Here is a 288,358-nt window from a genome sequence, read left to right on the forward strand (position 1 = left end):
GCTTTGGTAACAACTTATATCCTTCCTAAGTTTGGAGTTGAAAACAAATCCAAAACATTATTTATCAACCTAGGCCCTGCCTGAGTGCTGGGGATTCAACTTGGAACCTGGTGTATGCTGGGTAAGCACCTGGTGTATGCTGGGTAAGCACCTGGTGTATGCTGAGTAAGCACCTACCATAGCATACATCTCCAGTCCAATTCGTACTTGAGGTTAAACAGCAGGTGTCCTAAAGACAATAGGTACAGGTTTTTTTTTTTTTAAGTTGGTTGCAATCTGACCGGATAATAAATACCATTTAAATACATCTCTTAGAATTTTTTGATTGACTTTTTAATCAATTTTTGCTGAATTTTCTTCTTTTCTTAATGAACTTTAGTTAACCCATACCACTGAAACAAAATGTCTTCACATCTAATGATGTGATTTTTCATCCTCCTCCCCCTCCATCATCGTCCTGTCCATACCTTTGACCTTGTCACTCCCAATGAGTGTAATGTCCATTTCAAGAGTTCTGCTTTCCCTCAGATCTTTCTGTTCTTACTGCTCATCTTCTCTGGACTTTCTTTTGCAGCACAGATCCATAGAAACTTCCAGTGCATTGGCTTTACCCCTTCCATACTATACCTGACTCTCCCACAGTCTTGCCTATGCGGTTACCAGTCTGCCATATACCCGTGTCTCCAGACTTCTACTCAGACTGGCACTGGCTAGTCCCCCACTGGCAATAAAGTCATTCTTGAAAGACTCCTTTGTACTTGTTTGCATTTCAGCTGAAAGATTATCTATATTCAAACTGAGCATGGTGTCACATGCCTGCAATCCCACATCTCAGTAAACAAAAGCAGAAGAATCAGAGGTTTGAAGCTAGTTGGGATGCATAGCAAATTCAAAATTATTCTGAGCTAATATGGAGACCTTGTCACTAAATGAATAAATAAATAAATAAATAAATAAATAAGACCCATTCAAACAAACATTTGCTAACTTATCACTACTTTGCATTCTAAGCAGTCAAGTCTGTTTGGGGCTACCATTACATCACTCACTTTAATTCTATGTGCACTAGTTATTTCCAACAAAATTTTTATTCTCGCTGAACATAGAGGAACTCCTCATCCTTTTAAACCATGTGTGTGCACAGTAGTGTTCCTTGGTTCACACTGACTATTTTGCAGAGTTGCTAACAATTCTCAGTACCAGGGCCAACTTCTCCCCCAGGGCCAATAAGAAGCAGAGCACGCGATCCTGCTTTGGTGGTAAGTGCCTGGCCTACTGGGTCTCAGAGAAATAGGGAGATGGCTAGTGATGCCAAAAATTTCTGAGAATCAGGCAAGGCATTCACTGGTTATTCCATTTCTTCTCTTCTCTCTGTTGTTACCCTTTACAAATATAAATCCTCTATCGTTTTTATGAAACCTTATAATTATTTAGATTGAAGGGAAGAAATGCGCTGAGCCAGAGACGGGTAGGCAGACAGCAAGTTTCTCAAGGATCTTTGAAGGAAAGGACCCTTTACATGAATAGAGCTGAAAAACAAATTGAATAGGCAGTATTCAATATTCATTTTCTCATTTCTCTTTATACATATATGATTATATATCCCACTGAACAGTGAGATTATAGAAAATATTGGTTGCTGATCTGATCTGTGGTTTCTGATTCTTCTGTGATGAATATGTATTACCCATCTTCACAAAAACAATAAGGGCATTATTTTCTAAACAAAATGAAGGCCAAATATTGATCTTAGAATAAAACCCTGAAGCTATTTTTAAATATTCATTATTGCCAAACTGGGGTTTATATGATATTTGGCATCCTAAAAGAATTATAAAATTAATCAACATCATCAATCACCTATACACTCGTGTGAATATCCATACTTGCACGCACATGGTCAGGTGTGTTGCATTTTGAGTCTTTATTTGAAACCCGACTCATCACTTGAGGTCAATTTGTCTCATTTCCCTGACACCCTCACTAGTGTGACATTTCCAATTCTATCTGCAGATTTAATTAACGTGCCGCCCGCCCGCTCGCTCGCTCGCTCTTCTGCAGCAGGGACAGCCAGGGACATGAAGCTGGACGCAGTACTGAAGGCTGCACCACCTTGGTCCCTCCCACAGCCTGACAACTGGGCTCTGCTTTACCTGGCTCTCAAGCCAGGCTGATTGAAACTGATTTTGCAAGTAAAATTCACTCAGACATTGCATCAAATGATTTATGAAGTCCACACAGCCGGGTGGTGTCCCATTAATCACAGACACTACAATAATCTATTTGTGTGCAGCAGTCCTCATAAATCGGAATAAAATAAATTCCACAAGCGCATCTTCAGCTTTTGCAGCCGAGCACATTGTATTCTTCGGAGCTCCATCCGCACGATGCTGTGTTAGCAGCAATCTTGAAGGTTTCTGAGCTTTGTTGAATCTAATGCATGCCCAAGCTAAAGAAAACTATTGTTCATCTACTACCAAATATGAGAATTTCTTTAGGACTGGCTGATGTAAATAAACAGAATAATTAAGGTACAACAATAAATGTAGTGGAGATGGTTTTGTTAATATACAGTCTAGAATTATGCCATCAGATGAAATGTTTTGCAACACTTAAGTGTCTTCACCACTTGGAGACTCTCGTTCCCATGCTAGACAGTGCTTTTATAAATTCTCCTTGGAGGCTGATCTGTGTGGCACCTAACAGAAAGATGCCCTCGGGCATGGAAGACTCACTTCACTTATAGATGTATTTCACTTCTTAAAAGCCGTCTAAAATTAGAATGGACTGTGTCCATAAAGGCTGTGGATATTCCATTAGGTAATAGCAAATTTTGCCCCTCAGAATGTAGATGGAGCAATTTAGTTTGTTCTCATGACAAAGAGAAGATAACTTGTAAAGATCCAACAATATGCAAATAACAATAAAAATCACATGGAATTTTAATACACAAAGATATCCACTCTTAAACCGGGCAGTGGTGGTGCACGCCTGTAATCCCAGCACTTGGAAGGCAGAGGCAGGCAGATTTCTGAGTTTGAGGCTAGCCTGGTCTACAGAGTGAGTTCCAAGACAGCCAGGGCTACACAGAGAAACTCTGTCTTGAAAAACAAAAACAAAAAAAAAAAAAAAAGAAAAATTATCCACTCTTCACTCTTCATATATTGATGGACCTAATATTTTGGGGTACTAACCAATATAAAAATTTTTTGTTGAAACCCAAATTTTTCAGAATTTTATTTATGTTTGTGTTTTTGTACAGAGATGCAGACATGGAGATAAATGCCGATAGAGAGATAATAAGATGAGATGAGTTACTGTGAGCATTGTATGATCGCCTTTCCTTTTTAAATCATTTTTCACATCCCAGTCAGTTTCCTCTCCCTACTCCTCTCAGTGCCTCCCCTGACCCATCATTCACTTGTCCTCCTCGTCTTCAGAAAAGGTCAGGTCTTCCATGGATATCAACCATGTCATATCAAGCTGCAGTAGAACTAGAAGCCTCCCCTCAAAATGAGACTGGGTCACGCAACCTAGTATGAGGCAAAGGGTCCCCAAAACAGGCAAAGGAGTCAGAGACACCCCGACTTCCACTGTTAGGAGTCCCAGGAAAAGACCAAGCTATAAACTGTAATATGTCACATATGTAATATGTCACATATGTAATATTACCCATATGTAATATGTGTAATATGTCATTACCATTTGTCATTACTTGATTTCTTTAAAATCAACAATATGTTGTAGCTGTCTTTCTAAATGCAGTAAATATCAAACATTATATCTTATTATCTTTCAATTTCCATCCCAAAGGCTTGTTTGATCAACTATTTACTGCCGAGCAGTTAGAAAGCTTTCCATCCGTGAACAATGCCCCGTGCATACTGGTCATCTCTATAACTGTACTTACTCTCTTCTTAGAAATGCTGTTCTTAGAACAAGAAATTGCCTTAGAACAAGAATTTCTTTTTTTCTTAGAACAAACTCTTTCAAATTGTGGCATCTGGTTCAGGGGCTACGTCCAGATAATATTTAATGTGTATTCCCAAACAAGTTTCTAAGAAAAAAAATGTATCGACTAGTACAACTAACTACTGATAATTCCTGAAAGTACTCCTTGCCAGCGCTAAGTGCTATGAATCCTATTTCCCAGCCTTTGAACATTCGTATGAACACCCACAGGTGAGAAGTGCCTTATTGTTTATACATTTTATATTTGATGGCATACTTTCTCATAAGCTAATTGTGCTTTCTAATCAAAACCAAGCTATTAATGTAACATACTAACCTTCCTTCTATATTGAGAATCAGTGTAGTGGTGTAAGTAGAGATGGCCCCCATAGGCTCATAGATTTGAATGCTTGATCATTAGGGAGTGGTTCTACTTGACAGGGACTTGAGGGTGTGGCCTTGTTGGAGACAATGTGTCACAGGGGTGGGCATCAGGGTTTCAAATGTTAGAGCCTGGCCCAGTGTCTCTCTCTTTCTGTTGCCTGAAGATGTGGATATAGAAATCTTATTTATTTTTCCAAAACCATGTCTGCTTGTGTGCTATCATGTTTCCTGTCATGATGATAATGGACTAAACCTCCGAATTGTAAGTCAACTCCAATTAAATGATTTCCTTTATAAGAGTTGCTGTGTTCCTGGTGTCTCTACACAGTAATAGAACTTTGACTAAGACAGTCAATTTCAAAAATTGAGAGATGTCAACATTGCCTAAATTGGCAATGTCACCATTGTACTGAACACATTTTTCTGCTTCTTGCATATTTGTTTAAATCAAACATTAGAAATTTTTAGGTTGGACCGAAAGCTACACTCTTGAATCAGATAGCCTACCTTCAAATCCTGATGTTTCTATTTATAATCTATGATATGACTGAAGATAAAGTACTTAACTGTTCTGTGCTTGTTTCCCTGTCTTGAAAATGAGGATAATAGACCCCAATATCTAGAGCTCCCGGGAAATAAAATAAAAAGATTACATAAAGTATTTAGAATAAACTTGGTAACAATGTAAAAACACAGAAATCACCATTAATTGTAATAATGCTTGGATTCATGAAAAGCTCAAATATAGACCAACATGTTTATTTTAAGGAATTTTTAATGTGTTTTATGGATCTGCTTGCAGATAAGCTACACTAGTCATTTGCTTTGACTCTGCCTTAATTAAGGTTTCGTTGCTGTGAAGAGACACCATGACCAAGGCAACTCTTGTTTCAATTGTTGTAATTTAATTGAGGCTGGTTTACAGTTTCAGGGGTTCAGTCCATTATCATCATGGAGGGAAGCATAGCAGCACCCCAGGCTGTAGAAGGTGCTGGGAGTTCTGCATATTGATCCGATTTCAGCCAGGAGAAAATTGACTTTTCAGCGTGCACTGGGCACAGCTTCAAAGTCCCCCCCCTCAGTGACATACTTCCTCCAACAAGGCCACACCTCCTAACAGTACCACTTCCGAGGGGCCAAGTATATTCTAGCCATCACAGACGCCCTGGATTTTACTTTAAGAACTGTACTGGCTAGTTTTCTGTGTCAACTTGACACAGGCTGGAGTTATCACAGAGAAAGGAGCTTTAGTTGGGGAAGTGCTTCCATGAGATCCAGCTGTGGGGCATTTTCTCAATTAGTGATCAAGGGGGGAAGGCCCCTTGTGGGTGGTACCACCTTTGGGCAGGTGCTCTTGGGTTCTATAAGAGTGCAGGCTGAGCAAGCCAGGGGAAGCAAGCCAGTAAGAAACATCCCTCCATGGCCTCTGCATCAGCTCCTGCTTCCTGACCTGCTTGAGTTCCAGTCCTGACTTCCTTTAGTGATAAACTGCAACGTGGAAGTATAAGCTCAATAAACCCTTTCCTCCCCAACTTGCTTTTTGGTCATGATGTTTGTGCAGGAATAGAAACCCTGACTAAGACAAATTGGTACCAGCATATTGGGGTATTCCTGTGACAACCTGACCATGTTTTGGGGAGGACTGTGGAAGGACTTTGGAACTTTGAGCTAGAAAAGCCATTAGAATATTAAGAGCTTGGTTGAAAGTTCTGTAGGAGCTTGGAAGACAATGTTAAGAACAGTGCAAAAATGGAGGCCTGGCTTGTGAAATTTCAGAGGAAAGATTAAAGACTCTTACAGAGGCCATGTTTTGATTGTGAAGATTCTGTGGTTTTGGTTGGCTGGGGCTGAAGAATCAGCTGTGAGTAACAAGATACCAGAACCACTAAAGCAAACCTTTGTGTTACTGGTTAGCTAGAGCTAAGAAATTAGCTGTGATTAAGAAGAGACCAGCATCACTGAGATGAAATCTTCTTGGAAGTGTTTTCTGAGAACACACAGAGAGTGTGTTCCAGAGATAGCCACAGTTGTATTTTGTGCTATGTCTGGACTTGGTACTGTGTAAAAGTCATGGTACTGGTTTTGAAAGCATGAAGGGGTCATGAAGAGCAGCTGAGGCTCTTGGCACAATGAGAGGTCACGGAAGGCCATTGGTGAAGGTGCAGCCTCAGTTGCAATTGATGGCCCAGGACTTGAAGGGGTCATGCATAGGAGCAGAGGGTTGTCACCATGAAGAGAGCCTATGAGAGGCTATTGGTGAAGCCTAATTACAGTAGAAGTCAACAGTATTTTGGAGATGCCAGTACCATGCGATGACCACCAAGAACAGCAGCAGCAGTGGAGTACAGGCAGCTGGAGCCTAGAAGACAAGCTGTGTGCTACAAAGGGCAGGACTGAAGAAGTGACCCAAGCCCTTGAAGTAGCCTGGAAGATTGTGAGTTGGATCCCAGACATTGAACCATTGGAGTTTGAGTTTTGCTTTTGGTTGTGACTGTGCCCTGATATGTTTCCCTCTTGAAGGAAGAAAGTATTTTAGTGGAGCCCACAGTTAAAAGACTTTGAATTTTAAAGATATTGGACATTTTAAGGTGATTGAACTTTTAATATGTAAAGACTGTGGGACTTTTAAAGTAATTTAGATCTTGGGGATGAATAAGAAAGTAAGGGTTGAGGCTTAATAGTGATGTGTTTGTGTGTCAAGTTGACAAGGGGTCAATTGTACTGGCTAGTTTTGTGTGTCAACTTGACACAGGATGGAGTTATCACAGAGAAAGGAGCTTTAGTTGGGGAAGTGCCTCCATGAGATCCAGCTGTGGGGCATTTTCTCAATTAGTGATCAAGTGGGGAGGGCCACTTGTGGGTGGTACCACCTTTGGGCTGGTAGTCTTGGGTTCTATAAGAGAGCAGGCTGAGCAAGCCAGGGGAAGCAAGCCAGTAAGGAACATCCCTCCATGGCCTCTGCATCAGCTCCTGCTTCCTGACCTGCTTGAGTTCCAGTCCTGACTTCCTTTAGTGATGAACTGCAACATGGAAGTGTAAGCTCAATAAACCCTTTCCTCCCCAACTTGCTTCTTGGTCATGATGTTTGTGCAGGAATAGAAACCCTGACTAAGACAAGAACTGTATTTCTGTTTTTAAGTTAGCATACAAAGTCATTGATTTCATCACAGCATCATCATACATGTTATCTCTCTCTCTCTCTCTCTCTCTCACACACACACACACACAGACACACACACACACACACACACACATACACACTGGTTCTGCCTTGACTGAGCAGAAATTAGGCAGCTAAAGAGCAATACAAGGATAGGTTAACTGAGATGACAGGCAAGACCTGAGAGTCTTAAGTCACGGTAATTTTAGTGAATTCATGGTTCTGAATAGGTGACGGCCAATTCCCTTCATCAGACAGCAAGACCATGCAAGCATCTTTGCAACAAACAGTGAAGCTCTATAGCGGAATAATGCAAGGAGGTCAGACTGCTGTACAATTACATCTGACTCAGATGCACAGCCTATGTCCTTTAGAATATTTCTATAATCTCTCTGATCCTCATTTCCTATTTTGTAAAATACAACTGATCATAACATAATGAGATTTCCACAAGGATTAAAGGACAGAAGATATACAAACTATTTGCATATGCATAGCTCTATTTGCATAGTCAAGGCTATATGAAGCAGAAGAGGTTTTAGAATGTGTTAGGATAAAGGGCGGTGAGATGGCTCAGCTGGTAAAGGTACTTGCTGCCAAGCCTGGAGGCATGAGTTTGATCCCCAGGAGCCTGTGGTGGTCAGAGAGAACTGATACTTACAAGTTGTCCTCTGACATCTATACACATCCTGCCCCAACTAACACACACACACACACACACACAAATGTAATAAATTAACATAGATAGATAGATAGATAGATAGATAGAGTCTTCTCTTTTCTTCTGCATTATATGCATTATACTTCTGACTCTCTCAACATCTTTTCTCACAAGACATTCATAATAAAGTGTCTCCTGGCCAAAACACAAAAGCAAAATTGTCCTATTCCCCGATGGATTCAGATGGAAACTGGAAACAAAATCAAGTCTGACTTCAAAAGAAGATACAGGAGAAAAATAGATCTGGGTCTTTAAGGATAAACCACAATGACAAGTCTGAGGGTTTGCACTGAGTCTTGGTCCTACCAGATGTAGCTCAACAGTTTTAAGGTCTGGAGACTTAAGTGGACATGTTTCAATTGGAGGTCTGATTTGCTATTATCTGTTCTACATGAGCTAATTGGTTTACTCATTAATAACCTATAGCCCCACTTTAAAAAGAGAGAGAGATAAACACTGTTTTAAAAGATGTTTAAAGAATAATCAACAATGGCACTGATTAATCAGTACAGATGTCTGACCAATAGCACCAATGTGAGGACTCCTGATAAATAGAAAAGGCCCCTCTCCCCTCACACTCATACACTAAAAAGGGAAGAATCTCTGAGCACTCATTGTTGCACATCATTCCTTAGGAACAAGAAAGATATCTTGATACAGGCCCAAGAGTTTGGACTTAAAGAAAGGAGCAAATAATCAACTGAGGTCTATGTAGGCTGCCACAGAGAGTCTGAAAATGAAGGGAAAATGAGAGAAAGTTCTGCATCATAGATGCTTGGCACCAGAGGAAGGTACTTTCCAGCACCATGGCAGTATTTGGAGTATATGAAAGATAGGTCATGACCATCAGATCTGGGCATCAAAGGCCCAGGTAACAGATCCAAACATCAGATACCATCATCTCATTAGCATCAGTAGGAATCCAGGTGACCAGGAATCTAGGACAAGTGAATTAGAGGGAACCTTGGAACAAAATTATTAAAACACAGCAACAGGAGGTAGCACAGATTACTTTAGTGATTTATTCAACTGATGAGGCAGGATCTGCGTGGTAACTACCAGAGGTGATCAAATGTATGTAGAAACCTGATCCCTGGCCCATCCATCAGGTGATGTTCCTTTTAAATGTTCAGTTTCAACGTAAACATTTGGGAGAATTTAACTTGAATATCTGAAAATGGATCATTTCTCCTTCAAAGAGTTTCTAGTGATACTTGCTAAGTGCTAGAATCCAAGGCACATAGAGATCACAGCCTACCAAACATATGGAGACCGATGTAGATGAATGGAAACAGGTTTGTAGAAGACAGAAGTTTCAGGCCTATGGTGGGAGAGGTCGTTGTGTGATCCTGTGAAAGCGAAGCCTAGGCCACACTGGAAATCCCAAAACTTTGAACAAGGCAGACCCATGGGATTTCTGACAAGGAGAGCTGCATACAGGAAACAGGACCCACCCAAGAGAGGGAAGTATCTTGGAGGGAGCGAAGCGGGATGGGCAGGGTCACCCAAACCCTTTGAAACTGGTAATGAAGACTCAGGATTTGGGATTTGCCCTGGTTTAGATTGGGTCCAGTGTTTCCTCATTCCTACTTTTGGAATGGTAGCATATATATTCTGTGTTACAGTGTGTTGGAAGTATGTAATTTGCTTTTTGATTTTACAAGGAGTTACAGATAGGAGATTGTTTGAATATTAGAAGAGACTGAACTTTGAACTTTTAAACAGTGTTGAGACTGTGAAAATATATAGGGACTTTTGAAATTGAAAAGAACCACAGCAACAGGAAGTAAAAGATCATTTGCATTGTCCTTTTGGGGAGCAGAACTGGAAACAAAGCTATGGGAATGCTAAAAGCAAACAACCTGTTCTTTGTTATAGACATGCAAAGATGGCGTCAGGTGATATACAATACTTGTGAAACTACTAAGAGTTGGCTCATGTAAAGTGATCAGATCCCCAAGACACAATCTCCTCATGGGTAAAGTGAAGGCTTTTGGACTTGGTGGTATCAGGAGGGATGCCTAGTGCTGTAACTCTCTTTTCTCCTCATTTCTATAAGTAATCTCAGAGCAAAGAGCCTTGGGTAGAGCAGTCCTTTTTCTGGAGTACAAAATATTTGTAGTTCCCTTACAAAATTATCCTTAAAGTATTCATCTGTGAGGATTCGATTCTAGTGAAAAGCCTGCAGGTTCCCCCCTCCCCAGGTTCCACCTGTGCAGCAAAGTAAAGTAAACAACAAAGCAGACACTAGAAGACAGACTCAAGCCCTCCTAGTCTATTCTGGAACTGCAAACTCTGCTACCGCATGCTTGGTTCCACACGGCAGCTCGCTGCTACTTGGGAAGTTCTCCCACGGGTTCATTTGCTTAGTCTCAGTGTTCTTTGCTACTCTTGCCCTGATTGTACATTTTGCTTCCCTGCCATCTTGTAAGACGCCATCATGCATAAGCCTTAGCATTGCCTCATACACCACGGAGAAGGGAAATAAACAAGCTTCAGTAATGCCACAGCTGCAAGTGCATCCTACTTTAGCAGTCACTGAAATAATTCAAAAGGATGCTTTAGGGTCCAGAAAATAAGGTTATCTGTTAAAAAAAAATAGGAACCAATGAGGCTGTTTGTGTTTAAAAGTCCCAACAGGTCTCTTACGGGAGCCTGTTGATTGAGATGTTGGGATTCCACCATTTGGTGCAGCTGCACCAGTCTTCAGTCCCAACATATAGTAGTTGGTCACCTCAGTTACTTTTTCTCATGCCACAAAAGTACATGTTTCCTTCCTTCCTCCCTCCCTCCCTCCTTCCCTCCCTCCCTCCTTCCCCCTTCCCTCCCTCCCTCCTTCCCTCCCTCCCTCCCTCCCTCCCTCCTTTCCTCCCTCCCTCCCTCCTTCCCTCCCTCCCTCCTTCCCTCCCTCCCTCCTTCCCTCCCTCTGTCCCTCCCTTTGTCCCTCCCTCCTTCCCTTCCTTCCTTCCTTCCTTCCTTCCTTCCTCCCTCCCTTCCTCCCTCCCTCCCTCCTTCCCTTCCTTCCTCCCTCCCTTCCTTCCTCCCTCCTTCCCTCCCTCACTCTTTCCCTCCCTCCCTCCTTCCCTCCCTCCCTCCTTCCCTTCCTCCCTCCTTTCCTCCCTCCCTCCTTCCCTCCCTCCCTTCATCCTTCCCTCCTTCTCTTCCTTCCTCCCTCCCTCCCTCCTTCCCTCCCTCCCTCCATCCTTCCCTCCCTCCCTCCCTCCCTCCCTCCCTTCTGGTACCCATAAAGGCTAGCCCTCAGGGATGGGGCTTTCAGATCAGATCCTGCTCAGGTCCTCTGGGTTCTGGGTCCAAAGTGCATGGTATCTTCAGAAAGAAGGACTTCCTTTCCTCTTCTAGTCAACAACAAAGGGCAAGAGCAGTGGCCTGCAATGTTCTCAGAGTCTCTTGAACAGCCTGGACTGAAACCAGAAGAGTTCTCGTGCCTGATTTGGGAGCATTGTTAGACGGTATGGTTCTTAGACAAAGCATTGTCAGACTGTATGGGAAGTTTTAATATAAACTACACATGCATATTTATACAGCAACTTACATGTATTATAGGCATTTTAGTAGATAGTATGACTTCCGGTTTTTTCCCAGAAATTCTTCCTGTAGTTTTATTCTTCTCCCTCTTTCTGTATTTATCTCACTACTCCCTAATTCAAGCCCTCATGGTTTTTTTTTTCCATTTCCTGCTTCAGATTGATTGTAGTTTACTATCCCCCTTTCTATGGTTCCCACTACTGATATGGCTGCGATTCCTACAGGGTCGCCATCCCCTTCAGCTCCTTCAGTCATTCCCCTAACTCTTCCACGGGGGTCCCTGACCTCAGTCCATTTGTCTCAGTCAGCTGCTGGTTGAGCCTTTCAGAGGACAGCCATGCTAGGCTCCTGTCTGCAAGCACAACATGGCACAAGCAAGTGTCAAGGTTTTGTGTCTGCACATGGGATGGATCCCGGGGGGAGGGGAGGGCAGTCACTGGACAGCCTTTCCTTCAGTCTCTGCTGCATTTTTGTCCCTGCATTTCATTTAGAAGGGAACAATTCTGGGTCAAAAATTTTGAAGATGGCTGGTGGCCCCATCTCCCCACTGGGGGCCCTGTTTATCTACTGGAGGCGGTCTCTTCAGGTTCCATTTCCCCACTGTTGTGCATTTTGGCTAAGACCTTCTCCACTGAATCCTGGAGCCTCCCAGGTCTCTGGGACTTTCTAGAAGTTTCTCCCGCCCCCATACCTCCAGCTGCATATTTCCATTAATTCTCCTGGCCCTCTGGACTTCCCCCATACCTGATCCTGCCTCCCTTTCCCCTTTCTCCTTCCCTCTCCCACCCAGGTCCCTCCCTTCCTCAGTCTCTGGTGATTATTTTGTTCCCCCTTCTAAGTGGGATTGAAGCATCCTCACTTAGGCCTTCCTTCTTGTTAAACATCATACAGTCTGTGAGTTGTGTCCTGGGTATTCAAACTTTTGGGCTGATATCCACATGCATGTCCTTTTGGGTCTGGGTTACCTCGATTAGAGTGATATTTTCTAGTTCCATCCATTTGCCGGCAAAACTCATGATGTCCTCATTTTTAATAGCTGAATATTATTCCATTGTGTAAATGAACCACATTTTCTGTATCTGTTCTTCAGTTGAAGGACATCTGGGTTGTTTCCAGCTTCTGGTTATTATGAATGAAGCTGCTATGAACACAGTGGAACACATGTCTACGATTAATTTTTATTAATTAATCATGCTTATTTATTAATTTATTATTAAACTTGTCCTATGACAACTTCATGCATATATAGTATATTTTAATTAATGTTATTCCCACTCTTTCTTATTTTCCTGTCACCTTTATTGATATTTCCTCTCTATAGGTCCTTTCCCCAAATTCATGTCTTTTTGACTTGTTTTCTGAAGCACTGACTTTAACCAGAGCTATATGTATGGCCTTAGCTTTGAAACTATCAATTAGAGTACAGCCAAAAACAATATGTGCCCTTAATCCCAGAATCCTTCTTTCTTTCTTTCTTTCTCTCTTTCTTTCTTTCTTTCTTTCTTTCTTTCTTTCTTTCTTTCTTTCTTTCTTTCTTTCTTTCTTTCTTTCTTTCTTTCTTTCTTCCCCCCCTCTCTCTTTTGTTTTTTGTTTTTCAAGACAGAATTTCTCTATATAGCCATGACTGGCCTGGAACTCATTCTGTAGATAAGGTTGGCCTAGAACTCAGAAATTCGCCTGCCTCTGCCTCCCAAGTGCTAGGATTAAAGGCATACACTACCACTGCCCGGCAAGTCCTCTTTTTTAAAACACCTGCATTGGCATCTGTGGTTATTTCTGCTTGGCAAAATCTTAATGGGAAACATGACGTTATCATTGGCAATAACCAGCTGATGATAGAAATATTTTGGAATCTATTTCCTGTATTTTCTTCCTTCATAGTTTCATGCTTACAAGCTCAATCTTGCTTTTTCTTCCCCCACTGCCAATTTCATGGCACTAATTCTTTGTATAGTCATAGTAAACTTACGATGAGCTTTCAGTTAATGATTTTTCATTTTGTTTATCAAATCTAATATGAATTTGAACAGGTTTGTGAAGCATACAGAAAACAGACTATAAGACTGAAAAACATTAAGCTTTCAAGGATAAATAGTAACAGAGAATGTGGGTATGATAAACTCAGAGCTCAACACTGGGACATTAAAATATGCTTTAAGTTCAAGTGATAAATAGAAAAAGGTACTTCCTTAGAATGTACAGACAATCACTAGATATTGATGAAATGACACTACTAGCGAGTCAGGTGTCTCTATGTATAGCACTGTTGCAACACGGGCTCAGAGATGAAGCGGTGTACTCTGGAGGACACGGATAATGGAGAAGGATGAGAGTTTGGAGGATCCGTTCTCCTCTGAGCACTCGGGTTCTTGGTTATCACAATGACGCCTGGGCAGAGAGAGCTTGAGAACATGGAAAGCTGAGGCAGCCAAAGTTACTTACTGTGTTGCCTCAGAGAGATGCCCATGCTGACCCTTGAGTGCAAAGTGTTGATGCTACTTAATTCAATCTCTACCAATCAGTACCAGCAAACAGTTACGGTCCTCTTGAAACATTAGAATGGTGAAAATATTTTAAATGTAACTATTAGTAATGTTAGCATTGGATCCCCTTACATACTCAACAAACAAATGTAAGTTAGTTATAAGTTCTTAAAATAAAAGTTGCATTTTTTTTCTTAAAACAGGTAACAAAGGGCAAGGCATGAGGAAAGGATGATTGCTAAATAGCAACTGAAATATTATGGTTTGGAAGACAACTAGTAAAACAAACAAGCTTAAGAGTCCAATGACTTACCATAGCAGAGTTTTATTTCTCTCTCAGTGTAGAATCCACTGTGATTTAATGAAGCATGTATGTGGGTATGTCTGTGGAGCTTGAGAGTCCATGTCATGTGGTCATGCAACAGGGAGAATTCATCCACCTGATAGATTTAGAATCTGCTAGTGCTTTAGAGTTCTCTATGGAAAGCCTTAAGGACATCCAACAGAAAGGAAATAAGGCAACCTGTGTGATAGTCAAGAGGTTTTTGGCCTTCGATGACAGATATGTCAGAGCCTAAGTCATTTCCTTTCACATTTCATGGCTCCAGGTAAACATGAGAAAGGCAAATAACATTGGTTAGTTGTGTGTTCAGAATGAAGACAAGCAACAGAGATATTGTCGAACATTACCATCTCCCGCCAGAAAAGCATCAAGGAATCCTCATTATCCATGACAAAGAAGTCATACAATATAGAGACTGTGGTTACCAAAACATCAATACTCTAAAGGACACTATTATACTGAATTCACATTCAAATGAGTAATATTTCCTCATCACCAACCACTTGGAAAAGATGTGTACCTGTTCCATGTCTACCACTGTCTACCTTCTTTTTTGATTCTTCTGTTACTTTCTCTGGAACAAGTTTTGCTTGTTTCTAACACTTACAACAGTAACAAATCTTCCTTTAAGGATGAACCTGATAGTGATTATAAAAGTAGAAGAGGGGATAGGGTGGAGAAAAGGAGGGCAGGATCAGGTATAGTTGTGAGACATGAGAGAAACACGGAGGGCCAGGAGAATGAATGGAAATATGCAGCTGCAGGGGGTGAGGGGAGGCAGGGTGAACTGCTAGAAAGTCCCAGAGACCTAGGATATAAGAGGCTCCCAGGACTCAAGGGGGATGATCTTAGCAAAAATGCCCAACAGTGGGGAGATGGAACATGAAGAGACCACCCCCAGTAGACAGACATGGCCCCCAGTGGAGGGATGGGGGTCACCAAACTGCCTTCAAATTTTTGGCCAGGAATTGTTCCTGTCTAAAAGAACTGCAGGGACAAAAATGTGGCAGAGACTAAAGGAAAGGCTAACCAGTGACCAGCCCAACTTGGGATCCATCCCATGGACAGACACCAAATCCTGACACTATTACTGATGCCATGTTGTTCTTGCAGACAGGAGCCTAGCATGACTGTTCTCTGAGAGGCTCTACCAGAAGCTGACTGAGACAGATGCAAATACTTACAGCCAACTATTAGACTGAGGTCAGGGACTCCTATGGAAGAGTTAGGGAAAGGATTGAAGGAAATGAAGGGGATTGAAACCCCATAGGAAGAACAACAGTATCAACTAACCTGGACCCCTGAGAGCTTCCAGAGACTATGTAACCAACCAAAGAGCTGGTCTGTAGCCCCCTCAACACATATGTAGCAGAAGACTGCCTTATCTGCCTTTAGTGGGAGAGAAAACTGTAACTGACTACATACTACTTCCTCTTAGTAACCATGTAACGTGCAATTGGTCATGTTATATGAGTTAGTAATTGATAAAAACTGAACTATTTGGTGAGATATTGATGAAATCTCATAATATTGAAAAATGAAATTTAATGTAATAATTGATGTGAAAACAATTTTAAAGTTAGAAAAGGTGATAATTCTGTAAGATTCTTTACAAGCAAAGAGAGGCTTTAAATGCATAGGCCTCACACTAAGAAGGTATGAATCACAGATTGAAGGCATGCGTGTGGAAGAATTTTTTCTGAAAAACCACATGCCAATGCATGTCAAAATGGGATCAATTTTGACCCACAGATAATCCAATTTTAGGAGTTTACCAAGGAGAGTAATCAGACAGATATTTGATAATGTGATGGTGACCATGCCTTTATCTGTGACAGTGAACATGTGTACCAAACAAAGAAAATCCTAAAGGTATGTGGAGACACCGTCGGTGAAGAAGGCAACCCACTCAATGACATTCTCTTCAGCGGTAAAAAGACGCAGTTATGGATTCTGAAGACCAGTACAAGCAACAAAGCAATTATGAACTAGGGTGTAAATCCTATTTGATATGTCACATTTTATATAGACAAATAAGCCTTCACAGATCGGTAAAAATATGGCCCATTATTATAAGCCAATGGTGTTTCTTTTTCTTACTTTATTGCTTCTGCTTCTGTTCCTTCTCTGCTCTACTCTTCCTACCTCCCCTGCCTCTTTCTCCTCTCTTCTTGTTCTGTGTTTCTGCCCTTGTCTTTTGCTCTCCTCATTTCCTGCCTAGGTTGGGAGGTGTTTATCCATAGCCCATCATCCTAGAAAGCCCTGAGCAAGACCAGTTGGTGAGCTCAAAGTTATTCTTTTTTGTTTGTTTGTTACACACACACACACACACACACACACACACACACACACACGCACGCACACCAACGAACACAAAAACACAGGGATGTTCTCTGTGTAACATCCCTTACTTCCCCTGTCCTGGAACTTACTCTGTAGATTAGGCTGGCCTCAAATTCAAAGAGTTCTACCTGTGTCTGCATCCCAAGTGCTGGGATCAAAGGCATGTGCCACCACTGCCTGGCCACCACTGCCCAGCTTTGCCTGGCCATACTGCCTGGCTTCAGAGTCACTCTTAAAGTCTGTTTCCAAATGCCACCTCTCATTCAGAGGTTCCTCAGGCTTCCTCAGACAGTCTTAGACTCTCTCACTAGTGAACTCTGACCCACCTTGTCTCCAGAGATTCCCAGAGAATACAACCCACACATATCAAGGACATAGAACACAGAAAACAAAACCTTTGCCTGTCAATCATCAGATGGATATGTCTGAAGGTGGCACCTTTATTTTTTTTTAAGATTTATTTATTTATTATATTAAGTTCACGGTAGCTGTCGTCAGATACACCAGAAGAGGTCATCAGATCTAATTACAGGTGGTTGTGATCCACCATGTGGTTGCTGGGAATTGAACTGAGGACCTTTGGAAAAGCAGTCAGTGCTCTTAACCGCTGAGTCATCTCTCTAGCCCGGTCGCACCTTTAAATCTGTGGCTCCAAGACAGAGAGATGCTTCTGGGGAATGAAAAAGCATTGACAAGGGAGGGGAGCCTCAGAGTCCATCCACATTGCTCTTCCTGAAGTTCTTTACTCCATGTTACAATCACTGTCTCTCTTGGACCAGTATCATCTTTGGAACTGTCTACTCTCATTCTCCACTTCTGGGAAAGCCATTTGCCATGCCCTATTAATCTCAGGAAATGGTTAAAGAGACAGACTTTTCAGGCAAAACAGGTATGTAGTCCAAACCTGATATCCATAAACACAGCCTTCCAAGACTAAAATTTCTCACCTGTAAAATGAAGACAGTTTAAGCCAATCCCCCAATGGAATGTGAGATCTAGCTTTAGACTGCTAGAGGATTTTGTGGTCTAATGAAATCAACCTCTATGAAGTGCTCAACATACTGGCTTTAAAAAATTATTGGCTATGGAGCTGGAGATATGTCTCTGTGGTTAAAGACAATGGCTGCTCTTCCAGAGGATTCAGGCATGCAAGAGATGGACAGACATATGTGTCCGCAAAAATACCCATACACATAAAATAAAAAGTGTTCGCTATTATTTCTCCCACGATCATTAATTACTGACATTTAAATACATTCAAGATGAGAAACTGCCACAAAAATCTGAACCTCAACACTACACAGACAGCCAAAGCAGATCGATCTCACAGGACATCCCAGGAAGAGCCAGAGAAGCAAACAAAAAGGCAGACAGGTGTTCTATGGTTACGTATGATGAAACTCGACAGGTGGGATTTCCATGTGTTGGGAGATAGTCACATCCTGAGCGACTGTTTTGTTGTTGACACAGTGCATAGCCGTGTGAAAGACCAAAGCTTCAGACCCACGGGAATGCCTTCCCCAGATAAAGCTCAGGAGGATGTCAAAGCATCTCTCGTGTTAGAGCCCAGGCTACCAAGGAGTCGTAGCTTCTCCATCAGAGAGCCTAGTCTGCCCGGTCCCAGCTTTCCTACATGTTCGAGTGTGTCTGTCTTTGCTTTATCCCTCCCCACCCGTCAGTCCCTGGAGCCAGGGCTGGGTGAGTCACCATCTCAGGCTGAAAAAAACTTGGAACTGCATTCAATGAGATTCTCCCAATAAAAGCGACATAGGCGAACGTGCGTTTCCTGATACAATGCTCTGCGGAGCTGGTGTTCTTGTCTCTCCTCTACAGCAGAGAGAACGGCTTTGGAATGCACAAACAGCTGTTTAAACCTGTACAGAGAAAGAGCGAGGGTCTGGAGGAACGTTAAAAAGAAGCTGTCCGTGTTCAGTACACAGGTCTTGCTGCCCAATTAGAGGCTCAGAAGCAGCTGTTATTCACTGGTGAAGCAGATAAGACAAGAACTCCCTTAAACCTGATGTAATGAATGGTGACGGCATGGCCCAGGCATCAGACCAAAAGTGGAAAAGTAGGTGACTGAGTCAATCTAGGACTTTATCTCTACCTCTGAAATTATCTGATCCTAGACTTGGTGAGTATCCTTATATGGTAAAGCCAGCTAGGGCTTAGGACACAGGAGGATTGGGATAAAGGGAGACATTCCTGCTGTTGTCATCGTGGTTTCCTGTAATACGGATGCAACGTTTTTTATAAAACAAAAGATTTTTGTCCCTTGTTTAACTCTATTCTAATAATCCATCTTACTCAAAAGACAATGTTCTCGGTTGTTTGTTTGTTTGTTTTTTCACTTCGGGGATAGATAAATCTGCATGACCATCCCAGAGAATTGTGACTCCAGGAGGAAAGCTTGGGACACACTGCACTGGCTCTCATATTCGGTCCCACCTGCTCATGGGCCAGCCTCACATGGGCACTTTGATTTTCACAGTGCATCCTGCTCTGATCCAACATGCCCAGCGGCCAATAGAGGGCGGACTGTCTCTTCCCTCCAGAAGGCCATCAGAATGTCTCCCTTCTTTTGCTGTCCTCCCTCCAACTCCTTCAGGTTGTAAGACACTGCCCCTCACTGAACCATAGCCCTTTCACCTGCTTTGTTTAGGGATATCTACTAAGACTCACGCGAGTCAGAGAAAAATATCCAAATGTCGTATTGCATGTAACTCTCCGTTTCAACTTGTGCCTGTTCTAAGTATGGATCCCTTCAATGGCCTGAGTTTGAAGCTGCTTAATAATTGTGCTATAAGGAGATCAACACTACAACCAGAGGCACGTGAAATACTGTAGAATGAGGGAATATGCTCAGAGAAAGAGACATTAAGCCAAGTTTATGTAAGGTCTGGTTCTTACATTTTTAAGCATCTTTCAGGGCCCATGTTACCTTTCCCAGCCTATTTTATAACTCAGCGCCCAACGGTTATCATGTTAAGTGGAACTACCTTTTATTTATTTATTTATTTTGGATTTGGCTTTTCGAGACAGGGTTTCTCTGTGTAGCCCTGGCTGTCCTGGAACTCACTCTGTAGTCCAGGCTGGCCTCGAACTCAGAAATCCGCCTGCCTCTGCCTCCCAAGTGCTGGGATTAAAGGCATGCGCCACCACGCCCGGCAACTACCCTCTTTCTTAAAGATGGCAGGGTCTCCTACGGATTGACATTGCCTTGCTCACGGACATCTCCTATCTCGCTGGATTCCTGGATAGAAATGTTTTAGCTGCACTCCTAGCTCACATGTGGGTCTCAGGTAATTAGGCAGGGCCTTGGCTTCTCACTTGCCACTAATGACTGTAGTGAAGATTCCAATTTGCTTCGATGACTTAATTCTATGGCAAAGGGCTACGATCTTTTGAGCCAGTATTTTCTAAGCCTGTTAATCTTTCTCATCTATTTATCTAAGTTTGTCTACCTATAAAGTCTCAAGAAGGATGGGTAGAGGCCTCCATATTGTTGCTTGCCTATTTCCAGATCTGTGGTGTTTCCCAGTTCTTAATGTATGGCCCTAAAAGGAAAGAAGCCGGAAGAATGGTGCTTTAGACAAGGGTGAGGTCGCTCTCAGGCCGTACTGTCTTTGCACTTTGGCCTTTTCTCTCTTTTCCTGACCTTGACTTTTCCAGAGTCTAACAACATTATCTGCTTATGTTTTTTAATAAAGTCTTTATTCTTGCATTTGGACAGAAGTTCAGATAACCTCTGCAGGGGTGGAAGGGATGTTTTAACAAGGTCCAGTGATGACAGTTTGTTGGCAAATCCCACCGTGAAGTGCTGGTGACTCGTTGGGCAACAAGACAAGAACATTTATTATGTGTTTTAATATTTGGTTTTGCTAAAAGAAAACCTAGCAAGTTGTAAATGGCTTCACCTTGACTTTCATGGGGCTGCAGGGTCGGAGGACCTTTTAGAGAGGACCAAGTGTAATATGCCACAAATGTCCAGGGAATTGTCGCCTCAACAGCAGCTTATAAGCCCCAAGAAAATGGGGTGTTCACCCCCTTTCAAGTATTGATGTTTCCCTAAGCTCTCCTTCCTCAACAATCAGTATAATTAATAAGACATTTTCTCTCTTCAGTATAAATATCTACAGTTTTCTGATGTCATTGATAGGGGAATAGTACACTGGTGACTTTGGCATTTTTGTTGATGACTATCACAGATAAACCAAACTATTCAGCAGAAGTACAAATCTGTCCCACAAAACAAGATTCCAAAGGCATCTTTGTGTCCTTTCTCCTCACACAGGTGCCATTAACTCGGGTTCATTACTCATGATACCCCTGACCCAACTAGCTGCTACCTATCTGCAGCAAGACCACGTCAGACAGCCAAGCCCACCTCACACCTGCTGCAACACCAGGCGGGCTTTACATAATGATCCAAATCACTTTGGGATTTTTGGCTGTTTCATTCATACTCCTGTAAGGGGGCACGGAGGAAACAAGGAAGAGACCTCTGGTTCTCTCCTGGTGAGCGATCAGAGCTATCACTGGGAGAATCTCTGAAATCTATTGAAGAGAAATCCCTCCACACGTGCACAGTTCCTCTTCAGTTGTTTCTTGTCTCATCACAAAGAATATTTTACTACCCATCTTCTTTATTAATACACTCATGATAAATCTTTTAGAGAAGAAAAATGGGAGGAGGGAAAGGAAAGCACACCTCTTTAGCTCGCGAGCCTGAGAAAACAAAACGGCACTGTCAGATGGCATGTTAGGATGCCTAGGCTCTTCCAGGCTAGCGTCATGTCAAGACTTGTAATCCAGTATTGAGCCTTACTCCAGAGAGGATTAAGCTCTGTTACTTTCCAGCCACCCCTCCCATGATACAGCACCTCCACACAGACATACGGAAGGTGGATCGTAAAAATTCAAGCTACAGCCCTCCCCAATATTGTCCTGGCTCAGAATATTTACCTAGACCATTTAAAGCACTCAAACCCACTAGCAGTTTCCCAGGAGAAGTCTCCAGGTTTCCGGGACTCCATTACATAATATCTTTTACAAAGTCTATTCCCAGCTCGAGTGGAAGATGGATTCTCGTCCAGTTTGCGGAAATTCCACGCGTTCTCTTCCCTTTCCTGGGGTTCGATCCGGCCAGTGCCCAGCCTAGGCTGCAGCAACAGCTCCGCTAGGATCCCCGCCACTCTCTGAACTCAAAACCACCACCCCGAGGTGCAGCCGTCCCGCCCCTAGTGCTCCAAAGCTAGAGCTCGTGGCCCGGTGCTGGCGGGGGCTCGCGTTGCTACGTCTGTCTCGGATCCCCGGCCGCAGCGCGCTCGCTGGGCCGGGGCCCTAGTCCAGATGATCGGCAGCAGGGCCGGCTCGGTGAGCCGGGCTGCGGAGGAAGGAGAGGGGGAGGAGGAGGAGGCGTGGAGGGAGGAAGGGCCGGGGCAGCCCCGGAGGGAGGCGAGGGGGAGGGGAGGGGGCCGGCCGGCCCGAGGGTGGGGGGGCAGCCAATGAGCAGCGCGCGGCGCGGGGAGGGCGGGGGGGGGGGGGGATGAGGTAGGATGGGGGAGGGCACAGCCGGAGCGGCGGAGGCTCCAGCCATAAACAAGCGCCCGGAGGAGCGGCGCGGGAGAGAGCCGAGCCGGGCGCAGGGAACGGACGCCACGGACCTTCTGCTGAGCCACCGCGCCCACTCGGCGGCTTCGGAGGCGGGGACCGGCCCGGAGGCTGCGCTGCCGTCGTCTTTACCCGGCGATCAGGAGCAGCGCGGAGGACCAGAAGGAGCCACCAGCCCTTCTTCGGAGCGGTGCGCAGCCACCACCGCCGCCAGAAGTTTGGGTTGAACCGGAGCTGCCGCGAGGAAACTTTTTTTCCTCTTTTCCCCCTCCCGCCCGGGAGGAGAAGGAGGAGGAGGGGAAGCCACCCGCCACCGCTGCCGCTGGCGCCAACGCTCGTGGGCTCCGGGTCGGCGCGGCCCGCAGGGGCGGCGGGGGCCTCGCCCCGCGAGGGGAGGAGCGCCCCGGGGGCCCCTAGTAGGGCACGAGGACCGCGGGCTGCGGGTGCGGCGGCGGCGCGTGTGCCCCGCGCAGGGGAGGGCGCCCGCCCCGCTCCCGGCCCGGCTGCGAGGAGGAGGCGGCGGCGCAGGAGGATGTACTTGGTGGCGGGGGGCAGGGGGCTGGCCGGCTGCGGGCACCTCTCGGTCTCGCTGCTGGGGCTGCTGCTGCTGCTGGCGCGCTCAGGCACCCGGGCGCTGGTCTGCCTGCCCTGTGACGAGTCCAAGTGCGAGGAGCCTCGGAGCTGCCCGGGAAGCATCGTGCAGGGCGTCTGCGGCTGCTGCTACATGTGCGCCCGCCAGAGGAACGAGAGCTGCGGTGGAGCCTATGGGCTCCATGGAGCCTGCGACCGGGGGCTGCGCTGTGTCATCCGCCCCCCGCTTAATGGCGACTCCATCACCGAGTACGAAGTGGGCGTCTGCGAAGGTACGTCTGCCCTTCTGCGCGTCCCCTCCCACCTGGCCGGCGCGGAACAAAGTTTGCTTGAGACTTTTCCCAGAGGAGAGAGGGTTCCCGGGGAGGAGGGACCGTCGCTGTCCCCGGGAGGGTGCCCTAGATGCCTGCCCAGGGGCAGGCGAGGTTGGGTTGCGTGGGTGAGCTCCTCTGAACCCGCATAGATAGACACACACAGGTGCGGTGATGAGGGCTTACACTGGGTAGCCCCTCCTCGACCCAAGCAGGGGTGCCCTGTGCGGGGGTGGGGGTTCACTGCGGAGTCTGGCACGCGCGAGCCCCTCGGGGAGTCCGCCCCTGCTGCCCTGCCCGCATAGCGCAGTGTGGCACCGAGGGCGTACGCAGTCCGCGCAGCCGGCTTTTGATAGCGGAGCAGACCTGTGCTCCAGCCTGTACTCCCTCTGTGACTCTTATTATTTTTTCTTTGAGCTCTTCCTTCACCTCCTTCTTCCTCCTTCGCGTAATAAATCAGTTTCAGCTCCGGAGTATGTCAGTCCAGGCGAAGTTACACATGGTGATTACTCATTTATTTGCCTATTGGAAACGGTCAAAGGCTTACTCTTCTGGAGGGCGGAAAGGGGTGGGCGGGGGCTGCACCTGGATTGAAAAGTTATGGTTCACAACAAGAGGTTTCCTTTCAAGAGTCAACCTCCGCGTGTTCCTAGAGCTGGTGCTGGTGTCTTTTTGTTTGTTTGACAGCAGATTCGGCTCTGCTTGCTTCACCGTGGCGCATCGTGCACCGCGGTGTGTAGACTGTACTGAGGGTGGGGGCATTGTGGAGCCTCCCTGTTTCGGAAGCACTGTTGGACCTGGCGGGCCTCCATCTGCCCATGGCTCTTCTGCCTCAAGGTGTCCGATTAGATTTGAGGTCTAGCGAGAAATAGTAAGTTCTTTTATTTTGACAATGGGCTGGATTATCTGTTAAAAGTGGGGTCCTTGCCTATCCAGGAATCTTGCCAGGGGTTAGGTTTCACTTGCAAGAAAGGACAACTGCTTTCTGCCTTTACTACCCCTGGGACACGGGTGTATCCTGAAGCATCCTCGTGTGTGTGTGTGTGTGTGTGTGTGTGTGTGTTGAGCTGAGGTGCTGGAAAGGACAAAGGTGGTTGTATTAAATGGCTTCAGTGCTGTGGTAACTCTTTAAACACACATGCATTTATTTTTGCGTGTGGTTTTAAGGTTTTGGACAGTTTTGGAAAAATCGGGGAAGCCTTCCTGGTTTGGAAGCTAGTGGGCAGTAATGAGTGCAGGGCCCTGCTCCTTTAGGATAGTGCCCGCAAGACTCATTTTCCTGGTGCACAGAAAAGGCCCTCCTGGTCTCCTTTTACAACGTGGGTTTGTTTCTTAGCTCAGGGGAAATGGTCATCAGACTGACTGATAGACTTTCACGTGTTGTGACTTTAGGCTTCTCTGAAAGCTGCTTTTGGAGCGCCTAACCCGACCCAGCCTCCTATAGATACTTGAAGAACTGGGAGGGACGTAGTTAAATGCAGTGGAAACTGCAGGGCAGGGAGAAGGGCTTTGGGAGGCTCTGGAGAGGGTGACCCTTATTTGTTTTTTCATGTGTTTCTGGTGAAGGGAATGCTTGGGGGAACATTTACAGTAATCAAGTGTTTTGGCAGCAACGCCCGTGTCACAGTACAACATGATGTTGGCAGTTTGTTAGGGGGCCCATCATTCTTCTGAAATGATGCATCCCTCATGCCTGCCTTTCTCCTGGTAACACCAGGTGCACAGACTGCTGGCCTTGAAAATGCTTGGACGTGTTTCTTGATGTGAGTGTATTTCAATTAGTGCTCTCTGGAAACACATTTCAGTTAGCAGGCCTGCTTTGAGCTGAATGCTATGAGTACATCCCATCTCCCCTTTCCTCCCTCCCTCTCTCCCTCCCTTTCTTCTTCCCTCCCTCCTTCCTCCTTCCTCTTTCCTCCTTCCTCCTTCCTTCCTTGATTCATTCCCTTCCTTCTTCCTTCACTAAAAGCAGCAGTGAAATAGAATCTTAAAGCCATGAGACTAAGATAAAAGGACAGCATTTTCTGGCCTGATGCAAAGCTTGCATTTTGAGAGGTCTTCAACTATATAAAATTTCAGATATTTTCACATTAATATAAAATGCACGGACCACGTAAGTTAGCTGAAGAACCCTTTCCCAGCATTAGAGGAGTCTGCAAGAGTCACTGATCTCTAGAAGGTGCCTCAATTTGTTTTTTTTTTTCTGTAACTTTGCATAAAATTTCTCAATGGCCAGTGCTTCCCTCAGTTTCCATTTTTATTCAGAAATCCGTGTGTATTGTTATCATAACACATGAATAGGAACGGATATATTTTATTCATGTAGAAAGTCTCTTGTGCTGCATTTTTTGCACTGAAATGACCCCTACTGGTTGTATCTGTTAATGAAAAGTCTTTTGAAACCTTACTCAGTTGGCTACCCTGAGAAAGCATATTTCATGCTATAAAATAGGAGTAATCCACCTGCTTTTGAAGACATGATTTAGGTACAAGTTTATATTACTGTTTGCCAACTTGCAGAAACATTTGTTATTCCCATATTGACTTTCTTAGAGGGTGACGTTTTCAGTACAGTTCACACAGAATAAGTTGGATCCGCAGGCCCAAATTCACCCTTTTTGTTTCAGGCTTTTTATAGCACAGTGACCCCTAAAAATGTGTCAACAATCCTAGCCATAAGAAGAACCCTGAAGAAAAAAATTATTTTCTAGAAGACTGAGATTGAGAATCAAGCACAGATTACAGATCTCTTCTCTGCACTGAGACCATTAGTTTAAAAAAAAAAAAATCTCAAGGTAGCAACTATGTACTTGAAGGGTTGTCGTCCTCTCTCAGTCTTAAAAAGTGCCTTCTGGCCCTCCGGAAGCAGCAATCCCCTCTCCTGTTTCCATGCATTTGGTGAGTCTTCCTGTTGGCCTTTTGCAGAATCTTAGCTGGACTGCTTTCTTGGATAGGTGTCTGTCTCCAGGGAAATCACCTACAATTCCCCCCCCCCAAAAAAAAAATCCCACAATTTTGGCTTCTAAGCCTCAGAAGAAGTCTGGATGGGAGATCTCTTTAAGGGATCTGAGCTGAGGGCTTATGGGACTTTCAGGGAGGGGGGGATCCAGGAAAGAGAAGATCACTTGAAATGTAAATAAAGACTATATCGAATAAAAAAAGTGAACTAATGATGTGAGACTGTGTAGAAAGAATGTTTTGATTGGGCAGTAAGGACTTGGAACTGAGGGGAAGAGACCTTCCGGGTCGGTCATGCTTCTTGTCTTAGGGTGATAAAGAGGAAATTGCCAGCTTAGGTTTGGCACTGCTAGGACAGTGCTTAAGAATGGAGTGGATATTGTAGAGCTTGTCCTGCGGGCAGTGCTCCCTTAGAGTCAGGTGTCCATGACAGCAGAGGTGCACCGACTTTCTCTGAAGCTTTGACTCTGTGGCCTCGGTCTTTATAGAACTGGAAATTTCGCAGTCTTCAAAACTACTGCCAATTAAGACCTCTGTCACAACTCAGTTTTCCAGTCACATTAGTTTCCCTTCCACGGCGGTTTACAGGGCAGCACCGGGGACTTACAGCAGAGAGAAAGGTTTGGTGTTCTAAACTGCCCCTGTGAAGTTATAGTTTCTTTCTCTGTCTTCTGGGATAGTCAGTAGCGGAAGATACCTGCCTGGGGAGAGTGAGAGGTGAGCCCAGAGAGACGCCTGGGACCTGGTAGACATATCAAAACGCACCGCGGGCATGGTGCCCTTTTTACTCTGTGGGAGGATCTGAAGTTTAAAGTCTATGGATTTTTACAAATTAAATAAAGGAGGGGTGGGGCAAAGCTAATACGTCTATACTGAAGTTAGGGAAACATTTCAAACTCAGGCTTCCAGACTACGGCTGTGAGCCATGTATGGATATCATTTTCTCCTTCAGAAGTCTTTAGGTAAGGTCCACGCTTTGATACCAGAGAGAGAGAGGCTAAAAGAGGGCGTCTAAAAGATGTTAGCAGGGTATGGGAAGAGAAACTTAATTCAAGTAAACAAGGAAGTAATTAATTCGTCCTCAGAGTAAATATTGACAAAACACACAGGACCAACTATTCACTGCACATACACAAATGACAGGGCAAAATGACCTTCATTTGGGCTGTCAGGCTTATAGAATTCTTGCTGCTGTTAAGGAGTCTTGTCACATAAAACACTTGGCAAAGGACAGATGAGCTGCAGACTGTGGGAGAAAGACAAGGACAGCAGGCACCTGGACATGCCCTGCTGGTAACGTGGGTAAGGGCAGAGACTAGGAAACTCTGTAAGCATGATGCTAGGGATACAGTTGTGAGCAGAAGTCCCATTCATTTATAAAACATTTTTACTGTTTGTGTGGGCGTGTGTGTGTGTGTGTATGTGTGTATGTGTGAGTAAGTGAGTGTATGTGTTTGAGAGTGTGTGGGTGTGTGTATGTATGTGTAAGTGAGTGTTTGTATGTGAGTGTTTGAGAGTGTATGAGTGAGTGTGTATAAGAGAGTGAGAGCATGTATGAGTATTGTGAGAGAGTGTGTGTGGAAGTGTGTATGAGAATGAGCTTTTATGAATGTGAATGAGTGTGAGAGAGTGTGTGTGTTAGAGTTGTGTGAGTATGGATGTATGTATGTGAGTGTGTGTGAGAGTGTTTGTGTGAAGGTAACTGTATGTATATGTGAACGTGTGTGTTTGTGTGTGTGTGTGTGAGAGAGTGTATGTGCATGTGTGAGTGTGAAAGTATATGAGAGATAGTGTTTGTGTGAGTGTGCGTGAATGTGAGATTATATGTGTGTATGTGAGAGCATGTGTGTGTATGAGTGAGAGAGAATGTTTGTGTGAGAGTGCATGTGTATGCAGTGTGCCATCATGTGTGCTTGTGGATGTCAGAGGGCATTGGGAAGCTGCTTTTCTTCTTCCGCCCTCTGGGTGCTGAGGATTGAGCTCAGGTTGGCAGGCTTAGCCGAAGCACCTTCATCTGCTGAGCCCTCCCTCCCGCCCCAGGCAGGTTCATTTACGAAGAACAGTGGACAATCCCCAAACTCCAGACATTGCATCCCTGTATAGGAGCTGTTGGGAGATTCGGTACAGGTTTCTGTTCTCCATGGCTTGGTTCCTATCCGGCGGTCTGCATGAGGAGTCTGGACATGAGACGGAATGCAGGCATTAGAAGCTGGAGGATTTAGATAAAATGGTGACCCCAGAAAGTGGGTGGACTAAAGGATAAGGAATGAGAAAAGGGGGAAAAAGCCTTGAATTCATCTTAGCACAACTATATCACCCTTTGAAGACTGATCCAAAACACATTCCAGAGATTAATTGTGAAATTCCTGAAAAATGTGGGTGTGTTTAACTCAGGAAATGGTGCCAGCAGGAGAGATGACAGGGGAGCCTTCAACTGTAAAGGAGGCAGGGTGAGGGGTGGGGGGAGTAGAAGGTGAATATTTCTGGCAAAGCCAGTCAGTCCCTTGTTACAGTTGTTACACCATGTTCCAGATGGTGCCTTTTGTATAAGGAGTTTGGAGGCAGCTCCGTGTGGGCCATTTCATTATTTGAGGAAGGCACGACAGTGCGGCCAAGCAGGCACGGATCCCTGTCATCTTACAGGTCATCTTCTCCAAAGCAGCGTGTTCAAAGATCAGGCTTGCTTTTGCCTAGACTGCATCACCCTTTGATGTGTTTTTCTTTTCTCCGTCCTGTGTACAAGGCTGTCTACAGGGATAGAAGGAAGCCAGGGGGTCTGGGGAATCATTCAGAGGTATTCCTCACTCTGTACAGTGGGGTTATGACCCTTTTGGGGATTTCGTCTCAGATATCCTGCATATCCAATTTTTACATTACGATTCCTAACAGTAGCAAAATGAGTTATGAAGTAGCAATGAAAATAATTTTGTTTGGGGGGGGGGGGGTTGGGCTCACCACAACCTGAGGGACTGTGTTAAAAGGGTCACAGCCTTAGAAAGGTTGAGAACCAGTGCTGTACATTCTTTTAGTCAAGATAAATAAGACACCTGTTCCTCCATAACCCCCATACCTCCAAAGGTGGTTGGAACCATTCAAGTAGAGATGATGTGCGTCTGTATTCTTACTTGCTGGGCACATAGATAAGATTTGTTACTGTAAGAATCAGGTCCCAGGCTTGCAGAAGCTCATGTTTTCTGGGGAAGAGGGAGCCCGTCGATTCTCTTTAGAGCCCTTACAGTGAGGTTGCCGGAGTATTTCCCAGCCTTTGAGAAGGAGCCTGTATACTTCAGACTTTGCTAGTCGTGGTTCAGAATGGCACATTTCCTCTTGTGGTTTTCTCTCCGCGCTGGTACCAGAGTGTGGACAGTGAGCTGGGAGGTGTCTCCCTCTCCACATCTTCAAATCTTCATCTTCTCCCACCCCAGGCTACCTGACCTGGTCAGATCTGAATCCTCTGTCCTGAGATAGACCCTCCTCCATTGATGGACAGAGATATGTACTAGGATACATCTGTTTAAAGATGCTCTCTCGGGGTGGGCACAGAACTCTTAAGTGTCCTTTAGGGATTCTGTTTTTCTCTGTTAGTTTCAAAGTAATCACATTTCAAGTTCTTATCTCCTTCTTCCATTTTATTCTGAAGACACGAATGCCCATGCTATTGTGGATGAATGTGAAGGTCAGGTGCGTGATTTCTGGTGTGGAATCCTCTTCTGAGTGTGTGCCTCCTTGTCTGAGAGTGAGGTTAATCATAGGGTCGTGATAAGAACTCCCCTAGGCCCCGAGAAACACCGGGGACGGTAAGAACTGACATCCGACGGGGCTGCTCGCCTGGCGCAGTTTAACAACCTGACCTGGGCTCATTTCCTTGTTCCACCCAACCTCCCTGCACCTCAACCCTTGCAGCGAGTTAGAAGGCAGGACTCTTAGAAAAGTAGCCAGTTATTTTTGACTTCACACTCTTTAACCTCCAGTTGTTCCCCAACAGCACAAATGTAGCCAGTTAAACTTGAGACCAGTTAGGTATACCATATCTAAATAATTACTGCCAAGGTTGTATATTTGGGTTTAAAGGGGGATCTAAAATTCGTTGAGTTGCATCATTAGAATTGTTCACTCGGCTCTTATTCCCCACCTGTGGGGTAGTATTTCATCTATGGACGTTAGCAGTCCTAAACTCATTCTAACTAGTAATGTGCATTTTCTTTTATGTTATATTTTGGAAGCTTTTACTGATAGCTCCTTAGATGTGTGTGTTTTTTGGTGGGTGGCGGGGTTCCACTGATGGTCAGCACAGGATGGAGCCTGTCTTGAGTTAAAGAGACAGCTGTATTGGTACGACTCACAACATACACACACACATACACACACACACACACACACACAGACAGACAGACTGACAGATACACATACATCATCATCATCATCATCATCATCATCATCATCATCATCATCATCATCTTCAGAACTCCAGGCCCAACCTGATACAAACCTCAAAGCCGGAGGTTTAAGCCCCTCTATTCTGTCCTAGTTTAACCACTTACTCTGGGTCTGCTTGTTTCCCAATTAAGTTAGGTAGCTCCAGCTAACCAGAGAAACATCTGCCTGCAAATTATTTAATGGGCATCTGCCATGGGTCTGGTTTCTGTGTTATAAAATTCCAATACCTTTTTCTTTTCTTTTTTGTAAAAGAAGGGCTTCTGAAAGTTTAATGACCCGCAGTCACCCGGGAGCCTATTAAATGTGCAGGTTTGGCCACTCGGGATTATCGTTTAGTGGTAGAGCACATGTCTAGCATGTGCTAGGCCCTGACCCCACACCTAAACAAACAGCAGACTCCGGCTCAGTAAGCCTGGGATGGAGCCTGGTGGCTGTCACTCTTGGATGATGCCCGTATGGTTTGTCTCCGGTCATTTCCAGCATGAGTTCAGCCTTCGTAGCATGAAGTTGATATGGAAGGGTCTCTAAAAACTGTCACACACTATGACTGTTGTAGTAGTAAATAAGATAATGCCCTTGTTTCCATAGAGGTGATGGTTTAACAGTGAGCAGGGATGGCAGGGGCCATGGGTTCGCTGCAGTCCCAGCAGTGACATCTGAGATGGGGGTACTGAGCATGTCAGGAGCAGGTGGGAGGGGCCCTCTGACTTTTCCCCCAGACCACCAGGAATGTGGGATTCGGCCAACCGCATGGGTCTTGAGCCTAGATAAAGCCAGCATTCACATCTTGACTCACATGGTTTTGTTAACTGCAAGACCAATCTTGGCTAGTTTTCATTGGCTTTGCTTTTCTCAAGTCAACTTGAAGTATCAGGCACTTTCCGTCTAGTAATTATAGTAAGGATTAGAGATAATAAATAATGAATATATATTGTAGGTGATTACACAGATATGAGTACTGTATACTTAAATCCTAATAGTGTCCTTGGTGGATTTTTCAATACTTAATATCAATTCTAATTTGCATCCTTTTTTTTTTATTTTCATCTTTGTTAGCTTTCTCTGTATATAAATTTAGAAGTCAGCCTTGTGCATACACTAACACCTCCTCCACACATACTCTCTTCTGACAGGAGGCTTAGGGTGGGAATTCTGGTCTCATGTTTGTCCCAGAGAAAATGACTCTGTAGTCCAGAAAACAAGGTTTCCCTTGGTTTGACCTCGGGTAACCCTAATTCCTAGGTCTGTGGAATGCGAGACATTTGCTTGGGTCTGTGCTTCAAGTTCTTCCTTTCAAAAAAAAAAATCCATCTTTTTTAAAAGGTAACAAGGTGCACGCTGTCATGAGACACAGGACCAGAGCATATCTTGTTGCTGGTCTCTGTCTTGCATGGGGTCTCCTTTGAAGTGAGTGAGTACCACAGTGTTACCTTGGATTAGCCTACTGTGGTCTCTGAAGTGTCTTTGGTGCTACAGAGGGAGGGACAAACATTCCACAATTAAAATATCTGATGGTCTGTTTGGTTCCCAGGGTAGGTGTGGTCCCACAGTATGGTAATTTCCTAACTGTGAGTCCTCCCTTCTTGCCTTGAAATAAGTATCATTTTTATTCAGTAAATATTAGCACAGAGTTCCCAAGACAGATACATCATGGCTGTTGTGGGTCAGGGAGAAGAAAAGACCTGATGGAGATAAAATCCTTGGACCAGTACCTTGCAGCTGATTCTTCTGGACAGCCAAACCTTAGAACACAGCAGAAATGGATTTTTTTCCCCCAGACATTCTGTTAATACCTATCATTAAGGTGCCCTCTGTCTTTTACCCAGAGTATTGGTGTTCCAACACATAATCAAAATGAGAAAAAAATAAAAACTACAAAACATAGTTTCATGATTTTTTTTGTGTTAGTGTTAATCAAACCCAGGTATAACATCCTGATTTGAAACAATCAAAGAACACGTCTTAAGAGTATGCAAGAAGATAAATCAAGGGGCTGCAGAGATGGCTCAGTGGTTTTGAGTGCTGGCTGCTTCCCCAGACGACCTGTGTTTGATTCCCAGCACCCACATGGGTAACTCACAACTGTATTGTAATTCAAGTTCCAGGGGATCTGACACCCTCTTCTGCCTTCACTGGACCTTGAGTAGATATATGTGAAGGCAAAACACCCATATATAAAAAACCTTTTAAAAATAACATAGATAAATTTAGGGCTGACTATATTTTAAGACAGTCATATTTAATTTCTAATTTCCTAGGATTTGACATACCTCCTGTTAAAGTTTGAGCTATGTCTTTAGAACCAGCTAGTCCAAGATTTTTTTTTTTAGCTGTAAATAGAGACTGTCTGTCTTGTTTAGCATTTCAAAACAAAAATCATAAACAAACATCTCAGATTCAAAACAGAAAGGAATTTCTGGCAGGGCGGGGTGAAACCTGAGCTGGCAAAGCCCCACTTACTGGAGGGAACTTACTTAGCTTCATCTCCAAAGGCCTTAGAAAAAGGGTTCACAGCCGAGATCAAACCGGAGGCATCTGGATGCCGAAGAATTGTGACACCCTCTTCAAGATTCCTGAAGACCTGCCAAGGAGAGGTAGGTCTGCCTGGAGGATGTTGCACCTGAACCAGACATCAGCAAGAAATATTTAGACCCCGCTTCACCCTCACTTTATGCCAAGAATCTTACACTTGAGGGCTGTGGGCTCTGTCCCCCAGAATGAGTGTTTATGATTCTGCAGATCTAAAGGAGGTCATTCCCCACCTGCTTTTGTTGGAGCTTTGGGGCTTGATTATTAATGTTGTTGTTCTTGCTATCATTGTTGTTGTTGTTGTTGTGTGAACCGAGTGTGGGTTTCAGATAGTCTTGTCTCTGGAAATCAAAGCAGAGGGATCTTTAAATGACGTTTTAAAAAGAATGGGATGCCCGTAGACTGTTTAAGAACCCAGGTTTATATAGTTTCAGGAAAATTTTAGGGAAATCATTACCATTACCTATGCCTTAAAAAAATGAAAGGCCAGATAACTTCATATTATAATCAATGTGAGAATGAGCATTTTTAATGTCCTAGCTTGTATCAGAGGTTAATATCACCAAAGCCCCGGACCTGAGAGCTGTGGGCTGAAGGAAAGGAGAAGAACAGTCATGGTTTCTGCTCTTTCTTCGTCATCTAAATAGCTCAGGGGCTTAAAACTCTGTGACTGTGCTTCACTCTGTCTTTATGTGTCAAAAAGGAAACGAGGCAGTTACCTACCTGAATTCAGGGAGACTAAATCAGGGATCCTAAGGTTGTTCTCTGGTCATAAGATCTGATCGTTTATGACCCACAAGTGCTGGCCAAGGATCAGATATGACCTTTGTGTTTACAGAATTAGGGATGGAAGAGTGGTGGCTATGTTCAGAGAGGTGCTGGGACCTGTAGGGCTCAGCAGGAAAACAAGGAGTCTGCTCTGCTGGTGTTTACTGGGACAAGTCGGTGACAGCAAAAACATCATTATAGGGACATTAGTGACATCTATTAAATGCCTGCAATCTGTCACTCTTAACTATGTTCTGATCTGCACCCAAGTCTAAACTGGCCTGTTGCTTTCATTCTTTCTCCATTTCTCATTTGCTTTGTTAATTATTACAGTTATCCTGGGCCCAAGGGAGGTAGGTGACATACTGCCGAGGGAGAAGCTTTGGCAACGACAGGTCAAAACTCGCCCCAGTCCACATGCTCCTTTCTGCCTCTGATACTGGGGAGAGCTGAATAATTGCTGCTCTTCCTAATAACTGCAGGCAGCAGCCAGATTCTCTGCATTCTTTTGCCTTTGCTGCTGTTTTCACTTGCCAGGGAGTTTCCTTAAGGAACAGACTGAATTTAAAGAAACATAACTAATAGTGTACAAAAGCCAGGGGGAGGTGGGCCTGGAACTCCGTGGGACTTCACATCACAGGGATGAAAAGGATACTGCATGGACCAAGCTCCTAGCTGTCTTGGCTACTGACTGAGCCTTGTAGTCTCTCTGTGACACAACACATCTCCACTCAGCTTGTTTTCAAAGCGCAGGCCAACTCTGAAGCTTAGAAAGTTGGAGTTTCTAGAAGCTTCCATTTTCCTTTGCATATTACACCAAAGGCTTGATAGTATGAACCCTTGGCCTGAAGCTTGGTGAATATATTATTCTGAAGAATGTGAAGCCTTCAGCACTGCCTCTAGCAGGTATATGACACTGATGGGTTCATTCCAGTCAGAATTTATTCATTGATAAATCTGTTGAACATTGTATACTCCCAAACGATAGCATGCAGAGTGAAATGAACTCTGCACCTAGTTATGACTTGGTTTCCCCAACTCTGAATTCAACTTCCTAAGGCACCAATCACAAGGTATAATAACTTATTTTTTAGTGTTCTATAATATTTTGCTTCTTAGCCCCAAATAATTATTTCCTCCAATCTATAAAACTGCTAAAGGTTTATTAGTGATTGGATGGATATTTTCACTGTGTGGGTATTTTAACTGGGTGAGTATTTATATTGTACCGACACTTGCTCTTTTCTTGTTTTAGACGATGGTATTAAAAGTTAAATCTTGTTCCAGACCTTACCTTGTCTCTTCTTGTCCAGCTTGCTGGATAATTAATAGCCAGTAACCATGAAAATAGCCACTGAGGTGTGGGCGGTGTTAATTTACCAACCAGAGCTTTTGCCTAAGAGAAGCTTTCCCGTACTCTTCCATGGTGTATAAACAGGTCCTCATTGGAGTTTCTTCTTGCTTGATTGGGACATCTCGCTGATGTCCTGGCTCTGAAGGCCTGGCTCTCAGAACTTTCAGAAGTAAGTGTGTTCACACGTGTGTCTGTGAGTGCATGTGCGTCAGTGAGTGTGTGCTGGGAGGCTCAGTGGATACTTGCCCCCTTCTTCACATTGCCCACCCTCGTGATTGACCCTCCTTCTTTAAGCAAGCTGGACTGGAGGTGCCTGGAAGCCTTTAGAAGAATACTCCCCCGTGCCTTCTCTAGGTATCAGTAAGCTGTCTGTTCCCAGAAGTTAGTGCCAAGCATCCCCTCCATTGTGAGGACTTCTCCCTGTAAACCACTTCTGCACTAATCACTAAAGGATCATGTGAAAAAGTGCACAGGGTCCCAGAACTACAGCTCCCTGTGGTGCTTTGGCATGTAATAGCACAAGTCAAAAATTGATAAGAGTGTATAAAACAAGTCTTTATGACTGGTCTAAAAAGAAATGCCCAGGGTTGGAGAGATGGCTCAGCAGTTGGGAGCACTGACTGCTCTTCCTGAGGTCCTAGGTTCAGATCCCAGCAACCACCTGGTGGCTCACAACCATCTGTAATGGGATCTGACACCCTCTTCTGGTGTGTCTGAAGACAGCTACAGTGTACTCGTATATATAAAATAAATAAATCTTTTAAAAAAAAAAAAAGAAAGAAAAAGAAATACCCGGGACAGAACAATACTTCTGGGGCATCAGCAGACCCTGAGTGATGCCTTTCCAGGAGCCTCCTTGAGAGAGAAAGGAGATATTGTGGCTCCTTCTTTCAGTTTAACTTTAACTTTGGGGCTTAGTTAGAAATAGGGTGTGTGCCCCTGTGTGTGCTGCCAACAACTTAGGTCACAGCATTAATACTCTATGTTGTTACTGCTGGTTTGCTGAGAGCAACTCTGGGTTAGCGCACTAAGTACCTTGCCTCTCTGTAGACCGTCCATGTAAAGGGGCTGCCTCCTGAAGGCTGTGCTTGCTTTACTGGGAGTGTGTACTATTTGTGGACACTGGACATCTTACTCAGTGGCTCTCCGTCATATGTTTTTGAAGCCAAGTCTTACACTGAGCTGAAAGCTCACTAAGTTGATCAGAATAGCCCACCAGTGAGCTTCAAGGATTCCCCTGTCTTTGTTCCCACCCCCCTGCCTTGACCCTGCAGGTCTGAGGTTTTAGGTTGGCACACGTCCAACTTGGACACGAGTGTGGGAGATTTGAACTTGGATTCTTGTGCTGGTGTGACAACCGCTGTAGGGACTGAGCCGGTGTCGCAGCCCCTGCCTTATTTATTATGTTTGAGCACGGAACGGTTCTAATTGAAGTGCTTCTGCTTTTGAACTGTCTGTTTAATTGAAATATTGATGAGGAACCCAGTAGAGGTTAGGAATATTACTGACATTTATTTCCTGGTGATTGAGACAAGTTTTATCTTTAAGAGCAACAATGCTTCATAACAGGCTGTCGTCAAACACAGTTGTTTGACCTTATAAAGGAATTTCAGATGTGAGAGCCAAAAGAAAACACAGAAATTTAGGGTGAGAAACGGCAGACATCTGTAGGGAAATAAACAAACTGTGAAAAGCCAAAGGTATTTTTTTTTTCTGGAAAGAGATCATATTATTTTCAAAGACTAAACTGGGGAAAGGTGAGCCCTCAGCAGCCAAGGTTATTGATTCTCTATTCAGAAAATCATATTAGACCCTTAGAAAGACAGAGGAAAAAGAAAAGAGTCTGCCAACAGAGAGCTGGAAAACTTGAGGGAGATAAAGTATTTACAAGTTTTAATAACATAAAACACGTCCAAGAGAAATACATAATTGCAGCTGTATTTGGCAAGGAAAATAGCCCATGGATTATAGTTTTTAAATTGTCTGTGAATATGCAAACTCATGCCCTTGGGTAAAAAATACTTGGGTGATAATGTTTCTTGAGAGAATGGAAAAATAAGAGGTATTAGGAAGTAAAAAGAGAGGGGTGGTACGGCGCAAGGGAAGACGAGGCACCATCTTTATGTGAGAGTGGTGCATTTCATACGTGAAATCATAATTGTTTCTAATCTTAGTGTAATAACTTCCCATAGGGCCATGGTAATTTGCATATTTTTACAGGAAAGCCCACAGGTAAGAGAAAATCAGTGCTGAATTAAAAGATGCCAGTGTCTTGCTCCTAACGCGTTTTTTTTTTCCTTAGGTTTTCCAACCTGCTTTCAATCCTGGGCAGAGACCCTTGGAAAAAATCAGAGACTAGGAAATGTGCTCAATACATTTGTAGTGATGTGATCCTGTGCCACCAGATCTAGCCGCAAGGCCAGGAACTGGAAACTGGGTGTGGTGTCACTTTTCAGAGTCCCTAAAGCTGCCTGCCGGGCCTCTCAGATGTGCTCTCATCCCTCAGGCTCTCCGCTTTTCTTTGTGAAACCTTCCTGCCCTGCCCAGGAAAAAGTAATGCCACCCCCTCCTCCTTGGTGCCCATAAATAGCCCTTTCCCCTTCCCTTCTTTAGGCCTTTCACAGTGTGTTAGAGTTCACATTTCTGCCTTCCTCCCTGCCTGGTTGTGAGCCACTTGAGTGCCAGGATTGTGTGTTATTCTGGCACTTGGCACACAGGAAGAACTCAATGAGCATTTGTTGACTAAATCTAGACTCAAGGTCATCCAAGATATTAGACAAAACTTTTCCGTCTCAACCGTTCGGTCTGTATTGTGGAAACTGAAATGAGAGACACTTACTTACCTGTACCCAGAGCCCCCGTGAGAAATCCTGTCATCCCAGAAGGACACACGGATGGGTTTTGGCTTGTCCACCTCAGCCGGTCTTAATGGTTTTGGTAGCATTTGCCTAATAAGTTGAATTCAGTTGAATTTATTTTAACAAATATTTTAAAGCATTTTTTTAAAAGAATTATTCATTGTGACTTTTCTTTCCAGTTTTTCGTCAAAATGTCCCCTTTCATGAGCAGGGCCCTCACCTATTTGTAAGAACTATCCTTATAAGGACACTTGTAAGTGCTTGCCTTTACCTAATGGCCAGAGATCTGGCACACTAAAGTGTGGTGACCAGCCACTGATCAATAAACTACTGAGAAATGACTGTGAACAACTTTATGAACACAAGTCAGATGGCCACAGGAACAGTGTCAGTGACAGAGTTCTGGAGCCTCAGCAAACCCAAAATGGTACCTTAGGTGAGTCGCTCAGCTAATTGGGAGGGAAATTCGTTCCACCGAGATGCCCTGGATGTTGGGTCTTGGTGAAGTGCATGAACCTGGCAATGCTCTAAGGCATTTAGACCCCTGTGAGGAGGAAAATCCTACACCAACTGCAGGAGGGTTGCCTTCTGTGACTGCGTAGTGACAGTGCCTCACGGGCTTCCGCAGGAATGCCATAGAAGGAGTTTGGGGATGCACAATCCCATTTGGATTTGCACCAAGCCCTGTAATTTTAGGGACTGAGGGATTCCTGGTGATTAGTGGCAGGAGCCTGAACTTGTATTTAGTGGCAGGAGTTGTTTTTTCTTCAACACTAGTCATGAGCTTTTTGTTTGTTTGTTTTTCTAAAGGTCTTAAAGTGATTTACAAATTAAGGCAGAGTGACATTACATACTTAAGGACACTGGCACAAATTAGACTAAGCCTCTCAGCTGCTGAGGAAGAAAGATTTGAACAAGATCGAATACAGGGTGGAGTCAAGTCACAGACACACACATAACCTTACCCTGGCAACCTGAGCGTGGTCCAGCCCCCTAACAGGGCCTTGTGTTCCAATCACTCCAGCACTAAGCTAGATTTACATCCTTCCCACATAGTTACATCTTTGAATTACACGTCCCTGGGGACCCCATTTCCTTAGAGCACACTCATTGCTTTTGCTGTCTCTGACTCAGCCTTCCAGTCCTTCTCACGTTGGAGATGCTCAGCCCAAGTGGCTTTCCCAGTCACCCATTTCAGGTCCTCTTATCTATATCACCTGCTGTTGTTTCGAAAGGCTTTTGGAACTGGAAAGAGGGCACTTTGGGATGATGGCTAAGTTACTTGGGTTGTCCACAGTGCATAGTTGCCAATAAAATATGGAGATTTCTAAGTAATGTTACTTGGCCATCCCCTGATCTGATAACTCTGCCGGGAACATTGGACGTTTAAATAAGAATCAGCCTCTAGGCTTCAGGGATCTCTCTCTCTCTCTCTCTCTCTCTCTCTCTCTCTCTCTCTCTCTCTCTCTCTCTCTCTGTAAACTTTTCAAAGACCTTTAGCTCCAGGAGGAGCTTTTGACTTGATGGCAAACAGTGGCCCTCTGGGGTCTGTGTTCTTAGACCTGTGACTCCACAGTCAACTCCAGAGGTAGGGGAAGGACCCTGAACTGTACTTGCTTGCTGCTGCAAAACATACTTACCCTTGGGCTTCAGCAAAAATCAATGAATGAAGCCTGAGGACCGGGAAGCATACTTGAGGAGGGCGTGCCCACCAGACCGCCAGCCAAAGCTAACAGTCCTTGTAACTGAGAAAGACTTCTGGGAGGGGAGAACTGGAGAAGTGACTCTGAAGTATAACCAGAAAGTGCACAACTAGGCTTCGTGAGTCCAAAGAACTCCTCAAAGCTATTGGAAGGGGTCAGTTGTTTGCAATGAATGGCTTTTGACAAGCTTATCATGTCTACATTTGAGAAAAAATGATGCTTGGGACAGTGAAGGCAAACTCGGGTGCTATTGGGAGCAGGGAGAAAGACAGGAAGATACCAGTGACCTAGGATAGAGTCTTCAGACTCTATCTACCAGAGTGATCAGTGACCCGGCACAGTGGTAGTGGGAGGTTGCCCATGAGTCTGCACCTGTGGGAACAGACATTCTTTGTCATTCTTTATAGGGGGAAATGTGTCACTACAGTGTGCATATTCATATACAAGCACCCATAAGTGCAACGCACAAGTGCACAGGAAGGTTCCTCACAGGCTTCTGTGCTGGTCCTGACAACTTTTCTATCTAGTCTGTGATTATCAAGAGTTGTCCTACTGCCCCTGGCTATCATAGGTGTGTAGCGACAAATGAACGTAGATTATTTCTATGCACTGTGCTGCACGTATCTTATATCTTCTGAAGGTACTGGGCCTCTCATGAGGTTTATGGTTGCTAAGGCTCTGACCAAGGTGTCAACAACTGTAGCCTATTTAAAAGCAGCAATGAAGAAATTCCTTAAAACTTTGTGTGCTCAAAGATCTTGGTGGTAAGTTTTATATGTAGGGTCCTTCATGTAAAAAGAAGCCTAAAGCTCATTCATGGTCCCTTTGAAAGTCTATCTAAAACCCTTTATAGTTTTAGTTTTGAATATCTGATTTCCCATCACCAGTTATGTGTGCTGGGGCCAAATCTCAGGCCTGCTGCTATCATTTTAAAGGAAAGTTACAAACGTAGCGTGATGGAAAACTGTCCAAAATACTTTCCTTAAGAAAATAAATACACACAAACACACACACACACACACACACACACACACAGAGAGAGAGAGAGAGAGAGAACCAGCTTCATGTTTCTATATGTTTATATCTAATCTTCTTTTATATGTGTAGTTTTTCTTTGAACTCTGCATTGTGTGGCCTACTTCTTTCAGGTTAGTGGGCACACATTCCTGTCTTGTTACTTGGTCTCCATCACTATTATAGTTAATTTAAGCCAAGTGGCTGCACTGCACTGACTACAGCCTTCTCCTTTGTTTCTTTGTCCACTTTACTTTCTGGGCTGTATAGAAAGCAAGCAAGAAAAAGTCACTCCAAGAGAGCTGGACGAGAAAGTTTTCCAAGTGCCTAAACTCTTCAAGCAGACGGCTACAGTTGTGTCTTCTCCCTTGCTAAGGATTAGCCACTTAGCACTTAAGATCTGCCCTTTGTGTCTCTGCTCAGGCATAATTTAGCTCTTGATCGCTGTCTATTCTGTACCTATGGGGGCTGATGTGACTCTAAGGGCAAGCTGTACAGCCAACTAATGACTGTAGGCTTTGTGCAACTGTCCACCTACTGAGAGAGACGTTGGAGTTCATTGCCTTTTGGCTGGGGGTGGAGTGGGATCGCATATAATAGAATTACATATGTTTCTTGAATACAGATAATAAATGTAGCTAACTCAGTCCTAAATAGGGACTAGATATTAGCTTCACATTGAATTTGCAACATTTGTATTCTACATTATATTATGTATTTTGGTTACTGTGGATTCTATGTGAGTATTTCAGACAATCTCTCACTTCTACCACTTTATAAAATAAAACACAGAAGCCTAGATGTTACCCAGGCACAAATTAGGTCCATGGTCATGATTAGTTGTTGAAATCCTATCATGGTACATTTTTTTTTTCTATTGTTACTGACTTTCTACTTGTTTCTTCAATTCTGATACTAGTTTCCTATTCAGTTTCTGGCATATGTCTCAATATTTCATTTTTTTTAACATTTGAAGAACTCTTGATTCTACCAGTTGTAGAAATAATCTACAAAATCATATGATCAATTTTCATATAGATGTTTTGTATTTTTTTTAAAGTACCTTTAGATTTGAGGAATACAGAACACTTGGGTTGCCCTGTAGTGTATGTCTATAAACTGTGTATGATATATACCGATCAAGATATTCCATAAAACAGAAACATGACAAGGCTACTTGTTATTTCGAGAGAGTAACCTATCTAGCCTTCTTTTACAACATAGTATACAACTACATTTGTGTGTGTGTGTGTGTGTGTGTGTATCAAACTAGTATTTAAGAGATAATTTTTAGCCAAAATACTGATTTAAAGGAGCATAACTTTGTACTTAGCCACCATCAGAATGTGTATGCTGAAGTTGTGTTGCCCAGATGAAGAAAGAGATGTGAGAAGACTGCTCATAACTCAGAAAAGGTGTGAGAGGGAGATGACCTGGGACTTTCCTAAGGTGTAGCTCAGGGTGGGGCCTGTGTTGTTGAAATCCGTTTATAAAACCATTTTAAGGTGAGACTCCATAGATTGGCTGCGGCCCTGTGGTTAATCTTTAATCAGCTGCACTCTGCTATCGACCTAGACAACAAATGCCCCATCCCTGAGCCTATAAACGTTCAGATCTATTTATAACGAGCTGGGTTGGTTTGGTCCTTGTTGTATGGTAGGCGGCGAAGCTTCTGTCTGCAGCAGTGTAAGGTGCGTAAGGCGGCGAGTGTTTAAACAGTACTTGAATGATACGATGATGTCGCTAGGCTACATTTCCTTGCTCACAGAGCCCTGGCGTTTGGCCAACTCAGATGAACAGGGAGGAGGAGGAGGTGGATTTAGAGAGCCCGGGGTTTATTTCTGGCTGTTAGGATGAGCGACTGCTAGAAAAGGCATAAATATAGTTTGAGGTTCTGGCCAGGAGTAGATGGTGGATGGAATTGCTTATGGGTGGATGTTTATAGCTGCTTCACACTTTACCTGGTTCTTCCAAAGAGTGACCCTAAAGTCTAGCTTTTCTTTGGCGCTGTCTTTAAAGTCTCCCCCAGTATGCTAATCTCAGCTGATTGATTTTGCCCTTTCAGATTTCAGTACTCAGCTTCTTAACCAGCTGGTGAGAGTTTCAAAAGAATAAGTATCAAATGTTGGGGGGCGGGGGAAGACAGGTTCCTTATGTTCCACAGGCACACTGTCTTTGATGGACAGAGCGGTATGGGGGAGTTTGTGGCCCAGTACTTGTCCTTCATTGTGTCTGGCCCACGGCTAGGGCAACAGGTGACTAACCCTGGCTGGCTTTAGTGTATCTGTCAGTTGGTCACTAACTTGCCCTGCACAGGCTCTGAATTCTTTCCCTTGCCTCTGCCCACATGGAAATGTTGTCCTTGCTTGATCCTCACCTTCCAGCCCTGTACACTTGGGTTTCTGCCTGGCCAGAGACCACAGCTCTCCTCATTAGCTGGGGCTCCTTTACCTGCCCTGTAGCACTGGTGTAGTGCCCCTTTCTGCACTGTTCTCAGACAATGGGTCAGGGTCATCTTGGGACATTGTTCCTACAAGTACCATTAGGATGGTCTCTGTTTTCTAAAGAGTGTTAGGAATATAGTTTCAAGAAAGCCCGACTGGAGAAAAATGACTTCCTCAGGAAAAAAACCTAGATGACAGATTTCTTAGAGAGAAACCATATTTTGTTAATGGAAGCAAGATTGCGCTCTGAAGTAAGTTCACAGCCCAGCCCAGTGACTTGTATGCTGCAAGACTGCATTATCCTGGCCAAGCCACTCCATGGCTGTGTGTGCTTTCCATATGAAATGGGACAGTGGTGATGTCTTCTCATTGGGGTGGTTATGAGGAGCAATATGGAAAGTAATTGGAGTAGTATATTGTACTTAGTGCACAAACAGTTAAGTGCCGGTTGTCATTCTGTCTTTGTACCTTAGCATAGAACAGTGGCTTTCACATACCAGGTGCTTGTTAAAATGCCACGTTAAGTGGTATATTCGTAAGGTAGGAAAGTGGTTTTCTTTTCTGTCGCTAACTATAAATAAAGGTGTCGAGCATGGTGGTGTAGGCACGAGGATATTTGCTCCCTGGTTGGGAGTTCCAAATCCTGTTCTAATCACCATGTGCCTGTGATTTGATCAGATCTGCCATACCCAGTCTGTCAGAAGTTTTGTTAATATTTACTGGCTCCTAAGGTAATTTAGGGAAGATGAAAGAGCTTAATCAGGGGACTTATTTCCAGTAAACACTGTTATTGGTGCATTCCAAACCCCTAAAATAGGCAGTGGATATAACAAGAAAGCTCTGTTCTTTATGAGCTCACTCTGTGTCCTTTCAAATTATGGTTGCCTTTCAGGTGGGCACCCCGATAGGGTAGACAGACACTTTGTAATGGAGTTGCTTACCAAGCCCCTTCTTAGCCCCTCAGTACCTATACGGGGGCTTGTATGTAGCAATTGCTTATTGATTTTTTTTTTAAGGAATCGGTAGTCCATGAGTATTTTTCTTCAATCCGGTAGCTCAAATGTTTGGAAGGGATGGCTGTTGATTTCCTCAAAGGTAGGCGCCACCTTGGGTATTGAATCTGAGGGTGCCTCTCAGAGCTCCTGCTCATACCAGAGCAATAAATGGTCTCCTAATGGCCCAGACGAGATGGTGGGGTTGGATCTGATGCCACCAGCTATCTGTGATTTGTCTAGATCCTACTCGTGAGGAGAATCATGGAAGTTTTCACAAAATGAGACAAGTCCTTGGTTTCTGTTTTTTTTTGGGGGGGGTTGTTTTTTGTTTGTTTTTTGGTTTTTTTTTTTTTTTTTTTTTTTTGGATTTGGTTTTTTAGAGACAGGGTTTCTCTGTATACCCCTGGCTGTCCTGGAACTCACTCTGTAGACCAGGCTGGCCTCGAACTCAGAAATCTGCCTGCCTCTGCCTCCCAAGTACTGGGATTAAAGGCGTGCGCCACCACTGCCCAGCTAAACAGTTCTCTCTCTATTTTTTTGTTTTATTTATTATATTTAATAAGTACACTGTAGCTATCTTCAGACACTCCAGAGGAGAGCATCAGGTCTCATTACAGATGGTTGTGAGCCACCATGTGGTTGCTGGGATTTGAACTCAGGACCTCTGGAAGAGCAGTCAGTGCTCTTAACCGCCGAGCCATCTCTCCAGCCCTTGGTTTCTGTTTTAAGCTCGATTTTTTTTTTTCTTTTTTGCTGACAATGTTTCATGTGGTAAAGACTGTCAGTTGGCGGACAAGAACTTTGCTTCCACGAACCTGCAGCCAGTTTTTAAAAGGCCATCCTAGCTAGAAAATGTGTGGGAACTCTGCAAGAAAACCCTGTGTCTGTTTTGTTTTCCTAAGTGTTTCTTCATGTTCAGTGTATTTAGAATGAAATAGACGATTAGTGTAACAAGAGTGCAGACACTTTTTGGTGGCAGAGTTTGTAAGCGCTTTAAACAAATGTGCCCATGGGCTCCCGCAAACAAAGCAGCATGTTCTGTTTTTAAAATCACCATTTCTGCTGCTCATTGTCATTTTAATAACTTCTTTCCCCATTCGAGTTCTTCACATATTCCAGAATCTCTTTTTTTTTTTTAAGCCATTAAATCTTCCCCTGGTACTCAACTTATAAAAAAAAATAAATTTATTTTAACATAAGTGACTACAGGGTGATTCTTGTGTGGAAAGATTATTTCACCCTGGTTTGAAGGATTCCTCATTTGGCAGGAAGAATGGGAGGGCACATGGTGGCTCTCTCTGCCCCACATCTGTCTCACCCACACTGAAGCGGTCCATTTAAAGTCGGATCTTCATAAAAGGAAGAGCTGTCACAGGCACACTTTATGGGCCGTCTAATTGCTTCTGCTGTAGTCCTACACTGCTTATGTGCAAAACTCAGGCGCTTTTATTTCATCGCTGACAGGAATGCAGTCTGCCAACAATACCGGGAGAGCGGCTCCTGGCAGTTCTGTGCAGTTTTTTGTGAACAGAAAAAAAAAAAAAAAAAACCAAAACCCTGAGCCATTTTCTCCTGGAAGGTAGTACGTGTACAGGAGGGGGTGGGGAGACCCAGATTCTAGTTAAGTCCCAATGATTCGTCACATACAAAGCGAATTGTATGTGTTTGATCCTTAATCAACAGGAGAGCCTTGTTGCAACCCGTGCTTGATAAGAAAGAAGTGGGTGATAGGTGGTTAATTGGTCAAGATTCTTTTTTTTTCTCTTTTTTAAACAAAAGCAATTGCTTAGAGCGAGATGTTTTTCTTTTTGTAGGGTTAGATTAATTCTTACACACTTGCTTAGTCTGTCTTGAGCTTTGCCCATAGGCATTTATTTAAAGCAATGGGTGGCTTTAAAGAAAGCGGGAAGAAAACGTTTAGCAGCATAGTTGATAGATTTGGACCATTCAGTGATTTCCGCCACTCGGTCTTGAGACAGAAACTGGCAGGCATGGTTTCGAGGGCTTTGACTAAGATCCGAAGGCTACCTTAAATGGGCTCCTTCACCCCTTCACGCCCTTACTCCTAGCATTTCTCCTCTCTTCTTCCCTTCTCAGGTCTGTTTCCAGTCAACCACATTCTAAGTTGTCCTTGTTAGGGCTACAGTTTTGTCTCCCTACAGTTTCATCTCCCCATCCTTTTACCCATTGGGGTTCTAATGGTGTGGAACTCTCTTTGTGAAAGAGTAAGGTTGGTGTTGCTCCAGTTACTGCCTAGGGTGTAGGTGAGTTAGGTTGTCAGTTCCTATCCTTCTTTGACCTTCTGCCCTCGGGCAATCACGTTAGACTGTGTTTCCTGGAACCAAATTCCCTAAGCCTTTAGGCATCCGGTAGGCTGACCTGGGAAGTCCTGATGAGGCCAGGGTTTGTAGGTTTGAGTTCAGGCCTGAGAAGAGAGATACAAACAAAATAAAAAACACATCAGATTCTGGGAGAGCTGGGCAGAGAAATTCAGTGTTGGGAGTTATGTTGTTGCTCGGTGGGTTAGGAAGTTTGGATATTACCTGGGAAGGCAAGCAGCATTTTACTAGTCAAAGGTACCTCAGACTCTCAAAGGGACTGGGGCTAGAGAACTATTCACTTACCAGGAGTCAGAATTCTGGAGATGGTTCCTTAGAAAAACCTCCCTCGGCCACTCCCCCCCCCCCCCCCCCCCCCACACACACACTTGACAATTAGATCTAAGACTGTGAACCGGTTATCCGATGCTCTTATTATTTTAAAAAGTTCTGCCAAGTCTGTAGTGTTGACTTTGTTTTCCTATCTCATCCATAGAGGTTGGAAACTTGTCCATTGTGGAAGGAGTTCTTGGGGGCCTCTGATGCCCGTCTTGCCTCCACGATACTATCTGGAACAGAGTCACAGTAGGTTAAATTGGCCCCTGGTGAACTTTTAACTCCAGTCTCCCTGCCCTGCCCCCACCCCCAACGAAGGAATCTGGAGCCCTCCCTGTGGTGGTGAGAAGCCACTGGAATGCAGCACTCTGACCCCTTGCAGTTAGGCGTCCTGGATGGACCTGGCCTGCGAAACAGGAAGGAATTGAGAGAGGGAAAGCAGCTTGTCCTGTGGCCTTGGGGTGGGGTGGAGGGAAAGGAAACCCAGGGTGGTATTAGCCCCCACCCCCACCCCACCCCAAGCAGCTCAGGAGGCGCCTACCTAGAGGGGTTGACAGGTAGGAACAGGTGTGTTTTTCTTCCTGCTAGGTGGAAGTTGAACCCTCAGGGAAGCTGGCTTCAGGCAGGTAAGCTGCCTCAGAAGGTGGGGTATTGAGGAAGGGGTTTGAGGTAAAGAGATGGATGCATGGGAAGCTGTAGGATGGAAAGGATGGATGGAAACCGGAAATGTCCAGAGACCATATGGACTGAGCACAATTCTCAAGGCAGAATCCAAATGTATCAGAAGGTAGGAAAGACCACCCCACCCCCCACCCAAAAGAAACTACGTCTCATTTTTTAACCTTAGAGTAGAGCATACCCCGTTTGACAAACAGTGTCTTAGGTTAGTGATGGGAACGAGGAGCACAGAATCTGATTGTTGCTTACTTTCTCTCTTTTTGCTTATGGATGGACCGCAGTCACCCACCTGGGAAAAGGTTTTCAGGACAAGCCTCAGGTTGAAGCTTCTTACCCCTTTGTAGGACATACAACTTGTGCCCTCAGTTTCCTCCTAATTGAATTCTTTTGTTGGAGAATTCATGTATACCCTTCTCTAGTCATGAGCTAATTACACTGTTTCCAAACGGCAGTAAGCTCTGCTGGTAAGGCAAGCCAAGCATTTTTCGTTAGAGATACTCAAAATTAAATTTCATGCTTTTGTGAAAGGAGTAGAAATTATAGCGTCGTCTGTTTGTGAAACACCTGTTCTGTTGAGGAGAGGCATCCTCTTGCCTCTGGACTTGAAGGAGTTAGGTTTCCTCTGCAGCTGGAGTCCCCCGTGCATAGGAAATTAACTCTTCCTAAGCCCCAAGTTGTCCCGAATGGTAACCGATGCCCTGTCCCTCTTCTTACATGACATCCGTAAAGCCCTGGGTCAAGTGCTCCACAGTGTCCCTAACTAGAAGTGTCTTGGTTATTAGGTTCAGAGTTTATTCACTGGCTGTGTGAGTGCCGTGTGTACAGCAGGCCTTCCTCAGCCTGGTTGGTGCATACAGGAATGCCAGACCCTCACAGTACCAGGGCTGCATCTCTAGTTGGCCCGAGAGCATAGCAGTTGGCCACAAACCTGGAAGCTCAGATACAACAGAAGCACCAAAGAATGTTTTAAAGAGCATTAACGGGTCTGTAGATACTGCACAGCTACATACTGTCTCCAGTCATTTGGTGGAAACTAGGGATCCTCACAGCTAGCTGGCCAGGATGAGTGTTTTGCTTAGAATAGACTTCGGAAAGTTTGTCGGTTTAGTTATTTCTTCTTGGACCTAAATGTAGTCATTCTTGAATATACTTACTGTACTTAAGCAAAAAAATTCAACCTTTGGGCGGGAGTTAGGGTGTATGTAGTTCCACAAGTTGTGAGTCTTGTGATTTGAATAATTTCCTTGTGGTTTTCTTCACATTTTGAAGACTGACTATAAATAGAACACAGTTGCGGAGTTACGACTTTGGAACAACCACCTACCTAACTGCATATGGGAATCCATTCTGTGGGAGCATGTGGGAGAAGAATTGGGTAATTCACAGTTTTTGTTTACGTTTCACTTGAAGCAGACTAGTTATTCTCTGTGAGTGCATGCTTATGCATGCATGTGTTCTAATTAGAAATACAAAAATGTATGAACTTCATTCTTTGACACTGCTATAGTTTAAAATACCTGAAAATTACCATCTTGTCCCCAGAAGGCCTAATTACTGTAAGGTTTGTTTATTTATTTTGCATCTTATGATATTAAATATGAATGTGCTCGTAATGAATAGAACACTGGAGACATACAGGAAGATTTTTGTTTGTTAGTTTGTTCGTTTTCAATGGTGTTTCTCTGTGTAGCCCTGGCTACCCTGAAACTCTCTCTGTAGACCAGGCTGGTCTCAAACTCAGAGATCTGCCTGCCTCTGCCTCCCAAGTGCAGGCATTAAAGGTGTGCACCACCATATCTGACTATGAAGGAAGATTTTTAAAGGTGATGCTTTTCCTTTCAACAACAGCTATAGTAACTATGCCATCTAGCCAGACATACCATTCTCTTACTTCATTCAGCAGGTAGTTTCTGTGGCCTCACTGTGTGCTATTCATTAGGCATACATGGAACCAGGATAGAAATGAAGAAACTTAAGAGTCCAGCTGCAAAGCAGCTATTGTAATGTTTTAGGGTAAGGGACGGATTGTGGAGGGAGATGCTACACGGGGGTTTGTCAAGAAAAGTGTCGTAGAAACTTTGAAGTGGATTAAACTAGATTGGATGGTTGTAGTTGTGAAGAGGGAGCGAGTCTCCCTAAGAAGAGGAAATGGTTATCTACAGAAACACATGGAAATTAAAACGAGCCTTTACCCAGGGAATTGACTCATCCGGTAAATACTTCTGGTGGGCCTTCTTGTACTGAATTCTGTTACAGTCACGGAAGATACAGAAGTGAAAACAGGCAAAAGTTCCTACCAACCTAAAGCTTTGTAGTAAAGAAAGAAGAGGCAAACTGAAAAAATTGGGGAGGTGGACAGGGACTGCGGTGGTAATAGCTGGCTTACGGTTTTAAGTAGGGGAAGTTCTGTGCAAAGCCAGTCTCAGACCTGAGGAACAAGGGCTGTGCACTCACAGAAAGGTGGATGTTCCAGGTGGCTAGGCCACCAGTGCCTGGTCAAGAATCCTTTCCATTGTCCCATAATCTACATTTGCATCTTGCTGGAGAATCCAGGGCAGATTTGAAGGATGGGATGCCTTCAAAGTCAATATGTCAGACAGAGCTCACATTGTTAAGTTTTCCTAACCAGCAATGGCTGTTACTCTAGCTCTTGTTTTTAATACAACACTACTGTTCTCATAAATATTGCTCTCAGAAATATATATATATATATATGTGTGTGTGTGTGTGTGTGTGTGTATAAATTGTGTATATGTGTGTATATATATATGTGTGTATATATATATATATATATATATATATATATATCTTATAGTGTAACAAGTTAATCTTATAGTGAAACAAGTTATCATTTGGAAATTGTAATGTTATGCATACCAATATTGTTATCATGGTTTGTTACTTGCAAATTGCTTCTTGTTGCAACCAAATAGCAGGATTCCTGTAGTCATAGGTTGACATATGTGAGACCAAATGTAGACATATTTTACTACACACACACACACACACACACACACACACACACAGGTTTGGGCCATTCACTTTTTACTTACATACGCACACACTGTGATATTGAGAGTTGAGTTCACAGGCTTGTGCATGATAGGCAAGTGCCCTACTACTGAGCTATCCTCTTCAGCCCCGAAGGTTTAGATATTTAGGGGAGATACTGTTTTGAAGAACAGTTTTGGTGTTGAAGGCAAGACTCAATCAGAAATATAGTTTGTTGGGCTGTCAGTCTTTTGATGATTATCTTCCACTTGGTGGATCCTGAAGAATGTAGGTGTTAGTAAGGTGAAGTTCAGAGCAGGCTTAAGTTGATTGGTGTAGACATTTCTTACACAACAGATGCTGACTGAATTCACAAAGTTATTATCCTGAAAAGATTCCTTAATGCTACTTATAGATCATTACACCTTCAAGAAAGTCATTACATGCCCTTCAGGAGCCTTGCTGTAGATGAAAGCATTGTCTGCTATCACAAAGAAACCCTTGTTCCTTCGAGGGTAGGCGAGTTGAGATCATGCTTATAAGCTTAGAGTTTCCATCCTTCTGATGATTGCAAAGGAATGCCCATGAACTGTTTGTCTTGGCTACAGGGTATGTCTGCTTGTTCCCAACGTTAAGGGACCCTCAGCAGTGGGCCTCAAGGTCCTGTCTTGCGTTGTCAGGAGCTCATGTCTTCAGCATCCAGTGAACTTAAAAGTTTGCTCAGCCAGTGCCCAGTCCTGTATTCTTTGGTCTTCACCTTTCCTGTGGGATACAGTCTATGTGGAATTCAGACCTAGGTGGCTGGGTTCACTCCTCAGCCAAGTGAGTTCATCCTGGTGAGGCACCTAGTCCACTCACTGGCACGTAGCAGTGCTTACCTAGTATTGACTCTTACCATGGGGGCGAAATGTGCTTCCCTAATGTGCTGGCTGTTCAGCTTCTGTGATGAGAACCTTAAATTCTCCACAGTGCTTATTTTCAGAGTATCCTTTTTGTTGTTGTTCTTGCTTAAGGATTCAGTCATACTCTTCATCGTGAAGGTATCCACACTTCATTGTAGGCGTCCACACTTTTCACCATAGGGCTTCACACTTTTTACTGTAGGTGTTCACACTTTTCACTGTAGATGTTTACACTTTTCACTGTAGGCATTCATACTTTTCATTGTAGATGTTCAGTTTTCACTGTAGATGTTCACACTTCTCACTGTAGGTGCTCACACTTCTTACTGTAGGTGTTCACACTTCTCACTATGTGCTCACACTTCTCACTGTAGGTGCTCACACTTCTCATTGTAGGCATTCACACTTCTCACTGTAGGTGTTCACATTTCTCATTGTAGGTGCTCACACTTCTCACTGTAGGTGCTCACACTTCTCACTGTAGGCGTTCACACTTCTCACTGTAGGTGCTCACACTTCTCACTGTAGGCATTCACACTTCTCACTGTAGGTGTTCACACTTCTCACTGTAGGAGTTCACACTTCTCTGTAGGTATTCATACTTCTCACTGTAGGTGTTCACACTTCTCACTGTAGGTGTTAACACTTTTCACTATAGACATCATTCACTCTCTTGGTTGAGTGCAGCTCTTTATACCTTGTCTTCTGGTTTGCTCTTGGTTATTTGACTAACAGCTGTGAAGCCAACAGCATACATTAATATTTATAAAATAGTTCTGTGCATTATTCATGCACCTAAGTGCCTTTCTGGAATAAAGCATTAACTCGTATCATATTATCCAATGCCATGATATGCAGAAGTGGCAGAAAGGAAACTAAGTTTATTATTTGTTATTATTTCTCTAAAATGGTAGAGGCATAGGCTATCCATTCACTCATTCAAAATGTCATAAATATTGATACATAGAAGCTCTGATTCATACAGCATTGAGATGAAAAGCCTGGAGTTTATATTAGTATGTTCAAAGTAAAAAGCCAGAAATCCAAAGGTGTTTCTCGGTCATAGGTGGCTTTCTTCATCTTGCACCAGATTTACTTTCTAGAAATGATTTGACCCTCAGATATTCACATTGCTTAGCCCTCATTCAAGTCCTCCCGTCTTCTGTCCGGATCCCTTTTGGCAGATGAGGATTTTTGCAAAGTTGCTGTTTGCTGGGTCCTAAGATAGCTCAGTGAGGAAGCTGCAGTGCCACAAAACCCGCCGTGGTGGTTGAGGGGGCGTGTCTCCCGTAAGCGCCGGTGATGCCCTTTGGGAAGGTATAGGAGGTGCGGGCCTTTGCAGGAAGTTCATCACTGAGGATGGGCTTTGAGAGTTCTTAGGAGCTTTCTGTGAAGAGGGAGCAGAGTTGTGCAATGCTATGGAGTCACACAGCAGCACAGGTAACAGGATGGACACCACTCGGTGTCGCTGGCGCAAGGGGATGTGTGGAAGACAGGAAGCTGAAGATGTGCGTTGGGCTTACTCTAGACGGACTTTGTGCTCCATGCCAAGGGCTTGAATGGGCAGGTGTAGGACTTTTTTACAGACCATCGTTTGTAACTGCGGAGTCTTTAAGAAGCTCAGGGCTGGTCTCTCAATGCCTCTCAATGAATGTTATTTACCCAAGAGTACCTCTTAGGAAGATCAAACCCTGGGACACGTGAGAGACAGCTGAGGAGGGCGTTTAGGGAACCTTGATGAAGAGATGAAACGAAATATTACATCCTTCCCTGAGAGTCTCCCCGTAACCAACACTCACCACTGTTAGGCAGCTAACGTTTGCTAATTGACCACCATGGAGTTAGATGTTCACTGGACATTCAACCACAGGGATGCTTACATCAGTGGGTCCTCTCGCGTACTGCGAACTTTGAAGCTGAGTTTTCCAAACTCAGCTAGTCTTGTAGTAGGAAATTACTTCAAATGTAAATGATGGCTTTCAGAGCTATTTAATTCTGTGGCAGTATCCTCAATAAAATTTTAGTATTGCACAATTTCAAAGGTGTTGGCAAACCTTTAAAGAAACTTGAGAGGAAAGTCTAAAGGGGTCTCATGAATTATCCATTCCATCACCACCTCCACCCTCCACCCCCCCCACTCCCCCCCCCCCCCCCCCGCTTTTGGTCATTAAAGCTTTGGGGCCTAGAGACCTGCATGCTGAAGGGTCCTTCAGGGACCAGCATCACAGCGGAAGTTAGGGTCACCTGGCCAGGGCCTTCTCTTATGTCACCTCATCTTAGCTTCTCTTTGTCCATATGCAGTTTAAGATAAATCCTGGTTTAGACAGAGCTGAGGAGTGATTTTTAGTATGTTGGTTAGCACCAGGCTTTCCTGTCCTCTCCTTGTTTTTGTTGTCCTTCCTTCTAGAATCAAGACATCTTCTCTTAAGCCTCCGTACTATTCTTCACCAGCATTCTGCAGTCAGAAAGGACATTATTTTCTCCTATATTTCCTATACTATCTCCACATACTTGATATGTGACTTTGATGTGACTGATGGAGGCACACATAATAGATACCAGGATGTCCTTGAAGCAGAGGTGATTGAAATAAAGAGAGGCTGTGTCCGTTTACGTTTGTACTTCACTTCTGGCTCTCCCGTTAGCGGTGCTGCAGAAGCATCTGGTGAGAAATGCAGAGGCAGACCTTACACCTGCTAATCAATGTGCAATAAGTGGTTTAGTTAACCGCATCGCTCATTCGCACTGATTGTCACCCAGACACGATGGGAATCAGCGTTCTTGTCCATCACACAGTTGGAGCTTTATGTCCCTTCCCGTCTTGAGCAAATAGTCATATGGATATTTTAGTATAGACACCAAACATAGCTCCATTTCGTGCAAATGTCTGAAAAGGAAAATTTCACTAAGGGAAGTCCTTTCTGCTGTTAACCATAAACGTGACTTCCCTGCTTTGCACCGAGCACAGCCCAGGAAAGAGGGAGAGGAAGCACTGCATCTGCAGCACAGGCTTTAAGCCTGGAGCAGAGAGATGGAACGCTCACTGACTAGGTTCCTCCCGGAGCAGCGTAGAATGCCTGATAGCGTCCAGCTGGGAGCCGCGGCTGCTCAGAGCAGCATTTGGACCTTACAGGAGTTTCTAGGCTGGCGTGGAAAGAGATGCCAGTATTAGCTATTTGCATCTTACCGTAGCCACAGGGATATGTGAACAGCTGAAGAATTAATTTGATCTATATTCCCAAAAGCCTCTCCTCTGCCAACAGAATTCCATTACAGTGAGCTTCTGAGTGTGTATCGTGAGTTTGTTTCTTGATTTTTAATGTCTGCTCTAGCATATTTCTGGGAAGTGGGCTCCAGCATAATGGAGTGCAGCTATCTCTTAGTTTGGAGTAAACTCCATTAACCTGGGCAGGGGCAAGGCAGAAAAGGAGAAGCTGTGAGGGTACAGGTGTCTTCTGCCTCCAGGGAAGCAGATTTCAGAGTAACAGAGCCCTCTATTCAGGAACCGTCATCCTACCTGACATGTTCTATTTCCACAAGGAAGAATAGTTTGATGAGCAGAGAAGTCGAATACCAGATCAGCCAGGCTAACAAGTCCACAGCTAATTCTCGGGGCGTTCCATATGGTGCCGAGGAGGGAGTCTGTTTCCTGTTAGACCTGGAGTTGACGGGCCTTCCAAATACCTTGTATGAGACCTCACCACATCTTTCTGCCTGGTGCTTTCTCTCTCCTCCCAGGATGAAAAAGCTCTGTATTTTAAATATTGCACATCAATGTGAAGGAAGGCCAGCTCAGGCACCTTCCAGAATATCACGGGATATGATGGAACAGAAAGGCAGCCCAGGATGAAATAGACACGGGGCGGGGGTTTTGACATCGCCATCACATGGTCACTATAAAATAAAGAAGCCACTTACATTCTGCAAAGTTGCTTGCTGTCCAAAATCTACAAGAGCTGTCAGGCGAACAGGGTCAGGAGGGGTCACTTTAAACCGGTAAAGCCATGTACATGGGCGACAGACGTCAACTGTGTGAGCTAGGACAAAGATATCAGCACAGGTGCAGTCGGCCCATGGCTCTGGCATCTGGTCATTTAGGATGGAGACCCGTTTTATAAGAATTAAACAAAACTTACAAGAGCCGTTCCTTCCTCTGTTTCCATGTGTTTCTTCCTTTTAATATATGGCAAAGTTTCTTCAGCTTTTTTTTTTTTTTTTTTTTTTTTTTTTTTTTTTTTTTGCTGGCAACCTTTCTAGGTGGCTTAATGTAGCAGAAATTTTAACTGTAGGGGAATCCCATTCTTTTTGTACTAAGTGAAGGGATAAAAACAAGATTACCTGCACAGCATCCTCATCTGTCCTTGATACTCTTACTGCGGTTGTTCAAAAACCAAATGAGATCCCAGATAACAGCTTCTGTTTCTTTTTATGGCATTAATATCCTAGGACGAGACCTCATATAAATGACTTTTGTTTTTTTTTTCATGTTGACATTTTTTTACTTACAAATCACACATTAGCACAAATGAATTGAAGAATTATTATTAGCAAGTGAATGTTAGACTAAATATTAGTTGCTTCTCTGTTACTGTGATAATAATACCAGAGACTGCATTTTATAGAAGAGTTTCTTTGGGCTTATGGTTTCCAAGGGAGCGTCTGTAAGGTGTGCGAGGCGTGGCAGGCAGCTGGCACAGAAAGCTAGCTGGGAGATCATATATTCAATTGCAAACGTGAAGCAGAGAGAAAGAATTGGAAGTAGGGTAAGCTTTTAAACTCCCAAAGCCTGATCCTATCGAAGCACTTCCTCCACCAAGGCCTCGCCTCTCCATAACCTTCCTAAACTGGGCCAAGCGACTAGGAACTGAGCTTGGATATCTACTGAGCTTCTAATCCACAAGCCTATCAGGAACACTTTGCCCTCAGACTTCCATGGGAAGCGGTTTTTTGTTTGTTTGTTTGTTTTTTCCTGGTTCAGTGATGACCTTTAGAGATAGACCTTGTTCAGTGCTGTTTCGTAGTCTTGGGTGTCTTTGCTGTGATAGGGACCTGTATACTAGCAGGGCAAGGCCATGTTTTAGAACAGCAGTTCTTAAACCATGGGCTATGGACTTGTGAGATCACAGCTATCTATATAGTAATACAAAATTTGTATGTGTCTTCCCCCTGTGTATCCATTTGACAACAGTGCAGCAAAACACAATGCCAAGAAAAACTATTGGCATCTTGGTTTACAGAGCCTATGGCACCAGGCTAGACTTAGTGAGTCCTCCTTTTCTCCACCATGTACTGTAGTGCTGAATAAGTAATACAACATTTAAATAAGATGTAAACAAAACCAAAAGCCAAAAATCCTCCCCCTGAGGAGACCCTTAATTCCTTAACTGAAAGTAAGGTTATTAATTGAATTAATTTTGAACTCCTTACCTCACTAGTTCTGAGGGATGATGAAAAGAGATGTGCCTAAGAAGTAATTCTGTGGCACACTGAAATGTGTTGTCTGTTTGGAGGAAAAACCGTGAGTGGAGATGTCTTGTTGGCAGTTGAATAGCCTTCTGTAATTGGACATACTTGGAAATGCAGCAGTTTGAACTTGTCTGCACATTAGATTTCTCTTACATTTAGGAAAAATAATTAACATCCCAGTTTGTTATCCTGTAGATATAAACTTTAAAATACATTTGCAATATATTTTATAGTATATCATATATACCTCTTTTATAGTATATAATATATACCTGTTGATTTATCTGTCTAGTACACTACAACTTATCACATGTAGAATTCCCATTACTTGCTATAATTAAGGGGCTATACCCCTGATCTTGATTCTAGTTTTTTTCTAATTGGACTGAAATGAAGATGGCAAATATCAGATGCTTTGTTGTATACTATCTGTAAAGAGAATTCACCAAATGCTATGTAGTTCTACAGAAAGACCACCCTGACCCTGCTGCCTGGACGTTCTGAAATACAAGATTTTCTGAGCATTGATATAGCACAAAGTCTATTCAGTTATTTTGTTTTTAAAAAAATCTGAAATATGAGACATTTTAGGTTTCAAGGATTACAAAGAAAGATTCAACCTGCACTGGATTCTGATTGTCTCATATTTGATCAGCTTTGTGGGCTAATCAAATTTCATTAAATTTTGCCTTCAATCTCTGTTGATTTTTTTCTGTTAAATTGTTTTAAAGTATAATGTTCCGTAATAGAAAACCATAAAAGCATTTGTCTTAGAAGCATGCTGTTCTCCATCCTATAAAACAGCCGTTGCTAAGGGAACTACTTGCGGAAAAAGAAAAAAATAAAGTATTGATTAGGTGGTGCCAGAGTTGCAAGGTTTTCTTTCAAATACACCTATAAGATAATGTTGGCTTCAGAGAGTCATTTCAGGCTGATGGAGAGGATGCTGGGGACAAACCTTGACTGTGGACCTGTAGGTGTGGCCAGTGCCACAGCGAAGACACTTCAGCTGAGAAGCAAAGCCACGCAGAGCCAAGGACATCATGAAGGGGCTGTTCCCTCTCAGTTCCAACTCTGCAGTCAGGGCAAATGGCCTCCCTCTGTCAAGGCAGGGAGAGGCATCTGGTAGTCAATCAGCTTGGCTCTGAAAACGGCCTTCTTGGAAGGATGATAATGCCACCAGATGTTCAGTGGCCGTCATCTGAGAGATGAACTGAGAAAGAGATTAATGGCATGTGATTCCTAGTCAGAAATTACCAGTGTCTACGCATTTCTTTAAAATATGTGTGCCTCACCTAGTGCTTTTGTGACAAGCTTTTAAGACCGGCTTTAAAGTGTTTTAAAAATATAATCATCTTGAAACAGCTTTTTCTTGCAAGTGTTGGTTTTATAACAGGCTATATTGTTGTTGTTCATACCCATACCCATATATACCTGTACTATGTGATGAGATTACAGAAATTGATAGTTCTATTCTACCACTTAGGTCTCTGGCCTATTGGAGAAGGTTAACTTACATAAAATCCTGGTTTCTGTGCAGATGCTTGCAGGTAGGTGGTGGAACAACTCATTTTCCTGGGCATTTTGGAGGAGACATCTCGAAAGAGGTCACATTGACCTGAGTCTCAAAGAATGAATGAGAATTACATTGAAGCAAAAACAGACCTGTGTTGTAGGTAGAAGCACAAAGCAATGGGAATGGCTATAGGTTCGTAGTGTGAACCTCAGTGCACATGCAGGATGTTGGTGTGATCACCAAAAGGTGATCACTGAAGGAGAGCTCTGTCAATACCATGAAGAACCTTATGCTCAACGGCAAAGTTTGGACACTGTTGTTTGGCAAGAGAGAACCCCAGAATAGTCTTGGCTTTTAAAGAAAGACAGCTGTAGCCGGGCAGTGGTGGCGCACGCCTTTAATCCCAGCACTTGGGAGGTAGAGGCAGGCGGATTTCTGAGTTCAAGGCCAGCCTGGTCTACAAAGTGAGTTCCAGGATAGCCAGGGCTACACAGAGAAACCCTGTCTTGAAAAAACCAAAAAAAAAAAAAAAAAAAAAAAAAAAAAAAAAGAAAGACAGCTGTAGTAAATGTGGAGGAATGAGGTTGAAGGACAAAGAAAAGGCGTTAGGGAGAGAGTAGAGGATTCAGTGACCCCTCTCCCTGCCTCATGATGGTAAATGTGGGTGTGAGGTGGTACACACACACACACACACACACACCATGATGATATAATGTAGATATGGAATGTTTATTGTGGCAAGAGTTACTGTGGAAGAACCAAACCAATTTGGAAATACTGCACATATCTAAAAATCAATCATAGAGATTACCTTTCATTAAAAAAAGAAAAGAAAGACAAATAGTCAAACAGATGGTAGTGGTGCACACCTTTAATCGCAGGATCCAGGAGTCAGATCTCTGACTTTGAGGCCAGCCTAGTCTACAGAATAAGTTCTAGGATAGCCAGGGCTACACAGAGAAACCTGCCTCAAAAAAACCAGAGGCAGGGGAAGGAAGAGGGAGAGAGGAGGAGGAGGAGGAGGAGGAGGAGGAGGAGGAGGAGGAGGAGGAGGAGGAGGAGGAGGAGGAAAAAAACATGGCTAGTCCAGTGGTTCAAATGTTTTATAAATTACTTACAAGTTTTGAAATTCTGGGGATTAATCTCTGCATTGCAAAGTTTAACGTGCAGCCATAAGAAGTCCTCCACAAGTTCCTCTGAACTTTACCAAGACTGTTTTCATAGCACATCACCAGCTACACACATGTGAGACGTCACTGAGGTGCAACAGCACATTGTAACTGGGGACAGACAATACTACTCGAGCTTGAGGTGCTCAGTGTACTTTCTGGTTTTCAGAGAACGTGAGGGAGTTTGGTTCCCATGAAGTGCGCCTTTGTAAGTGTGAGTATTATTTATGTGTTAAGGGAACAGATTATAAAATAGATCACTCAGCTATCTGCTTATAACTTTACAAGCAGAAGATCATCAAAGCTGAGGCATGATTATGTAAGCAAGGCTACTCTAAAATCAAAACAGATTTTGTTTTCTCTTCTGCCATCTCATAGAATCACCCTGAAGCTCTTTAGGTTGTGATTTCTTTTCCTAAGTGACCTTGGCAAGAAAATTATATCATTAAGGAGGGAAAAATGGGAGAATAATCTTGTGTGGCGTGAGACTGAGGGGTAGCATCTGTAGGAAGTGTTAGCTTTGTAGAGAGACATAGCTGTTTGTTTGCACAGTCGTCTATGACAAAATACCCCACCCCAGCACGTTATGAATTCATGTCAGGGTCTCACAGAGGCTAGGCAGAACTACCACAGAGTTGCACCGGAGCCGGAAAACACTGTCTTAGGCTGACATTTCCTCCTCAGTGTGAACAACAGGTGTAAGTGTTCTTAAACGCCAGCACTTTGAAATTCTCTCTATAGATAGCGTTATCTAAGACATGTTTGCCGTCCAGCAGTCAGACCCAGTTCCAGTGAGATAGGGTCTTTTAAAGATAACACGAAGAGGGGGAGACTTGTGTCATGTCCCCGGCGTCTGTTCAGAACTACGTGGTTTTCTGTAAGATATATTTGAAGTAGGAACAGTAGTTAAGAATCAAGCCTAACTAGTTTCTTATGTTTGTTGGATTTTTTTTTTTTAAGAAAAAAACAAGCTGGTTTGAAAGATTTTAATTCTCATTATTTTTAGCTGTGTTTACTTCTATGGGTATGTACGTGAGCGTGCAGATTCGGATGGAGGTCAGAAGGTGGTTATCACATCTCCTGGAGATGGAGACACAGGGGGTTGTGTTATTGTGTGGGTGCCAGGAATGGAACTCACGTTCTGTGCAAAAATCAGTACTTGCTCTTAACCGTGAAGCTCCTCTCCTGCTCCAAAGCAGGCTTTTCCAGCCCCAAGGTTGGCTTTAGAATCTAATCTATCGACATTCGTTCCATGACAGGACAGGAACCTGAATTGGTCCCACCTTCGCAATGTCATGACTGGGTTGTAGCTGTCTGGGTTGTGGTCCTCAGCTTCATTGTAGGTAGTGTTGGGTGCCAGCAGTGGGTTCCAAAATATGTTAGAGATGCTACCCTCCACTGCATCTCCCCCTTCCTCACGGCAGTATGGGAAGCTTGATGCTTACTAGCTTCTTTGCTGTATTGTGCAATATAGTGAGAAAAGGAGCAGCCTAATTTTTCTCTTGAGAGTGCCAAGTTTAAGTAACACATATATCCTTCTAGTGAACGTGGAATGGATGAAGAAGCTTTATTTAAAAATTAAAAAGTGCTTGCGCATGCATGGATGTGTGTGCATGTGTGTGTGCGTGTGCGTGCGTGCGCGTGCGTGTGTGTGTGTGTGTGTGTGTGTGTGTGTGTGTGTTAGAAGTCAGAGAACAAACAACCCGGGGTGTCATCCCTTAGACACAGTTACTCTTTATTTATTTTCTGAGAAAGGGTCTGTGGAACTCAGTGACTTAGCTAGGTTGACTGGCCAGCAGCTCCAGGGATCCTGCCACCCCCTCGCCAGCACTGAGATACACCAGCACACCCGCCTTTCATGGGTTCTCACATGTGTGCAGCGTGCACTTTACTGACCAAGCTATCTCCCACGCCCTGTTCCCCCAATTAAGTATTTCGTAGGAATCATAGTTGATGTGTGGCACACAGGAGTCATGGGTTTCGACCACAAGTGTGACGATTTAGTTTCTACATGTGTGGCTGTATTTGAGGCTTCCCGGTGACTTAGGAGGTAGCGTGCGTTCATCTGGACAATTTCTGCCCAAACTGCCTTTTCGCAAATGATGGCTTCACATTTGGGTGCTGATCTTGGCATCCCACTATGTGTTTGATCTCAAGGCCTTTAATGAAACGGGAGAGCAAACCTTTCTGCGTAATTCTCTTGCAGATGAGGACTGGGATGATGACCAGCTGCTAGGTTTTGAGCCCTGCAATGAAAACCTTATCTCCGGCTGCAATATAATCAATGGGAAGTGCGAGTGCGGTACCATCCGAACCTGCAACAATCCCTTCGAGTTTCCAAGGAAGGACATGTGCCTTTCGGCGTTGAAGAGGATTGAGGGTAAGCATGCTTTGTTGTTGTTGTTGCTGCTGCTGCTGCTGCTACTGCTGCTGCTTACTGTCTGTTTATACGCCTCCACATTGTGCAACCCAGCAGTGATAGAATTTGAGCCTACAAAGGCAAGGACAGTCTTAGAGAGTCCTAACGGAGACATGTCCAGTGTGTCAGGTGCTGATGTAACTGAAGCACGCATTCCCCAGAAGTGTGGGAGGGTGTGCAGTCGTCCTGTGAGCAGGGTACCTTGTGCCAGCTGGCCTAGGTCACCTCTGCATAATGGATGATTTCATGAGCGGTGTGCTTGGGATTAGCATCTGTTGTCACCCGGTCCATTCTGCTTGATTGACCCTAGCATGGCGCTCTGCTAATTAGAGAGATGGCTCATCTGGCAGAGGGGGAAGAACTGGGTAGAGGAAAGAAATGTGCCTTTGCCTTGAGAGCTAAGGTTCATTTTGCCAGGAGCCAGAATCAGGCAGGTATGAATGGATAGTGAGACGCTTCACCTCTGGAGAGAAGTCAGAGATTACATTAAAGTAACAAGAGAATTACACTAATATGGTCCAGAAGTTTTGTCTGTTCGTGCATGTAACCTAGAAAAAGCAATTGATAACTTGAAAAGTATATTTGCAAACATAGAAATCCCAGTGGAAGAACCCCGAGCTTAGTGCTGGAGCTCTCAATAAGAATTAAGAGAACGGAGGTCGGATGAGCCCTGACCCACCATGGCTGAGTTTGCCTTCAGCTCTGGGTTCTTCCTGGTGGGAAGAGAGCTGACAGAAAAGGAGTGTTAACAGGAGACAGTCTTAAACTCACCCTTTTCCTTTAGAATGCTGCCATTCGAAGACCGGCAAAGCATGCAGTTGGGAGTAGCAAGCATTTCCTGTGTCCAAAATCACGCCCCTGGGGCAGCTGAGCAGGACTGAAGTTTCTGTAGTGTATTAGTTTTACAGTGTATTAGATGTATTAAGCTGTTCTAAATAATAAGGCATTTATAATAACCTATAGAATAGTGTTGCTCATTTGCACTTACCAGAACTACTTGAAAATTGAGAGACTATAGTAGAAAATAATAAAAATAAAATAATAAAAATAATAAAAGCATTCTTTTATTTTAAAAATAAAAGTATAGGTGACTGAATCCAAGCAGAGACTCATGCATTCTAGGCAAGGGATTTACTGATTTTATATAGATATGTGTGTGTGTGTGTGTGTGTGTGTAACATACATACATACACACACACACACACACACACACACACACACACACACACACACACACAATATTCTTCTCCCATACATGGCATCCCAATCAGTTTCCCCTCCCTCCACTCCTCCTAGTACCCACATACATACCTCCTCTCCACCCAAGATCCACTCCTCTGTTTCCCTTCAGAAAAGACTAGGTGCAAACCCTCATATCAAGGCTGGATGAGGCAACCAGTAGGAGGAAAAGGATCCCAAGAGCAGATAAAAGAGTCAGAGACAGCCCCTGCTTCCACTGTTAGGAGTCCCTCAAGAACACCAAGCTACACAATCATAATGTATGTGCAGGGGGCTTAGCTTAGCCCTTACAGGGTCTGTGATTCAGTGATTGTGAGCCCCTGTGAGCCCTGCTTAGTTGAGTCTGTGGGCTGACATCTCTCCCCAGTCTGACAAAACATTTTAGAACTACAGAGAGGAGTAAATAACACTCCTTCTGGTCCTTAAATTTGTACATGGCTGATTCGAGCTTCCACATACAGATAAGTTACAAAGTTAACCTTCATGTCAACCTAGAGCTATAGATGATTTAGTTCCATGATTATTTAAATAGTTTTATCCATATTTTTAAAATCAGATTATAGGAAATAATATGACAGACTGGGTCTGCCACATCTCGCCATTCTTACACTTACGAAACAGCTGTATCCAGTGTTCCCATTGCTCTGCAGTGACTGCCTCTCAGCCACTCTGCAGTCACTTAACTAATGCCCTGCTCCTCCTCATGGTCTCTTCACAGCCGTCTAGGTTGTTTGAGATGTAGTGGTTTGATTAAGAAAGATGTGTCACCAGACCTGCTGTCTGTTCACGTACAATTTAGCACAGTTTCATTTGAAAGGAATTAAGCATTTGTTTGTAACCTTCGTGATGACTTTCAAAGAGTGATTCTACGGCGGCTGTTTGTGACATCTCTTGTCTTTTACATTGAGATCATTCCACAGTAATTACTGTATCTAGTTACTTTACTTTAAAAAAAAAAATGCTCATTTTGTCAGAAGGCCTTCATGTAATCCAAAGGTAGGATTGATTGAGGCCATTGAGGGTTAATTGGTTTGTTATTCAAAAATAAGGCATTCTGTAGTTTTTGAGATCTTTTTAAGAACTCGGGATTGGGGGAAATCCCTTTTCTGAGGAGTAAGTTTTGGGAAAAGAAAATCCTTCTTATTGTTAACCATGTAGAACTTAAAGATGATCTTGGGCTTACGAGTAATTGAGTCTTTAAGACTCTTAGAAATTTGAATATATAGTTGGAATACTGTAAACATCTTCCAGTCAAGCAAGATTCACCCAGAACTGTACCTTAGGATATGATGGAGGTAAACTGTTTAATAATGGGCTTTGGAACTGAAAACAACCTGAACTAAAACACACAATTTTGAACTGAGAATTTGTATGACTTACGTGCGAGACACTAGGAAGCCTGGTCAAAAAGAAGGTTTTATGCAGGTAGCAGATAGGACTGGATGGCACATTTGGTGTTGTAGAGTGAAGATTTTGAAAAGGAGATGGAGACCTGGGGCTTTGGGAATCCCTCCCTGAGTTAGCTCCAAGCGCTTAGGAGTAACATTAAATGATGTGTACTTTCTCGAAGATTGAAGAAAGGTGGGAAGTCATGATGTGTGCTATTTTATATCACTGTCTTACACAGAGTGGGCAAATAAACTTGTGAAGGATGCTTGGTGGGAGAAACAGGAATTGAGTCTGCCTCTGAGAAACTCATTGAGTAGTTCTACAGAAATGGGGATATATAATCAAGAGAAGATAATATCCATCGAAGTACTTGGAATTGATTGAATCAGTGAGCTTTGTTGGCGAATATGAACGGATAAGCTTAGTGGGTGATGGTCAAGATAGATTTTTAGGGTGCTGATACTTAGGATATACATAGGGGTCATTTGATAAGTGTGGGATACGAGGAGAGCAGCTTCCAAGGGAGATGGCTTGGGATCTACTTCTGAAGTTTGTTTTGCTATATTTGCGGTGTCTGTGGAGAAGCAATGGAAGAGGATGTGTGTAATGGGCCTGGAGGGACAGGAGATGTGAAGTGGAGATAAAGGTGATGAATCAAAGGCCAAGGAGAAGGTGGTGTCCTCCATGCCTTTGGGGTACACGGTGATGTGAGTACATAGGACATTTTCTCAGGAAGACTGGTGTGATAAGAATGGGCGTAATAGAGGAGAAAGGATGGTTAGCACACCAGCGTGACGTGACGTGAAGGTGGTGCCAGAAGGGGTGTGTCCTCAGGCACAGCTGCTGTTAGCTAAGTGACAAACTCATGCACAGTCATTGGCACCAGAATGGCAAGGCGTAATAGATCATTTTAACAGACTGTGAAGTAGTTGATTGATCAGCCCTGTTATTTCCTTTCGGTTTCCCTAAAGCTAGTAAGATTGTATTAGAGCAGGTCAGCCTGTCCCCAGAAGGAGACCTGGTTCAAAGCAGAAATCCTGAGGTAAGGAAGTGACTGGAAGTGACTGGAAAGGGAGGTGATAACAGGATTATAATCGTGGATTATTAGGATCCAGAAGAGCCCGGCGTCCCAGCACGTACATCTGGACCTTCAGGTGCCTCTCTCTGAACTGCTTAGTGCTCAGACCTTCCTCAGACCTGGGCCTGCTCAGCCAGGAAGTGCTCTGCTCTGCAGTTAGCTGAAGGACCACTTCTGTGAGACACTAAGGGTGCAGGGCGCCGGAGAATAAACCGAGACATGCTGGGGGAGTATTAATTTCATTTTTAAACAAAAGCTGTGTTATAACTGGCCTAAGACAAACTCTGCTTACACTGTTTCCTATCTGTATTTACTTCCCTGCCGCTGCTTAAAACAAATAGAACTTTGTTTTTTATGTCTTGGGGCTCCTTCTCTGAAGCCAAGCTGATTTTAACACAGATATCTTCTATTCTTACGGGCTTGTTGTTATTGTTTATTTATTTTGTTTTGCTTTATTTTGTTTTTCCTTTTGGATATTAAGGACCTCAGAGCATGGACTTTTCACTAAATTTATTATTTCAGTGCTGTCTGAGGAAATGATATTGTTTCTTTCTAACCCATTTTTAGGGTTTTTATTTTATTTTATTCGTGCTTCTCTCACATTTTCCCTCTGCAGGGTCAGGGGCCAAGGCTAAATTTTATTTCTGATGTTTGTCCCTCTCGGTCTCTTGACCTCAGTACAAGCTGAGCTCCATGGCCTCCTCAGGACTCTTGGTTCCTGTTGCCATTTGCAATGTTTGTCACTAAACAGAAATCAACTAGTATTTTGAAAGCAGCATTTTACTGTGTGCTTCCATAGACCTTTCTCAAGATAAAAATTGTTTTTACTGTGTATATGAGGTAGAAGTAGGGGGTACTCACAGAAAACACTCACAGGAAAAAAATGTGCTAATATGATGCTTTTATCCCTCGTGCAAGGCACTGTTTGGCTTGCTGAATAGAGATGCTTCCAGCTGCAGTAAGAAGGCTGCTTGTCCTGTCACATAAGTACAGAGAAGTGCAGGTCTTTTCCCCTGCAGGTTTCCTCCTGGGCAAGTCCCATAGGGAGAGCCTGGTATCTCCTAGTTTTCTCAGAAATCACCTACAGCGGGCGGGGGGTGGGGGGGTGGGTGGGGGGGGAGGACGGGAGGGGGACGGGGAGGACTGTGCGTGGCCAGGAAGCCCCAGCAGAAAGGGCTCCTGCTGGCTTTCCTGACAGCGAGTAGGAGGACCATACAGTGTTTATACAGATCTGCTTCCCTCCCCAGAGGAATCGATTCAGTATACTGGCCCAAGAGAACATCATGTCTTTAATCACTGGAACAAGTTAGGGCCACCTATTTCATCGCTTCTCAAAATAAAGCCTAGGACTTCAAATCGCTTCACTTTAAATATTAATGCACGATGGTTTCACTCTGCAATTAAAGATCCAAGTAAATGTTGAAAGAAATTAAAAGGCAGTGGGGGCCTTTCACCTGTTTCGCGTTAATGGGCTGCAAGATGGCTCCCTGAGTAGGGATGCTCGCTGCCAGGTGTGGTGATCTGCATTTGACCCTTGGAACCCATGTAATGGAAGGAGAGAGCAGACTCCTGCAGGTTGTCTCCACGCACGCATGCATGTTCAGTGAAAAAGATGTAGAAAATCTTTATTATCACCACTGCTATTGATATTAGTATTACGGCACCACATATTAAAGGATAAAATAAATTCAGAAGTCAAATTCTGGAGAAATCCTCTGTAATAGGAGTGGCCCTTCGCATAACCTACCTGTCGGATCCTAAAGTACTAGAGCTACATCTAAAGTCTCATGTGTTTGGATTTTTGTGTAAATTATACTGATGTCATACATGGCCTTAAATACCAGTGCCCTCAAATATTCCCTAATGTAATATTGACTATAATGGGAACGATAACATTGTGATGATTAGCTCCCAGGTCATAGAAATAATTGTACATAGCTCTCGGTTATTGAGGAACTCCCTTTTGCAGAGTTAAACTCACAAAGCTCTTCTAACAACTCACGAGTCTATTATTTTATTGATGAGAGGACAGACACAGGCTACGTGTTGTATATCTAATGAGGTTTACGACACCTAGGGGACACTGAAGGCCTCTCCAAACTGCTGCAAATATATTCATTGATGATTCAACATATGTACTTAACTCCCTTCTCCTGCCCCCCAAAGGATAAGCTCAAAACGTGTTGATTTAGAGACTCAAGCAAGCGGCCTTTGGGGGACCTTACCTGATCAACTTTAGAACTTTAGTATTTGCAGATTTCTAATTGTTAAATGAGATTCTTCCTAACATTGCTCAATATAGACTCTGTTTTTCTTAAGTGAGTTAGTCCCGAAAGCCATGTCAGGTTATGCTTACGATTACATTGCTTTATCTCATAAACACTGTCATAAATTTTAATTTTAAATGAATCCAATTAATATTGCTTATCAAGTTTGGAACTGCTAGTTCTTCTGGTGGCCAAGTGAAAAAACACATTATCCTTACCTTCCAGATGGCTCCAGGACCTCATTACTAGCGGGGTCCCCAATGGTTTTTCCTTTGGCTGCTCAAATGCCATTAGAAATATTTCTTCTGCTTATGAAAGACAGTAAGGCCTTTATGCAATTTTAAATGTGTATCACTGCCTCATTTTTTATCAAGACAATCATGAATTTATAATACAGTATGCTGTTCTCTAAAAAACAATTATTATAAAGAACTTGAAAATAAAACATCACACAGCAAAATCAACTAGACCGCAATTCTGTATAGATCCGTATACATAATCATTCTGCTTTTTCATTTGAGGAAAATAAATGCTTGTGCACATATATGGAGAGGCGTGGGGGGAGCGCACATGCATACACGGGTATGTCTTTAAATGACTTTAACCCCTAGTTCATGATAGGAGAAATAAAATAGAATCAAAGTAAAATTTTGAAACAGTAGACTTTTAGCTTAGGTTAACTCAGCATTTTAAAAACTATGTATTATAGTTATAGATATAGATTTTTAGAAGAATCATTGTTAAAAACATGCTTGAGTTCATTGCCAACTTGATGGTCAGATAAGCAGCACAGGAAAAACAGAAAGGGCTTCCAGAAGGCGGAAAGCAGTGTCAAGTATCTGGGAAATAAAAACAGGAAACTCAAGGAACTTGGCCTCAGACCAGTTGGACGGAGCAGTTGCGTGAACTCCCATTCATTTTACCTGCATTTTGGCTGTGGGACATTATACAGTGACCTACCTACCTTCTGGGGGTTGTGGGTTCTTGTGCCCTTCAAGGAGATAGAAGTCCTAATTAAAGATTTTGTATCTGTTGCTAAGAGAAGCTTGGGTTGGTAGATAAAGAGGGAAATTTTCTTCCGCTGCACTGGGAATGAATACAGGAAGGTAGTGTCAAATGAACTGTCAGGTTGACATTAGAGCCCTGCTTCCTGGGCATGTTCCATAGGCGAAGACTCTGCTGGGGTCCTGGACCACACAACGATTCTTCCCTTTCTTTTTTCTGTCTTAACCTTTTTAAGAACATGCATAACACTACATTTTCAAGCCATCTCTTCCGTCCTGAGATGTGCTCGGTCCAACCACACTCCCCTGCCTGTCCTTTTCCATGTCTAACCTCAGGTTAAAGCGACACCAGGCATAGCAGAGAATGTTTTTGCTCCACATGTATATGTCTTACTTAAAAATGAACACACCGCACATTTTAAGAATACATCAATTATTGTTGCTAAAAGGACAAACTGCATGCTGGCCTCAAGCTAGGGAAGCAGTGCTCTTTCAAAACCAGCTTTAAATTTTCTGTTTCCACCTCCAGGGAGTGTTTACCAGATGCTGAGCTAATGCCTGGCTTCAGCAGGTTTAGGTTTTTTCTCCCCTTTGTACCTCTGAGCAGCCCCTCCTTGTGTTTGTGGTTTCTGACTTGGCTGGAGGTGACCTCTCCCTGTTCTCCCCTCTCCCCCCCAGGGCTCAGCGTGTGCTCCATCACACAGAGCTGCTGAGTGGCTGCCTGGCCCAGCTGTGTCCTGCTGAACCCTAGTGCCCCTGCACAGAAAAGGTTTTCCTTACATGAGCAAAGGCTGTAGAATCCCAGCCCCCCTGAGTGGCCACAGGGACAGCTAGTTGATAAGAGCACTTGCTTGCTGAGATCCCCAGAGGGGAGTGGGAGCTGGCTCTGTAGTGCCTGGGATTCTCAGGTCCCTACAGCTGGGTCACCTCCATCAACCAGAGGGCGTGGCCCCACAGGTTTCCTGAGCCAGTCTTATGTGTGCCCCAAGCCAGTCACTCCTCATTCATTAGTGTCATTCATATTCCAGGGCCCTTTAGCTGGTACTGTGGACACTTCACCCAACCTAGGCAGCTTGTATTTATTCTCTTTACTAGAGAGAGAAGGAGGGAAAGTCTATGACAGGAAGCTCAAGCCTAAGTTTGTGAGCCCGGTGGCTTTAATAGAATCTTCCTTCAGTCGGAAGCTGATTGTTTCAAGTATCCATAAGGCCTGTTCAGGTAGGGGAGGATTCTTCAGTAGACTTATTCTATGCTTTTCCAGACTTGCAGTATTACATGTTTGCTAGTATCTTGGTTAAGAGGTCACCTGGGAGGAAAGGTTCCTTTAAATACAGGTTTTCTCTTTCTTCCTCTCCCCTCCCTTCCCCTTCCCTCCTTCCTTTTGCTCTGCACCTTTTCTTTCTGGAATGAAAATGGAAAAGTCTTTGTGAATGAAAGGGGGCACGGTTGAATGCATACACCTCCACATCAGTGTACTGCCCTGTAAAAGGCTAGTTTCTTCCACTTGCAGCTGAAAGTCACCAGAACCAACCTTCTGTGGAGCAGGAGAGTCATTTCATTTGTCCTTTTCTGGAATGATCATCCCATCATGTTCTTTCCTGGTTTTGTGTTCCCGTCAGAACCCCTGCCTCACGTTTTTCTCTTGATACACTTTGTTCACCCAGGCAGTGACACACTCGGGACAGCCCAGATGCAAGTGGAACGGCGCTGGGCTTGGGAGCTCAGGGAGATAGACATTCATGAACAGCAGCAGCAGCAGCAACAACAACAACAACAAATTCAATTGAACTGAATTTTAATTAGCTGAAAAGCCCTTCTGTGACTCAGAGAACTGATGCCTCTATTATTTGTGAAACGTGGGACTCTCTCAAGAAAGTCATTTCAGGGTTCATTAACATCCAACCTTTGGTTTAAAGAAGTTGAGAGATGTTCTACTAAGAAAATTTGATGCATCCCCTAGTACAGATTGACCTCTGCCAAGCACATGGTGGTAGCCTGGATGGACACTTGGATAATTTCTTTGGGTATGGAGTTCCTCTTGTAATGGTGTGTAGGTGCTAAGACAAGAAGAGAGGGCCCACATGAGCTGCTGCTGGTGCCACCGGAGTCCCGGACTTTGTCCTTCATACCACAGGCACCTTCCTGCTTTTGATTTGTGACCTCTGTTGCTTCGTGTTTTTTGCATCAGGAGGAAGTGACAGCAGTAAGTTGTGACTAAAGCTGGGGAGGGAAGGGATTAACACAAGATGAATTAATGTTTGTGTGGTTTTCAGGGGCTGGAATGTTCCTCTGAATCAAGGATGTGTGCTTTGTTTCTGGCTGACGACTTCCTAGTTTTCCAGAGGGTAGGGAAACCTCTTATTCTTTTCTCTGTCGCGCTGGAAGTCTTTTTTGTTTTTTTATTTTTTTAATTTCCCGAAAAGCAAGTACAGTGTTTTCTGCTTATCAGTGGCCTTTCTTTTCCTGTTCCAATAACAAGAGAACAATACAGGAATTTAATAATGTTTAAAGATTGATACCGCTTTCTCCTAACATATCCATGTATTTGCCTGCAGATAAAAATTCAGGTTTTATGAAACAGAGAAAGCTGTTTGCTGGTAATATGAACCAAGAGCCTCATCTGTGTCTCCCCCCCTTCTTTCCCTTTCATCGAGTTCAAAGAATGAAATGGGTTTTATTTTTCTCTTTAAAAATTGTGTTCTGGATGTCTGCTGTTAAAAGTACAGAATTTATTAAGATTAGTAAGAACAGTGGTTGGGCTTGCCAGAAGGGCCTGTAAAGGTGTCTAGAGGACCTCCCAGTCTCATTTAATGTATTTATATTATGTTATATGAAAGATTGATATTTACTGGTCATAGGCTTTTTAAAATACCAACAGTATGTGTCTTTGTAACAGTAGATGAGAAAGGCCACTACAGAGTGTTTTGGTGCAGTTTGTAGTGTGTATGTGTGTGTGTGTGTGTGTGTGTGTGTGTGTCTGTGTGTCTGTGTATATGTTTTTGTGTCTGTCTCTGTGTCTGTGTCTGTGGTGACCTGTCTCTTTTTGGTCATTCTAGGAGCTTTGACCTCAAGGGACCTTACACCATTCTCTGGTGTGTGAAACAGAATCTTAGGTTCTCAGTTGTGTCTGATCCAGGGCTTGGTAACCAATCAGGGTTTTAAACTGCCTAAATACTTCCCACTCGACATTTACAGTGATGTTTATCTCTGCTTTACTGAAGAGAAAGTAAGATTTACACTTTCTTAGTACCCGTTGGCTCCCTGCTTGCTAATCAGACTGGAATCTTCTAAATACTTTTCCTGTTGAGAGCCAGCTTGTCTCTGTCCATCAGGAATGTTGCAAATTAAATTATACTGTGGTCTTGTTATATATCTAAGTATGATGTGGAGCTCAAAAATGTTATCTACATGGTCCTTTATGCCTCTCTGCCTGGACCCATGTCTGCTAAATGCCCCTGGGAGGTTTGCTTTCGTATTTGTTTTTATTTTATTTTTTGTTTTTGTTTTTAAACTACATCAAGGATTAAACATGTGTGTAATCACATGTGTATATATATGACTAATAGGTAATACTTGTCTCATTAGCTCTGCTGTGTATGTGTGTGTGTGTGTCTGTGTGTTTGTGTGTGTGTGCATCCATCCACATATGCGCTGTCAAATATAACCAAGCTGATAATGGTGTTGCAGTCCCTGGTTACAGGTTTCTGAAAGCTTTGCTCGTCTTTGATGGCCATGGATTCCCTGCTAACCTCTGGCTATACAGACATTCCAGCCATTCCTTTTAAGAGCCGGTGTGATTTTTATATGCTTTGTAAACATCTGCCGGAGGAAGAACAAGCTATAACTCTTCAAATAAATATTATTCAACCCCCTTCCACTTTCATTTCCCTTATCACTGGGACAACCACACCCAAGTTTGCTATTAAACTATGCTGTCTGTCGGCTTCCCACATGCCCACAAAGCAAAGGAAACACAACAGATAAAGTTGAATACTGTCTTCCTTCTGTTGACATTTCTAGAGCAACGAGTCAGAAAGTTTGTCTCCTCTGAATAGACAAGAAATGTCATGGGTCACGATCAGATGGCATACCCGTTGGTAACCATGATGACTCCCAGCAGAGTTATTTAAAACATTCTAGAATTCCGATAAACGGAAGAAGAGTGGCTATTAACTTACGAACTGCTTGCTTCATTTTTCTATATATGGAGAGAAACAGTGGGGACATAGGTAAAGGTAGTGTGGGATGTTGGGTCTCAACTCTCAGAGTCCAGGCCATTTCAGCTCTCCCTAAGTCAGTTCTCAGCCTCTGAGTCACAGCCCCCCTTTGGGGGGTTGATTGACCCTTTCACAGGAATCTCCTAAGACCATCAGAAAGCATAGATCTTTATATTTTGCAGCAGCAAAATTAGTTATAAAGTAATAATGAAACTATGGTTAGAAGTCCCCTACAGTCTTGAAAGTTACAAGTTTCCTGAAGGTTTTGCTCCTCTTTGGATTCCCTGGTAACCTCTGGCCATAAGACTGTGGTTGGGAGTCACCACAACATGAGGAGCTGTATTATGAAAGGGCCATAGCTTAGGGAAGTTGAGGGCCATGGCTCTAAGCGAAAGCCTGTCCTGGAGAAGCTCCTTCATTTGGCCATTCTTGTGGTGCATTTTATGGCACCAAAGTCTTCACCACATCTTAGAACTGCACACAAAATCCTGAGCTGACTTTGATGCTTCATGCTTTTGTCCTGTCAGTTCCCCAGTAATCGTCCCAGCAAGATTTTTTTTCCATTCCCTTCCTCCAAAGTTCCTTCTGTTTTAGATTTGTTTCGGGAAACTTCAGTACAAATCGTACCAGCGAATGGTGTGACCCACTCACTCCATGACCACTTGCTTATGATAATGGCTGATTTTGTTGTATTTCCTATGCAGGAGATACTGATTTGTACCACCCAGAAGCCTGTCCCACCTCCTAACTCATCTTAGGTGACGCAGCTCCTACAAAGAACAAGACAATCAATACAGCTGGTGGTATTTGCTATCATCTCATGCATCAAAGACCAGAGAGTGTCCCCAAACTGTTATAAATCACAATGCTTAGGCACACTGAGGCATAAGGAGGCAGTAAATGTGAAACGGGCACAGGATACCCACTGACACTTTAAAGGAACTTGGGCTATCAGTAAAAAAAAAAAAAAAAAAAAAAAAACTAGGAATTTAAATAAAGCCATGCTTGGAAGTAATGGGATTTTCCTTATATGCTGCTGAATAAACTCTAGTGTGTTAAGTGTCAGTTAAATGCATGTCGCTGGCATTCCTAATAAAAAGAGAGGATGACAAAAAAATCTACTTAAGGCGTTAAGATCCCGAGGCCCTTTAATGTGCTTTTGACCTTCCCCTAGAGGACATGGTCGCAGAGCGGAGGAAATGCCTTAAATTCTAGCATCTGCGTTTGTTTCTGTATCCTTTTGGCACAGTTACAACAGCAGGGCTTTTCTTCCCTTTTCATTTTTTTTTCCACACAGTACAGTCAACACAGGTTTTTCAAACACGTTGGAAAGGACAGTCATGGGGCCAAAAGCAACGTTCCTGCCCTGTGCTGGGCGGCAGGGCTTGAGTGAATGGCTTTGCTGTTTCAAGGAAGTCTAGCACCGAAAAGCCAACAAACAGGAGCCCACACAAACACAAACTTTAGACAAAATTAGATACCTCTGTGCGTGTGTGTGTGTGTGTGTGTGTGTGTGTGTGTGTGTGTGTGTGAATACAACTACGTGTAGCCAGTGCGTGATAGAGTGAATGCTGTCTTCTGTTTGGACCTGTTGAATCTTTGTCAGGTGTGACTGGGTTATTCCATTTCATGTGGTTTTTGGATACGCCCTTGGATTTCCAGCTGTTTGAAGATTATTTCTTCAAGGGTTTTTTTTTTTTTTTCTGTAGCTGAGAAAATAAGTTGGTTTGCATTGAAGTCCTTGTAAAGTGTGTGTATTCAGACAGGAGTGTTCCTTTTCAGCTCCCTTTGTATCCCAGCCAGTCTGTCCTTTATCCTTAGTCAAAGGTCACTTAAGCTTTGGAGATAGACCAGTGAGACCTGATCTCTTTCTATTAGTAAAAACTTCAAAACAGAAATTTGGAAGTGTGTGCATATTGCCACGATGTCCCAGCTTTGAACCTAGTGGATTGGCGTGTGTGACATTTTCTTCAGACTCTGAATAGCATCTCTGACCTAGATGGCTTTTGTGGGACCTTCCTTTGGTAGAGCACCTTCCTGCGCTTGATGTCCATAGTGTCTCACAGGTCGGGGTTGTTCTGATACGGAGGATTTAGAGGAAGTGGTGTGTGCATGGGTGCCTATGGGCAAAATTACAAGCACGGTTCTTAAAAGTAGCCTTGAGAGTTGTTTTCCCAAAGTAACAGATTCAGAAAAGCTTTTGTCTGAAGTAATAGTCCCCAGTGTGTTCATTCGTTCATTCATTCATTCATTCATTCATTCATTCCCCAGTGTGTCCATTCATTCACTCACTCACTCGCTGATAGCTGTTGCACACTTGCTGTGCTCCACACAGTTCAAGATGAGGAAGATGGGCAAGGCAGTGGTCCTCCCAGTTTTGTGGTTGCACGGGGCATGAGCAGGATCATGTAGCTGAAGTTGATTCCCAGGGTTCTGAGACTGAGGCAGGATACTTAGAGAAAGCCGTCTCTGCAGAGATGGTTTTCAAGTTGGACTAACAGGAGAAAGGTGTTGCCAGGAGCTTAGAGAAGAGGATGGAGAGAGAGAGAGACATCTCTGCCATGAGGAACACTTCTGCACTTGTCAGAAGTCCCCCCAGGCACGGGCATTGCGTAGCTCACAACTGCCTGACTCCAGCTCCCGGGATCTCAGATACCTGTGTTCAAGTGCACATGCCGACACATACACATACACATACACATACACATATACATATAATCAAACATAAATCTTACAAAACAAACAAACAAAAATCTGTGCCAGGTGTAGTGGTGCACATCTTTAATTCCAGTGCTTGGAAGGCGGAGGCAGGTGGATTTCTATGAGTTTGAGGTCAGCCTGGTTCAAATAGCAAGATCCGGGCCAACCAAGACTACAATAGTGAGATCCTGTCTCAATAAAGCAAAGCAAAGCCAAAGTTAAAAATTAATAACAACAGCAATTATATTAAATGGTAAATAAATAACAAGCCTGGAGAGACAAATTCTAGACAGGGGAGCACCTGGAAGTGATCTTATTGTGGGAGAAAATTGCCTAATCTGGGAGTCACACGAATTGGGTGACAGGAGAGGTTAGGAAGGACTGTTACACAGACTGTAAAGTACTAAGTTCTGATTTTACCCACAGTGCACTAGGAATCTATAACAGTGCTTTAAGCTTTAGTCGTGATAGAAAGAAGTCTTGTTTATGAGATCAACTCTGGCCACTCTGGGGGGAAAAACTGATTTTACCTGGGGGCTGCAGGGTTATTGGGGGAATTCTTTTCAACACTGAAGGAGAATCCTGTTGGCCAGACCAGGGTGTTGATGGAGGACGCAGAGAGAAGGGTGTGGATCCTTGTGCCCTAGAAATACCCAGAGTACTGCTGGGGCCCTGGGGGTCTGGTTAGGGGATGGATTTGAAAATGATCTCCGGCTTTACCTTGAGTCTTGGTACCCTTTCCTAGATGAGGAGGGGTAGCAAATGCAGAGTCAAAGCGAGCTTTTGGGATCTGCTGAAGCACATCACGGTAGAGAAATTTTTTGCAACCCTTTCTTCCTATGTGGGTAGTGTTTGGAAGGTAAGGGAGCCCAGGTTCCTCCCCAGATCTTTGAAGAATGATTGTTATTCTTCCCTAGGGACATCAGCCAAACTCATAACCCAATTTGCCTGGCTTCTCTCTAAAATTATTCACAGAATCTTTTAAGTTTTCAACAAGGAGCATCTACTGTTTCCAGCATGATTATGTGAGTGTTGGAATCCCTGGAGAACCAGGGCCCGCTGAGGCAGAAACAAGGTGATTTGTGTTGTGTCTCATGCATATTCCACACCACGCAGAGCCTCTCCATGCCGGTCCTCCAGTCTCTAGCTGAGAGTGCACCCTTGAATGTGCTGGAACTCCGCTGTGCGTTCAGGCTCCTCACCATCCCCTGTTCTATTTTATTATCCTTGCTGTCACTCTGGAAGCAGAGGCAGTGCCTGGCACGTAGAAAAATTACTAGATAATGTATGGGGAGGGGGAACAGATTGAAACTAAGTTATGAAAGAGAAATCATGATGAAATGAAAATATGAATGGGATTTTATGTTATAGCCGCCATAGAGGATGGGGAGAAAGATAATGTGTAGTGTGGGTAATGAAAGGTTACCCCAGTCAAGAACACTAAGGAGGTGATGCAGATAGATGGCAGAGAACATTCTGAAGCTATGCACACACACACACACACACACACACACACACACACACACACACACACACATACAATATTCTCTCATACATGGCATCCCAATCAGTTTCCCCTCCCTCCACTCCTCCCAGTACCCACATACATACCTCCTCTCCACCCAAGATCCACTCCTCTGTTTCCCTTCAGAAAAGACTAGGTGCAAACCCTCATATCAAGGCTGGATGAGGCAACCAGTAGGAGGAAAAGGGTCCCAAGAGCAGATAAAAGAGTCAGAGACAGCCCCTGCTTCCACTGTTAGGAGTCCCTCAAGAACACCAAGCTACACAATCATAGCGTATGTGCAGGGGGCTTAGCTTAGCCCTTACAGGGTCTGTGATTCAGTGATTGTGAGCCCCTGTGAGCCCTGCTTAGTTGAGTCTGTGGGCTGACATCTCTCCCCAGTCTGACAAAACATTTTAGAACTTCACGTCTTAGAAGAAGCCCAAGGCCATGACCCTGGGCACTAACCACTCAGAAGCATGGCGTGTGGAGATTCCCAGTTGGTGGAAATGGGGCACTAACTGCCATTAGTAACTTTGTATTTGTATCTTGAAAAGAAAAGGCAGGTTTCTTTCCTTTTTTCTTTCTTTCTTTCTTTCTTTCTTTCTTTCTTTCTTTCTTTCTTTCTTTCTTTCTTTCTTTCTTTCTTTCTTTCTTCCTTCCTTCCTTCCTTCCTTCCTTCCTTCCTTCCTTCCTTCCTTTCTTCCTTTCTTTCTTTCTTTCTTTTTTTCTTCCTCTGTATTTGGGTTTAGTTGTGCCTTGTTTTATTGAAACTCAACATTTTGGCTCTGGTAGTTTTTTTTTTTTTTTCATATTACTGCTGCCAGCTTTTTTCTTTTCTTTCTTTTTTTTTTTTTATAAGATACAGAAGGAAAATAATATCTGCTGTTTGTAGTTGAAAGAAACCCTGGCGTGAATTCCTCTAGAAACTTAAGAGAGAAATTATTAGCCATATCCAGACAGTAGCAAACTGGCTCAGATTCTCCCTCCCATGAGCATTCCTGATTAATGGGAGAATCTGTGCTGTGGTCGAGAAGCCTCCCTCTCAAGCCCAGGCTGTCCTGGCTGCAGACATGACCAGCTGCGCAGCTGCAGGCACAGCCAGAGCTGGACTTGGGATGCTCCGCCACTGAGTGCTGGAGATGATAGACAGGAGCTGGGAGGATGTAGGGGTGTGTGTGTGTGTGTGTGTGTGTGAGAGAGAGAGAGAGAGAGAGAGAGAGAGAGAGAGAGAGAGAGAGACCCGGTAACCATGGTAACCAAGACCCAGCAGCCTCCCAGTGGAGACCCTCAACATTGGTGCTTGCTACCCTCTCCCCGGGACACTGAAACAGCCTACTGGCCTCTTTCCAGCAACAATAACCTATTATTATTATTATTATTATTATTATTATTATTATTATTATTGCCAACTTACAATATTGCCCAGTTTACCAGTGCTAATGGGTTTTGTGGCAGCATTGACGGCCTGAAAATAAAAATGTTACCATAAGAGATGGTGTGCCCCTATTTTCTGGTATTGCATTGATTTCAGAGGCATCCTATCTCAGTGTCTGGGAGTCTTTCAGGGGCCTCCATGCTAACGGACTGTCTACTGCATCTGTGAGACCCTAAAAACAATACCCAGATACAGGAAACCAGTGATAGGTAAAGCCTTAACCAAAGAATTTTAGTGTAGCAAAAGATTCAACAGTAAAAGACGTGACCCCAATTTGGGGTGAGTCTAGCATTTTTGAGGAGACTAGCTTTGGAGCCATTAACTAGAATAGGTTAGTGGAATGGAATGAGCGTTGTGTTAATTTTGAAAAGCCCGCAAGAGTGCTGAGGAAGGAGTCTCATTCTGACTGAGGAAATGGAAGATGGCCTTTCCTCTCAGAGAAGATTATTTGACCCTAAGGAGGACAGGATTTTAAAGATGGCATAGGGGCTGGGGAGATGGCTCAGTGGTTAAGAGCACTGACTGCTCTTTCAGAGATCCTGAGTTAAATTCCCAGCAACCACAGGTGGCTCTCATCCATCTGTAATGGGATCTGATACCCTCTTCTGGTGTGTCTGACGATTAACACATTAAATTAAAAAAAAAAAAAAAAGGCCCAGGACAGAATGCTGTCCAGAACATGGGGACAGTGATAGTCTCTAAAGGAAAGCCCTGGAGAGTGGGGGGGGGGGGGGTGTCACAGAGAGCAGCCCTCTGACATTTAAGAACAGCCATGAGAGGAACAAGTTGTAAGTGCTTTGAAGCAGTCTGTAGTGAAGAGATCAGGTGTGGGGAGAAATTGTACCCTGGAGGCAAAGAGAGATCCCCAGGAAGAATGTCGTCTTGCTTGTAACCCTTGGCTGTGAGCATGCCCGCAGACAGAGGATCCACAAGATGATCCTCGGGCCCACGCTGCCTCTCCCGGCTTTCTCTGCTGTTGGTATGCGTGCTCTTGTTCTGTCATGTCCTGCATGCCTCTTGACTGTTGTGCAGTGTGAAGGTGGGGTACACCTGCTAAGCCAGACGTGAGGTAAGGCTGCCTTCTGTCAGCGGGCAATCGCTGCTACAGATCTCTATGCCTTCGGACTCTGTAGGAGTCAGAGCACAGAGGCAGGCCTCTTTCTGTTTTCCTTAGGGTTTCTCGGGCCTGAGATCTCCCTGCATTAATGGAAGGTTGGCCGCTCAACTTCAAGGACTCATGTCTTCCTTAACCAAAGCGAGGAGGTGGCTTTGGCTCTAGGATCCCCACTGCTTCAGATTCGAGCCCCATCTTCCCATTTCTTAGCATTTCTCTTCCTCTGAGGATACTCCCACCCCCCCTTCTTCATTTGCTTTAACTATTGGCCCAATTTAGCAACATGGTATTTGTGATAAGTACGCCGTGCACTGCTAACTTAACACATGCCTGTTTAAAGACATTTTCTGAATAAAGAAGCTAAATAATACACAGGCATCCTGTGTAAAAAGAAACCTGTTCTCTTGGAGTTAAGACCAGAGCTGTGGTTATAACAAAGAGTTTTTACTATTAGAGCAGCGGGGAGATTTTTGTTGGGCAAGGACTGGTTGGTTCTATGACATTAAAACACATACGTTGGGGCTGGAGAGATGGCTCAGCGGTTAAGATCACTGACTGCCCTTCCTAAGGTCCTGAGTTCAAATCCCAGCAACCACATGGTGGCTCACAACCATCTACAATGGGGATCTAATGCATTCTTCTGGTATGTGTCTAAAGACAACCACAGTGTATTCATATAAATAAAAATAAATAAATCTTTGCTGGTTGGTGGTGGCGCATGCCTTTAATCCCAGCACTTGGGAGGCAGAGGCAGGTGGATTTCTGAGTTTGAGGCCAGCCTGGTCTACAAAGTGAGTTCCAGGACAGCCAGGGCTACACAGAGAAACCCTGTCTTGAAAAAAACAAAACAACAAAAAAAAACCCAAAAAACAAAACAAAAAAAACCCACAAAAAAAACAAACAAACAAAAACCATCCTTTAATCAATTTCATTAATAACTTTGTCGTTTCAGTTTACCTTCCTCTATGGTTTTTCAACAGTTGGGATTTATGTCAGGGTAGGATTGTGTTCAGCACTGTACTGGTTAGTTTTTGTCAACTTGACACAAGCTAGAGTCATCTGAGAAGAGGGAATTTTTATTGAGAAAAATAGGTCCACCTAACTGGCCTTCAGGCATATCTGTGGGGGTGTTTCTTGATTAATGATTGATGTGGGAGGGCCCCCGCCCACTGCAGGCCATGCAGCCCTGCCCTTGGCCAGGAGATTCGTCCAGGGAAGTATAAAGAAGGTGGCTGAATCTGAACCTGAGAGCAAGGCAGAAAGCCGTGTGTTCCTCTGTCGCCTCTGCCTTAGCTCCTTCCTGACTTCCCCCCATGAGGGAACTGTAAACTGTAAGGTGAAATAAACCCTTTCCTCCTCAGGTTGACTTTGGTCATGCCGTTTATATCAGAGACAAACCAAACTAGGACAAGAACAAGCAATAGTTTCCATTGACATCCCAGAGGAGATAGTTTGGTGTGGGCGACTTGTTAGGACTAAGCCCGGGCCCTTGTTTACACTTGAATGTGCTTGGTTATATGGCACGTTCTTGGTACACACGCCATGTTTACCACGTTGGATATAAATGTACTTAATCTAATAAGGGTTTCATGCCACAAGGACTAGCTCTTTGAATACTGCTTTCCTTGTTCTGAAATTTATGCCGAGTATAATGTTTCGTGTTTTTTGTTTGTTTCTTTGTTTTTTTTCTGGAGCCAACCATTTGAATATAAAGCACGCCTAAATAAGTAAAGGGAATTTTGAGCTGTTCTGATGTGGCTGCTGTGTGCACATGCCTAGCATCCCTGGGTCGAGGGAAGGGCTAGGGAGCTAGCTTAGTTGGTTATGTGCTTGCTGTAGAAACGTGGGCACATGACTGAGTTCAGCCTCCGGGATCTAAATAGAAAGTATTGTGCTGCATGCTTTTAATCCTACTGGTGGCTGAGACAAACACAGGGACCACTGGGCCTCCCTGACCACACAGCCTGACTTAATCAGTGTACCCTAAGCCAAAGAGAGACCTTGTCTCAAAAAACAACTCGAGGTTGACCTCTGGCCTCTACAAGCATACATGTGCATGTGTGAGTACCCAACACGTACACACGTACACGCATGGAATACACATACACAAAGCCGTGAAAACAATTTGTATTAATACCAAATCAGTAATATTAGAGTCTGGTTGTTTTATCTTTCTGTTTACCCTGTATGGTGCAGATCTCACTCAGTTCTGTGCTCCTTTTAATCATTCCATCGCTTCTGTTCTCACTTCCTGTTTCTCTTACTATTTCCTATCTGTTGAGCCAGCTTCACATCTATTTATCTGATTTTCTGACTTCTTCCTACACCCGTTTCCCTCTCTCCTAGAGCCTTCCGTGGTTGAGCTGCCCTTGCCTATTAACAAACCGTATTACTTTTGTTCATTTATTTTAAAATAAATCATCCACTGGAAGGATAACTCTGTGAGAGATATCTCAATTGGCATTCCCGAGGCTCTGGGTTAGATATCCAGCACCTGTACATATTTTCGTTTTTGAAAATGAGTAAGCAAAAACAAATCTCATTTCTGAGGTTGCAAAGGTTCTAATAATAACTGACTTCTAGAGCATACTTATCATATACCAGAAGTCAGCAGGCGTGTTATGTGGATTCTTTTATTTAATACAAGAACATTATGTAGTAAGTTCAAGGGGTGAAGGAACTTCCCATTGAAGGGTTTACAGCCAGGACAAGATAGAGCGCCCCCCCACCCCCCCACCCCAAGTAACCTTTCTCTGGATTCCATGCATGTGACGCAGTCTGTTCCTTTGTAGCTTCAGCAGTTCAGACCACTCAGAGTATACCATGACAGATAGGTAGGTACTGATAGAGACTGAAAGAATACCAAGACCCTTTCCTCTTGCAGTACCAGATCTGAAATGTCCTTGGAGAAATGTGATTTCTTAGGAATTTCCAAGTACTTGTACATCTAATGCTCAGCTGTTTGCTGAGAGCCAGGGACAGCACCACCCTGCACTGGCTAGTTTTATGCCAATTTGACACAAATCTGGGTCGCTTTTGAAGAGGGAACCTCAAATATGCTCCCACTCGACTGGTCTGAGGACAAGCCTGTGGAGCATTCTCTTGATCAATGGTTTGCTGTGGGAGCGCACTGTTCAGTTTGGACAGAGTCACCCCTGAGCTGGTTACTCCTGTGTGCTCTGTGAGGGTGGCAGGCTGAGGAAGGATTCCTTTAAGTAGCATTCCTGCACCGCCTCTGCATCAGTTACCACCTTGACTTCTACCTTGGCTTCCCCAATGATGGACTGCAGGTTGTAAGGTGAAATGGGTCCTCTCACTCCCAAGTTGCTTTCTGTTCACAAAAACAGAAACCCTAACAAAGAGACTTCTGCGCCTGTTGTTGACAATGTTTCCTGACACGAGTCCCTGCAGCCTGTGTTGTCCACCCCACCCCCACTCCCATGGAGGCCCCTCGGGATCTGGAAGCTTATGAGGCCTCTGTCAGAAGCTGAGACTGGCCGCTAAGTGATCTGCTGAGAGGGCTCTTCATGGGCATAGCATTCTAAAAGCTAGTGTTGTCATACAGTCTATTGCTCCTTCGAGCCACATAGCATTCTATTACATTAAAGCCAAAAATCATAATCACTCATTGCATGGCAGTGCTTGTATTCTTATCCAGATAAAACTAACACAGAACCATATTCCAAAGAATTCTTTTTAAAAAATGTAAATATCTTTTGCACAGTCATGGTTTGTCTTTCCTAATTAATTTTCTTTTGGAAAATAATATGCATTTAAGGGGAGCTGTGAGGAAGTATTTGAACATTGGTAAAAAGTTTAATAACCTGTGCTGTTTATTATTTACTCTGGCTAAGAACTATTCAAAAATTAAGCCCCATGGATCAGACATGTTTCTTGATGGATTTATTTTTCAAAATCCATTTTGTGTGTGTGTATGTGTGTGTGTGTTGTTTTGTGTGGTCTTGTGGTAACTAGAAGTATATCACACTTTTAGTTTTCTTATTTAGGCCTGTTTTTTCTTTCCTCCGGTGAGTCAATCAGAAGGCACTAATATTTCAGGAGGTTTGCAGGGAATCAATGGCTGGCAGAAATAATGCATAGCAAATATAAACTGTGCATCGCACTGAGATTCTCAGACAGTATTAGCATTCCACTGCTATGTCAAGATAACCAAGAGCATCAGCTTATAAAGAGAAAAGGGTTGACTAGGAATTTTGTGGTTTCCAGTTTGACCCTGTGTCCCGTACAACGAACGTATCAGGCCGCCTGCATGGTGAAGCCCTCAGGGCGAGGTAGCAAAGAGAAGAAGGACCAGGGTCATGGAATCCCATTCGGAGACATCAACTCAATATAACAGTCAATATAACAGAGCGTTCCATGAAGCTCCGCCTTCCAAGGGCTGCACTGACTGCTGTGGGGATCAGTCTTGAGAGGACATTTCAGTCTGTACTCTGGCTGACAGAGACTACAACCATGGGGCTGCCCTGTCTGGAAGGAGTGCTTCCTGTACTGGATCCTCCCTCCCGCTCTCCCTCCCCCTCTCTCTCCTCCCCTTCCCCCCCCCCCATCTGTCTTCTCCTTTTTCTGTCTTTTAGTCGTCTGCCATGGTCGATGTTGTCCTTAATGTTCGTAGCGCTTTCCTTTTGAATGCCTTTGGAAGTTGAGTTTTGTTTTGGGAAAGCGCCAGAAGGCATACGGAGTCATTCCTGCTTTAATAACATAGGTAAGCACTTTGGGGAATTGTATTTTTGCTGAGACCTAAGTTCAACCTGTTAGGCACCAAGAGTGATGTTTATGGTACAGCTCACGAGCTACTATAAAAGAAAATGTCAGAGGGGCATTAGAGGAAAGCGTTGGGCATAGGTGGCCCTGCCCTGCCCCCACCCAAGGCTACTAGGGAGCAGTGTGGTTTGAATGCAGAAATTCCATGATGCTTCTTAGGAGCTTTGTCCTTTTAGTTTGTTATTATATGTTATACACTACCCGTAATTAATATTAGCTGATTTAAAATAACTTTAGAATACTTTAATCCCTCTCAGCCTTTAATGTGGATGTTAGTGGAGTGCTGGGGCAAAGGTGCCATATGCTATTCCTTTTAAAAGTTCCTATCAATAGAAGCTGCAAAGGTAATCATTACCCTCTGTGTAACTGAAGTTTTAAGTGCTGATGAAAATACTCAGTAGCCAAGACAGCTGGGTTTGCATAGGTGTTTGGTCTGAGTTTTTCCTGTCAGTTGTTGCCAATGTTGAGTCTGAACTTACTTGGCTACTATATTGCATATGCGCCCTTCATTTAGCTACTTGGTCGCCATTTTGAGGAGGAGGATCATTGTGAGAGCAGAGAATGATTGTAGGAGGTGTTTAAGATGCTGAGGTTTTGTGAGTGATGTGATTCCTCAGATGAATTTTTGTAGAGCTATATGGTGGAAGTCAGCTTTATAGCCGGGCAGTGTTGGCATATGCCTTTAATCCCAGCACTCAGGAGGCAGAGGCAGGTGGATCTCCATGAGTTCTCTCAACCAGCCTGAACAAGGTCCAGGACAGCTAGGGCTACACAGAGAACCCCTGTATGGGGGAAAAATAGAGGCAGTGGGAGAAGAGAGAAAGAAGGAAAAAGAGAAAGACAGAAGACAGCTTCAGCCTCATGAATTAGGGACCCAAGTTTACTGATGCCCACTGTGTTTCTGTGATGTCAGACACCTCATGTCATACCTTGGAAGTGGTTCTTTGTTACTGGGTGTGTTACTGCTGAGGCAGAATAGGTCCTGACGCTGACGGTTGTTACTTAACTACAGCCCTGTTATCATGCTCCCTCGGTCTCCTTAAATAAGTCAACCCAAAAACTGGAGATGGGAACATTATCCCTCTTAGAGGCAGGCCTCCAAGTACAGAGGAATAGATGTGGTGGAAACGAGATATAGGGTGGGTGAGGAAGAAGGGAATTGCTTTCATTCTGGAGACTTCTTATACTCCGTGAGAGCCTCTTGTTTCAGTCAGGCTTGCATATACCTTAGAATTCACTTCCATGCACTGTGCATTGATTCTGAAATGACAGCTGCCTTGGAGCAGTTTGTTTGCAGAACTAGTTTTTAAATATTTCCTTGTATTTGAGGTAAATAGTGGCATATTAGAAACCATAAGCACCGCCCTGTTCTTACGCCACATGGTCGCATTCGACTTCCGGGAGAGGATGCTTTTAACTATTTAAAATAACTAGGCTACACCAGGAAACCCATGTAAAGTCCTCGGAGTCGATTGTATTTGAGACACACCCTCTCTTTGGCTGGTTAAGCCTTGTGTCAATTTTATAACATTCCTTTGTTGGCAAAGTCAATATGGTTGCAGTGCAGTGCTGTAGTAATGTTGAACTCATTGTGTACAGACGTTTCTAGAGTAAGAGAGTACTAACACGTACTCAGATGTTGTTCAAACAAGTACCCAACTGTAATATTAGCAAGTACCCAGTGGTAGTGCCAACAAGTACCCAGCTGTAATGCTAGCAAGTACCCAGCTGTAATGCTAGCAAGTATGCAGCTGTTTACAAGTCCAGACTTAGCAAGATTATTGTGTAGCTAGGAGAGGAGGCTTTGTGAATTTAGTATGCATTTTAGTGCTTTAGACCAATGTTGGCTCATTATTGCACTAAATTATGTGATTCTTCCCCTCCCCCTTGAATTTTGAAATACCACCATTTGAGTCTTTAGAATTTATATTGTTGATGTGGTTCTCTGATTTTAAAAAATATTTTTAACCTTTCCTAAGTAATTGGAAGTCAACAGTTAGTGATAACTGCAACCACCGATGGATATTTTTGCATGCCAGGTGTTAGTTAAGAAACTTCTCGGGGCCCAGGGAGATGGCTCGGTGGATTAAGTGGACCCGAGTTCAGATCCCCCAGAACTCACATAAAGCTGGGCGTGGTGGCATGCATCTGTAATCCCAGAGCTCCTGCAGTGAGATGTGAGACGGAGACCAGAGAATCCCAAGGAGCTCCCACAGCAGCGCTACAAAAGGTGGAGGGTGAGGACCGGCACCCATGCTGTCCTTTGACCTCCCCCTCTACCCCCCCCCCTCCACGCATATGAAATGGCACACATGTGTCCCCGTAAACATGTACGGAGAGAAGGGGAAGCGGAGGAGGAGAACACAGCAGAGGACGAGAACACAGCAGAGGACAGACGGACAGACACAGAGAATGAAAATGAGACCTTTCTTGGAAACAAAGGCTAGGAAATTGTCCTGACTCTCGGGGCTAGGCATAGTCAGACACTCCATTATTTGCAGAAAGGAAGAGCCAAAGCCAGAGGGTAAACTAATGGAAGCTGGGGAAGGAGGAGAGAAAGAGGGTTCTAAGGGCTGTAGCAGCTGATTATGCTATGCTCCAGTGCCTAGAGTCTAGAGGTGAAATATCACAGAAACACAGGTCTTAGACTCAACTCCCAGCTTCATGGAAATGCATCACTTTAGTCATGGGTTTTGGTGATGTAACTATAAATAATGATGTGATGTGTGCATCTTAAAATAGATGCAGAGTCCATGGGAAGGGGCTAGAAGTAATGAATGGACATTACGTAAGTAATGAATGAACAGAAACGAAGAGAGATTTTGCAGGGGAAATGGCTTTTGCTTGGTGAAGACCAGCAATCTCTTGCAGTTAGGGGCCATCTATGTTCCCCATCCCAGATCCCTCAGAACACCTAGGTAGAATGTCTCCATGGTCCATAAATGTTAGGCAGGATGGTAGTCTGGCCAGTGGGCTGAGTGGGGATGAGGAAGGGCTGTGATGAGCACACCTAAGACTGTCACTGTGGCTGCGGCCTCAGGCCTCAAAAAATGTCAGCTAGAGAGTAGACGAACCCGAGAGAGCATAACTGTTGGAGAAACTCATTCAGTCAGTGTCAGGAGTGGAGCTCTGGGCATTTTTCATAAGCTATTGAATTAGGAATGCCGAGAAAGGCAAATATTTGATGTATCCATTACTTTAAAGTTAATTGAACAACTCCATCAGCTTTACATGTAATTTCTGGCAGGTCAATCTTGGATGTCTTATTCGTAATAAGTCACGACTACACGTTAATCTAAGTTATTTTTTAATATGAAAGATCGTTTTCTTCATAATTTTATTTCTTTACAATGAGCTAATTAAGGACTCCGTGCCCTTGGCATTGCTAATTGGTAAGCCATCTCTAACTCAAAAGGAGGCTTATGGCCATGAGATGGTAAGGCAGTTTGTGGCCATGTCTGGCTCAGACAGGGTAGACGGACAGAACCAGCTCCCTCAAGTTGTCATACAACCCCGACAAGCCCCTGGCATGTGCCCACACACCCGTATAAATAAATGTGATAATAATTTTTAAAGGAGGCTTACTAGTGATACAGTATTAGAGCCAACATTCTCTCCTGGTGAGGTGGAGCCTTCTGGTTGCATTTCTAATTGGGTAGTGGGTATGGTAGTTAGGCAGTAGGTTATGACAGAAGATGAACAACCGTGATTTATTCAAAATTTATTGCACAGAAAACAGCACAGTGGACCCTCGCTGTTCATTGATTTAGCACTCACAAATTCAGTTATTCATGACACAGTGACCCGGGAGATCCATGAGTGTAGTAATTTGTAATTTGAATCAGATGTGCTCCAAAGCAGCTGTGCAGGAGTGGAGCATTTACCCAGTGACAAGCCAACAGCCCAGTTGTTTTTAGCTCATTATCACACACATAGGAAGTCAAGAACTGGTCAAAGGTTTTTCTTGATGAAATAGACAGCGTGGAGAGCTGCTATTGAGGGTGAGGAGGAACAACGGTGTCCTAGAAAGTGATTCGGTTTTGGGTTTTTCCTTTATTCTGATAACTGAAATCTGGGACTAATTAAAATACTGCTCTGCTTGTGTTTGGCAGTAGCTTGAGTCACTGAAATGTATGTATAACAATCCAAGAAGAGCCGTTTCTGGAAATGCCTGCAGAGCACACTGGCCAGCATGGAATCCTGCTCTCTGGGGCAGTTGTAGTCTGTGGTATGGTGTAGCAATTAGTCCACTCAAGAAGTAACCATGGGACTTCCCCTGGTTGGAAATCTCGAGTCTCTCACGGTGCCATTGCCTATTCAAGGGTGCCCAGCAATCACATGAGCTGTTTGTTGTTGTTGTTGTTGTTGTTGTTGTTGTTGTTTTTAAATTCAGCCATTAGTCTTGAGGGCCATTTGACAGATCTCAAATCTCTCGTAAGCTTTTGAAGCCAGAAAAAAAATCCCATCCATCCCCAGTATATGCTAAGAATCATGTGTATCAAGCATTGTGCATGTTTCCAAGAGGAGTGTCTGGCCAATGGGATTCACATGTTAGCCACCGAAGGAGGAAGCGTACTGCACAGAGAAGCCTGAAAACTCTGCCCTCTCCAAGCAGAACCAGGAGTCAGAGAAATGGTGGTGTAAATCCTGGAGCTCTTGACACTGGGCAGTGAGTCAGGGGGAAAAGGTAGCTTCTAAGTCTGTTATTAAAAACCACTTAGGATAGAAATTCACACACTACACCACTAAGCTCCGAGCATCCAAAAGAAACCTCCTGGGATTGTCTCCCCCCTTGCCTGGAGGCCTCCTGATTACCCCAATCCCTCCTCTGCCTTTCTCCTCCCTGCTGCTCCTTCTCGTCCTCTATGTCCCTCACCACTTCTCCTCATTCCTGACCTCTCTCCTCATCCATTTCCCTTTTCTCCAAAGCCTCTCTCTCTAGTACTTGCCCTCTTCCTGGCGGATTTTTCTCTTCACAGTTACTATGGGGACAGAGGATAAACAAAGGTGACATGAAACCTAGATTTTAAAATATAATATCCCCAAGAATGAGAGCAGCTATAAATGAAGGAAATAACAGTTATAGGGAAAGGAAGAGCAGACAGAAGAGACAAGGGGGTAGGATATAGAAGAGGAAGGCTGGCGTTGGTTCCTTCATTTACCTAGACCATAGATCTGTGTAGAGCCATAAATGATAGGCTATTTGCTTGTCATATGATATATGATATGATTTGCATATCATAAGCATTTGCTTAGTGTCAAGATAGTTTTTCAGCCCTCTCAAGGAGATGAGCATGGGCTGACCTCAAAATCCAGGAGCAGAACAAGATTAGAGCGGTGTTGCCTAACTCCTAGGAGCAAGCAAGGATGGGCCTCTGCACAGACATGCAGAGGTGGGACCTGCACCCCGCCAAGACCCCGGGAGCAGATTCCTGGCTTTGTACCAGTCCTTCTACCATCTTGAATTCTGAGGAAGCCCAGCGAATCATAGCATCTTATCTAGTCATAAGCTTGACTCTGCCCAGGCTTTCTCTTCTGAGGGGCTAAGGGAAGGTACCAGAGCTCTAAATGCTCTGGGAATCGGGTAACTGCAGAGAAAGTTCTGAGGAGACCACAGGCTTTCTTCCTTGGCCTTGAGTTTCCAGAAAGATCATCCCAGGGTCCCATCTCATCAGGCCTGCCTGCCTGCCTGCCTTTGCATTCCTGACCTTTTGTTGTTCGTGAGCCTCATAGGCGGAAGCTCTGCTGAGTGAGCAGCCTGAGAGCTGACCAGTGGACTGCACCTCAACCGGCCATGTCTAGCCCTTTCCTCAGCCACACCCCCTTCTTAAAGTGCCATTTTTGTTGTGGCTCAGTTTGTATGTTTGTCTGGCTTAATGACAAAGGAGTTTTAACTGTCATGTTTAAACTAGATTCTAAGTGATCTTGAGTTTTATATGAGAGATTTGAATAACTGTTGGGGAAGATGCTAGCTTACAGACTGAAGGCTAAGGAGCTCAGGGTAATGATGAATTACTGGGTCATGGTAGGAATCAGGGCAGGATTCCCCATGGGACTTGGCTCTAGGCCATTAGCTGAGTGACCTTTTGGTATGTCATTAACTTTTTTAAGCCACTGTTTTCTTCATAAATATCTAAGAATTTCTGACGAAGAATAGCTTTGTGTTGGCAATGAAGTCCCAAGGACAGACAGAACCATCCCCACGTCTTTATTCACAAACAGTAATTCATCCATTCTCCCGTAACTAAATCTTTGTATCTCCAGCACACCTCTTTTTCATACTTAATCATGGGATTACATTGATTTCTCAAATCCTGATTTATAGAGTATTGCAAAAGAAATCTAGGCCCACTGATGACAAGTTTTCCCTGTTCACCATCACTTTTGTGAAAATACCCAATTTACTGCGGCATCTTCCGTGGTAGTTGGTTAGCAAGGATTTTAAAGTCAGTGAGAAGAGATGGCTCTTCCAAGTACCTTTAACAAATAGATGTAGTGCTTATATTCAGCTCGGGTGTTTCTTGAGTGTTTCTTCAAAATGCTTTGCTTACTTTTGCTCTTAAAAGTGCAAGGTAAACCTAGTTTGGTGGTATGCACGCTTTAATCCCAGTCCCAGGGAGGCAGAGGCAAGCAGATCTCTGTGAGTTGGAGGCCAGCCTGGTCTCTATAGTAAGTTTCAGGACAGCCAGTGTCTCAGACAAAACAAGGACAAGATACATGTGCTGTCCAAATGATAAATATCTGTTGGGACTTGTTGCTTGATCCTGCTGGTATCCATGTGTCTATTCTTATTTCCTTACAGAAATGAAAAATGGTAACTAGAGGTTTGGCCGCCCAGAATAAAAACAACCTTCCCCACACTCTTTTGCAAGTTGATGAGGACATGTGCCAAAGTGATTCTATAAAGATAGCAGCAGTAATCATGTAACAACTTTTCAAATCTTGCTACCTAAAACTACTCCACCTTGCTACAGTTTAGAATACTATATAGACTAGGGCTACACAGTAGTTGTTGAGAAGCAAAAAGGTCCAAGGAATTTAGGTTCCTAGCAGTTCACGAAACTAGTTTCTCATAGCTTTTGTGAAGTTAATTGTCAGTGTCAAAGCCCTGGAAACTTAGTACAAATCCTCACCTCTTGAAGTGTGAATTTGTAAGTAAGCCTTTTAGTTCATTATAGATCACCTTGTGTTTTAAGTTCATTCTTCCTAGATTTGTGTGGGGGTGTCCTTCGGCGCATTTGGGAGACTGAGGACATTGGAGCTGTGTGCAGCACACACTGTAGCAGCAGCCTTGAGCTAGTTTGTCATCTGCACTGTTCTTCTGTAGGAGTGGTTTCATCAGGAAGAAAACAGGATGCTGTTCAATTTCGAAGAGTATGAGATGCAACGGGACCCAGCGCGGTCCACCAAGCATGTCCTTTAATACCTAGATCCAGTTCCCTCTACAGCTGTTGAAGAGGCAAACAGGCAGGCAAGACAAAGAGAGCACTTTTCCTTAGAGGGAGGAAGGCACGGTCTACGAGGCTAATGTCTTCTGGCAGATACGCCCAAGCACAGTACCTGCAAAGGAACCTGCCAATTTGCTAGCCACAGTCCTCCTCCGGCCCTTTTGCAGACCAACCCATCAGTCACTCTGGACTGAGATTCAGAACGCCTTCTGACATAGTCCTGTGTGAGAACCGGTAAGTTCTAAAAACCAGCACAGTGAGAATTACATCCCACTTACCCTGATGAGAGAGCCCTTAGTTCAGAAGGAGATTGGCTCAAATGGAAGGACCAAGCAAGGCAGACTTAAATAGACCAGGGTGATCGGGTTCTTCCTGAAGGGCCACACCTCCTCTGTTCAGTACCAGGAGTGTTTCAGACTTCACATTCCTCAGACATGTTGCGTCAGATGGATGTACAAGCTGTGATTCCTTAGTCATCCATATGTTTTAAATGGAAAAGGATGCTTAGGAGCACATTCACTGTGATCAGTTAGAGGACTGTCTCCCCACTGAGCCCCTCCCCCTACTCTGAAAGATAGCTTTGAGCCAGGAGCCTAGCCCTTTAATGGTTACAAAGAGAAAAATAAAGTATACTTCCATGTAAGGGCTACCTTGAATGTAAGTGCCTATTTAATAAATTATTTTTTGAAGTGCCTTTTCCATTTTGGTAGTTGAAGTTTGCAGTACTATAATTATCATTTCTGGGAAAAAAATACACATCTCTGTATTTTTGTTTTTGCTCCAGGTCACGTTGTAGTTCAGGGTAGAAAGTCAACACACCCCTTTGCTCAGCTGCAGTCCACATACTTGTAGTCCCCTGGTGCCCTCTTGGCGGTCACTGTGGACAAGCGTTTATGCCGTGGGTACACAAAGAACACAAAGACGCCATAGAAATGTGGGGCCAGCTCAGGGGCTTGTCCCAAGTGTCAGTCTGATTAAGAAGTAGTCTGTGCTGGAGCTGAAGAAACAGCCCAGAAGGGTAGAAAAGCCTCAGAGAAAGAGTCACGACACACAATTGAGGCTGTGTCAAGAGATCGAGACCACCGTGTGTCAGTATATAAATGCTGTCAGCCTTTCTCGTTATTAGGAATACTTGGTGTCTTAACGTCTTTGTAAACAGGGCCATCAACATACCTAGAATGTTCAGTGGACTACCTGTATGAGGCGCTTCTCTCTCCATAGATGGAGTTATTTATACCTCCTTCAAATTAATGCATTTTAAAGGAGTGGATAAAACAGGAGCAGCATTTGGCAAGCTAAGATGACCAAAACATTCTGTGTTATGTAGGGAGTGTTGGGTCTATGTTTCATAATCAACCTGAACATAATCAATACCAGTAATGTTAATGACCAGGTCTGTCTTCTGAGATATCCTATTAGGCAGTAGACTTAAAACAACTAAGGGGAAGGCGCAAGGCCTCTACAGCCATGGATCTCAACCTCCCTAATGCTATGACCATTTAGCACAGCTCCTCAGGCTATGGTGAGTCCCAGCCATAGAATTATTTTTGTTGCTCTTTCGTAACTACTGTTGCTAGTGTTATGAATCACGATGTTAATGTCTGTTTCCCAAAGGTCTTAGGCAATCCCTGGGAAAGGGTCATTCAACTCCCAAAGCGGTCATGACCCATAGGTTGAGAACCCATGTTGTAGGGCATGTATGTAGATACTCTGTTCCAAATAATATGAAATAATACATATTCTCTCACTCTTCAAGTCCGTCTTATAGAATAGGATTTCTCCTATCAGCAAGCACTTGTTGGCATCCACAATAGGCCTGTTTGGTAACTGAATATGGGATGGATCCCCAGGTGGGGCAGTCTATATAGCTGTCTCCTGAGAGGCTCTGCCAGTGCCTGACAAATACAGAGGTGAATGCTCTTAGCCAACCATTGTACTAAGCACAGGGTCCCAAATAGAGAAGCTAGAAAAAGGTCCCAAGGAGCTGAAGGGGTTTGCAGACCCAGAAGAGGAACAACAATATGAACCACCCCAGAGTTCCCAGTGACTAAACCACCAATCAAAGAGTACACATGGAGGGACCCATGGCTCTAGTCACACGCATAGCAGAGAATGGATTTGTTGGACATCAAAGGGAGGAGAGGCCCTTGGTCCTGAGAAGGCTCATTGCCCAGTGTAGGGGATGCCAGGACAGGGAAGCAGGGGTGGGCGGGCTAAGGAGCAGGGGGAGGGAGGATTAGATAGGGTATTTTTGGAGGGGAAATGTGGAAAGGGGATAACATTAGAAATGTAAATAAAGAAAATATCTAATAAAAATTTAGAAAAAAGAATAGGATTTCTCATCTTAACATATGAGTGTTCAGAGCTTCTAAAATGGTGCAATTTTATATAGGGAAGCAGAGGATTTTTTTCCTGTCAGCATGCACTTGTTGGCATCCACAATAGTGTCTGGATTTGGTAACTGTATATGGGATGGATCTCCAGATGGGGTAGTCTATATAGCTGTGTGTGTGTGTGTGTGTGTGTGTGTGTGTGTGTGTGTGTGTGTGTGCGCGTGTGTGCGTGTGTGCGCGCGCGTATGCTGCTGACTGCTGAGCACTGAGATGCACCAGGCACAAGGTTTCTTGCAGCCTCCTTTATCTTGCTGATAACAACCCTAAGGAAACCCCAACCCAGAAACATTTGCTGAAGATGGCACAACTAGTTACAGAAAACCAAGATTTGAACTCAGTTCTCACTTCTTAAGCTTTGGTTGCTATACTGACTCCTAAATAAATAAATAAATAAATAAATAAATAAATAAATAAATAAATAAAATGGGTTAAAAGGAGCTAAAAATAATCTGTGTTCAGTGTCAAATAAATGGTTCAAACAAACAGATTATATTCCATGAGGTGGAAGTTAAAAAGAGAAAGAGAGGAGGAGGCAGGAAAAAAATGGCCAAAATATTTTTCCAAACATCTATTTATAATTTTAACCACATGGCTGTTTCCAGCATGTGTGAACCTTCGTGAGAACTACCAGTTGAACAGTTAAACAGCCTGCTGTTCCTTCTTTTCTGCTGCTGTCGTCAGTGGAGACAGAATAGCAACAGCGTGTTCTTTGTTGCCCCTACCTGTCCCTTATCCCTGAGGTTTGATTCCTCCTTGAATTTTTGGGTAAAAGATGTCACGTGGCACAACTCTGGAGGTCTTGGGTAACTGTAAACATTCTTTAAAGAACTTTCCAAGGTGTTTCAAAAGTTCATATATCTGAGACCAAGGAACTTCTTGATAATATTACTGATTAAGACCTTCAATTTGATGTTCTCCTTCCCTGTGTGTGTGTGTGTGTGTGTGTGTGTGTATCTGTGTATCTGTCTGTGTCTCTGTCTGTGTGTGTGTGTTTTCACATTTTCTGTTGTAAAACTTCAGAGTGTTGACACATCTTATCATTCTGGAAGACTGTGATTGGCTGCCCTGTCATTCAGCAAGCATCTATTGGTCTTCTTGAATGAGCAGCGGCCAAGCACTTTGGATAGAGTGTGCTCATGGAAAACACACACAGGTCCCAACCCTACATTTTACAGTTGAAGAATACCAGACTCTTCCTTCTCGCATATTTAAGATCTGTTGTTTGTATTGTTATCATCTTAAGAAAGAACTAAGTTAGAGCAGCCAGTCCTGGAGGACTTGAACAATGGAAGGCAACCAGAGTTGCAGAATGCTGCTGCAAAAATCGAGATTTCTGTTTGTGTTCCGGAATGGATGTAGCCTCCTGGTAGAAGGCATCCTGAGAGCTCTTTGTCTCTAATGTTTACACCTCCTTGACATTTTCAAGCTGTTAGGAAGAGTGTTCTTAAGATGCTGCTGAACGGACTATGAGTTTAGTTCATTTAGACTTTCCTCAGGAGTCATCCGCCCTACCTCCTGAAAGTTACAATTCCTTTGTGGGGGAGGGGTGTGGCACATGACAAACAGAGATGAGGTATTTACAGAAGGTGACTTTATTAGGTGGAAGGAATCATTTTTAAACCAACCTTTATTCTAATTTATCTTTAGGCCTTATCTTATTGCTAGAGTTTTTTTTTAAAGACAGATTGTAACATTTTGGAATTCATTATGGTGTATGAATATGTAACTATAATTGTTTGAATGGCAAATCCGCCTGGCAGTAAATTGAATATATTTTCTTGGTATGAATTAGCAGATGATGCAATGAAGTTTCTCTGCACTCAGAATTCTACTGCACATGTAAATTGTGCTTAAAGTCGAGTAGAACGCACACAGTTCACATTTGAGGTCTGCCTCTTCACTATTACCCCAAGCCTGCCGCCCACAGTCAAAATCTGATTTCAGGTTTCTGGTAGCTCTGATCTCTTCAAACAAGATTCCAGAGGAGGCTGGTGGGTCATATTTTCTACAAACTAAGACAGCTTTGAATGTCCTGGGATTGTGGACCATGGGTGGGCACAGGTATGCTGGCAGCATCCGAGACCACACGTTTTCATTGCCTTGGGAGTCTTTTGAAAATTTTGAATTTCTGGAGTAGGACACTTGTACACTGAGCCTTCAGATTTGGGTTCCCAGGAAATTCTGATAGGAGGCAAAGGGGCGAGTGACTATTCCAGTGAATTCCTTGTGGAATTTGTCAGACCCAGATTCCTTGGCCTCGTCCTCAGAGTTACTGATTCTTTACATCAGATGTGGACCTCAGGATTTTCATTTCTGGCAGATGCCTAGGATATGCTGGTCGTGTTAGCTCTGAGCTCAGTGAAAAGTGCCAGCCCAGGTTGGCCTATCTTAGACTTTCCTAAGTCCTGCTGCTGAAGTACAGAGGGAGACTCAGCAGTACCACACTCCCAGCTAATGTGTTCCCAGCAATCCCACTCCTCCCACTTCGTACCAATGCCGCAGCTGCTGACCCAGGGGCCACCCTTGGAGTAACCAGTCTGTAGTCTCCAGCAGGTCAGCATCATCGTGGGTTAGGAAAGCTGTGTGGTCCAAGGGAGCCTAGACATGTATTGACGTGTAATATACAAATCAGAGCTCTGAGCTAGCCAGTCGGTTGGCCCTTTAGCACTGTGGTTTGCCTTGAGTGTTTGGAAGACTCCCTTGGTCAAACTCTGTATCCATAGTGAATGTGCTTGTAAGGATTTTCAGTTTGCTTAAGGGGTAGGGGAGTGTTTCTTAACCTGAGTGACCCAACAGACTTGCCTGGGAGCTGTTGAAATAAATACACATGGCCCGTCTTCTTCCCAGCATTCAGATCTAATTGGTGTGAGGTTGCTTTCTGGACAGTGGTGTTTTTAAAAGCTTTGTAAGTGATTTTAATGTGCAGCCAGGGTTTAGAACCACTGAATTAAACTATTACAGGCTGTAGTTATGTAGATACCTTACTACCTTCTCCTTTGTATTCGGGCTGAGTTATGTTATACTGTGACACAGGAATTTTATTAGGCAATTGAAAATACTTTAATATGGCATCTTTAATAAGTGGCCCCAACATAGGTTCTGCTGCTGTTAAAACTCAACCCTAGAGTAAAAGAAAGAGCTGGGAAAGTACAGTGGGTGTCTCTGAAGGAGCTGAAATATGAAGTATTTCTGGGACTGTGTCAACAAAAGCCTAATTTTCGCCCCTTGGGGTTATGATTGTGTAGAACAAGTCTTCACAGCAAAGCCTGCCAAAAAAGGTTCTGATAAAATCATGGAATGTGAATGAAAAGAATTCACCAGTGTAGCTTTTAAAGGAGTCAACCTCTAAACTGAAAAACCTAGGGACAGCGTATGCATCGCATTTGTTATAGAAGTTGTCAGAACAGACTCTCACTGCATGCAGGGAAGCATTACCCCAATGCTGTCTCTCTGGCTCGGAGCAAATGAAACAGGACAGACAGCTTACAGTGCAGCCATGAGGCCTCACCAGAGACAGTGCATTCCTTACCACTGCGACATCATGATGGGTGGTACATTTGAGCAAAAACATAGCCTTGGACTAAACATACGAGTCCTGGGCAGGCCGAATAGGGAACTCATGCTTTCAGGTTTATGGAGTAGCTAGAGGGAAAATTGTGGACTTTGGCAGCCTAGCCACTCCTAATGTGTCCCCAGCCACAGGTCTTGGCTTCCCTGGGTCTGACTTGTCATCCACAGGGTAGAGATGAAAATGTAAACTCTTTCTTTTTCACTGAGAAGCACATAGGCCAGTTGAAATGTGTACCAGAAGGCCTTACATGCAGGAGGCCCTCAATTAGGAGAGATTTTTTCCCTGTTTCTCTAGCATGACTTTGGCAACTGAATTCTTAATAAGAAATATTACCCATCAGTGTTTGCATTGTGAGGTTTTATTGGTCTTCTCTACGTGTTAATTATACCTCAGCTTAGATTTCTTCTTCATAACTCCGAAGTGTATATTCCTAGAGTCAGCTCTAACTTGCTTTAGAGGTTTTTGTTTATTTGTTTTTTCTTAATGTTTCCTGGTGCTGGAACATTCTTGGCTACTATGTGTATTCGTATGTCCACTATGTGTATTTATATGCTCCTCTCAGCTTTCACCATATATTCCTTAGCTGTCCTAGAACTCACTGTGTGGACCAGGCTGACCTAGAACTCACTGTGTAGACCAGGCTGTCCTAGAACTCACTGTGTGGACCAGGCTGACCTAGAACTCACTGTGTAGACCAGGCTGTCCTAGAACTCACTGTGTGGACCAGGCTGACCTAGAACTCACTGTGAAGACCAGGCCGTCCTAGAACTCACTGTGAAGACCAGGCTGACCTAGAACTCACTGTGAAGACCAGGCTGGCCTCAAACTTGTGGTATCCCCACTCTGTCTATCTTCTGAGTGCTGGAATCAGAGGCATGTGCCACCACACCCTGCTTTCTCTTCCTTATTGATTATACTTCAAAGCCTTTATTGCCGCCTGGCACTATGCTGAGAAGCCATTTGTCTGAATGCCTCTCTCCTCTGGAGCTATAAATCCCAGAAAGCAAGGACTTTGCTCCTTCCCTGTTCAAGTCATTCAGTTAATGTTTGTCAGCTGAATGAATGAATGAAAGACAGATGCAGAGGACTTTATAGACTAGTCTGTGATCACAGAACCTATCAAGTAGCTGAGGACCCCTATGATAGCCAAGGTCAATATCACAGATTCTTCCCAGTCTGCAGAGTGTAAGGTACACCACGGTGAGATCTGGGGCAAACAAGTGTAGTAGGCCCTTTGCCTCTGGCTTTATACTCTGTGTTCTTACTGAATTGTGTAGGATCCAAAGAATCCAAATCTGGAGTCCTTTGAGTTATCCTAGAAGTAATTGGAGCTTCCAAAGATGTGTCAGAGTGAGGTGTACCTGATGGGTTTGCTCTTCACAGGCAGATAGAATCAGGGTTAGTGCTGGAGGCTGACCCAGCAACACTGACTCTGCAGAAGACTCTCTAAGTTTTACTTGTCCGCATTGTGTTGCCTGCTTTGCCTTGACTGGCGTGTAGCATCCCGCAGCTATGTAAAGTGACCATGTCAATGGATTTTGAAGTAGAAGAAAGGCTTCACTATCAGATGGACCTCAACAAAATACACAGGGATAACAAGAATCTCGTTGTATGACTTCTTAAGTTTATTGTTTTCCCTCTCACCATCTAGTAGCTGTTTATTTTCCTTTTACTTAAAACCTAGCTTCAAACAAAACTCTGAAATGCATTTGCCTGCTTTGAGTTTCCGTTTTACTTTCTCTGCTGGTATCCTGTCCTGGCAAAGGCCTAGAAGCAACCACTGTCTTGTCAAGGAGGTTTAAGTGATTAGGTTTGAATAACACTTTGCATAATTACATTTGCATTATTACATCAGTTTATACTAGATAACCATATCAGTCCTCAAAGGAAGATTACTAATATGGTGAAACTAATTTATCTTTCTTTAATTACTTTTGTTGTGGACCATATTGCTACTTTAGTCTCTCTATATCTGGGGCCTTTTTTTTTTTAATAAGATGCCAGTTGCAGTGTTACCATGGCAACCAGACATAAAAGCTTGCTAATTAGTTTTAAGTACTATATATAGATTTGTTAAATGCTTTTGGGCAAGAGTATTGAAGGACATCTTTTCAAATAGATAAAAAAAAAAATGAAACTTCCAAAGTAATGCCTTTCTCATTTATGGGAAATTGTCGATGTGGCTATGGCTTTCTTTTTTTTCTTTTTTCTTTTCTTTTTTTAATGAAAAACGAACAGGAGAGATGTAGAAGAATAAATAAAGATTTCCAAGAGAACTTACGTACTTGAAGCAGACTCAGAGAGAAGGGGCCAAACCAACAGTTGCTGATGCCATGGTAACACAGGGAGTGAGGGCTGTGCGGGGTACTGAGCACACAGAGATCTTTCGGTGATCTGTTGAACGAGGGGGAATAAAGCAGCTTTTAACAGTTATAAGATAAGGAAGTATCTGTAGGTTTTACCAATCCCAACGCTTTGAAAGCATCATTTCACAGTTTACCAACTCAGTATAAGACTTGTCCCAGCTAGTCATCTTATTAACAGCACAGCTCTGAAGAGAGATGGTAAACAGTGGAGCTTGTGGGAAGTCACTGGCTCCTGGGAGAGCTTGCAGAAATCAGACCAAAAGTATGAGACACGGGTGATCTAAAGTCTGTCTGTATTCAATAGAGAGTATATGTTCCTTTCTAACACGCAAGTTTTTAAAATTGCCCACAAGACTACATCCATACACACATGTATGCAATGGAAAAAAAACCTCAAGAAATTAACAAAAGCAAAACATTGTATAGCATGTGTTTCTAGTGACATATCAGTAAATTTAAACAAAAGGAGACTCCCCCACCCCCCACCCCACTCCCCACCCCACCCCCTCCCGCAGCTTAGCGCCACAGAAATTTTGCAACACTTACCTGAAAAACTTCAAAGAGGAAATCAATGTTGAATTATTTCAAAACTGGCCAGATTGAGAAGCATGCAAAGAAATTTTAAGATGCAAAGTAGAATTTGGCTACAATATTAAAGCCGTATTTTTATGTGTGTGTAAGAAAACAAGAGAGAAATGGAAGTAAATTTAGTGTTTGATGTTTAGATTCTTCCAGAAAACTGACAGGAATCTGAAAGAGAAAAAGATTCCCAAACATAAAAGCCCAGATGAGCACACAGCGTAAGTCTTGTCAGTAGGTTGGATGGGAATTTGGAATTTTAAATGAATTCTCTATCTTCATCTAAAAGACAGTGTAGTAAAGGCGATTCCAGAAGAGCCAGGACACCTGAGTAATATCTAGGATATCTACCCCCTTTCCTTTTAGGGTAGTTTTATGGTAAAGGTAGATGTAAACATCAAAGAATAGTTAACTCCGTGCTTTTAAAAATGGTTTTGCAGCAGTTGGGCATGTTGGTACACACCTTGAATCCCAGGATTTGAAAGGGAGAGGCAAGCAATTCTCTGAGTTCAAGGCCACCCTGGTCTATGTGGTGAGTTCCAGGACAGCCAGGGCTACGGAGTGAGGCTCTGGCTCTGAACAAAAATAAAAAAATCTTGCACAGTAGGGTGCAAACATCCCCGTGGAAAGAGCCCTGGTAACTATCCAAGACCGACGGGGCCAGCACTTGCAAGAGAAGGGGGAGGGAGAGGAAGAGTGGGTAGAGGGGTAATGGACAGTAGCAACTACTACACTCGAGCTTTTAAGTTTAAAAGTCTTAAGGCGTAGTCAGCAGAATGATTTAAAACAGTGTTTTCTAAGAACACTGTTCCCAGGATGTTTTAGCATCTACTAATTGTGTTAGTTAAGGGGAAACCGGTAGGATTCTCTTGAGAAAAGTTGAAATAGCATGTGGTAAGACTAAGCCTTCATTCTCAGCATTCTTGGACACGTCCAAGATTTAAAAATCCTGATTCACGTGTGTTCAGTTACAGTTAGCACTGTCTACTTAGCTTGCCTGGTCCTATGCCTGCTGCAAAAAGTACAGCGTCTCTCCAGACTTGAAGTGCAGACATAGTTCTGGAAATGACCATGTTGAGAATGCTGAGGGGCATCAAGAATCAAGTAACCAACTTTTGAGCGTTGGAAGATGTTGATATATACCAAACCTTCAGAGACTACAAATATAATAGAATGTTTGGCTAGGACTCAGTTAGAGACATAACTATGCACCTTACAGGTTCTTAATCATAATCCCAGCACTTGAGAAGAAGGAATAGGAAGATCAGAAGTTCAGAGTCAGCCTCAGCTACGTAGATAGCTTAGGGCAACTGGAGCTGCATGAGAAACAAACCTGTCTCAAAGAAACAAATAAGACAATTATAACAAATAAGCAACCGTAATGATTCAGTGCCATGTGCAAGTAGAATTGGGCCTTTTCTTCATTATAAATTGGTGTTTGCATTTCCCAGGTAAGCAGCCTGCTGGGTGTACAAAGACCATCACCAAGGTTAACCTTCTCCTCAGTACTTTGAGGATCCCTATGCTGATGGAGAGAGGGAGGGAGAGTTTCTCAGCCAGGGACTGCTCCCTGACTCGTAGTTTCTTCACTAGATGGTTCTAGGGATTATATTATGAAAGGGTAAGACTAGGTGTTTTGAGAGTAGAACTGACTCCTGTGTGGCCCAGGCACGTGATTTTGTAGGCTCTGAGGTTCCCAAGATAAAGCCATGAAGAAAAACAGGACTAGGTAAGAGAGAGTTCAGGGGTGGGGATTTAACAGAAACCACAATTCTAGTCAAGAGAGAAGTTAAGCCCAGATAAATCAACTCAGGAGGAGGGAAGAAGGATAAGGCCAAAGTTGCACACCTCCAACATCGAGCATTCTTCACTCAGGAGTCACATTATGACTGACAGAGGTTCATGAACCAGATGGACCAGAGTCAGCCCAGCCCAGCCCGTTCACCAGACTGTTAGCTTGACCTGCCTGAATCTTGATTTCATGAACTATAAAATGGAGCAAATAATGACTCAGAGACTTCTTAGGAGTGATGTTAGAAGGTGTGTGTGTGTGTGTGTGTGTGTGTGTGTGTGTGTGTGTGTGTGTGTTATTGAATGCCTAGTGCTCTTAGGCCAGATGCTGTTTCACTTTCTATCTAGCTTTGAGCTCATTGGCTGTTGGTTTGAAAGCAGCAGTTGCAGGAGAGGGCGTGGCTTACACACTTCTGTTGTCCTTGCCTGAAGTGTAGTTGTGGTAAAGTAGCATTCTGTCCAACAGAAAAAGGAGGGAGCAGCCATAGGTTAAGTGACAGGAAACAAGTGACGTGTGACCTTCCCAACAGTGCCATCTCCATGTCCAACGCACGATCCCACTGTATAAACAGGGTACGGCTTCCTCACCTCTTCCCGCATCCCTTCTCTCCTCCAATGTGACGCAGTCCCAAAGCCTTGCTGTTGCGGGACAGGATGGAGAGTTCTTGTGGGTATCTATCTCTCTGGCTCACACCCCACTCTGCTCCTCCATCTGCTCCTTGTAGCTGCCCCTCCTCCTAAGCATCCTTTAGCTCTCTTACTCTCTTCTGCCTCCTTGCTTTGTTGCTATTGATAATATTGATGGTTTTTCTATCACCTTCTACTGCCTTGTAGACCACATGAGAGCAAGAATCAATCTCAATTTCTCCCTCCCCATCCCCTGTATGCTCCAACCACTAAATCATTCGGTGCTCGGTAAATATTTCTGAGAGAGTTTCCCAGGAACTGTAAGCGTGGGTGATCTCCTCCTGAGTGTTTTAGTTTTAGTTAGACAGGAAGTAGTTAGTAACAAGGAAAATGGTCAGCTAAGTAGAAGACCAGGGAAAAGCCAGGTAGGTGTAAGGTGGGATACCTGCATTCTTGCTTTATTGCTGATTAGGAGGTTGCTTAAGTCTTCTGCCTCCGGTTGTTTTTGTTTTTGTTTTAATCTACAGTATTGAGGGACATCTTGCCTCTAATCCTACTCTGTGATTCTATCTCTGGGTCACGGTTCAGCAGAGTCAATTAGAGGCTATGGAAGTCTATGCTCCAGTACCATCTTCCCTGACCTCATTCAAAGGTCACAGTCTGAGGTCATATGGTCTTAGGTCATCTCAGTCTTTTCCTCGAGGCCTATCCTAGTATAGGTCTCTTAAAAGTTGAAGTCGAGACGATGGCCAGAGGACTGAGGCTGGGCAGTCTAGGGCTCTGCTGCCCAACCCTACACTTGTTGGGTTTTCTGTCTCTGAAACTGAGGTGCCTCCGTAGGTCAGCAGGTAACATTGAAAGGAAAATGAGGTGCATCCAGTGAGCCTCTGCTGAGACATGCCATGTAGGAAAATTACAGGGGAATTTGGCTCATTGTCCGTCTTGTTAAGCTGACACATCATGGAATTACACATCTTAATCAGCTCAGCTCAGCTCATGTGGAGTTCTCCGTGCTCATTAGCGTCCGCATTGTCTTCGGTTCCTGGGGTAGCCAGGTTTTATTTATGTCTCTGTTTTGGTTTTTAACATACATCACGATCAGGAAAAGAAACCTTAAGCCTCTTGGGTCCACAGTTCGTCCAGACCTGAGTCTGAGCCACATGAGGTCTTCCCTCTGCCTCCCCTTGGGCTTTGGAGTGGATGTTGGTTCTTCCCCCTGAGTGAGTGAGGGAACTTCGGGCCTGTATTTTGGTGTCATGGGCAGATCTTGGGGAGAGATTCCCATGGTTGGCTACTCTTAGCCTGAAAATTCTCACCAGACTTCTTTCGCTGCCCTCCTCTTTGGGGTAGTAAATAGACTTGGGACAATCTGTTCTTCCCACAGAAGTGCCCCCTACACTGCCCTGGGCATGAGCTAAATTCTTTCTCTCCCATTTAGAAGAGAAGCCAGATTGCTCCAAGGCCCGCTGTGAAGTGCGGTTCTCTCCACGCTGCCCTGAAGATTCCATTCTGATCGAGGGCTATGCTCCCCCTGGGGAGTGCTGTCCCCTCCCCAGCCGCTGCGTGTGTGACCCTGCGGGCTGTCTGCGCAAAGTCTGCCAGCCGGGATACCTGAACATTCTAGTGTCCAAAGCCTCAGGGAAGCCGGGAGAGTGCTGTGACCTCTATGAGTGTAAACCAGGTATGCGCCAGCCGGCTGAGCAGCCTCGCTCCTGCGCAGCAGAGGGCAACAGGGCCCTGCTCCAGCTGTCCTGGGCCTCTCCACACCCACTAAGATGAGCGTTCTTACCTTGATGCTTTGGGTAACTTCTCACTTCAGGACTCTAATCAGAGAACCAGAGGGATAATTCCCTGAAGGCAACTGCCCCACCCTTTTCTTTCTTCTGTACTTTCTTCCAATAATGTTTGATGGAGCTGTTGTGGGAAGAGTGTGGTCCTACCCCGAGAGATGATCAGAAGCCTCATTTGCAGAAGCGTCTGTCACGTGGAAGTTTTACATTTCGAAGCAACTCATACACGAAACAGAATTAATTCCTTTTGGAGAAATATGTGCATCCAAATGGCAGATGTTTTACGAGGAAACAGCCCCCGTTTTCTTCCTTGGCTTCGAAGCATGCACTGTGTCACTTGACTGTTAGCTCACCTTCCTTGCCAGTATTGGAATTCTTGTCATGTCGCAGCTGTTTCTCACTCTATAGTTTATCTAACAGCCTCGCCCTTGTGCCAGCGTCTCTAATGTAGTCTGTGACTAGGTCTAGATTCTAGTGATTTCCTCTTTGCAAGTTTCTAATGATCGATTAGTTTTGAAAATGTTTTTTTTTCCTTATTTTTTTTTTTAATTTTAGTTTTACTGTTAGGTAAATGCTTCAGGCAAAGCAATCCCTTGCCCATCTCTTGATCCGATCTGTCAGAAGCACTTCTTGCTGTCCATCACCATCCCAATAACTACATGGTCTCTCTCTGTTCTCATCCTAACTCTGGTCCTCTGTTCGAGACATACCACCGTTGAGGAGCATTGATAGAAAGGAGAACATTAGATGGGCCCTGGGTTTCAGGGAAGTGAGAGATCCTTGGACACTTGTTAAGACCTGGTATTTCATTTGGGGATTCAGAATGCAAGTAGATGTCGCAATGAACGGTGTTTCTCTCTTTGCCCCTTTCAGTTTTCAGCGTGGACTGCAGCACCGTGGAGTGCCCCCCTGTCCAGCAGGCCGTGTGCCCCCTGGACAGCTATGAAACGCAAGTGCGGCTCACAGCGGACGGCTGCTGCACCCTGCCCGCAAGGTTGGTCCGGCCCCCGTTCAGGTTTCCTCTCTTTCTTTGCCAGCTCTGTCCCAGGTACAGAATCTCAAGCCTGCCCTGCAGCCTGTTTTCCCTTGGGAAACGCAATCCTTGCCCACTTCTCTGGAGAAACCACTGGACTGTTACTATACTTGCTATTTACATATGTCTCTCCTCACATCAAAGCCAGGTGTCATGAGGTTAAGCCATTAATCTTAAGGATTAAGGCTGTTCAGCATTTGGGGGCCTGTTGAGCATTTGAAGTAGATAGGCAAGCAGTCCCTCTGTATATAGATAAGGAAGCAAAGTATGTAGGATCACAATAGTGAGGTCTATGCCATTGTGTGCCTTGCAGAGGATCTCATGGCTATTTAAACCAAGTGCCCAGTCTCCTGAAACAGTGCCGGCTTCAAAGAGCTCATCAGAGGGGGACTCTGGTCACCAGGAGCCATGCATCTCCTCAGACCCATTTCTCACTGAGGCAAAGAGGTGTCTGAATTCGTAACGCTGAAGTATCAGACACCTTCCCCTCTGGCTCGTGGGGGACAAGCTGCTGTCATTTTAATCTTAGTAATAGGAAATCCGTTGAGTGACTAGAATGAGTTTTCTCTAGAACGTGAGGGCCCTGGGTTCTGCTGTTTGATGACCTGCAGAGTAGCCAACAGTACTTTTGCTTTCAGGGAAACTGGGTCCTCTTCCCCGGGATACACGTCCCACTTGTTTGTTGTTGCTGTCCCACCCCCCAGTCTTTTGTAGCCCTTGTGCCATCTTTGTAACATTTCATTTCTTACCATCTTTGTTCTACATATGGCACCATGAGCTGAAACCCTTCCTCGTTTAGCTCCGTCTGTAACCTCATCTCCATTCTAGTCCCAGTGCCAGGCATTTGGCATTTTAGCATTCTGATCTACTGCACAAGCAGGTATGGTTATAGAAACAGTTCTATAAACTAGGAGTATCCATTGCCCATAGTTAAAGTAGACACGTGTGTGTTGGGGTCCTGTGCTGTGACCATGTCCTCATGGTTGATTTTGGCTCATGAGCTCAGAGGTTTCAGGCTTCCCCATCATGGGGGGAAGGTGTGGCAGGGCAGCATACCACAAGTCAGCCAGAAAGCAGAGAAGAAAGAATTCCTGCACTAGGGGAACTTGGTGATTTTCTCCATTTTCTTCCATTGGTCTCCAGCTAGTTCAATAACACCATCCACATTCAAGGCAAGGCCATCCCCACTTAATCCTCTCTGGAAGAGACCTCCCAGATATACCCAGAAATGTGCCTTACCGAATTACCTAGACCAACAATTCTCAACCTGTGGGTCCCAACCCCTTTGGCGAGTCACACACCAGCTGTCTGGCATATCAGATATTTATGTTACAATTCATAACAGTAGCCAAGTTACAGTTATGAAGTAGCAATGAAATCATTTTATGGTTAGGGGTCACCACAATGTGAACCCTATATTAAAGTGGCTTGGCATTAGGAAGGTTGAGAACTACTAGACATTTACCAGTCCCCTGAGGGTGATGAGGTAACAATGGTTAATTTTCCTGTTGCAGTCATCAGACTAGATACCTCGAGTTTCTTCTTGCCTCTGATAAAATACTTCTTGCCTCTGATAAAATACGTCGGGTCGTTAGTGTCTTAGCCTTTCTCTGCAGAAACAGGATTGCCCTTTATACTGTCATGAAGGAGACAGCAAGAGTTTTGTTAAGGCAGTGTTTTGACATACTAGCAACCTCCCCGAGACATCAGGGTGCCGCATTTGTGCGAGGCTGCACCCATAGATATGGCCAGTCACCAGCAAAAAACCAATGCAGCAATACTAGTAGGGACAGATGTCCCTGCAAGGTCTCCATGAAAAGATACTACATTGTATCAGAAAACCTAATTAATCAAAGCCAAGCCTGTCCTTGAGTGAAGGCAGGGTCAAGTCTCAGGTCACTTTTACACGTGTGATGCGGCACCTCTTGTGTGATGGAGGGCCGGGGGACTTTTTTCCCAGTCCCTCTTGCTGGGGGGAATGTGTTGCAGCTGTAGGAAGACAAGGAATCTCAGCTAAACCTCATGGATAAGCAGGCTCAGCACTGCTGCTTTTTGAGACCAACTTGAGTTCCTGGCACTGGTTGCATTTCTCCCCATCTGGACCGCTTCCTGCCAGCTGTGCTTAGAAGAAATCTTACATTGTGGCAGAGGTTGCGCTAGGTGCCTCCGGTATCAGCCCCAAGCTTCCCTGAGCCTGGGAAGCAGAAACCTTAGGGTGGCTATTGCAGTAATAACATAATTTTGACTTGGGCATCCGGCTGAAGAGAGGTCCAGGGCCATTGTGTCTCTAACGATGGAACTGAGGATGTGAGGAAGACGGAAGTCATTTGGAGTCCCGCTGTAAATTATTTGCAGAGGGGGCCACGTTCTCACAGCTCTTCCTTTCCTGTGCGTTAGATAGGCAGTGACCCATGCCTGTCCCCTTCGCTGCCACACACTCAGTCTTTGTTCCGGCCCGATTGATCGGTGCTCCCCCCAGTGTTCTCCTGCTCTGGAACTCTGCATCCACAGCTGCCCCTTCCCATCTACTGTTTCCCTCCACACCCCACCCCCACACTTACTGGACTGCATCTGCCCCAAGGATCCCATTTCCTTCCTTTTAAAGTGTTTTTCATCTTCAGCCCCTACGGGTGTCTCAGGTGTACCTTTCTGCTCCCCTGCAGTTCCTTATTTATCTGCTCATCACAACACTGTTTATAATACTTTGACATCATTAGGGTTTTTTTAAATCTTGGTCTCACTATTCCCTATGCTTCATAAAATGTGGGTACTCGTATCCCCTAGTATGCAGATGTAATGTGGCCAACCTGTAATTATAAATGGATGAAAGGATGAATGGATGGATGGATGGATGGATGGATGAAGCTGTGTATCTCAATTAAAAAGCCTTGCTTGCAGGCATTCCCAGGCCCCTTCTTATGCTCCCTTCTGCTTGAGTACTACAGAAACCTGACCCCTCCTAGACCCACACCCCCACCACAGCAGACAGGATTCAAATTAAATTCCACTTCATTCGCAAGGTCTTCCCAGTCTTTGAACTAATACCTCCTTCTACCCCCTGGGAATTTAGACATATCCTGTCCTGTGCTGTCAACTAATCACACACTTCCTTACACTGTTGTCTAATGGTTGCAAACACACAACTCCACCAGCTGAAGGATATTTCTAGAGGTCAGTGACTATGTCCGCTTCACACACCTCCATGTATGCATTAACATTGCTAAATGCAGAATATATATGATCAGGCTGGGGCTTGACCCTGTTACGTTTAGCTTAGTAAGCATATAAAGTGGGTCTCTCTTATTAAAGACTTTTACAGGTCATACTGTGCTAAGAGAATGAAAACCCAAGTAAACATATAAAAACGGAAATAAAAAGAAAACTGCCGATGTATAGTAAGGACATTTAAAGAGAGACTCTGTACCTTTATTCTTAGGAGAAGACCATGTTTGCAGCACAGTGGAAACTAGCATAGCACATGGAAAATCCTATATACAATCCTAATATATAAGTCATTTGACTTGCTACCCTGGCTTGTAAAGACCATTGCTAAGAACTTAGAGGAACTCTAATTGTTAGAGAATTCAGGGGGTGAGCCCTTTAAGACAGAGGTGGGTAGGTATCTGGAAGTCCAGCTGTTGGAACTCACTTCTCACAGAGAGCATTCACTTTTATCATATATTTGCAGTGCTTTCCTGCTTTCGAAAGGGTTTGGTTGGGACCCTTCATGATGAAGGATAAGTTCCTCCTTATTCCCAGCAATAACTGTCCGAGCCACCCAGGCTCCTAACTGCCTATTTCTGTGAGCTCTTGCTTGTGGGTCTCCTCTTAAGCTCACACTCCACTCCACCCATTTATAGTCATTCATTCATCAAACGCGAGCAAGTTCTCACAGGGGCCAGATTCCGATCTCCAGATGTTCATCGCAGGCCTGGATAGCGCTTTCTGCTTCTGATAAGTTCTGGTTTTCCTTCCTACCCCTGGCCTCTGTAAATGTGGGTCATTCTTTCTTTTCTTGCAACATCTCTGCTTTTTCTTTATGGTCCATGTTGGGCTCTTTGTTTCTGATCTGAGTGAATCCTGAAGGTGATAAGTTTCTACCACTCTTCCCTGTGAAAGAATCAATTGTCGGGTATCATCACTACTTGGCAACCTGGTGCAGAGTTGCAGTCATACTAAACGTTACTCAGTTCTTTCCTCTTGGTACCAGTATGTGATGTTGGATAAGGCAACTAACTCATCAGAAGTTCTAAGAGAAGATAGAAAAAGATAACAATTAGCAACCTGGGGCTTTAAGCACCATTGCACAGTAACAGGAGAAGTGGAATGCCCTATAAGGTTGTGACCTTTGTGTCTATAATGTCTGAGAGTGCATTCATGATACGTGTGCAAGTACACATGCTGTCATGCATAGGGGATTTGCAACAAGACACCTGCCATGTCTTGTGAATTGATGCAAAGACTGTCTCTGTGGAGATGGGAAAGCTGTCCTTAAACAGTATGGGGACAGCGATGACAGATACAGCTTAACTATGTCACACACCTTGATAATTACAAACCCACCTCATTCTGCCATTCTCCTAGCACCATGAGACGTTCACAGCTGTGAAAATGGAAGCCCAGAGAATGTTTGGCTAAGTCAAATCACAGCCATTCTGAGGCATGAGGGAGGGGTAGAACAGGCCTGCCGTTAGCTCAGGATCTTTGACATCCCTGGGTTCTTTCTCCTGTGTCAAAAAAACAGGACAAAAGCAAGTAGGCTCATGTTTGGGCTGCTGGGTAGGCAGTTCTCTGAGGCCATTTGGGCCGGATGCCATTTGTATCTCAGAGCAGCTGGGGTGGCTGGAAGGCGAAATTTGTGTATGGTCTTCCATCCTGAACTTTTCCAGATATGCCAGAAGGAAGAAGAGTTAGAGAATAAGTGTCTCTAGACCCTGCTGCTGCCATGTTATCTTTGTTGAGGCACGTCCGTGAATAAGCCATTATCTGAAAAGTAGCAGAGTAGGTGCTGCCTTTGGAAGGAAGAAGCTTCAGGGAATTTCTGACTAGTTTTCATCCACCGCATTTAACAAAAATAGGTGCCCTTTAGAGATGATGTCCTGGTTGAAGAAAGTTGCTCAAACCCTGCAGATGAGTGACCCTGTTCCAAAAACTTGGTATTCTTCCGGTGCTGGGAATCTGGGTCTTCTGGGACTCAGGCAGCTTTGGAGTTCAGCTCCCTAGATACCCAGCCCTTCCCACCTGAAGGTCTCAGTGCAGGCACGTGTTAAGAGCACCTGGGCACCACCTCAGCTGTAAGAATCATTTAGGTTACTATAATTCGGACCTTCTCTCCTTAAGAAATACTGGGTTTTTCTCTGCTTACACAAAAGAATTGTCATTTGGGAAGGCATTGCCAGAACATCTTATTCATGTGACTAGATCAGTGTTTAAAACCGAAAGCCAACTTTAAATGATGGGGCATAGAAATTCCGTCATCGTTCATCTTGTCTGGGAGAAGTGGGTCTACCAGTTGTCTCTGGAGGGTGGCAGACACTGGAGATGCACAGCTGTGCGTGCATCCATGCTCTCCTGCCACCAAGCCTGTCACCGCAGCCCAGGTGGGCTGTCTGTTATGACAGCGGCCACGTCACTGTTCTTGTCTGTTTCCTTGCTTGCTTTCCCTACTCTAAAGCCATCTTGAGTGTGTATACTTCACTTTTTCTGCTATGCCTCTGTCATTACTCACCAGGTCTGAAGATACAGACTCACAGGGGAAACATCAAATTGTTAAAATTTGGGGTAGTGATACCGCTTCACCTCACTGGAAGTCAACTAAATTATGTAGAACATCCCACGCCCTTCGGAATTTTTGAATGTTTATTGAGAGGATGAATGCATTAATATGGTATTGGTAGTCATTCATTCTAAATTTAATGAGAGTTGTCTTAAACCCTTAAGTTCGGAAACATTATGTTATCAATTTCTGCCTATAAATATGTTTTCCTTAAAAGTTATTGAGGGAAAAATGCAAGCCAGTTATTTTGAGTTCGAAATAAATTAAGTCATTGTTTGTGATATCCAGAAGCTTAAAATAGACTTGGTTCTGGGTTGTCTATGCTGTGAAAGTCAGTCTCCCAAGCTCCCTTTTGGCTCCTGCCTCTCTCTTGACCAAAGGGCCTGACTCCCTTCCAGAACCAAAATCCAGCGCATTTATACCTCTTGTTTTTGAGACACTATATCAAAAATCTTGTTTCTAACTTTTAACTTAAAATTTGTAAGTTCATTTTTTCCAGCTCTCAGTTAATTAAAAAAAAAACAAAAAACAAAAAAAAACAAAAAAAAAAAACTTTAGACTTCTTGGGTGAAAAATGTTACTATGTGGCTCCTCGAATCACCAAGAAAAAGTTCTTAGAATATATTTAGTACGTGAAGGGTCCAAGTACAGTTCAGTGAATGAGGCTAAATCTTGAAGCTCAGTCCAGTTGGCGAGTTCTATCCCATGCTCGCTTCTCACAGGCACAGTGTGGGGAACTCCAAGGTCCCTGCCTAGGGCAGCAACAGAGTTTGCCAGAGTGAGCATGAGCCACCAGGGTTGGTTGTCCCCTGTGGACCAAGTCACTCAACCACCATACCATCCCCAGTGCAGCCACTCAGGAGACCAGACCTTCCCTTAGTGATTGTCGTCTGTGAGCAGTTGTGTGCCTGAGCACAACACATTTGGTAACTGAAGTATACTCACTCTATCTCATGAAGTGGGCACTGGAATCAAGGCCTGCCTCTGCCTTAACTGAGCATGAACTTTTTTTTCCTTCAGGTTTTCAAGCCTCATTTTATTAGAAAATTTAAATTATTTTTTTTAAAAAAGGAAGTAGCCCATATCCATGTTTGAATTTTCTTGAACAAATAGTAAAGAACAGCAAACTAGGGTAAGAAACACATTAGAAGACAACCTCCTACTTCACACAGCCTCTAGTGACCCTTTCCTACCCAGTGACCTATTTCTGTTGAGCAGCAAGAAAAAATAAATCTGTTTCCTGTTGCCTTTCTGGGTATCCCAGGACGAGCTTCATTTACCTGTATACAAACCAAAGCTCAGTAAACAACTTCAATATTGTCGAAAACCAAGGATACATCTCATGAACCAGGACCCCTTGCTGTCGGTGACTTCCTTTGCTATGTACAATCCAATGGTTATGAAATCAACTGAAAGTCAAATAATATTCAAAAAGATACAGATGCACAACAAATAACAAGAACACATGGAATCCCCTTAGTTGGTATTCTTCCTAAAAGACAAGTCCCTATCATTCTGTAAATAAAATTATAAATACTAAAGAAATGAAAAGAATTTTTCACAGTGGGGAAGGAACATCTCTTATTATAATAAATATTTTAGTACAAATATTTAAAAACTATAGAAAACTTTAGAACCTTTGGGCACTTTTTTCTAATAAAATCATACCTGCTTCAGAACTTGTTTGATTATAGCTGCTAACAATCTTCACCTTATCTTGCTCTTTCTTATCTGAGCCAGAAAGAAAGTCAGGAAAGGGTTGCATGATCTTAAAAGTTGCTTTCACCTCTGGGTTCCTCGACTTCTCCAAATCTTCTCAATTGGACGAAACCCAAGAAGCTAGTGTTAGGAACTTCTTAGGAGGGGGAAAAAAAGAAGGAAAACCTAGAAATTCCCAGAGCAATAAACAGAGTCACCCAGCTATAGGAAAAGGAGGGAGAAGGCTGAAGGAAGTGGTGAAAGAAAGATGGCTACTGTTTTAATCATTTCATTTTCTTAGAAAGGGCAAAATGAGACACCCAGACTGCTAAAGTAGCTAGCCACGCCGTAACTGCTTAGATGATGGAAACTGTGGTAAACAGGCAGAATAGACGATTGCGTGTTGGGGAGATGGTTATTGCTAGCCCCATTGTCTTTTGACATCAGTGAATAGATAGTTCCTAAGGAGAAGGGGTAGACTGTCTGGCCAAAGCAAAGGCTGCTTCTACAAATAAGGATTTACTCTATTCAATTGCTATTAGACAATGGAATGTGGATTTTTCTGTCTGTCAGCTGCCTTGGTATGTGTGCTGTGGGAAGGACTTGAATGTTGGGGGTGGGGGGTTGGGGCGCAGGGGGCTCCCAGTCCCCTCTGTGGACCACACCCGACCATACATGGCTGTGCATAGATGCTTCCTGCCCCCCCCCCCCCCCGACCAGGGGCATGGTTTCTCTTCTGTGAAGATTCATTTTTCCCCGAGTTTCCATCTGTTTGTCTTCTCTGTTACCCTTCATTCAGTTCTGTATTCTTAATGCCCCTATATTTCACACTTAGTTACACACACACACACACACAATCATATTTTGGGAGAGGTTTATATTTCATTAATTTTTTTTCCTGTGAGTCTCAGTTTTACTTTTCTCCTTTAAAACACTGACTCTGATATCCCAGTCACATCCTGTTCTGTCAGATCAGCTCCAACCATCGGGAAGGGAAATCGCAGGAAGGCAAAGACCATAATATACATACACAGCCAGAGCCAGAATAAAGGACATAGCCTCTCCTGAAGACCAGATGTTTGCCCTCCTCTGCTTCTGTTTAGAAATCTAGGTTTTCCCCATGCAACAATCCCCATTTCTTTGCACTTGTGTGAGAAACTCTATTTTGCTAGTGCTCTGTTGTGTGATGATAATAGGATCTTATCGGATTGCTAGTACGCTGTGCTTGGGCGTCGATACAGACATTTGGGAGAAGGGCATTCTGGAGTTTCAGAATTCACAGCCTGCCTGCAATAGACTCATCCCACATGAGGCCAGCAGAATGGAATCCTTGGCAGGATTCTCCTTCCCCTCAGAAGCATGTAAGTTAATAAAAATTAATCTGACCACATAGCTGCAGTCAGTGAAAACAAGGTGTACCGATTTGGAAAAACAAAACTCTCAAATCTGTTAAAAAACAGTTCAACAAAGATTCATAGAGAGATGACAGAGAACGCTGGGCTCACTGTGGGGTTTAGTGCTTGCCAAAATGAAAGGCCGCCATACTTTCCAAGTATCACCAGCAATCGGTACAAGAAAGCTCTGGACCTCTAGAGGGTCATCTGATGAGGCACACACCACCAGTAACCCTCCTTCAAGAGAAACGCCCAATTGCAGACTTGTTTTCCACTAAGTTAAAAAAAAAAAAAAAGAACTAGATTACAGAAAAATAAAATAACCTGTCCAGTTGTGCTACCTTTAGAGCAAAACTAAAAAACCAGAGAACTCAAAATCTCACACATACACACACACACACACACACACACAGGGAAAATGCTGAAGGGTACCTGCTATTAGTCCTCCCGTTTGCCCTAGTTTCTGATTTTAATATCACGCTTCATTTCCTACTGGAAACAGTGGAAATTTGCTCATCCTTCAGCCACATCTGAAAAATGGGCTCAGAGAAAGTACAGCAGTCACTTAACATCCTATCTGCTGATGTGTGGATCCTGGGGTAGGTGGTTGAGCTCTACACCGCTCATCTCTAGAGACCCACCAGTCTGTTCAGTCTTTGAAGTGTTTAGCAGAGCCTCAGGGTGGGCGTGGCAGACCAGGGACTATCTACAGAGCACAGCACACCCACTCTTCCCAGACAAATGCTTTAAAGCTGACCTTCCTGGAGGGCAGTTAGGGGTTTCCCTTCAATGCTCCGAACTCAGAGATCTCTTCTTTCACCTCTGTGAAATGGGTGCATACTCCTGATTATTACTGGGCCATATTTGTTGGGGATGATATGACTGTTAAATATTATGCTGGGTAATTAAGTTGCTTTTCTTGTGCCAACTCAAGCTAAGCAGTAGAAATTGTCCCTGAATATGCAGTTCCAAGAAGCCTTTATCAAATTAAGTGCCTTATAATGAAGTATCTTCTCCATCTGTTCTATTCTCCCATCTCAACAAAGATGGATCCTTTTTTTTTTTTTTAAAGATCAGTCTGTTAGTAGACATTTCTTTTTTATTTCTTCTTTGGGTTATGGAGGGTTGTTCCCTTTAAACAATCCCTCCAGATGCCTTTTGAGGATAAATTATACAATATGTAAAAATGTACATTAGCATGTGCATTTAAAACATTCCTGACTCTTGACATGCTATGGCAGTAGCATCCCCTTTTGTTTTTAAACACATGCAAGAAAAAAAAATGGTTGCAATTATATTTGAAGCCCTTCTTTCTCAACTTAGAAAAGAACATTTATTCTATTGCCCTCTGTCATAGTAATTTTTGGCCCAAAAGAGAAAAATCAACTCATGGCTAAAAAGCCAGAGTCTATATTAAACTCTGATGTTTTCTGAAACAAAATAATTGTAAGAATTCCATGTTATTATTGGACCTAACCCCAGATTGAAGAAAATATGCTTTCCTAGAAGTTAAAGCCCTTACCCATTAGAAATGCGTGCTCTCTCCAGTAGAGTGCTTAGTTTGTCAGTCCTGTACTTCAGATGTGTGAGCCCTCAGGCTTTCTGCACCAGGGCTCTGGGCCTTGTCTGGTCCTCCATGAATTGGTTGGACCCAGTACCTAGTCTTTATTTTGTATTTGTGTTAGTCCTGAGACCAAGCAAGGCTATACTCCATTGGCTTATGCTTGTTCTGAGTGGTCCAGACATCAGAACTGAGGAAAGGCAAGGGTATCCTTTTAAGCCTTTGGTGAAGCTCAAGGGCAGAGTCCACAGTGCAGATAATATTAAACTTGAGGACTTTCTCTATCCATCCTCATTGCCGCCTTCTTCTTCTTCTTCTTCTTCTTCTTCTTCTTCTTCTTCTTCTTCTTCTTCTTCTTCTTCTTCTTCTTCTTCTTCTTCTTCTTCTTCTTCTTCTTCCTCCTTCTCCTTCTCCTTCTCCTTCTCCTTCTCCTTCTCCTCCTCCTCCTCCTCCTCCTCCTCCTCCTCCTCCTCCTCCTCCTCCTCCTTCTCTTTCTCCTCTTCCTCCTCCTCCTTTTTCTCCTTCTTTCTCTTCATCCCTCCTCCTCCTCCTCCTCCTTCTCCTCCTCCTTCTCCTCCTCCTTCTTCTCCTCCTCCTCCTCTTCTTCCTCTTCCTCTTCCTCATCCTCATCCTCTTCCTCTTCCAGAAAACAGAAGAACTGATAGGGACCATTCTGCAGAACAGAAAGCTTCGTGAACATATTTAGGCAAATGTAAGATGCTACCTCTTTGGAAAAAACTAAAAGAAACCTGGAATGTCATAGAATATATTACACCTGGTTTTACCCATCCCATGGGACAGAGGTCACAGCTATACGTAACTGTGCTTGACACTTTGCAGAGGTTCAAGGTTGTGTTTCCCTGGTAAGCACTGAAGAGCTTAACCAGAACCCTGGAGACAGAGACAGTGCTTTCCCTTGGCCTTTCTAAGTTAGTGGATGGTGCAGACAAACTTCCAAGTTATCCTTCCCTTGGATGGGTTTGGGAGAAGTGTTACGATCTGCCTACATCATTAGCTACATTTGTCCCTTCTTGTCCTTGGCAAACATGTTACGGAGCCTTCATGGATGCCTGGAATTTCTCATGAGACTAAATAAACTATCTCTATAATCTGTTTTTCCAACACATATAGGCCCCATAATAAAAGCACAAGAAGAAACTCATAACAAATAAAATAGAGCCATTATAGTAACATTGCTGTCATAAAAATTACTCGTGCTGGTCATGGTGGCTTAGGCCTATAATCCCAGCACTTGGAGAGGGGAACAGAAAAATTACCATGAACTCGAGGCCAGTTTGGGTTTGTAGACTATGAGTCTGTCTGAGACTCTCAGACACGTGTACGTACAAAATGTTATTTAAGACTTAGGATTGTTTATTTCCAGAACTTTGCCTTTAAAAGCGGGCGGGGAAAACTGAAAACGTAAATGGAGCAGGATGGATTAATCCAACCTGTGCACCCCTTGAGGGACAAGACCTACCTAGTGTGTGTTCCTCTCTCACTACTGTCTAACACGATTAAATAATAAATTTAACTACATTCTGGGTAATCTGGGGCAAGTCCCAGCATCCAAACCCTACAGTTTGGACTTGTTCAGGAAACAAATGTATAGAATGTTTGTCATGTACCTGGAAGGAATAAATTGCCCACCATGTCAAGGAGTCTTTAGTTTAAGGGAAGGCAAACAGGAATTGAATCATCGTAATCTTAAGTGTTACATATCTTAGATGCTGAAGTGTGCAAAATAAAGAAACGCTTATGGGGCAAAGAGATGCAAATTCCTGTTTGGAAAGCTGTCAGATTTGACTTTTGAGCCGAGTCTTTCAGAATGAGTCAGAGTTCATCAGATGGAGAAAGACGAGAGGGCATTCTAGGCTATTAGAGGCATTGATTTTTTTTCTTCATTTTTTAAATGTGTCTTGCAGCTCAAAGTATTCGTATTAACCTTATCTATCTTTATGACTCAAGAGAAATGGAATGGACCACCCCCCTACAGATAACCACCCAAAAGCAAGACTGCATCACTTGTTTAGGATTTCCATTACTTCCCTCTTACTTAAAACAAAACAAAATGGTGCTTCTTAGAATAGATCCCTTATTAGCCAGCCTTAGCTCGCCTCTCCTCCATCTAATCTACCAATTCCTTGATAATATTGCTCTGTCCTCATCTTAACGTGCTGTGCCCTCGTAGCCTGAATCCTTTGCTCCAAACTTGGCACAGTCGATTGTTTCTTGCTTTCATAGGAATCTTTGCCCCTAGAATGTCTTCCTTCTGTGCCCATGCTACTCAATCTGTGAAATCTTGCAACCTCCCTCCTGCTGCCACACACCATCAGCCATTTGCCACCATGCCTCAAGCACGTGGTCAAATAGGTGTGGCCTTGGGGATACGTGGGGTCTGCTTCCCACAAGGGGTACCAGATGGACTTACTTCTTCAAGGAATGCGCTCTTCTCAGCAGCCTTGGGTATGAAGGAAGTCACTAGGTGGAGTCCCAGTTTGCAGCCGGCATCCTTGGGACTCACTTCACCCCTGTGGCGTGTTTCTTTTCTTGAGATTACTTTCATTGGCATGTTTATAGTAACTGACAGCATCACTAAACTGGTGTGTTTTACATAAAAGGCAGGTGTCTTGTGAGCAAGTAATTGTCTCTGTAAAAAATGAGAGTACTGCCTCTCGGGACAAGCCTTCCTGAGCCATCAATCTGTTCATAGGACTTGGCTTGCTGTCCATGGTTGATAGGACTGAGTATTACGGTTGTGAGACCAGGTGGTTACGAGACCAGATGCAGAATGAGGGAAAAGGGTCAGGAAATGTAAAGATATTAGAAAGATCGGTCTTGGGTGCATTCCTCTCAGGTACCACAGGAAGGGAGCCCCTTTAAAGAGAGCCCACTGTCAGGATAGGGCCCAGACTTGGGAGAAACTTGTAAGATCTTAGAGTAGACAACATCACAGCCTGAGTGCAGAGAACTGGGAAAATGGCCTGTTGTCTTCAAGCAGGGTGTGAGACTTCAAAGACTTTGCTGATGGAGTGAGGATTTAAATGAGACAGAGATGGAGGTGAGGACCTTGGATCTTGAAGGACCATGTGAAGTCGAAGTGTTGAAATTGCATCATCTGCTCATCCTGAAACCTCCTAAATTATATAAAAGGGTTGACAGGTGTTGAGCGTATCTTCCTGTTTCCACCACTGAGCTAGACATATCTCATATGTCAGTTCATTTAATCCACACAGCAGTCATATGACATATGGAAACTTTAGCACCTCTATTTCCATGTGGTTCGGTTGAGACTAAGATCATATAACCTGCCCAAGCTCCCAAGGTCGCAGTGTTCCTAAATAGCCAGAACTCAGAAATGACATTCTTGTGTCAATGTCCATTCTAGAAGCCTCTGTGTCTTGGGTAGGAATTGGAGCTACAGACAGGCATGGGAGTGACCAGTGGTTAGAGACTGCTGACTTCCCTCCCAGGTGAGTGTGGGGGTCCCCAGTCTCCCTGCAGACAGAAGAATGTCCTTAAAAGAGAGCCAGGTAGGGGTTAAAAGATTTGCATGATGTGGGTGTTGTTGTTGTTGTTGTTGTTGTTGATGATGCCTAGATTAGCTCATGGGGTTCAGTTGGAAGGAAGGTTAGTATAAGAGAAGAGTCCCTGGCAGCAGATCAGTACTTTGGCAGATGTTTGTTCCCCAGAGGACAAGAGCCTGTACAGTCTGCCACTTAACGCTAATGACAAGGATAAGAGGCCTGGAGTTGACTGTCCAGGGGCATCCAATTGGATGTCTAAAGTCATCTGCTTCGGTGCCAGCCTGAGCTGGATGACTCTGGATGCCTGACGCCATCTGTGCAGCCCCAGCAGTGGAAGCCAAGCATAGGTTTTCAGGCAGAAGACTTGTCCAGATGTCTTCAGTCAGTGCTTGTTCTCGTGTTCCAGGACAGGTGTTCAGCAACCTCCACCCCTGTATGCTCTCATATCCAGGGCTTCCGTAACCTAAGGCTTCCATAGCATCCCCAGCGACTGACCAGCCTCGTGCCTGCTGCATGTATGTTCTCAGTAAATAGACACAAAGGGATTACACGTCTCTATACAAGCCTAGCCCAGGGTCCAGAGCATCCGCTTCTAATGCAGCTGGTGATTGCAGGCTTCCAAATGAGATTACTCTACATTGCTGTGTTAAAACTCACTCTGGCAGCCAGAGACACAGCTCAGTTGTTGAGAGCCGCTTGCTTTTCTTGCAAAGGATCTAGGTGGTAGGTAGCACCTAGGGTCCTAGCACCCACGTGGTAGGACAACCATCTATAACTCCACTTCCAGAGGACCCAAGGCATCTCTTGACATCAGTGAGTTCCTGCTTGCATGTGGTGGGTGCACAGACAAACACTAAGGCACACATACACACATAGAAGAAAGCAATGGTTTATAAAAATCTTACTATCATGTCCATTCTACCTTTCAGACTGTGATGTGCTACTTTCTCTTCTGTCTTCCTTATCTTGCCTGGTCCTTTGGTCATCCCTCCTCCCATCTTGCCAGCCCATGAAAAGCTATACCAGTGACTTCTCTCAGACCTAAGGAAGTAGAGGCAGAGGACCCTCAGTGTCAGAAAACTGAGCTGGACAGGATGGTTGGGATGCCCAGGGGTCCCAGCCCTGACGTGTTCAACAAGGACCAAGGAACACTTCCAGCTCTTGCTGGACCTTTGGGCTGGCTGCTGCCAAGATCAGAGCCTCTTCCAGCCCACCCCAGCATTTTGTCAGCCAGTCACAGACAAGCGATTTACAGAAATCGCCATTGCTCTGTCCTCACCATGCTGACTTGCTGTGGGGCACGGTTTTAGGAGGACCGCGTCTACTTAAAGCTTGTCTCTTCCTACAGCGTGTGCCGCTTCCCCTCAGCCTCGCACCTTCTGCTTCCCAGGCTCCTGGCATCTCTGAGAAGGAAGCCATAATTGTCTCTTGAGAAAGGGAGGAAGAGAGACACCACGATGACTGTCCTAGTTTCTGGATTGTCTTGGGTTTATATCTTCCCTGCATGAGAACACATCCACCTTGTTTTCCCTCTGACAGAACAGGAAAAGCATAACAGCCACAGAAAACTAAGTTACCTTCCTCCTGTCTCTGAGGTCAAAGTGATAAGAAATGTTCCGGTGGGGGTGGGAGTGGCTCCCTGTACTGGGGAAGGGCCACTGACTGACAGCAGTGAGGAGGGATCCTCTGCCTGACTGGGATGGGTGCTGAAGATTCAGGGAGCTCATAGGGAGATTAGCTGGAGGAGGGTGAAGTCAGTCTGTAGTCCTCCAGAAGTGGTAAATCTCCTTGGGAGTGACAGGGGGGAAGTTCAGGCCTGAGGATCTCCCATAGGGAGCTATACTATATTTTCCAAAGTGGTAGTTGGACCATTCTGTGTCAAACCTCCTTCTTTGGGATGTTTTATTTGCCATCCTGTTTTAAATGTACATATTCCTGGAAAGAGGTAAGGACACGGAGCAGTGGAACTTAACCAAATTTCATTAAGGATGAAGCTGCTTTTTATAGAACAGGATTCTGTTTTATGCAGCATTGCTTCTACTCCTGACAAGCCATTTCATTAACAGCCTCTGCTGCCTTAGCGCTGCATTAAGTAGAAGTATTAAAATGCTGCCTCTCTCCTCATCCCCTGTCCGAGGGAACCCAGAACCATCTGTGCCTTTGGTTGCAGAGAGGGTCACCTCTCCCGCTTTGAAGGCTCAGGCACGCTCTTCAGATGTGGAATGAAACCAGTATTTAACGAACTCTTTTTCTAGAATACTTCCCAATTTGTGCTTGTTTTTCTTGTAGGATGTGGGGCAGAGATAAGAGTCTGTGCTGGGAAAAGTGGGACTCAGATGGCCTGCAGCTTCCAGTACCCTGCTCTGGAGAGATGCTACAGCGGAGGGCTATTAGAATAATATTTGCTATTTGTGGTGGGTATAATAGTGCCCACCACAAGGCCCATCTCTGAGGCTCTCCTGTGCTTTGCAGAGAGGGCTGTAGGGGTGGCTGGAGACCCCCTTTCCCCATCTGCAATGGTAATATCCCCCTTCTTTAGTGTCCTTTCAAGTTCCTCTCTTCATTCTGGTAAGCAGACGGACAAGCATTGATTTTTTTTTTCAGGGTACTTTTTTCAAAACAGGTCTCAGACCCGCTCCAAGATACCAGAACCCCAGCATTTTAGCATGCTATTTCTTCTCTTGAAGTATAGAAAGAATATATAAGTTCACAGCTGTTACACTCCAGGAAAAGCAAAAATTGTGGGGAAGTTGAGGTCCGGGGGACATACTGACCCAGGTCTGAAGGTTAGGATTGAGGGGCAGCAAGAAGGAAGAGCTATAATCGGGTGCGGATGTGCTGGGCTTTGGGAACTTCACTCTGCCAGTTAGGAGCAATAGAAAAGGGCCTCCATCAGGCGGCAGCCTCGGCGGGGTCACAATAGTGGCAGTAGAGTCATGGGATTTCAAATTTAGAAGAATGCTTCTTCGGAGCATGTCCCTTATTTTCTGGGCAAGCAAACCAACCTCTTGGGAACTGGAGTGAGTTGCTGATGGTTTCACATTGTTCTGGTGGGTGACAAGGGAGTCAGTCACTCCCTTTTTCCTCACCCCTGAGAAATTCCATTCAGAGCAGAAGGAGCCTTTGTAAGTGATGGTGAGCACACACTAATGTTGTCCCTGCCAGGACAAGGTCACGGACAAGGGCTACTTGGTATTGCTCAAGTCAGGAGTAAAACTAATCCACAGCCACCCGGCCCTGCACACAGAGGCGCAGGGGTCCTGGGTGACGGTGCCTGTGGGAGGCAGTTCCTCCCCTGGCCAGTCCTCAGCTGCAGTACCCCAGAAGCTGCTGCGCTGTGGGCAAATTCCACTGTTTTTCTTTCACATTGTGATCTGACAAACCCTGTCCCTCTGAGTTCCCCATTCCCAATGTATCAAAACAGTGCAGGGCCAGGAGGATGGCACAGCAGATAAAGGTGCTTGCCACTGATTTCGTGACGTGTTCAAATCCCCAGAACCCACACAAAGGACAGGGAGAACGAACTCCCAAACGTTGTTCTCCAGTTTACAGGTGGGCGCACGTGCACACACACACCCATGCACGTGCACACATACACACACATAAATGTAGGAATATTAGAACAAACAACAATAACACAAACCAACGCATGCCCCCCCCAAGCTCTAAGTTAACAGCCTTGAATGGGAAAGGTGGGTTCCAGATTTTTGTTGGATGTGTTTGTTGCTCATTTTCTTCTTCTATGAGATATCCCCCTCCTTCACTGTAGAAACTGACAAGAGAATCAATATGATTGTGATTGATTTCCTAAAATAAGCAGGTTCTCTCCAAGACTCAGGTACCCTGTCTGTGGATTGTCAAAAGACAGAGGAGGGAAAATTAATCCTGAAGAAATCCTTTTGGATATGTGATCCTACGGGCTTTGTGTCCTCAGCAGGGACAAAACGGAGGGATGGGTGGGCATCTGAACTCTGGGCTTGGGCTGGCTCTTGCATCCAGCGAATGGCGGGTCGCTGTCGGTGACCGAGTGGGAGGAAGCAGAGCATCCACTGCTGTGGGGAAGCTACAGGAGACAGGGGGCCAGCTTACAGCAGTGCACTGTCTGGATGCTTCTGCACTGCCTGGGATGTGAGCCTCCTAAGGAAGTGAGTGCCCTCTAGGGGTTTATGTGATTTCTAAGGGCTCTTCACCACTGCACTCAGGCCCTCAAGAAGCCATTACTCTAGGAAAAAGAGGGCAGCCCCTCTTAACCAAGCCCCACCTGGTTGCAGCAATGACTACATTGTGCAGAAACTTATTATCATGACTCTTTGATTGATCATTATCTTAATATCAAGGATAGCATTAGAGGCCTCTCCCCTGCTGCTGACAAATTACCTATCCAGACTACCACTTCTTTGAAATTAAAAAAAAAAAAATCCTTAACTCTCTCATTTTATGATCTCATTTATATAAACTCCAAAAACTAGGTTAGCATGCAGAGGCATATCTTACAGATTTGTAATTGCCAGGGCTGAAGACAGGAGAAACCGGGGAAAGGCTGCAATGTTTTGGCTTGGGGTGAAGAAATAGGTACCAGTAGTGACTGCACAACTTTGTAAATAGAAAAACCAGCATACAGAATTCTTTACTCCAGGAGGGTGGGTGCTGCGTACGTGACTTTCATCCCATAGGGATGAGGCAAATGCTCAGAGTATCCCCGGACTCGTTGATTTGACCATCTCGGGTCTCTGCCTGTATTATCTCTTGCTGTCTTACCTGATTTGTTAAACTAACTAATATCACCCATCCTCTCTTCCTTTCCAATTATGTCTCATTTTGCATACTATATACACAAAAAGAGCATGTGGCCAAAGCAGAGGGTGAACAGAATTCCAAACAAGTGTGCCCAGGTGTTCAAAGGAGCTGATGTCTGAAAAGCAGCTGGACCCCTGGGCCAGACAGAGCACACTCAGGAGGTAGTTAGGGGAGCAGCAGCAGCAGTAAAGTAAGAGTTGGCCCCGGGCAGAGAGGGAATGTAGCATAGGAGCGGGGAAAGGGAAGTGCTGGGAGAGAGAATTGGAAGGAAGAGGTCTGTGGATGTCAGGGCGATGAGTGCTACTCTGAGACACTGATAAATGGAAGGAGGTGGGGGTGAGGGCCCAACAAAGCTGTAGGCTGGGTGTGGCCTGGCTGGAGCAGAGGCAGGCAGCCCAGGAAACTGGGGAGGGGTGAGTGATGACATCAGCCGCTCCCTCTAAGCATCTGTCTCAAGTTAGTTTCTTAATCCATCTGTTTTCTCTTTTGCCTCCCTTGCTGTGACCCAGGAATGGGGTAAGAGGGAGGGGAGGGTTAACAGGGAAAGAGTAAAGAAATGGAAGCAAAGGAGGTGGCGAGGACAAGGTTCAGTCAGCCGGTCAGCATGCTTCAGTGCTTCCTCCAAAGACAGTCTCCCTTCTTCACATGGAAAGCACAGAGAGTGGGAATGTGTGCATCTGTATGGTGTGGGCAGACCGGGGGTGAGGGCTGTATTAGTGGCTACCTGAGGGAATGAGGAAGACCGGGGAATGAATGAGTGTGCGGATGGCGTTCAGCTATAGGAAGGTGCTGTTGGGTCATTTTCAATCTGACAGAAAAAAGAAAGAGAGAAAGGAAGGAAGGAAGGGAGGGAGGGAGGGAGGGAGGGAGGGAGGGAGGGAGGGAGGGAGGGAAGGAAGGAAGGAAGGAAGGAAGGAAGGAAGGAAGGAAGGAAGGAAGGAAGGAAGGAAGGAAGGAAGGAAGGAAGGAAGGAAGGAAGGCATGTTCTTTTGCTAGATCTAAGCCTAACAGGTGTGCGAGATGTTTCCGTTCTGAATGTAGATGTTCACCTTTTCTGGGTCCTTCCTCAGTTCATTCATTTTTAAAGTGCTAATTTTAGGTTCAGGGAACTCTGTCAGAAGTCAAAGGATGTCACCAGGTAGGAGGCCTGTGATGGGCCTGTGGGTAGGTAACAGGAGAGGAGCCAAGACCTCACCAACTTTCTAACCATTTAATCTCAGTAGAAATTTTCAGAGGAAAAAAGAGCTTCCTTTTCTAAGTGAGTTTACTAAGCATTTTTTGAGTAGTTTTAGTTCATTTACAGGGTGCTTTTATGGGTCTCTAAGGCTAAAAAGGAGGGGCATGTGGACATTGGGAAATGTGGTAGATCTAGGGCAAGGTTAGTAATGATTTTCCATGTCATGTGACTCCCCACAGTCCAGCAGAGGGTCTAGCCCAGAAGTGCACATAAGTATTCAGATATTGCTACAATATTGGAGAACAACATCAGAAGAAGTACTTCTTGGTCATATGTGTGCTCTTTGGTTGTTTAAGAAGGACCATCTGCAACATACACCTGGCAGAATATGAATCTAGAAGATAGAGCAGAAACAGTTAGCTCTTCTTGTACGATGCCGGCAGTTGTAACTGCACCGAGATGCTAGGATCCAGGTGTGGCCCCTCCATATGAATAATTTAAGTTGTACAGGGTGTCAAGTGCAGTCATGTAAGCAGTATGTCCAACTATGATCATTGTCATATGACTGTGTGCTTAAAACTGTAGTGGTTAGGCACTAGAGCAGGAAGGACGATGGAATTACCATACTCTAGGCTAAAAGACTCAGCTCTAGGAGGTAGTTATACTTCAGGGATACAGAACTCCACCCGTAAAACAAGCAGGCATTTGTCTTAAATTGTAGGCAGAGATATGATTACAGTAAGACCTTAATGAGGTTTTCAATCCCGTTCCCCCAGGAATCTAACTGTCATCACGTGAGGAAGAACCCAAAGCGGAGTGGAGGAGGCGGTGCCTCCTTCACATCTCTCCCGTGGCATTTTCTTTTCATTAATTAATTTATTTATTAGCTTTACATCCCAATCACTTGCAGCCCCCCTCTTTTCCAGCTACCCCCTCACGTGGCCCCCTCCTTCCATTACCCTTCCCCTTCACCTCTGAGAAGGAGGAGGTGGCTCCTTGGGTACCAACAGACCCTGGCACCTCAGGTCCCTGCAGGACTAGGCACATCCCCTCCCATTTGAGATCAGACAAGGATCAGTTAGGGGAACAGGATCCACAGAGAGGCAACAGATTCAGGGACAGCCCTTGAATACTCTCAAGTTGGTGGTTCGGTCTTTGGGAGTCCCCAGGGGTCTAAGTTAGTTGATTCTATTTGTCTTTTTGTGGAGTTCCTATCCCTTCAGGGTTCCTCAATCCTTCCCCCAACTCTTCCACACGACTTCCCAAGCTTCGTCTAATGCTTGGCTGTGGGTCTTTGCATCTGATTCGGTCAGCTGCTGGGGTGGAGCCTCTCAGAAGCCATTCATGCTCGGCTCTTGTCAGTGAATCCAGGCTGACAGATACAAGCACAGCCTGGGGCTCTGAGGAGGAAGGCAGGCCTGCAGTGTGTCCCTATTGATCCTCTGAGGACAGCTCTGCACTTTGCCCTGGAAATTGCCAGGGGAAGCTACTGCATCCATTTATGCCCATTTCACCCAGGGCACCTGTGTATCCAGTGGCTTTTAATGGTCTTTGATGCAAACTTTAACTTTGTTTTCCTTTTAGTTTGGGGGGGGGGCTAACTGTAAATGCCATTGAAACTCTGGACCTGATTATTGAGATAGTTGAGAGCTATGAGCATATTTTAACTTGTTAAATATTCAAACAGTAGGAGAACGAGCCAATCACTTAAACAGAATGAAGAAAAAATAACAGAATTAAAGAACCTATTAGTGATTCTTCCCTGATGTGAATGCCCCCTCCCCTGACAGTAACGTCATCCCCACTATACATAGAAACCCACACATTTCCTTCCACCTCCTGTCTCTTAGGGACACCCCTATTTACTCCTCTCATCCTGGCATCTCACTATCTTTCTGTCTACCATTTGACCCATAGTCATTCCCAGTGGAGTCCCAGGACAGAGGCCAGCAGCTGTTTCTCTGTCTCTCACTGCTGCGTCTGTGTGCTGGGCTCCAGCTGCCTGAGCGTTAGTAAGACACTTACTGCATTGCATCTGAGAAGCCGGTTTGGTTCCTTCCTTAATTTCTTCACTTACCTCCATTTATTGGCTCCTGTGTTTAGACGGATTGCACAGAAGAATTAAACTCAGCAGTGACCAGAGCTTATTGCTCATGAAATACCTCATTCCTGCACGTCGTAGCTTAGAATCCAAGAAATTAAAACTTCCTGCTTCCAAGACAGCTGTCGCAAAGTCCATTTACTTAAGCCTTATGTCCTCCTGTGTATAAAGAGACCAATCTTAGGCACAGAAATGTAAATTAAACACTGCTCAAGGTGACTAGAAAGCCAATAACTTAATTGAGGAGGGGATAAAACCTCTAGAGAATGCCTACCCATCACTAGAAGCAAGGCTGCAGCCTGGGGCTACTGGGCGGAGGGAACACTCATTCAGTGAGCATCCCTGACTGCGGCTGACCTGTGTGTACCGAGATGGCCTTACATCATCTGGAAATGTTGCGATGAGTACCCACCTGGTTAACTAACAAGCGAGGAGAAATGTATTTTCCAAACTGGGCAAAGTTAAAGTGGGGACACACACACACACACACACACACACACACACACGACATGAGCTATGGTTATTTGGAGAGTTACTTACTAGCACACACAGCCCTCATCCCTTTATCATCCCAGGTAGCCAGGTTGTTCACGTAGACTAGGAACTTGCCACTTTGTTTGGGGGTCTCCCGACTTCTGTGTTGTTATGTATTCATGGGGTTTTCCTTCCCTTTTCTCTGGTTACAGATGCGAGTGTCTCTCTGGCTTATGTGGTTTCCCCGTTTGTGATTCGGGATCTACTCCCCGAATAGTCTCTCGTGGAGACGGGACACCTGGAAAGTGCTGTGATGTCTTTGAATGTGTTAATGGTACGTGGGGTTTCTCTTGTTCTTAGAGAGTCTACTTTTGAAAGCAGGAGGAGGAGGGAGGGTCAACCTAGCTATGTCCACCAGTTAGGGCAGGGTGCATACTTAGGGACATACTAAATGTGACTCAGAAAGGAGGTTTGCTTAGTCACTGTACAGCTAAGAAAGATAGGGAGGGAACTGTCATATTGTCACAGGGAACCTCAGAGGCTCGGGAGCAGATTATACGATAAGATCTGTCAGAAGTTCAATTTGGAAATTTCAGGGAAAGGGAGGGACCATAGAGCCTATTACGTACTTTCTGTGTCATCCAATGCCCTGTCCCCATTGCTGTCAGGAGATAATCTAACTGAAACCTCGTGGGAGCTAGCACGATTTGAAATAGAAAAGACCTTGTTCTCCCAGACCAGTGTTTCTATGGTAGAGAACGTCTTTGATCAGCATTTGGGACCATATTGGCCAGCTTTAGACCCGGCCTTCGAGAAGATTCCTTCAACAGATTCTGCCGCTTACCTTCACTCTTCTCAAGACAGCTTGGTATTTAGCAGCTTGATGTTTATTAAATCTAGGGGTTGGGAGAGTAGAAAACCTGAAGTGTGCTTCTCTATTGGAATTCTCAGGGAAAAATATAAACAACCAAACAATTTCATAGACTACAGTCGCTGGCTATGCATGACTGAAAGTAGACACAAAGTTAAGCAACTATAACAAAATACATCGCACACACACAGAGACTGGCAGTGAATACCGCCTGTGAGAATCCAGGCTTAGGGAGGTCTCCGTCTTGCTCTCAGGTCCCTCCTCCACAAAGAGGTCTTGCTAAAGTTGAATCCTATTTGACTTGTGACCTTGTATTCTCCAGTCACATGGTCATGGGTTGTGTCTCTTTGGTTTGTCCTGGGGAAACAGCGGTAGTGTAGCTCGCTAGGTAAGAACAACCTTAGACCAAATGAAGTCAGGTAACAACTCCTTCCCTCTCTTTCTGTGTCACTGGGGAAGGCTTATAGTCCCATGGGCCTCAGTTCTACGACTCTAGGATGAACTGAGCACTAGTAATTGTGCCTTGAGTATAAATAGTACTCAATAGTAATAGAAGAAGATGGTTCTTCTTTGTGCTTGCATTCTGCCCACACTGCAGAACACTCTGGGTGTCGGTGGTGGAGTATGGAGGCTGTGAGGCTAGAGTAAGCATCCTGATTCGCTGATTTTATAAATAACAGCCTACGAGGGAAGGCGTGGGGAACATCCCGTGTGCTTAAATCTCTGTGAAGTGCCTCCCGTCAGTCTTGTTACCGCCCAGTCAGTGGTTCTGTCTGGTAAACAGCAGCCAGTGGATCAGCAGACCTTTTTCTTCTGGCAGTGCTACGGGTGTGATTTATTGCAGGTGATATTCTGCGAATGCTTAGCTTTCACCATTTTCGGTGAATACTTATCGAGTGCCATAATTTTTGTACCACTTGAAGCAGAAACCATGGCTCCTCAGCCCAGGGCATGCAGCTTCTCACATGTGCGTCTTGGCGCTGCTGCTGTCTGTCACTCATTCTGGAAGGAGAACTGCCAGAAAAGGGTAGTCTGTCTCATCACATGCCCGTGGACACTGGGTTGTTATGACTCAGAGGGTCCCCAGGTTTTTCCCGATTTAGCCAGTGAATGATCCGATTGACAGCCATCTTTGCGTCCCTGAGAAGTAACTGTTAACACGCCGGCTCGCAGAGGGGTCACTCCACGGGAGCACCCACTGTCTCACTGTCCGACACTTGGAGCTGGCATCATTTTGTCTTCTGGAAAGAACACCCACAGTGAGAATATTTGCTTCATCTCTCTGGATAAGGAAGATCTCCCATCTTCTCTCTTTGCTTCTTGATTCTAGAAAGCCAAGCACCATGCCTTTCTATCAGTCAGAACACTGACTGTACCTTCTCCTCCATGACTTGATATCAATCTTCATGGCTTGTCCTTACTTAGGGACACTTTTTTTTTAGAATCCTGAGCTTAAGAATAGAATTGACCATCTGACAACAAAACAGAGGTCCTGTGTTTCCTGTAGTTGTTTCTTTCTTCTCAGCATAAATTTGTGGTGTCTTCATTACAAGCTTCTTGTCCTAATGTACATTGTCTTTACTATATTGGCAATTCAGGTGTAGAAGACTGGATAGTAACTATAATCCTATAAGATCTACAATTCAGTTCTAGAGGATATTTTTAAGGACAATCTATCTTCTCCCATATCTTACTTATTTTCACAGGTACAGAAATACATCCATCCTTATGTATTTGTATGTGAATGTCTTTTATCACCCAGGTGCTAGGAAAATATTACTTGTGTCACAGGTTCACCATTAATAGATGCTGTAATATAGATACTATAATTAAAGGTTCATTATCATCACTTAGAAAAGCTAAGCTTGCTTTCTCCTTACTGCCCCACCTGCGTGCGTGCGTGTGTGTGTGTGTGTGTGTGTGTGTGTGTGTGTGTGTGTGTGTGTAGGAGGGATGGATGGAAGGAGGAATCAGAAAAAGGATAAACAGGTGGAGGGAAGAAAACAGAAGAGAGTAACTTGCCCATCCACAAGGACTTAGGACAGGTATACCCTGAGAGCAGGTTTAATAACATAGTGGTTAAATATTAATTAGAAAAGAAAAGGATAGTCGTAGGGTTGTCAGCAAAAGTTGAAAGTGAAAATTAAACCGAGTATACACAAATGTGCAGGTTTGTGGGTGTCTGTAGTTTATGTAGTTGCTAAAGTTAAACATCATGCAATTCTGCTCCCCCCAACTTCCTGTCATTAAAATGTAAAAGGATATAGAGTCAGATACACAGTTCTTATTTGTAGAGGCAAAAGGCCTGCTGGACAGAGCAACACAAAGTCCCCAGTGGCAATTCTTTTCTCACATGGACATTAAGAAGGCAGCACTGAGCGGTAAGTTATGTGTTCAGTCACTAGGAAGAGCCCAGTTGAGGAAAGAGTGGTTAACTCTTAGTGTCACCAGCCTTGCGTGCAGAGGCGGAGAGGCAGGACTTGGTGGCTGAGTTGACCCATGGACTTACATGGCTTTTTAAAAACAGACATTAAGACAAAGGTGTGAATTTTAAAAAACGGTCCCAGATGAACTCAAGAGCTCCGGAGTTCACCGGCTTCGATGAGTAGATGGGAGAGCTTCCCTCTGGTTTGGCTCTGTGTTGGCAAAAGGAGGAGAAGAGAGTGACTGCACGGGTTTCCCGTGAGCTTCTCGGATGCCAAGCTCACTCTGAGAATGAGGCTCGTGAGGTGACGTCAGAAACCACGGGTATGAGAGCCAGCCACCTCCTTCAAGAAACAACTGTATCTGCTCAGGCCCACAGGCAGGTGTTTTATCAGCAGGGAGCCGCCCGCTGACCTCACAGCTACAAGTGCCTGTCTGCTTCAAGGTGCCTTATCTTCCCAGTCATCTTAGGTATGGCCCATCTCTCGGTCCGCAGGCTCTGGCTGTTGAGACACCCGGCATGGAAGGCGGAAGTGAACATCAGTCAAGCGTACACATCTCAGCTTCCCAGGGTGTATGCCAGGCACCTAGAGAAATACAATTAGTATGTTTGAATGACTGCATCAGCCACTGACTCTCCCAGTGTGATGTAGTTTTATAATTTGTTCCCCACGTAAGTCAGTGAAGTCGGCTGTGGTGGTTTTATGGTATTGGGAACATACTAATATTTAATACTATGCATACTGAACAAGGCTACATTTTAGCTTGAAGCCAGACTATACTCAACAGTGTAAGAATCTACTACCGGAATAAAGGGAAGAGAGCCTGGCTTTCTCCGGCATGCCAAGAGTGGTGGGAGGTGGGGGAGAGAAGTGAGGGGCACTTGTGTGTGTAGGATTAACCCAGAGCACTGTAAGGTGATTATGGGATAAATTCATGAGGAGAGGGCAGGAGGCAGCGTGACTTGTGTTTTCATCCTGCCATTTGTACCATTCGAGACAGCCGCCCATGCCGTCATGATGCTGTACGAAAGAACAGCACTGAAGTGAACAGTCACTGCTAAGGATCTTAACTAAGTCAAGGCACTCACAGGAAAGACACACCCCAATCCAGCTTTCTCATCTTATACGATGTTGGCATACAAACCCAACCTGCAACCTGTTAATGAAGAAAGCAGTTACTAAAAGGCATTAAGAACTCCCTGTCTGGGTGGCAGTCTAAGTTCTCCCAATAAGGTAATAGAGAGAACCCAGTGCATAGACAGACAGACAGTGCATTGACTGACTGACTGACTGACTGACTGACTGACTGACTGACTGGTATGCATTTAATTGTGCCCTCCTGTTGTTCCACAGGGCCTTAGCAAGCTAGTGATCATGAGGGGCTTTTGTGCATTCGTTTAAGTATTGTCCATTCCTTTGGCTTACCCCAGCATAGACCTAAGAATCCAAAGGAAAAGGTTTGTTTTCCCTTTGGGTACTTGGAAGCCTTTATGTCTGCTCTTTTAATTACATCAGTCTAATTATGTCAGTTAGAGGGACAGTCTTGGAGTTATCCAGTCCCCTCCATCTGTCACACCTTTGACTCCCTGTTTCCTGTCCTTTGACCTCCTACGCAGTTCACCTCACAGTTGAAGGAGACCAGTGGCCAGATGAGGGCTAAGTATCACTAAGAGGCTGAAGGAAAGATGGGGCAGGAGAGACCTGGGCGAGACTAGGTGGGGAGGGGAGGGGTGCCTCCCCTTTCACATTGACTCTGAAGTTCTGTCTCTCACTATTTCCCTTTGACACCTGTCAATCAGTGTGATTTGGCAAGGACTGGAGTTCCCAAACCGTCTAGATGATGACTCTCTCTTTCAATAGTTGCGGAATGTTAGATGGAAGAGGAGGTTACAGAAGGCAGGAGCATCCATTGCCAGACAAAAAGCACATAGAGGAAGTCACTGAAAGACACTTCCGCATTGGGGGAACAAGTGCCATCAGTACTGCTCCTGCTCCACAGTCTGCCTACGTTACTCTTTCTAGAGGGGCGTGGCCGGCTCCTCATCATTCAGAGGTTCACATCCTCCTCAACAGAGGGAGAAGCAATTGGGCATTACTCCTCCAAGACCACCGGTAGCTTTTGCATTATACACTTGTTTCAAAAGTTCTCATTAGTTTCTTTTCAACAGTAGAGACCTCCTTTTGCTGATTTGTTTTGTTTTAATCCAGAAAGGCTTACCCTGAATGGTAGCTTCCTGAACTGTACTTTTGGAGACTCCCCAGCTCTCTTAAGCCCTACCCTCCTACCCGCCACCATCCCCATCTGTGCTTTAGCTGGTTAGCTAACTGGCCCCATCCTCCTGTCAGTCAAGCCTCTATCATATATACATCTGCATGCCTCACCACGAGAACAGGTCATCAGCAGCTTTGAGCATGACCAGCATGTCTGCCCCCTTCCTTTTTCAAATGTTGTACAGAGATTTGTGGCTTCACCCCTATTGTCATAAGTGGTTGATTAACTCGGCTAAATAATTAATATTAGTTGACTTACTTTATTTTTTAGCCTGAGTGGACATTCCCTGCTTTGTTAGAGGATAGTAATGGCCTTACTCCACAGGCAGTGCATTTGGCTAATCTAACGTAGAAGTGGGAATCAGCCTTTTGTAGCATCTTTGAATAGTTCTCATGAGCTATTTGGGGTTTTTGGAATTCCAGTTGACATGGTTTTGGAGTCTTGAAAGAGTGCTCATTCACATAATAACTCGCTTAATAAACTGTTATGGATTGAGATGCAGAGAAGATGTAGGAGACTGGACAGGTCTACGGTCCTGTCTTCTACACTTTCTGGAATTTGTAGTCTAGCTGTGGATATCTTTCAAGGCCCAGGTCAGCTAAATAGGTATACAGAAAAATTTAGAGCTAGCATAAGAATTCTGTTTAAAATAATACTAGTCTTTTTAGGGGCGGGGCGGGGGGAAATTATAAAGTATTACATCTAGATATTACTGAAGAAAACCAAGAGCTCACATTAGCATCACTGGTGACTGCAGATGGAATTAGCTGATCTTGTGGTAAATTTAGTATGTTGAGGAACTTCTCAAACTGCGGACTTTATTTCTTCCCTATTAGCAGTGGGAGAATACCACTGTCTTTCCCTCCATGTCCGCATGTGATACTACCTGTCTTGTCTTGTTCTGTTGTACTCTTCTTGGTAGGTGAGAGACTTTTCTTTCGCTTTCTATTCTAATAACTGACAGCACAAGCCACGTTGCATGTGCGTATCCACCACTTTGAACTGAATCTGACTTGGAGAGCTGCCTTCTAAAATGCTTTCCCATTCTAATTGGGTTTTTCTACTTGGATTATGGGTTTCTGTTGCTCTGGTATAAGTGTTTTCCTTATTGTTTAATGGTACCATCCCCATACTGGTGACTGTCATCTTTCTTTCCTGACAGAACCCTTAGAAACACAGGCATAGCCCAAGTCTAGTGGACTATAGTCATTTCTTGTGCAATCTTTTGGTGTCAAAATCAGGAAATCATTGTGTCTGCCAGGATCACAAAGAGTCATTTCTGTCTTTTCTAAGAATGCCATAATTGTAACTTAGATTTAGGCCACAGAGCTAAGATTTATTTTCAGTTGGTTTTGTATGTGTAAGACAGGTGTTTCACTTCTGATAATTCAGGTTTACTTCTGCATTTTATGGTACCTGTCAACTCCAGTGCCTATGTGATTGACAAGATATATTAAAATATAAAAAGTAAGTGAGAAGGGTGAATCACCCTTTTGTAGCCTCTTTAAATAGTTCTTATGGGCTACACGAGGGTTTTGGAATCGCAGTCGACATGATTTTGGAATCTAGAAAGAGTGCTCACTCTTATAGCCACTCACTTAATAAGTTGTTAATGATGAGATGCAGAGAAGATGAGGAGACTGATTGTTATTCCTCAGCATGTGGATATGTAGCTGTCTTTCCACCATTTTTTCTCTTTCCCCTCATCAAATTGCCCTGGCACTGTTCTCAGAAAACCTGTATACTGAGAGTTCATTTCTGAGTTCTAAGTTCTGGAAGTGTCATGTGTGTCTTTACACTGGCACCACACTGTCTTGGTCACTCCATCATTGGGTCATTTTTGGAAATCAGGAGGTGTGAATCCTCCAGCTTTCTCTCTCTTTTAAAGATTATTTTGTAAGTTCCTAATCCCTTACATTTCCATGAGTTTATGAGAACAATTTAAAGAAAAGAATAAGGTAGGATTTTGATATGGTGGGCATTGGGTATTCTATTAATTTGAAGAATATTTTTATCTTAACACTGCCTTTTAATCCGTGTCTGTTAATCTGTAACTGTTTAATTTCTTTAAGGTGTGTATTTTTTAAGAAGGTTGACTTCAGAGTATAAGTTTTGCAAACATTCTTTCTTGTCTACTGGGAAATGGGATTTTTTTAAACTTTATTTTATAAGTGTTTATTGGTATTGTATAGAAATCCAATTTTCATATATTGTAGTTTGTCCCCTGTAACCTTGCTGAAGTCATTCATAATATACAATAGACTTTTCGGTGAGTTTTTGAGTTTTTGTCTTCAAGATCATGCCACATACATCTAGAGATAGAATTAATTTTTCTTTTCTACTCTGGATGCCTCCTACTTAGTGCCTTCCCTGATTGTCTTGGCTTGAACTTCCATTACAGTGTTATCCCGATGTGCTAGGAACAGACATTGGGGTTTTGTTTCTTGATCCTAGGTGGAAACTTCAGTCTTTGACCGTTGCCAAGTATGATGTTATTTGTGAGTCCTTAGAGACTGTTGTGTTGCTTCCTTTACCCACTGTAAAAAAAACACTTAAGAAACACAGCTTAAAAAGAAAAGACTTATTCTGGCTCATGGTTTCAGGTTCATTGTTGTCTGGCCCCATTGCTCCAAGGGCTGTGGCAAGACAGTATCATCAGTACAAATCGGCATAGCAGCCAAAGATCACAGAGAGAAAGAGAACAGGTCCAGGGATAAGATACACCCTTTAAAGGCATGCCCAAGTTTCTCTAACAAGGGCTCCACTAGTAGTTCATTCAGCTATGGCCTTAATGGATTAATCAGTTGGTGAAGCTTGTGTCCTTACAAGTCATGTACATCTCAATAGCCAGATCTTCACTGCACAGCCCTAGGGTGGTGGGGGGATTTGAGTATACAGTGCTGTTTACCAAGTTAACAAAGTTTTTTTTTTCCTATTCCTTACTCATGAGTGGTTTTCTTATGGAAGAGTTTGGCTATCCTTTGGGTGTTTATGCATCCTGCGTCATTTGAGAAGGGGGCTATAGTGAGTTACAGTCCTTTATTCAGTTGACATCTCTTACAGAAATAACTAATGTTTTTAATAATTAAACCCGCCTTGCATTGCATAATAAATACCAATTAGTCATGGTATTTGACCCCATTTATATGTCGTAGGATGTGGTTTGCAAGGAGAATGTTTGAGAATGTTTGTCTCATTCACAAGAGATACTCATCTATACTTTTGTTTTCTGGTGGTGTCTTTTGTCACGTTGGAATTGGTTTTCATCAGAAATCTTTGGTCTCGTAAAATATCGAACTGTTTTAAGTGTCGAACTGTTACTCTGTAGAGGAACATAGCCAAGAGCACCAGCTTCGAGCTGGTGGACTACAGTTTTCATTTCTGCCATTTGCTAAATGCGTAATTTTAAAACAAATGATCTAGAATTCTCTTGCTTCTAAACTCATAATACCTCCATCATAAGAACTGGAGAGATAGCTCAAAAGTTAAGAGCACCGCTGCTCTTCCAAAGGATCCAGGTTCAATTCCCACCACCCACATGGCAGATCACAACTGCCTATAGCCCCAGTTCCAGGGGATCCAACACCCTAACTTAGACATACATGCAGATGAAACACCAGTGCACATAAAAAATTAAAAATAAAGAAAACCGTGCATCATAGCTCTGAATTGAGATTAAACAAAGCAATGGATGTTAATGGTCAAGCACTAATAATTACAGCTTATTAAACCAAGGAGAGCATACAGAGAGGAACAGAAAAGCCTGCCAAAATCCTTGACTAAACCCTTGGAAGCAAAACCAAACCCAGTGTGGAAACAGGATGGTTATTCAATGATAGAGAGTTATTTAGCAGAATAAATATAACCTTATATACGAGTGTCATGGTCTTAGAGCTGCCCATTAGGCTGGAGGAAGTCAGTGTAGATCCTGAGAAGCAGCATTTCAGCTCTTCTGCATGAACAGGGTAACTGCTTTGTTTTTATGTTACTGTGTGCTAGTCTTTCTGTGCAAGTTCCATTCAGTTCAGTAAAAAGTTTCCATCAAACTATAACTTCCTGCTGACAGAACCCTCTAAAGGCTGTTTCCAAAGCACACAAGGACACCACTTAAAAATGACCTCAACTGTGCTTTGTTTGGTTATTATTATTAAATATAAATTATGTCATTTCCTCTCTTTCTGTTCGTCCCTGGACCTCCCTTCCCACCTTGCCCCCTCTTGAAATCATAGCCTCTTTTTAAGAGGAAGAGAGACAGAGAGAGAAAGAGAAAGAAATGTAAATACAACCTACACAGTCCACCTAGTGTTACTCATATATATTTGAATCCAGAGCTGACTGCAGCATGGGATAATCAGGGAGGATTATCTCTCCCCTCTTAGCATCTTAGTTGTTTTGTGTGTAGTTCTTTGTGTATGGGCAGGTCCCCATGAGATACGCCCCCTTCCACATGCCTCCTGTGTCTTGACCCTTTGCAGAAACAAAGCCAGCCTGCGTGTTCAACAGCATGGAGTATTACGACGGAGACATGTTTCGAATGGACAACTGTCGGTTCTGTCGATGCCAGGGGGGTGTCTCCATCTGCTTCACAGCTCAGTGTGGGGAACTGAACTGCGAAAGATACTACGTGCCTGAGGGGGAGTGCTGCCCTGTGTGTGAAGGTGGGTGAGTTCCCTGGAGTACTGCACAGTTCAGAGCTTTTATTTCAAAACCAGTCTAATTCAGAGGAAGCTTAAAGAAGTCCCTTTGTAGTGAGTGGTCTCTTTTAAATGTTGGTAGTGCCCCCTGTAGAGTACTTGGAAATACTTCCCTGAGAAAAACTCTGCTTTGAGCACAGTCCTTGGTCACAGGTTCTACAAGGTGACAAGTGATTTCCCTGGTCGCTTTCTGTTCCTTCCCCACAGCTGTAGTGTCACTAAGTACAGGGATCATTCTTGTCTACACCTGGGCATTGGATTTCTTCATCTCTGTCCTTGGATTGCTCAGCTAGAGTTAGTTCAGAGTCACCATCTGTCCCTGCCACGAAGCTCAGACCCAGGACCTGCTGCCATTGTTCCAAGGAAAAGCATGTTAATTAGAGTCAAGTTGCAGATGGGTGGGGCAGCAGCTGCACAGCAACTTCAGGACCAGGCATGTGTCACATGTGACTTCTAGGGACATGTTGATTCTGTCTCCCTCTCTTGTCTAAGCAGTGATATTTGCATATTCCTACAGCAGACTCCTCCCACCTCTGTAAGTCATAAGTAGTGAAATTTTAGACCTGCTCTGTGATTCGAATCCACCATACCCCATCATCCCCTTAAGGACCAGAAAACTGAAGTTCAGACAAAACAAAGATGGCTGACTTGGCAAGGATGCCAAGAGCAGTGGTTCAGGGCCTCTTTCAGGCTCTTCCAGCCTGGGGCGTCATCCGACCACATACTGTTTTCTGATGGGGATCATTACTTGAACCGTCCTGTCCTGATTGGGTCATAGATCTTTAGTCCAAAGTCTACCTATCCTGCACTCACAAAGCACAAGGGCACAGTGGCCTGTTCCGTTCTATACTCTTTCCCTTACAATCTTTTTGATGTTTGTGCTGTATTTATCATACAGTACTGATGTCCTGAAGTCCCTAAAGTAGGACATCTCTGTTCCTAATGCCAAGAGCAGTTGTTCATAATAATGAGTCCCTCTCCTTGCTCAGAAAGTATTTTAGCCAAGACAGGAGAAAAGTAGTTCACGTTTTATGTGTCACCGAGGATTTAAAAAAAGAAAATCACTGCAGACTTTTAACTTTCCCAGTTGATTGTTCTCTAACCAACCTTAGTTTGCAAAAGAGTCAGAAACTGCATCACAGCTAGAGCTTTAGAAACAGACTGGAACTTCCGTGTTCAGTGTTAGCGAGCTGCCTGCATAGTCGTCTGATTACCTCCCACTTCCCAGAATTCAGAACCAGAACCAAGCTCAGAGCAGAATGGCCTCTGCACTGTAATATTTTTTTAGAAGGGCTTGAGAAAGCCCTGACTGCCTGAGGGCTATAGTTCCATCTAACTTGTGTATGAATGCCCTCCGCCTCATCAGAACAAATGCTAACCTCTGAACTTGACTTGGGCTCTCGGGTCTTACTTGTTGACGCCAGCTTTTATGTATTTTCAGTAAAGAGACTGAAGTGATTTTTCTATGGTTCTCCTCACAGGGATACTTAGCATCCACTATTTATGTTCTTGTCAATCATTTCAGAATATTTCTTTTTATGGTAGCCTTGTCTAATTCAGTACTTCAACCTCAGTCTATTGCTTAGCTGCCCAAATTATGGCAAAGAAAATGATATAAGTTCAGTCTTCCTCCCAGGGGCCCCAGGAGCCCATGGGATGTCCAGACCAGCCTTGCCCTGCACAAGGCTGTATTGAGGACCTTATATGTTCCTTCCCAGTGTCCTTATGGACCTGTAGACAGCGTCAGAGTGAGCTCACTTAGTTGCAGAAGGAAGGGTGTCATCCCCTTTCAGTGGACAAGCTCTTTCTACGCTCCAGTTGGTGAAACATGGTGTAAACTATTTAATTCAGCAGCTCAGACGACTTTCTCAGAGCCTCAGATGGACCTGTGTTTTCTAAGTACAAGGCCTTGTCTCTGTCCCCACCTTTTGCCCACCTTAGGAGTGATGGCACTTGTATACCTGTTTCTAGGTTCCATTCAAACTGATAACAGTGTCAGGATGAGAAGGTAGAAGTCCGTTATGACTGCTGCCTTTGGATGTCATTCTCAGGGACCCCCTCACGTTCGTCCCTGGCTTCCCCTGATTGCAGATGGAACAGTGTCGGGCGGGTGGGGTCTGGAGGAAACTATCTCCAGGCACAGGCAGAGGTTGGATTCAGAAGGCTCGATCTCATTCTGAGCTCATGGTTTGCTCTAGATCCCATCTATCCTTTCAACAACCCCGCCGGCTGCTACGCCAATGGCCAGATCCGTGCCCACGGGGACCGGTGGCGGGAAGATGACTGTACCTTCTGCCAGTGCATCAACGGAGAGCCTCACTGCATGGCCACGGCCTGCGGGCAGAGCTGCATGCACCCGGTGAAAGTGCCTGGAGAGTGCTGCCCCGTGTGCGAAGGTAAGCACTGCAGTTCTAATGAGTGCCTGGCAAGCTGCCTTCTGTGGGAAGAAGCTCTGGCCGGTATGGTCTGGTTTCCCTTCTTGTTTCCTCGGGTGTAATGTCTGCTTCGTGCCATTACCAGTTGCAGGCAAATTTATTCTACAGCCCAAATTCGTCATTGGGGGGAAGTGTTGCAAATTTAAACTGAGACTAGCACGGGCTTTACTCTCTCATTGTGCTTGTGCTTGTCTGAACACATTACACAGTACAAGGATGCTTACATTTTAACTCAGTTCACTGCGAGCCTACTTAATACCCAAAGGTCAAGACAAGGAAATAAAATGAGGAGTTAGAGCTGTAACTTAGGCACCGCATGTTCAACAACGTGCAAGATACCACGTAGCTGAAGAATGCTGACTGCCAAATCCCAGAATCCTCAAAGGCTGATCCCCCGGGCTTGTGCCTCACTCTGAGCGCCCTTCTGCCTGCCTCTCAGGCTGACATGAGTGTGGCTTCCGGGTCCTCTAATTCTCTGCCTTATGGCCTGGTTCCCACATTCACTGTGTCTTTTCCTGCTCAGGACAAAGCGGCTCAGGCATGCTGGACTCAATTCTCTGAGCCGGCTGCTATCCAGTTCATTTCCTGCACTGTGAGAAGGTACTTTGCACACATACTCACATGAAATGGCTGTTTATGCTGACACGGCCAATGGGGGAATCCATGCTTAAGGAGAAATTTTGCAGAGTAAAATAAGAGATACAAGTCAAAATGTGTGTTGAAGATAGATCCGTGTAGAATTTGTAAAACATACAGTTAAGATAGAACATGATCTAATTAAGGTCTTTTTAATATGAACAGTGTGTGTGTGTGTGTGTGTGTGTGTGTGTGTGTGTGTGTGAGTGAGAGAGAGAGAGAGTGTGTGTGTGAGAGTGTGTGAGAGAGTGTGTGAGTGTGTGTGTGAGAGTGAGTGTGTGTATGTCTGTGTGTGTAAGAGAGTGTGTGAGTGTGTTTGTGAGAGTGAGTGTGTGTATGTCTGTGTGTGTAAGAGAGAGTGTGTGAGTGTGTGTGTGAGAGTGAGTGTGTGTATGTCTGTGTGTGTAAGAGAGTGTGTGAGTGTGTGTGTGTATGTGCGTGAGTGTGTGTATGAGTGTGTGAGTGTGTGACTATGTGCGTGAGTGTGTGTGAGTGTGTATGAGAGAAAGTGTGTATGAGTCTGTGTGTGTGTGTGTGTGTGTGTGTGTCTGTATGTGAGAATTGCCATCTACTGAAGGAGGAAACTCCTCCAATGAGGGCTGAGTAACACACTGATCTATGGGTATAGCAACATGTCATTAGGAGTCATTCATTTGATTGTTGTGTTCCTTCAACAGACTCATAGTACTAGGTTTGTCCCTAGGCCCATGGCATAGAGTATCAAGAAATCCTTTTGTAGTATTTGAATTTTAGTAAATTAAACTTCAGGTTAATGAATGGAGTCATTAGCCTCGGAAGCATTAGATTTACTTAAGACCTTGAAGATCATGTTGTTTTGTTGTTTTTAATGGAAGCTGTGAGACTCTTGAACTGTGGACACCCCCAGCCCTGCCACTGTTACCTACACAGAGTACAGCTCCCAGGTGACAGATTTGTGTGGACCTCCCTCTCACACACAGCATTTTGAAGCTACAAAGAGGAAAGTGTGGAAAGATGTATTGTCCCACAGGAGACCTTAACAGGACGGGGCTGTTGTGGGATTGCCGGACCCTAAGAACCAAGGACATTCTGTTGTCAACCTGGAATATTTAAATCCCAAAGATAAAACGATGGGTGATAAATAAACAAAACAAAAATCATAATCACACAGCCCAGTTTAAAAATAACAAAACAAAACATAGCTTCAAGTGTTACTGCCTAGATTCAAAATGAAACTTTTAGAGTTTGTTACAGGGGGTGGGGCAGGTGTCCCAACAAAAGTAAGTGAACAAAGCCTCGGGAATACGTGTGCAGTTGATTAGGTCTTAGCTCGGAGGTGCCTGGATGGCCACTGTTAGGTGGGTCACTTCCTGTTTGCCTCCTGTGGCATCTGCCCAGAGTTCTGACCCAGTTCCTGACACCTTAAGAAAAGGGTTATGTGTGAGTGAGTCATTAATACGAAAGCCTAATGGAGAACTCCTGCAGCCTAGAAGAGACAGAGGTAATTACGAGACACTCCAAAGAGCACACTTAGGCTGAGTTCTCAGTTAAACCAGGGAAAAGAAAAGGCATATCCATGCTGACATGTTGGGGGTGTGAACTTGACATTTTCGCCAAACTTTGTGTACCCTTTGTGATAGCTCTGTGCTGAAGGCCTTTCTGTCCCATTTTAGAGACGAGTAAATGAAGGCTTAGAGAGATTATATAAGTTGTTATCCCATAGCCTAGTTGAATTCCGTTTTTATTATGCTTTTCCTGCTGGCCTTGAACCCTATGTTTCCCCTTGCTTTATGAATCTTCATCCATTACTGGCTTTTGGCCCCATATCCGGAAAAGTAGCGTGGTACGCTAAGAGGTCATTTGCAGTTTGGGAAATTGCTATAACCATTTGGGATATGATTACCCATGCACCCTCACCCAGAGTTCATTAACCTCAGAAGCGGGTCCCTTAGGACTCCGTCAGAATCATCTTCTCTAGTCTCCTGCCTCAGTGGACCTCTCTGTCTTAACCAAGAGTGCTTTTGTCCCAGCATCTAGAAGCTTCTGCTGGTTCTGCCTTAGTCTCTGTCTTCATCAAATCTTTCAGAAGATTGTGTTTTCTACTCTGCAGAGAACTCACTCGTGTGGCTTACATTTCTTGTTTTGGTTTTTAAGCTGAGTTGAGTAGTGACTGCGATCTAGGATGGTATTGTCTCTCCAGTGATTGCCACTGAATGTTGTAATAAAGACAGAATGATTTGTTTCATATCAAATCAAAATTCTGAGACTGATAATGAAAAGTTACTGATAAATAATAACTATTACTAAATATTTTTTTAAAAAAGCATACATGATGAGAGGGTCTTATTCTGTAGAGTCCAAGAAAAATCTATGCCACCATTTGAAAACATTTTTTGCCAGGTAGTAGTAGTGCACGCCTTTGATCCCAGCACTTGGGAGGCAGAGGCAGGCAGATTTCTGAATTTGAGGCCAGCCTGGTCTACAGAGTGAGTTTCAGGACAGCCAGGGCTACAGAGAGAAATCCTGTTTCAGAAAGCCAAAATAGAAAAAAGAAAAAGAAAACATTTTTCTCATGAGCCACTCTAGTGCATTGATAAGTATAATTCTGAGTGATTTCAGAATAGCGGAAGAATGTTATGAAATAGGAAAGCAACAATGACAGCAAAAATCCCAATGTGTTGCTGAGTAAGAAAGGAGCCATCAGCCCAAATCAGTTACAGACAGAATGACCAGGTGTGTACACAGCTGAGACCCGGAGGAAACTCCTGCACACACTTGCATAACTAGAGACGGATTTCACCTTTTAGCTTTGTCTCAAGGTCCTCAGAATGTAAAATTAAAAGAGTTGACCCTACACAGGTATTGCGGTTTTTTTAAATGTCGCTGAAATAACTCACTAATAGCCAAATGCAGCATGTTAGGACCTCCAGGAAAAGGGAGTCCCGGGGCTGTCACTGTCACTAAAGATGCCTACCTTCCCAGTAAAAGCATAATAGGACTGGCTGCTCCCAGAGGACTGGAACGTGAATCTGGGGACCCTTGAAGACAAGGCTGTCACTTGACAGCTAACTTGACCCACAAGTCCTTAAGAGCTTTCTAAGTTGGCACTTAAGTACTCTCAAACTGAAGTCATAGCAGGTTATTGTCAACACCCAACCCCGGCACACAGATAAGCCTAAGCCCTGCAGGCTGTATTCTTGGAACTGACTGAATCCTCTGATTTTGCTTTTCTGGCTTTGCTCTACATTTCCTACTCACAAATCTCATTTGGTTTGGTTGAGTTCGGTTTGGTTGGGTTTGACAGGGGTTTCCCTGTATAGCCATGCTGGCTATCTTTTTGAAACTCCCACTTTAGACCAGGCTGCCCTCGAACTCAGATATCCACCCGCCTTCGCCTTTGGGATTAAAGGTACGCACCATCACACCCCGCTATTCGCATTAGTTTTAATTTCACTCAGAAGCACATGGAATAAACATGAAGTCTGCAATTTAAGCACATGGGTGAAGGACCTTGTCCCTGCCTTTGACTTTTAAATGGAAAGGACCAGGGAACCGGCCTCGTCTCACAGTAGTAACTAAGTGCTTGCTCCCCACCACACGCCAGGCCTGAGTGTACTGAAAGCAGCATATCATCTGATCCTGAACCCTTAGTGCAGGTGCTTGGATTCCAACCGACTGTCCCAGAGCTCACAGCCTGGAGGTCATTTAACCAGCTCTAGGCTGTACAGCAGGCACATAGCAGTCCTATGTCCTCAAAGTCCAGCCTCTGGACTTTGCACACACACTTCCTCAGACAGTACACTGCACCCCAGAGAGAGGCCACATCCCTGGTGGGTAAGGAATGCCCTGTGTTCTTTTAATTATTACGTGATGACTATATGTGAGTCGATGGATGATAAATGAACGGGGGACAGGAAGGAAGGTGAAAACGAATGGAGTAGCAAGCCCAGTACTTCCCTCAAGGCTCCTTATCTGAGAAATGGGCTAATACAAAAGGATCACCATAACCACAGCCTGGACAGAGCCTGGACAGCCATCTGGCCTCCAACCAGTTGGAGAAAGAACGACTTTGGGATGCTTGTCTGAAACACGTTTTGAGGTCACCTATGTCTGACACACAGTGGGCCTATTGCTCCAGGTGGCTTGGGCCCGCCAGCTTTCCTTTGCACCTTGGGGGTTATGCCAAGCACAGTGCTACCCCAGTGCTCACCCATTAGGCCTCCCACGACTGGTGTTTAGCCTGCAGTTGGTTCTTTCCTGGCTCAGCTCCTAAGGACTAGTTTCAAAGTTCCATTGAGGTATCCCCAGGCTCAGGAGCCAAAGCCAAGTGTCCTGTTTGATATACTGCTTTTAGGGCACGCTGCGTGTGTGCAGATGTCTCACTGTCGTGTTACTTATTCACACAGGCAAGAATGATACCTTTATGCCACATTAGTCATTATTGATAATTTGGTCATTTTGTTCCCATCCTATCACATACATAAGCTGCCTCAGCCGATTGTTAATGTCATAGAGAACCTATCTGTAAAGAAAAATAAAACAAAAAGCTTTTTTAGTTGAAGGTAAACTAAGGTGTTGAGGAAAACATGCTGCTAAGATGTGCGATATACTTACTAAGTAAGAAAAAGATAACTTACCAGTGACACCCAGTACAAGAGATAAGAATTACCGGGTGACTTGAAGCATTACCGTCAGCCTGTATCTGCTGTCTCATTTTGGGCGGAGGCTGACCTACCCAGGTGACCACTATGACCTGAGTGTTCTCCTGGCTCATGCAGAGTTTCCTGTGGGGACAACGTGATGATTCCTGCATCCTTGAGGATTTTGGAGCCAACTCCAGAGTCTACTGCTTTCCAAGAAGTAAAAACTTAGGTCACACCATAGAAGGTGGTGTTCACAGCACCATTCCACTTACCAGTGAGGGAATTTCCTTTCCTCTCCATTCTTTATGTTTTTCTCTGATACCAAAGCGAAATTCAATTTTTGTCTAAGAGTAGGTAGGTGAAACTATTTATAGGTTTTCAAAGTTTGAGTACAAGAGGGCCAGTCTTACTATTCTGTCTCCATATTCTTGCAACTTTTCCTGCAGCAAGTTAAAGCAGGCTTGTTTGTAGAACTGTTGTCAGACACACTGCTGGGTGTCAGGCAGACCCTGTAATTCTGTTCACCTGGACTTAATAAACTCTTACAGAAGAATAAGAAATGCATACTGTGTGGGTCCATGCCACCAGTTCTCTGGATTTAAAATGGAATGTGATGGAGCCAGAAAATCAATTGCCTTTTCCTTACCTCCTGGCTTTCTTGGATGTCTTACCTAAGAGCTCATGGTTTTGCCTGGGACACTGAGGATTAGACAGTAAGCTTGTCTTTACCTGTATGGGGTTAGACAGCCACTTCACCTCAGCATCAGAAATCTCATGTCCTGCTCCTCTGACTCACTGGAGGTCTGTGAGCTGTCAATGTCTTCCTTACCCTCAGCCCTCACGGTCTCTAGGAGTGGTATGTTTCCTTCTAGTGAATGTTGACGATACAGTTTGAGTCAGGCCGCCCTTCAAGTGGCCTGCCAGAAAATTCTGTACCAGGCACATATCTGGGTGGGAATTCCTTGAAACAAGAAAAAACTTGTTTCCAGCCCCGCCCGCCTTGGCCGTAGCGCTCCTCGCTGCACAGTATCTCAGTTGATTAAAGCTGCTGCTTCCGTAGTGGGGAGTGAAGGATAGTTGGGCTGACCCCCAGAAGGGCAGTGAAGTCGGAGATGCCACAGAGTCACATGTTATTAACGGTCTGCTACATTACAGGGATCAAAACTCAGTTCATGGGTGGCAGTGTTTTGGTACCATAGATGCTGCTATTATTAGTAAGTCAAGAATAATAAAATACTTGTAATATCCTCAAGACTGTTAGGCACGCTGTTTCATCTTTTAACTCTGAATGTCCTGGAAACATATTCCATAAATGGAAATTAAAATATAGCGCAGTCTATTTTCTCCTTGTCCAAATAAGGTCATATGTTGGATGCCAAATGACCGTGTATTACCCTGAGGTCTTAAACCTAAGGGCCCGAGCACTTCAGTCATAATTTCTTTGATATTTTTGGTTTTTCTCTGATCATTTAAAGTATCTTGAGATATCTTAAATAGTACTCAAATATAGATGAAATGGATGAAAAAGGCCCGCCCCATCAGACTATGACTATCAAATTTTAAGATTATCTTCACAGCTATGCATAGCTGTATTGTCCACATCCCACGAGTGGCTCTATAGATGTTAGATCTACCACATCTAATAGGAGCTAAACAGGTGTGAACCAACATGTGCAGAAGTCATCCCACTGGGAAGAAATGTTTATCCTTGCTCCCAGCCAGGAGGCTGCCACTCCACACCGGCAAGCTCCAGTCTTCCACTTTGCACTTGATTTGAATAAAACCACCCGGGTGATCAAAGCTTTGCAAACACAAATGACTGTGGTCCTTAAACTCTTCAACTGCTTGGTGCCAGAATCACTCAAATTTGTTCGGAGCCTGTGTCCTCTGCCTCTAAGTTCCCAGATCCAATAGTAGTGGCTGTTGAATGTTTCCTAGCTGAAGCAGGCTGCAGGGATGAGCTCCCCTCTATCTGCCCCTCCTGTCCACCTCCCATACCTTAAACGGTATTATTTCTAAGGAGCCTCATGGTTTTCTCGGGAAGATAATAATTGCATCTAATAGATCAGACCAGGCCTGCTAATTTTCATGTAATCAACAGAGGCAGGAAAACATAGTCTGGAATGCGAACTATGTGAATGAAAAATATTTAGTCATTCTTGAAATGATAGGAATGTTTTTCCAACAAGCTTAAATAAACACTATCTCTTTTGAGCCTGTGTTCAACTGTTTTTGGATAAGAGACAACTCTTAGGCAACCAAACAGAAGTTAATGAAGGTTATTAGGAGGCATGCCCTTCAGAAAAGGCTTGGGGACTCTGGAAGAATCCCTCGTCTTTACAGTACAGCTCAGTCAGGGACAGAAGTGATTCCCTTTGAGCTTTTGTCAACAAAAGAGGATTTGACATTTTAACTAGTAACCATAGCTCCCAAGATCGAAGACCCGGTGCTTTGCTGGCGATGACACCATTTGACCTTCTTATGTTTAAAACCCTCACCTTTGCCTGCCACTTCTGTATGCCTCAGTTCTCAGGAAAGGACTGTTCTTGCAGTCTCTATTGAAAGCACCTAGAGGCACTGTTCCTGGGCTTGTGTTTACTTGCTGCCATTGAGACAGTAAGTAAGGCCTGCTTACTTAACGAAATTAATTTTGATCATAGTAGCACTTACAAAGTCAAGTCTTCCTCCTTTCAAAATAATGAGGCAAGCAACTCGTATGTCTGTTCCGGGAGTATAGTCACGGGCTTTAGTTTGGTTGTTTGGTTTTAGTTTGTCTGTTTGTTCGATGCTTCTCTGACACTGAGTTGAGCTCCTGCAATCCTGTGAGCTGCCCTGTGCTTTCTATTACCCTGACTCTGAAGATCTGCTAGACTTTCAGAAATAGCTGAAGCCATTCATGTCAGCGTCTGGAGTTGAAAAACAGGTGATCTCGCTTGGTAAAACTAGTCAGAAAAACTGAAAAGTGACAGTAAAATAAAGGTCCTTTGTCTTCTGTGACATAGTAATTTGCTCAGAAAGTAGCTGAAGACAAGTTCCAAATAGAATTCTTAGCATGAGCTGCATTTCAGCACAGGCTCTAGCCATTGGAAGTGAGCTGGATTTATTAATAAGACTTATCTGTAAGTACAATTCCTGACTAATTTCTTTAAAAGCATACCAATTCACCTACTATGAAATACTCTTAGAGGCTTAGAAGCATGGACTAAAATAGGTGCAGGTATTTCCTTCAACATGGTTACAAATACATTAGACCAAGATAATTTGTCTAGACAAAGAATCTTTGAAATAGATAGTACAACTTAGTTTTAACAATTTAGGCCTCTATTTCCATTTATGATGATCCTGGTTTAAGCTATTTCCAGGAACATTCTTCAGTGTACCTTACAAGACCAGAATTATTTGATATCATGAAGGCTATCATGGGAAACAGGGTACAGACCACGGGAGATGGTCTCAAAGGCTTAGTAGAATGTGGTCTGTGCTTTATCCGAGTACTAAATAAAATCCCATGTAAGTTTGATAGGGGCAGGCCGAAGGAGAAGGAATACTTCTCCTGAAGTAGGATTCCTTCTGTCTATGGATGTGATATCCCTCAGTGACTGCCAAGTTGGTAAAGACAGTATCAATTAACATGTCAGCCTCTCAGATGTTCTCAACATGCATTCCAGGCCAAGGGTTGGACTATTGACCTACATTTTGCAAGGTTTTCTGTTATTATATTTGATGCGTGTTTGTTTTTGTTTGTTTTAGTTTGAGTTGATTATTCACACTTGAGCCAAATTGTGATTATTTTTCCCTTTATATCTGTAAGATGCCTACTCACATGTTAATTTTACTCGTGCATCTGAGAGATTGCCTGGATTCAACATGTTGGCTTGAAACAGAGCCCACAGTAGGTATCCAAACCGGTTTGAGGCTACAGAACTTATACTAACTACCCGTCAGAAATAAGATTTGTCAAGAGGGCTCCTGATCTTGTTTTGTACCAATGTTAAACACATTTAAGAAAACACCTCATCTTTGTGGGCTCTTGATAGGCTTGTGGCTTTTAAGGTCTGCTTTTCATGTCCACTAGATCGTTTGATAAGCCACCTCCTGCCCAGCACCAGCACCTTCTGAAGCCTGGCCGCCTCTCTGACCACAGCATGTTCTTCATGTGTATGGGTGCTTTGCCTGCATGTATGCGTGTGCACCCTGAGCATGCCTGTTGGGTCCCCTAGAACTGTGGCTATGGATAGAAGTGAGCCAAAAAATGGGTGCTGGGAATTGAACCCTGGTCCTCTACTAGAGCAGCGCGTGCTCTCAGCTGCCGAGCCAGCTCTCCAGCCCCCTCTACCCAGACTCGTAAGAAACCATATTCATCCCTGGTATTGCTGGAATCCGTGTTGCCTCTATTGTACCATCCTCTGAGCTCTGCCTATTGAGCATTTGTGTCTCAGCGACCCCTGTGTGCCTGGTCGTGGCCCTTGCAGCATGGCAGGAGCAGAAGGGCTGGAGCTCTCTTCTCTCCCTCTTGGATACCTGTTGGCTTGCATCACGGCTTGCATCTTAAACGTTTTAGAGAGACTCTATCTGTTAGTGAAGCTGAAATATGTTCAGAGATAATAAGTTATCAGTTTGAGATGGCCTTGGGATTTGATTCTTCGGTGGGATCAGCAAGCTCAAATCCTCTCACACCCAGGAAGTCGTCATCATTTCTGAGAACCAGGTTTTAAAAAGATTCCATGGAGTTTTATGCCAGAGGACTTGGATCGGGGTGGGGACTCCACAGCCATTGAACCGGGAGCGAAAGCATTATTCTTTGAGCAAACTGTCCCGATACCTAGTCATAAAGATAGCAGCTGAGCGCCCTCTCACTGTTCCCACAAGCTTGAGATCACTGGCCTGCAGAAACCTAGATCAAAAGACAGCTTTTAAACCCTGTGTTTTCTTTCAACATCTTCTTTTGACTTGAGAATTACAGAACTATTTGCAAAAATACGGAAACAGCTTAAATGAAACTGTGCTGAGTTTGGCCTTGTCCCTGCAGATCTGTGAAGGCCCCCATCAAGAGAGGAAGAACAAGGCCAGCCAGGCATATCACATTGTTTCAGCTCACACCAGATGAGCTGACGACTAAGAGATTTCTGTTCTCTTGGAGACACCATAGATGCAGTCAGACTGTGGAACAATGACCTCAGTCTGCCACTCAGCAAAGGTGAAAGGCGCCAGTGGCTGGTCACTAACATGGTCCAAAGCTTACCAGACCATATGAAAAGACATCACAGAACCAGCCACATCCTGGATGCCTTTCTTGTGATCTGTACAGATAGAAAACGGTGCTTAAGTTACAATGGCTGGGTGCAGACAGTGAAACCAGCTGTCATACCACTTCTGAGGCCTGTCTGTTTAATTAGTTTATCTGTGACCAGGTCAATCAGCATTGACATTGCTACAAGCATACCATTACAGTAACAAGTGCTACGGCACACAGTGTGACTCCTGAGTGCTGTGCCAGCTTGCTTTGTGAGCTTGCAGAAATACGGTGGAACGGGGGTGGTGACTGTTCCCATATCACAGAAGCCCAAGGAGATCCTTGTCCCATGAAAGCTAGTAAGGTGGCCCAAGAACTCAGGCTGCAGTCCCTGACTCCAAATGTGTAACTTTAGGCTCACACTGTAGAAGAGAGAGCGTGTGGCAGGTACACTGGGAGTCAGACGCCGTTCTTGTCCCTGGCTGTGCTCTCACAGTTGAGGGCCAGCAACTGTTGTTCTGACCTCTGTGGCTTGGCTTTCTCTCTCCAGTCCTTTTCCTGAGCCTCAAGAGTTCTGACCTTGCTGACTAAACCATTGGGAAAACTACTGTTGCTTCCCCTTGTTTGGTGGTGGCTTCCTTCTGTTCTCGGCCCAAAAGCCTGCCTGCTTCCCTTAACTCTTTCTTTATTCCTTCCCAAATTGAGAACACTTGAAATAATCTGGTCTGAATTCTTAGGTTTCTCCCTCTGACCCTCAGTAGTCTATCCTCGATACAGATCGTAAATGTGCTGAGCAGTTGGCAAAGGCATCCATACTTCCTCCAGTACAGTATGAGTTTCTGTCAGGACTATAGCTGGAAAACATCAAAAAAAGAGGTGATCCTGGAAGTGAATTCACCAAACAATTGAGATATGGGGTTCAGCTTTATGCTAATAATGTGGGCAAGAGCCCTTCAGCAGTGGTTTTTGTCCTTCTATGCCTCCTGCAACCAAAGGTAGAGAGGGGGGTCACTGCAGGAACCCAAGTGCCCTCCTGGCTATCTCATGATCTGGACAGTTTCTGCAAGTCTTCAGTGGTTCAAGTCTATGGAATTCACAGCAGCACTCAGGTCTCCATCAGTGGTGCTCATCTGTTAAGTACCAATCATGTATGTGCCAGAGATGGGCATCCTGGGGTACTTACTGCCTAGTGCTTCTAAAAGGAAGGCAAACAGAGACTAGGTTGGCCAGGGACATTATCGAATATAAGCCCTTCTTCATCAGATAGTATGCCCTGACTTAAGGTGTGTTGTGGTGTGTAGGTGTTATTTTTCTTCCTTGTTCACTCAATAATTAAATACTTAATCTAGACAACGTGCTGGGTACTGAGGTTATTAACAGTGAGCCACAGTTCCTAAAGTCAAATATCTCCCAACCCCCATTCCCATCTCCCCCTTCCTCCCTGGCTGTCAGCCATTTCCCAAAGGATGGGTTGAGATTGTCAGAATTCTGACTATCTAACCCACTTGCCTGTAGGTAATATCTCTATTATAGTGTGTGCACACACTGTGGCTTATTGTCACTTGAAGGGTGCCAGGATACACTCTCTTTGAGAACAAAACAATGGGAAGGCTATCAGACTCACATAAAAGGTCTAGATTATTCTTGGAATCCAGCAATAGTATTTTTAGTTATTTCAACTAAGTTAATGGAAATGGTTTTCCCACTCCGTATAGGAATTTCTTTTTAATTTGTCTTTTGTGGTCATTTAATAATAATCTTATAATCATACTACTGCCTTTTCCTATTAAATATGAGTTTGGTAAAGGAAGAAAAATAAGTCCAGTGGCCAAGATTCTTTTGAGAAAGCATACAAAGTTAATAGGGGTCTAAAATAAATATATAGCCGTTTCTCTATCTGACCACAAAATAATACCGATCTTGGGAACATTTTCACACTATTCATTTTAAAATAAAACAGAGAAAGTGCTCGCGGATGGGTGCCACAGGAGGACGAAGGTGTTGTTATGAGAAATATATACAAAGGGGAGAGGGAGAAATCCAACTGCAGTGCCTGGAAGAATTTGAAAGCTCTCGATGTCATTTTTTTTTCCATGACTTAATGAGACTTTCTTAAGTACACATAAATATTCCATGGAAACTCCCACTTCCAGATTAGGGAATTTCTGTGCCCCAGGCTTTTCTTTTCCCTTTTTCCTTCATGTTCTCTACATTTGTAGAATTTCCCTCTCTCTTCATTTGGGAAAAATTTTAACTTGGCTCTGTGACTCTTCCCAGCCTGCAGTTATGTTGACAGCTTGGTGATTTATTTGAGTGGCATTGTGACTAGGAAGGGGCCACATCTGTAAAGCCACAGAGGTATCATAGTAACACATGAAAATGCAGTAAGACGGATAAGCTCTCTCCTCCAGTCCTGCCCCGCCAGCCTTATCTCCAGTTCTATGACCCCACACGGGCTACCATTAACACAGAGGGACTGACTGGGGGAGGCCTGACCCATTTAGCCATTGAACTACCATATAAAGTGAGGGGAGCTGTGGAATTCTCCCACTCATTGGCTGTTCACATGCCTCAACCATCCCCAGCCAAAAGAAAAACACAGCTTAAGAAAGAGAGTGCTTGAGTTAAGTCTGAAAAGAGAATACGATTGTTCATTTTTCTCTCTCATAATCAAATAAGCAGGCTTGGGAATTTACAGAGAAAAGCTATGTAAAACATGCAAAGTATGATTAAGCCCAAAAAGGAGAATTTCTAAGAGAAATGAGAGAAATTAATTTCACTTATCTTATTGCTCCTTCTTGAAATCTATTTCACCACTAAGAGAATGTGAGACTGTCTCTGCCCTTAAAAAGTGCTTTTCCTAGGAATTTGCCTATAGTGAGGTTTTCCCAGAAAGTCTTTTCTTAGTATATGGGTGGGTGTAAATAGGAAGGCCCAGGAGTCAAGGGCCCTGCTAGAAAGCTGATATTGGCGTGGGCCCCCCAGCCTTTCTGCTCTCCAAAGCATAGTTCCACATAGCAGCTCTTCAGGAGACCCTCCTTATCTATCTAGAACCAGGTCATTATCCCTGCCAGAGGTGGTACTCCAGGTACTCCAGCCAACCTATTGGGTTGGCTCTAATACCGCCTGCAGTTGTGTCTCCAGGATCCTCGCTCCTCCTTGGCTGCACTGCTAATGAGGTTTCCCAGGGCTGCAAATCAGAAAGTGCTTGACTCGTTTCTCAATGGAGATAATTCATATTATTTGTGAGACATAGCCAGCTCCCAGTCATCAAGGTAATGAGAAAAACCTTGCATGGGTCCACTCCAAACTAGAGGCTCAGTTGAATAAAACAGTTAAGACCAAACCACCCACTAGTATCCCCATTTCCACTGACATACCTGGACAACAAGTAATTGAATCAGTTGCTTTAGAAATGGACTAGTGTGTGCTGGAGAGATGGCTCTGTGGTTAAGAACTACTCTTCCAGAGGTCCTGAGTTCAATTCCCAGGAACCATATGGTGGCTCATAACCATCTGTAATGGGATCCATTGCTTTCTTCTGGTATGTCTGAAGACAGCAAGAGTGTACTCACATATATATTTTAAAAATCTTAAAAAAAAAAAACCCAAAGAAATGGATTCCTGTAATAATCACACACCTTAACATAGACGAGGGTCAGAATGAATACTCTTTCTGCCTTACTCTTCTTCCAAAGCCATAAAACTGTAAGGCATGCATGCCCATTACAGAGGCTTAAATTAGCATCTTTCAAAGTTGAATTTGAGCTTTTCATTCATCCCCCGCCCCCCCAATCTGGTCGTCTGATTTGGAGAATTACCTGTGATATATTACTGTGGCCTTAGAATTAGGACTATGATTAAACTTTATATTTTGGTCAATATTCATCATAATCATAATGTATTATTTTCTCAATTGGGTGGATAAAACTCCTAGGAAATGCTAAAAGCACTAGTGGTATTCTTCAGAACACAGTGTCTAGAGCTAATACCTGAAAAATATCAATATTTTCCTAAACATATTTTTACTAATATATTGTTCAGCATTCTAGGATATGAAAAAAACCTACATTTAAATAAATGTAAAAAATGGACCACACACATTCATTCATATTGAATATTATAAAAAGCCTCTGGCTCCTCAGGCAGAAACAGATATTGGTGTCTGAAGTTATGCACCCCTGACACAATCCCAGCAGTTCTAAAACTGTTTCTTCTGGATAGCCCGAGGTGCATGGGGACTCCTTAAAAGTCATCAAGGAAAACATCAGGTTGAGGAATGCAGTGATCCCCACCAGCTGCAGGAAACAGAAGCTGAATGTGGGCAAAGCAAGCACCCAGTTTTGTTCTTTAATGCTTTTAGGCTCACAAACTATTTCTATAATTCTTCTCCACAAAGAAGCTGTTCTGGAGTTCCCTTTAGAAATAGTTGCATCCAGAGGCATTGAGTTCCTGCTCTTTCCAGCCCTCTTCCTTTGGAGGACATTAAGGGATTTTTTTTTTTAATTCCTCAGCTGATTCAAGATCACATGCTATTTCAGGGTGATCCCTGTAAGCATCAATGTTTTGGATTACTCCTTGCCAAAACCTACCTTGTGCAAGCTTTTCCTGACCCTCGCAGGACAAGGAGGGGCTCTGCTGTTTCTCTCCTTCGCCAGAGGTCTAATGATCTGTCCCTACCCAGTTGATTTCAGTAGGGTTCATACCATATATAAGGAAATCTCTGCTTAACCCAGCTGTGGTCACCAACCTTTCATGGGCAGAAGACTGCTCTTAGCCTTCTAGAAGGAATGTGAGCATAATGTCCACATCATACTTTATATCATACAGAAACACAATCTAGAGTGTAAATGAGAGTTTCCTTATACCAAGCCAAGATCCATCAGATAATTTCCATGTACAAGAGCTGTGATAACAACTAGCAAAAAGGGCGGATAACAACCATTTCTAATACATGAATTCCAGGATACTGTGACTTTGAGGCAAGCAGAATGCACATCTCACACACTTCATGGATACGTCCTCTGTGCACATTCATAGTTCCTGACTCTTCAAAAATCACTTCTTTTCTACTAAGGACTTGCTTGAATTAAAACTTTTAAAAAGAGAAGAGGAAAAAAGAAAGAGCGAGACAGATAAAGAGTAATCTTATCAGCTTTTGCTCATCATTCTTTTGGAACTATAAATTCAGTATTATTTTAAAATACCTCAGTTCAGCTGGGTGTCAGAAATGTCTCACCTCAGAATTCATTATTCACAACAAGGAATTGGACTTCAGCTTTCTTAATAGTGCTTTCTTACTCAGAAGGAAAGAAAAGACAAGGAAGAAATTGCTGTGACATAGTGACAGGATCAGTTCTGAGATCGCATATTAATATGTTGGATGGAAAGCAGGCTCTAGTTGATAGCTGGGTTTTATAGCCAGTTCATGCTTGGATGTTTCTGTTGTAATGATTTCACAGAAATGGAATCACTGTATGGCCTCGCATGTAGGCATCTGAGCACACTAATGCTCAGGGAGGACTGAAGGGCAATATGCTGCCACTTCAGATAAAAATTCAGGAACAGCTAGTTGCCTGTCTGTGTGTCTATTAAAACTGAACGTTAATTCTAGGGACATAGAGTGACATAAGACGTGCATTACTACCCAGAAGGCTTTTAAACTTTGCTCCAGTTTGTATTTGAATGGAAGTTATACACTTACTTGCTAAATGTTAAAAAAAAAAATCTGTCAAATATCTGTGTGCCTTGTAAAAATTAGCTGCCTGCAGTTACTGTGCTACAATAAACATTGTTGGGTTCAGCCAGATCTATTGAGGGGGACTTGAGTTGCTCCAGAGTTAATCAACAGTTCTGAAAAATGATTTATTGAGTTTCTCTGTGTTTCCATATTATCTATAGACTTTGCAATATATATATGCTTGTTAATATCTCTTAACTAGTACAGGTTAAGAAAAAGATGAAAATATGTTCACTTTAGAGGCATAAAACAATGTCTTATGAATGACCACATTATCAGAGACACTAAAGGCATCCATCCAGAATGACTTAACCCTACTTAAAATATTTGAAATGGACATTGTAGAGTCAGTACGGCAGCCTTTCTCTACATTCAAGTTTCATTCGTTTGATTGAACAGAGACTTGTTGTGCTGAATCTATAGTTGAGCATACTGCCTGCTCTGGAGAGGTAGCCAGCTGCTACCCCAGTCGGGGACACACAGCTGATTGAGGCTTTGAACAAAGCATGGGGCTCCTCAAGTCAGTTGTGCTCTGGTCCTCAAACCTCCTCATCTGTGTTTTTCTTTCACTTCCTTGCCTCAGGTTAGCCTCCTAAGTCATCCATTAGTCATATAATATACACCGGAAACTAATATATACAGCACTGTTGAAGAAAAGTATCATTTAGAGGTGGAAGAACAAGCCTGTGAACTCGGATAGCATGTTCTCTTAGCACACCCCGAGAACTCAGTAAAAGTAAAACCCTATCCCTTCTCCATGTGATTATTACACATTCTCTGGGGTCACTTTCATCTTCTCGAATATATTTTTCCGTAATATAATTCCCTGAAAGTAAAGGTTTCCCTTAAAGTTCACATCTCAGATGTCAGTAAAGGATACAAGGTTCTAGTGTAAATATGCACAAGATGTTTCTTTACCCGTTAGCTGTCTGCTGAAGCAATATCTGGAGTTCAGAGTCTGCCCCCAACTCCTTGGTCTGTTAACTCTCTAGAATATAACACTCCTTCCTCACCAGGGTAATCTTTAATGTGGTTTACTTAGAGCTGATATGTGTTTTCTTTTATGTCTTTCACTTACAGCTAAAATAAATTTGATATAACATCAGCAGTCTTGTGGCTCAAGGCTGGAACGGAACAATTATTTGGGGTGACTAGCCAGAGCAGTGACTTTTGAAAATATGAATGGGTTTGGAAATTAGAGGTATTCATCATAAATTTTAAGAGAAAGGGGGAAAGAAGTAATATTGCCTCTTAAGTCATTGTGTTTTAAAACTTACTTAAACTTTTACTTTGGGATGTTTATGGTTACCCACCAAAAAAACTACTTTAGTCACTGAAGGAAAAGAGAAATTTTATACCAGTGGAAGTTTATATAAAAATCTCAGGAAGATACCCTTTTATAAGCCGCATGTTGTAGTAAAAGTGGAAACCAGGAGATTGCTGGTAGAACAGCTTGTGAATAAGTCAATGTTGTCTCCTATATCCAAAGGGTTGAATCACTGTCCCATTTTAGTAGTTGGATAAAAAAATGTACAACTCTAGATTGTAGCAGCGCAACACACATATTTTGGTCTGTCTTCCTTAGTAACGAGAGACGAAACTTGAGAAGGCAGTGTGGACGGATGGATGGGGCGTTGTGCTCCACTCTATTCCCAGCCCGCTACCGGGTTGCTATGTAAACCCAGATAAGCCACTTACCGTCTGCATCTCATGGTTTCCATCTATCAAAACGTAGGTAGAGACATTCTAAACTTGGCCATCTCACAAAGATGCAGTGAGAAGTCCAGGTATCTTTTGGTTGAAGAGATGCTGCGTAAGTACGTCAGTGTCTCTGTTTCCTTTGGCAGTGCTGGACTTACACAAACTGTTTCTTATCAGTGTGCCACAGAGCAGGTTCCATCAAATACAGTTTGTGATGCCCAGAAGGTAGGGGAGGGACTCTGAAGCCTGGATGTGAATCTTGGGTCTAGCACTTGTTCCTGCTGCGACCAAGAGCGAATCAAAGCCCTTACTGTGAGTTAATGGTAGTGACCACCCCAGCTGAGGGCACTGAAGCTTCAGGGTACATACAAGCAGTGCGGGCACAATATAGAAACAAAAGCTGTGCTTTGTGCCAGACTGTGTACTTACTGATACTGTCCAGAGCAGCTCTTCTTTCTTAGAATGACAGAAAATGGTTCCGCCCATCCTAGGTTCACTACCGCCCCGCCCCCATCCTAGGTTCTTCTAGAATGGAAGCTGTTCCTTGCTGCCCAACAGCTGTATCTCACTTTGCCACTGTCAGGAGCCTCTGGGCCACTATTATCCGTTGTGTCATCTGTCATAACTGACAGGATGTCACCTCACAGACAAAAGAAAAACAGGTGTCATTCTGAAAACCACATCTGATGTGTTACATTTTGAAAAACGGCAGCAGATTGAGAGGAACTGCAGAATGGGGAATGATTGATGCTTGACAGTTAGATGTTGGTCATTATAGAAAATAAACTCAGGGACTGGCGAGATGCCTTACCTGGTCATAACATGCTTGCCACGCAAGTATAAGGACTTGAGAGCGATTGCTTGCACAGGGGAGGTGTGTATCTATAATCCCAACTCTGGGAAGATGGAGGCAGGCAGATCCCTGCAGCTCGCTGGCCATCCAGCTAAGCAGCATCGGTGAACTCCAGTTGCAACAAGAGACCCTGCCTCAGAGACTGCAGTGGCTGTGGAAGATAAGATAACCTACGTTGATGGCTGTCCGCCACACACATGGACATACATAAATGTACATGTACACACACACACACACACACACACACCATACACTTACAAGCTCGAAAGAATGGGTACATTTAAGTGCAGTTTGTTTTAACCTCATGAGCTGTCTGATTTCTACAATGACAGCCTACCAGAAAATACTCTGAGGCCAAGCCAAAAGAGCACAGGGTGCTGGAATGTGAGGCAGTGGTGGATTGACAGGGACGTCACTCCTGGGAGGAAACACTGTGCGAGAGCACTTGCTAGCATCTGTGAAGGTTTTTACACCCACCAAAAAAAGAAAGTGAAATATTCACATTATCAAAAACTCTGAATAAAGATGTGTGTTTCGTGGGTCAGTGACAACACAGTAGTATACAAGTTTAGGATTTGATGAAACCCACTGATGAGATTTTTTGTGCTGACTGTAGTGTGGGATTTCAGGGATTGAATACTGTCTAAGAGGTAATAACATGTTTCATTGATTTTCCCCCTTCTTTTTATATTATTAGAACCAACCTACATCACAATTGATCCGCCTGCGTGCGGGGAGTTGTCAAACTGTACTCTGAAGGAGAAGGACTGCGTTTACGGCTTCAAACTGGATCACAATGGCTGTCGAACCTGTCAGTGCAAAAACAGTAAGTAGACAGATGATTGGTTTTTTTTTCTTCCCCCAAGGCCTAATAGGAGCTTGTCAAAGCATATTATATGATTAAATATCTTTTTTACTCCTGTTCAGACATTGCCTTGACAGCCTGAAAGGGTAGGGGATAGCAATAAACGTAAGGCAAACAGTTTCGTGGTCACGTGGGAGAATATTCTGCCCTTTCTTATGGTTTCCATCTTGGCTTCCCTGTGTTCATTTTCTTGTACATCTTGACACCTCCTTGAAGCTGGTGGAGGAGAGGTGTCTATGCACTGAGTGGCTTCCGAATGCAGCTTGGTAGCCTTACAGTGAGCAGATGAGGCAGTCAGAATGCTTCTTTAAAAAATGCTTCACTCACGGCCTGGGGAGATGACTTGCTGCACAAACAGAAGCGCCTGAATTTGGATCCCCAATACTCATGTAGAAGTTGGGTGTGGTGGCGTGCAGCTGTAACCCCAGCCCTGGGAGGTTGGGCTGGTAATGGACAGACGGGGATCGCTGGAGGATTGCTGGCTAGCCAGAAATGGTGAGCTCTAGGTTCCCTGAGATACTTTTTACCTTATCTCAAAAATAAGGTAAAAAGTAACAGAAGACACTTGGTATCAACCTTTGGCCCACACATAGGCATACACACAGAGACAGACAGATAGATGCACAGAGAGAGACAGAGAGACAGACAGAGAGAGAGCGCGCACTTCATTTTATTGACCCCAGCTCTGCCTCCGTGTAGATTCCAACCGTGTCTCTGAGCCATGACCTCTGAAACTAGATTGAATATATCACATTTCTCCCACAGGGGAAAATACACCCCACACGTTTTAAAACTACTTTGAATTCTCCTAATTCCTCAGCCAGAATAAACATCCGAAATCCCCTTCTCCGTCACATCTGTGGCCTGCTTTCTAGAGCTTGGTCCTCTCCTCCCTTCAGACACACAGGGCGTCATTGTCCTTACCTAAAATGTGCCTCAGAAACAAAGCAAGAAAGACTGTAGAATTTGGTGTGAACTCAATGCTGTTTCTTGTGAGTTTTAGTATTGGATCTATGGCTTGTACACTGTAGACTAGAACTGAGTTTCTAGGCATCCAGGATCTCTGAGTATCTTGAGGCCAGCTTCTGTTAGGTGCTTATCTGTTCTGTATTAAGATACTGCAGTTTTTGAAGTCTATTAATGTAGGGCCAACTATAACAAGAAATTGCACTAATAGTTCAAGCCATTTTCCAAGCAGATGAAACTGTTCTTTAATTTTGACAATGAGGTCTTATGCCTTACTTATGGCAGATAAGTACAACTTTCCTTTCCTCCAAAACTCCTGAACTAAAATAAATTAAACTGTACAGAAACAAGAGAAGAACCTGGTAGCACCCAAGAGCTTCCTGTGCCGTGACACTGAACGTTGTTTCCACTCTTCAAATACTGTGTGTCAGCCCTGGACGCTCTGGATGCACATGCCCTGCCGTCCAGTCTGAAGCCAACATCCTTTACACCAGCAGAGTTCCTTCCTTTACTGAGAACTCTTATTTTCAAAAGCTGGGGCCTAGGGGCTGGAGAGATGGCTCAGTGGTTAAGAGCACTGACTGCTCTTCCGGAAGTCTTGAATTCAATTCCCAGCAACCACATAGTGGCCTACAACCATCTATAATGAGATCTGATGCCCTCTTCTGGCATGCAACTATACATGCAGATAGAGCATTCATATATATATATAATAAATTTTAAAAATCTAAAAATAAATTAGAAAATCATTAAGAAATAGTAAACCAAAGCCGGGAAGGAGCAGTTGTTCTTCCTAGACTTATTTTGGAGGGGTTGAGAATCCTCCGCCCTTTTTGATTGACATTTGGCCTGTTTTCTGAAATCTCTTCCTATCATGTTTAATCTCTCCCAAACACAGACAACGATTCTATAATAAGCAAGTTCTCCATGGGCCCCGGGATATAATTATCCTGAGCTTAGAGGCTTGGACTGACTAATGGTGAGAATGAGCACTTCCTGGGGCTGATAGCTCTCTTGATTTTAAGGTGTCTCTCAACTATCACAGTCCATTGCGAATGATAAAATACAGGCAAGGGCTTGAATAACGCCGTATCCTCGGGTCCGTATTACCACCACGAGGTCTCCACAGTGGGTTACTGTTTCAAGAGTTTATGAACCCAACATGCCTCGGGTTGTAGCAGCCTTAGGGTTCCAGGTAAGCAAGCCTCCTCCCACCAGGGTGGTCCTGCCTTCCTGCACCTGCCTCTCTGTGCTTGAAAGGACCGGCTTCTGCTCTGTGCATGTCTGCCTTGTAGGCTTTCTTGGAAAGCCAAGTTTGCTGGAGGACTGTCTTGGCAGCCTCGTGTGTTTACATAAATCGCCAACCTTGTCTTCTTAACCCCAGGATAATTGGTAGTTGTGTCATGGAGTGTTTATCCTGCAGCCCTCCTAATGCGTCTCGAGCTACACATTCTTTCTCAATATGGCATCATACCTAATCCCCCCCCCAACTTCCCTGAAACCTAAAAACACAGAATTAATGTTCGCTGGTTGCCTCCATCCCATCATAAGTCTTGCCCCTGGGCTTTGGTGTAATAGCGCTTTGGCCACCCGGCCGCACTGATGGCAGGCACCCGTCATCTCATTAAATCCGAAGAAGCCATTTCCCTTGTTTGTCACAGAAGCAAGGAGAAATATTTGGCCAGGTTTTCCCACTGGACACTGTGAGAACGCTCCCTGCATGCACCCTGCTTGAAATTGAGGTCCTGTTGTATTTTTGGAAGTTTTCAGAGGCATATATCCATGGACACTACTTGTTATAAATTTCCATCTTATTCACACTTAGGAAGAAATATATATAGGAGAACATTGTATTTTATGGCTGTGATTTATTTACATAAAAATATTACCTTCAGTTATTTGCAAAGTTCACTTACTTTTAGAAATACCTAGAATTTCTCCTCATTTTCTTCCTCCACGGGTCACATTCCAGGTTGTTAAGATCACTGTGGTGAATTCGAGCCATAACAGAGAGAAAAATCTCCAGTAGCCAAAACGTAAATGAAATGATAGCCATTTTAAGCCCAGTGCTGTACTTTGTAAGAATAAATCCTTCTTGAAAGTTTTACTCTTTCCTAGAGATTCAAGCTTTTGGTCAGGGGACGTGGGAGGTCACCACCTTCTGCCAGGGTGTGCTTAGTACTCCAACTGTGCTCTGCAGTGATTGCCTAAATGCAGAAGCAGATAGCCTTTGGGATCAGCGATGCCTCTGGATTTTGGTCTTGTCTGATTCCCCCCAGGAGGTCTGGCCACTGCAGTCAGACATCCGTCTCAGCACACTGAGCCGCCTGGCCTGGTTGGTCTTGGCAATCTGCTCACTGCTCCCCTTAAACCTGAGGCTTAAACCTGAAGCTGCCAGTTTGTACCACACACAGGTTGAGGCCTGAGCTCTGCCTCCACCTCTCGACTCCCATCAGCCACCCTGATGATTCTGAGTCAGAGTAGACTGCCTCAGAGGACTAGACCTTGTGAGTGGCTTTAGCCATGTCTCCTTTGCTCTGTGTCCTCATCTGTACAGGAAAGACATTAATACCTAAGGAGTGGGGTATTTTGAGGACTAAGCAGATGAATCCCAAGTGACTTTTATTTAGCGGGCACATGGTAGTTGTTTCTTACACACACACACACACAAGCTGTTGTACCATCCATTTCAGCCCAAACTTGCTAACACGGGAAGTCCCCAGCTCCCTCCCACCTTGTTCTTCCCTCCCTGCCTGCGTTTCTTCCTCTTCTGTGCTTTACTGAAATAGTTCCTTGTAGCCATTCGATGTAATGCTTTCTTTTCCCTTCAGTATGTGTTCATCTGGACCAAAACTAAAAACAACAAAAAAAGCCTCCTTTATGTTATCTTTTCCTATTAAAACCTTTTACAGAAAATAGTCCTCATAACCATTTATACCTATGTACCTCTTGGACATCACACCTAGCTCTTTTGGAAAATCAGGATTTCTTAAAACAGGACCTGAGGAGATGGTGCAGTGGGTAGAAGAGAGAACATGAGATCCCCAGTACCAACACAGAAAACTGAGCATGACAGCATATGCCTGTGATCCCAGCACTGGGAGGCAAAGATAGGAAGGAGGGCCCTGAGGGCTTCTGAGCGGCCAGCCTATCAGACCAGTCACTGAGGTCAGGGTTTGGTGAGAGACCTTACCAAAAACAACAAAAACAAAAACTGGTGAAGCGGTTTAAGAAGACACCTGATGGTGACCTCTAGGCCCCAAAGTAGGATTCACCAAGAATTGAAATGACCCTGACTTGGTCTCTCGAAGACATGTTTGCAATAAAGAGGAGCGTGAGAGGAAACGTGCTCTAAGAACGTGCAATGGCAACAGACTTGAAAGTTAAACCCATTAAGCTATAATGTTATAACTGCTGATATAAGCATTGATAATGTTAATTTTTAACCAAAATATGTGTTGCTGTCGGGAAGACAAAGACACTTGATCTTCATTGTAGCTTTGTATTAATTGATGGTATTGGTTGTTGAATGTCTTACTGTCCAAGGCTTTAAATGAAATGAGTTTGGTATATTAACATGTCTTTAGATTTGGCATTATACACAGTTGGCTTAGGATTAAAATAAAAGCCTTAAAGAGACATGTCCTTCAGAAGCATGTGACATGTGCCAGGACTGGTGGTCCATACCCATAATCCTAGAATCTCAATCCATATTGAAATCCAATAACTTCAAATTATTGGTTTACCAATAATCAGGTGATCATTGACCTGTTTCTTGGTTTTAACTTATTTTGGTTTTAGGAAATGATAGCAGTTTAATCTAGAATCCAGACACGCAGTAACTGTCTGAAATGAATCTGGACTGTAAACTTCTGATTACCATAGGTTAGCATAAGTCATCATCATTGGTTTAAGGAGACTTAATTAAGCAAAATCATGAAAAACTGCCCCCCCCCCAGTCATTACCTATCGATGGTGACCAGACTACTCCCTGTCCCAGGCCTAGCAGATTCAATTAGGCCTCAGAATCCCATTTCAGAGTTGGACTCTATCTCACGTACCACCACCAGAACCTGGAGCCATGCTGTGAGAACCGTGAAATAGCTCCATCCGTACCTGTTAACTGTGGCGGATGCTGTGGTAGAATTGAAGTTTGACTCTGATTAAAGTGGGAGGATTCGGGGGAGGCGCAGGGGTCATGATGTGATCTGGTCTGTTGTCTTTGAAAGAAACGTGGGCATCTATGTGTCTCCACAGGGGAGGAACTCTGTTTAGGCCTCAAAAGGGCCTGCACCCTGGATTGTCCCTTTGGCTTCCTCACCGATGTCCACAACTGTGAGCTCTGTCAGTGCCGCCCACGGCCCAAGAAATGTAGACCAACAATGTGCGACAAGTTTTGTCCGCTTGGATTCCTGTACGTATTTGCCAGTATTTCTGTAACTTACTGCATTGTTCCTGCCTGTGCTTGGGAGCTGTTTTCTATGTGTTTGAAGGAGGCAGCAGTGGTGTGATTAGAGAGTTGCCATACTGTTTATAGTAGGGGATTCTGGGGGGGAAATGCATTGTCTCCAAATGCAATCAAGTTCTGACTTTGTTTGAAGATGTTAGAGGTACGCTGTGGGTAGAAATCAGATATAATAGATATAATCATTTATATAACTTAACTGCTGATACAAAATAAAAGTACCCTCCAGCCCTAATTATTATTAATTATTAATTAATAGCCTCCAGGACCAGGTTTTTATTCATTTTCAATATATACACATTTACTCACTTATTTATAGGTGTGTATGTTTGCATGGGTTTTATGTACATGCTACACTGTACATTGTGTAAAACCGCCAACCTAATTTCCTTCCTTCACCACGTGGGATCTGAGAATCAAACTCAACTCACCAGCCTTGATGGCTAGTACCTCTTTGTCCACTGGACAACCTTGTCGGCCTAAGGCTTTTATTAACATTTATTAAGGCTTCCCAAGTCCCTGAGTCCTTACAGCCTCCTGTGTCTAATGTAGGTTTCGATAGTTAAAAGTTTTACTAGCATGTGGAACTTCTCAAAGGATATAGCCGTTAAGGAAAGCTCACAGCCCTAACAAAATTCCTTTAATGTTCATTTCCCAACATTGACCAATGATACATCTCACACCATTCTGTTCCCTGGAATTTCATGTTCGTCCTTTAGATTTCGTCTTTCTAATTAAACCCTCATCTGTGTCCCTGGGGGATGGCCACCTCCCAGAAGCATATAAACGCTTGGGCAGTTCTAAACCTTGGTCATGAGAGCTAATTATACCTCATCCAGGAGTTCGGAGTGCAGATGTACCATCATTTCTGCTTAAATGGCGATAGCATTGACCCGTGGTCTGAGTCCTTGGGCATCACTTAAGACTTTTGGATTTTGTTTAACCTCTGGCAAAATTCTAATTACCCAGGAAGAATAAGCATGGCTGCAACATCTGTCGGTGTAAGAAGTGTCCAGAGCTGCCATGCAGCAAGATCTGCCCCCTGGGTTTTCAGCAGGACAGCCATGGCTGTCTTATCTGCAAGTGCAGAGGTGAGTGTGAGTCCTTTCTCCTCACAGCATGGTAACAACAAACAGGAGGGCTCTGGTTTAAGTAATTGCGCTGAAACAGATGTGGACCCTCCCACAGGATACCCTTAGTCTTTCGTAGAGTTAAGAGGGCTTAGAACAGTATTTAAAGCACAATGACCAAGTTAATCACCTCTTCCACCTTCACTTTTGCTTGCCTAAAACTACAGCATATCCCAGCCTCCTTACGGAGGAGACCACTCTATTCAGGAGTGGGATTGGTGCAGGAAGGAGCTTCATCTTGGCATCCTCAGAAGTAGATATATCTTAGGTATTCCGTAGCAACAGGGTTTTCATGAGAATTCAGACTTGCTTGGGAAGCACATAGCAGGCCAGAGCTGTAGATAGGCAAAAATCCCCTATGTCCCCAGAGCCAGAGTCTTCCTCCAGTGACATTCCTGAAGCCAAAGGATGTGCACCAGTGTGTCTTCCTCAACCTTTATCTCAATTCCAGCCCTGCCCCCAACCCTCTACCCCACTGTGGTTTGTCGTAATTGTCAGATGATGTGCAATCAAACATTTAAAGGTCCCTGTAGCATGCTTGATATTTTGAAGGAGTCACACAGTAAACAAAAATAGAAGCAATCATTTCAGCCATCTTATGAATCAAAAATTTAGTAGTTACAAGGAGTTCTAAATTCTCCCATTGGATAAAAACTTCTATGAGTCTCCATATATAAAAAGTTAATGACATCTATTACAAAAGTAGTGCTTGCTTATTGTAAAAATAATTGAAAGGCTTAACAGTCAGCAACACTCCCCCAGTAGGGGCCATATTTGCAGACTCCTTTCCTCTCTCTTGTTTTTCGAAATTGGACACCTGATGATTTAAATTCTTTCCCCCCCCCCCAGCCTTTCCTGTACCACTGACTGTCCTCCCTGGGTGTCATATTTGGTGACCAGGCACAACAAACTGTTTCTCCCGTGCCCTAGCTGTTTCTTTACCAGGCTGCCTTCTGTCTGTCCAGAGGTCCCTACTTCTGCTGGGCCTCCTGTCCTGTCAGGCACGTGTCTGTCCATGGATGGCCATCATCATAAAAATGAGGAGAGCTGGCATGATGGTTGCCGGGAATGCTACTGTCAAAATGGAAAGGAGATGTGTGCCCTCATCACCTGCCCAGTGCCTGCCTGTGGCAACCCCACCATTCCTCCTGGACAGTGCTGCCCGTCTTGCTCAGGTAAAAGCAGTCTGCCCTATTACCATGCAACCGCCTCCAGCCTTGTGGAGCCTGCGACTCTGAGGGATGTGTGGGGTCAGTTCTCAGGACTCTTCTCAGCTGTCCGTGGCTTCTGTTATTAACAGCCACAGACTGAGCAAGCTACTGTGAATAATTAGCCAAAGACCAAAGAAATTTCTAAAGCTGTGGAAATGGTTCTTCATATTTTTGAATGGTTGACTCAATTATATTGGTCTTTGGACTGGCTTTTTTTTTCATAGAGCTTTGTGGACTTACGTATGTAAATCCAACCCTCTCGTTCACTGCTAGCTATTAGGGTTGAAGGCCTGAGTGAACTGAAGGGGGCTGGTGAGAGTTTTACTTCATAAAAGCTTATAACTTACCAAGTAATACTGGAGGGAGTAATACTGCAAAGATTTACTGAACCCTGTGGCTGTTGCTCTTGTGTAAAATAATGGACAGGTGGTACTCTTGCCAAATGGAGACTTTTGGAATGGTCACAAGTCCTAATAATAATAATCAAGATGAGTTATTAGAACAGAACGGGGGTGATAACTCACGCTGGCCAGGCTGCACCTGCCTTACCTCAGACCTTCTCAGCTGTTAAGATTCTGTACACCTTAGCACCTACCAGACTGGCAGCTCCCTCCCATACCTGTGCACTTGGCACATAAAATGTAGAATAAATGTCTTGTTTTGTTTTCCCATAATGCAGTTAGATGTGTTCTCGATCAGCTGTCTCCTTTTTCACATATTTTGCAAGTAAAATACGAGCAGCCACCATGTCCACCAGGTCAGAAGCAGTTTGATGAAGTGGAACTCTTGTGTCTGTGCCAATTCTTTGGGGAAGAGAAAATCATTTGTTCCCTCAAGACATGCTTTATTAGAGGTGCATAGCGACTGGGAGCCTGCACCTGGCTTCTCTGTCAGCTACTCCAGTGAAGAAGTCGGAGCAAGACAGGTGGAAATAAAAAGACACAGATCAAAACAGAACCGCAGTCTGTGGAACCACAAGTGTCTTTCCCTGGTTCCGGAAATTCTAAAACACACAGCTAATTGACGTACTGTCGGGGTTGGGAGATGGCTCAGTTGTCACAGGGCTTGCTGAGCAAGCATGAGGGCCTGCGTTTGATCTTTAGCACTTAAAAAGCCAGGCATGTCGCTCACAGTGCAATTCCAACAGGGGGACGTGGGAACTAAAGGATCCCTGAGACTTGGAGGCCAGCTAATCAAACCAAGTGGGTGAGCTCCTGGTTCAGTGGAAAACCATTAAACACAAATAGATTAGATGGATGGATGGATGGATAGGTAGATAGATAGATAGATATTTAGAAATGCTAGACATTGACCTCTGACCTACACACACACACATACACACACACACACACACTCACACACACACACACACACATACACACACATACACATGAATGCACATACTATGTGACTTTCTGAATGTACCTATACAAAAAACACTTCTATGCTTTCATGTGTAGACTTACAGTTTTCCAGCATCTTTAGTGGTTTGCCGTGTCTGTCTTCTGTCTAGACACCCCAAAAGGCCTTCTGCGCTCATGGACTTCTTCCTACCTTAAGAGCAGTTTCTTATTCCTCCCATGTCAGAGCACTCAGTGTTTCCCTGGAAGGAGGGAAGAGCTCCAGAACCCTTCAGCTGCATGACCACAGTAGCACTCTCTCCAGTTCTTCCCATGCCCCATCTCACCCTTAACCCTTTCCTCACCATCTCTCCAGCCTCTGTGTTTTGCAAGGACACACAGAAGGTAAACCCCTGCAGATCCCTGCTGCCTGTCCCCTGGAGGCCCTCTCTGAATGTCATCAGAGCACCTTTTCCAATATTAGTTTTTCAGTGAAACTTTCTTCCCTCTCCATAAGCCACAGAAAATACGCTTTGAGCATCTTGACCCGCAGACACCAATTTTCATCACTTCCTTCTCTCCTGCTCCTAACCCTAACCCTAATCCTAAACTGGGATTTTAGTTCAGCTGTCCATTTTCTAGAATGTGTCTGCTTAGGCTATGTCCCACCCAGTCTTCACTTCCCTTGAGATAAACCTCTCCTGAAACCTGAATGTCACCCCCACAGCCCCCCCACTGTGTCCCATTGGTAGTACTGACCCACTACTACCCACTACACAGAGCCCTGATGCGCCCTACACAGACAGGGTGGTTCCCCTCAATCCTCAGCATCCGCTGACCGCTCAGCCGGAGCCAGCAGTGACTTCCCTAGACCCTTTCTCAGCAGGATGCGCTGCTGTCAACACCTCCTTGAAGCGCTTGTTGTACTTGGACTCCAGGAATACAGTTAATGCCTTCTGTCTTCCCACCACATCAGGGCAGCTCCCAGCACCTCTGTAGACATTTCATCCAAGTCTCTAAAGCTACCTCACCTCTAGGGAAAGAAATCACTGTCGTTAGCCTCCAGGTATGCCTCTGGTTGAGGTTGGTGTTGTTCACTCAATGTTTAGTCTCAGGTGAGGGGTTTCAGACTGTTGAATCTGTAAATACATTCCAGTCCCGATCACGGTACTGGCAGCTGGCTGAGGTGAGGTGTGGCTTCCTGACAGTGGGCCATATTTCCAAGCATAAAAGTGCTCAGAATCCCAAGATAATAAAGTAGACAGGACATCCATCATTTGGAAGTTTTGTTTAATCTAGAGGCATATCCATTATCCAAATAACCATTGACTTTGGTTCCAGCCTCTTGACTGTGCTTAATGCTCTGAGCTGGTAGCTCTGAAAATATGCAGAATAGAATAATAGTGCCTCCCTCACAAGGTCAGTGGAAGGAAGAAACGAAATGAAATAAATAAGTGAGAGGTGCCCAGCCTGGAAATAATTGGACCATAACAAGCATTCAGTAAATGAGCAGTCTTTATTCTAGACAACTCCTGCACACTCACAGGGACGCTCCATTGAGAGAATGTCTGTGCAATTTAATTCTTATTGAATTCTCTCAGGACTATCGACAGACTCAGCCACTCGAACCTCACTTCCCGAGATTAGCTCTTTGTCTCCTGTTTCTTGGCATGGAAATCGTTCTTTCCTTTCCTATTGGTGGGATAAGAATAGGTTGAGAGAAACTCTTCAGACACTTGACTGTTTCTCTCTCCCTTAAAACAAACGCTGCCGATTCCTTTGGTAGTTATAGAAGCTGCAGGTGATTGAATTCTTCATGTTTTGACTCTGTCATTCCTCAGATGACTTCGTGGTGCAGAAGCCAGAACTCAGCACGCCTTCAGTTTGCCATGCCCCTGGAGGAGAGTACTTTGTGGAAGGGGAAACTTGGAACATTGACTCCTGCACACAGTGTGCCTGTCATAGCGGCCGCGTGCTGTGTGAGACAGAGGTGTGCCCACCGCTGCTGTGCCAGAACCCCTCCCGCACCCAGGACTCCTGCTGCCCACAGTGTACAGGTAACCAGTATGGTAGCAGAGTGCACATGTGGAGGGAATGCAGCTTTGTCTGATGGTTCTGTAGACTTGCATGCTAGGGCGAGTTCTGTGCTCAACCCAAGAACCTGTGCGGTACGTCTGGCCACCCCGCCCCCTTCCCCAGTCCATTCCCTCTGATCATCCACATAGTAAGGTCAGTGAGCACAGCACCTTCGGTGAATTTGAAAGGGAAGCACTGGCTTTTTACCACCTTTGGCCTTACAGCTCAGACTAAGGATGTACACAGAGTACAGGCAGTCCTTCTAGAGCGCGTTATTCCCAATGACTTTGCTATGTGAAATATCATCTCACCAGCGACATTTGTCTCTTAACAAATGTAAAAACTAGTTATTTTGGAAAATAATATAAATAAAACTTCCTGAGACTGTAAAGGTTGTAAACATACTGTGAAAACACGTACAGGCCCTCCCCATCTAACTAGTGAGTTAAGACCAACACTGTTGAGTGGCTGAGGCCTGCTGCTGTGTTCTTCCTATGATTTCTCAAATCTTAGCAGGTCAATTTAGGCATGAAAGAAATATGTTACAATGCAGAAACCTACCTAGATGCAAGATGTGAGCTACACTACTGGTTTTATAACTAAAATAGCAATTCTATTGTCATAAGAATAGGTGACTTTTTAAAAACAGACACATTTTAATTCAACACATAAAATCATGAAAACAGCTGGTTTTATTTGGCTTTGTTCATTTTCTCAGTTTTAGGCCCCACTTCACAATAAGAGTCTGCATTACAGGCTGGGCAGTAACCCCAACACTTCTGAGGGCAGAGACAAGCCGATCTCTGTGAGGTTTAGGCCAGACTGGTCTACAAAGAGAAGTCTGGGATAGCCCAGGCTACACATAGAAGCCCTATCTCAGAAAAAAAAAAAAAAAACAAAGAAAAGCCACATGGCAGAGGCCCCTGGGGTTCTTGTCAAGCTAGCCATGGCTTTCTGCTATTCTCTGTGAATTATACCTGGTTTGTTCTCAGGTTTAAATTAGTTACAAAGTAACTAATATTATTCCTTTCCATATAGAGATAGATAACTTTGAAGTTTTCTTTTAATATATTTCTCTTTGTATATATTTTTTCTTTATCTATATGTATTCCAAAGGTTACTTTCGCATATGTGAATGAAAGCCTGCCTTGGCCAAGTTGTATTTAAATGAGCTACTAACTCCTCAGTGGATCTTTTGGGGACGGTCTATTCATATCTAGACTGCTGCAATAAAAGATTTTTTAACCACACTGCTTCAGCTTCTCGAGTGCTGAAATATTAAGTGTGAGCCGCCATGTTTGCCTCTCTTTCATTATCCTGAACTTAAACTTAAGATGTCAGTGTTTTTTTTTTTTTTTATATCACAACAGATTTTGAATAATAGCAAAGGTATTACACATCTGGAAAAAGAACAGCCTTAAATTACCACATTCTAAAATGGCCTAAGAAGGATGTGTACTCGTCTCTAAGGCCTGTGCCTGTGTGGTGATTCCTCCTCTGGGGTCCCTTCCCATTCTGCCTTGCCTGTGGTCGGCCTTAGGCCATGGCCCTACACAGAAGTGGGTCCTAAAGAAAGAGTAGGGTACCAGCATGATATTTGGCCAAAGTCCAAACAGGAGAGTGATAGCCTTGATGGTGCACGCCTGTGACCGCAGGAAAATCCCCTGGTTGGACATGACTTGCAAGTATTAAGCTAATGCGGCCTAGATCTTACTTCCAGACAAAACCAAAGTTAGCAGCAGCCTCTCTCTTAAAGAAGTTCTCCCTAGGCATAGATGACCTCAGAAAGGTCTGTGAGAGCAGAACCCTATCCTTCTCTATTTTACAGAATATGGGTGGGATATGAGGAGCAGTCCATGAGACACGCTCCCTATAGTGAGCTAGGCCAATGGAGCCAGCGTCTGTTCTTTATGACTTTGTTCCCAGGGCTGAGGAGAGGAGAGGTAGTTGTGCTTAAGGAAGGAAAGCCTTTGGACGGGTCCATCGTACTAGCTTTCCTCTGGTCCTCAGAGAACAGGCGCCCCAGGTGAAGCAGCTGCCCCGGGTTCAGAGAGGATTGGAAGTGCTCACCGGAGGGTGTGGTGTGGGTGAAGCAGCTGCCTTGGGATCAGAGAGGATTGGATGTGCTCACCGGAGGGTGTGGTGTGTTCCTGGAGCAGACAGAAGAGGGAAGCTGCATTTAGAGCCTCTCCTAACTGCGTGTCTGCCTCGTTACTTCTGTCCCGGGGCTGAGGATAGCAGGGTTCATGATGCTGATGCGAGGCACACAAGATAACTTTCCACTGTGTGTCCGCTGAGGAAAGGCGGTGGCGTGAGGGTGTTGCTTGGCGCACTGCCATTCGCGACTGTGACATCTCTAAAGTTTAAACCTCACTAACTTACACCTCCCTTTTACGAAGCTCAGGTCTCTTCTCAGGCTTCATTTTCATGAATTTCTCGATACCAAAGAGATGCTCGTGTTTCCCAGGGACCCTCTTCTCCATTTCAGTTTGTCATCTGATATGGAGGCCTTCCTCCATAACACAACCACGGAGGGCTTGCCTGTGGTTTCCCTGGGTGGTGCCCTTCTGTTTGATCTGGGTTGCTAGCCCCTCCCTCACTAATGGGAATGTCTAACCTTAGGAATGTCACAGATCGGCATATAGAAAAGTTTGCAGGGAAGACATCTTTGAGTATTGAACGGTTAGGACGGGGCTGGTTGCAAGTAAGAGAATCTAGCTTTAAATTGTAGACAAATAGTGGTTTATTTTACATGCTTCAGAGGAAGCTTGTGGCGGATGTGGCTCACTGTTGACTCTGGCCCAGTGACTAAGACGAGTTTGACTACAGAACCCTCCTCATCTTCAAGGCAGGCAGATGTGGAAGGAGGGAGGTAGCTATGCCTCCATCCTCGGAAGAAAGTGGAAGCACCCCTAAAAATTCCTTCATTATCCCTGAACCAAAGGGAGATTAGGCGCCCCACCCCACCCCAGCTGCAAGGGAGTCTGGGAAGGCAGGGACAGGATCTCCTGGTTGATCCAAGTCCCATGAGCCTCCAAACAAAATGCAGACTTCCCTTAAGGTAAGGAGGAAGGCTTAGGGTAGACCCTGCATAGGCTCCTGACAGAATCTCAATGACAAGTCTTTTCCTAGTGTTAATACTCTGTTTTAGACTACAAGACCTTGCTAGAAGCGGGTTTCCTGATCTTAAGACTGGCTGTGTTTTGTTGTTGTTTTGTTTTGTTTTTTAATGAGGCACCCAGAGCCTTAGAGAGGAGTGCCTCTGGAAGCCTGGCTGATGCTAACTATGCAGTGTAGTTGTTAGCCTGCAGCGTTGTCTTTGCTGACCTGTGTATTCAATTTTCCAGATGACCCTCCTCAGCCTTCCACATCCCATAATGAGAGCGTGCCTAGCTACTGCAGGAATGATGAAGGGGACATCTTCCTGGCGGCTGAGTCCTGGAAGCCGGACGCCTGCACCAGCTGTGTGTGCATGGATAGCGCCATTAGCTGCTACTCTGAGTCCTGCCCTTCCGTGGCCTGTGAAAGACCTGTTTTGAGGAAGGGCCAGTGTTGCCCCTACTGCCTAGGTAAGATCAATGGAAAAAGAAAACACCCTTCATCTCTCCCGGTGTCCACTACATTAACATTGGCAGCCAATTGCACAGACCAGTTAGTATTTTTTAAAATTAGTGTTTCTGGTTGGTATGCCACACAGACCCAATGTGGGAACATCAATCAGGGGAAAGATGGAGAAGCTGTGCTCCCAAGATACATACATGAAGAATAAATAGATGCTGTCTTGGAACATAATGACATTATAGCACCATTGTGTTCCAGGGGGACTCTCTGCGAGGTCTGGGTTTTCAATATCACAGTTCCCGCTCCCTAATTATTTTCAGTAGTCACCCCGGCACATCATTCCCTTATTAGAAGATGTTTATTATATAAAACTTGCCTCTCCCTTAAGACCGACTCAATATGAAGGATTCATTAAATCCCCATTTTTTTTTTTGTCTTCCCTATCTTACGGGGCAATTAACCGATCCTGTTTAAGCTACGTGACTGTCTATGTTGATGGCCTAAACAGAGTGAGGCCCGAGTTACTAACAGAGCCCTCTCCTCCTTGTGGCCTGTGGTGCCACATGTCGTAAGCAGAGGACGTATGAATATTACCCTCTAATGTCCGTACCGAACCAGTCCTGTGGCTATGAGCCAGATGCTGCTGGGGACCAGACGGAAGGCTAAGACAGCTGGCGGCTCTAATCAAGCACAGGCCTGGCTCCCAAGGCCTTCAGTGTCTGTATTGCTTTCGCATCCTAAAGTCAAATGGGACACAAGGCATGTCTCAGTCCCACGTGAGCCTGTACTCAGAGTAGCAAATGAAGACGCGTGTCGGTTATTAATTCCAGGCCTTGTGTACTTATCGCCGGTGGGTTTTGCGTGCTTTCTAGACACAAATCATTGCAAGTATTTGGAATACGTACCTGGGGGGTAAGGGGGGAGAAAAAGATTCAGGCCACAAAACGCTATTCACACACACACACACACACACACATATACACACACACACAATATAAAACAGAATGTTCTGAAAGCTGGACTCTCCCCTTTGAGTGACCATCTATTAATGTATTGTTTAAACTTGGATGCTCTTTGAATGGAGACTGGATGATTGTGAGGTAGCAACCCCAGATGAAGAGCCTCTGCGGAAACCAGTGCAGATGACGATTCCTAGTGGGAAAAGATACCCGTTAGCATCCGTCATAAATGGAACAAAAAATACGAGACATGCTTCCAAATTAGCTTACTCTTCAAAGAGCTAACCAAAATTTGTACAAGAAAGGACACTCACCGCCTTTGGTGACAATCCAGAGCCAAGATGTAACTAGGATACTGCCCTGTCTTCGCAGGGGATACAGACAATGGTTCCTGTTTACACATCAGAACTCTGATGATAAAGGGAAGAATTAATGAACCACCCAGGATTAAATGGCTAACTCTTGGGAAATCAGAGCCCAGGAGGTCTGAGAATCCCATGTTAGCTTCAAAGGGAGAAAAAAAAAAATCTCGTAACAAATTTCTCTTGTGTTGAAATTCTCGGATGGTTTTGTTCCACTGAACGTTCAGTTCCTCTTGTGTTTTGTTGCTTTGTCAGTAGAGCGGTTACTTGAGTTGTAAGTTAGCTTTCATGTGATAATGGTAAATCACTTCTCCTCCTCAGAAAAACAATTCCCCAAAATTGTAGAAACAAACCTTCTGACCTTAATATCTTCTGTTTTTCGTTTTTTCCTTCATACTCCCAATTCTGAATCATTTAGACTATATTTCTTCTTTAAGATAGGCAGAAAAGACCTATTTGGCCAAAATGTGTGACTTGGACCTTAAATTAGATTATAAGCATTTTCATTAGATTGTGGTTCAGATACGTGCAGTACCCCTCCCTCTGGCCTGCCTCTGCGTGTACACTTCTACTCTATTAGCCTGGACTCATCTTAAGAGAACTTGAGAGATCTTCTGAAAACCACAACTCCTGCTATATTAATGAATGCATTGTTCCATACCTGTGTTTGTATACTCGAATTTCTAATTAAGCCTCCTTTGTCTGTGTCCTACTTGTTTTGAAATACTCTTGTTAAGTCACTTCTGTTTTCATGCAGCTCTGCTATTCAGGCATTGAAAGTTGATTTCATGAGGTAATGAGGAGAGTTCCTATTCGACTTCCTTATTTCATTTTGGGGTATTTTGTCTTAGCAACCGGTTTGTCCCAACTTCCCTTCAGCCTGGCCCCTCTACAGAGACTACCCAGGCCTGAGTAAAGCAAGCACTCCCAAAAGCACTTCCAAGCTGTGCCTGAGATGCAGACCTTAGTCATCTAGAAGAGAGAGGTTGACGGAACGGTCTATCGTTGGCATGTTGCTGTCCCAAGGAGCATTGAGGACCAGTGCTCCCGTGGGGTCCAGTTTGGACCACTCTAAGTTTCACTCCAGATTGTCAGTCCTCAGAACCACATCATCTCACAGGGGAACAGCACAGATCCCCTAGGCACTGGCCTTGCTGTGTCCTCGGGTCTCCTAGGTAGCCGTTGCTCTAACAGCTGAACTGTGCCAGGGAAACTGGCTTCTTCTCGTATCAAAACCAAGAAGTTTGCTTGCTTTTTCCTTTGGATTTTTTTAATTTTTTTCTTAGCATAAGAATAAGGAAAAGTGGTGATCCTCCTAAAAGAAGGCTTCTAATTACAAGTGTTTGTGCTCCTTTCAGCTAAATTATCATCACACTAATGTGCGGTGATAATGGTTCTCCTTTGATGTGTGAAGGCCTCCTATTACGTGTTCTAATTTAGTAGGATGTGTAATACAGACATAATTAATAGGATTGGTGATTAATTTTGAAAAGTGAGCAGCTTTGTCTAATTGCTTATAATACCCCATCATTAGGGAATTCATCCTTCTATTCGAACGAAACTAAGTAGTAATTACCCAATCATTTTAATAGAGCATCTTAATTGATTTTCTAATTTTTTGTATTCTGCCTTCCTACACAAATACACACAAGCCTTAGATTTTATTTTCATAGGCTTTCTGACTATAAAAAGATGGCTTTAAAAATGGCACAAGTATGGATCAGGTAGAGAGCAGTGGTCTGGGATTCTGACGTGGGGTAGCAGGTGGTTCCTTGGAACTGCCAGAACCCGCATTATGACGCACTTCACCATAAGAGCGGGCCACGGTGAAGCAGCCTCGCGTTGCTGCCAGCTGCATGCTATGCGCCTGTTTCCTTCCTTCCCTGAGGAAATCATCTTCTTGGATCCTTGACTCCCTGGGGGAAAGCAGATGAATGAAGCAGTGACTGGCTCTTCACCCACACTCTCTGTATCTGTGAGGGTGTATGCCCTGCCCACAGCTTTGGCACCGGGGATGGGGGGGTTGGGGGGGTGTTAAGTATTTCCAGGGGCCCTTTCTATGCCAGTGGTTCAGTTTTTCCAGGAAAGAGCACCCCTTTGATTATAAAGACTGTCCTTAGTCTAACAGATGGAGTCAGTTTCCTGTCAGCTTGGTAAAGCAGGAAGTCAGATGGGCTGCCACTAGGCTGGACTAAGAGAACAGAACCAGTGTGCGGGCCAGGTCAGAAGTGTTAATCAGAATATTACCTTAAAAATCATGGCTTGGTAAGGATATGTTTATTTGTGCAGGTCAGTTTACTTGATATTTTAAATAACATACCTACCTAGAATCAATCTCAGCTAGAAACCAATTTAAGACATTTTTTTCTTTGTCTAGCATTAGTTATTTTTAGCTAAAAGCTATTTGTTTATTCGATGCATCAACCGTAAACACATGTGGTTTATAACTCTCATATAAACAATATTAAGATATTTTGTTTATATGACTTTGAGTCATTTCACAATGTCTTTACTATAGATCTTTAAAGGTCTGTGAAAATGATGATCCTTTCACCAGGTCTGTCTTTTCCTCATGGGTGCCTCTGTCTGATTAACACATAGCCGTACTTCATATTTGGCATGTGATAGTCTGTACTGATATTTGAGGTGGCACTAACACAAGATGCCAAGCTGGCCTGGCCTGAGTCAGAGCTATGGTTTTTGTCAGTGTATTGCAGTGCTATAATTGCGTGGTAATCTTTAGTGAATGGGTAGAGAAACAGCCCTCTAATAATGGTGGGGGGTGTGTTCTATACCATACTGTCTGCTGGGACACTTTTCTTGTGTTACAGCTTTTTTGTGTTTCAGGCTGACTGATCAAAACACTATCTCCTTAAATTTATATATGCACATACATCACTCAGAATCAAATGTAATAACCACTTGCATCAACATTGTTAAAATTTGTGAAGTTAATGTTACATGGCTTTTAAGTCATAATGTTAGGACACTGGAATTTAATATTCCGATGCATTTCCTTAAAATTAAAAGCTTGTGAACATTGTAAGGAACTTGCCTTGGAGCCAAGAGTTAAGCTCACAACTCCAAAACATTCTGGCTCTGTCTTGGTGACATGATACAATTCACCTCAGTTGCCTCCTGTAGAGGAAACCCGTGCTTCTCAAAGGCAGTATGTAAAGGAAGTGAAGCCATGTTCGCAGGTGGAGATGTAACCACCACGGCGTGACTGTGCCCTGGCTTAGCGGTCCTCTGCTCCTACAGTGCAGACCGGCTGCGGTCTGAACGATGTTCATTTAGTGGCTTTTATCACCTCATGATGGTGTGCACTTCTTGCTCCACTAGGAGAGGCCAGCATGGCACATCTCTGCAATGACCTTCTGAAGGTTGGTCATCCCTGTCAGAGTGCGAAGACGGGACCCTTAACTTGGGTTTCAGAAGCTAGTCCCACATGAGGAGTTCGTGAACTACTTGTGTGGCATTCTCTGTGACCCTGATCGTGGAGGGCACACCATGCATCCCTTCGATTCCTTTCTCCATTGTCAGTCAGAGTGGCCCCAGACTGTCACCGTCACTGTAAGAACTAGGATTAAAAGTGGTTAAGTGGGAAGCAGGGAACAAGAGGTGATGGGAAGGCAGACGCAGAATGGGCCCTTGCGTATTGTTTGGAGGGTGCGAGTAGGGAAGCATTCTGGTTGTCATCTACTGCACTAACTTTGGAACTGGTCTAAAGTTACCGCACCAAAAATAAACAGTGTTTGATTTCAGCTTGCTTAGGTCCAGCCCTGCACCCTAGGAAAGTCCTTCTGCACACTTCTGTATTCACGCGCAGTTTCTGTTTCTCCATTTAGCATCCTTTTCAGGCACCCAACATTGTGAACAGAAATTCATGTTTGCAGTTGACTCAGGAAGGACTTCTGTGACATAGCACCTGTCTGAGCCCTTGTCCATGGGTGGCTTCATATTAAAAATCCTTCTGCAGAGAGGAAGGCTGAGGGCTGGAGACTGGCACTGGAGTCGCAGAGCATGGCAGCATCTGCCCTTTCCTGCTTGTTTCTGTACCAGAGACCAAACCTGATTTTCTACCTGCCAGTGATTGAGGGGTGGGTAGAGACTTCTTCCCAGGAGGAGCCACTTGGTAAGGACCCCTAGACAATGCTGGCAGAGAATTTCTAACAGCATGAAACATCTCCTGTAAGTGCAGAGACTGGGACATCCTTCTAGTTAGATTTTTTTTTCTAAGAAGATGCAATACTTTAGCATCCTAAAGAAAGCTGTATCTCTCCTCCTCCTCCTCCTCCTCCTCCTCCTCCTCCTTTTTTTTTTAATTTTTATTTTTTGAGCCACTTTGATCTTGCATTGTTCCGGCCTGCCATTTAGAGTGCATTTATTCATTTCCAGAATTACTTTGGCATATAATCTCCATGTGTACACACACACACAGACACACACACACACACACACACCTTACTGTGAACTACTGGTCACAACTATGAAATAAGACTCCATTTAAAGTTGAAAATGAACTACTTCTTTGAACTTGCTCCTTGAAGTACCCAACCAATGCACAGTAGATCCTTAGTACAAGAATTACATTCTCTAACTGAGAAATTGTGCCGTCTTTGTATTCAGTGGGGAATCAACCAAAAGTCATTGCCAATCAGCTAGTGAGATTTCTGCTCATAGAACTCAGGAACATGTGTAATTCTTCTGTTGATTTGAGCCAACCATTTTATTACAGATGCTGAAGAAACCTGGAAATCTCTTTTGATCTTTGTAATAGAGTTAGACTTCACATCCAGAGAAATGGATGAAGTAAAACAGAACTCAGTTTTGAAGAAAGGGCTTTGATAGCTACTGGCTTATACATCCACACTACATGATAATGTCTCTTTTTTATATAAAAATAATTAAGATTGGATGTTTTTCCTCACTGAAATTGTTCAGGCATCGCATGCATGCAGGTCCATTTGAGGTCCCTCTTCATGCTCGGGGAGTCTGCACTGTCCCTTTACCCAGAATACTCAGAGTCTGTGCCTAGTGACCTATTTATTGATTATTTACTTAAATTCTCGTTTCTTACAGTTTCTGTTTTTCCTTTACGTTAAAAAAAAAAGGATAATGACAATGATGCTAGTTTCTCAGATGGGGTTGCTCACATTTTATATGTTCTCCAACATGACACTCATGTCCAGCAATTGCCCGACTGAAGCTGATAAAGAAAAGTGACATCACGGGCCAGGGATTTAGTGTCTTATCAGAAAGTGTGCCTTACTCCTTTTTGGGTTAGGAAGAGGGCTTGTAATATATTTTGGGACGTGTACACTGATCTTGTAATAAGTACTTTCCCTGTGTCGATGCTTGATCATTAATAAGACTTGGCTGCTTTATCTACCCCTCTTCTAAGCCTCTTGATACTCATGATGGCACAAGCTACCTTTTTACCCCTGCCTAAGTGATCTCATGAAATGTTGTTTATCTGAAATCAGGCTGGGGAGGTAACTGGGCGGGTACACCTGAGTTTGGATCCCCAGTACCGATAGAAAAAGCCAGGTGTGGCAAATGCTAAGCTATATACACACACTTCAAATTGCAAGCTTAGAACCCACACTGAGGTAGAACACTATGAGCCCATCCTTTGGCATACCCACTGAATGCAAGCCCCCGTTGCTCTGGACGCATGTCCCCGAGGAAATATGCCCAAGTAGCAAGTGAAGCCAAGCGTGTGAGTGTGCCTGCATTTCAGTACCTGTGGAAGGAAGAGTTGTCCTAGACTGGGACTGCGCTGGATTGATATAAACGAGGGATTTCTTAAAACAACGACAGCATTTAGCTTCTTGGCTGCCAGGATCCCAGAGTAAATTACTTTTCTGGACTCTGTGGTGTAGCAGGAGATTTAAAAGAGCTGATGCAATTTCTAAAGCTGCCTGACTTCCTCTCAGGAAGTGACTCCCACACCATGACCACGGCCACAGAATTAGAACCCAAAGTGGCCATCTGAGAAGGTTATCTCTGAGGCAGAAATTGAAACTGTAATGCAGGTGACAGTGGGTTTGGGGCTCTGTATCCTTCCGTGGAGGAAACAGGAAGCCATCGGGAGACACTTCCTTTGCAGAGGTGTATCCAGCACTAGTCAGAGTCAGCAGGCCTCTGGGTCCGTATGAGTGTCTCCTGGGACTGTAGGTTGAATCTGGATAGAGGGGAAAGGCACTTTGGCTGCCAAAGCCATTAGAGAACTTTATTTTGTAATTAAAACAGCTCAAGTAGTAAAAAGCCAGCTCCAAGGTTCACAGCTTTTTAAGCTTTTATTCTTATCTTGAAAAGACATGAGACTGTCGAGTTTAAACAGTTGAATTCAGCCTAGTAGGAGTAAACATGGAAGGCCCGGACAGTTCTCTCCTTTTTTATAACCAGAATCCGGAACAGACAGAGGGGAAACCACACTGAGCTCTGCTCCAGAAAGGGCACTGTATATTTTTAACATGGTTCTGGGCTGTACAAGATACTGTTGCTTGAATTTGCATACAAAGAAGAGAGAGAGACAGACAGAGACAGAGAGAAAATATTCTGTGACTTGTGTCATGTAGTCATTGTGACAAACCCATCCCAGCTCCTAGCCCACCATATTCACCATATTGACAGTGCCAGCAAAACAAACCCTGACCTGAAAGAGACCATTCCAGATCGAACCTGATGGGAAGACAGAGGGCCCATAACGAGGAAGCAAAATGCCACAGCTTGTCAAACCAAAGTATAACCAACGAAATAGTGACTGTCTGACCTGAATATTTCAAAACCCGGTCCTTGATGCCACAGCCAGTGGAAAAGCCCAAAGCTGTCCGGATATGGTTTTAGCCTGGCCGCTGAGGCTGCTTCAGAGGGAACCGTGCTCACGGGATGTTCAATCCCTAATGCATTGGTTTGAAAAGGAAATGTTGTTGTGTATCAGTGTTGTCCCTGGTGTTTTCCTTGGAACATTCTCCGGTCGTCATTTTCCTCAGAGAGGGGAAGGAAGGGAAATGTCAAGGGAGGTGAGAGCTGTGTGTGGAAGGAGACGCGTTGAATGGAGTCCTCCAGGAAGGCCGTGAGTCCTCAGGACTGCGCATCTCCACTTCTCAACCACCTGTGCCACTGGCCTGAAAGAGAGCTCACTTCCTGCAGCCACTGAGTAAAAGTGGCCTTGGTTTATGTGGCACTGATGCCTGCCCAGAAAGTGATTTCCCCCACGCCCCACAAGTCAGGCCACTATGCTTGGTAAACAGAAGGCCACGTGTGGGCTGGAGATCCAAGCCCACGCTGGTTCCTATCCCACCCCGACTACCTGTCCACAGCATCTTAGATGAGCGACTTTGTGCCTCGATTTTCTGCAGGCTTGAAAGAATAGCTGTGTCCACTGAGCTGTGGACATCGAATGGAACTGACTGACACATGTGAGATACTTATTTTGGTGTCTGGCACATAGCAGTCATCCAGTAAGTGGAAGCTACAAATAATCCGAGGTATTGAATAATCGAAGCGCATGATGTCATTGCTGGCGTAAGCAAAGCGATGCCGTGGTATTTGGTCAGAATCAATTAGCCTGTGTGCCAAGTAGCCACACTGACACTCAGTCCCTAGGACTGTATTCCTCGTCAGGCCAGGTGCTTCGAGTGGCTTTTACGTAATCTCACTTAGGCTAAGTACTTCTTCCAAGAAAGCTTCAGTGACTCGTAATTCATTATAAACACCTTCAAGCTGCATAGACTTGCCCCTGTTTTCCCATTCTGAAGGTTTCTTAAACCCGTGGTCCATCCAGCTTCCAACATCTGCTCTCTACCGTCAGCCCCCACGGAAGTTACTAACTTCTCAAGAGAAACGGAGTAAAAAGCAAAAATATTTCTATGAAGATTCATTAACCAAAATCTACCTTGCTATTGCCTGGGCCAGGCTGCAACCGCTCTGGTAATTTGGGACTGTCTCGAAAGCAAGAGTCACATCTGTTTGCTTCACATGAAAATTCATTATTAGCACAATGTGGCTCTGTTTGTATACCCTCTTTGGAGAAACAAATTTGGTTGCTATGAAATGATTTGATACTTTGGTTCGAATGGACTTCGCAAGCGAGATCAAGAATGATGTCTCTGACATGGGGCTCACTAAGAGTCTAGACCCGGGCTCTCCGAGTACCCAGCCATATACTAATTCCAACACCAGTTTAGCCTTCGCTGGTCTCTGAGTGTACTGGGTGGCCTCAGAGTTTCTGAAGAAGGCCAGGGTACCTTGGAGCCAACACAAGAAGTGTCTTAGTGCCAGCCGGCAACTGCTCTGCCCTGAATATCTTCACACACAATTTCAAATTCGATCTCCAATGTGAATTAAGTTGTTTGCAGATGAACTGAAGCTGAAAGGGACATGCTTTGGGGTCCCCAGGGATGAGAAGAGCTTCAGGGGAACTGTGATAAACTGGTGAAAGCGTCAAGCATCCAGGTCTGGTAGTAGTCTGCCCACGTGTGTGAGCAATTCTCCAGGGCCTGCACACCCCTTTAGCAGGTCAGAAACTCTGACTCTATCTCTGAGGGACTGCAAGCCCAGGTCTCTCTGTGGGTTGCTAGCATAAGGGCTTCCCCTGTGTTCGTGGTCATTTTACTATTTTGAGCTTTTAGTCCTGATGGCATTTTAGAAAAGGTATTTGGGTGACAAAGCGAGGCTTTAATTTCACCTACTCTGTGGCCCAAAGTGGCCTGAGCCCACTAACCACCCCCCACCCCCAGCAGTCAGAGTATTAGTTCTTTTCTCTTGTATCATTTTGTAACTGTCCCTCCGGACTCCCTCATACAGCAGCTGAATAAGCATCCTCATAGTCACTGTGTGGTGCTGTCATTCAACAGTGGATCGCTGCCTGTGCTTTTCCTAGTCTGTTGCCTTGGTTCTTCATCGTGGGGAAGCACCACTCAGAGCACCACACTTGAGTAGGAGTGTTGTCCTCCATGCTTTCTCATGTGTGCCGCAGCCTGTGTTCTGTGTGAGAGAGGGGAGAGCGCTGAGGTCTCTGCTTTCTACATTTTTGACATGTTAAACAATAGTAATGAATTTCATGATTCAAAAGTAAAGGAGAAGAGGAAACCCTCATCCTTACGTATAGCAATTTCTGTTAACCTTCCCTCTTTCTATACTGTTATAGGTGTTTTAGTCTGTCTGCATTTATGACCCATAATACATTTCACAGCAGTCCTATATGGTACTAGCATGATTTTGGTCATGAGTATCTTCCTATTGTTAGGCAGGAATACCCCTCTGGGTTTTTTTTTTCCCGTTTTAATTAATGTTGCTGTGAATGTCTTCCTAAGTAACATCCTGTAGGCCAGTGCTTCTCAACCTTTGCAATGCTTTAATTCTTCAATACAGCTCCTCATGCCATGGTGACCCCCAACCATAAAATTATTTTATTGCTATTTCATAACTGCAATTTTCTACTCTTACGAATTGTAATATGAATATCTGATATGCAGCCCCCAGGGGTGTCGTGACCCACGGGATGAGAACAGCTGTTTAATTGGGGGGGAAGGGGCTAGATTATAGGTAGTACAGTTAGTTACTTGATCAAAGAGTAGATGAAACATTTTAACATGTGAAAGGCGTGTCACATTGTTTTCCCGCATTTCTCTACACCTTTTTTTCTAGAGGTGCCAATAGCTGGCCGAAGTCTCACCTTTTACCTATATGTAATACCTTTCTAGCTTAGTGACAGTTTCATGGACATGGTCACCTAGAGAAGCTAAGAGTTTACAGATCCATCCTGTGGGTCTGGAAGGTCCACAGGAATATCAGGGACTGTTTGCTAAAGCCCGACCTGACCCCCTCGAAACTCCACTAACTTAAAGCAGGAAGATGATTCCTTATGCTCCACCTTCCCATCTGTACCCCAATAGTTATTTCAAGAACCCCCTCCCAAGCCTCACGCTTTCTGCCTAAGGCCCCTTGGATGCTGTACCCCTCTGCCTTAGCCCATGGGGGTGTCTATTTGGTGGATCTCAGTTTCCTTCGGAAATAAACTAAGAAGGCCCTACTGCACCTCCACAGGAAAGACCCGAAGGTCTCACCTGATATTCAGAATCCTTGTTTTACATTCCAGAGGTTGTCTCCAATGGACTGTGCACACACACACCAGGCACCCCAGTACACCTCCCTTTCCTTCTGAGGTGCCTTCCCTTGGCTTCTTCACATTCTCTTCACTGCTTAAGAGATAGGCCAAGCGTGTGGTCCTGGGAGAAGGCTCACTTACCCAGCAGACCGTCTTCTGCCCTCCATACTGTCCACCTGTGTTTACTTCACACAGTGGTAACTGTGCCAGGCATCGGTGACCAAGGCTGCCTCTACACTCTGGGCAGGCTGCTTGGTCAGGATCCTGCCTGCATCCGCACTGGTGATGAGTGTTTATTAAATGTGTGGATGCCCACATGACGCTGAACGCGTAATTACCATCCTTAACATCACAACCTCATTTTGGAACCTATTATTGCTTTGTGAGCATTAGGGGCATTGATTTATTAAATATCTTAAGGCATAATGAGTTTCTGTACGGAGACCATAAGACGAGAGAACTCAGTGCTTGGCCTTGAGTCGAACTGCTTTGCACAGTCTTCAGCCCTTCTGTCGTGGTGCCTCATGCCCTTCCTCTGTGAGAGCACTGGCAGAGGTGCCCCCAACATGAGATGCAGGAAGGGCGACAGCCGAGTTGGGGCGAGGAGTTGAGCCTTCTCCTTCCCAGTTCCTTTCTCTTCACACTGTTGCCATCATTGGAGCTAGTTCATGGCTTGTATACTGCAGTCAGTGAAGCTGTTCTGTGAAGGATTGCTTTCTTCCTTCCAAGGTCGCTGCATAGTAGACTCCAGACTCAGTGGCCTAAACTACCCTTCATGGTGATGATGTCAGAACGCTTCCGGAATTAATGATACCATGTAACTCTGCCCAGCCCATTTCCCACGTATGTTTTAGCCATCTTAATTAAAGTCACCCCCTTAAGGATTCCATTTTAGCAAACACGTGTGTCCTGTTGGGTTTGAAAGCCTTCAGATTACTTGTTAGCTTAATAGCTGATTCACCAAAATGCTTAAGTGTGGAACATGGACTGACACAGCTAAACAGCATTTTAGAAGACTCTGGAAAGTGGATTTCTCATTACCACCAAAACGTGCCCTGTTGAGCTTGAGGCGGCAGTAATGAAAGAGTAGAGACAAAAGTATTGAGGATCGGGGATTATGCCTTTTAAAGCATGGCACAAGTTTTATTCCTCTGCTTAGATGTCCTGAATCCTGTCCTTTGTGCCTGTCCAGTGAACATGGTACCCACAGGGCCTCCCAGGAAGAACACCAAGCACCCCCTTTTCCTAAGGAGTTTGGCCTTTTCCAGTGCCCAAGCACAGATTTGTCCCAGAGTGGAAGGCGTCATCATAGTCATTGGCCTGGCTTCAGGGCTTCTCCGCAGAGCAGCCTGTCTCTGCCTCACTGCTGAACAGCTGGTCACTGGGCTCACTCGGAGCCCCAGTCTTAAGCCCCAGACTCAAGACAGACTAGCTGTTAGACAGGGTTGCTGTGAGGCTGTCAGGAAGAGAAGGAAACTTGAAAGGGAGAGGTTGGCATGTGAGGACGCAAGAGATAATATAAACTTCTAAATAGAATAAAATAGATGCAAATATATTTTGTTCCCAAGAACTCCAGTCTGCTCGTGTGGAGAGGGGAATGGGTTAGATGAAGTAAAATTGAGTAAAAATGGTCACTCAATCGCCCTCACCATGTCCTCTTGTTCACTAGAAGACACAATTCCAAAGAAAGTGGTGTGTCACTTCAGCGGGAAGACCTATGCTGACGAGGAACGCTGGGACATTGACAGCTGCACGCACTGCTACTGCCTGCAAGGCCAGACCCTCTGCTCGACTGTCAGCTGCCCGCCATTGCCCTGTGCCGAGCCCATCAAGGTGGAAGGGAGTTGCTGCCCCATGTGCCCAGGTATCTAAACCATCGTCCTTCTGTGGTCAGGCAAATAGGGCTCTGGTAATGGATCAGCCCAGTTGAAATGCTCCTACCCAGTGTCCTCAGGGTAATTCGCAGAGCGAATTTGCCTACCTGTGACCATGTAGGTAAAGGCTGTACCTCTCCTAATTTGCATGCTCTACCCATAAAGTGAGGTACAGCCACACAAATATAGCCCACCCATTAAAGGGTCTGTCAGAATAGCATGGTTTCCGTGCAGCATTGGACCAGCCTAGGGAGAAAGACCTCAGATCAAATGCAGAAGGGAATAGACATGAATAGATACCAGAACAAAGATGGAAGATTTGCAATTAAAGAAGATTGATCTGGATCATTGGGTTTTTTAGCTCAGCAGTTTGAGCACCTGACCCACCATGATCTGTCATCTTTTCCCAACCCCTCAGCTAAACCCTTCTCCCACGTGTGATGTAACCACAGGGCACACCCTCTGTCATGTCTCCTCCTGTCCTTCCCCCTCACTCCCTCACATCAGCTGCCTTATTCCACCTCTCACTTTCAAACCCGAGACCCCACAGCCATCCAGACACTCACCACCCCCATCCTCTAGTTTCCTACCCCTGTGCCTCCTGCCAAAACAGCGTCTTTATCCCCTGCCCTAATCCTTCACCGAGACAGCCTCCGGGCAGTGTTCCCAGTCAGATCCTGTGCACACCAGAGACTCCCCAGGGAGCCTGCACCTCACAAAGGCTCTCACTCCAAGCGAGACCCAGCGAGAACGAGGAGCCTTTCCGTCCTCACCTTGAGGCTCCTGTTTCTCTTGCAGCGTTGTGTCAATGAATCTTGTAGTGTCCAGTCAATTTAGACATCAGATGGAAACGGGGCAGCCAGACAGTGCTTAACTGAACTTTGTTGGTCTTTTGTTGGGTCTTATGCATACAACCCAGTCTGAGCACTTCTGAAAATGTACAACGACCTTTGCAAACTCTCTGTAGTAAACGTACAAGTCCTTCCCAGCTCTCGCCATGCTTGGGGAGTAGGGACACTTGGAGCTGCTGTTTGGTCCTTCCGGCCTGTGCTTGGCTTTGGGGTCACTTCCCCTGTTCCCAATGTTCCTCCTCTCTTTGCTTTCTCAGACCCTCCTCAGCTGACCACCCAGCAGAAATTGGGGCAAAACCAGGTTTATTTTCACCATCACAGCAAGAACAATCTCAGTATTTCAGACAAGGGGTAGAGCACATTGGAGGTGATGACCTGCCAACTCTTGGGACCAGCCCTGGGGGCTAAGCCCCTAAGCATAGTTTCTCAGTGAAGCAGCCATGGCCCTGGAATGCTCCACAGAAGGAGGGTTTGAGCAGGACTTTAAAGGTCCAATGGTGCCGGGTGGTGGTGGCGCAGGCCTGTAATCCCAGCACTTGGGAGGCAGAGGCAGGTGGATTTCTGAGTTCGAGGCCAGCCTGGTCTCCAGGACAGCCAGGGCTACACAGAGAAACCCTGTCTCAAAAAAGCAAACAAACAAAAAAAAAAGGTCTAATGATCTCTCTCAGCTGGAATGCAGAAGTCTTCCATCCAAAGACCCCAAAATAGGAGAGGCCAAGCCAGTGACCACAGGGCAACTGAATTCTAGAAACAGATGGGAAAGGAAATGGCAGCTAAGATGTTTAGGGCCTTGGATGTCAAATGAGTTTATATTTGACCTTTGAACCGAGGGGGGCGGGCTCAGTTTTGAGCAGATGCATCACATGAATAACCAAGGTCATGTCTTGGGGAGACTTATGGGATAGTGTATATGAAGAACCAAATATGGGGACAGATGCCAGTGTCGCTGTGACGCACACAAAACTATGAAATCAACATTTGACACAAGAACAGGCTGGTAGAGTAGAAAAGTCTCTGTTCCTCCCAACACTGTGGGAAATGCTTCCTCCACCTCTAAAGCTAGCTACTGGCTACTGGTGTGAGCCATGGAAATGGGGAGTCCCCATTCCACCTCCGGGTCAAATGGCATTGAAATGAAGGCTCTGATCGGATCAAGGGTAGTAACACCAACAATAAGCAGTTCTCCCTCCCACCATCTCTCAGGTAAAATGTTTCCTTCTTTTAGAAATGTATGTGCCAGAGCCAACCAATGTACCCATTGAGAAGAAAAATCACCGTGGTGAGATTGACCTGGAGGTTCCCATGTGGCCCACCCCAAGTGAAAATGACATCATCCATCTCCCTAGAGGTAAACACTGACGTCACTTGAGAGTTGTCCTGTCTTGTGATCTGCTTCGTTTATTCCTGATTTAAAAAAAAAAAATGCTGTATTTTCAAATGCTTCATGAAAGTTCAAAAACTACTCTGGGGAAGACCACCTCAACATCTTCTGTAGAACACTGGACAAATGTGCCCATCCTGGTTCTGCAGACTCAGATGCTTAGTGATGAAGGGAATGAATATACTCCTAGTCAGAAGCGCCTCACGTGACATGCACGTGTAGTAACATGACAGAGGAAGAAAATTCCTTGCTGCCCTTGGGCAGGCGGCATCCCTCTCCTGGGTTGTCACCTCATGAGAGTTTTAAGTCCATTACAGAGCAGATTTGTACAGATTTATTTCATTCCTTTCTCCCTTTCAGTTGTATGCACTAAAGAGGTGAGTTTGTTTTTTGTTAGCTATGAGCAAAGCCCGGGCTAACTTCAGTCACCACTTCTCTTAAAGGAGACGAGGCTAAATTCATGCTAAGCCTTGGCTCAATCCTGCTTCCCGTTAACTCCAAACTTGCTTTCAAAATCATTGGGCGGTTTTTATATTTCTTTTGGTAGGAGTGATGTGTGTTGTGCGAGAGAGTAATGATCTTGTTACTTTAGACATTTTAAACATTATCTTTGGATCAAGCCAGATGACCAGAGAGCCAAACTCCTACACCCAGGGTTCTGGCTCTGACTGGACGTCCAGTTAGCGTTGTGTGTCCACTCACTGAGTCAGCGTATGTGCCCTTGTAGGAGACTCTGAGCGCCAGGCTCCAGACCAGACTCACCAACTGCAGTCTGCTGGGGACCTATGCATCACGTAGCATCTGCTGAGAGTCCAGGAGCAGAAAACAAACCGCTTCTTCTTAGTAATTCATGTCATTTTGATCTGAAAGGTGTAGGTCGTGTTGATGACTTTTATCTCTGGTGCTGTCTTGGACTCCAGGCAAACTCAAAGTTAACTTTTCACGGTGTGCTATTTAGCATCGTAACAGAAGAGAAAGGTGCAAGTTTGTGATTGTAAAGAGCTGTCAGTTCCTCATTAGGATTTTCCTTAACTGACTGCCCAGGTTTGAACCCAGTCCTGGTATCACTTGGGCTATGGGCAGACAGTCTTACTTTTAGTTGTCTTGTATTTAAAACCTAATCTGTCAGTGAAATGCTTTTGTTGTGGGTATTCCTTCATGATGATCTTTTTTCTCCTCCTATTGAATGTCACCGACTGGACCAGCCGACTTGAGACGATGCGTTCCTTCCTTCCAGTCTTTCCCTCCTCTCTGTGCACACACAGCTTAGCATTCAGAGCTGTGCGTTGCAAGCTCAGTTTCCAGGACAATCAGTATGTCCTCTGTCATTCACTCACTGGCCCTGGTCCCGGGCTGGAATGGTGGCTTTGGAAGAAAATAACATTGAAGCTGCAGGCTGTAGTACCTTTTCTGTATCTCTACAGCTCACTTGTGGTGTTGCTTTGGTTTTTGCAGCACCAGCTGTCAGACCTTGGTCTTTGGGCACAGGAGGCAATCACTAGCAGTGAGCTGTTCCGCCTCCAGCCTTGCAAGCTTCATCTTTAGAGTGTTGGGGTGACATTGTTATTTTGTGTTTGTGTGTGGTGTGATTATGCAGGGGTCAAAGGAGAACTTTGAGATCCGTTCTCTCCTGCCACATTTCCGTGGATTCCAGGGACCCAGCTTGGTACCAGGCTTGTCTGCCTGCGCTCCACCAACTGAGCTGTCTCACCAGCCCACAGAACATTTTAAAAGAATCAAAGATACTCTTTCTTAAGATCTGTTATTGCCCCACCCCCTACTGCTCAGTTCTTTTGTGATTCATTAAGGCAAGATAAGGTATTTTTTCTTATCTTGTCTAATTTTAATTACTTTAAAATCTATCCAAATTGATTAAAAGTAAGCTTTTTTTTTTTTTTTTTTTGCTTAGAACTTAGCAAACTAGCCTGTCAACTCAGTTTTCTCATGTCTGATCTAATTAAACGTAGCTTCTCCTACACAGTTTGTTCTGGTCTCTGTAAGTAGAGAACAAAGCTGCTGCCCTACAGAAATCTTAAGACAGGTGTGCATGCACGTTAATAATTATATCCAGTATAATACATGACATATATTCATTCTATTCGAGATATTTTAATGTTAGTAGCAAACATGTTTAAGCTGTCTGATTTTAATCACTTTAAAATCTATCCAGCATTTTATAATATCCTAATTAGCTGCAGGAAATATCTTCTTGTCCAATCAGTAACCTTCTTACCCTCGATGTTTTTTCCACAAGTTTTCTTGTAATCCTATTTCCCCTCTAAGTGCTTTACCCTCTAAGAGCTCTCTTTGGCTCAACATTAGACTCTAATCATGTTTTTAGCCCAGAGTACCAGGAAACAGTAAAACCAAGCTGCTGATCTGCATTTGTAGTGGAATTAAAATAATCCTCTAAGATTCTGGTTGGAGTACTAAGTACCTGTCTCTTCTCTCCTAGACATGGGTCACCTCCAGGTAGATTACAGAGATAATAACAGGCTTCATCCAGGTGAAGAATCATCACTGGACTCCATTGTCTCCGTTGTGGTTCCCATAATAATATGCCTGTCCATCATAATAGCATTCCTGCTTGTCAACCAGAAGAAGCAGTGGATACCACTGCTGTGCTGGTACCGGACACCAACCAAGGTAAACAGTGACTGATGCTAAGGAAGCTTGCTCTCCTGTTTCCCCACACTTCCTTAATGGGTTTTATATTAGGCAGTGCCATTTTCTATTCTACAAGTCTTTTTTTTTTTTCCCTGAGACAGGGTTTCTCTGTGTGGCCTTGGCTGTCCTGGAACTCACTCTGTAGACCAGGCTGGCCTCAAACTCAGAAATCCACCTGCCTCTGCCTCCCAAGTGCTGTGATTAAAGGCATGAGCCACCACTGCCCGGCCTACTCTGCAAGTCTTAACATTGAGTATTTATCAAGCTGTGGCAAGCAAGCTTACAATATTTGCCCAGAGCTGGATTGAACACTGGGTAAAACCTGTTACCCAGTAGTTAATGAGTCCTGCCTTCTCACAGACCTAACTTCTTAGATATACTTTTAATGTGGTTAAAGGAGGTTAAAGCTGGTATCTGCTGGGGTGAGTCCTAATTACCATTTATATTTGAAGCCACAACTTGCTCATCTCGTGTTTCTCGTCACTTTGAGTCTTTGAATGGGAAAGAAAGAAAGAAACCATGAAAGGAAGGGAGATGACGGGAGAGAGCAGATACTGAAGGTGCAAAGATGTTAGGTAGACTTAGCACAAGCGTGCAGAGAGGGCAGGCCAACAGGACAGCACGGAGACCCTGAAATAACACCAGGGAAGGGCCAGAGGCAACGTCTCACCAAGGAACAAAAGACATTTCTGTTTTATCAAAGGGCCTCTTAACCAAGCCTGGTTTAAAAGGGAGAAAAATATATACTAAGGAAGTAAACAGTTTCCAACTCTAGTTCTACCTTTTGTGTTCAGGTTTCTAAATCACACAACCTAAATATTCCTTCTAATTCCCCCCAATCCCAGCATAGTGAGCTCCTCCTTGCAAATACATATTCTCTCTGTTTAGGGTGTGTCGGTGTGTCTGTGTGTCTCTGTGTGTGGCCAGATCACAACATGGTACTGAGCAAGGAAGGCACAGTTGCCCCTCTCCAAGGCTAGGGTCAAACACTGTTATAGAGGTCTGAGCCGGCAGGGTGCTCCCTCCCAGGCCACCATCCTCACGTAGCAGGAGTGTGTAGAAATCACTATTTTGCTTTGAAGTCTGCCTGCCTGGTGACTTCTACAAGGCCTCTTAAATGAAGCCTGCAGCCAAGGATTTGGAAATGGTTACTGTGTCATTTCACCCATGAACATATAGGTATAGCTACAATAAGACACCATCTTCTTATTGATGATGGACGCCCCATGGACACTAGCCATCGTCAAATGGTGAAACCATCCTGTCAGCTGACTTGGGTCAGCATATCTGTTCACTTGGCACATAGAAGTAAGCTAATTCTTTGTGGGTTTTTTCCCTCCATCTCCCTCTGAACAGCCTTCTTCCTTGAATAATCAGCTGGTATCTGTGGACTGCAAGAAAGGCACTCGAGTCCAGGTAGACGGTTCCCAGAGAATGCTAAGAATTGCGGAACCAGACGCACGATTCAGTGGCTTCTACAGCATGCAGAAACAGAACCATCTACAGGCAGACAACTTCTACCAAACGGTGTGAACACAGGCAACCGCGCAGACGAGGTTTCGAAAGACGGAGAACGACGAAAATCTGCTCTTTAAAGTAAACTAGGAATTGCGCACTTGCTTTAGTGTATTGTGTCGGATTGTGACTTGGTGTCCAGCACTAAGGGCTGGACTGGGATGGGCTCTGTCTACAGCACTGTGCAGAACAAGCATTCCCACTTGGCCTCAAGATCACTGACCACATGTTTTCATAGAACCAAAGTTTTAAAACTTGCTAAAGTATATTTGCTTGTAAGATAGCTGTAGAGACATTTTGGGGTGGGGAGAGAGTTCGGTGGGGGAAATGGGTTGGGAGGGTAGTGTTGGGAAGAAAAAAAATCGGTCAGCTAGGCTCGGGGAGAAAGCCAGTAAAAGTATAAGCAATCCATGGCCCAGAGGAATTTTTCTTTTCCTGTTACTCTCAAGACTGTTGGTTGCTGCAAAGGTTGGGCCTGAATGATCAGGACCACAAAAGGCCTTGCAACCCAGCCGCCATACCACCAGACGAGCGCATCAGAACTCTTGATAGCCATCCCAGGTCTAAAGCCACAAGTTTCTCTTCTATACAGTCACAGCTGCGGTAGGCAGTGAGGAAGCCAGGGGAGTGGATAGCAACATCTCTCAAAAGCGGGTTCTTAAGGATGTATACAGTTACTCTTTTTGCTGCTTCTGTTTTCTTCCGTGCCAACCAGCCAGTTCCTAGTAGAGACAGCAGAGGAGTAAGAACGAGGTCACTTCTTGACCTGAGCACTGGAGCTTTGCTTGCTACGTGACAGGAAGGGCAACGGCGAAGGACACCAGGCATTTCCAGGGGCTACACTTCATTGTTCGTTGTTGTTTTCTTCTGTTATATCCTTGGTTGTTCATAGTTTTCTTAAAGCTCTAGCTTAAGAAGAAACTTTTGAGAAAAAAAAAAAAGGACTGTTTGGAATTTTTTTTCCTTATTATATACTGATTCTACAAAATAGAAACTACTTCATTTTAATTGTATATTATTCAAGCACCTTTGTTGAAGCTCAAAAAAAAAAAGATGCCTCTTTAAACTTTAGCAATTATAGGAATATTTATGTAACTATCTTATGCTTCAAAAACAAGAGTATTTGTGTGCATGTGTATATAATATATATACATATATATTTATACACATACAATTTATGTTTTCCTGTTGAATGTATTTTTATGAGATTTTAACCAGAACAAAGGCAGATAAACAGGCATTCCATAGCAATGCTTCTGAGCACTTAGGGTTTTTTGAATAACATGATCTCATTTACCTGCAGTTTAATTGCAAAGAAAAGGTTTGTGTGTGTGTGTGTGTGTGTGTGTGTGTGTGTATGCGTGAGTGTATACATATGGAAAAAACAGCATTTCACATGCTATGGAAAGGATATTCCTTTTATTATTTTTTTTCTTCATTTGGATTTTCTTTCACCTGGTTTCCAATTTGCTCACTGGTCAGAGACCTTGATGCCGGCTTTGTATCTGCATCACTAATCAGCTCCTGGATTTTTTTTTTTCAAACAACTGTTTGAAACAACTACTGGAATATTGTCCACAATAAGCTGGAAGTTTGTTGTAGCTTGCCTCAAATATAACTGACTGTATGCTATAGTGTTAACTTTTCAAACAGCTCTTAGCACTTTTATACTAATGACCCACTTGTGCATTGATTTTCCTTTAAAAATGCTTGTTGTGAAAGACACGGATACCCAGTATGCTTAATGTGAAAAGAAGATATGTTCTGTTTTGTAAAGGAACTTTCAAGTATTGTTGTAAATACTTGGACAGAGGTTGCTGAACTTAAAAAAAATTAATTTATTATTATAATGACCTAATTTATTAATCTGAAGATTAACCATTTTTTTGTCTTAGAATATCAAAAAGAAAAAGGTGTTCTAGCTGTTTGCATCAAAGGAAAAAAGATTTATTATCAAGGGGCAATATTTTTATCTATTTCCAAAATAAATTTGTTAATGATATAATGTTACTGAGAGATTTACATCAGCCTGATTAGTATAAAATTTTGTTAACAATTTATCCATTCCTGGCATAAGAAAAAAAAAGAACTTTATCAAAAAAATTGTAAATGCTTGCTTTTTGTTTTTTCAATCATGCCCATATGAAAATACTAACAGGATAGAGGGCAAGGTGTAAATTTTTTTTATTATTTTAAAGATATGATTTATCCTGAGTGCTGTATCTATTACTCTTTTACTTTGGTTCCTGTTGTGCTCTTGTAAAAGAAAAACAAATATAATTTCCTGAAGAATAAACCAGGCATATAGCACTTGGAGTGCACCAGAGTTCTGTAGTTTTGTCTTGTTTTCATAGAGCAAAACTGTGACGGGATAGTTTACATCCTGGATTTCAGCAGCAAATAAACACTAACTCAAAACCAGGGGCTTCAGAAAGACTTCTGATCCAGGGCAAAAACACAGCCGTCTCCCAGCGCTGCCTGGTCAGCACACCTCCAGCGGCGATGGGAAGCCTGGGTCTCCCTCAGCAAGCGGCCTGTCCCCCTGGCCTCCTGCAGAAGGTTGTCCTTAGATGGCACTGCACAGGAGCACTGCTCTTAGGAAGGCAAGGGCCTGCCTGCCTGCTGTCAGCCTTCCTGTCAGCCCTGAGTGAGTGATGTGCTCATCATTTGGATAAATTGAAAATCCCTTTTCCAAAGTACTCCAAACATCAGACCTCCTCAGGTTTTCAAATATCTCCCTCTATAGGGAGATACCTTAGAGATGGAACCTAAATAAGAACAGTATGTGTATTGCCTGGGTAACTTAAGTAACACTAATTGCGGCCTATCCCCAGGAACTCCAGCTTGCAGCCTTACACGTGACACTTAGTGTCCCCTTGGTGCTCACAAACTTTCAGATTCTGAAACTTTGGATTTAAGACCCATCAGAACTACGTCATGGCACATTTAGTTCTTGTTTAGTGGAGCATCGTATGCAGTTTACTACTGAAGAATAAGGTGTTTATAAAACAAAACTGGGGAACCCGTGTAAAGACAAGAACTTAGTGGAGAAAAGCAGACACTCGGAAAGAGCCACAGGCAGGTCAGGGCTGCTCTGTGTCCTTGAGAGCTCTGTCTACACTACAAATTCTCCTCTAATCCATTCCTTAAAGTATTAATACCATGTCTTCAGCAATTCAAAGGGACCTGGCAAAGAGTCCCGCATCTCCACTATCAGGCAGGGTACTGAAGTCCAGACTCCGAGGAAGGCTGATGCCCAATGCCATCAGACTTCAAAGGGAGCCACAGCCACAGCAGTGTTTCCCTGGCTGGGGCAGGGAATGCAGACAGCCTGTATTCATGAGACTCTAAGGCGGGAAAGACTCCTAACTTCACTCACTCGGAGTGGTGGGGGCCCCTCTGGATCCTCACTGTCCAGCTAAAGAGGAAGATGGCCCGTCACCCCACAGCAGTGCAGCATGATGTGGAAAGGCCGCCTCCCACTTCAGCATCCTGCGCTAATAAGAGCCCCCCGTGAGCACACTTCAGTAGTGAGAGCCTCCCCCACCCCATGAGTACATGGTAGTAGTGAATTCTACACAATCCAAAAATAGCCCTGTGAGGGCAGATCAAAACAAAAACTCAAGACTCCTAAGTATGTATATAATTTTATTAAATGCCACTGACTTGATTGAAACGGGCAAAACGTGTTCATGATTAGTGTTGCAGCCATGAGCAGCTTTTTCTAGAAAAGCACACAGGTGTAAATAAAACTGAACACCCCCGTGAAATGAGGCAGTACCTCAGTAGCTCCTCAAGCACCTTAGAAGCATGGACCCCTTTCTAAACACACTTCTTCACAGAACAGACACACCCAAAGTTTGTGATGATTCTGAATGGCATCCTAAGGGCTCACACACCAACAATGGTGAATCAGGCAGAAATTACAAAAATGAGTTTCCAACAGTGTCCAGCGTCCACAATTAGGCGAAAGCAGTGCGCTCTGCTTCACAACGGCCACAATATTGTAGTAGTGACCATTCACTTCACAATGGCGGAATCTCCATGTTTCTGGACAATACTGGTAGGTAATATTCTGAAGATGCTCTAAAAACACTGATTCTCACCCTCACTGAAGAACAGCTACAGTGGGATCAGCCGGTGCTTTAATCCGGTTCTTCAGTGCAGTTCAAATGGAGGAATTCAAGACTGACAGCCACACTGTCAGAAACAACAGCAAACAGGGATCACATCCCTCTCCTTGACTGTTAACTTAGAAACCAGTTTACAATGGTTACATTTACCAGAACCTCTCTCTAGAATTCAAGGGTGCTGGAGCTCTCGTGGTGCTATAATGTGATTGGATTAGTGAAGTCATGATCTGTTAATACTGAATTGCAAATCCAAGTTCGAGTGTGCGGGGTCTTCAAAAGCCGGGACTCGTGACAGCATGTTCCAGAGAAACACCGTAGGAAACCAAGCCCGGAGTCCACAGACGGGAGGCCGCTCCCACCAGAATGCTGCTCTATGTCGGACACAGAACTACAATAAAATAAAGAAAAGAAACAGGTAGAACTGGATCTCCTGCATAGACCTGGGTTAAACATGAAATGGTATAAACATTCTATATGTATATGAAAAGTGCCATTGCATAATGAAGACTACATACTAGTGCAAGGATCTGTGATAGCACTTTTAAAAGACTTTAAGAGGTTACAACCAACAATGAGAAGTTTTTCAAGACACAGAAATTAGAATTTTCCAGAAATAAGACACCTAAAGGCCATTTCTCTTGAGGTAGCATACCAGCTATACGCCCGTCACTCCAGCACCATCCTCTAAGTCCTGTAACAGCACAGACTGGAGAAGTCACCCAGTGAGCGTGCAGGCGGGTGATAATTAGGTGAGGATGGCATTTGCCTACCAGCACCCAATCCCCCTTTGACCAAATGGGGTCACTTCGAGTTCTTTCACTTCTCACCCTTGCATTAAAAGTAGGGAGGTATTTTTGCAAGGCTAAGCCATGGGTTAGGACAGCCAGCTAAGCCACAGAAGAAAGCACACCGCTGGACCCTGAGCAACAACCCCTCCCACACAGTCTGATTACGGGTCACCAGGAAAAGCAACAGTTGACAGGCTGGGTGGACAAAAGCATTTTAGTACCCACAAGCCCACACTGGCGCTTCCACTAGGCCCTGCCCATCTCTACACTCTGTTCCCTCGTTCATGTTCTAGACTACAGCACCATTGCTGAGTCTGAGCTCTGGCTCCTTTTCTGCCCACTCTTCACAGCATATGACAGAGACAGAAGCACAGCACATATAAAGAACAGCTCACAGGAAGCAGGTACAGGCAGCCAGACAGGGCTCAGCAACAGCCAAATCAGAGTGGGAAACGCAGGCCAAGGAAGGAGACACCGGCCTCCCCAACTGGAAGGCCAAGATTTATAGTAACAGTCCTAGGATTTCAAAATAAGAACCCAGCCTGTGCGACACAGACCGACCATAAGATCTAATATTTGCAGCCCACGTCTCACCCAGAGCCCCATTCAACAGGCCATAACACCCTTCTGAAGCCACTGTCTGGCTGTCCTGGCAGTGCCCTCTAGATCCACCATACTGTAAGACTGAGACGTGTTCTTTATGCTCGTCTGTTTCGTGTCTAGAACAAACCTCAGAGCTGTCCGGCTTTCATGCCAATAGCTAGCACAACACAAAAGCAAACAAAGATGTCAGGTACAAAAGAAAGAAAAAAATCATTTATTCAATAGGGAGAAAGGGCCATCTGTTAGGAAATCAGGGGGAAAAAAGTCTTAAAAAGCTGTCGACTCAGCCTTTTGCTCCCTGTGTTAGCCGCTGGCAAACGGCCGCAGCTGCTTTCCATGTCAAGTCTCTCTGAGTGATTCTTCTGGATCACTCACTGTGGGCCCTTTCCATCTTATGAATCTATAGCTGAATAAAAAGCCCATCAGAGATAGCAAATGTCTCAACGATCAGAACGCTCTTCTCTCCTACCAACTAGTGGGGGAAGCCCAGGAAATCACCCCTGCGAAGTCAGCTACACAGTGTTCAAATCAGACCCATAAGCAAATGCTACCTTAGCAGTTAACCCACTGAACAGCATTCGGTTTTTCTACAACTGGGTGAGCTCTCTGGTCCCTTCGACTGAGGGGATTTTTGCTCTTGGCAAAGGGAGGACCATGATCTTCTGTCTTCTTTTCCCTCCTTAGTATCCATGGCCTGTGTGGTCCAGGCGGCGTGCTCTAATATTTACGATGGCCCACGGCTCACCACTGAGACTGACTTTGCCTCCCCTTGTCTCCCTGAAGCCTTGGTCTCCTCTCTGCTCCACTTGACACTTCCACACTTCTCTCCTCCACCATCCGCCCCGGCACATCTGTCCTTCCTTTCCTCTGCCCTCATGGTGACGAGAGACCACTGTTCCCAAGCCCACAGGACCAACGTCTCATTCCAGATACTCTGAAAGAGTGAATGCTTAATGTCATTTTTTAACTTTTTAAGAAATTATTTTATTTTATCTTTTGAGATAGTGTCTCACCAGGTACCTCCTGGCTAGCCTGGCTAACCATGGAGACCAGATTGGAATAAACTCCAAAAGCAAGGATTAAATGTGTGCATTCCCACGCCCAGAGCCCAGGGTCTCTTTACTACATTCCTAATTCCAGCTCCAGCCAGTGTTCACTGCTCAGCTCTGGGACTTCTTTCCAGCCCAGGATCTCAAACAGAAGCCAAATTCTGTAGAGCCCTAATGGGGGCCATGCATCCCCTGCCCTCCTACCATCACAGAACATTAACAAAGTTGCTACATCTCCTGAGTAAGCACAGCCCTCAGCCACTGCTTTCACAGCATCACAGAGTTCACCTGTCAGTGTACAGTCGGTTAACAACTCCCCTCTCAGTATACAGTCGGCTAACAACTCCCCTCTCAGTACACAGCTGGTTAACAACTCACCTTTCAGTATATAGTCGGTTAACAAGCTTGGAACTTTCTCACTGTCCTCCTTCATAGCATGCAGAACTGCCAAACAAGAAAAAGACAATGGTAGTAACTTAGGGTCCAGATCAAAAGTTACATTGCAGTTCACAGTTGCAGCCTCAATCCTAGCCAATGACCTGGTGCAACTGACTCACACAAATTACAGACTCTTTCCCAGATACGCCAGAACAGTGAGGCTCAGGGTAGGAGTGGGAATTGTGTCCCTGGTCCAGCACAAGCACTGGAGGCAGGAGCGAGGCATTGCTACTCGAGGGGCATCTGCTTTGTTCTGGTGACTGCTGGAGAGTTAGGACAGTACAGTGTGTGCTTTGATGATCCCTCTTACCCTCACAGATCCTCAGAACAGGAGGGCCTTCTGGAGAAAGGGGAGAGTTAACTGTGTTCTCTAAAGAGCAGGCTAATATGATTTAGTGAAAAAATGTAAACATCAGTGAAGAAGTAATCATCTTCTAAAGGGAGGTTTTGCGGTGTGTGTGTGTGTGTATGTGTGTGTCTGTGTGTCTGTGTGTCTGTGTCTGTGTTGTGTTTGTGTGTGTCTGTCTGTCTACCTGCCTGCCTGTGTGTGACTGTGTATAGGAGAATACATATACACACCCATAATTATATTGCTGGGATTCACGTATTCCAGACTAAGTATGTTAACACTGAGGCACACCTGCCTGTAATGTTATGTTCTTGGTGAATACCAATACTGAAAATTGAAACACCAGCCACTCGGCATCAGTTTTTGGGTCGTGGTTTTCAATCTAAACCACCTAGGCAGAGACAAATCCTCAGTTGTACCTTCACAGTTCGTGTTTTCCCTGGCTGTATGAGAAGGCCACAGAGTGTAAGTGTCAAGTCAGTCCTCTGGGGCTTTGATCCCTGGCTCCAGCACTTCTCTAATTATGAATAAGGGACTTTACGGCCCTGTGTACGAAGCTCCTGTCCGTAACATGAGGCTAATAATTAGGCCTAACTCCGAGGCTTGCTAACGAGGATCCAGCTCCTCCTCATGGACAGACACCATGCAGGGCCAGTGTTAACCATAAGTAGCTAATGTGACTCTCATGACTACGCTTATCATCACACCGTGACTCCTGCCCACAGCTTTCATGAGGAAGTCCACAAATACATAAATGGCTCATCCTCTATGGAAACAGCGGAAGCCCCGGTAAACCCAAATGCCTCTCCACTGTCACAGCATCGTCAGAGCTGTCTCAGAGTGGATATCATCCTGTAACCAAAAGATGCCCAGAGATTCCAAAAACCTGTGTCCATCTAGGAAAATATCACCTAAGAATGTTGTAGATATGGAACTGCAATGACTCTGTCTGAGCTGTAACTCCAGGGCTCAATAGTTGGAGTTGTCTAAGCAGGATTCACTCTCCCTTCTTTAGACAACCGTCAGACTCAGCATTTCTGCTTTTAACTTCTCTCTAAAGTGACATTCCAGGAGCTGGGGTCATTCAGGGTGCAGCTGCCCAAGAATTAAGAGACTCAGCCCTGTAACTAACCATCTTATGTGATCTTAGACACACACACATTTGCAAGCTCTTGCACTGATCGGAATCACTTGGTTTAGCTATATCTGAATATAGGCCTTGTCATATACTGATCTCCATGAAAAGGTATAAACAGCCAAGGTTAGAAGGCAGTGAGTGGCTGAGAGGAGGCTGCCTGTGCCCCTTGGGCCTCCTGCCCGTATGTCACCCACATGACACATATTTCCTTCTAACAAGAAATTCTAAAATTTACAATTAAAAGTAATGTCAATAAATCTAATCCTTTCTATTTTGTTTCTTTCTTTTGAGGCAGGGTCTAACTCTACGTAGACCCTGGATAGTCAAATCTCAGGATCTCAGGGCAATCCTCCTGCCTCAGCCCCCTCAGTGATGGTTTACATATGTGAGCCACAGGGCTGGGGCTCAATCCTTTCACTTTGTTTATGAAATTTGAACAACTGGGTCTGTGTGTTTGTGTGTTTGCTTGGTATAGGGGTGTTATATGTATATCATATATGTGTCTGGCACCTGTGGCGGCCAGAAGTGGACATCAGATCTCCTGAAATTAGAGTTGCAAACAGGTGTGAGCTGCCATGTGGTTGCTAGAAACTGAACCTGGGTTCTCTGGCAAAACAGCCAGTGCTCTTAACCACTGAGCCATCTCTCCAGCCCACGCTGAGCTGATTGTGACTTGCTCCGAATCAGACATAATTTATTTACTGTAGGATAAATTGAGAAAATATTTTTATCATAATATTCCATTGCTACCAAGAGAGAGAAAGTGACTTCCGAAAATATCCCTGAAAATAAAGAAGGGCCAGCTTTGTGTGGCTGTTCATGACTGTTCTAAGACATACTCAATACTACATATATTTATTAACCTCACAAATCATTTTAAATTTACCCCTACATACAGGTGGAGCGTCTGCTTCACTCGTTAATGTACCTAAAGTGCTCAGAGAACTGCTGGCCCGCAGCAGGCCCTAGAAAGGCTTGCTGAGTGGATGAATGTTCTTAGGTCTCACTGGCAATATGAGTCTTACAACTTCTACCTCTGCTTTCCCATCCCCAAGAAGGCGGGTGTTACCCTACATCTCCATCTCTCTCCTAGTCAGTCACTAAGTCACGTAAGAACCACAAAGCATTTTATTCAGTGACAGACAGACACATTCTCATGCACATGATGATGGCAATTCAACTTAAATGGTTTCTAAAAAAAAAAAAAAAACTTAGCTCACAAATATTTCAAAAATTAAGGAAAAGAATTCAAACAATGTTCGCGTCAGTACTACACTTGATATTATAGTTATTTATGTCACTGTCACAAGAATAAAGGATGGCATCCATCATTTACCAACCGACCCTGACAAGATAAACAAAAATAAAATTCAGAGATAAAACCAGGAGTTTAGGAATCAGCAGAAGTCAAATGATGAGTTCTTAAAATTTGTCTTTGCTCACTTTTTGTTAATATTTGAAGATCTTCAACAGACGGTGGGCCATTCTTTTTCTCGTAAGGGATGACTGTCGTCAAATACTGCCAAATTAAAAGAAAAAAATCATTCAGGCCTGAATAAATTTACATTCAGTGCAACACACTCCCTAGGTCTACTTTCTAACAGAAGCAGGGCTGCTTTGGAGGTGGGCGTATGGGCATAGGCAGTCATCCCCCAGTCTGAGCCTTTCCTCCAGGGCTCACTTTCCTCTCCAATTCTGCCTGCTGTGTGTAAGTCTCCAGTCAGCATAAGGTAGGGCCTTCCTACAGCTCAGTCACTGACCATTTCACAGGGCGAGGTCTCAGGACAGCTGGCTCACTTGCTCATTTTTAATGTGGAGTCTTATCTAGCACTTTACTTGCGTGTTTTTCAACACAGTTTCAAAACAGTCATTAAGTTTTAACAATACCATATAAATAATAGTCTCTGGTCATCAAATCATTCCCTTTTAGACCATTCTTATTCCAGCTGAAAACAACAGTAAACTTGAATAACACGACCATAGTTTAGGACACAAACCAACTTCTTCCAGACATTGATAACAAAGACTCACTTCCCAAACACTGAAACAAAATTAATATGTTAAGTGATCGTAAGTACATATAAATGGCCTTAGATATTAGAGATGAGATAACTGAGAAAGAATGGCCAAAAAGGTAAATGAATAATAAAAATAATCTGACAAATTGTCCAGCCAATTCACTCTCTCTAAATGCTCATGATTAGAGAGATTAGTCACTTAGGTTTAAAAAAATCAAAAGGGAAAAGAGAAAAGAAAAATCTCATGAAAGTATGATCCAGAAACAACTGTCTCAAGCCCTCTATTGTACAGTTAGTTCAGAGCAGCTTGCAAAGGCTCGCATAGAAAGTCAGTGTCCTATCTTGTCCTTGAGCTTCTTCAAGCCTGTTCTACAAATTCACTCTCAACCCCATTTCTGCTCCTAATCTCCAGACTGTGTGGCTCTATAAATAACTAAAAAAATTAAGATAAAGTTGCTAAACAAACAATAATTGGGCCTGGGGCCTAGACAACAGTAAAAAAAAAAAATGAGCTGTTCAACTTTTCAAAATCTCAGAGCCTCACATCTTCCAGGTGAGACTCAACTGTACAGCCAAGTACGTTTATATATATATATACATATAGATTTTCAAAACTCCCATACAAGCCAACCATGTGCTCCCTGAGCTTTTCCTCATGGCGGCAAGCATGTGAAGAAGCATCGGGGTCTGCCTTGGCCCATGGCCACCTCCTCATGAGCCAGGTCAATTGTAGGTTATTTTTCCACCTTGCTGAGAGAGCAAGGGCCACAGAATAGCAACCAGATGTCACCCATCCTGGGGCCTCCCTATGCTGTGACGTCAGTGTGAAGCTGCCCTCCTTAATACCAACCCCTCCCCTCTTGAGTGATACACAAAACCCTAAACCTTCCGAAGAATCTCGAGGATTTGGTTCTTCTGATAGGCTTCCTACATCTTAGAGTAGCATACCTTCTTCAGCCAAGACCTGGCCTACAAGAATGTCTTAGTCAGATAGAATTTTCAGATAGGGAACGATAATTTCAAATACATTGACCAATATATCCATTCCATGTTTGCAGCCCTCCTTTGAATTATGTAAAACTCTACATACAAACCAAGTAGCTGCACATGTGACTATGCAGATCTGACTACAGCATGGAATTCTGTATCCATGATGTCTTATTCCTCTCTTGGCCAACAACTGAGCTGGCTCATATACAATATGCCCAACTTCAGATAAAAGAGGTAAGATCCGCTCTCCGCACATCTTTTACCTAAGACTCTAATCTCAAAGGTATCAAGTTCTGGTCATACTCTCCTCAAAATGAGATCTTCTTTTCTAAATTTTAACAGCAGTGTATCATGTTCCAGCTCAGTTGTTTTCATGGTCATGCAAGCCATTCCATCAGTACATTAATATCCATTTGTTAAAGGTGGGCATGGAAAGGGGGCCCTGAAACCTGCGTAAGGATGCAGTCAGTCTGCGGTCCACTCCACACGCTTCCTTCCCAAAGGCAGGTTCTGGTCATCACTGTTGACACACAGACAGAATGAAGCTGCCCTTCCCGCCCCCCTTCCAGCCATGCTCTTACTAAATTAGTAAAAGTAACAACTTTCAGGGCCCTCACGGAGCAAAGGAGCAAGCAGAGGGTGAGGAAAATAAGGATAATGGAGCACCTGTTTCTCTCCACCTGAGTTTCCAAAGGTGTGGCGGAGGCCATTCTGAATGACATTTGAGATCCCTCCCATGCTGAAGCGCTAAAGGCGGCAGTGCATGGCCCAGGAAGAACAGGACAGAGAAAGACGTTCAGAGACTATTAGTGGGATGTTCCGTGGTGACTTTCTGTGCCCAACAGACAAGCAGTTAGAAAATGCCACGATTGCTCATTCTCATAAAACAGACAGAATCATGCTGTTCAGAAACCGCTCTCACTCCCATTCCTGTGTGAGCCCAGTGCAAAGCCAACCGTTTGTAGGCCACTGTACCCACGGAGAGCTTTCCCGCTGTAACTAGTGGATTTGCTCCAATTTTGTAATGTCAGCTGTGCCCTTATTTTATTAAAGTTTCCAGCACAATTCTTAAGATAACTTTTGATACTGCTTGTCTACATTTTACCAAAAGCTTGAAAGCCTAATCCTTCGCAGCTTGCCTGTTCTGAGCTGGAGTTCACGTCTTCCGCCATCAGTTTGGGGAAGTTGAACCTGACCTCTGGCAGATGAACATGCGGCTACACAGAACACCAACCGCTCCCACCCACTCTCTAGGCACTGCCATTGCCTGGCTGCCGAAAACGTGAGGTGGAACACGGCTTACGCTTCCTGGGGAGCAGAATGGATCCCACCTTACCAGCTGAACCCCCGAAAACATACCCACTTTGTAGAAAACAACTGCAACTTATTCCTCCTGACAACCTCCAAGACTTCCTAGAATTCACTCTCTGCACTCAAGTGAGACTGTCTGTTCCCTTCAGTGACTCAGCTTGATCTGTGCCCAGCCTGCAGTTGCACGTACCATCGACAGGCACCCTGGCACCTATCTAGCAGCCGAATCAAAGGCAGCAGAGATTCTTACAGCATGACTAAGCGAAGGAAAGGCTCCCGAGGAGGAAGCTGTAGTCTGAGTCACCGGATGGTGCATTTCCCTGGAATTTTAGGGGGAAAGCTGAACCAGTAAACATGTTGAAGAAGTGAACTTAAAGGTCTTCTCCAGGTCCTAAGGAAGCTACAGAAATGCTCTCTGCTCTCAGACAGTGTAGACATTAGTCCCAGTGATCTCAAAGTGTGGCCCAGGCACAATCTGAGAGACACTGAAATTCCAGAGGAGCAGGAACTCAAACTTCTATTAATATTATTAAGATATGGCTTGTCTTATTTTTAATTACTGTTGTAATTAAGCATGCACAGTATTAGGCTTCATACAAGTGCATCATGTACTTTGGCCATATACACTCTCTAATTCACTCAGACTGTCAAAATGTACAGGGTAACATTCCAAAGTAGACTGAATGCAGAGGCAGAGCTGAGACTCCTGTCCTTCAGCTATGCCATACATCAACAAGACTGACAAAAACAAACACCAATGACATTCCTCTAACCAACCTTTAAAGTTATAGTCTATGAAAACTTACCATTTATATAAGAATTAATCATTTAACTTTGAAACTTTGAATGAATTAATCTTTTATTAGCTTTAACTTTTAATACAGTAAATGTTGACCAATTCAATTATGTATAAGTGCCCTTTGAGGCCCTCAATAAATGTGTAAAGAAATGTGTAAAGAAATCCTGATTAACAAAGAGCTGAGAAATACAAAAAGGGTTACCCTGAGGGGAGCAGACTACTAAGCCCTGGCCCAGCCACACTGTTGGAAATCTGAGCGCACCCACACTGGCCTTGTGGGAGTTATTCAGCATGGCCCTCCTCTCCCTCACCTCCAGCCCCATCTCTTCTAGACCCAGACCCATACACAGTTTTAAGTTGGCGAGAATCAATGTCCTGGCCAAGAGATTTCCATGGTTCCTCACTTTGTTGAGAATATAACTATTACTTTGGATAGAAGAGACTGTTTTTACAAGAAAAACCTACGTAACATAACTATTTCTGTAGCCCCTTCACATGCCACCATTTTATAATCTGTTCCTTGTTTGTAAAACAGGTTATCCAAAGAGATGACCTCACAGGCTCCAGAGCCAGCCATAAAGATGATTTTCAAATAAACAAGTCAGCTCATTGGTTAACTACATTCCCTCGGAAAAGAACAAAAAGGAGAGTTTGCCTTCAGTCTGTGTCACCTGGCTCCATTATCTGAGGAAATGACAAAGTTAGATACAAACTTAGAAAACCTCAGCTGGAAAAAGAAGTCAGAACTCACACAAGAAAACTATTTGGAAAGTACAGTCCAAATTCATTAGCTTAATTTTCCCAGTCAAAAAGCTAATTAGAATCACTGAAGAAAAAAAAAACAAAAACAAAAAAGAAGGTCTATGCACATTCATAGGATACATATGCAACTTCCATTTTCCTTCGTCAGCACACAGATGTGAGCACTGCTGGACTATCTCAACTACAAGAAACTTGGCTGTTTGTGAAAGATGACATTCACGCCATCAGAATTCTAGCCTGGTAGATAGAAGTAAAAAGGCAACCCCAGGAAATCATCACAAACTGGAAAACATAAAACCATCTACAGATGCTTGCAGAAGAAGCTGAAATTCAAGTTTCTCAACAGATCCACTGTTGTGCTTGGGCCGGTAGCTACAGCCATGGGCCCCTAGCCCCTAAGCACTCCTAGCCATCGGCCAAACCAGAGAAGCAATGTGGCAGAGGGCAAGACTATTTCACCTTCCACCACTGCAAAATAGCCTCTAAATAGACAGCCAAGAGACCCTAGGGATGTGGGTATATATACATATATTCATATGAATGTGGCGGGGGAAGGGAGGAAGGGGAGTGGGGGGAAGAGGGAGATGGAGAGAGAGAAGGAGACAGAGAGAGAACACAACACAGAAACTAGTCAACAGCAGTGGCTGAGAGCTAAGCGCTCCGGCCACTGTGAACACCAGCCCCCCTGGAAACACTCAGGCACAACTGTCTCCCTTCCCTCACTCCTGACCTCTTTTCTATTGGTGTTTTAGTGATGAAGTCCTCAATCCACTTTTCCCAGACTCATCTTCTTTGATACTGAAGTCCAAAGACACTTCAGATCCCTCTTAGATTTCCATGACTCACGATACCCCAGCCCTTTTCTCTAAATTCTTTATTGTCAAGCATCTGACTGTCTCTGCCTAGTGTCCTCAGGATGTCAACCCTGCTTTGTCCCATGGACTATCTCTAGACACTTTGCACGTGTAAACTTTGGTTTTTCAATTACCACACTATGTACCTCTGTGTGTGTGTGTGCTCGCGCGCACGCACCTGTCTGTCCATCTCGGCTAAGAAAGGGTCTTAGTGCACTGTTAAGAATAGCCTCAAACTCCTAGGCTCAAGCCATTTTCCTGGGAGTCTCTGAGGGATTAGCTCAACAGGCACATGCCAAAAGCTACTGTGCCCAGCCATTCATGGTATTTTTAATGGGAAATGCAGGGCACAATATCTAAGGAAAGATGACTGCGGTGGGGGGACACAGAAATACTGATTAAATCAATTTTCATAAATTCAACAGAAACAGTCAGATCATGTACATGTTTATGTTCCTAAAAGCACAGCTTGTCCTCCTCATCTGAGGACCTGAGCCTTAAACCGGGATGGGCTGAGTGATGAGACTCTAGAGCAGTAGTTAGCAGTGGTTCTCAACCTTCCTGCTGCTGTGACCCTTTCCTCACGTGGTAGTGACCCCCAACCATAAAACTGTGCTGGTTGTTACTTCATAACTGTAACTGTGCTGTTATGGATCATAATGTAAGTATCTTTATGTAGATGATCTTAGGCCAGCCCTGTGAAAGTGCTGTTCAAGCCCCTAGGAGACCACAACCCCCAGATTGAGAGCCACCACAGTTCTATAGCAATTCCTATTCAAGCTGATAAAATATGTGCAGAATTCTGTATGAATCCATGAGTCATGTGCCAGTCAAAAGAATCTGGAAACAGGGGGAAAAAATGTTATGTCACCTTGGGCGGCGAAAACCCAGACTCCAAATCAGGGATCTGGGCCTTCTTCCCACTCTGCCATGATGCCACGGTGTGAGCACCATGACTCACCTACTGAGGCCTGACTCTTCAGGATGTCCAAGAGACATAACCCGAAGGGCTTCTGATTTAAATAGTCTATAAATATACAAGTTGCCTCAGGCAAAAAGATACATTATTTTTTAAGAAGGCACATGAAATCAAAGCTGCACACACACGCTGACCATCAGATAACCCTGAGACTGTAACTGACCCAGGATAACTGCAGTGCACAGATAAAACGTCAATGGTCTACTGCCATGGCTTTCTTTCCTTATGAGAAAACAAACGAGTTTGTTTTCAAGAGAGAGACAGGGACGCCTGCATCTCTCCACCACAGTGACTTTCCCATGGCCTGTATCACAGAAAGGGCTTGTTAACTTACCTGCTACACTCCAAGTGTGACACCCTTAACACCAGAAGCCAAGAGCCTCTAAGCCTGGAAAATGTCTACCATATAACAAGGCCTCTTCTCCTTAGATGAGAGAAAGAAAAATGGCCCAAAAGGGAAAAGCTGTCTAAGTGTGGGCAGACAACGGTGGCATTGGTGGGACACAAAATTATTGATCAAAGGAGTGAAGTGCGGAGTTCTGAACGTTTCCACTAAGGAATCAAATCTAGGAAATCAACAATCAAACCCAGAGATTAACAAATTCAGGCAAAACACCCAGCAGTGGCAGGATTCCTAAAGGGATGCAGCAAGGAGCAACTAACAGAACTAACAACTAAACACCAGGCTGATAAAAAGGAGCAGCAGGAGGTCGGTGAGACAGAAGATTAGGAGGAAGATTAAGGGGGTGGGGGATAGGAAGAACTGGAAAGAGTTCCACAGACCAAGGATGGGGCCTGCCTTGCAACTGCTCCATCATTCAAAAAACAAAACAATGCAAAACCAAATTTAAAAAACAACAACAACAAAAAAAAACCACATTTTTGGGTAAAATGAACTTTTGAAGATAAAATTTCAGAAACAAATTAGAATGACTTTTTAAAAGCATCATGTCGGCCGGGCAGTGGTGGCGCACACCTGTAATCCCAGCACTTGGGAGGCAGAGGCAGAGGCAGAGGCAGAGGCAGAGGCAGGCGGATTTCTGAGTTCGAGGCCAGCCTGGTCTACAGAGTGAGTTCCAGGACAGCCAGGGCTACACAGAGAAACCCTGTCTCGAAAAAACCAAATCCAAAAAAAAAAAAAAAAAAAAAGCATCATGTCACCAAGAAATGCTATACTTACAACCTGGAGAACAGAGGCAGTATTATTAGTGGTTACGGTGCTAACCTGGACCAGAGTGAGGATTCTCTCCACAGCTAAATTTCTCATTTAAGTGAAAGGGAGAAAGTGGAGAGAAGGAGTAGGGGGCACTTCTCTGCTCCCCATTGCTCAAAATGAGGGGCCACAGTCAAGGCACTGGTCGCTAAGCCTCAAGGCCATGACTACTGAAAGACAGGAAGAATGCTGGAAATCGGTTATATTTTAATTAAAATGAATCATTAAGATTGATGAAAATATTAGGAGTGTCAGGAGTCAGTTTTCCTTTCATTCAAGTTAGTGTTCCCACTTACAAAGCAGCAAATCCAAATGGCCCAACACAAACGTGAGGCGGCAGGAGACAGTCTGGTTCTCCGCTGTCTCCCACGACATCTTCAGGAAGGAGTTCATAGTCCACACGTTGCCCTGCTCGGAATGGAATGTTTCCATGAACCCTGCTATAGACAGGGGGTGATTCAGCACGGCAGTATTTGCCTTATTGTTTCCCTTGCTACAGACAAAATACCAAAGCCATGCAGCAAAGCTGGGGGAAGGAAGGGGTTATTTGACATAGAACCCAGAGACTTCAGTAACTCCAACTATTCAGTTGCCTCTGACCATTTCCTTCCCAGGCAAGAGTATGAATTAAGAATCTCAAAAGCATCCATTCTCTGGAAACTTTTTTCAGACAAAACCAGGAGTAACAAGCACAGTGTAAGCAAGATCTAAAAGATAAAGAAAGGAGTTAAGAGCTCTGAGCCCAGCACCCTGCCTGCAAGACTCAGAGGAAGGAAAGCCAAGCCACTCCAGGCTCTTCTCTCTAGAGAGCTCGGCACCTCCAGAGACTTCTCCACCCCTCTGGATAACTCTCTCCATGCTTCCTCTCTCTGTGCCTGCTTTTTCTCTGAGCTAAGGCCTCTGTAGACCTAACATTTGGTCTTCAAGACTCAGCAATGAGAATGTGGCTAATACTCTGTCTGGGGCTGATGTGCAGTTGAAAATGAAGGAATGCACAGAAGAACTCAGCAATGATCTGAGAAAGATCAATATGTAGAAAAAGTCTGGGCTCTGTTCATTTAAATGGGGTGCTGGAATAACACCTAGTCATCATGTCCAAAAGAAATCATGACATCCTTTTACAGTTGTCCAGAACAGCAGAGACTGCATGCATCAAGTTGTCCAAATAGAAATAAGATGAGAATTGAGAAACACTGGGCTCCTGTCTACAGGCTATAGCAGAATGGACTGAGGCCCACAGAAGGACATAATCTACAACAGGACCTAGAAATTAGCTAAAGCTGTGAAGGTCTTTCTGAACAGTCAAGAGAATCTGAAAAGTTTCTGCAAACTCAAGGGCAGTAAGAACCAGACAGGATGTGGGAGATTGTTTAGCACTTTCTACAGTTCTCTGGGTCAACTCTTTCTGTGTAGGACATTTCACCAGCTCAACTAGTCTCACAAACAATGAGCATATCCAACACAGGGGAAAGCAAAGCTAAGGAGACCAGCTATTTCTGCCTGAGTGTCTGCTCTATGCCTCATCTGAACCAACCACACGGGTCTCTAACTAGGCAGAGCAGCTTCCAAACTTATAGTACCAAAGCTATGTCAGAAAACAAAACAAAAGTTAAAAAAAAATTAAGGGAAGCTTTTAATCTACTTTTCTTTTTTTTTTTTTAACTTTTTCTCATTCGCTCTTTCTCATTAATATTCTTATGCTTGGGGAATTCAAAGGAGGGTGAGATAGGGCAGGAAAGATGGCCCAGTAGTTAAGAGCATTGGCTGCTCTGCCAAAAGACCTAGTTTCAATTCCCAGTACCTCCATGGTGGTTTACAACCATTTGTAATTCAAACTCCAGGGGACATGACACCTTCCCTGGCCTCTGTGGGTGGGCACCAGGCAATGAAGCAGTGCAAACATACACGAAATTTTAAAACAATTTAATTTAAAAACATAATTACCATTCCCCACAAATCACATCAGATTAGATAGTTTGCCAATCATCAAGTACTAAGTTATTGAACAGTAGTTTCAATTTTTAGTAAAATGAAATTCTTAAAATTAAGCAAAAACCATTAGAAAGGTATGAAGAACAAATGAAAAACAATAGTGCAAAACTTACAAAGTAAAAATGTCCAGATAGTATATACTGCCTGAGCTGAGTGTGGTCGGCCATATCTTTAACCCTGCATTTGGAAGGCAGAGGCAGGAGGATCTCAGTGAGTTTGAGGCCAGCCTGATCTACATAAGAGAGCTCCAGGACAGCTAGAGCTATAGAGATCCCATTTCCTTTTTTTTTTTATTAGCTAAAAGATGTAAAAGTGATACCTTATTTCAATACTTTAAGAAAGCCAAATAGTTTCCATGTGAATTATAAAGTTTAAGATAATTCCACCAAAGTTTCTTTTCAAAAACCCTGATATTCAAGTTTAAAACCTTAAATTATTCCAAAGCAGATAAATACTAATACTAATTTTTAGGAGATATTCTTCACAATAAGGGAAAGCATAGAGCTGGGAGTCTAACTTAGCTATACAACCCCCGCTGGCATGTGTGAAGCCCTAGGTTTAATCCCAATGAAGCAAGAAAGAAAAGAAGAAGGGTAGGGAAGGAATAGGAGAGAAAATGAGGACTAGGAGGAGGGAGGGAAAGAAAAGGGGGGAAAGGAAGACGAGAAATACCATCAATTATCATCCACAAATTATTGTTGAAATATATTATTATTTGCATTTGAGGATACAAGGCAAATCTATCCTTTCACAGAGAACTGTTTAAAAAGGAAAGGATCAGAAACTTCTCCATTCATTTTCTGTTAAATCATCTTCTACCACTATATGGGAAACTACATCCAACATAGTTATTCTTTTTATTCATTTCCAAACTACAGACAACTGGTCTACCTTCCAGGTCCCTTGCTTAGCTACTAGTTTAGACACAGAACAAAGGTCTGTTGTTGGGTCAGGAGCTTGTGAAGTTTGAAGATGGATTGGTCAACACATGGCTATCTTATAAGCTAAACTCAGGCTACTGAAGAAGTTCCAAATGACAAACTCTTATGACAGAACATGGTAATATTTTATGTGAATTATATGTTGTGGTCTGTCCGTTCAAATACAAATTTAGTTTACATTTCCCTCTAAATTTTAGAAAAGATTTCTTTTTATGTATATGCATATCTTGCCTATATGTATGTATGTGCACCACGTGCAATGGATGCCCTTGAAGGCCAAAGAGATCACTGGATCCCATAAACTAGAGTTAAAATGGCTGTGAACCAACTGATAAGGGTACTGGAAATGATTCCAGGTCCTCTAAAAGAGCAAATGTTCTCAACTATTGAGCCCTCTCTCTTCAGTCCTTAAGTATACTGAATTTAAGTCAAGAGCTGGCAAGCTTTTTCTGCAAAAGGTCAGAAAGTAAGTAATTTAGGCTTTGCTGGCCACACAGCCTCCAGTTAAACTCTTTAACTCTGTCTCCCCAGTATAAAAACAGTCACAGGTGCTAAGTAGATGAATGGATATGGCTGTGTTTCAAATAAAACTTCATAAAATAAACTGAGAAGGAATTTGGGGCAGTAGTAATTTTCTTTGCTACCTTTGCAAAGGTTCAATTTAGAAATTCCAAATTAAAAAAAGGGAAAAGGGGAGGGGTCCCTGGTACTTTTATTTTTCTAAAAAATTAAAATAAAAAGCCAAAGTTTCAAGCCGATTATGTCAGAATATACCTTTTAGGCTGAGAACTAGAATTAAAATAACTTCCAAGTGATCTACTAGTGACTATCTAAACAACAACAAAAAATTCTCTTACCTTAATGTCAGCTTTTAACAAGATTAAATGGAAAACTATCACTGGGAGTACTCTTGCAAGACAAGAAGAGACAAAGTAAACTGGTCATCAGTCCTAATAAAAGGTGCATCAGAAACAAAGCAATGTATCTATGGGAGAAAACACTTCCAAGGAAGAGTCTCTTCCATTATCCAGCTAACTCTCCCCCATTTTTAGACAATAGTCTTCTCAACTTCAAAAGCAGTTATGTAGGATCATATTCTTTTTACAATCAAGTTCCCTGCTTTCTCTAGAACTTGTAAGTTACCACTTGCTAATTTCTGAAACACCATTAGAGGATAGCTTTCCAAGTTATACCAGTTAATATATTTTTGATTGTGTTGAGAGTAATAAGACTCTAAATTCTCTAGAAAGTTTGAAGTAAAGTAGAAAAGATATCTAAAGAGTCATATCACCAGGCAGTAGTGGCGTATGCCTTTAATCCCTGCACTTGGGAGGCAGAGGCAGGTAGATTTCTGAGTTCAAGGCTAGCCTGGACCACAGACTGAGTTCCAGGACAGCCAGGCCTACACAGAGAAACCCTGTCTTGAAAAGCAAAAAAAAAAAAAAGTCCTATCTTTGCAGCCAAAGACTGAGAATAAGGCATCTTCCACCTGTTCTGTAAACCAAAGAGTCATAGTTCTGAAAGGGTATGTCCTTTTTCGTCCACACAATGACAGAGGCAAGTAAGCAACAGTGTCTTTCAAACTTGAGATGATTCTGCATGTATAGGAGCCACTGAATTAAAACATATCCTGGAATATTTCAACTTGCTTTTTACCCAAGGGAACTGCCTCTAAAAATTAATGATCTGTGAAAATGTCTGATGTAAATAGGAGCCTGATTCTCCCACTCCAACCCCCCATAAAAAAAATCCTGGGGGAATAATATTAATTCAAATCCAAAACCCAAGCCTTCTGGGAGTCAATCTGTATCCACTAGCGGTGGGTGAGGCATTGATGAACTACAAATGAGCCCTTCAGGAGCCTGCACTGTGTAGGAAAAGGAGGTTGCAGCTAATGACTACAACACAACATGGTACTGCAGTAGCTGAAGAATTTGTTCCTCATAAATACATATAAAAACTACTTCAATTATGACATCACAGGGCACACAGGAAGGGATACAAATAGACTGAACCTCAGTTTTCCTACCAGATCTGTGCCATTTTAAAAGGCCAATCAAACCTTTGCTTCTGGGAAATACTGATAAACGGTCTAATATTGTTAACAATGTGAAGACCTAGAAATTCTATTAATTTCAATGAGTCCGTGTGAGTGAACTAGTTACACTAACCATCGTTTCACAATGTAAATGTCAGATTCCTATGAGATATCTCAGAGCAGGATGTCTATAGCAAGCAGGTGATCACATACAATAACTAATATTTATTCACGGTATATGATAATCTTAGACATAGTATGTCATTTAATCTGAAACTGAAAAGTCTGCATCCAGAGTGGCAGGACAGGATTCAAAGATCCTTAGCCCAGGACTCTTGGTTAATATGCTGCTTAGCCTCTGTGGAGCCGTCACCTGACACAAAGGTTCAAGACACAGTGTCCTAACACTTCTCCCCATTTTTTTCTTGGGCAAATATTTGAAACAAAACATGCTGAAAGACAACAGCTGGGCAGTTTGACCCTGATCTATTTCCGGTCAGCTATTTCATCAGAGTTCATCATCTGAACTCAAGAGAGCAAGTTGGCCATTATGGAAATACTATTACACCAACTGTAAGGGTTATATGTGTTTCAAAGCACTGTTGAAAACAAAAGGAAATTAATTATTCCACATCCAAGGAAACGTTCAAATGCACTGGTGAGGGAGAACAGTGATGTCACTGGGAAAACAAGCAGAGCATGCATGTGCACGGGGTGCCAGGTTTTCAACTGGCATCGCTGTTGACAGTCCGCTTAGTGAGTTAAGTGGCACAACCACATGACACAAAGTGTCTGAGAAGGAATCCCTCTAGCAATCCCTTTACCCAAATGGCTGCTTTACTTTAAAGTTTTTCTGCACCACCTATAACTATCTTCAAAATCACCAGGTTCAGGCTGTCTGTGTTGCAGGCAGAACGGCTTTTCTCTGGCATTTGAGCTAAAATAAGACACAGAAAACAATTGCCAGGGTTGAGCCATGCCATTACTGTCCTGATTGAAGGTTTTTTTTGTTTTTTTTTTTTAATTTATTTTATGTAAGTACACTGTAGCTGTCTTCAGATACCCCAGAAGAGGGCATTAGATCAGAGGGATGGTTGTGAGCCACCATGTGGTTGCTGGGATTTGAACTCAGGACCTCTAGAAGAGCAGTCTGTACTCTTAACCACTGAGCCATCTCTCCAGCCCCCCTGATTGAAGTTTTAACACAAATACTGAATCAGAACCAGGAAGCAACTTCATGAATTCAAATATTATAAAAAAATAAAAATAATAAAAAAAAACACAAAAACGGAGTTTTGAATGATTCTATTTCAAGACCAATAAAGGTTTAACTATAACCCCCCTGCTGTCTTAACAAATCCAGTTCTCTCGGTATAAATACTGTACAAAATTACACAATGGAGCCATATAACCCTATTTATACAGGAATTACAAAAAGAAGTCTTTAAACCCCTCTAGGGATAAATTTGTTTTTCTCAGCCAAGTGCTAACACCAATAAATAGAGGATTTGCATATAATCCCTAACACCAGTGATGGAGAAATTACCACCATGCTAGGATTTACCAACTAAGCATTTCACTTAATCCCACTACCATAATAGGCAGTTTTAAAAGTATATTTCTATTAAAATACTACATGCAAATGAAAATATTATCCTTGATATTTAAAAGTAAATGTTCCAGGACAGTATGGTCAAACAAATGCTTTTCTTTCCTTATAAATCACTAGAAATGACTAAATAGACATCCGTTTTATCTGTATTTTCAAAACCTAAATTCATCAGGATCCTTCAACATGAATTTATAAGTTTCATTCTTTCTAGAATCCTACAAATAGACATCACACTAAGAAAATGTGAATTCATTCATGTTATTGCCCACACTGTTAATGGACTACATGGTGAGATTATGTATTACCCACACACTATTATAACAACTTGGCTACCTAACAACTTGGATTCTCAGCTACCTAACAACTTGGATTCTCTTCCAAGGATTCTATCAGCATCTGCCAATGAGATTTCACTTTCCAGTAAATAATTCAAGAGTTAATCAAAGAGAGAACACCTATCACTTTAAACTCTAAGGACCAGCTTGTGACATATACTACTATGTTATATTGTGATTGACAAAAATGTTCATTTTAGAAAAATGGATCACTTTACCCAACCTTTCTAGTCTAAAAATAGAACCAACATTTGTTTGCATATGAAGTCAGGGTAGGACTATATAGTACCCCAACTGGTCACAGAAAAAATGACAGAGAACTGAATGATAATATTTACGATGAACTTTAACCAATGAAATAACTTTAGAAAATACCTTTTATGAAGGCTTGATGTTTCAAATATTCCAATATGTTCTCACCTGTCAGTAATATTTCGGTCTGCTAAATACACAGCCAAGTGGCTGATGTCACACAGCTGCCACCCACACCCTCCGATGAGTCAGCAGGAACCTGTTTACACTTAGGTTCAGCATAGTTCTTAGCTATCCCTAAAAGGACTTTCTTCATTGCTTATAATACAACCCCCAGAGCTAAGCACAAACAAGAAAACAGAACCACTCATAAGCATCCCAGCCAAAGTGATTGCTACTGTCATGCTGATGGAGTAAGGAGTAACCATTGGCCAGTCCTCTTTGCTTGAAGACATCACCCTTCTCCTTCTCTTCCTTCCACTGACTGAACACCTGCACACGAATGCAGGTATCCAGACAGCACAGTAAGCACGGCTAAGAACAGCTTCCTGAAGGAGCTGAGACGCATGTTCTAGTGGACTCCCAGTGGTGCTCTGGTTAGAGGCTCAGCACTCTGCACAGGTGCTGTGCCGGAGCTGCCTGTGGACGACCGCATCAGGCGCCCGCTGCACATCACTTACCGTGCCTGGTGTGTGGCTCCTCTCGTGCCTCCCGTTCTGAGAGCTGCCACTTTTGAGCTTCTTCTTCTTCTTGGCTGTCTCTCTGTGTTCTTTCTGCTTGTTCTGCACCTCAATCAGAGCAGAAATAAAGCTGTTTTCCACTTCCTTCTCAAACTCCAGCTCATCTCTCAGGGCTAACTGCTGCACCAGCTCCTCAGAGTACTCCTTAATGGCTGTCTCAATTTCTTCCAGCAGTTCGTTTAGTTCAGACACTGACAGCCTCTTCACTCCTGTGGCCAGAAACAAAGTACAGCGAACACTGGGACACAGCTGTTTCGAGGCAGCACAATGGGTGTTCTAAACCAAAGTCTAAGCGATCGCACTGACTGTTTGGGATCTTCTCACAAACTAAGACGCTCTGGTGGGTACATATGAGTAGAGGTGAGTAGGCAAAGTCACCCAGGACTTTGCCGGAAGTCCTGGGTGAGGAAAAAGCAGGAAAATGGAACCATTTTTCATGTGTATAAATCAAGCATCCCATGAATACTACTATGGCCAAGACTGAAACGAAGCTGGTCTGAGGAAAAGAACAAACAGAACCAGAGGGAAGGGACACAAACTGACAAGTAACCAGGCACGGTTCTGGGAAAAGAGCTGGTTGGAAAGGAGCAAACAGAATGCTTGTTCAACCCTCTATGCCCTCGCGTGAATCCGGCTGAAGATCAGGAGACTGAGAGGAGGGGCAGTCCATGGCGTCACTTCAGTTCTTCTCCAGCGCTCCAAAGCTTGGAAGAGCCAGGAGACCATTGCTGAAGCCCCAATGTCTGCACCTCGCAATGGGACTGGAGGAGCTGGACGGAAGGGTTTAGAAAGGTCATAAAGTAAAAATGAGTTTATTATATGGACTTTCATCCAGTATAACTGCTATCTTTACAGAATGAAGACAGAGGACAAAGGTGACCTCCTGAAAACCCAGGGAAAACACAGCTGTCCCATCTACAAGCCAAGGAGTGGGATTTTAACACCCGACCTGCAAAGCTCTGAGAAGGTAAATTCTACTATCTAAGACATCCAGTCTGAGGAACTTTTTCGGAATGCTAGCTAACAAATACATACTTCTCATATCTTATCATACATCAAGACTGGATTTTGGATTTAGTACTCCAGCAATGCTAAGGGCTTATCTATAGAGCAGTGGCCAAAACACATCAGAGGAAAAAAATGCAGTGTGTCAGAGAACCTTCCAAAGGTTAAAAAGAAGCCACACAACACAACAACACAAAGGAATTAAGGCAGCCCAGCCTCAGACCTCTGGGCAGACCACAAATACAAACCCAGATCACAAGGGGATCTTACCCAGCAGGGAAACAGGCCTGCAATAATCAGAGTGCCTCAGCGGCAAGTCTCAGAGCAATCTCGGGCCGTGCTGGGTATGGCTAGTCAGAACCTCTCCGTGACAACCAACCACATGTTTACAGTCCAATGTTGTCATAGACAGACACAAAACCAATTCCAAGAAAATCTCACTTCCCAAAACTCTTCAAAGCTACATCAAAGACAACTGTTTGTAAACTTAGGAGTTATTTTCAGTAAATACATTACTATCTTGCTTTTTATGAGCTAAACCTTCTCTCCCAAAAATGCATGCTGAATCTTAACCCATAGCACTGCAAAATACACCAGCATCTAGAATATTTACAGAGATGACTAAGTTAAAATGAGGCACAAGGCTGGTCCTCAATCCAATGTGACCTTCCTGTGTCTCAAAGGAAGGTGAAGAAGCCTGGGACACTGGTATGTACGGACTGACGGAAGGGAGCCCAGAGAAAGGATGGCCACCCACAGGCCAGGGGGCAGGCCTTGGGAGGAGCACACCCTTAACCTTGGACCGGAGGCTCGTCAGAACAACCAGAACAACCAGGAAATGAACTCAGGCTGTAGAAGTGACCCAGTCTACAGAAAAATCCTCCCTAAAGCAAACTAATCCAGAGCTTGAAGAAAATAGAACAAAATCCTGAACAATGGCCCAATATGTGCAGAGAACTATATGGCCAGAGGACCTGAGAAAATCAAAGCTTTCGGGAAATGGAGACACTCTGTGTTAGAGGCCAACAGAAGGCACGGAGGCTGACGTAAGGAGGGTCTCTTACGCTCTTCATAGCTGCTCATGCTAGACCTCTTAAGGGTTTGAATCTCCTGGGAGAGCATGGAGAGCCGGTCTGACTGTGTGGGGGTCTCATCGTCTTCCGGATCTGGTGATTCCTGCATCATTTCTTCAATTTCTTCAATAACCTTCCAAAATACGTACACTGCTGTTAATAAAATAAATTAGCAAAGAAAAGAAGCCCCGATTGTGCCTCAGTACTTAGCAGACTACCCAAGTAGAGGAAGGTTAAGTGCCTACTATGTGCAGGAAGCACATGTGAAAGTGAGCACAGCTGATGGAAATTACAATATATGAACACAAAATAAAACAGAATATGATATGGTAAGTTCATTGCAATCCACAGAGCCGAGCACATCTTGACGTGTCTGAAAAAACGGCGCCATAACTTACTCAGACACAGATCCTAGTTATATTGAAAGACGGTAAATACGGGAAAATGTGCTCCACGCCAATGCAATCTACACTAACCAAAACATTGACATAAAACTTACAAGATGGAATATACAAAAAAAAAAAAAAATTCACAAGTAAAGCAGGAAGTTAGCTCTCTGGCAGTAAAAGAATTTCATTTATTAATTCAGTGAAGGACAAGGGGTATTTTAAATTACCCAAACCAGAATCAGAGAGGAAAAAAAGCTGCGAGGAGAAAACTCCAGAAATGCACACGGTTTTAATTACACCGTGACCTACTGCCATGCCCAGTATGACTCAAGCCTTACAACTGTGCCTTGTCTGACTCCAGATTCTAAGAGAAAAAAAGGAAGTAGAAACCTTAAAAGAAAGAGAAAGCTACTCGCTACTTAAAGGGGGATTAGTGGGAGGGCATTTAAACATTAGAAATCATTTAAAAATACAATTCAATGGTGATATAAAACATCATGAGTACATCGCAAAGTACCTAGGAGTCAAAGGCCAACCCAAAAGGGCCTGTGCTGAGGGGAGGGCAGCCTCCCCACATAGCGACGTGACAGGACAATGGGACATTCCAGGGGGCTATAGGAGGCAACTCTGTAAGGCTTTAAACCAGAAGGTCACACCTCTTTCTGAATTGTCATGCCTTCCATAGATAGCATTACCTTTCTCCTTAGCACCACAGTGGTCTAAGCTTAGAACAATCCAACCACAACCGTAATCAGGGAATCAGAAGGACATTCCTCCCGCGGACACGTACTCCTCTGACCTTGTCGTAACGTATCTCCTTACTGACCTTCCCTTCCCTGCCTAAAAATAAAAGGTGACAGAATGCACCTCCCATGCAGCCCACGCAGCCATAGCCACCACCGTCACACTCTGACAACTGTGCAGAGGCAGAGGCGGGAGGAGTGCTCAGACAATGACAGGGCTGACTCAACTGGTTTCCAGTGAAGATAATATTGGTATTACTGCAGCACTCCACAGGTAGAAGGTTGATATTACTATCACACCCCACAGGAATAATGTTGGCTTCTTTCTACAGGATATAACAGACACTTCTATTATGTTAAAATTCTTACCAGGGCCTCTACAAAAACAAGCCAGGTGGTGCCAGGCTGGCAGCTCAAGTCTTTGATTCAAGCACTTGAGGCAGACACAGGTGGGTCTCTGTAGTTTGAGACCACCTTGGTCTGCAAAGGGAGTTCCAGGCCAGCCAGGGTATATAAGGAGACCTTGCCTCAAATATTCCAATTCACTCATATTTGGGTAACCTTGTAGAAAGTAGAAACTTAAGTCTTTTCAATTTTGGGTTAAACACTAACCTTCCGTTAGATACTTATAATCAATCACAGACGGCGACTAGCCTGGACATCTTCCCAAGTCACAAAATATCATCTTCCTTGGACAGCACAAACCTTGTTTTACCTCTCCATTGAGGACTCAAGGTCAAGCTGGCATTGACCACACAATCTGAAGGAAATGAGGAGCACCGTTTGCTGCTGTAGTAAGGCACGGCTATCTGTCCCAGGCTTCACCTCCATACCTGGTCTGCCGTGAAGAGAGGCTCCTCGTTGACACAGGAGACGATGATTGAATGCATATCCAACTGCTCCCTCAGCTCTTCCTCATCTGAGGTGTCAAAGAGCAAGCCATCGCTCATCTAAAAACAGAAGTACCCCCATTTAAAAGCAAGTCCTTCTGATGAAACTGACATTTCTGCGTCTAACTGACAATAGGAAAGCCGCATGCAAGAGAGCTATTTTTTGGAAAGGGGGCGTCGCGATGCAGACTCCCCAGCAGCAGTAAGTTCAGTATAGGACAAACTTTAAAATGGCAGGCATTGCCTGCACCCCTATGGTCTGACACAAACATAGAGATCCTTTTTCCAGAAGAAACAGTTACAAGGGTAGTATTGAAACTGACACTTGTATAGAAGAAAAAAAATACAATATTTATTAGCAAACTATAAGGCATGGAGTGAACAGAAGGTAGCATCAAGCACATGGTTAACAAACGCACGTGTCAAAATTTACCAAGCTATCTAGAAACTACTTCTAGCATTCAAATACTCAGAGCAAAAGCAATCAGCATCCGGGCAGGCAGGGCCTGTCCACGAGACACACTGAGCTTCCCAGATGGACATCCAGAAGAAGAAAGAGCATCTCTAGGCTCCTAAACGCGTTGCAGCCTGACTCTGCTGGAGAGCCTCCAATCGCCTCCGATCACCGCCTCGGAGCCATTTTCTACCTGAGCTCTGTGCACTAGGCTGACCATATGGACCGGATCAAAGGACGCCCTTGACTTCTGGCTTTCAGTTGGGTTACACAGCACTGATGGACACTGGGAGACCACAAGGTGAGAGGTGCTGGGCGCTCATCCTGCAGTCTTCCTCTCTGCCAGAATGCCATTTGTCAGCGCTGGCTCTGTACCAAAGGCCATAGCTCTTGTCAAGCAGACTTCTCTGCTAATCTCTACAGACGCTAAAGACTTGTCTCTCTTCCCCGTTCAACTCAGGGCTGCTAAAGTACTAATAGCTGTAACCATTCCTGGAGGACTGTATCTTCCAGGAGCTGTAGCCATGTCTGGGTACTGGTCATCCGGGAGCTGTAGCCATGCCTGGGTACTGGTCTTCCGGGAGCTGTAGCCATGCCTGAGTACTACTGCTCTTCCAGGAGCTGTAGCCATGCCTGGGTGCTGCTCTTCCAGGAGCTGTAGCCATGTCTGGGTGCTGCTCTTCCAGGAGCTGTAGCCATGCCTGGGTACTGGTCTTCCAGGAGCTGTAGCCATGCCTAGGTACTGCTCTTCCAGGAGCTGCAGCCATGCCTGGGTACTTACTGGTCTTCCAGGAGCTATAGCCGTGCCTGGTCATGCCTAGCCAATTTCTCTTACATCTATCCAGCCCAATATAAACAGCCCCTCTAAGAATGCTGGGAGTTTTATATCAATAGCAACTACTAATGCTACCTGGGGAGACTCAACAGAGTCAAGGAACCAGTCTAAGCAGCTGGCTATGAATCATTCGCCTACTGTCACATGACTTAGAACTCTAGTTTCCAAGAAGAATTAGCGCACAATGAAAACAAAGCAGACTGGAAAGACTATGGAAGAAGGAACCCTACCATTACATTACATGTATATCATTAAAATGATGTATTAACCAATTATTATATTATATTATATTATATTATATTATATTATATTATATTATATTATATTATATTATATTATATTATATTTATTATATGAAAGGCCAAGCAACTGTAACCTAAAATGTAAGTAAATAAAAATCTTTAATATCCAAATGTTCCAAAATCAGAAGCTTTTTGAGTAGCTTCATGATATAACTAAGGAAAATTCCTCATATGACCTCATATGACAGGTTGTGCTCAAAACACATATACACCAAAAATATTAAAAGTGCCACTAGACCACATAGATAAATAAATAAAAATACTGTAATCATCTTTACACGTGGGTTCCACCTCTGAATCTCATTATATATCCACAAATATTCCAATTTTTTTAAAAATCCAAAATCTAAAACAAGCATTTTGGATACAGAACACTCAACAACTTATAAATATTTTAGCATAACTAAATTATCAAGTTTTAGACAGACATGATGGCACGGGCCTGTAAAGCCAAAAACAGGCTGAGACAGGAGGATCTCAGTTCAAAGCCTGTCTAGGCAATTTAGTAACATCCTGTCTCAAAATGAAAAGTACAAAATGGTTAGGAGTCTAGCTCGAGACCTGCTTAAAGCCCTAGGCTCAACCCCAAGTCCTGGGGGGAGGGGAAGTTTATCTGGAAAAGCGATTTTATTTACTAGTACATGGGATATATTTAAACTGTAGAATACAATGGAGCGGATGCAGGTCTCTAGAGCCTTCCCAGTTCCTTACACAAGAGTTTTGGAAGCTTTCAGATGAATGTCAGTCAGAATAAAGCCATAAAAAGACCTAGGAAATGGCCCTGGCATGCTGATTTCCCATGGGGGGCGTGGGGGAAGACCTGCTGCTCTCCAGGTCTACTGTCAGCACAGACTGCAATTCTCTGCTGACCCTCAGGGACAATGCACCTCCTCTCTCTACTTCTCACAGCATTGCAGGTCAGGAGAGGTCTGGCACTGAGGACCAGGACACACACACACACACACAGACACACACAAAGGCATACGCCATGAAATTTCAGAACACCTTATGTAAAAGGCAAAAGCAAAAAACAGCAGCAGCAGCAGGGGTTAACATGTCCTTTGAATTTAGAACAGCAACAATTAATGCCAGAAAACAATCAATGCAATTTTCCTGTTTAAAAAAAAAAAAAATCCATCCTGGAATGTAATGTCCAGCCAGCTTAACAAGTGGGTGGAAGCTAAAAAAGGAAGACATTTTTAGACATGCAGTATTCAAAGAATTTACCTTTTCTGCACCTATTCTCAGAAAGATACCCACAGGAGAATGGAGAGGAAACAAGCACAAGGTCAGAGACAATGAGGAGTAAAGGTCATTCTGCAAGGACACAGGAAATAGAACTCCCCAGCGGGGGTGTGGGAAGGGACAGGAGAGAGTGACTGACTGGTTCATACCGGAACTGCCACTGCACAGGCTTCAGGAATCAGCAGAAGACACCCTCAGTCCTCACAGGGCCCCAAAACCTCACCACTCTCTTAACCCAAGAAATGTTCACATGTCTCTAGGTATATACATGAAATAAGTATACAAATCAAACGTCTACTGACAAGAAAACATAAAGAAATGTAGAAATGCATTCTACAACAATTCTTTTGATAACCATGTATTTTTTCCACTTATTAAAAATGAACGCAAATTTATGTACTAGTAAGGCGGATGCACACATTTGTTTTTACCTAACAAAGCAAATCTTGTGTGAAAACTGGATAACCTAAGACCCAAAATATCTTCAACACTTTTCGGACTCAATCAGCACTTTGATTTTTAGAACCCTCAATGCTAAGAATGCCCAGTCTACAGTACCAAACAGCAGAAGTATGAGTGGGGCCAGGTCAGAGACTGTTGGAAACCCTGTCCTAATCCTAAGTCAAATTCATGGAACAATTTTCACTGGAATTCAAGTCAGCAACTCAAACAACTGTCATTAAAGTGTAAAATTCTAACTCACTACAACCCAAAGATACACTGAGGTGATCCCTGCACCGAGAATGAGAACGGGAAAATAGTCCATGCTTGATCAGACATGATGTTTCTGTAAGATTAGACAACTGTGCGTGTGTGTGTGTGTGTGTGTGTGTGTGTGTGTGTGTGTGTGTGTGTCTGTCTGTCTGTCTGTCTGTGTGTGGGTGCTCATGTGCACGCGCAGTGAAAGCGGTACAGTGTGTGTTTTACTACGAAGGTCTGGAACCCAAGCCAAGGCGTTTCAGGTGGCGTTAGTAAGTACTTGGTGGTATGTGCTGGTCAAAGTGCACATGCTGTGTGTTCATAAGCAAGGCTGTAATGCAGTCACATGGTGAGGGAGAGTGATCCAGACGCAGATAACTGATTGTGGCAGATAACTGATTGTGGGTGTGCTCAGAAACTATTTGCTGTAGCCAGACTTCTTTCAATCCCCACACTCACTCAGCACCATTTGGATGAATTCGGACCCACAGCTTCAGAAGCCGGGGCCCAGCTAGCACTGAGTACTGCCTGTGACCCTTTAAGACTGACTGACAAGTGGCTGTAAGTCACTGTGCCACAGCAGATATGTCAAAATGAACTTCACCAGGGATTCTGACAAGCTCATGCTGGAGGACAGCTGGAGGGGAAGGTTAGAGTCTGAGGGTGATCAGTGAGAGACACTTCATCCTCTAGGAAGGTCAGTGCACCGAGTCTAGGGAGAAATGAGACTGAGTGAAAGGCTGTGTCTGAAGGTGCTGGACGGGGCGCCCGGATGAAGGAAAGAGCTGCCTCAGCCCACAGTGCCAGCTCCTAAAGGATGACAGTTTTGTCTTCAGGGATGTCATTTGAGGAGCCAGGCAGGGGTGGCACATGCCTTTAAAGACTGAAGCAGGCAGATCTCTGAGTTTGAGGGCAGCCTGGTCTATACAGAGTGAGTTCCAGGACAGCTAGAACTACACAGAGAAACCCTGTCGGGGAGGTTGCAGGGAAGAAAAACATATAATTTCAGTAAGAGAAAGGTCAAAGACTAGGCTCTTCATGAGGGGATGCTAGATTCCAAGGCCACAGAAACAAAGGGGGAGGGTAAGGTTATACTTGATCGTAAGAGCATAAGATGGCACACACAGTCTGTAAGTTGTCACTAGAATTTTACACTTCAAAGTCATCTGCCCCATCATCCTTCCTTGTTGTACCTTGAACACCAGATTTTTGTTTTATATTTCTTCTCTGGCTTATAAATAAAGTTTTAATTTGAAAATTACTGTTAAGGGATGCATTATCATTGTCTTTCTCTTTCTACTCTTAAAGATATCAGGATGTGATAGACAAAAGTTCCTCTTGCACTACGCATGGTGATGCACACCTCCAATCCCAGCACTTAGTTGGTGTAGAGATAGAAGGACTATCAACTCAACATCATCCTCAGCATGTGGCGAGTTCAACGCCAACCTGGGCTATGTGATACCTAGTCCAGAGAGGAAGATGGAGGAGGAGGAAGAGAGGATAACAGTCCTCTTCTGCACAAGAAGGAACGGGAAGATTCACAAGAGGTATCCTAAGCCAAAATGGCAGAGAAGCATTCCATCACACAAGTACACTAAGGAAGAACACTCATTGAGAACAGGTTCCAAACACATCAACACCACATTACAAAATTTCCATGACAACAGAAATAATGGTCCCAGATCATCTTTCCAGAGAGGGAACCAGGCACACTCCCCACAGAGATGGAGTAGGCCAGCGCTGAACACATTTAGGCCTTTGAAAGCTAACTTTGGCTGACTTCTCCCATCAGGCACAAAGGGCCTTTTGGAGCCAAGCATTCCTCCACTCCTCCCGTGCCTGGGTTAGACAGAGCTGATCCTACTGGTTCCCTGCCTTAAACTGCACACACAGCAGATGGAAAATCTATGCCCATGTAAGAATGTGGAATCTGCCAGACTCTAGAAAAGACCCAACAAACACAGAAATCTGTGTCATGACTGCTAATGAAAGAAAATGAAATAACTTATAACTGTCGTTTTCCTGACTATAGCTTTTAATACAAAAACAAAACAAATTACTGTCTTACTCTTACGGGAGGGGAAATGCCCTTACAGACCCCATTTTACAACTAGCATAATCTGAAGAGTGCTTCTGAAAGGTACACTTTACATTACTCAGTCACAGAGAGAAACTGTCCTGCACCTAAACAATACCACTTTCCCAGGTCAAAAGCACCTAAGAGAGCAGCAGCACAATTATGAATTATAATTCTCGCCTATTTGTTCTTCAGGAACTCCATGCATATGGTGGTCTTTCTGGGGAGTGAAGTTCTAATCCAGTTTTATTTAACAGTGGACTAGCCACAGCAAAATACATGACTGACTGACTGACTGATCATCACTTGCCTACCAACTGTGGTGCCAGGTCAAGCTTTTACATTCAGTATTCATATTAAATGGTGAGGCTTAACTAGTCACTAGCATGGCTATAGCATTTCTCTGGCATTAAAAACAACAGCCAAAGGAAAACAAAAGTGACTAAAGTCACAGAGCAGCAACAACACAAGACTTCTGTTTTATTCAGTGAGGCTGGATACGAGTGCTTACACTGGTGCTACTGTGCTTCCGTTTTCAAACTATAAAATGATCTGTTTATATTCCTTTTTAAAAAATGTTGCTGGGAGGTGGTGGTGCACACCTTTAATCCTAGCACTTGGGAGGCAGAGGCAGGCGGATTTCTGAGTTCGAGGCCAGCCTGGTCTACAGAGTGAGTTCCAGGACAGCCAGGGCTACACAGGGAAACCCTGTCTCAGAAAAACTAAAAAACAAAAATAAGTAAATAAATAAATAAATAAATAATATAAAAATAAAAATGTTAGTAAAATATACTCATGGATCCTTTCAATACAAAAAAAAATTAAAACAAGGCAAAATTTCCATTATGATCCCTGACTTTATAGTCTCAAAAATCAGGTAATTCACTCATTTATTTTCTCTACAAACAAACAACATTACACTCACCAACTGCCAGGCATAGAGAGTTACCAGGAAGTCACAATCTAATGACAGACTCAGAAACAGGATTAATAAGAAGCACAGTGATGATCTATGAGACACACAGACAAAGCGCTGTGGAGACTAGCTCCCTGATGTCCCATGAGATGTCGGGGCTCGCCTGCAGGGCAGGACACAAGTCCTGTAAAAGTTCCCACCTCAACAGGAGTCTCCAATCTCTCCACAGGAGTGTGCTTTCTTCCCCAAAAGAATTTAGGACACAGATCTGTCTGCCTGTGAGGCTGTAGGTGGGGATTCTCCCATCGGAGAGGCTGGATTAAGTATCCTTTAAAGATCCTGTCACCTCTAAAATTGTATAATTCCATGAGCTCAGCAGAGGCTAAAACAGTAGTAAGAAATTTTAGCGAGGGAGGGGGACTTGGACAAAGCCCCAGAGGACAGCTACGCCCTAAATAAACAGAAGTGGAACAAAGCTATTTAGCTCTGGTCCCTTATAGTAAATGTGTGTCAGGTCAATCTGCAAAGCTAAAAGGGTTAATGATAGGAAACAACAGTAAGACTGGTTATCCACTAGAATTCTGGGAAACAGAATCAGAATTCCATATTCCACTAAACACTGAAAGCAGCAGGCTTTTCCAAGTCACATATTTAAGGAAATCATTTCATGAGACATTAACAATACTATTTAACCTACTGACAGCCCACAGCATTACACTCCGGATCGCACAATTGCACTTAATGAAATGGATCGTGCCGGGGATCTGATATGAACCTACACTGTTCTCTGCTGAAGAGCTTAAAACAATGTGAAACTGAAATTTAAATAATTTGGCTACGTTCCTCACCAGCTTTAAACAAATTTAACTCTGCAATCATCTACTTCAAATCTTCCTCTTCTGTTTTCTGGCCCCCTAGCCATCGAAGCACTGCGTTCTTACAGCATCGTCCTCTGGCACTGTCAGGACGGACATGCATTAAAAAGTCAAAACTCAGCAACAGGAAGAGCACTTGGGTGCCAGAGTGAAGAGCGACAAGCCTGAGGACCTGAGTTCAGATCCACAGCTCCCACATAAAAAGGCAGGCATTAGATCCCGTGCTGCCACAAAAATCCCCAAGCTAGGGAGGGAGAAACAGGATGACTGTGGCTTGCTGGTCAGCCAGCCTAGCTGAATTAGCGAGCTCTAGATTCAGTAGAGACCCTATTGTTAAAAATAAGGTAGAAAATGCCTGGGGAATACCTGAGGCCAAACTCCTGATAAGTCCATACATATTCATTCATTCATTCATTCATTCATTCATTCTCATTCTCTCTCTCTCTCTCTCTCTCTCTCTCTCTCTCTCCACACACACACACACACACACAGGCATAGACACACACACTCCAGAGTGTATATATTCATATACGTGTATCAAACATCAAGAACAGAAACATCCCTTAATGTCTTTTAATGGTTCCTCAACATTCACGAGAGTGTATGCTATGCTCAGCCTCACTGAATCACATAAAGTTAACTTCCTGAGGATATTCCAATACCCCGATATACTAAATAGAGTGTAGGGTTCTGGGGGTTCCCATCATATCACAATTTCCATTGTATAAGCAGAAAGGAATAGAGATCAGTGGTGACAGAATTTAGCAGCTAGGCAAAAAGGAATACATGAAGGATAGTCAGACTGTGCTAGCAAAGGGACAGCAGTAGAGACAAGACAGCAAGAGTGGACCAGCCCAAGCGCTTGACAGTAAGAGGCAGCTCCACAAACTGGCACTAAGAGATGCTACCACTCCTGTCCCACTATCAGCGTTGGCAACACAGCCACTCTGGTCCAGCTCCTCACTTACCCCTTTCTCTGAGAGGTTCAGAGTAAGCAAATGCAAGGTCCTTGTATGGGACGACTTCCAGTCTACAGGCATAACATTCCCATAATTATCTGTCAGGGCATTCCAAATCCTTAAACAAAAGAAAACAGCAATCAGTAAAAAGCATCACTCTATATGGCTTTAGTTAAAAATGCAGTACCACAGTAAACGGGCTCAGAATAAAATACATAGAAGGTACAGTGCTTCTTAGAAAAACATCAACAAGTTCAGAGTCATGAGAAATCATACAATTGGACTGACAACAACATCATGTTTGTGAAATAAAAAAGAAACAAGGGAAGAAAGGAAGGACTCCCTTAAAGACAGCTGCTAACACTTCCATTGTACTATGTGCAGGGCACATTCAAAGTTTATAGGGCACATACATGGAGAATGACAGAGCACAAAGACACACACAGAAATATGGAGACGTGGAGCAGGTGGAGGAGGACTTCATTTAATCCTCAAAAATAACATCAGAAGCAGAAACCTTTACTATCTTCATTTTGCAGCAAAGAGCCAAAAAACCAGGGGAAATCTCAGTACTGTCTCCAAAAACACAAAGTGAGACACTATGCTTTCCAAAGAGACGCTGTAGGTTTTAGAGAAAGGATTCGATCTCAAAGTGAAAGATTTACTATCTGATCTGACCGTAACAGGCTGACGCTGGGCTGAGGCTGCGGCTGAGGCATGGGTAAGAATGAGGGACAGCAGGGTTGGCGCCTGCCCAGGCAGGTTATGCAGTCAATGCAATGAGCCCGCTTCTCCTTCACCTGCCTGGGTGTCACCTGCCCTGCCAATCTAGGTATCAACTCAAACAAACTATACCAGTACAAACCCCAAGGCAAACAAGCAAACTTCATGATAGAAATCCAGATTTGGGTACCAAAATAATAATCAACACAGCAAAATACAGTGATTTATGGATGGAAAAAAAAAAGCTGGAGTTCAATAAGCTGATATTTAATTAAGGTAAATGAAGTTACACACCACGTAGCTGAGTACTTACTGGGAAACTACACTGTCATATTTCTTAAGGTTAAATTGTGTGACATGTATCTAACTGTACATAATATATCATGAAATATTTGTGCAAGGCTGTCTGCAATCAGGATACACACAATACTAACAAGGGCAAAAACATAACAATGTAAGTTTAAAACTGGAAAAGCAACTTGATTCAATAAATAAGATCCTGTGCTTAAGAATAGAGGCTGACAGAAGTAAAACACCCCAAGGGATGTGTAGCTTCCAAACCGGCCACACAAAGTGGGGTCTATCACCCTACAGGTCTCCCCTCTGCAGGGCTCACTCAGACTGACTCCCTGCTGGAACCTGATATTGTTGTCTAGTGTCGAGGAACTAGAGTTGGAGGAAAGGTTATCTGTCTACTTGCTGAGTCTGACCATCATGGGCCCCCAACTTTTCTCATACTAACAAGTGAATGAATGACAAGAAGAAATAAAAGGGAAAGGGCCATGACTGCTCCTAGGCGTGGTAGAGGGGGTTCGCTGTAGATATGTGGGAGAGCATAGGCAAAGGCAGAGACAGAGACATCAGGGAGACTACAGAGGCATCATGACCCTGAGCTGGGCCATGTCATGAGAGGGGGTGGGTCAGCTGCAGCAGCCAGAAGGCCCAGCGATCCAAAGAGAGCAGGTAACCAAAATGGTTGGGTTATATAGGGATGAGCGGCCCTGCCTCCTGGGCTGGAGAGTTCAGGGTTAGGGGCAGGGTATGCCAGCCAGGAGGGCTCTGTAATGGACTGAAGGACAAAGGGAGAGCCTGGCAGGCAGTGTCCACTTTGGTATGTTAATGGTCACCTCTGCCATTTGTCCCAGGTCTGAAACCTAACACTGACTACATATCTAACCCTGGCCAAGGTCACTGAATATTCTAACATGTAAGGAACCCCAAGTTTGGAAGGGTTGTTTTATCTGTTGGTAACATCCTTCTTAAAAGAAACTAGAAGATAAAGATAGTGGAGTATCTCTCCCAGAAGGAGTAGCTGTGGGTTCCAGATTCCAAGAAAAAAAAAAGCCCCTCTCTCTGCCATCATCATTATCGTAAGATATTACAACTCATCAGCTGCTGGGAGAGCTCCCTATTGGAGTCAAAGTCCTAGAGGCAGTGGCTCTCCTGGAGCAGATAAGGACAATCCACATGGACAGAAACTGAAACCAAAGCTCTAGGGGGTCAAGGAAAAGACCCAAGTCCTGGCAGCATATGGGCAAAGGGGCTTGCTAACCACCAAGATGGGCTAGAGTTGACCCTGCAAAGCAAATGTATACAAGAGACAAGACAAGGGAGAAGTGAGCCCTAGCTGTGAAAAGCTTGCTTACACAGCCCCAGTTCAGGAGACTTGCACTCCCACCAACACACCACCTACCTACCACCTCATTATCAAGAGCAATGTGGGCTAAAGATGAAGGGCAAAGGCTAAAATACTGGCCGAACATACAAGAGCCCTGGGGTTAAGTTCCAGCACCACAGAAAACTGGGTGTGTTAGTGCATACCTTTAATCTCAGCACTCAGGAGATAGAGGCAGAAAGATTAGAGCTTCAAGGTCATCCTCAGCTACAAAATGAGTTTGAGGCTAGCCTGAGCTACAAGAGACTCTATCTCCAAATGGAAGGAAAAGGGTAACAAAATAAAGCCAGGCATACTGGCTTAGGTATGTAATTCTAGCAATAGGAAGATCAGGAGTTCAAGGTCAGCCAGAACTGCAAAGCAAGTTCAAGGACAGCCTGGGCTGCAAGAGACAAACAAACAGGAAAAGCAACAAAATAGTTTAGATTTTACAGCCACCTAACTTTGAAGCACAGGCTAAAATAAACTTTCCAGAAAGTCCAGCCTAACCAAAAATAGGTTTTCTAAGAATCTTGGTACAAGCTACACTCATCCATTTTAAGTAAGTTACTCATAAATATAAATTTAAAATCCAGAATATGCAGCAAGTCCCAATAATTCAGGTCTATGAATCTACACTTAGACTAAGCCATCTGTTCTTTGGAAAAGTCACAAAAGTCACCTTTTGTCGCACAAAGTAGGCTTATCTCTGCATTTACACTCCCATAGTACCCTTACCCCTCCTCTGCCCTGAGCAAGAGAAAACATAAAATGGAAGGCTCTAGGAACACAGCTATTCACCCAGGTTCACAGATGTCCTCTTCTCTTTGCTCTTTCTTGATAAATCTCCTAATTCCTTGAGAAGTTAAAACTTTTTAATGGCATGAATCTTATCACAGTTCAAGAATTCCTCATATGGTTTAGTTGCCTAAAGGTTCCTGGCATGGAGACCAATGACCCTGGAGACCCATGTTGTAGAAAAAGAGCTAATGGTACAAGTGGACTTCGAAAAATGTGTTTGACAGGTCTGCTTTACCCATCCACAACCACTCAAGTACTCACACAAAATTATTAAAATGGAATAAAAATGTTGTTTTTTTAATTCTCCTCGCGAACATGTAGTGTCTCCCTCCACTTCGGCAATGTTCTGGAAGCAGGTTCTACCTATCACTTTCCGAGTGCTAGTACTCTTAGGATTTCCTCTCACCCTGCAAACAAAACACTCTAGCTCACTGGCTTGCACCATTCTTTTAGCTAGCTTTTGACGCAAAACCATGGCACATAATTACAAGTCTCATTTAAACAAACAATAATTGGGCTTAAAAATGTTTAAATAAGTGCTTTCATCAACCCCTGTGAATATCCTCACTAATCACAGACACGACTGATTGCTGCTGTGCACTGGTCTTCTGGATACACTATTAGATGCCATTAGTAAGCGCTGCATTCACTTTTTGCCTCTGTGACAGTTTGCACTTGTGGGCCCAACAGACTTCTATAACTTCAATGGTACCTCACACCTCTGCACTCTACCTAACTCCCAGATCTCCATTAGGATTCAGTTTGCGGCTTGCTTTCTCTATGAAGTCTTCATTCAGACGTCCCCTTTGAAATCTCCCATATCCGGTACAAATACCTATCGAAGTATTCATTACATTCCTCGCAAACATGTGTTTAACCAACCCATCCCACTTAGTGTCCTACTTGAGAGGAGTAATGCCCACTCCGGCATCCGGAGTGCCAGGCCCATGGCAGGGGCTTTAAGACAAACGAGCTGAATGAATGAACTGACCCACACGTGCCCCAGGAGGCAGGGTCTCCATCCACAAGGAAGCACACAGGGGTCTGCAGGAGGGTTCAAGGGAAGGCAGGGCAGCGGGCATTTAAACTCCAGCGGGCCAGGCCAGCGGCCCCGGGGCGGGGCTGCGAGCGGCCGAGGAGGAAGGAGGGCACGGGGCGGGGCCTGTGCGGACTCCCCCGCTGCGGCGGGGGCAGGGCGAGGTCGCAGCCGCTCCCGCCCGCTCCCGGCCCGCACTCACTCGTCCCCTTGCAGGAGGCTGCACTCCGTGATGGGCCGCACGGCCGTCCGCGGGGGCTCGGCATCCGACGTGGGGCGGAAGCACAGGCTCAGCTTCTCCTCCAGGCTGGAAGCCAGCGCCGGGAAGCTGTCGCCACCCGCGTGTGCCCCCACTCCAGCCTCTGGGCTCGCGTTACAGTTCTCCTGGTCCTGGACACTCCCTGCCGGCTCCTGGAACTCATAGAAATCCTGCCAGTCCCCGTCCGCCGCCATCGCGCCCGCTGCCGGCGTGCGCCCCGCCCCGGCCAGACGGCCACGCCCTGTCGCTTTAAGACCACGCCCCGTGGTGCCGCCCACTCGAGGCTACGCCCCTTGTCCTCTAGCTCTTGGGTGAATAAGACCCAAGCTGACTTTAAAATCTTCACTTCCTGAGCCTTCTGGAAGACCTTAACTGAGTTGAGTCACTTCCTATGTTCTTGATCATTTAGAAACAGCTTCCCTCAGCGTCCCCGTCTAAAAGTGGGTAAAAAGAAGACTTCTTTAAACCTACTGTCAGGTTTTTGCCCCATGGAAGCATTCCTAACACTCTGTCTAGATTGACAAGAGTTACTGGGAATTGTTTATGTGGCACCGAAATTCATTCCACAAATACATTTCTCCCACGTGCAAAGCACATGCTTGCTGTATAATTATGTGAGTGGATATGCTCAAAGTACTTAGAAAATGCCTCAACAATAAATACTCACCTCCTTACTATACATGAATCTTCCTTATTCCTTACTGTAGCTGGGGCTTTAAAATTTAGTGAAAATTAAATCTTGTAAAAGTACTGCTGAGGTACGGGAAGCTTTCTTTTCATGGACCTAGCATCTCTTTTATTTATGTATTTATTTATTTGCAAGATAAAATGATTTATGAAGGTAGAGAGTAATGACCATTGTATTCAGTCTACACTGTACCCTGAAGATGGCTAGGATTATAGTTTTGTTACATGCATTTAACTATAACAAAAAATCAAGGAAAATAGGTAGGCACAGTAATGGACAAAACCATTATCTCTTCAAATGTGACATTCAGGTGGGTGAAACATCTTTCAATACTATGTTATAACATGTTTTATATACACACATACTCAGGTTTATATAATAATTTATTGGGCGACTCCATCCAGTGGGCTTGTTCTATATATAATTAAATATAAAATGCCCAATAAATTGCCTTGCAAACAATACCTGCCCCTCCTCAGGCAAAAGGAAGTGTTAAGCGGTAGAATGTAAGAAGCCACTCAACAGGAGACCCATTTCTGCCCACGCTGTGGCACTGTGCCCTTCCACCCACCCTTCCCTTCAGACTCTTGACTCAGCCTTTCTTAGAAACTATCCAGTTTCAAGTTTCTATTCCCTCGCCCCTTCGCTCAGCATTTCCTGTCAGCACTTGTTCTCTTCCTGGTAATGCTCCTTGCCTTCAGCTAATGTCCAGCTTCCCACACTGCCACACTCTGGGGAAGAGAGCACCAGCTTCAGGTTGACACAATCCACCAGACACCCCTGAGCAGGAAACTGGCTTCCTTTATCACATCACATAGCCTAATGTTGTGAACTGGCTCACTCAAACTTATTTACTTCATACCTATTTTACTTTCTACCAGCTCCTAGAGACCTTTATGAAAATGATCATGTGTGAAGGAGTTTCCTCATTTCATAGATTAAGAAAAGTTAGTTTGTATATGTACCAATGATAATTAAAGAAAATTAGGCCATGAATTTGGGGGTGGGGGAGGGGGACCTGAGAGGGAAAAGATTTTTGTAAGGTTTTAATTTAAACTAAATTTAAAAAGAAAGAAAAGTTAGCCAAGAAAAACAATTTCAAGCACTTGATTCAAAACTAGAGAAGATAGAAAAAGAGCTTCAAAGCACTCAAGCAATGTGCTCACAGAAACCCTGACGATGGAAACATCTCAGTTGTTCAGTGCAGTAAAATGTCTACAGCTCACAGATTGCAGTGACAACTTTTAAAAAGGTAAAAGTATATCATTTAACATGTAAATGACCTAAACATATAATTAATCTAAAAATAAGAAAGGAAATACTGAGTCTTCACAGAGGCTGAAGCAGCAACCACGGAGCCTGCCTGAGTCTGGGCTATCTCCTCCACCTCTGTGCTGTGACTGTGTGGCTCCTGTGGCTCGGTGTTGTGTTCCTGTGGGACTCCTAACAGTGGGAATGGGGCGGGGTGTCTCTGACTCCTTTGCCTGCTCTTAAGACACTTGTCCCCCTACTAGGCTGCCTCACCCAGCCTTGATATGAAGGCTTGTGCCTACTCCTCTTGCATCTTCTTAAGTCTTCAGTTGATATCCCTGGGAAGCCTGCTCTTTTCTGAAGGAAAACAGAGGAGCAATGGATGTGGGGAAGAGGGGAGGAGGGTAACTGGGAGGAGTGGAGGGAGGGGAAACTGCAGTCAAATGTATTGTATGAGAGAAAAGTAAATTTAAAAAAGGTATATATATATATATATATATATATATATATATATACACATACATATATATACACATACATATATATATACACATACACATATATCTTTTAATATATATTTATTTATGATGTCTAATTGTCAAAGTACCATGCTTAGCAAAATCTAAAGGCTCATAAAGCTACCGATAAAAGGGTCTATAAATGAAGTTTTCTAGTGAAAATCTCAAGAGCTCTTTAGTAATTACAAAATAATTGAGTTAGTTGAGTAGAGGGAAGGTCTGGAGACAGGCGGCACAGAGGAGACACCAGCGGCTGTGTAGGAGAAATAGACCTAAAGGTTATTTAGAAGTTATGAAAAGACAGAGACACACAAATGTACAGATCAACCAACGGAGAAGAAAATAAAAACAGAAAGAACAGAAATCTATTATTGACCCATGAATCTAAGGAAAAAATGTGTTTGCTTGTCAAAAAGGAAAAGGTGGCTTCTTTTCCTTTGTTTCCCTGTTTAAAAAGCTCTAGAGCTGTTTTTTAAACACATAAAGAAACCATTATTTTTAAGGAGCTGGAAAAGCTAATTACCCTAATTTGATTATCATGAACTGTAAGCATTTATCAAGTTACGTTTTACCCCATAAATATGTGTTAAGTAGTATATCTTGGTTAAAACTATGGACTGCACACAATCCAAAATTTGTTAATAAACAACATTTTGTGCTGGTTATTCAAATTTGACAGGGGAGTCTTTGGTGAACAGCTACACTTTGCATGTTAATAGTTAAATTGAAGTCTTCATAAGCCTGAGCAGTAGCAGTCGGTCGCCATAAGAAGGAGCCAGGGTGACCACTCCGAGGCCATGTCTGAGTGTGTCTTGTGTCATCAAATGCTGTCCTCTGAATGACAGCTACAAAGTAACACTGGCAGCACTTCTTCATCCAACCTTAAAATTTGTCAACTCTTATTTTACCTCTGAAGTAAATCTATATTTCACACTACCATTATATAAATTAACTTTACTACAGCGTGATGCAACATAGACTACTGGCTCTGGTGCACTTGAGTTTTCAGAGGAACATCAGAGGTTCTAACTCCAAGAAGAAAATCAATGGAAACAGGGCATCTCTAGCTGTCGAGAAACTGAGCAAGATCGTTCACTTCATATTCATCTGGGAGGGGGTGAGAAATGAGTTTCTTCTAAATTGTATTGAGTACAAAGACAAATGGACAGTGAGTGACATTTAAGTAACGGGGGAGGTCTAGAGACAGGTAGCATCAAAGGAGACACCAATGGGTATCTAGGAGAAACTGATAATTCAGAGTCTGCAGCAGAAGAGACACCAGGAGGCTGGGATTATACCCACACAAGGTCAGGGGACGCTCTTCAGTAGAAGACTATACCTTGGATCTGATATAGTTACATATTTATTATACACATCCTTGTACTGTATCTTCTGGAAATGTATATTAAATTATAAAAATATTCTAAATTTTCTACAGTATCAGGATTAGGATTGCTACTGCCCAGCGATAATCCACAAAGCCCACCAGAGCTGTCCCCCAAAATTTACACTGATGAGCATGATAGGAAAAAAAGCATTATAATGGGGTGCTGAACTCTTTTGGGATTTTTCTCCCACAACCTTGCTGTCTCCCTCCTAAGTTTTGATGTTCAAAAATGTTACAGTATTTCTTGCTATTTTTTTTAAGACAAGATTTGCTTTATAACTGGGGAGAATATGAGAATAAGGATAAAAAGAGCTAGTCTATATAGAGAATAATTTTAATTTTTCACATTTTTTATTTTGTGTGTATATGCTGTGCATGCATACGTGTGCCCACAAGTGCCGCATGACACACATGTAAAGGTCAGAAGACAGTTTGCAGGGCTGGGTCTCTCCTGTCCTGTGGGTTCTGAGCCTTAAGTTCATATCACTGAGCACCTTTACCTGCTAAGCCGTCTTATTGGCCCCTAAGATAAAATTTTAAATGATTTATTTATTTATTGTGCAGTAGTGTTTTATCTGCATGTTTTATCTGTGTGGGGGTATTGGGTCCCTTGGAACTTGAGTTGCAGATATTTGTGAGTGGCCATATGGGTGCCAGGAATTGAACCTGGGTCCTCTGAAAGAGTAGCCAGTGTTCTTAACTGCTGAGCCATTCCCCCCAACCCCAACTTTTAAAGCTGTAAGTTTAATAGAATATTTTTACCATTTGTCTTTTAAAATATGTCAGTGCTTTTAACAGCAAAAGAGCTAAATCAATAATGCCGCATCGAAACGGCCTCTTTTAAATGTTTTGAACCTAAATGGACATACTATTGAAGCCAGACAGCAGTCAAATCCACAAGAGCTAAACAAAGTGGACTGTTAAGATAATTGTTTGTGTAATTTAAGCAAACAAGTAATTACTCAATTTTCTGCTCAATTTGACTAGGATAGACACAGAAGTCGCTAACTGTTTCTAATTAAGTAATATAGGGTTAAAGCTAAGGGACTTGTAAAGTCCTTGTTATGTAATTTAAAGAAAGAAACCTTAGTCTTCTCTGGTGTTGTGGAGAGAGACTGATTTGCTGTTTGGAAAAGAGAATCATCAGGGTGACTCAAGTCTCACAGGATGGGGGACCTTCAAGGTCCTGAATTAGCACCAGACCCTGAATTGTACTGTTCACCTCTATGACCCCGTGGGGTTCCAGGGACCCCTGCCACCTACACCAGAGAGTGAGTAGATGCTGGAATGAGCAAGCATTCTCTAGGAAGCACAGCCCAGGCAGCCAGCTGACCTCAGCGGCAGCCATTTTCCCCGTTATAGACAGAGCTGCATCCCTTAAAACTCGATGCAGAATCTCTCGGCTTGGACACGTCAGATGGTGGCTGGACGTGGAGGTACCATTTTAACGGTGATTAAGGTAGAGTGAAGCCTTTAAGGGGGCCATAGTCCAACCTGTCTTTATTCAGAAGACAGTATTTGGGCCTGCAGATATACGCCAGGGGTGCACAGGCACAGAAGACAGCCACATAAAGACACAGTGTAATAGAGGGTAAGGAAGCCTTGCTCGCCCCGCACACACTTTAGTCTTGGGTTTTCAGCTTTCAGAAGTACTTTGTTGCTGTGTAAGCCACACACTGTTTTGTCATCTCAGCCTCAGCAGAGTAATGCTAATCCATCTTCCACAGTCACCACAGTGGCTTCAAGAAGTCCCCACAAGGTGCCTCCAAAGTTCAGGATGGAGACAATTCCATTTTTCCTCCTAGTCTTGTTGGCAGCCCTGGAAAGATCTCGCCAGTGTGTTAGATGGGCGAACTGGATTTTTCTACTCACACCACCATCCCACAGGACAGAAGACTGGACATTATGGAGAATTAGAAAGATGGAGCTGTGAGTCAGAGCAAGAGGGTTTAGTGTGCCTGCTAATCAGTCCCCAGGAGAGGACTCCCAGAGGCCATGAGGAACACACTGTCTTTACTTCAAGCTAGGTGGCTTCTCAGATGAAAGACCTGGACATCATGTGTCCCCGTGAGCCCAGAGCGTGAATGACATCATGTGACTTCACAAAAGAGTCTCGGGTCCAAGTCTTGACTTTAGAATCATATGAATCATTAAGAATGGGGCGGGGTGGGGGTGCTGTTCTTACTTAGAGAATTACTAAGGTCAGAGGCTGGAGCAAGTCCCATGCTGATGGCATCTATAGACAGGAGGGATGATCCACACGTTCACCATGTGTTAGGCAAGCATATATGACTTTTCCCTGAAGGCCCAGTAGACATCCCAAAAGCCATCTTGAAAGGGGCGCACCAGGAAAGCTAGTGATGTTGGGGAGGAAGAGAGAGACTACAGGGATAGAAGGCATCAGAAATAGAAAAAGGAAAGAGCAGGCCTAACTATCCATCTGCTGGTCTCAGCAGGAGCGGGTAGCTGGGCACAAATGTAAGACAGAGTTATTTATATTAATGCCTAAAAATAAAGCTGAGCTTTCTTGCTGGTATGGTCTGGAAAAGTCAGCCCTTTCAACATGTCACTTCTGTGACTTGATGACCTTCATTCAGCCTTTGCCGCCTCGGACTCACATGCCAGCCCCTCTGTTCTCATCTCTGTTGGATTTGCTCCCACCCGCTGTCGGTGCACAAAATCTACTATTTTCTTTAAAAAACAATAGTAATGTTCCAACAAACGTCTATTCAGCCAAATGTAAAGGCTTGAGGAGTTTTCCATCCAGCAAAAAGCCAAGTACAACCCCTTGAACTGGGGTCAGCTGGCACCCCGATGCTGCCAATGATAGTTAACACACTAATGAAGGTAATACCAAGTGGAAATGGATATTAAAGAAAGGGAGTGGAGATGCAGACCACATAAATGAAAAGTCCCCGCAAGTTCCAGGCTGAAACAGCCGTTCAGTCTGGCTGCTTAAATTGAGAGGAAATCAAGGAAAATGTCCACCAGCTTTTTCATCCTGGCTTGAAAGAAGGACAGATAGAAAGTACTCAGTACCGGGAATCACAGAGTGCCAAAGCCCTGAGACAAAGTAGTTTCAGAGAAGGCACAGTTCAGAAGGTGACCGCAACAGGATACCTTCTGATTCCGTTTCAGAAAGCCAACGTGACAAGGTCACCTTGGCTGTGTGATGCTTTGACTTGGGTCATCCCCCACCTCCAGGCTAGCTTAGTGTTTGTAAGGCAGGGTCCTTGTACCTCACAGGATCCCAGACTCAGCACTAGTATATCACCACTTTTATCTGCCAAGCGTGTTTTAAAATGTTTAATTTACAGTCCTTTGTTGCTCAAGGTTGCTTTGTCCCAATTCTCGACTTTCCAGCCCTCTAGTAGGGATGGCTGTGCTCCATAGGTGAGAAGGGGGAATTACTAGGTCAGAAGACTTAAGTCTCTTGCTTCTGATAAGCTTTCAATCCTTTGTTGGATAACCTTTTACTTACCGGTGAAAGTGGCCAAGATGTGCAAAGTAGGAGAGGAAATCTCTGTTATTGGTACTTGGGAAATGTTTGTTTTGTTTTGAAACTGGGTCTCTCTATATGTGGCCCTGGCTAGTCAGGACCTTGTTTGGTAAGCAAGGTTGGCTTCAAAATTGTGGTGATCCTCCTGCCTTTGTTTCCTGAGTATAGGCTGGGGTACTGACATTTACCCTCACACCTAACTTAGTGCTTGAGAACTGAAAATACTTTTCCAGATTTCCCTGTAGATGTCAGACACCCTCTGTACTCATACTGAAATGGGAAAGGGCTTAGTCCAAGTCTCTGTTTTTACAGTGCCCTGCCTATGAATGATTTATAATGTGCAATTTGTTTCCATGAATTGTTTTTGAAGATCGATCTGTTCCTGTCTGTCCTTTACCTAAAAGTGATATTAAAATGTTCTCCCATAGGCAAAGGGTGACACAAGCTAAAAAACCATGCTCTTAATAATGCGAGACACAGACATTGACATTGATTTTTACATCAAATGACTCTGGGAGGACAGACTTGTCTCCACTCTCCAATAAAATAAACAATATTAAGTTCTTTGAAATTACATACTTTAATTGCAAGCCTGCTTATAAAAAAAAATTGCATTTACATCTTCCCAAGATGTCAGAAAAAGTTTACCAAATCACTAAGTTCTCCGTACTTTATTTGCAGATGGTGGTGGTTACACATACATCAGATTTTTTTAATGTCATTTTATTTCTTATTGGTTTCAGGGACAAATGGTATTTTCATTTATAATTTGGAGATTTGCAATTAACCCCTGAGTTCTTTCAATCACACAATCTTCCTTTTTCAGGTTTGGTAATTGCTTTCTTCTATTGGTGGGTGTGGTGGTTTGAATAGGTTTGGTCCCTAGGGAGAGGGCACTATTAGGAGGTGTGAGCTTGCTAAAGGAAGTTTGTCACTGTGGGGGTGGGAGTTTGAGGTCTTAAATATTCAAGCTATTCCCAGTGTGAAATAAATCCAGTCTCCTCTTGGCTGACTTTGGATCTAGAAGTAAGACCTCTCAGCTGTTCTCCTGCACCATGTCTGCCTGCATACTACCATGCTTCCCAGCATGATAACAGACTAAACCTCTGAGACTGTAAGGCAGCCTCAACTAAATGGTGTCTTTTATAAGAGTTAACTTAGTCATGGTGTCTCTTCCTAGCCATGAAGCCCTAACTAAGGAGGCCACTTTGGCAATCTGAAAACACCGACGTTAAAATGAATAGACTATACCACAAGGTATCATCATTATGTGATTGTTCTCCTTAATGCATACATTCATTTATTTGACCCAAATATAGTCTTCAAACAGTACTCATTTCTAACAGTCCTTACATACATACCTTACTTTATCCACTGTTGTTCAAATCTTTCCCGTGTCTGTGTGTTATATATATGTGTGTGGGTCTGGAGGCCAGAGGTTGAAGCCAGATACCTTCCTCTGGATCTCCATTTTGTTTTGTTGTTGTTTAATTTTGTTGCTGTTGTTTGCGGGAGGTTTTGTTTGTTTGTTTGATTGGTTAGTTTTTAGGGTCTTATTTATTTATTTATTTATTTATTTATTTATTTATATTGTGCATTGGTGTTTATTGGTGTTTTGTCTGCAAGTTTGTCTGTGTGAAGGTATCTGATCCTCTGCAGCTGGAGTTACAAGACAGCAGTGAACTGCCATGTGGGTGCTGGGAATTGAACCCAGGAATTGAACCCCTCTGGAAGAGCAGCCACTGCTCTTAACCTCTGAGCCATCTCTCCAGCCCCTTTGTTTTTGTTTTTAAAGACAGGTCTAGTACTGGCTTTCTCATTTCAGTTAGACTTGCTGGCCACCCAGCTCCAGCGGTCCCTAGTCTCTGTCTCCCCATCTCTCCAGCCATCTCCGGAGGTCGGCTAGTCCTGTCTCCCCCATCTCTCCCTGGTGCTGGGGTGGCAGACATACTCCACCATGCACACCTGGGCTTCCCAGCACATCATTTTTTGTTTTCACAGAAGCACTTTATCCATTGAGGTATCCTTCTAGTCCCTCTCTCTAAGGCTTCTCTCCATCTTCCTATTTTTCACTGTTTCTCCATTATCCTCCTCATATTTACTATACGGCTTTTCTATAGGATTTGGGCTGGAGCCTGTCCTGTGCTCAGGACAGCCCCCGATTGTTGTTCACAAAGACATCAGAAATGTTCTCATTCCACATCCAACCCAGGCTCAAACTTTAGGGACAAAAGAGTATCTAAGATATCGTTTACCTAAGGCACTTCCACCTTTTTCTGTCATCATATCCAGTGATCAGCCTGGAAAAGCCCGATGTTCCACTGCTACTGGGAAAGTGGAAGTTTGAAACCAGGTCTGCGGCTGGAATTCAACTGACCTTCAACGGAGGGCAGTGATTTGGAGGTTGAGGTTACAGCCAAACCTAGTATTCAGAAAACAGTGGTGGCCTCCATAGCGGTGTGAGGGGCTCCGGACACACTCTGCCCTCACAGGTGATGTGAGCACATCAATCAAGGATCCAGGAGAGCAGGCAATGACCTGACTCCCAGCCACCCTGGAAAGGGCATTTCATTCAGACGAGTCAGCTAGCAATCAGACATATCTCTGCAGGTTGTGACTAGAAACCTGGATCTGCGGCAAAGGAGGATTTACCGTGAAATTGAAGAAGTTTGGGGGGCCCTGAGAGAGGTCATACAGTGTACAGTAATGCACCTTTACTGTTAGGGAGTTTGTGTGGAGTTAGGAAAAGATCATAGACTATATTCAATTATAATTAGAAGATTTATTAGGATGAACCATTTTGGAGCCAAATTTGAGATTTCCATGAAGAAGGGATATAGGGATTTTTTTTTTTAAAAATGGAAACCCACAAGAAGATCTTCGCTACACAAGCAAACCAAAACTGGTCTGTTCCACCAAGTTTAAGTGTTAAGACAATGCAAAACAAGCTTTGGTTATCAAAAAAGCAGTTCGTTATATCATAACAAGCAAATAGTCATGATTATATTTTTGGGTGGGGTCACTGAGTCAGGGTTACTGATAACTAATCTTCCAGGGTCTGGAGTCAGACAAATGAAATGGCTAGTGGGTACCAAGATGGATGCCTAGCATAAAGTGGCACTTCTTTAGCTAAGACACTTAGAAAGCAACTGAAGAGTGCTGTCAGTTAAGGATCAGATATCAGTCACTGAAAAAAATCACTTGCAATGTCCTAAAACCTTAGCTTATGTATAAGCAACTCCAAAGAAGAATTCTCAAATTCCAGATTAGCCTTATACAGTCACCTGTTAATGTTGCTCACAAGTCAAAAATCTAAAATAAATAAATAAATAAATAAATAAATAAATAAATATCAAAACTACCAATCACAAAAAATTTCTTTTATTGAAAAAGTATTTTTTTCATATAATATAATCTAATTATGGTTCCCCTCCCCCTGTGCCTCCCTGTCTCTCCCTGTCACCTCTCTTATCCAGACCTGCACCCTTTCAGTCTCTCCTTAGAAAACAGGCATCTAAGGAATTATAATAAAATAAAATAAGACAGATCAAAACCAAATCATACTATGACAAAACAACCAAGCAGGAAAAAGAACCAAAGAAAAAGCACAAAATCCGCATCTCGATGCAGAAGCACACACATTTGTACTCACTGGGAGCCCATAAAGACCCAAAGAAAGTAGCGACATATTCACCCTGAGCAACCAGCACTCCCTGACTTCACATCATGAGACAAGGAACCTCCAAAGGTGCCACTGAGTTTGTTTCCTGTCCGCTGTCTCCTGCTGGGCATGTGGCCTGACCTTAAGAGTGATTTGTTTCCCCAGTGAGATGCCCTTGGAGAAAACTAACTTTTCATTTGCAAGTGGCTATCAATTGGAGATAGCTTCTGGGTTAGGGATGGACGCATGTGTCCACTTCCCACAAGAAAAAACACATTTTGATAAGTCACATTAGAAGGCTGTTTCTTCTTTCTTTTATCTATGGGAAATAAGGCTGTAAATTTATAGGAGGGAACAGACTAAAGCTGTGTGTTAAAAAGTTTATTATCTTAAAATATGTTTTGTGGGTATTTGTCTTGTTTAAATATATACGTTTTGTTCATTCTACATATACATTTAGTTCAATAACTTTGTATTCTCCTTTGAGTCTTATAAAATTGTACAAGGTTCATATGCCAAAAAAGGAAAACATAAAAAACAAAAAAACAAAACAAAAACAAAAAACAAACAAACAAAATGGTTACTAGCTAAGGTGGTGAGTCCAGTCAACCAGCCAAGGCCTGATGCTCAATGTTATGTGCCAGTGCTTTAGTGCAGGAACAAACAGCTTTTAAAGTTTTGACTAATAACTCAATAACTCAAAAGACTGGTATATAATTCATATGTACAACATGCTTTTATTTATTTCTGTCTTAAGAACTATTTTTATTTATTCACATGTACATGTGCCTTCAAGTTTATAGATGTCACGTGCATGCAGGTGCCTTCAGAAGTCCAAGGCTGTCAGATCAGATCACCCTGGAAGAGGACTTACGGGGAGTGGAAGAAAGTGCTCTTACCTGCTCTGCTATCTTTCTGGCTCCTTCTGTTTCAGTACTGGATCACCAGACGCTGCCCACAGAAGAGTCGCTGCCACAGAGGTACCTGATGCAAACCTTTACCAACTGGATCCCGTTGGTGAAAGCCAGCTACACCCCAAAATTGACGATGACACCCCTAGACAGCAGGAAGCACCCTCATTCCCTTTCACCATCGAATTCCCACTCCTCTTTTTCCTTCTCTTTATAATAAGAAGAAGGGAGGAATGTTGGTACCAGGACCTCCGAAACCTGTGACATTACATAGGTGACAGTGCGACCTATACACCTGTTGCCAAGGCAACAGCCACCATATTCCCAGAATCCATTGGGCTCACCTTTACCTACAACCATGTCACCATCCATATATATAAGATGAGCACCCCCTCCCTCTTCCCCTCTTCTCTTTCCACCATTACCTTTGCCCTTTCCCCCCTCAATAAACCTCACATGGAACTGTTTGGCCTGGTGTGGTCTTTCTGGAACTGCTGCCTGCCAACCCCAACAGAGACTGAACCTAAGATCTTCTGATTGCTAGGCAAGTCATCTGCCACTCACCTATATCCCCAGACTCTACATGTATTTTTGTTGTTGTTGCTTCTGTTTTGAGATTTAAGAAGGCAATAAGAATGTGTATCTATACCCAAACTGCTAGCCTCAAACTCACAGAGATCCACCTGCTTCTGCCTTCTAGATGCTAGGATCAAGGGTGTGCCCCAGCTGGGGCAGAGTTGTTGGCTCTCACCTTTAATGCCAGCTCTCAAGACGTAGAAGCAGGTGGATCTTTGAGTTTGAGGCCAGCTTGATGCACAGAGCAAGTTTCAGGGCAGCCAGGCCTACATAGAGAAACAGTGTGTGTGTGTGTGTGTGTGTGTGTGTGTGTGTGTGTGTGTGTGTGTGTGTAGCGGGGTACACCATGCCCAGCTCAGCTGCACTTTATTTCATATGTTCACTGCAGCTCCATGTGATCCTGAGAATGTGTATAAGTGACGCACCCTGCATCCAGACCTGAGCAATGCAAACTTCCTACACATGAGCCTGTGTTTCTTCTCAACGCCAGTGGGAGGAACACACATGAGCACAGTGACCATGAAAGTTGCTGGTAAGTGCAATTCAACTGTACAATGAAGAAAGCTGGGTCCCAGTCACTGCTTAGAAGACAAAACCATGAGAAAACCCACTTTGAACTTCTAGTTAATGAGAAATAAACTTGTCATAGTTAAAGTTCTGCAAGTTTTCTGTTACAACAGCTCACAGCATCTTACCAAATACCATTCTTTCTATCTGACCAATAACAACTCTTTTCAACTGTATTATGCACAAGTTTAATTAAATCTTACTGGCCTCATTATCAATGCTCACATGCACAAATGTGATATATTTTTTATGTATTTGAAAAATGAAGATATGTCTGAAGTTATATTTTCTATTTGTGGGTCCAAGTTTGCATTGCTAGTGAAAAGGTTGAAATGTATTTGTATATTTTTAGTACATGTGAGGTTGGCCATTTTTGTTTTATTTTAAAGCAGACATTTCTATAGTCACAACCCTATCTGTAGTGGTTTGAATGAACAAACCCCCACGAATGTCTCCCATAGGCTCACATGTTTAAGAGTTGGTCCCTGTTTGGCGGCACTTTTTGGGAAGATTATGGACTTTTAAGAGGTAGAATCTTGCCAGGGGGAGCAGGTCACTGCAGGCAAGATTTAAGAGTTCACAGCCTTGTTCCTGTTCGTTCAGTTTGTTCCCTGATACCTGTTTGCAGTTGAGGATGTGGTCTCAACTTGCTCCAACTGCCTGCTGCCATGCCTTCCATCCACCATTAGGAGGCTTTCATTCCGAAACCAGAAATCAAAGTCAATTCTTCTTCTATAAGTTGCTTTGCTCATGATGTTTTATAGCAACAACAAAAGCTAAGGCATGCCCCTTCCACCCGGTCCTTTCTGCTGGGGCAGACTCCGAGCTGGTCTTCTCCCATGGAGACACCATATCCTGATCCATTCTAAAGGACCCACTGTACTCAGAGCAGTTGAGGACCCGCTGCACCCAAAGCATCCAGGAAATTAAGGATAAAATGAAAAGACCAAATCTAAGAATAATCAAAAAAGAGGAGAACAAAGATTCCCTGCTTAAAGGACCTGAAAATGTCTTCAACAAAATCTTAGAAGAAAACTTCCCCAACCTAAAGAAAGAGATGGCCATAAAGGTACAAGAAGCCTATAGAACACCAAATAACTGGGACCAGAAAAGAAAATCTCGTCACATAATAATCAAAACACTAGACCCACAGAACAAGGAAAGAATATTAAAAGTTACAAGGGGAAAAGGCCAAGCAACATACAAATGTAGACCTATCAGAATTGCACCAGACTTCTCAACAGAGACTATGAAAGCCAAAAGAGCCTGATCAGAGGTCATGCGGACTCTAAGAGAGCACAAATGCCAGCCTAGGCTACTATACCCAGCAAAACTCGATCAACCTAGATGGAAAAAAACAAAATATTCCAGGACAAAACCAAATTCAAAGAGTATCTACCTACCAATCCAGCCCTACAGAGGTTCCTAGAAGGAAAACAACACCTGCATCAAAGAAAGAACAAGATATTAAGCATCTCACAACAAAGGCAAAAAGAGAGAACCACAAGCACATAAAGCCACCTTAAAAAAAAACATAGGGACCAACAGTCATCTCTCCTTAATATCTCTCAATATTAATACATTCAAGTCACCTATAAAAAGACATAAGCTAACAGACTGGACATGCAAACACGATCCAGCATATGGCTGCATACAAGGAACACATTTTAATAATAAAGACAGACACTATCTCAGAGTAAAGGGTGAGAAAAGGCCTTCCAAGCAATTAGTCCCAGGAAACAAGCTGGAGTTGCCGTCCTAATATCCAATAAAATAAACCTTTAACCAAATGTTATCAAATGAGATGTGGAAGAACACTTCATATTCATCAAAGGAAATATTCACCAAGATGAAGACAAAATTCTGAACATCTGTACCCCAAATGCAAGAGCATCCACATTCATAAAAGAAACTTTTCTAAAGCTCAAAACACACATTGAACCTCACACAATTATAGTGGGAGACTTCAACAACGCACTCTCACCAATGGACAGGTCATTGAAACAGAAACTAAACAGAGACACAGTGAAACTAAGAGAGGTTATGAACCAAATGAATTTAACAGGTATCTACAGAACATTTCACCCTAAAACAAAATAATACACCACCTTCTCAGTGCTTCATGATATCCTCTCCAAAACTGGCCATATAATTGGTCACAAAACTGATACAAGAAGATTGAAATAAGCCCATGCATCCTATCAGGTCACCATGGCTTTAGGCTGGTCTTCAATAACAACAAAAACTACCAAAAGCCCGCATACACGTAGAAACTGAACAACTCTTTACTCAATGATAGTTCGGTCAGAGAAGAAATAAAGAAAGAAATTAAAGACTTCCTGGAATTTAATGAAAATGTTGATACATCATACCCAAACTTATAGGAGTACTGAAAGCAGTGCTAAGAGGAAAGTTCATAGCACTAAGTGCCCTGGTAAAGAAACTGGAGAGATCTTACACTAACAACAGCACACCTGAGAGTTCTAGATCAAAAGAAACAAACTGGCCTAAGAGAAGTAGAAGGCAGGAAATAGTCAAACTCAGGGTCAAAATCAACCAAATAGAAACAAAGAAAACAATACAAAGAATCAACAAAACCAGAAGCTGGTTCTTTAAGAGAATCAACAAGATAGATGAACCCCCTAGCCAAACTAACTAAAGGGCCAGAAGCAATATCCAAATTAGCAAAATCAGAAATGAAAAGGAAGACATAACAACAGAAACAGGAAATTTAAAAAAATCATCAGCTCTTACTATAAAAGCCTATACTCAACAAAACTGGAAAATCTAGAGAAAATGGGTGTTTTCTAGATAGATACCACATACCAAAGTTAAATCAAGAGCAGGTAAATTATCTAAATAGGCCCATATCGCACAAGGAAATAGAAGAAGTCATTAAAAACCTTCCAACCAAAAAAAGCCCAGGGCCAGGTGGATTTAGTGCACAATTCTACCAGACCTTCAAAGGAGACCTGATACCAATTTTCCTCAAACTATTCTATAAAATAGAAAGAGAAGGAACACTACCTAACTCATTCTATATTCTGATACCACAAATACTCTGATACCTTACCCATACAAGGACCCAAACAAAAAAATGAACTTCAGACAATCATATTGATGCAAAAATACTCAATAATATTCTTGCAAACTGAATCCAAGAACACATGAAAACCATCATTCACCATGATCAAGTAGGCTTCATCCCAGGGATGCAAGATTGGTTTAATATATGAAAATCCATTAATGTAATCCACTATATAAACAAACTCAAAGGAAAAAAATCACATGATCATTTCTTTAGATGCAGAAAATGCATTTGACAAAGTACAACTCCCCTTCATGTTAAAAGTATTGGATAGATCCGAAACTCAAGGTTCATACCTAAACATAATAAAAGCAATTTACTACAAACCAACAGCCAATATCAAATTAAATGGAGACATACTTGAAGCAATTCCACTTAAATTGGGGGCAAGACAAGAATGCCCACTCTCCCTATATCTATTCAATATAATACTCGAAGTGCTAGCTAGAACAAAAAGAGATCAAGGGGATACAAATTGGCAAAGAAGAAATAAAGGTATCACTATTTGCAGATGATATGATAGTACACATAAGTAACCCCAGAAATTCTACCAGAGAACTTCTCCAACTGATAACAATGTCAGCAAAGGGGTCAGATATAAAGTTAACTCAAATAAATCAGTAGCCTTCCTTTATACAAATGATAAACACGCTGAGAAAGAAACAACTCTCTTCACAATAGCCACAAATAATATAAAATATCTTGGGGTAACTCTAATCAAACAAGTGAAAGGCCTGTATGACAGTAACTTCAAGTCTCAGGTCAGCATGCAGAAGAATGTGAATTGATCCATTCTTATCTCCTCGTACTAAGCTCAACTCCAAATGGATCAAGGACCTCCACATAAAACTTGACACACTGAAACTAATAGAAAAGAAACTGGGGAAGACCCTTGAGGACATGGGCACAGGGGAAAAGTTCCTGAATAGAACACCAATAGCGTATGCTCTAAGATCAAGAATAGACAGATGGGACCTCATAAAACTACAAAGTTTCTGTAAGACAAAGGACACTGTCAAAAGGACAAAACGTCAACCAACAGATTGGGAAAGGATCTTCACCAACCCTAAATCTGACAGAGGGCTAATATCTAATATATACAAAGAGCTCAAGAAGGTAGAACCCAGAGAACCAAATAACCCCATTAAAAAATGGGGTACAGAGCTAAACAAAGAATTTTCACATGAAGAACTTGGGAGGACTGAGAAGCACCTTAAGAAATGTTCAACATCATTAATCATTAGGGAAATGCAAATAAAAACAACCCTGAGATTTCACCTCACACCAGTCAGAATGGCTAAGGTCAAAAACTCAGAAGACAGTAGGTGTTGGCAAGGATGTGGAGAAAGAGGAACACTCCTCCACTGCTGGTGGGATTGCAAGATGGTGCAACCACTTTGGAAATCAGTCTGGCAGTTCCTCAGAAAACTGGGCATGACACTTCCGGAGGACCCTGCTATACCACTCCTGGGCATATACCCAGAGGATTCCCCAGCATGCAATAAGGACACATGCTCCACTATGTTCATAGCAGCCCTATTTGTGGTAGCCAGAAGCTGGAAAGAACCCAGGTGTCTCTCAATGGAGGAATGGATACAAAAAATGTGGTATATTTACACAATGGAGTACTATTCAGCCATTAGAAACAATGAATTCATGAAATTCTTAGACAAATGGATGGAGCTGGAGGACATCATACTAAGTGAGGTAACCCAGTCTCAAAAGATCAATCATGGTATGCACTCACTGATAAATGGATATTAGCCTAGAAACTTTGAATACCCAAGACATAATCCACATATTAAATGATGTCTAAGAAGAACAGAGGAGTGGCCCCTGGTTCTGGAAAGACTCAGTGCAGCAGTATAAGGGAATACCAGAACAGGGAAATGGGAAGGAGTAAATGGGGGAACAGGGGGAAAGAAGAGGCTTTATGGGACTTTTGGGGAGTGGGGAACCAGAAAAGGGGAAATAATTTGAAATGTAAATAAAGAATATACTGAATTAAAAAAATAAATCAAAGATCTCAAAAAATGGAGAGATCTTTTATGCTCATGGATTGGCAGAATTAACATAGTAAAAATGCTCATTCTATAGATTCAATATGCAGAGTCAATGCAATCCCCATCAAAATCCCAACACAATTCTTCAAAGACTGTAGGAAGAGCAATTCTCAAATTCATCTGGAAAGGCAAAAAACCCAGAATAGTGAAATTCTGGGGGAATCACCATCCCTTACCTCAAGCTTTACTACAGAGCAATAGTGATAAAAGCTGCATGGTATTGGTACAGAGACAGACATGTTGATCAGTGAAATAGAATTGAAGACCAAGAAATAAAACCACACACTTATGGACACCTGATCTTTGACAAAGACGCCAAAAATATACAATGGAAAAAAGAAAGCATCTTTAATAAATGGTGCTGGTCTGACTGTCTGTATATAGAAAAATGAAAACAGACCCATATTTCTCACCTTGCTCAAAGCTCAAATCTAAGTGGATCAAGGACCTCAACATAAAACCAGATACACTGAATCTAATAGAAGAGAAAGTGGGAAAAAGCTTTGAACTCAGAGTCGTGGGGGTGGGGAGAATTTTCTAAACAGAACTCCAATGGCTCATGCTCTAAGATCAAGAATTAATAAACGGAACCTCATGAAACTGGAAAGCTTCTGTAAGGCAAAGAACATAATGAATAAGACAAATTGGCAACCTACAGATTGAGAAAAAATCTTCACTAACCCTGCATCTGACAGAGGGCTAATATCCAAAATGCATAAAGAACTCAAGAAGCTAATCACCAAAAAATCCCAAACAACCCAATCAGAAAAAAAAATGGGGTATAGAACTAAATGGAGATTTTATAATTGAGGAATCTCAAATGGCTAAGAAGCACCTAATGAAATGTTCAAAGTCCTTGGTGATCAGAGAAATGCAAATCAAAACGACCCTGAGATTCCACTTTATACCAATCAGAACGGCTAAGATCAAAACCTCAAGTGACAACACATGTTGGAGAGGATGTGAAGAAAGAGGAACACTCCTCCATTGCTGGTGGGATTGCAAGCTGGTACAATCACTCTGGAAATGAATGTGGAGGTTCCTCAGAAAATTAGAAATAGACCTACCTTAAGACCCAGCTATACCACCCTTAGGAATGTACCCAAAAGACGCCCTACCATGCCACAGGGACACATGCACCACTGTATTCATAGCAGCCTTATTTGTGATAGCCAGAAGCTGGAAACAACCCAGACATCCTATGACAGAAGAATGCATACAGAAAATGTGGTTCATTTACACAATGGAATACTACTCAGCTCTTAAGAAGGAAGATATTTTGAGTTTTGCAGGCAAATGGATGGAACTAGAAAATATCCTGAGTGAGGTAACTCAGACCCAAAGGGACATGCATGGTATGTACTCACTAATAGGTGGATATTAGGCAAAAAAAAAAAAAAAAAAGTACAGAATACCCAAGATACAGTCCATAGAACTCAAAAAGGTCAACAAGGTGAAGTGCCCAAGTGAGGGCACCTCAGTTCCACTTGGGAGGGAGAAGAAAGGAATTCACTTGGGAGGGAGGGAGGAGGGAGGGACCTGAGAGGGAAAGTGGAGGAGGAAGGGGAGAGGGGAACCTGATCTGGTATTGGGTGATGGAAAGAGATTAAAGCCCTGAGGGCCCACAAAAAGAATGGAAACAGGCAACCTCAGGAGGAAGGAGGTTGTACCAGAGACCTGGGAGGTGAGGGACTCTCAGGACTCAAAGCGAAGGACCTTAGATGAAATGACTGACAGTAGGGAGAGGGAATTTATAGAGCCCACCTCCAGCAGAAAGACAGGGCAACAAATGAGGGAGAAGGGGGCCATCCCACAATCACAACTCTGACCCACAATTGTTCCTGTCTGAAAGAATTAAAGGAATGGACATGAAGAGGACCCTGAGGAAAAGAAGGTCCAGGGACAGACCCAAAGTGGGATCCATCTCAAGGGGAGATCCCTAGGCCTGACACTATTACTGAGGCTATGGAGCACTCACAAAAAGGGACCTAGCATGACTGCCCTCTGAAAGACCAAACAAACAGCTGAAAGAGTCAGATGCAGATGTTTGCACCCAACCAATGGACAGAAGCAGCTGACTCCCTGTGGTTGAATTAGGGAAAGACTGAAAGAAGCTGAGGAGAAGGGTGACCCTATAGGAGGACCAGCAGTCTCAATTAATCTGGATCCCCAAGAACTCTCAAACACTGGACCTCCAAACAGGTAGCATTCACCAGCTGATATGAGGCCCCCAACACACATATACTAGAAGACTTCTGTGTCTGTGTTCATTCAAAGATGTTGCACTTAACCCTCAAGAGACTGGAGGTCTCAGGGAGTTTAGAAGGTAGGTGGGGTGGGGGTGGTGCCATTCACATGGAGACAGGGGGTGGGGAGTAGGTATGGGATATGGAACAATTAGAGGGTGGACAGGGTGGGTGGGGGTGGCATGGGAATAAAATCTGGAATGTAAAAAAAATAAATTAATTAAAAAAACCAGCAACAGACATTTAAAGACTGTGGGTTTCCCTTTACCCATTCATAAGGCTGAGAAGTCTTTTCACAATGCTGGAGAAAAGACTTCTTCATTGGTGTGTCTGCTGGCCTAGAGGACATTTGCATTCTTTCTCAGCTATGGTTTATTCTAGGTTCCGTATTCTAAGTATAAAGCAGGGTTCCCCCAGGACTCCCTGGGTCACATGGTAATAATTCACATCGATTGTCCCTGCCCTTTCTAGCTTATGCAAGCCTTCCTCCTGTCCTGTGTCTGCCTTCATGCTTAACCAGGAAGATGACTTACATGTCCTCAAGTGCCTCCTCCTTCCAGCTAAAGACATTCCTTCCAGGGGACTTTGGCTTCTTTTTGGATCCTGATAGAAGGGCTGTAGAACCCAAGTGCCACACCTGGCTTCCAGGACTGGTTCACTCTCTGGGCTTTGCTCGTTACCTTTTCATGCCCAGTGCATGCGGCTGAGGCCCCTCTGAGCTGTTTCCTACTCAGGTGAGCAGGAACTAAACCCTCAATCCTTCCATGAAAACCTATGGCCCTTCTCCACCCACAGTGACTGCAAGGATGTTCTCAGCCTTGCATAGAACAGAGCAGCCTATGGGGAGGGGCAACAAACGCCTCTTCTAGTCTCTTGTTCTATAACCTGTATCTTGTCTCAGAAAGTCTCCAATAGACAACTCTGTGAACTTCTACACACCTTTAGCCTCTCTACATTCCCAGTTTCTGTCATTTGTCATGGACAAATATAAGGAGTTGGACCCGGAGGCAGATAGATACAGAGATGGAAGACAGAGAGATTAGGGATAGATAGGTAGGTAGATAGATAGATAGATAGATAGATAGATAGATAGATAGATAGATAGATAGATGGATGGATGGATGGATGGATGGATGGATGGATGGATGGATGGATGGATGGATGGATGGATAGATAGATAGATAGATAGATAGATAGATAGATAGATAGATAGATAGATAGATAGATAGATAGATAGATAGATATGAGAGAGAGAGAGATGGAAGAGAGATGAGAGATGGAGAGAGAGACAGAGAGAATTTTAGAGTTCATAGATCTCAGAATCTTGTCTTCCTTATCTGAAATTTATTTCAGTAGATTACCCTGGCTCTGACAACCCACAAGATAGACAATGATTTTTCACACTGATGGCTTTGATAGGCAGTGGGTCAGATTTATTGGCATCCCTGATAAACCCTGGGTATAGTAAGCTTGATTTAGGAGTCCAGTTCATGAAAGTGTTCTGTGCTCACCTGAATTTTCAAAGAAAGAGGCCCTTAAGAATCTGTTACATTTCTTTTCACTTCTCTGATAACATATGTGATGATTAATCATGGTTGTCATCTTGCCTGGGTTAAAACACACCTAGGGGATCAGCAGAATATACCTCTGTGTATATCTGTTTTGAAGGATCAGCTCATGGGGTTTTTGAGCTAATGATTCCCTGGTGGATTCAATGTGAATAGACTTTGTAGAGGTAATAGAACTATGACAGGTGGATCCTGGTCAAAGGAAGGAGATCACAGGTTTGTGCCTTTCAAGGGTGTATCTTGACCCTGGATCCTCCTGTGATTTCTTTGTTCTCTAATTACCATGAGATAAACAGCTCGCTTCCTGCGTGTCACGTAGGTCATTTCTGCCTCACTGCAGGCCTAAAAGCAATGATCCAGTCTATCTCAGAGCAAAACCTCCTGCACCAGTCATTCTCAATCATGGGTCCTGACACTGAGGGGTTCAAAAGACCCTTCTACAGGGGTCACATATTAGATATACTGCATATTAGATACTTAATTTACAATCCATACAGTAAAAATTGCAGTGATGAAGTAGGAACAAAAACTAATTTTATGGTTGGGAGAGGAGTCACCACAACATGAGGAACTATATTAAGAAGGTTGAGAACCCAATAGAAAGAAGAGAATATCTTCAACAAATGGTGCTGATCTAACTGGATATCTGCATGTAGAAGAATGCAAATAGATCCATATATATCACCCAACACAAAACTAAGTCCAAATGGATCAAAGACCTCAACATAAAGCAGATACACTAAACCTGATAGAAGAGAGGGTGGGGAAGAGTCTGAACACACTGGCATAAGAGACAACTTTTTGAGCAGAGTACCAATCATGCAGGCACTAAGATCAACAAGTAATAAATGGGACCTCATGAAATGAAAAGCTCTGTAAGGCAAGCAATGCCATCAAACAGGCAAAATGGCAGCCTACAGATTAGGGAAAGATCTCACCAGCCCTACATTCAACATAGGGCTAATAACTAAAATATATAAAGAACTCAAATTTAAACACAAACAAACAAACAAAACCCTAAAAATGGAGTATAGATCTAAACAGACCCCTCAGCATAAGAATCTCTAATGGCCGAGGAGCTCTTACTTAACAGAATGTTCGATATCCTTACCCATCAGGGAAATACAAGTCAAAACAACTCTGAGATTCCATTTTACACCTATCAGAATGACTAAGACCAAAAACTCAAGTGACATGCCTCATTCCAGCAAGGATGTGGAGCAAGGGGAACACTTCTCCATTGCTGATGTGAGGGCAAATTTGTACAACCACTTTGGAAATGAATATAACAGTTTCTCAGAAAATTGGGAATAGTTCTATCTCAAGACTCACCTATACCATTCCTGGGCATATACCCAAAGGATGCTCTACTATACCACAAGGACACTTGCTCAACTATGTTCACAACGACTTTATTTATAATCGCCAGAAACTGGAAATAACCCAAAGAATGGGTAAAGAAAATGTGGCACATTTGCACAATGAAGTATTACTCTGATGTTAAAAAAAAAAATAACATCATGAAATTTGCCAGCAAATGGATGGATCTAGAAATGATCATCCTGAGTGAGGTAACCCAGATGCAGAAAGAAAAAACATGGTATGTACTCAACATCCAAGTGTATATTAGTTAACAAGTACAGGGTAACCATGCTACAACCCACAGACGCAGAGAAGCTAAGTAACTATGGAGTGAGGGGACACATAAATCTCACTGAGAAGGGGAAATAGAATAGACTGGACCATGAGGCGGGATGGAGATGAAAACAGGAGGAATCGGGTGCAGGGAGGGACAAAGGGAGAGAGTACCAGGAAAGACAACACTTCTGGGATGAGCTAGAAATGGAAATGGAATGAACTAGGGCAATGGAAGCTCCCAGGAACCTATGAGGGTGAGCCTAGTTAAGTCTCCTAACAATGAGGGATACATGTCCTGAACCAGCCATCTCCTGTGATCAGCTAAGACTTCCAAAGGAGGGATTAAGACACCCACCCAGCCTCCAAAACTTCTGACCTATGATTTGTCCTGCTTACAAGATGTGCTGGGGTAAAGGTGGTGCAGAAATTGTGGGGGTGACCAACTAATGACTAGTCCAGCTTGAGATCCGTGCTGTGAGAGGGAGCCCACCCCTGACACTGCCTGGAGGGCCAGGAACCAGAGGCTGGCGATCCCAGAGACCTGGATAGAACCAAAACAAACGGCAAGAAAGAGTCAATGAAACGATTACTAAAGACGTTCTGCTATACTCGTAAATGGACACCTAGCCCAACTGTTATCAGAGAGGCTTCGTCCAGCAACTGATGGAAACAGATGCAGAGACCCACAGCCAAGCATTAGGTAGAGCTCTGGGAATCCTGCAGAAGATGGGAGGAAGGATTAGGAACCAAAGGGTTAAAGACACCACAAGAAAACCTACAGTATCATCTAACCTGGGCCCATAGGGGCTCACAGAGACTGAACCAGGGTGCCTGACCTAGGGCTCTCTGGGACTGACATATGTCCTCTGATGTATGTTACAGCTGTGTAGCTTGGTCTCCTTGTGGAACTCCTAACAGTGGAAGAAGAGGCTATCTCTGCCTCTGCTGCCTGCCTCTGGGGCCCTCTCCTCCTACTGCGCTGCCTTGTTCAGTCTTAACAGGAGAGGAGGTGCCTAGTCTACTGCAACTTGATATGCTATGGCTGGTTGAAATCCGTGGTAGGCCTGCTCTTTTCTGAAGAGTAATGAAGAGGGTATGGATGATGGGACAGAGGGGACTGGGAGGAGAGGAGGGAAGGGAAATTGCAGATGTAAAATCAACCAACAAACAAATAAGATTGAGAGCTACTGTCCTGAACCATGAGCCAAATAAATCTTTCATCATTCGCTTTTTTCAATATTTGCCACATTTATGGAAAAGGAAACCTGAATAATACAACATTTATAGACAAATGGCAGATCCAGACAAGTGGGCCTACATGATATTTTAAAACATGAAGCTATAACAGGGTTCCCACTGGTAACCAACAACAGTCTAAAATGAGAATGACATTAATATTTTATTCTATGACTACTGTGAGCCATTTGTAACTGAGCCCTAGACCTTAATAGGTCCTGAAACCTTAGCACAACTGACTCCATGATGAAACTATGGGTCTGAGAGCCAAAATATAAAACTCCAGTGTGTGCATCAATGACATTAAAAAGTGGGTTATTTATTGTCTATTTCAATTTTTTCCTATAACAGTTTCTAAAATTACTTGATTATTTTATATGCGGTTTACCCACATGTATGCTGTTCATTGTATGCATGCCTTATAAAACACTTGGGGAAAACACAGCAAACGGAAATATTCATGTTTAAAGATGTTTTTAAGGATGCCCTGTGATTAACACCTGCCCTGCCTGGTGCTCCAGTCCCTCCTCCAGGGCCCCCTTGTGGTTGGGTGGGGCTTTGCAACCAGAATTGACCAACCAGCTCAGGAGAGGTGAGCATTCCTTCCAGGATGTATTTGTTTGCCAATGTGACTGTCTTAGGAGCTATATTTTCCCTCTGGCAAAGTGACCAATGACATCTGAGATGGCAGCTGCTCTGCTAGACTCAGTTCCAGCGTGAAGATGATAAGCAGAGATCTCTTGCTAACCCCTTATGCAAGTGAAAAATAAGTCTGTTATTTTAAACCATTGAGATCTAGGGGGTTGTTTGTTTTAACAACATAGATGAGCCAAACCTGACAGACAGACATTGACTTATGAAGGCAATTACAAATAACCAGTGTGTTCCTTCACGTAGAAAAGTGAAATAAATGATTATGCACATACATTATAGATTATGCTGTTGGCGTTGAAAACTACTCTTGAAGTACGTTGAATGAGATACAAAACCACTCGCCCTAGAAAGCTACATGGGAAGAGAGTGTAAAACAGAATGTATTAAATAAATTCATATATAAATTATATAAGAAGTTTGCATGGTAGCTGCTCAATGACATCGGTTATTATAGTATAATTAGAAACACGTAAATAATGAAGCATCCCAGATCCAGCATGAATTACATTCTAGCGGAGGGCTTGTACTGTCTTGTAGCTGCAAGTGGATGAAACGCTGGCTTCATTCACCATACCTGCAGGGCAGGACCATGTCAGCATCTACCTGAGAATATGGCTTGCCTTTGGTGCATGAGAAGCTGTGGGTTTCTAGCTAAATGATGCTACAGAACCCATTGACCAAAGGGTTGCAAGTTTCAGGCAGGGATGTGGGAAGGGCCTCCCACCCACACCCACGCGCTGACTTGTCCTGAAGATCCTGGATTATGCCACCGATACTTCAGCTGCTGTCTTGGATTTAGCCTCTCCCACAGCCGATGCAGGGACCTGATGATGCAGCCTGGAAGTGTGGGGGTGTCAAAGCCTATGGGGCAAGTGTTGATCAACTGGACAGGAGGCCAGATGATAACTGCTGCCTTGGAGCTCAGGAAGGGAGATGTGATCACTCCACAGGGTCTCTCTACAGACAGACATCCTGGATGAGGGAGCTATCATCTTCACCTACCACCTGCTGTGACCGGCTTTATAACCCACTTTCTAATTGCGACCCCCCCCCCTTTCAACGACCCCATTTCTACTTCATCTCCTTCCTCCTCATGGGATTGGAATCACCTCTAAAGCATGCTAAGGAGTAGCCTCAGCCACTGTCATCCCGGAGGGGCTCCAGGAATCAGCAATGCTTCCTTCTAAAGTAATTTCCACGGTCTACTCTCTGCCCTCCTCACTGCACTACACAGGTCTGTCTCCCTCCAGCATCAAACCCTGTCTATTCTAGGAAAAGGCAGGGGTGAGGATGTGAGGCAGCTGGAGCACAATGGAGGTTCTAGTACCACGACTGCCTATATCTCCAGGAAGCTGTCAAAATCTTAGATAACCTGCTCGTCACGGGATTTAGACATACAGAGTTAAGAATGGAACATTGTTCTCCTGCTTAGGACCTGACAGAAGATGAGAGGTTAGCTAGTAAGCACCGGTGGCTGTGCTAGCCAGTTGATGTTAGCTTGACACAAGCTAGAGTCACTTTGGAATAGGGAACCTCAGTGGAGGACATGCCCTCAGTAAATTGGTCTGTGGGGTAAACCTTTAGGGCATTTTCTAGATTGATGATTGATGGGAGGGGGGATCCCACCTCAGTAGGGGTGGTGCCTCTCCTGAGCTGGTGGACCTGGGTGCTATAAGAAAGCAGGCTGAGGCTGGAGAGATGGCTCAGCGATTAAGAGCACTGGCTTCTCTTCTAGAGGTTCTGAGTTCAATTCTCAGTAACCACATGGTGACTCCCAACCATCTGCAATGGGATCTGCTTCTCTCTTCTGTTATGCAGGCATACATGCAAATAGAGCACTCATATACATAAATAAACAAATCTTTAAAATGGGGGTGGGGCAGGCTGGTGGCCTGAGGTGCTACGAAAAGGCAGAGCAAGCCAGGAGCTAGCAATCCAGTACACAGGGTTTCACCATAACTTCAGCTCTGACCTCAGACTTCCTGTCATGAGTTCCTGGGATGACAGAGTGTGACCCAAGAGTCCTACAGTGAAACAAACCCTTTCCTCCCCAAGTTACTTGCAGTTACTCCCCAAGTTATTGGTGTGCTCTCTCACATCAATAAGACTCCTAAGACAGTATCTTTTATTGCTCCTCCGTAGAACGTTTCTACACTTTTCTGACCCATCCAAGCTGTTAAAGAGCCCAACACTAACTCCAGTCTCTCTGGCGCAGGGATGCACTTCCGCTTCTCCAGGCCCTGGCTAGATATTTAGACCTTCAGATCTGGCTTGGCCTACCTCAGCTCTGGAGTAGAGCCTTTTGCAGTGTTGGAGCCAGACTCCCATGTGGGTGTCCTGTTAGCTGAGAGCCACCTGCTCGCTGATTCTTGGCTTGTCTTCACTTCCTGACAACTGAGCTTGTGTGGGTAATGCTCACCCTTAGGTACTGACCCTTGGCCTATGACCCTTGGCCCCTACTTCTTACCCTGACTAGTAACCTCTAGCTGCCTGGAACTTATTTCATGCAATTCCATCTTTCATTTTTAGAGACTCTATTTTTTCTTGTTCATGCTAGGTAGCATCTCAGTCATACTGGCCACAGAGAGATCTGGCTGCCTCTGGCTCCCCAGTGCTGGAATTAACATTGTGTGTTAACACACACACTCTAACATATAAAAAATATTAAGCCTAATTTCCTAATTTCCAATGTTCTTGTAGTTGGTGGAAGTAGGAGCTAAGAAGCGGTATTTAAAATGTGAACATAAAACTCAACAGAGGGCTCATATAAGCGAGAGTAAGTTCCATTTATAGAAATACCAGCAATAGCCTATTGCATGCCTACTGTGTTTCAGGGACCACTCTGGGAGTTTAAACACTTATTATTCAAGGAGCAAAACAAACTTAAGTGCCTATTCTCACCTCTTTTAGGAAATGATAAGGGGTATTCACTGAACCTTGCTACATCCGTGTGAGTGTTTGGATGCAATGTGTTCCCCACGGGCCCCTGTGTTTGAGCTTGGTCCCCAGCTGGGAGTGCAGTTTCCAGAGGTTGTGGGACTTCCAATTGAAGGAAGTGGGTCTGGGTTAGGGGAAGGTACTAAAAAGTATAACCCATCCTCTCTTCTGCTCTCTGTCACTCACTCCAATCCAGGTCCTCTGAGAAGTGGACAGGAGCATCCTATTGTGATCGACAATCTGCACTCAAAGTGTGAACCCCAATAGCTCTTCTCTTCTTAAAGCTTTTCTAGTCAGGTGTTTGGCCATGAAAGAAGCAATTCGTGTTGCATCTTGTACAATAGTTAAGTCAAGCCAGGTGGTGGCAGAGGCCCACTGCAGCAGCGAATTAGTTAATACCTTCTGGCTCCTGGCAGGTCCTGCACACACTGCACCTGCCCAAGAGCTCTGATTCATGAATGAAACACACACGCACAACCACACACACACACACACACACACATCAGCCTTGACTAGCTCAATGGCTGGGCTCTTCTAAACCCCCCTACAGTTATTCTTCTAACTCTCTTCTAACACTCCCCTACGGTATTCCTTCTAAAATTTTATCTTTGCTGCCCTGTTAACCTTCTGGGAAATCCCTACATAGGGCTGCTTTCTCTTTCCACCAACATTGCTGGATGGTTTCTCTCCAGCAGCTCTTAAATCTAACCCCTCAGCCTCCCAGTCACAGAGATTCTTCTCTTCCTCCCCTCTTTCTCTCTGTCCCTTGCCCAATGCAATCTAAAAGTCCCCCCTCAGTCTCCTTGCCTAGCCATTGGCAGTACAGCAATTCTTTATTACCATTACCGATCGAAGCCAGATGGGGCAGGGACCCTCAGGTCTGGAAGCAGAATTAAGACAATTCCCAACAGCCCACCTCTAATCATTTTCCTACCTACTGTGAACTGAGCTGAGATTCACTGAATATAAATTTCTGAGTTCAAGGCTTACTAGTTCGGAAGCCACAACACAAGTGGATCTTAAGCGTTTGGAACGTGTCCTGTGTGACCCAGGAATGGAATTGTAAACTTCTTTGTTGTTGTTGCTGTTGTCGTTGTTGTTGTTGTTGTTATTGCTTTGAGACAGGGTTTCTCTGTATAGCCCTGGCTGTCCTGGAACTTACTCTGTAGACCAGGTTGGCCTTGAACTCAGAACTTCGCCTGCCTCTGCCTCCCTAGTGCTGGGATTAAAGGCGTGCCCCACCACTGCCTGGCTGTAAACTTCATGATATCAAATTAAGTTGCTATTACTCTTCGGAGAGTTTTTTTTGTCATCAAAGAAACCTTTGATGGTCAACACCACTTCTAATACCTAAGGCTTATGCTAATGCTAACTCACAATAGAGTTATGTTCATCACAAATATCTTTATGAATGATCACCTAGAGTGTGCTTGCTCACTCTGATCAGCCTGGCACAAACCCAGATATATCTAGGAAGAGGGTATCTCCAGATTGATTATCTGATTAGTTGTCTGTGACGTGAGAGGTGTCACCCATAGCTAGGTAGGTGGTCCTGGGTCGTATGAGCAAGCAGGTTGAGAAGCCATAGCAAACAAGATGGTAGCCAGAGGTCCTTTATTGTTTCTGACCCTGTGCCTGATTTCCTTCAATGATGGACTGTGATAAGCCAAATAAACCATTTCCTTCCCATGTTGCTTTTGGGCATGGTGTTTACCAGAGGAACAGAAAGCAAACTATAACTTATGGTCACAGAGCTGAAACGAAGCCACAAACACTGCATAATCAAAGATTTTAAAATCAAATTTCTCCACATAAGTAAAGGAAGAAAGAACCATCTACCACTTCTAAGTATTCAAACTAGGAACAAATTACAGGAAGATTTTTTCTACTGATTAAGTTTTAAAGTCCCTAAAGTATCTCTAAATAGTCTCCTCTCCAAGCTCGAGGTTGGGATTTACAGACCTTGAGTATATTTGGTAATATATGCAATACATTTTTGGCATTTTTTTTTAACATCTAAGGGTGGCTATCAAAAGTTGCAAGGCCCTGTGTCACGGCCCTAAAAGCACAGTCACATCCTGAGCTCACCAAACTGCAGCATTGTGGAAAGAATACAATTAATGGGGATTTTTGAAGTGTTCTGAATTTTTAGGAAGAAACTCATTGCATAAGCATTTCTGTTTCAGTGGAACACATAGGTCCCCAAGGAAAAAAGCAGTCTGTCTCCCTTCACCTATTTATTCACCCTCATTAAATCTGCCGACCCCTCAAGTTCACCGGAGGAACAATGCGCCTGACTCAGATGACAGCTATTTGCAAAACATTTCTTGAGACTTCCTGTCTTAAGACCTGTTGCCTGCAGAATAATCTAAATATTTGGCACTGTCGTGGAGGCCAGGCAACAGCGGGGACAGTTATGTTGGTCTTCCTCTGAGTTAGTAACCCATCGGTGAGTCATATCTACCAGCGTAGGAACAAATCTAAGAGAGATGATTTACAAAGAAATAAATACGGAACAAAATAGACCTCACCAACGCCACAGAATCCATATCCTCTTCCCTCTCTGACACTATAATCCTCATAAATATTGTCCCAATCCTCCAAGACCACAAAGGAAAGAACTTCAATTTGTACTGGAGCAGTAGCAGCCCGTGTATTCCAGCGGTCTCTGGGGTCGTATAGGGCCTAAGTCTGAAGGCTGATTGCCTCTTAATGGTATTTTCTGGAAGTCATAAGTTCTTTTATTTCCCAGTGTTTGACAAGAGGAGGTTTTGATGAATCCGTGGATGGTAGTTGTCTGGGGAACAACAGAGTCCGGCCACGAGAAGGCACGGTCAGATCCACATCTGTGATGTGCTCTGTTTCTCGCATCGGCTCTGGTGTCATAAGATGCACCACTCCCCATCTCTCAGTCTTTTTTGTTGTTGTTTTGACACAGGGTCTTATTATGCATCCTAGCCTGGCCTCCATCTCTTAAATCATCCGTCCCCGTCTCTTGGGGACTGAGATTATAGGTATATCACGCATACCCGCACCATTTTGTTGACTGTTAGACAAGAATGGAAGAGAGGCAGGGCTAAAGCAGAGACACTGCAGATGTCCCCACACCGTGGCTTACTTGCCTCCATTGAGGACCTTCGGGTTGTTTCTCTATCTTCTTTTTTTTAAAATATTAATTCATTAATTTGTATTTCAAATGTTGCCCTCCTCCCAGCCCCCCATCGAAGAGTTCTCCCCCTCCCTTTTGCCTCTTAGAGGGTGACCCCCATATTCCCCCACTCCTCCTGAGCATCAGATCTCAACAAGATTAAGCACATCCTCTCTCACTGAGGCCAGACAAGGCTATATAAGTGCCAGGGCCTCAGAGCAGCCCGTGTATGCTCTTTAGTTGGCCGCTCAGACTCTGGGAGCTCCCAGCGGTCCAGGTTAGCTGACATTGTTGGTCTTCCTATGGGGTTTCCTTCCCCTTCAGCTCCTTCAGTCCTTCCCCTAACTTTTCCATAGGGATCCCCGACCTCAGTCCAATGCTTGGCTGTGAGTATCTGCATCTATCTCAGTCTGATGCTGTTGAAGCCTCTCAGAGGGCAGCCACGCTAGGCTTCTGTCTGCAAGCACAATGAATGGGCATACCGATCCCAGTCTCCCGTGAGTGGACAGTGTGGTTTTCTTCCAGCTAGAGGCTGGCCAGCGCCAAGCTCTTAATCGGCCCTTCTAAGGTGTAGTCAGTCCATGACAATGTTGCTCACACGGTAAGAAGTGAAAACACAGTACCACCTTGCAGAGTGGCCCTTGAGAATGGTGTTGGCTCACCTTGCCATCACCAAGGACACGCTGTAACTGCATAATTGTACATACAGGTCAGAGCAGAGGTCCCCATTCACCGTGCCTTTCTAACCCCTCCTAAAATGGTGTGAAATATCCTAAGAGACGGCTCTTGGGAAGCTCTGAAAAAAAGAAGCTAATGGCTAATTAGTTGTAAACTCCCTGTTCCCATTGGGAATCTCTTAGGGTTCTGTAGACTGGGAGATGGAACATCTGTACAATGAAGGCTTCATGGCACGTTTTCTGTCCACTCATAAAGGGTAATGGGCTGGTGGATTCCTCACCATGGGGACTGAAGGTTTTTTGCTTCAGAAAACAACATAAAAGCCCAATGCCTAAGAAAGCAACACAAAAGGCCAATGTCCTTGCTTTTGTTGCCACAGTGAAGATGTATATATGCATACACACTCATGTGCACATACACACACATTGAACACATACCTCTGTGGGGGGGCACTTATGTGTGTGGGCACTTGTGTGTGTGGGCACTTGTGTGTGTGTGTGTGTGTGCTTTTGAATGTGACCTAGGTAGCAGAGATCTCATATCCATCTGGAGACTATATTTATTTAGATGATGGTATTGGATGAGCCCCTGAAGTAGACTCTGTTTGGAATCCTGTATTCATGCACGTGGGTATTTAGATCAATTCCTTCTTCTAGAGAGGCTGTCTGTCTGTCTGTCTGTCTGTCTGACTTCACTAGTGAGCCATGAAGAGTGTCCTCACAAATATAGAGAGGTCAAGGCACTCCCTTTTCCATTTCCAAAACACGATCCATTCAGGTTTCCCTGGGGCACACTGTCATGCTCTCTTTGCTATAGGTGGAGCAGTGCTTGTGATCCAAAGCGAGCACATTCCTAGGGTCTAAGCTGTGATCCAAGGACAGGTTGCTTTCCCCCCCGAGGTTTGCTGAGCTTGGAACTGGTCAGCAGATAGTTTGGGTCTCAGCATCAGAACCCAGGCAGGTGGCTTGATGTCTCTCTGCTAATCTGCATGTCTGGATGGAGACATTTTGGAGTGTTTTGGGGTTTTTTGTTTGGTTGCTTTAATGTCCATTGAGAGTCAAATACCTGGTGGGTATTATGCTGAGATTAGCTATTATGATCAACTTGTTCCAACCTAGAGGAAAACTCAGCTGACAATCACTCAGATCATACTAAGTTGTGGCATGTCTGTGAGACAGACTGATTGGAGATTGATGTTGGAGAGCCCAGCAGCTCACTGTGAATGGCACTATCTCTGGGTAGGTGGTATGGACCACATAAGAAACGGAGCTGAGCGTGAGCCGGTAAACAGCATCCCCTGTGCTGTCTGAATTAGTTTCTGCTTGAGTTCCTGCTCTGATTTCCTTCAGTGACAAAGTACGACCTGGAAGTGTAAGCCAAATAAACCCCTTTCCTTTCCCAAGTTGATTTTGGTCAGTGTTTTATCATGAAACAGAAAGCACACTAAAACAGGCACTACTATTAAATGTTCATCTATGCATTAGAAGGGGTAAAGAAACAAACACTATCCTGTGTTGGTATTACCTTTGGTAAGGAGACAATAACCAAGAAATGTATGAACAGGCGATAGAAAGCGGGCTGAAGGGCGTCCCGGCAGCAGGCAGGCACCTGCAGCAGGTCGGCATTCCAACTTGCATAGGCATGGTGGTTGACTAAGCCAGTCTGTCTAGAACCAGTGTTTGTCCAGATCTTTCCATTTGTGACCGAGCGAGGGATAATGATATCTGTGTTCAGATGCTTTGAATTCCAGCCGCGACAAATGATCGCTGATGTGAATACAAAGTTGTTCTCCCTCCAACATGAAAGATCTCTGGGCATTTACTGCAGGCATCACATTTCAAAAGCTTGGCTCTCAAGTAGGATGACCGCCCACCCGTGGGCTCCAATCAGGACACCTACTAGTTCTGACCCAACTCTGTCACCGGATGTGTATCCAAAGGCAGGGTGCTTAATCTCTTGAAACTCTAGCCTGTTCACCTGGAGAATGATCTCAGCTCATTTTTAAAGATACAACATTTTTTTTAATGCTTTGAGAATTTCATACATGCATAGTTATATTCACTTAGATCGACTCCCTGACCTTTGCCCCCTTCCAAACTTTGTGTCCTTTTTGGTTGTTTTTTGTGGCCTGACCTATCCCATACTCATGAACATGAGACCATTCGCTGCAGTTGGGTTGACCTACCATGAGTCACACCCTTAAGGAAAACTGTCCTCCCTTGGGAAGCCACCACCAATCAGCAGATCCTCAGCTCGAGGTGAGAGCTCACAGGTCCCACTCCAACAAAGCTGGAGTGCTGACTAGATTAATCTTGCATGGGAAAGTTCTTTTTTTTTTTTCTGTTCATATTATTTAAAGAATTGTATTTCTTAAACCAGCCTTGCCAACATAGACACTATATAAAGTTCATGGTTAGCAAAATTCCCTGAACAAAAGCAGCTTAGGGAAGGAATGGGTTCCAAGGCTTACACTGGCTTACACAGCAGGTCATATGAGAGCACGCACTGGGTTCTGCTTAGTTGCTGCGACAATCTTCTTACTACACCGATGCGAGTAATTATGCCCTTCTTTTCCTACTCCCTTTTCCTGTGCATTGGATCCTCAAACAATCTCTTCTTCAGATCGCAATCCAACCCATTCTTTTGTCCTTTCTTACCTTATAAGAACTTATCATAAGAACCCAACATAATAATAATAAGCAGCAGTCACCATCCATCATCTGTTTTATGCAATCATTATGGAAACCCTAAGCAGCCCAATGGCATCATTTTTATCTCAAGACGGAAGCAGTGGGGTGAAGGAGGAAGGAAGGGAGGGGAGGGAAGAAAAAAATACCAGAAAAGAATGAAAAATTAAATTCAGAGGATATTATTTTCGCTCTCTTTCTTTGAAACAAAAATGAGTGTCGTCAGACCCACAGGAGGTGTATAGCATTGTAATTCGTATTATCTGCTTTAGCCAAACCACAGGGCTGATAGAAACAATTATTCTGGGTTGCATCTTTTCATCGTTACACTGTTTTTCTCTGGGTCTATTTAGGAAGCAACGGAAGGGAGGCAGCTCACCAATCTGCATCCTGAAGTTAGATACTGGGTCCTGTGTCAAGGGCAGGGCAGGCAGCATGTGGCTCAGGGTCAGAGCCTTCCTAAGACTAACCCAAGGGCTCCGGTCCCAATAGAGGTAAAAGCTAATTCATAAATTCCGTGGCAATAAATCCTGTCTCAGCTTCTAAATAACCCATTCTATTTTCAAGTGAGGTCAAGTTAGGAAGCTGAATTCAGGACAAGAAAGATCCAGTAATATTCTTGGCTGGAAAGCCTGCCATTCATCAACAGGTCACATGCCTACCATGCTCTACAGCTTACCTCAATTCATGACCATTTTGGGGAAGGTATGATGTGTGTCTAAAGCCTTGGGCTTTGCTCCTAAGACTCTGGTGCCCCCGCCAGGAACTGTAGGCAGTTGATCTTCTACTGAGGTAACTTCTGCAGGGGCAGCCTCAGCTGCAGCTCAGCAGCTGCCAAGAGGCTTTACACCCTATCATACCTATTGACAAGTTGGAAGCTGCTAGATCACCAGCTGAATGTCTGTCTCTTCAAGGTTATTTAAGAGTTGTTACAACGCCAGGACTTTGTTTCATGTAGAGATAGCTTCATTCAGTTAGAGAGAGCTAGGAAAGAACTGGTGCTTAAACAGTCTTTGTGCTATGATGATCTTCCATACTCGAACAATAACTTTGTCTGTTTATTCAACTTCAAGGACCTTATCCAGACCCTAAGCCCCTTCTATGGAGAGGTACGCTCATAAGTCCCTAACACCCTTCCCCTGCTTTCAGTGTCTGAAACACAAGAATCCAGCAGACAGTGCCTGCGACTCATTTAAAACCAGTTTGCCAAAAAGTAAGAAAAGTCTATTTATCAGCTAAAATTATGGGGTGGTGTTCTTTCTCTTTGGTTTTCAAAAATAATATCTACTAATGGACATGCTAGTGTAGAAAGGGAGAACCTCACTTCTCCCCACACCTAAACAAAGAACCAAAGCAAGTGCCAAGAAGGGAGAACTCAGCCTTCCCAGGAGTGAGGGCCCTAGTAGGTTATCCTGCACCAAGTGGTCTGCACCCAGCATCATCTACATGGAAGCAGCATTAATGGATTCAGTAGGGTGCACATGCATGCTTGTGTGTGTGTGTGTGTGTGTGTGTGTGTGTGTGTGTGTGTGTGTGTGTAATAATCAAAGAAAAAGAGGCCATGAATTTGAGAGTGGAAAGAACATTTGAGGGGCAAGAGGGAAGACATGAAGGGGAGGAAGTGGTGTAATATACTTACATTTTAAGAGGGTTCCCAACTCTAAAATACATCCTTCTCTGTGTTTCTTTCTTAACCACTTCAAATATGTTGTATAGCGTTGGCTTTTGTTTTGTAGAAGTTATCTTGACAGCTTTCTCTCCTTGCAAATATAAAACTCTTCACCATTACACAAAGGTTTTGTTTTTCCTCTCCCCCATCCTGAGTATTCGCGCAGTGCCCAGGGAGGCCAGAGAGGTACTAACACTAACTTGGGAAAATCAGACCATACAATGCAGGTCTTCCTGGGACTGGATTAGCACAGAACTGTCACAGTTTGTTGTGTACCACATGACGAACTTTCAGAGGCTGAATAATATTTCATAGTATCTACATGCCCCCTCATGTACTCCTGGTGTCGACCTCATGGCTATTTTAACACTGAGATGTGAGTGTACAAAGCCCTCAGAAATCCTGACTCAGTTACTTGGAGTAAATACCCAGAAGTGGAGCTGCTGGCTCAGGCGGTATTTATCCCTTTAAGGTTTTGGGAAAGCCATCCTGAGTGCTCTAGCTTCCGCATGCTTCCCAAGCCCGTCCACCAGCCTCAAGCTCTCACCTCTTCGCAGCTCTGCCGCCATTACTTCCAGCTTGTGCTTGCTTGCTTTTCTCAGCTGAGTGGAGCCTAAGAGCCGGGAGGTGATCTCGCTTCCTTGGGATTCTTCACAGCTTTTAGAAAAGAGGGAACCAACCAAACAATTTCGAGTAATTCAATTATGTGATTCTGTCACATCAGTCACACATCTTTTGACTTTCTGACACCAATTATTCCTTGTCCAATAATAGAAAGCTTAACACACACACACACACACAGAGAGACAGAGAGACAGAGAGAGACAGAGAGAGAGAGAGAGAGAGAGAGAGAAGAAGACACACAGTGAGAAACACACAGTCAGCACACAGATCTTCTGCTGCAGCATTTCAACACGACAAGTACTTTTGTGCACCAAGCACATATATAAGAAAGTTCATGGCAACTTTTCCCACAACCCAAAGCTAGAGACTCTGAAGTCCATCAGTGGATAAATAAGCTGCAGCACGGTCACACAATACAATGCCAAGTGGCTGTGAAAAGTGAACCTAAGATGCTGTCACCACATGCGTGAATTTACACACACACAGTGTCAAGTAGAGCTGGGAGACACAGAGTAATATGTATGATATGAGTCTATGTGTATGGAATTTTAAAATGAGGAAACCTCCTGAAAGGGAAAAAAATGGGGAAACCACATAGAGAGAGGTTAGTATGATTCCTGGCACTGGTTAGTAGGAAGCAGAATTATCTGGGATTCTATAAATATGTTATTTCTCTAACTACTGTTGCATGAGTCTGTGTACACGTGTGTGAAAATTAATTACACTATAAAGTAATTTAAATTCGCATGCTTTCCTTTATAGGTTGTAACTATGAGGACATACAAGATTAGTCTTAACAAGGGGACCCATTTGTCCTGATTTTAAAAAAATCCCTTTATATTTTAAAATAATATAACATTTTTTTTTAAATTATTTTTTTAAAAAATCGACTAACAAATTTAATAAATGTTGGAGAGGGTAAAAAAATCCAAACTTAGTGACATGAAGCTCAAAAAGTGCCCAAGACACAGGTCACAGAGACAGCGTAATAAGCTTCTCATTCTGCTGCTCAACCGCTCCCCTGGGGAAGAAGTTGTCAATCGTGCATTGGGGAGGGTGTTTGGCGGCTCCTGGCTGACTCTGAATGGACTCATTTTCAGAGGAGACCCGTCACTCCCAACAACTAACCGAGGCTCCATCTCAAGCTTAGATTTGGGAGGTGCAGCTGTGGCTTTGCCGTGTTGGGTATCCAGTCGGGTGTGTTTGTGTTCATTCCTATGGCAAGGAGGCAATCCGGTGACGTCAGCGGAGCATTGGAAAGCACGCTGTCGCTGAAAGATTAGTGTGCCACATAACTCAGCCCTAAATAGATCCCATCAACTCTTCAATATTAAAGGAAGTGCTGTCTCATGAAGTCACCCTAATTTATAGCCAGGGCTCTTTATTAGTGATAATAACAAGGCTCTGTCTAGATTTCGAGATATAAAAGTAGGCTATACAATAAATCCTAGTTTAATTAGCCCCTGATTTCCATTGTAAGAGGCTTTGCCTAACAGCACCTACCCTCAAATAGACAATTAGATGGCGCTGGATCCCTCCAGGATCAGAGAGTGGATACAATTAAAGGCAAACTTACTCTTATCCTGTGGAGCCAGGTGCGAAGAGTAGCTTTCCTCTCTGTCCCACCACTGACAGCTGTCCCTGGTGCCATCTTTGCCTTATAGTGTTCTCTGCCAGGCAATTAGAGATGGGTCCCCAAAAATCGAAGTCAGATACTAACTCTTCTTCGCTCCAAACCTTCCAGAAGCTTCATCGCATTCAAAATATAATCCAAAGCCCTCGTGAAGAATTAAGGAAGGGCTCATATTTCCTTGTCTCACTCGACTGCCTCTCTTCCAGCCAGCTGGGCCTGGGTTGCCTAACCCCTGGATACTGGTGACATTGAATCTCTAACATGCTGCTTCCTCTGGTCTACTCGCCAATCATTTTGGAGATTTTACCCCCGTTCTAGTGCCTTCAAAGAGTATCTAATTTTTAGGTTTGACGACGACGACGACGACGACGATGACAACAACAGCAGCAGCAAATCCTTTGTTTTATTGTAGTTTTCCATAACACTTCAGCACCTGCCATGCTTTTAGCCTTAGGTGTGGGTTTAGCTGTTACCGCCTCTAGTCCGCGGGCTCCCCCTGCTGGAAAGGACGGACAGTGATTCATTAACATAAACCCTCCCTCCTTGGTACAAGGATCCAGTGCCTATGGATTAATCATGTAAGGAATGACGTAATGAGCAACGAAAGATCGTGAGACCCACAGGTGCTTTTAATTTAGGAACTGGAATAATTTCTAGGTTACAGATTTTCTTAGCTGTTACAATGTCATAGGTATTCTTCAACAGAGGCAAGCTTAAGTGAACAGATGTTTATAACATTTTTAAATGCCCTGACATGTCTGTGGAGCACCCTTCAGCTTTGACCCTATCAGGAATAATAATTTGGTAAATTAGGATAATTTTTGTCTCCCAAACTCAGTGTGGAACAGCGAGCACTCCTGCACCAGGGTCACAGAGTCGCTGGCATCGCTCAGATGGAGCAAGAGGCTCCTTGAGGTTCCCTGATATCCACCATCTGGTGCATCCTCTCCTTCCTTAGCGTTTAGAGTAAAAACATACGGACCCCCAAAAATGCCTCACTGCCTACCACAGGGGACGGCAAACCATGACATATGTACCAATCCATGACAGCTGCCTGTTTTGTACAGCACAAGCGCTAACAGTAATTTTTGCACCGTAAAGAATTAAAATGTAAAAGAAACTGTGAGCCAGAAAAAGTTGCCGATGGCGCTCTGTGCAACGGGGTTGATGGGTCTGATTTTGACTTTGAGAGAGGGAATGGGATCTCGGGAAATGAGCTGTAGGATACAGATAAATGCGTAGACATGGTCTCGATTTCTGAATCAGTCCTATTACCCAGGCATGGATTTTCTCACGTAGAAGTGAGTGGGTTTCACAGTGCCCGGGGGACATGATAGTGGTATCAGAAAGCCCAAACCTTCCCCAGGAACGTGAATCTTGAATTTCAAAACGGAAAAAAAATATGAAAATAAAACAAAATTTCAGTTAATATAAAGCACAGAGTGGGGAAGAGGAAAAAGCAATCTCTGTGGCACTGGGTTAAGAGGCTCCTAGTAAAAGAAGCTACCAAAGTGGTCAAATCATTAGTTACAATGTTGCAATGGCAGAGTTTCTGGAATTCTAAGGACTCTATCCCCAATCTCCTTGGCAACAAGGAGATTGTGTTTCCCTAAATGGACAGGAAGCAAAAAAGCTGCAGTGTTTTGTGAACTCGGGTTTCTTGATTAGGGAAATACCCCTGGTAAAGAGTAAGTCTGCATGATAAGAACTTTGCGATTTAGGGGAATTGGAATGTTGCAGATCCAGAGCTTTTTTTTTTTTCCAGCTATATTTATGCCCTTTTGTAGCCATTTATTACCCACTTCTGGGTGTGACTTAACATCCTGTGGCTATCAGGTAAAGCCTTCTGGAATGCAGACCAGCAGCTCTTTCCCTGACTTCAAAGCTGAAGGGCAAGTTTCTATACTTGTATTTGAAAAAAAAAGTCTTGATTTATGACTGTTCTGCATCTATAAAAATGTCATGAAATTGTTTCCATATTGGAATATATCATCACATGGATCCGTATTCCTAGGCCACAGCCACTCATATTTGGCTCCGGGATAAAAGAGCTCTTACTTTTTCTGATGGGAGAACTGGATTGTACCTTGACAGCATCCGTAGGATGGGCTTGATCCCGTGTCTCCTTTTGTCCTGCCATCTGCTCAGTGGTTGGAAAATGAAGGATGCAGGTTGACCAGTTATCTGGCCCATCTTGACCTGAGTGTAGGCTGGCACAGCTTTTGTAAGAGAAAATGGTGTTACAATTAGTTGAAGTCATTGTCTTTGTGTGGTTTCTGCCACAGCAACATCTGAGAGTGGAACACAATGACCTTGCATAAAAGTTTGAGTCTCTATGTTCAATGCAAGGTTCCCATTCTTTAACCCGAGATAAAAGCAAGAGCTTAGTCATTGCCCAGACCACATTCAATCTTGTATACACAGGCCAGCTCAGTGGTACAAAAATATCCAGGTGTGTTCCTTTGGGAAGTGTTACAGTTTCTCCAGTGAGACAGGCCTCACATCTATTAGGACAGCTATTATCTAAAAGACATGAAGTTGGTGAGATTGCTGTGAAACAGGAACCTTTGTCCATTCATTGGGAATATAATTGACACGGCCATTATAGAGGGTCCCAAAAAATTAAAATTAGAATTACTATAGGGACTGACTCTCCATTCTACTTCCTCAACACATATCCAGAGTAAAGACACTCAACACTTCAAAGGAGGCCCATGACTCCGCACTCATCTCTGTATCCCTCCAATAATCTAATGCACAAACGCTTAAAAAAATAACCAGTAGATGAACAGATTTTCAAATAAGATTTAGATATATAAATACTATCCCACAATCCTAAAGAGAGGGTTCCTGTCTTCGCCAAAACATAGGTGACCCCAGAGGGCATTATATGAAGAGAAATAAAGAATACATAGTTCAATAAATGATCTTATGTCGTCAAATGTGAACCCTACAAAGCCGCATGGGCAGAGAGTAGACGGGGCTTATGGGTAGTGGGGGGTACATGCTAAAGAAAATGGGGAGACGCTGATCACAAGGGAAGAACTTTAATACCATGTCGAAAAGTTCTGCGAACTAACACATAAGTTGGCAACTGTAGTTTGTAATATAGCTCTGTGAGCCTCAGATTTGCTAAGAGTGGACCTAAGCACCCTCAGCACACACACACACACACACACACACACACCCTGGCACACACACACTCCCATACCTGTACCCATACCCATACCCACAACCACACCCATACCCTGGCATACACACACTCCTATACCCTGGCATATACCCACACCCATACCCATATCCACACCCACACCCACACCCTGGCACACACACACACACACACACACACACACACACACACACACTGGCATATACACCTTGGCACACACACACACTGGCACACACACACCCTGACACACACACACCCCTAGACCCACACTCTGGTACTCACCCACACCCTGGCACACACCCATACCCTGGCACACACCCACACACTGACACACACACACACTGACACACACACACTCTGGCACATATATATATATATATATATATATATATATATATATATATACACACACACACACACACACCCTGGCACACACCCACACCCTTGCAAACACACACACACACACACACACACACATACCCTGGCACACATACACCTGACACATACCCACACACATACCCTCACACACACCCACACCCTGGCACACACACACACCCTCACACACCCACACACACATATTCTGGCACACACCCACACCCACACCTAGACACACATCGACACACTCACACCAACACCCTGGTACACACACACTTATTCCCACACACTGGCATACACTCACACCCTGGTACACACCCACACCCTGGCACACACCTACACCCTTGCACACAGACACACACACACACACACACCCTAGCACACCCACACCCTGCCACACACCCACACCCACACTCTGCCATACACCCACACCCTGGCACATACCCAAACCCTGGCACACACACTCTTGCTCTGGCAATTGGCAGGTAATGGGGCTACCGTTGCTTGGATATAAATAGTGTTCATTTATTTGGCTGCAGTAATTGTTACCTCTGTAGCACTTGTGCAGATTATGGTCCTGTTCACCATACTCCATGGCCCACCACAGCAACCACGGGATGAGAAACCTTGGGAAGCAGGTGTCTGAACGAAGGAGGAAACAAGTGCTGTGTGTGAATAATTAGTGCAAGATAAAGATACTTCATCGCATTAGTGGGGGCAAACGGATTATATCACATAGAGACACACAATGTACCTGCGTGTCATGTTGTGATGCTGCAGGCCTTCAGTACACAGCTTTGTTCATTAGGCCTTAGAAAGAGTGTGGACGGGGCAGTTAAGACAGTAAGACCATGTTATACTTTAAATTCTTAAATTAAAACTTAGACTTTAAATCTTAGATTTAGAACTATTAAGACTATCTTAAAATTCAGACTTTTGTGTAAGAAAATAAGGAATTGGTACTTTTTTCGTTGTTCCAAAAAGGTATCCTTTTACAAAGTACTCTAGCAAGCCTCCTCTCCTGCCTTTCCTCTCTCTACCTTTCCCTTCTCCTCCTTTCCCCTTCCCTTCCCTTCTCCCCTTCCCCTCCTCTCCTCCTTTCCCTTTTCCTCCTCTCTCTTTCTCCCCTCCCTGCCTCCCCTCTCCTCCTCCCCTCTCTTCTTTTTCTCTCCTCCTCCCCTTCCCTCTACTCCTCCCCCTCCTTATCCCCTCCCTTCCTCCCCTCTCCTCCCCACCTCTCCTCCAAGGAGCCGCTCAGGTGTCACTCATCAGGGGCTATCTGTCCACCGTGTGTTTTGAGATGGTCTCTGGCCAGGAGCTCTCCACTCAGGCCATCAAGTCCCAGGGAGAATCTGGTCTCTCCTGTTAAGTGCAGCTCTTTTTTTTAAAATTGCCCCATAAGTACACAGCTCAGAGACGCAATCCCCAAACTAGGAAGACTATGGGAAGATCCACAGGGCAAGCAGTGGCAGGCTAGTGGCCAACTATTCCTCTGCATGTGTGTGCGTGTGTGAGTGTGTGTGTGTGTGTGTGTGGTCTGTTTCAGCCATGTTCTCACAATTGTTCTTATTCCCACATGAGTCTTGGCTGCATAACTTCATAATATATTTTGATTTATAATATAGCAAATTTCCTGATAACCCCAGCTCCAAATTTCCTAACATTCCATATTTACTCTTCTGTTTGATCTTTAGGGTCATATTGACAAACTCCACAAATTATCCTGGTGGGATTCTCTCCAAATGGTGTTGAATAAGCTTTACAAATAATTAATTTAGAGGCAATTAGGATCTTTATAATATTGAGTCTTCCTATTATTGCCAAAGAAGGCATATCTAAGCATTTATTCCTACTTTTATTTTTAACCTTTGTAGGGGTTCATTTGTGAGTGTGAATGTGTATGTGCACATTTGTGTGTGAAAAAGAGAGTTGTATACATGTATGTGTGTGCATGTGTGTATGGAAGGCAGAAGCCAACATTAGATTTCTTCTATTGCTCTCCAGCTTTTTTTTAAAAAAAGATAAATTTTCCCCCTGAACCTGAGACCACCCATTTGAACAGGCCAGCTGACTAATGAGCTCCCATAATCCTCCTGTCTCTCCCTTTCCAACACTAGTGCTATAGACAGACATGCTATACTCAATTCTCCTTTCTTAAGATTCATTTATTTTTATTTTATGTGTACGTCTATTTCACCTGCATGTATGTCTGGGAACTTCATACATGTAGTGCTTGTGGAGGCCAGAAAGGGGCGTTGGATGCCCCGGAACTGAATTGACAGATGGTTGTGAGCTGCCCTGTGGGAGCTGGGAATAGACCCAGGTTCTCTGGGAGGCCAACCAATGCTTTTCCCTGCTGAGCCATCCCTCCTGCCCTCTGCACTCCACTGCTCGTGTAGTGCTGGGAATCCCAGCTCAAGGTCCTTATGCTTGTTTTTAGTGACCGAGACATCTCCCCCATCCCTGTAGAGTTATTTCTATATTAATATTCTATGCACCAGTCCTGTACATTTCTTCTGAAACTCGTTACTTGATGTATTTTGTTCTTGTTGCTCTAACTGGACTCGTTCTTTGGTTATATCTCCTGATAGAACTTTCATCATATTTTTTTGTATCTGATAGGAGAGGTAGAAAGTATATGAGGAATTGAATTGATAGCCTACTCTGCCCCAGTTCATCAGCTCCCTGCTTGGACACCAGCTTTGAGGTTAAAAGATATCTCTTCGCAGCACCCCGTGTCCCATGACTCCACAACAGCTTCTCTTGAAACGTAGAGGCCCCTCCCATCTCCTGAGGCAGATGGAAGAAAAATAATGAGAGTAAAAGAAAATATGGGAAAAAACAAGTCAATTAATCCTTAAAATATTACCATACTATGTTATATATAAAGTATACGTATATGGCAGCAAAGAGCTAAATGGGACTTTTTTTTTTTAAGATTTATTTATTATTACATGTAAGTATACTGTAGCTATCTTCAGACTCTCCAGAAGAGGGCGTCAGATCTCATTACAGACGGTTGTGAGCCACCATGTGGTTGCTGGGATTTGAACTCAGGACTTTCAGAAGAGCAGTCAGTGCTCTTAACCGCTGAGCCATCTCTCCAGCCCAATGGGACTTTTTATAATGCCTTATATATGACTTCTGAGGACAAAGATCCACTTACTCAAGGAGCAATATAAGGTGTACCCTTGCTATAGTGCACACACACACACACACACACACACACACTAATCCTCTGTATTTTCCAAATTTTTGCCAGTGAATCAATTCTGCTTTGGAGATTAGGGGGAAATACATTAAGAAACAAACCTCAAAGAGGTTGAAATAGAGCAGAGAGAAGAGGGGGAGGAGCCGTCCATGCTCAGGTATTTTCAGAGAGTATTCAGCTTCAAAGTAAGGTGTGCATCTGAACCTGATACCTGACCGCCACACAATCCCTGTAATTGCAAAAGGACAGAAGGACAGAAGTGGGGGAGCGAAGGAGAAGCAGATGAAAGGGAGAAGCAAATGCGTAAAGAGCCTAGCGTGGCTCTGCACAGAGCTCTTTGATGCCCAGACAGGCCGGGGCTATCGGGTGCTTTGTCGGTCCTTGTTTTTCAATAAGCAGGGCCATTTTCGGGATGAAGAACACAGCCCTCGTCAGCCGAGAGGAGGTGACATGCCAAAGCAGTTGATCTCTGGGCTCAGATGACCGGAGTGCAGAAGAGACCTGTCAATGTCATATCAGAGCAGCTTCGGGGAAGAGTTTCAAGATCACAGCCGATAGGAGGAATGTCCCAGGCTGCAGAAAGATGTGCAGCCTCAGCTCCAAAGAGAAGAGCATTGAAAACAAAAACCAGACAGATGAGCCTGGTGTTCATTCCAGGGAGGCAAAGTAGCTGGGGTTATTAAAAGTGGCCTTAATCCTTTAAAAGTACAAGCATGTGGGCTTCAAAGTCCCTGGAAGAAATAGCCCTTGTTCTCTTGCTACCCGTCCCTTTCTGGGCATCAGACGTCACGACTTGGAAAATACACATGTTAATCATGAAGGAACAGTTTCACTGTGCTCAGAGCAACGTGGTGTGGCTGGAAGTCCATGCTGGTATTCTAGCCTCAGAACTCAATGTAGCAATCTGCATTTCTTTCTTTCTTTCTTTCTTCCTTCCTTCCTTTCTTTCTTTCTTTCTTTCTTTCTTTCTTTCTTTCTTTCTTTCTTTCTTTCTTTCTTTCTTTCTTTCTTCCTTCCTTCCTTCCTTCTTCCCCTCCTTCTTTCCTTCCTTCTTTCTCTCTCTCCTTCCTTCTTTCCTTCTTTCTCTTTCTTTCTTTTTTTCTTCCTTCCTTCCTTCCTTCTTCCCCTCCTTCTTTCCTTCTTTCTCTCTCTCCTTCCTTCTTTCCTTCTTTCTCTTTCTTTCTTTCTTTCTTTCTTTCTTTCTTTCTTTCTTTCTTTCTTTCTTTCTTCCTTCCTTCCTTCCTTCCTTCCTTCCTTCCTTCTTCCCCTCCTTCTTTCCTTCCTTCTTTCTCTCTCTCCTTCCTTCTTTCCTTCTTTCTCTTTCTTTCTTTTTTCTTTCTTTCTTCCTTCCTTTCCTTCTTTCTTTCCTTCTTTCTCCTTCTTTCTTTCTCTCTCTTTCTTTCTTCCCTCCTTCTTTCTTGCTCTTCTTCCTTCTTTCCTTCTTTTCTTCTTTCTTTCTTTTCCTCTCTTCCTTCCTTCCTTCCTTCCTTCCTTCCTTCCTTCCTTCCTTTCTTTCTTTCTTTCTTTCTTTCTTCCTTCCTTCCTTTCTTTCTTAAGTTTTTATTGATTCTTTATGAATTTTACATCATGCATCCCAATCCCACTCACCTCCCCATCCCCTCATATCCACCCTTTTCCCTTGTAAGCTCCCCCTCCCCACAGAATAAAAGACACATGCATAGAAACATAAAACTAAAACAAAGCATAAAAAAATCTCACCATGGAAGCTGTAGTAGTGTCACAGTGTGTCCCACAGTGTATCCCTCTGTCCACACATCTTCACTCGCAAATGTTTATTGCAATGACTCATTGGTCTGCTGGTCTCTGGCTTCTGTGACACCATCAATATTGGATCCTCACTGAGACTCCTCCCATTTATCCTTTGTTGCCCTGGATCATGGAGATCCTGCAGCTTTGGAAGAGCAGCACTGACCCTTCCACGTATCCCAACCACTCACTGGTGATTTTGGAGTGGGCCAACTTAGAGCCCTGGACATGGACCTGGGTGGTAGCTGTGCTGGTCAGCATACTGTCTCTCCCTTATCTGCACCACCAGGGTGAGCTCTCCAGCACTGCTCCAGCTAGGCCACTCAGTGCCAACATCAGCCAGAGGCAGGGTCAGTTTTCCTGCCCTCATGCCCGGCTCACCCCCACACAAGCATCCAGAGCTAGCTCCACTGTGTCACCTGGTCAAGGTATGAGGCACACTCCCCCAAGTGCTGCAGCCTGTTAGGGGCTGAGCCAGCTCTCCAACTCCAACACCCTTGGGGCTGGCTCACCCCATGCCTTTGTGTCTTCACCATCAGGGCCACCTCCACTGTGTTGCCCAGGTGAGGTACAGGGCTAGCTCTCCTGAGTTTTCCAACCATTGAGCAGGCAGAGCTAGCTCTTCCTATCTCACAACCTGAATTTCTTCATGGGCTATTGCTTGCTAGACCCTCTGAAGGTGTTCCAATGACATTCCCAATGTAATCAATGACACTTGGGGATTGAACCAGCATACCAGACACACAACTCTTCAGGACCAGCAGGAAATGACTTTTAAGAACTTGCCCTTGGAGAAGGTTTGTTGAGGACAGCCATACATTGACTTTTTCCTGGGCAAAGGCACCAGAGGTCAAATGTTCTTTCTGGGATTGTCTAGATGTCTTTGAGTGCCAAAAAAGACTGATTATCTTCTGAAACCTCTTGTGTCTCTAAACATCATATTTCTGTAAGAGCTGCTAAAACTTAGAGAATACAAAGAGGATTCTGAAAGGAACTGAGATTTAATTCTGAACCCAAAACAAGACCAAAATGCTTTAAAGAAGCATTAACTGCACCTCATCTCACCAAATGTCCTCGGGGCAGGTGGGTTAAATGGGAAGGAATGGATTCTAGAGGAATAGGCAAGTGTTCCACCAGAAAGACAACGACAGACATTCTAAATCCTCATGCTGGGGAAAACCAAAGACACTCCTGAATACTGATAACTCCACCAATAAAACAATACCTTCATCTGTACGATTTCAGGGTAAGAAACAACATAAGACACTATATCCTATCAGAGTCCTGTCCAAACCAGACATAGAGTCTTGAGCTCTACTGGCCAGTGTTCGTATGCTGGTGAGGACTGTGGTGTATGAAATGAGGTGAGTTAAATTTGAACCCGTGTTAACCATATGACCTAGGCAGAGGTTGTCCAGATTTTCAGAACATGGAGAAAGAGAAGACCAAATGCATCCTCAGGCTGGGGAATGGGCCCCAGTGAATACTGTCCATAAAAATCTCTGCTTGGTAAACAGTAACTACTGTTACGTCGACAGTGGGAATAACTATCCCTAACCCTTTAACAGTGTTCCTTCCATTAATTCTTAACAGCTGGATTCCTTGAAGATGCTTTTACTTAAGTTAGTTAAATGGTTTTCCCTTCACACCGACAGACAGCAGAGGCTTTTGGACCTATTCATGATTGTTCATTCGCTTCTAGTGATCTTTTCTCTGGCTTGGGAACCCTCCACATTATAACACCCTATTCTTCTGAATGTTCTTTACAGAATCCATGTCTTGTACAAACCAGCCAGAGTAGATTCTGTTGTTTCTGCTTACCATAACTGGCTCTCAACTCAGCTTGCTGAAGATCTTACTGACCAGTTGGGTCCCACTCTGACCTTTCCTTCTTAGGCAAGCATGCATCATGGAGGGTCCTGACTCTCCTTCATGATTCTAATCTATACATCACAGAATTGGGACTTGTGGAACATTTACACCGCTGCCCAGAGACATATGGTTTGACTTATCCTTCTCTTAGCAAATACAGACATATGTCATCAATGTATTTATTTGTAGGAGTGGTGTGTGTGTGTGCGTGTGCGTGTGCGTGTGCGTGTGCGTGTGCGTGTGCGTGTGTGTGTGTGTGTGTGTATGTCAGATAGTGTTTATGGGGCAGTCAGAAGACAACCCGAAGAAGGCATAAGTTTTGATGACAAGCAGTTTTACCTGCTGAGCTACCTCACCAGTCTCTAAATTGATATCTTTTTATAGGTAATGACACATCCTCAAAGGAAAAAAAAAGTATAGGTTAAAAATGTATACCTAACACATTTGTAAACTCCTCAACGGAAACAGAAGAATAATTTTAAAATAAAATCAACATGCTAGTCATTTGGCTCCATATACAACTGAACAGCCCTGGTTGTTATGTCCTGCAAGGAACTGAATGCACTGCCTGCTCAATATCATGTGATCTTCAGTTACTCTCAGTACAAAGCCTTACATTTGAAGGAACCACAAATTAATGGGATGTTAGAGATTTTGGATTACCAAAAAGTCATCTAATAATCCAAACAACTCTTCCATATTTATAAATGTAAAATTTAAGAGAACATTTATAACATTGCACCATGTACATTTTAAAATTTTCTCAAAGCTTATTTTTCACCTACAAAATATTCAGACACACTTGA

General features: G+C 43.8%; 3 protein-coding genes across 3 annotated transcripts; 2 read left to right on the top strand and 1 right to left on the bottom strand.

Annotated features, from left to right (window-relative positions):
* The first annotated feature begins 8,288 nt into the window (after nucleotides 1–8,288).
* Nucleotides 8,289–8,471, top strand: LOC127687988 (60S ribosomal protein L39-like). Its single transcript, XM_052186750.1, has one exon. It carries the CDS (start codon nucleotides 8,289–8,291, stop codon nucleotides 8,469–8,471), a length of 183 nt encoding a protein of 60 aa, XP_052042710.1.
* Nucleotides 8,472–22,511: 14,040 nt separating this feature from the next.
* Nucleotides 22,512–198,285, top strand: Crim1 (cysteine rich transmembrane BMP regulator 1). Its single transcript, XM_052186388.1, has 17 exons — nucleotides 22,512–23,407; nucleotides 62,089–62,262; nucleotides 105,247–105,489; nucleotides 106,472–106,592; nucleotides 129,349–129,470; nucleotides 139,181–139,363; nucleotides 141,598–141,795; nucleotides 161,317–161,445; nucleotides 166,708–166,864; nucleotides 167,885–168,006; nucleotides 169,011–169,220; nucleotides 172,438–172,653; nucleotides 176,020–176,241; nucleotides 189,341–189,535; nucleotides 191,622–191,744; nucleotides 194,233–194,423; nucleotides 195,801–198,285. Exons 1-17 carry the CDS (start codon nucleotides 23,077–23,079, stop codon nucleotides 195,975–195,977), a joined length of 3,114 nt encoding a protein of 1,037 aa, XP_052042348.1. The 5' UTR covers nucleotides 22,512–23,076; the 3' UTR covers nucleotides 195,978–198,285.
* A 1,309-nt stretch (nucleotides 198,286–199,594) lies between these two features.
* On the bottom strand, nucleotides 199,595–238,466 carry Fez2 (fasciculation and elongation protein zeta 2). The gene is made up of 8 exons (XM_052186389.1): nucleotides 238,175–238,466; nucleotides 233,768–233,876; nucleotides 225,337–225,453; nucleotides 223,363–223,504; nucleotides 221,234–221,502; nucleotides 205,901–205,976; nucleotides 202,911–202,976; nucleotides 199,595–200,480 (listed from the first exon to the last, which is right to left on the bottom strand). The coding sequence occupies exons 1-8, from the start codon at nucleotides 238,423–238,425 to the stop codon at nucleotides 200,464–200,466; spliced, it is 1,047 nt and encodes a 348-aa protein (XP_052042349.1). The 5' UTR covers nucleotides 238,426–238,466; the 3' UTR covers nucleotides 199,595–200,463.
* Nucleotides 238,467–288,358: the final 49,892 nt, after the last annotated feature.

Source organism: Apodemus sylvaticus, chromosome 6 (assembly GCF_947179515.1).
Source record: "Apodemus sylvaticus chromosome 6, mApoSyl1.1, whole genome shotgun sequence".
NCBI lineage: Eukaryota > Metazoa > Chordata > Mammalia > Rodentia > Muridae > Apodemus > Apodemus sylvaticus.

What these genes read in the sequence shown, in the direction of transcription:
- LOC127687988 (XM_052186750.1), top strand. Translation starts at nt 8,289, where the DNA reads ATGCATTATACTTCTGACTCTCTCAACATCTTTTCTCACAAGACATTC.
- Crim1 (XM_052186388.1), top strand. Translation starts at nt 23,077, where the DNA reads ATGTACTTGGTGGCGGGGGGCAGGGGGCTGGCCGGCTGCGGGCACCTC. An exon ending in CGAAGTGGGCGTCTGCGAAG is followed by an intron (nt 23,408 to 62,088) that starts GTACGTCTGCCC and finishes ATTCTCTTGCAG; the next exon opens with ATGAGGACTGGGATGATGAC. An exon ending in TTTTGTCCGCTTGGATTCCT is followed by an intron (nt 166,865 to 167,884) that starts GTACGTATTTGC and finishes CTAATTACCCAG; the next exon opens with GAAGAATAAGCATGGCTGCA.
- Fez2 (XM_052186389.1), bottom strand. Translation starts at nt 238,425, where the DNA reads ATGGCGGCGGACGGGGACTGGCAGGATTTCTATGAGTTCCAGGAGCCG. An exon ending in CATGAGCAGCTATGAAGAGC is followed by an intron (nt 221,503 to 223,362) that starts GTAAGAGACCCT and finishes TTCTGGCCACAG; the next exon opens with GAGTGAAGAGGCTGTCAGTG. An exon ending in GGAGCCACACACCAGGCACG is followed by an intron (nt 205,977 to 221,233) that starts GTAAGTGATGTG and finishes TTAATTTGGCAG; the next exon opens with TATTTGACGACAGTCATCCC.